General features: G+C 51.7%; 14 protein-coding genes, 2 long non-coding RNA genes, 1 other non-coding gene and 1 pseudogene across 53 annotated transcripts in view; 9 read left to right on the top strand and 9 right to left on the bottom strand.

Annotated features, from left to right (window-relative positions):
- Positions 1-21,272, top strand: part of MARK4 (microtubule affinity regulating kinase 4) — a 33,396-nt gene extending 12,124 nt beyond the window's left edge. The window contains exons 8-18 of one of the 2 annotated variants that reach the window (XM_072828706.1): positions 71-307; positions 2,940-3,059; positions 3,507-3,606; positions 4,795-4,904; positions 5,011-5,170; positions 8,854-9,071; positions 11,298-11,401; positions 13,688-13,966; positions 14,123-14,202; positions 15,085-15,129; positions 16,515-16,725. In XM_072828706.1, the coding sequence (XP_072684807.1) occupies positions 71-307; positions 2,940-3,059; positions 3,507-3,606; positions 4,795-4,904; positions 5,011-5,170; positions 8,854-9,071; positions 11,298-11,401; positions 13,688-13,966; positions 14,123-14,202; positions 15,085-15,129; positions 16,515-16,579 (1,518 nt within the window). In that variant the 3' untranslated portion in view covers positions 16,580-16,725. Of the gene's footprint in view, positions 1-70; positions 308-2,939; positions 3,060-3,506; positions 3,607-4,794; positions 4,905-5,010; positions 5,171-8,853; positions 9,072-11,297; positions 11,402-13,687; positions 13,967-14,122; positions 14,203-15,084; positions 15,130-16,514 lie in introns of both variants that reach the window. The other variant, XM_072828638.1, reaches the window with a different exon arrangement.
- Positions 20,748-29,780, bottom strand: CKM (creatine kinase, M-type). The gene is made up of 8 exons (XM_072829317.1): positions 29,486-29,780; positions 27,061-27,272; positions 26,441-26,595; positions 25,848-25,980; positions 23,271-23,442; positions 22,291-22,414; positions 21,799-21,988; positions 20,748-21,269 (listed from the first exon to the last, which is right to left on the bottom strand). The coding sequence occupies exons 2-8, from the start codon at positions 27,251-27,253 to the stop codon at positions 21,091-21,093; spliced, it is 1,146 nt and encodes a 381-aa protein (XP_072685418.1). The 5' UTR covers positions 27,254-27,272; positions 29,486-29,780; the 3' UTR covers positions 20,748-21,090.
- KLC3 (kinesin light chain 3) lies at positions 28,446-47,617 on the top strand. 6 transcript variants are annotated; one of them, XM_072828970.1, is made up of 13 exons: positions 40,311-40,416; positions 42,930-43,195; positions 43,683-43,913; positions 44,211-44,280; positions 44,649-44,868; positions 45,190-45,277; positions 45,351-45,452; positions 45,888-46,061; positions 46,525-46,615; positions 46,690-46,727; positions 46,819-46,925; positions 47,118-47,181; positions 47,402-47,617. In XM_072828970.1, the coding sequence occupies exons 1-13, from the start codon at positions 40,356-40,358 to the stop codon at positions 47,471-47,473; spliced, it is 1,584 nt and encodes a 527-aa protein (XP_072685071.1). In that variant the 5' UTR covers positions 40,311-40,355; the 3' UTR covers positions 47,474-47,617. The 6 variants fall into 6 exon arrangements, with proteins under 6 accessions (XP_072685294.1, XP_072685143.1, XP_072685214.1 ...); XM_072829193.1 differs by lacking the exon at positions 40,311-40,416 and adding an exon at positions 28,446-28,543 and having other exon boundaries at positions 47,118-47,617; XM_072829042.1 differs by lacking the exon at positions 40,311-40,416 and adding an exon at positions 39,865-39,982 and having other exon boundaries at positions 47,118-47,617.
- ERCC2 (ERCC excision repair 2, TFIIH core complex helicase subunit) lies at positions 46,253-64,061 on the bottom strand. 4 transcript variants are annotated; one of them, XM_072828479.1, is made up of 24 exons: positions 63,932-64,061; positions 63,483-63,582; positions 61,828-61,905; positions 61,688-61,750; positions 61,415-61,528; positions 58,156-58,272; positions 57,951-58,067; positions 57,594-57,717; positions 57,393-57,489; positions 57,081-57,214; positions 56,829-56,997; positions 55,024-55,142; positions 52,355-52,424; positions 52,201-52,270; positions 52,000-52,101; positions 50,814-50,877; positions 50,172-50,293; positions 49,217-49,309; positions 49,043-49,115; positions 48,704-48,774; positions 48,457-48,600; positions 48,208-48,351; positions 47,734-47,832; positions 46,253-46,860 (listed from the first exon to the last, which is right to left on the bottom strand). In XM_072828479.1, exons 1-23 carry the CDS (start codon positions 63,934-63,936, stop codon positions 47,740-47,742), a joined length of 2,283 nt encoding a protein of 760 aa, XP_072684580.1. In that variant the 5' UTR covers positions 63,937-64,061; the 3' UTR covers positions 46,253-46,860; positions 47,734-47,739. The 4 variants fall into 4 exon arrangements, with proteins under 4 accessions (XP_072684580.1, XP_072684566.1, XP_072684601.1 ...); XM_072828465.1 differs by having other exon boundaries at positions 46,253-47,832; XM_072828500.1 differs by lacking the exon at positions 63,932-64,061 and adding an exon at positions 63,893-63,911 and having other exon boundaries at positions 46,253-47,832.
- A 6,045-nt stretch (positions 64,062-70,106) lies between these two features.
- Positions 70,107-71,672, bottom strand: LOC140609041 (V-type proton ATPase subunit G 1 pseudogene; annotated as a pseudogene).
- Positions 71,673-72,080: 408 nt separating this feature from the next.
- PPP1R13L (protein phosphatase 1 regulatory subunit 13 like) lies at positions 72,081-88,772 on the bottom strand. Of its 6 annotated transcripts, XM_072774616.1 has the most exons (14): positions 88,631-88,772; positions 87,656-87,996; positions 82,654-82,730; positions 82,402-82,544; positions 81,501-82,011; positions 81,310-81,408; positions 81,143-81,234; positions 80,409-80,871; positions 79,437-79,891; positions 76,497-76,628; positions 76,263-76,396; positions 75,965-76,131; positions 73,931-74,130; positions 72,081-72,711 (listed from the first exon to the last, which is right to left on the bottom strand). In XM_072774616.1, coding segments are annotated over exons 2-14 (2,514 nt in total). In that variant the 5' UTR covers positions 87,658-87,996; positions 88,631-88,772; the 3' UTR covers positions 72,081-72,672. The 6 variants fall into 6 exon arrangements, with proteins under 6 accessions (XP_072630717.1, XP_072630723.1, XP_072630708.1 ...); XM_072774622.1 differs by lacking the exon at positions 87,656-87,996 and having other exon boundaries at positions 88,631-88,756; XM_072774607.1 differs by lacking the exon at positions 88,631-88,772 and having other exon boundaries at positions 87,656-88,118.
- Positions 88,773-88,906: 134 nt separating this feature from the next.
- POLR1G (RNA polymerase I subunit G) lies at positions 88,907-91,619 on the top strand. The gene is made up of 3 exons (XM_072774643.1): positions 88,907-89,053; positions 89,426-89,567; positions 89,902-91,619. Exons 1-3 carry the CDS (start codon positions 88,930-88,932, stop codon positions 91,328-91,330), a joined length of 1,695 nt encoding a protein of 564 aa, XP_072630744.1. The 5' UTR covers positions 88,907-88,929; the 3' UTR covers positions 91,331-91,619.
- On the bottom strand, positions 91,455-108,166 carry ERCC1 (ERCC excision repair 1, endonuclease non-catalytic subunit). Of its 5 annotated transcripts, none has more exons than XM_072774672.1 (10): positions 108,013-108,166; positions 107,417-107,528; positions 106,270-106,485; positions 100,538-100,641; positions 99,491-99,590; positions 99,264-99,340; positions 93,709-93,808; positions 92,145-92,216; positions 91,884-91,952; positions 91,455-91,562 (listed from the first exon to the last, which is right to left on the bottom strand). In XM_072774672.1, exons 2-10 carry the CDS (start codon positions 107,507-107,509, stop codon positions 91,509-91,511), a joined length of 885 nt encoding a protein of 294 aa, XP_072630773.1. In that variant the 5' UTR covers positions 107,510-107,528; positions 108,013-108,166; the 3' UTR covers positions 91,455-91,508. The 5 variants fall into 5 exon arrangements, with proteins under 5 accessions (XP_072630773.1, XP_072630767.1, XP_072630760.1 ...); XM_072774666.1 differs by lacking the exon at positions 108,013-108,166 and adding an exon at positions 107,863-108,010; XM_072774659.1 differs by lacking the exon at positions 108,013-108,166 and adding an exon at positions 107,863-107,984 and having other exon boundaries at positions 100,538-100,659.
- Positions 108,167-144,907: 36,741 nt separating this feature from the next.
- Positions 144,908-151,954, top strand: FOSB (FosB proto-oncogene, AP-1 transcription factor subunit). 3 transcript variants are annotated; one of them, XM_072774596.1, is made up of 5 exons: positions 144,950-145,660; positions 147,596-147,916; positions 148,158-148,265; positions 149,206-149,361; positions 149,502-151,954. In XM_072774596.1, the coding sequence occupies exons 1-5, from the start codon at positions 145,535-145,537 to the stop codon at positions 149,502-149,504; spliced, it is 714 nt and encodes a 237-aa protein (XP_072630697.1). In that variant the 5' UTR covers positions 144,950-145,534; the 3' UTR covers positions 149,505-151,954. The 3 variants fall into 3 exon arrangements, with proteins under 3 accessions (XP_072630680.1, XP_072630697.1, XP_072630691.1); XM_072774579.1 differs by having other exon boundaries at positions 144,908-145,660; positions 149,206-151,954; XM_072774590.1 differs by lacking the exon at positions 144,950-145,660 and adding an exon at positions 146,295-147,440 and having other exon boundaries at positions 149,206-151,954.
- A 2,269-nt stretch (positions 151,955-154,223) lies between these two features.
- TRNASTOP-UCA (transfer RNA opal suppressor (anticodon UCA)) lies at positions 154,224-154,310 on the bottom strand. The gene has a single exon. It is a non-coding gene; the product is annotated as a tRNA-Sec (tRNA).
- Positions 154,311-158,097: 3,787 nt separating this feature from the next.
- RTN2 (reticulon 2) lies at positions 158,098-166,689 on the bottom strand. 2 transcript variants are annotated; one of them, XM_072774556.1, is made up of 10 exons: positions 166,485-166,689; positions 164,389-164,433; positions 163,798-164,268; positions 163,431-163,694; positions 160,645-160,852; positions 160,161-160,299; positions 159,950-160,019; positions 159,785-159,831; positions 158,846-158,904; positions 158,098-158,550 (listed from the first exon to the last, which is right to left on the bottom strand). In XM_072774556.1, the coding sequence occupies exons 1-10, from the start codon at positions 166,516-166,518 to the stop codon at positions 158,469-158,471; spliced, it is 1,419 nt and encodes a 472-aa protein (XP_072630657.1). In that variant the 5' UTR covers positions 166,519-166,689; the 3' UTR covers positions 158,098-158,468. The 2 variants fall into 2 exon arrangements, with proteins under 2 accessions (XP_072630657.1, XP_072630666.1); XM_072774565.1 differs by lacking the exons at positions 163,798-164,268; positions 164,389-164,433; positions 166,485-166,689 and adding an exon at positions 162,749-162,881 and having other exon boundaries at positions 163,431-163,538.
- LOC140603877 (uncharacterized) lies at positions 158,442-159,982 on the top strand. The gene is made up of 2 exons (XR_012006861.1): positions 158,442-158,578; positions 159,936-159,982. It is a non-coding gene; the product is annotated as an uncharacterized lncRNA (long non-coding RNA).
- A 1,000-nt stretch (positions 166,690-167,689) lies between the features above and the next one.
- On the top strand, positions 167,690-171,149 carry PPM1N (protein phosphatase, Mg2+/Mn2+ dependent 1N (putative)). Of its 2 annotated transcripts, none has more exons than XM_072774541.1 (5): positions 167,690-168,811; positions 169,351-169,468; positions 169,547-169,652; positions 169,739-169,799; positions 170,864-171,149. In XM_072774541.1, the coding sequence occupies exons 1-5, from the start codon at positions 167,897-167,899 to the stop codon at positions 170,900-170,902; spliced, it is 1,239 nt and encodes a 412-aa protein (XP_072630642.1). In that variant the 5' UTR covers positions 167,690-167,896; the 3' UTR covers positions 170,903-171,149. The 2 variants fall into 2 exon arrangements, with proteins under 2 accessions (XP_072630642.1, XP_072630631.1); XM_072774530.1 differs by having other exon boundaries at positions 167,697-168,811; positions 170,483-171,149.
- A 4,032-nt stretch (positions 171,150-175,181) lies between these two features.
- On the top strand, positions 175,182-188,565 carry VASP (vasodilator stimulated phosphoprotein). Of its 4 annotated transcripts, none has more exons than XM_072774466.1 (13): positions 175,182-175,529; positions 182,406-182,577; positions 182,669-182,834; positions 183,895-183,988; positions 184,482-184,531; positions 184,664-184,905; positions 185,059-185,159; positions 185,764-185,815; positions 185,967-186,009; positions 186,210-186,255; positions 186,411-186,501; positions 187,155-187,212; positions 187,339-188,565. In XM_072774466.1, the coding sequence occupies exons 1-13, from the start codon at positions 175,525-175,527 to the stop codon at positions 187,374-187,376; spliced, it is 1,158 nt and encodes a 385-aa protein (XP_072630567.1). In that variant the 5' UTR covers positions 175,182-175,524; the 3' UTR covers positions 187,377-188,565. The 4 variants fall into 4 exon arrangements, with proteins under 4 accessions (XP_072630567.1, XP_072630570.1, XP_072630544.1 ...); XM_072774469.1 differs by having other exon boundaries at positions 175,183-175,529; positions 185,970-186,009; XM_072774443.1 differs by lacking the exon at positions 175,182-175,529 and adding an exon at positions 181,825-181,976.
- Positions 188,566-189,520: 955 nt separating this feature from the next.
- Positions 189,521-207,202, top strand: LOC140603832 (uncharacterized). Of its 11 annotated transcripts, XM_072774490.1 has the most exons (7): positions 189,521-190,165; positions 198,973-199,067; positions 202,454-202,507; positions 203,307-203,417; positions 204,505-204,601; positions 204,696-204,826; positions 206,200-207,202. In XM_072774490.1, exons 1-6 carry the CDS (start codon positions 189,730-189,732, stop codon positions 204,821-204,823), a joined length of 921 nt encoding a protein of 306 aa, XP_072630591.1. In that variant the 5' UTR covers positions 189,521-189,729; the 3' UTR covers positions 204,824-204,826; positions 206,200-207,202. The 11 variants fall into 11 exon arrangements, 5 of the variants coding, with proteins under 5 accessions (XP_072630591.1, XP_072630587.1, XP_072630597.1 ...); XR_012006821.1 differs by lacking the exon at positions 206,200-207,202 and having other exon boundaries at positions 204,386-204,601; positions 204,696-205,879; XM_072774486.1 differs by lacking the exon at positions 206,200-207,202 and having other exon boundaries at positions 204,696-205,879.
- A 6,417-nt stretch (positions 207,203-213,619) lies between these two features.
- On the bottom strand, positions 213,620-260,924 carry OPA3 (outer mitochondrial membrane lipid metabolism regulator OPA3). Its single transcript, XM_072774513.1, has 2 exons — positions 260,664-260,924; positions 213,620-217,064 (listed from the first exon to the last, which is right to left on the bottom strand). Exons 1-2 carry the CDS (start codon positions 260,803-260,805, stop codon positions 216,628-216,630), a joined length of 579 nt encoding a protein of 192 aa, XP_072630614.1. The 5' UTR covers positions 260,806-260,924; the 3' UTR covers positions 213,620-216,627.
- On the top strand, positions 260,466-261,545 carry LOC140603854 (uncharacterized). The gene is made up of 2 exons (XR_012006840.1): positions 260,466-260,766; positions 261,200-261,545. It is a non-coding gene; the product is annotated as an uncharacterized lncRNA (long non-coding RNA).
- A 1,389-nt stretch (positions 261,546-262,934) lies between these two features.
- Positions 262,935-274,756, bottom strand: GPR4 (G protein-coupled receptor 4). 2 transcript variants are annotated; one of them, XM_072774483.1, is made up of 2 exons: positions 274,645-274,756; positions 262,935-267,294 (listed from the first exon to the last, which is right to left on the bottom strand). In XM_072774483.1, exon 2 carries the CDS (start codon positions 266,467-266,469, stop codon positions 265,378-265,380), a length of 1,092 nt encoding a protein of 363 aa, XP_072630584.1. In that variant the 5' UTR covers positions 266,470-267,294; positions 274,645-274,756; the 3' UTR covers positions 262,935-265,377. The 2 variants fall into 2 exon arrangements, with proteins under 2 accessions (XP_072630584.1, XP_072630586.1); XM_072774485.1 differs by lacking the exon at positions 274,645-274,756 and adding an exon at positions 273,098-273,547.
- Positions 274,757-275,030: the final 274 nt, after the last annotated feature.

The following is a 275,030-nucleotide window of genomic DNA, read 5'->3' as shown; positions in this document are numbered from 1 at the left end:
TCCATGGGGGGGCAGCTCCAGAGCCTGTGTTCCTGTCCACCACACACACCCACCTCCTACCCTCTCCCAGGCCGAGAACCTGTTGCTGGATGCCGAGGCCAACATCAAGATCGCTGACTTTGGCTTCAGCAACGAGTTTACTCTGGGCTCGAAGTTGGACACGTTCTGTGGGAGCCCCCCGTATGCTGCGCCAGAGCTGTTCCAGGGCAAGAAGTATGATGGGCCAGAGGTGGACATCTGGAGCCTCGGCGTCATCCTGTACACCCTCGTCAGCGGCTCCCTGCCCTTCGATGGGCACAACCTCAAGGTGCTGGGTGGGGCTGGCATGGAGCTCTTCATCTCCCGGGGTGGGTCTCTCTGCACCCCCCTGCAAACGGGGCCCCCCAACCTCTCTCCCTACACCTGCTTTGTAGAGGGCCAGAGGGACAGGGCTGGCCTGAGGTCATATAGCAAGACAGGCGGCGGGGGTGGGGAGGCAGGACCCAGGTCCCCATGGTCAGTCGCATGGCCAGCCCAAGTGGATCGGGCTGTGTTGGGGTCCAGTACCCAGGCTTTGCAGCCCAGGCTTGGGTTCAAATCCCAGCTCATTCCCTCTTTCAATCAGTAAATATTTATTACCTGCCATCAGGCGCAGGGGGGTGTCAGGTTCTGTTCTAGGTTTTGCAGATACAGTATGAACAAAAGAGACAAAAATCTCTGCCTTCCAACATGCCAGCCCATGGGTTGAGTTGACCCCAGAGAACACGCTAAGTGGGAAAAGCCAATCACAAAAGGCCACCCATTGTGTGATTCCATTTCTATGAAATGTCCAGAACAAGCAAATCCAGAGAGATGGGAAGCAGATGAGTGGTTGCCACAGGCTGGGGGCAGTTGGAGAACAGGCTTTCTTCAGAGAGGGAGGGGGGCGAAAATGTTCTAGAACTGACCCATGAGGTCTACAAAACTCAGTGAACCTACTGAAAACCTTTTGCATGGGGCGGCACTTCAAACGGAAAAATCCCTGCCCTCCCGGGAAAGAGCAGAGCTGGGCCGAAAACAAAATAGATAAGCAAAATGTGTATCATGTCAGATACTGGCCAGTGCTGGGGGTGGGGGTGGGGTGGGGACACGGAACGGGTGGGAAGTGTGCACTGAGTGGCAGGGTCCCATGGGGTTCTCCTCTTTGACCTTTTTATCGGGAAACATCGCCTATAGTAGGGTCACAGGACGAGAACGAACGACCCGTGGTGGGGCCTTTTGGGAGATGCTCTGGTCACTAGTGTGGGGACACTCTGGCCCTATCAGTCTGTCCCAGCACATCGTTACTGTTCCTGTGGGGGTTAGTGGCAGCCACGATGTCCCTCTGTCCCTAGAGTCCAGAGTAAGTGCTACTTCAATATTAGGAGGGAGAACCCCTTCTATGCAGAGGCCTCAGCTGAGCGGCCTTGTAGCTGAGGTGGGGTGTGCTAAGTGCTCACTATCACTGAATAATCTCTCTGAGCCCCAAGCATGAAGCCAAGAGACCTTTTCAGAGGGCCACGCCGGCGTTCACTTGCCCCAGGCCCTTGTCACCTGCTCTCCTGGCTTCCCCACCAGGGCCCCCGAAACCTTTCTGGGCAAAGGAAGACAGGCAGCTGGGGGCAGGTTGCCTCTCTGTCATTTCCTTGTAAGTGCCTGGGCACATACCCTCTTTCTGAACCAGTTTCCCCACCTGTAAGATGGGGCCATTAAGAGCATCCACTTGGAGCCAAACTGGGTGTCTAAAGCCCACCTCTGGGACCTGGCATCTGGCCAGGCCGTTACACTTGGGATCCGCACCGGTGGAGGTGTCGATGGCCTAGTGGCTGCTTCTCACTACCTGGTAACAGAGGCAGGGTGGTGCGGTGGTTATACAGCACAGGCTCTGGAGCCGGACTGCCTGCGTTTCAGCCCCGGCCCTGCCATTTTTCTGGCTGCACGCCCCTAGCACAGGTGACTTACCCTCTCTGGGCCTCAGTTTCCTTGTTGAAAGATGGGCATCATAGCCTGCATCACAGCTCTGTTGTGAGCACAGATGTACCTTACATAAAGACTCAGAACACTGCCCGGGCCCTGGGTGAGTGCTCTGCTCCGAAAGTGATACTCATTATTATTAAATATTCACGACCCTTCGGGTTGGGCTGCTCTGTGGACCCAGGAGGCTCCCGGGCACATGCCTCTTCTAGCCCTTTTAGGAGAATGCTGGGAAGGGAACTCCCAGGCCAGTCCCCAGTCCCCACCCAGAGCAGAGCTTCACCCGGAGACTCCCCCGCACCCACATCACCTGTCCCCCTCCATTTCCTGAGGGTGGAGGGGCTCTCTCTGGTCCGCCATGCCATGGCGAGTGGAATTTATTTTCTCTGTCTTGGCAGGACACCTCATAAAAGGCCCTTTACAAAAAAAACAAAAAAAAGTCTGCATGTAAATCAGTTCTCATTCTTTGAGACTGCCAGGGTCTCGGGCATGCCTAGGGGATGGGGGATCCGAGGGTGGGAGCCGGGTGGGCAGGATCCCCCACACACCCCGCTCTTCCCCCTCCATAAACCTAATACTGAAGTAGCACTTACTCTGGGCCACACACGTGCTGGGCACTTGACTTAAACTTACTGACACCCCGGCCTGTGAAGTGGGTGCTGTGAGCGCTGGGTACAGAGGAGGAGACTAAGACCCCGGATGCTGACTTGCCTCTGACCGGGCCTTGTAGAAGTCACTTGCCCTGCGAGATTTCCTCTGAATGAAGGTTCATATAGGGCTCCCATTCTACAGATGGGGAATTGTGGTCAGGAGGGAGGGGTGGGGTTTTGCCACCTGTTTGCTTCTGTGAAGGGATTGGGAGAAAGATGAGCGTGTGTGCTGTGTGTGTGTGTGTGTGTGTGTGTGTGTATCTGTGATGGGTGGGGAAGTGGGGTGGACCCCGCCTCCAGTAACCCCATCCCCCCCAGGAGCTGCGGGAGCGAGTCCTCAGAGGGAAGTACCGGGTCCCTTTCTACATGTCAACAGACTGTGAGAGCATCCTGCGGAGATTTTTGGTGCTGAACCCAGCTAAACGCTGTACTCTCGAGGTAAGCCCCAGCCCCACACCCCTCACATTGCAGCCTTCTTGCCCTCATTTTTCCTCTCCTGTGTCCCATCTGCTTATGATCCCAGCTGGGAGGGGGAGGGAAGCCAGGCAGCCCCAGGGAAAAGGCTCCTAGGCCCGTCTCAACGCCACCCCCAAACAGCTTCGCCCACTCCCCGCCATGCCAGTAATTAGCTAATGAGCTCCTAGGCTGATTACAGGGTGCTGGGGACCCAGATGATGCGGAGGAGGGAGGTGACATCGGGAGGCTCCGGCAGGGGCACTAGGGGTATGGGTGAGGAGGCGCCAGCTCTCAGGAAGCCCTCGATTCTGGGGGGTTAGGTCTTGGAAGTGGGGGGCAGGGCGGGCGGCCCTACATGGGCCTTATTTTCCTCAATTGCTTCTGACACCTGTCTTCCCCCTTCCTGATCCTGCCCCCCAATCCCTGCAGCAAATCATGAAAGACAAATGGATCAACATTGGCTATGAGGGTGAGGAGCTGAAGCCATACACGGAGCCCGAAGAGGATTTCGGGGACACCAAGCGAATTGGTGAGGGTCAGGGAGAGCAGTGCCCTAGCTGCTCAGTGCCACGGAGCCAGGGGTTATAGGAGGTTCCCAGCACCTGCCCCTCCGGTTAGCGCATGAGAGAAATTTGCAAGGCAATTAGGGAGAGCGGAGAAGTCTAGGCTCTCACCCTTGTGCTGCCACTTTTCTAGCTGTGTGACCCTGGGCAAGTGGCTTCTCCTCTCAGTACTTCTATTTCCTCATCCGTAAAACGGGACAATCGTAGAACCTATCATAGGGTTGTGAATATATTAAATGAGTTAATCTATGTAAAATGTTTTGATAATTAAGACACAAAAGGAAATCATAGATCACGTCCAGAAGTGTTTGGGCCTAAGTCATTGGTAAAGCACACGTTTGGGGCAAATCCCCATGTGGACATGTGCCTCACCCACCAACCCTTTGGTCCCAGATCCTCCAGCCTGGAACCCTTGAACTCTTTGCTCCCCAAGGCATTAGCCCTGAAAGAGCCCCTTAGGAACTATCCAGTAACCCTCCAAGGCCACCATTAGAGCTGGCTGCATTGATCGGGACTGTCGTGGTTGTACATAAGAGAAAATCCAAGCTGTTCGGGCTTATGCCAATAATAATAATAGGCTGGACCATTTGAAACTAGGTGAAAACTTGTTAATGTCAGCAATTTTATATGGTTATAACCTCACAGTCATCACTGATTCATTCACAGAACTATAAAGGCCAGGGTATGTGGGCTTCAGGCACAGCTGGATTCAGGTGCTCAGAGACAGTCGTTGGGAATCTTAGTGGTGGCTTCTCTCCCAGGCAGCTCTGGCCACAGGAACACGCTGGCAACTACATATCCTAGTGGCCTGGACATCCCAACAAGAAGAGGAGCCACTTCCCTAAATGTTCCGATAGAAGCTCTAGGCTGGTGCCCATTGGCTACCCCTGAACCAATCAGTGTGGCCTTGGGGATGGAATACTCTATTTGATCAGACCTGGGTTATATACCTGCCCATGGGGCTCAGTGCGGGCAGGAGTCAGCCAGGTGATCTGAGCTGGAAAGAGATCTTGCAAGGAAATCAGGGTGCTGCTGGTAGAAAAGAGGAATGGATACTAAAGAGGCCAAAGAGCAGGCATTGCTATATGACACAGAAACGAGTGGAAGGGAAGGGTCTGGAGAGATTGAACCTCCTCTCCATCCCCCTCTCCCAGAGGTGATGGTGGGTATGGGCTACACGCGGGAAGAAATCAAAGAGGCCTTGACCAGCCAGAAGTACAACGAAGTGACCGCCACCTACCTCCTGCTGGGCAGGAAGACTGAGGTCAGAAGGCGCCAGGGGCATTTGGGATGCGCGATGCCTGGGGTGGAGGGACTTCTGGGGCAGAGGGGATGGAGGCTGAGCCTCCTCATCTGTCATCCTCCTGCAGGAGGGTGGGGACCGGGGCACCCCGGGGCTGGCCCTGGCACGGGTGCGGGCGCCCAGCGACACCACCAATGGAACAGGCTCCAGCAAAGGCACCAGCCACAGCAAAGGACAGCGGAGTTCCTCCTCCACCTACCACCGCCAGCGCAGGCATAGCGACTTCTGTGAGTATGGCCCCCACATGCCTTCACACGCCATCCTGGGCCCCGAGGCTTCAGACCTGCCTTACATTGGGGTTGTCTGGCTGACAGGCAATGGAAACCTCTGCTCGAGCCAGCTGCAGAGAAGGGAGGAATTTTGCATAAAGATGCAGAGACATTATAGGGGACCTGGAGGTGGGAACACACAGGATCAGGAAGGGATTAGAAACTGGAAGAGCAGCCAGAGCAGATGCTGTTTCTTGCTTCCTCTCTATTCCCCTGGTTTTCCCTTTCTCTTACTTATTTCATGTTATCTTTTTCCCAATCTCTCTGTGTTAGAGACCAGCCCAAATGATAGCTGGAATCCCTTTGGTCCACTTATCAGGGATAGAGCACTCACGTCAGGGTCCACTTGGGATTAAGCCACTGTGATCAGGACACGTTGCACAAAGTGGCTGCTGAGAGCCTGCCCTCTGGCTCTCCTCCACACTGAAATGTGGAGAGGCCCTTCCTAGTGGAAAGGGGCTGGGCAGACACCTAGTTGTACCCCACATTCTGTAACTGAAAGAGATCTCATCACCCACAGAAAACAGACCCCATCACCACCACCACAGATGAGGCATGGAAACGTCCAAGAGGTCTCTCACCCACACCCTCCTCAAAGGTGAACCCTCCCACCTATTCTTGCAATAGCTCTTTTGAGATATAACTCATATACCGTATAATTCACCCATGCAAAGTGGACGATTCAATGGTATTAGTATTTTCAGAGTTGTGCAGCCATTACCACAACTCAGTTTAGCACATTTTCATCACCCCAGGAAGAAACTCCACAAGCCCTAGATAGCCATCGACCTCCAAACCCCCATCTACCACCACCCCAGCCCCTGACAACCTCCAGTCTATTCCCTATCTCTACAGATTCCCCTATTCTGGACATTTCGTGTAAGAGCAATCATACAAGCTGTGGCCTTCTGCGTCTGGCTTCTTTCACTCAGGATAACACTTTCATCCACGTTTAAGCATGAACGAGCACTTCGTCCCTTTTAATGGCCCAGTAATATTCCATTCCGTGGGTCTATCACATGTGGTTTTTCCATTCATCAACTGATGGACATTGTGTTGATTTCACCTTTTGGCGATTGTGGATCATGCGCCATGAACGTTCGAGTACAACGTTCTGTATGGCCGCATGTGTTCGTTTCTCTTGGGCGGGTACCTAGGAATGGACCGGGTCACTTGGTAACGCTGTGTTTAGCAGTGGGAGGAACTGCCAGCGTGGTCTCCAACTCTCCCTGACTTTGCAGCCCTGCTTCACAATGCTTAACTCTGGGACAGGCACTAGCATGGGGAGGGGGGTGTTGGGGAAACTCAAGCCTCTGTCCTGAGCAGGAAGTGTGGGATCTGGATGATCAAGCCATTCCCCTTCCCTGGATTTCCTTTTTCCACCTATAAAATGGCCAGATTGGCACAGAAAGTCGCTAAGAAACTTATGACTCTAACATCCTCTGGTTCTAGCATGGTAATCTTAACACCCACGTGGAAACCTTCTGGGTTCCAAAGGTTCTCAGGGGATTGTCGATGGGTGCCCTGTGTCCGTCACTGCAGAACTTGTTGTGCTTCTGGGACCTTGGAGCATTGAGGTTCCTGGGGACTTAATATGTAGAAGTTTCGACAGTTCAAAGGGCAGTTCAGCCCCATGAATGCATTTAAACCCACTGGCTCTAGAACTACAATTTCCTAAGATGTTCCAAGGTACCAGATTTGGTTTTGTTTTTTGTTTTTTGTTTTTTGTTTTTTTAGATTTTATATATTTCTTCAGAGAGACACAGAGAGGCAGAGTCATTGGCAGAGGGAGAAGCAGGATCCATGCAGGGAGCCTGATGCGGAACTTGATCCCAGGACCCCGGGATCATGACCTGAGCTATAGGCAGACACTCAACCACTGAGCCACCCAGGCATCCCTTGAGCATCCGATTCTTTTTTTTTTTTAATATACTTTAATATAACGCCTGATTTTATTTTTTTAAAGATTTTATTTATTCATGAGAGACCAGAGAGAGAGAAAGAGATTGGCAGAGACACAGGCAGAGGGAGAAGCAGGCTCCCTGCAGGGAGCCTGACATGGGACTTGATCCCGGGTCTCAAGGATCAGGCCCTGGGCTGAAGGCGGCGCTAAATCACTGAGCCACCCCGGCTGCCCGAGCATCCGATTCTTTTTTTTTTTTTTTTTTTTTAAGATTTTATTTATGTATTCATGAGAGACACAGAGAGAGAGAGAGACAGAGACACAGGCAGAGGGAGAAGCAGGCTCCATGCAGGGAGCCCGATGTGGGACTCGATCCTCGGTCTCGAGGATCACGCCCTGGGCTGAAGGCGGTGCTAAACCCCTGGGCCACCCAGGCTGCCCCCAAGCATCCGATTCTTGATTGCAGCTCAGATCATGAGATTGAGCCCTGCCTTGGGCTCCATGCTCAGTGAGGAGTCTGCTTGAGATTCTCTTTTTCCCTCTACCCCTCCTCCCCCCGCAAAAATAAAGTTAAAAAAAAAAAAAGAGAGACATAAAGATACATGAATACAATACTAACATATTCACATACCATAAGGTAATATTCTCTTTTTTAGATCTTTAAATAAAAGATTTTATTTATTTATTCATGAGAGACACAGAGAGAAAGGCAGAGACATAGGCAGAGGGAGAAGCAGGCTCCATGCAGAGAGCCTGATGTGGGACTTGATCCCGGGACTCCAGGATCATACCATGAGCCAAAAGCAGATGCTCAACCGCTGAGCCACCCAGCCGTCCCAATATTCTCACCCTTTTTTTTTTTTTAAGATTTTGTTTATTTATTCATGAGAGACACAGAGAGAAAGAGAGGCAGAGACACAGGTAGAGGGAGAAGCAGGCTCCTCGCAGGGAGCCCGACGTGGGACTCGATCCCAGGTCTCCAGGATCAGGCCCTGGGCTGAAGGCGGCGCTAAACCGCTGAGCCACCTGGGCTGCCTATATTCTCACCTTTTAAGACAAATGAGAGCCTTTTAAGATGTTCACGCATAAGCAAGTAGATAAATAGAAATGTAGAGATCTACACATTTTCCTTTCTACAAATGACAGCACGCCTTGGACCACAGGCCCTGCCTTTTCTGCTCTGCAGTCTTAAAGATCATAAGATACATAAGCAGCTTCCTCCTCATAGCTGTAGAGTATTTCATCGTATAGAAATAGCTTAATTTCATTTAGCCATTCCTCTCCTAAAGGGGTACCTAGGCTGCTCTCAGTCTTTTGGCCTTAAAAACAAATCATGATGAGGAGTGCCTAGGTGGCTCAGTCAGTTAAGTGTCCGACTTTGGCTTAGGTCATGATCCTGGGGTCCTGGGATCGGGCCCCATGTTGAGCTACACACTCAGCGTGGAGTCTGGTTCTCCCTCTCCCTCTGCCCCTCCTGTTCATGCTCCCCTCCCACCCAATAAATAAAATCTTTAAAAAAAAAAAAAACCAATGCAGTGAATAACCTGCTCATGCATCATGTCATTTACATGGAGTTGGGGGTCAGGGTGCACATTTGTCATTTGGACAGATAGGGTCAGTATGGCTCACACTGGAGCTTGCAGCCTATGTGAGGAATTCTGAGGTTCTCAGGATCACTCAGAGTAGGCTCTGGCTCTTCCAGGTGACGCGAGCCCTAACTGTCCCCTCCCTCCACCAGGTGGCCCATCCCCCGCACCCCTACACCCCAAGCGCAGCCCAACCAGCACCGGGGACGCGGAGCTGAAGGAGGAGCGACTGCCAGGCCGGAAGGCGAGCTGCAGTGCTGCCGGAAGCGGGAGCCGGGGGCTGCCCCCCTCCAGCCCCATGGTCAGCAGCGCCCACAACCCCAACAAGGCAGAGATCCCAGAGCGGCGGAAGGACAGCACGAGCACCCCTGTGAGTGGCCAGGGCTGGGGGTCTGACCGCCTGGCTCACATTTTGCAGACCCTGCTGTTCCCCGTCCTGTTCCCCAGACTGCCACACAGCACTCCTTGTTCTCTTTGTTCATTCGTTCATCCCTTAGACATCTGAGTGCTCTCTCTGCCTGAGCCTGCGCTGGATGCTAGCGTATAAATTAGCATTCGGTGTCAGAAAGAAGCACTCCACTTGCTTTAGGCAGGAGGGGGATTTCAAACAGGGAAGGAAGTACTTACAAAGTTGAAGGAAGGGCTTAGTGCAGCAGGCAGTGGGTTCAACCCCACAGGAATGACACATCAGCACAGCAGAACTGACCCGCCAAGGGAACTGCCACCGCCGGGGCAGACCGTAGCATGGTTGAATTCCAGAACACGCGGTCATGACTGTAATTCAAGGCTCAGAAACATTTCTCTACCAGAAGGGCCCACGATGCCAGGAAGTCTAAAAAGAGGGACTGGGGCCTTTCTGAGCCAGAGCCTCACCTCATGACCTTGCCCATGTAAGCAGAAGGCAAAGGGGACAGGAAGGTGACTGCCACCCCATTGCCATCTTCCAGATCTTCCGGAATGCAAGGGTGGGCAGAACCTGTTCATACATGGATCCCAAGCTGCAGTGGAGTCTGGGGAATGTAGTACTTGACCCTCCTGTTCTGCAGCATCTCAGAACAGTAGGTTGAGGAAGGAAAGCAGCCTCCCCATCAGAGACAAGAGTGGAGGCAGGTCATAAGCAAGCGGTCAGTCCTCTGAGGCCACACAGGCCAGAGCTTGAGTTGCATTGGCAAGCTGTGTGACCCCCTTCCTGAGCCTGTCTTCCACCCTGTGAAATGGGTGCATTAGGGGACTTGGATTGTTGTCAGGCTCTCATAAGACATAAACTAACCTCCCACAGTGTCCAGCTCAGTAAGCCCTCAATATATGAAGGCTCTGGTTGTTGTTAAATTAAACCCATACCTAAAAAGATAGAAAAAAGGTGCACCTGTGTGGCTCAGTGGTTGATCGTCTGCCTTTGGCTCAGGTCGTGGTGCCAGAGCTCTGGTTTCAAGTCCCACATCAGACTTCCCTCAGGGAACCTGCTTCTCCCTCTGCCTATGTCTCTGCCTCTCTCTGTGTGTCTCTCATAAATAAATAAAATCGTAAAAAAAAAAAAAATAGAAAAAGAACAGCATATAAGCCCCCTCCAAAAAAAAAAAAAAGTAAAAGGAAGGAAATAACAGAAGTCAATAAGGGAACAAGCAGCTATATGCTAGAGAAACCCACCAAAGCTGCAATCCAGTTCTTAGGAAGAGTAAAAAAATCACTGGGCCCCACGAATTACTAATATTGGGGATGAAAAGGAAAACTCTGTCCCAATGCAAAAAGACAGAAGGTATCAGGAACCACCTTATGCCAATAAGTGTGACCTCTTAGATGAAATGGACAGATGTCTTTCAAATCACAAGTGGCTCAAGAAAAAACAAAATCCGAACAGTCTTATATTCTTGTTCAAGAACTGGAATCCATAGCTTAAAACTTTCCCAGAAAGAAAATTCCTGACTCTAAGTGGAATTGTGCCAAACACTGAAGGAAGGAATAACACCAACCTTAAAGAAACTCCCAGAGGATAGGAAATGAGGGATCACTTCCAGCACATTCGGGGAGGCAGCCTCCACCTGCGCTCCCTGACCTGAGAGAGTTCGCAGTCCAGAGCAGGGTAGGGACGGATAAAGGGGGACAGATATTGACAATACAGAGTGATCAAGGTGGCGGGTGGGGACCCCAAGAAGGCAGCTGACTCAGCCAGATATATTATGAAAGATACATAGGTGGGAGTCAAGGGGAAAGGTGGGAGGAATATCCAAGTAGGGGGGCCGGGCGTGCAAAGGCCAGGAGGAGACACCAAGTGTGCCATGAATAAGTATGCTGCGAAAAGCTTGACGTGGCTGAACTGTACCCAGGTGGGACAGAGCTGGGAGAAGAGTGGGTGAGGCTGCCCCCCCCAGGCACCGCCCCTGACCCGTTCTTCCTCAGCACCCCTGTCTCAGCCCCATGACTCTTAGCCTGTGCTGCCCGGATGCCTCGTTACCTTCCCTTTTCTCCTGGAGTAAACCATCATCTACTCAGCCTTGGCCCCTGCCTTGATTATAATGAGGGAGGCCCGGGAGGATAAGTGGGGAGTTAAGGGGTGTCCCTTCACCCCCTCACTTCCTCCTGGCCTTGTCTCCCACAGAACAACCTCCCTCCCAGTATGATGACCCGCAGAAACACCTACGTTTGCACAGAACGCCCTGGGGCTGAGCGCCCGTCCCTGTTGCCAAATGGCAAAGAGAATAGGTACGGAGAGGGGGCAGTAGTGGGGAGCGGGGTGTAGGGGAGCGGGGCCCTCCTTTATAGAAGATGATAACTGTTGTGGGGAGGGGGGCACCATGGGGAATGGGGAGTGTGTGTCTGCCCTTCCCTTGGCTGAATCTACCCATCTCCTACCCATCCCACCACTGCCGACCCCCGTGATAATCTTCCCCTCTTAATTAATTAGTCATCGGCCCCAAGAAAGCAGTCTGCCCTGTTCTCCGCCTACGAGCCTTGGGAAACTGAGTTGATTTTTTTTTTTTTTGAATGATCAATTTTTAGAACTTGAGAGAAGCCCCAGAATGTCACAGCTTCAACATCCTCTTGTTGGCTGGTTTTCAAACTAGCTTTCCTGAGTCTGTTCGGTCTCTCTCAGCTGGCAGGGGAGGGAAACCAGTGCAGACTGGCTGGAGCATAAAAGGGGGATGAATTAGGGGTGCCCGGCTGGCTCCAAAGGTAGAGCATGTGACTCTTGATCTCAGGGTCATGGGTTCAAGCACCACGTTGGGTCGTTGGGTGTGGCGCCTACTTAGAAAAAAGGCACAGGGGATGAATTAGTTCACATCATGATTCAAGTTCAGGAGTGGGGCAGGCTTCAAGATAATGACACTCGCACCCACTAGGAGTCCTGGTGGGGTCTAGGGAACACTTGATCAACACGGGTTACTGCTGGGTGGGGACAGGATATGGAGTGGTTGAGAGCAGTGCTTCTGTGGCTACTAAGTTCTGAGGTCAAATCTTGCCTCTGCACTCTGCTAGCAGGATGACCTTTGGCAAGTCTCTGAGCCTCTGTTTCCTCCTCTGTAAGATGGGGCTGATGTTCTCTGCCTCTAGGCCCTGTTAGAGGGATCCAGTGGAGATCAGGTGCGTCCTGTACCTGGCACGAGGTCCATGACGTAGAAGGCATTCATTGAGTGAGTGCTTATTTCACGGTCATTAAATAAAAACAGTAGTGAGTATTCATCAAGCAGGAACTGTATGCCAGGCCTTAGTTCACTGGCTGAATGCCCCTAACAACTCTGTGAGGTAGATCCTGGTACCTCCATTTTACAGCTAAGGAAATGAGGCACAGAGAGGTTAGGTAACTTGTGCAAGGCCACACAGCTGGCAAATCAAGGAGCAGAGATTCCAGACTGATTCCAGCGTATTTGTAAACACTATAATGCATAGCCTTCCAGCTCTGGTCAAGAGACGGTGTATTAGTTAGATTGTAGATCAAAAAGAAACCAAGGTACAGTGGCTTAAGTGAGAAGGAGGTGTAGTCCTCTCCAATAGAGCCTTCCAGAGGTAGGCAGGCAGGCAGGGTCCTCCAAGGACCCAGATTGAGTCTGCCAAACTCAACCTGAAGCTCCAGCTCTGGCACCGAGGCCACTGCACCAGCTGCCACCATTTCTCAACCAGCAAGAAGGATGGAAAGAATGGAGCGCAAGCTGCATTCTTTTTAGAGGCCTGACCCAGAAATGGGACAAAATACTTCTGTTTGTATCCCATTGGCCAGAGAATAGTCATGTGACCTGCCCTAACGGCAAGGGAGCTGGGAAATGTAGTCTCTGGCCAGGTGGCCGTGTGCACGGCTCATACGCTCAGAAGTTTGGTTACTAAAAGTAAAACGAGGAGGACAGATTCCGAAGGAGAGGTAGTGGCATCTGCCGCCGTCAGGGTTCCCTCTTTGAGATCCAGGCTGGTCCTGGAGTCCTCCGAAGGATAGGAATTGTAGATTTGGCCCCGCCTGTCAGGACTGGGAGGGTCTGGAGGAGGGTCCTGGGACGCAGGAGCCACCACTGCCCACACAACACCTTGAGACAATTAGGAAGAGTCTTTTCTTACCTGTCAAAAAATCATTGTAATGAGAAGTCCCTTTGATGTTCACATCTATTCCTGTCCCAAGTTTGAATAATGAAAGTTCAGATAGCAAAGTATTTGCAAAGTTGCTTTGGTTCCTGGGGTTTGGATGGCAAATGGCAAGAGATTCATCAAAAAATGTATTTGAACCGATTCAACTGCTGAGTTCAGAGAGAGAAGAATTAGGATACATTTGGGGTATGTAGGGTTTGAAGAAAGGACAGTTTAAAGGACAGCCGACTTAGGAAGAAAGAAGAGTCAGTAAAATAGCTAGGGTTGTATAGTACACAGCCTGCCCAGCTGTACGTGGCAGCCTTGTCTCTGAGAACTAGGTTTTTTACTGTGATCTCAAGACAGTAAAGAATCAGAGGACCTGGGGCCTTGGCCAGCCTCAAGGCCCCACTCTGACTTGTCCCTTTCTGCCCACAGCTCGGGTACCCCACGGGTGCCCCCCGCCTCTCCCTCTAGTCACAGCCTGGCTCCCCCATCGGGGGAGCGGAGCCGCCTGGCACGCGGTTCCACCATCCGCAGCACCTTCCACGGTGGCCAGGTCCGGGACCGGAGGGCAGGGGGCGGGGGAGGCGGGGGTGTGCAGAATGGGCCCCCCGCCTCTCCCACGCTGGCCCACGAGGCCACCCCCCTGCCCACTGGGCGGCCCCGCCCCACCACCAACCTCTTCACCAAGCTGACCTCCAAACTGACCAGAAGGTGAGTCCCATGGGATGTGGGGGGCAGGGGTGGGGTGGGGGGCAATGGGGCCTAACCTGTCTTCTGCTCTGCTCTGCCTCCTGTACCCCCACATCATTTCCTCCTCCTCTATCTCCTCCTCCTCCGTCACCCCTCACCTCCCCCCTCACACTACAGGGTTACCCTCGATCCCTCTAAACGGCAGAACTCTAACCGCTGCGTTTCGGGCGCCTCTCTGCCCCAGGGATCCAAGATCAGTAAGTCCCGTCCAGCCTCTGCTGTCCCTGGCTCTGCCTCCCTGTCTGCATGTCCGACCTGAGTGTAGGGGGCCGGGGGGGGGGGGGGGCGTGTGCACGCGGGAGGAGGACTGGTTGTGGGGTCTGGCTGTCCATGTGCTGTTAATAAGCAGTAGTCTGGCCTCGGGAGCCAGACCTTTGAGGTTCAGACCCCAGCTCTGCTGAGTGACCTTGGGCAAGTCATTCAACCTCTCTGGGCCTCGCCTTCCTCTTCTGTAAGATGGAGATAGCAATAACAGTGCCTTCCTCCTAGAGTTGTCATGTGGACTAAATGAGATGATATATGGACTGAGCTTAGAATATTGCCTTGGACAATGATTTATGTTTATTCACCAAGCGCCTATTGTGTGCCTGGCACTCTCTTAAACCCTGGAATAGAGTGAACAGAATGTGTAAAATCCCAGCCCAGGGAGAGCTGATATTCTCCTCGGAGATCCAGACAGCGTACAGAGAAGAAAAATAGAGCAGGGAAGGGAGGTACAGTTTTAAATGGAACAGGCCTCACTAAGGAGGTGCCATTTGAGCAAAGCCCGAAGGAGGGGTGCGTGTGTGTGTCCGTGTCCTTCTATATGTAGGTGCCTGTCTCTGCCCACCCCCTTTCTCTTTCGCCTTCCAAATTCTTCAGTATCTCTCCTCTGACCTCCACTAACCCTTTCAGAATGGGTTCCCGTGCTAGGCATGGAGAGGGAGTTCGAATCCTGACTCCCAGCCCAGCTCCAGCCAGCAGGGAGGGACTGGGACCAGGGCTGAGGCAGGGGCTGCCCAGAGTCCTGGAGGCAGTGGGTTGGGGGAGGGGACGCCAGAGGTGCAGATCAGACACCCTGCTCCCCTTCCCCCCTCTAGGGTCACAGACGAACCTGAGAGAATCGGGGGACCTGAGGTCACAAGGTGAGTGCATGTGCCTACCCCTCTGCCTGCCACACCAGCCCCTCCCCCTTTGTGTGCCTCAGATCCCACTTGTGTCCACACCACCCCATCCACCACCCCCATACCTTCAGATGGGACCTAAGCCTCATCCTCCAAGCCAGCTTTTTGAACTCACCCTCGGACCCTCCTTCTTCTGCCCGCTTATCTTTATTTATTTTTTAAGACTGTATTTTATTTATTCACGAGAGACACAAAGCAAGAGGCAGAGAGGGAGCCCAATGTGGGACTCGATCCCAGGACCCCGGGATCACGCCCTGAGCCAAAGTCAGATGTTCAACCACTGAGCCCCCCAGGCACCCCTCTGCGTGTTCCTCTCGTGCCTCACCCCCCCCATCCGTGAACACCATCCCTTGACCATCCTAACGTCCAGCCTCTTCCACGTATGACCACACACCTCCCCCCGTCATCCAACGAAGCACCACTGTTGCCAACAGCTCAGGCACAGGTTACCTGTACAGCCCCAGATGATAAATAGTTGAGGCTTCAAGGGCCAGGTAATCTCTGTCTTGCCGTTTTGGGTCCGCCATAGTCTGTCGTGCAGAAGCAGCCACAGTCAGTACAAAAACCAAGGGGCGCCGTGGGATTCCCTTAACACTGCTTTACAAAAGCAGGCGGCCCTGTCCCTCCACAACCTGCTTCAGTTCCACACGACCCCCTGTAAAGCTCCCTATGCAAATAAAGGACCTCCCCACCAGTTCCAAAGGTCCCAGGACTGACTCTCATTGGCTGGAACTGAGTCACATGTCCACCCCTCAACCAACGCCTGTGGCCAGAAGGGTGGCATACTCTGATTGGTAGGACCCGGTCAAGCACTCCTCTTTGAACCAATCACAGCAGGCAGGGGGGCGGAATGCTCTCACTGGCCAGAACTCAGTCTCGTGCTCAGCTTGGGGCTGAGGCTTAGTGCCCCCAGCCTCAGCCAGGAGCACGAGGTGTGCAATGCTTCCCAAGAGGAGCACCCTCGGCCCTTCAGGCCGGACATTCGTTTGTTGTCCGGGGCCCTCTCACACACCGCAGAACCTGTGTCCTCCCTGAGCGTGCCCAGCAGCACCCCCATCCCAAGATAGTGCAATAATCAAAAAGCCCCCAGAAATTTCCAGCTGCCCCGTGGGAGGAGGCGATGGGAGGAGGTTGCACGCGTCGCCTCCACTCCCTTCCAGGAATTTAGAGACCCGGGGGGGCACTGGGAGATGGAGGCTCCAGCTGGCGGTCGGTGTGTACAGCCGAGCCTGTCGCTGTCCCCGGGTGAGAGGGCGGCGCGGAGTCCGTCCGGGTGGGAGCCGCGGGGCACCGTTCTCTCCGCTCCCCCGCCCGCCGCCTTTGACCGCTGCGTGTTCTCGCCCCAGTTGCCATCTACCTTGGGATCAAACGGAAACCGCCCCCCGGCTACTCCGATTCCCCTGGAGTGTGAAGCTGACCAGCTCGCGCCCGCCCGAGGCCCTGATGGCGGCCCTGCGCCAGGCCACCGCGGCCGCCCGCTGCCGCTGCCGCCAGCCACAGCCGTTCCTGCTGGCCTGCCTGCACGGGGGTGCGGGCGGGCCCGAGCCCCTGTCCCACTTCGAAGTGGAGGTCTGCCAGCTGCCCCGGCCCGGCCTGCGGGGAGTGCTGTTCCGCCGCGTGGCCGGCACCGCCCTGGCCTTCCGCACCCTCGTCACCCGCATCTCCAACGACCTCGAGCTCTGAGCCACCACGGCCCGGGTCCCCTCCCCTTCCTCCCCCTCGTCCCCTTCACCTCTGCCACCCGGGGGAGAGGGGTCAGGGAGGGGAGTCTCCCCTCTGTCATCACCTCGGTTCCCGAGAATCCGATGTGGGGACAGAGATGGTCCGCCCTGTGGCCCAATCTCCATGGGCCCTGGGCATGGGAGAAGCGGGAGGGGGCTGAGCAGGGGGAGCTGGCACCTTCCTGGAGCCTCCAGCTGGTCCTGTCCCCCCTCCCCCTGTGGGGAGGGGCACCCGAAAAGACTTTGGGGGCCGGGCAGGGGCAGAAAGGGAAACTGAGGAACCTCTTCCATCCCGCCCCATCCCCCCACCCCCAGCAGCTCAAGAATTAGGCCTTGGGCAGGGGTAGGAAAGGTTGCTGAGCCTAAAGACTGGAGAATGGAGGGGGGGGCTGGAAGTGGGGGAGGGGTCAGAGAGGCAGATTCCTTCCCCTCCCCACCCCTCCCCTCACGCTGGAACCCCCCCTTCCTGCCCCAGGCTGGCGCGGGGCACTTTGTACAAACCTTGTAAATACCCCCACCCCCTCCCCTCTGCAGAGATCTCTCGAGGAGCTGCCGCCGTCACCTCCGGTTTTTAAGTTATTACACCCCCCCTCCTGTCAGCCCCCTCACCTGCAGCCTGTCGCCCAATAAACTTAGGAGAGTCCCCCTCCCCCACGCTGACCCCAGGCTGTTCCTTCCCTGCCCTCACCTACGAGTGAGACGAGGAGGAGGCAGTGTGTGACTTTGGGCCAATGGTTCCTCCTTTCTGAGCCTCAATTTTCTCAGCTGCAGAATGGGCCTAGTGGGGGTGTGAGGGTCAAGGATGATGATGGTGGAGGGCAGGACAGAACTCGGCCTCATCCACGAGGCCCCCAGTTCCTATATCGGTCCCCCATTCATTCACTCACGTGCCCACCCACATGTTATAGCGGACTCTAAGCCACTTCTTACACCAGTAGTACATTTATTCAATAAACAGTCATTGACCTGTGCCTACTCCATGCCAGGCCCGGTGCTGGACACGGAGACACAAGGAGCCCCTGTCTGTGGGGGATGTGGGTTCTGACACAAAACACTGGAGAAACTGTTGCACTGGGGAGTCCAGAAGAGAACGGGAGGGAAGTTGGGGAAATGATGCTGGAGTTGGGCTTTGAAGGATGAGTAGGAGTTGACCGGGTGTTGGGTATGCCCTGGGCAAAAGCCTGGGAGTCAGAGTGCATGACAGACCTTCAGAAAACTGTGGGTAATTTCGATGTGGGTGCTGTGTGGGGGCTGGTGGAGAATTAGCAAGAGAAATGCTGTATTAGGACTAATAATCCATCTACACTTAAGCAAAAAGGTTATTTGGCTTATGTTCCTTAATAGTGTGGGGGTGCCTGACTTCAGGTAAGGCTGAATCCAGGTAGCCGGCCATCTCCTCTTGGCTTTTTTTAGTGTGAATTTAGCAGTTTAATAGTTTCACCCCAGAGTTTCACCTGGCTCTCCCTGATGGCAGAAATGACCCCAGCAGTTCCAACATATCGTCCCTTTGCCTAATTCCCACCCCAGTAAGTTCCTCATTGCGAACTTTTGGCAGAAATCCCAAGATGGACTCTTATTGGCCCAGAGAACACATGACTGTCCCCGAACCAGTCAGTGTTGCTCTGGAGCCACGAGCTCCCTAAGCTGGACTTAGAGGGGAGAGGAAAGCCAAGGGTCCTTAGCCAGAGGAAGGGAATAGAAGCTCAATGAAGCTGAGCAGTAGAGGGTGGGGCTTGTACACACAGGGCCTCATAGGTCAAAGCAAGCTGGGCTTTCATCCAAGGGCACTTAAGAGCCATGGAGAGTTGTATGTGTGGAGGAGGCTTAGTCTGCTGTGCCTCAGTTGCCCACTTGGGGCATGGTAGGGTCAATCCTTGTCTTCTGTTCTTGGGACTTCATAGGAAAGTCGAGTGAGAAATGAAGGGTGATAGAGACTGAGTGGTCAGTGTTGAAAAATTCAGGGTCTGGGGCAGAACTACATTCCTGTCTTATGAGAGGCCAGAACAGGGATCTGCTGAAAAGTGTTTATTGATTCGGAGGTTGGGGAGTGGGAAACAACCAACTCCGTCTGGAAATTTCAATCCTTGCCGGGGGGGGGGGGGGGGGGGGGTTTCCTGTGTGCCCAGCCCTGTGCTGGGGATGTAGTGAGACCAAGGCAGCCCCAGCCCTGCCCTCGTGAGGCTCAGTCCAGTGGAGGAGGCAGCTGCATCAGTGATCAGGCAGGGCAGAGGCTGGGGATAGGCCAAGGGGGTGTCTGTCCCAGCCAGGGAGGGCTTCCTAGAAGAGGAACAGCCCAGCTGCACCTGGGAGAGCTAGACACGGCGGGGAGGGGGTTGGTGTTCTAGGCAGACGGAACAGCTTGTACAATGGCCGAGAGGCAGGGGAACGACAGTACAGCAAATGGCATATAATTTGCAGTGAGTAGAGTCACTGGGAGAGAAGAGGCTGGAGATGTTGGCAGGAGCCTGAAGGACATGGAGAGGGGCCCGGGCTTTCTTCCAAGGACACCGGGGAGTCCTGGCGAGGTTGTGAGCCAGGGAGAGGCAGGGACAGGTTTATGCTGCAAAGGGAGGGAAGGAGACTGGTCAGGAGAGTAGGGAGGAGGTTGAATGGATAGAAGGTGGGGAGAGAAGGGGTGCACTTACGCCTGATGAGTAAAGATAAGCAGGACAGGCACGGTCGCTGCAGGTGCCTGCACTGCAGGTTAGGCTCAGAGGTCCCACTGGCGTGCTTGCCGGTGTGGCCTCGGGTGGGGTAGGGGGTGGAGCTGGGGTTGGTGATGGGCTCTTCATTTGGGAACAGTATTGTAAAGGACACCATGACATCCGACAGGTTTTCTTTCTCTTGTAGCCTTCCTGTTCCATTAATCTCTAGGAACTCTCAGGGACATCCCCTGGCCTGTTTCCCCCTCTACAACAGAGTACATTTCTTGATCTCTAAGGGCCCTTTCGCGGTGTGACTTCAGGTTTGAAAAAGTCCCTCTTCCAGGTCCCTGGGGCTCTGTCTTCCACTTACTCTGCCTCACATTTCCTTCTGAAACTTTTGTCTGTTTTTGAGGCCACCACGCTGCTGTTGCTGATGGAGGCCTCAGCATATTGGGTCGAGTAGAGGTGATTGATGTGGCCAAAACCCGGAACGTGTTCAGATGTCTCCTGATTTCTATTACCTGCCCCTCCCACCGCCCCACCCCCCTTCCTGGGACTCCCCAAAACTAGATCCCTCAAGATGTCATGGGGATGCTGTGAGCCAAGCCCTAGTCCGAAGGAGGAAAGAGCATGGGCAAAGATGTTAAGGTGGGAATTGCAGGGTGTAAGGAGCAGGAGTGTATAGAAGAATAACGGGGAAAGAACTGGAAAGATGAGCCTTCAGTGAATGGTGCACATTTAAGTCTGATCTTGAAGAATCGCAAATAATAGGAGTGCCTTCTAGGAGGTGAGGGAAACTATGGGAGGTTCTTGAGCACAGAAGGGGAAATTCAGAGGCGTGGTAACAGCTATAGAGGGATGAAGTGAGATCACACAGGAGGCCAGTGAAAAATACAATGAAGTGTATGTGATGAGATGCACGGTAGGTCTCAAACTGGAGACCCGCGGGCCAAGTTCACGTCTCAGGCATTTTGTTTGGCTTACATTTCCCCATCATGCGGACCCTGTGCTTGAGATCTGAGCATGCGTGATTAGGAGCTGAGGTTGGAAGGGGCCACACGTCCCTGGGTCTCGGATTCCTCATAGAACCTTAGAAGTTTTGCATTAGACTGGACACTAAACTTTGCCAGGGAGGGCAAGCCACTTCGAGGTCACACAGCAGCCGAGGGCAAACGTCCCTCCTCCTCTTGCTCAGTAACTGTCGCACAAGAGCTAGGGCCACCATTGCTTTTATTTGTTGCTTTGGGTGTAGAAAAAGCATGAGCTCCAGATGTGTTGGAGAGCTCCCCGCGACCCCGAGCTCCTGGTGGTGGCCGGAGCTCCGGGGCAAGGAGAGGAAGGTGTGAGGGAGGTTTTACATTGGCCAAACAGAACTCAGAGGCCGAAGCCCATTGGTCGGAACTCTGGTTGGACCTGGAATTCCGAGATGGGTGAAAAGAGCCCCCAGGTGGCCCACCCCCCTGTGGGCGGAGCTGCGGGAAAGGGGCGGGCCTCTGAGGGGCCGAGTCCTCCCATTGGCTGGGGCTCCAGCAGGCGGCGGCGGGAGGGCTGGACGCCTATTTCTGGGCGGGGATCATGTCGTCGATGGACTGGCCTTTTTCCAGCTTCTTCTCCATCTCCACCATGAGCTTCACACCGTCCACCACCAGCTGCACCTGTTCTACTTCGGATGAGCCCAGTCGATCGGCGTTGGATATGTCGAACACTGAGCCCACAGCAGCTGTGTCCACACCACCTGCAGGAGCAGGGGGCAGGGGCATAAGGAGGGAGCAGAGATGCGGAAGCGGGGCCCAGGATGCTGCCCCCCGTGCCAGCTGAGACGGCCGCACGCACTGAGTGCCTACGGTGTGACAGGTTACGGCATTCAGAGTCTCCTAAATGGCTATTCATAGGTTCACATCTCAGGCTAATTTAGGTACCTCACACCTCAACCATTCAACATGAAAATACAGCGTGGTGGCTGTGTGAGCTCTGGGGCCAGGCTGCCTGGGGTTGAATCCTGACCATCCTCTCCTTTACAGATGGGAGACCGAGGTCCCTAGGGGCAGGGGACAGACACAATATATATCATATAGCCATGATATCCTATCGAGTCCCATGAGAGAAAGCGTGCTGACACCCATTTACAGAGGAAGAAACTGAGGCTCACAGAGGAGTAGCCCGCGTCCACCCCAGAACTCGCGTGGATGCTCCGCCTCCCCTCCCGCCGCCGCAAAGGGCCCGCCCCTCCCCCGACGCAGCGGGGCGCGGATGCAGAGCCGCACCTGTGCCCCGCTTCTGCAGGCGCAGACGGGTGAGGATCTCCTCGAACTTGGGGTGCTTGCTCAGGTGCGCCAGCTTGACGTGCACACCTCCACGCAGCCCGGTGCCCAGGTTGGATGGGCAGGTGAGCACGTAGCCCAGGTGCTCGTTCCACATGAAGGGGTGTCCGGCCTTCTTGAAGATCTCCTCAATCTGAGGTAAGGGGAGAGGACCTGGGGTCAGCGCCAGCGGGGGCCCCCAAATACTCCCGCAACCCGTCGGGATTGGGAGCGACACGACGTGAGGACGTGGGTAGTGGGGGGAATTCCGAGACCGCGGGGCTGCAAAACCGCCCGGGATGAGCCCGGACCACCCGGGCGCAGCGGGATGCTGGCGGGGCGGGGCTTTAGGTCATCTTGGGGGCGGGGCTTGGGTGGAGGGTGGAGCCGGGTTGCCCCGGGGGGCGGGGCGTTCAGGGGGAGTCAGGGGCCCGCCCCAAGGGGCCCGCTACCCACCTTCTGCAGCCCCACGCAGAAGCGGCGGAAGACCTCCTTCATGTTGCCCCCCTTCTGCATGGAGATGACTCGGAGGTGGTCCTCCTCGTTCACCCACACCAGGAAGGTCTTGTTGTCATTGTGCCTAGGGTGGGGCGCAGGAAGAGGCCACCCATCAGCTCCGCGTGGCAACCCCATTCCTGGCCTCTCGCAAACACACCCACCGCTAGGGGGCAGCGGGCCTGAGGAGTGCGAGGTGGTGGCATGGGCACCTCAAAATCTCAGAAGCTCTACCCCTGGAGACCCTAAGGGCACAGGATCTGAGAAATCGCCAATCTTAGGATCAAGGACTCTCAGGGTCCTAGATTTTTGGATAGCATTACATTACAGACTATTAGAATCTCAGTATCTTTGAAAAACAGAAACTGGGAATCAGAATTGATAAGTCTTGGAAACCCTACATCCAGTCTCAAGACCAATCTTCCCATCACCTTGCGACATCTCAGAAACAGAGTCCTAGAACCATAAACCATTAAGATGTGGAAAGGTCTGAAACCATGGAATCACAGAATCTGGAACTAGTGGAATCCGAGAACCTAAAAATACTCAAAATCTTGGAACCTTAGAATCATCCCATCTGTATATCTTAGAACTCACACTCTCCAAATCATCTGAAACCTAAGTTTTGAAAAACCGTTGAAAATCTTTGACTATTGGAATCAGAGATTCAAAGGTTCATAGAAACCTAACTAGCAACAATAAAAGATAAAACTAATAGCCAAGATGTTGGGCACTTACTATATACCAGACACTGTTTTCAATTACTGTGCTCTCCATTTTACAGATAAGGAAACCAGGACAGAGAAATGTTAAATATTGTGCCCGAGGTCACAAAGGGGTGGAAGGTGAGGTCATTTTTCTAGAGCATCTGGAAACATAATTGTTTTTATGGCGTTGGATTTGGTGGAGGAACAGGGAGGGTAGTGGGGTGGGGAACTCACCAGATGCCGCGGGCGTCGGGCCAGTCTCGGGCCATGCCTGAGGCCAGCAGCAGTGGGGACACGGGTTTGTCGAACAGGAAGTGATCGTCGATGAGCTGCTGCTGCTCCTGCTCGGTCATGCTCTTCAGAGGGTAGTATTTCCCCTTGAACTCGCCTGTCAGGCTGTTGAGGGCTGAGGGGCCATATAAGGCAGTGGTCAGCAACCTGCTCCACCACAACCTGGGCGTGGAGGCCTGGGGACCCCAACCTGCTGCCCACACAAGCCTGGGGCATGCTCCCGTGGATGTCCTAATGGCTCCTGAACACTAGGATGAAACCCAAATTTGCGACCTCTCCCAGGCTTTGGGAGCAGCCAAGACATGTGCTCAGCCAGGAAACATGGATTTGCCCTTTCCCTGACCTTCACATCCTATCCACCTATGACCAGCAGTGTGCTGGAGCCCCTCTGACTGGCTGGAAAACAGACAATCAAAATCTTAGGATTTGGGGGAGCCAACAGGAAAAACTATTATAAAATAGCATTTATAGTATTTGTATATATCCATATGTAGAATAAATGTTTACTATGTATATATGCACAATATATAATATGTATTTATATACATGTTATACATTTTAATATAGTGTAGTATATAATGTTATGTATCACATATTATATACTATATTTTTAAAGATAATTTATTGGGGCACCTAGGTAGCTCAGTGGTTGAGCATCTGCCTTTGGCTTAGGTCATGATCCCAGGGTCCTGGGATCGAGTCCTGCATCGGGCTCCCCGCAGGGAGCCTGCTTCTCCCTCTGCCTGTGTCTGCCTTTCTCTCTGTGTCTCTCATGAATAAATAAATAAAATCTTAAAGAATAAAGTACAATAAAAATAATTTATCTGGGGCCGCTTGGCTGGCTCAGTCAGTAGAGCATGTGACTCCCAATGTTGGGCACGAAGCCTACTTTAAAAAATTATATAAACTTACAATAAAATAAATTATTTTATAAACACAGGTAATAAGGGGTGCCTGGGTGACTCAGTTGGTTAAGCATCCAACTCTTGATTTCAGCTCAGGTTGATCTCAGAGTTGTGAGATCAAGCCCCCAAGTCAGGTTCTCTGCACTGGGAGTGAAGCCTGTTTAAGATTCTCTCTCTCAAAAAAAAAAAAAAAAAAAAAAAGGCAGCCCGGGTGGCTTAGCAGTTTGGTGCCGCCTTCAGCCCAGGGTGTGATCCTGTAGACCAGGGATCGAGTCCCACGTTGGGCTCCCTGCATGGAGCCTGCTTCTTCCTCTGCCTGTGTCTCTGCCTCTCTCTCTCTCTCTCTCTCTCTCTCTCTGTGTCTCATTAATAAATAAAGTCTTTAAAAAAAAAAAGATGCTCTCTCTCCCTCTGTCCGTTTTCTCTATCTCTCTTTCTCTTTCTCTCTCTCAAAAATAAATAAATAAAAATAAAACATAAATAAAGTCAAAACACTGCCACAGGTTATAAATATCCAAAATTATCACTTCCTAATTATTTTACTACATCTTTATTATCTATGTTCTTGAAGCTTTTTTCATCTCTATCCCTTTGGTGGGAATAGTATGTAATGATGTGTATCTTTTCCCATCTCTCTATGATATCATGTTCATAGTTTAAAGTTGGCTGTGGCAGGAGAATTTATACCATGGAAACTGGCAGTCGCTACAAATTGGGGCTTTTTTTTTCTTCTTAAGAGCTGGTTGTTAGATGTTTACTAGAACAAACATGCTTGCGAGTCCTGATGATCCTACCTCCCAAATATATCGCTCATTCTCTCCATCCCTTTGCCTATCCCTCACCCCACGCCTGCACCATTGTGGTTGCCCCTTACAGCCTCTCTGCTCCTACCTTTGCCCACAGTCTGTTCCCTATTCAACAGCCAGGAAACTGCCCATGTAAGTCTGAACTTACTCCAGTCACCATCCTCCCATGGCTTTCATCTGTTCAGAGTCAAAGCCAAAGCCCCCCTGATGGCCCACAAGGCTCTGCACAAGCAGGCCACCCATACTCCTCTGACTGCATCTCCTCCCCTGGTCTGCTCAGCTCTGGCCACACTGGTCTCCTTGCTCTTCCTCCAACACACTTCCCCACCTCAGGACCTTTGCTGAGGTCCTTGCTGCTCCACCTGCCTGGAAATCTTCAGGCTCCTTTTTGTCAATCAACTCCTCCTTTCTCAGGGAGCTCCCCCCAGCCATTCTATGATGCACCCTTGTTTCTCGGCTACACGGCATTTTGGAATTAATCATTCTTTTGCTGGTTTCTGTGTTTCTTCTTATCTCCCCACCAGGCTGACAGCTCTGTGAAAACAGTGACCTTGTCCATCTTATTCATCATGGGAGCCCCGGCCCCCTACTCAGGACCATGACAACCGTAAACGCTGGTTAGCTGGCTGGCTGGCTGGTTGGATGGATGGATGGATGGAGGTCAGGACCCTGGTGCAATTGAAAGTCTGCATGGATCTGCTCAGGGTTCCTTGACAGCGCCCCCAGACTTCCAGCAGGGGTAATGCTGCCAGCTGTCACTCATCAAGCACCCACGATTTACCCAGTGGTGGGCAGGGTGGGGTTCTCACCTTCTATGGAGAGTTTCTCCACTGCCCGGCGCTCGCCCCGGGAGCAGTGGGGGGGCAGTGTGTAGCCCTTGATGCTACGGCCCGTGCGGACGCGGCTGCTGAGCACATAGTTGGGGTCTAGGTCGTCTCCACCCTGGAGGGCAGGAGGGGGGTCAGGGCTGGGCACGGCCCCCACAAGCCGCCCCTCCACTGCAAGCCCATGTCCTCCCTGGCCCCCCCACCCAGGGCTCCCAGTTCTGACTCTGCTACTTCCTTCGGCTCCTCCTTGCCCACTGGCTTCTCCCACCACCACCCTGGCTCGGCCTCTCCCTTCTCGGCCTCTCCCTCCCTATTTCTCCCAGCCTCTCATCTGCCCCTTTCCTCCATACATCTCTTTTCCCCCGTCCCATTTTTGTCCCGCGTCCGGTTTCTCTTCATCTCTTCCCTGTCTCTCCTCCCATCTGAGTCTCCCCCGCTGTGTCCTGGTCTCCCTGTCTGTCCTGCATGCCTCTCTGTCCCTCCTGCCCTCCATCTCTGCCTCTTGGAGCATCCTTTCCCACCTCCGTCATCCTCCCTCTCTTCCCCATCCCTCCCCTCCCCTGTGGGCAGCTGACCTTGAGGTTCTCATGGTTGAGGTCAGTCTTGTGCTTGTCGGTGGGTTTGTAACCCCCATGCCGATCCTGGATGATGGGGTCGAAGAGATCCTTGAACACCTGGTAGGACTCCTCGTCACCGGCCACACAGCCCACGGTCATGATGAAAGGGTGACCTGGGGATTTGGGGTAAGGTCAGAGGCGCTTGTGCCCAGCAAGGAAGACCCAGGCTCCTTGGTCCTATAGAAACTGTATGTGCACATGCACACATGTGTGAGTGCGTGTGTGTGTGCGTGTGTGGTCAGCAGGGGTTTATTCGAGACCTGAGTCGGAGCTGCAGAGACTGAGGGTTGTGAGTATGGGGAGGGAAGGCTGGGAAAGGTCCAGGTGGCATCTGGGCAAAGGAGAAAGAGTCTCCGGGGGTCAGTTACAAGGTCCTAAAAATATTACTACTTGAGAGCCCCCAGATCACGGACTCTTTCTTCCCTGAAAAATTTTCGAAATATATTAGATTCTCAGCTCCCACAGATCCTAAGAGGCTTGAAAGATCCTCATCTTCCCAGATGGGGAAACAGAGTCCCCGGCAGGCAGCCCCGCCCGCCCATCCAAGCCCCTGTCCGTGCTCCACCAAGGAGGCTTACCTGGGTTGTCCACACCTGTCTGGATGACATCGTCCAGAGTAAAGCCGGATGGGGTCTCCTTGTCCCGCAGCTTCTTATAGATTTCAGGGGTCAGCGCTTTGGCCATATGGTTGTTGTGCTTGGTGAGGTCAGGGTACTCCTCCTCAGGCTTGTAGTTCAGCTTGAACTTGTTGTGGGTGTTACCGAACGGCATGGTGGTGGCGTGGGGGGGCCTGGGGGGTGGGGCGGGGGGCGAAGAAGGTTATCCCGCATCCAGCAGAGACCAGCAAGGGACCAGGACAAGGTGTTGGGGTCAGAAAGACCTGATGGCCAGTCCTTTTTTTTTTTAAAATATTTTTTAGAAGATTTTATTTATTTATTCATGAGAGACAGAGAGAGAGAGAGAGGCACAGGCACAGGCAGAGAGAGAAGCAGGCTCCATGCAGGGAACCGGACATGGGACTTCATCCCGGGACTCCAGGATCGGGCCCTGGGCCGAAGGCGGCACTAAACCGATGAGCCACCTGGGCTGCCCTGATGGCCAGTCCTGACTCATATGCTGTGTGACTTGGAACAAGAAGGGGCCCCTCTCTGAGCCCCTGTGTCTTGACAGGATGCATCAGGACTCTGTGGTTAAGATCCCAGCTCTGCTACACCCTGATGGGTGACCCCAGACGAGTCACCTTGCTAGGGACAGCTTCTCCAGCTGAATGATGAAGGGGGAAGCCTTTGGGATGGAGCAGTAATATTGGCATGGATAAGAGTGTAGATTCTGGAATCAGATAGCCTGGGTTTGAATTCCAGCTCTGTCACATACAGTAAGCTGTGTGACCTTGGGCACCTTGCTTAACCTCTCTGTGCCTCAGATTACTCGTATGTACAAAGGGGGGGTCATAGTAACCCTCATCTCCGGGGGCGCTTCAAGGAGTTCATGTATGTAAAGCGCTTGGCACACGATAAGCTGTATTTTGCTTAGCTATTATTATAATTTTCGTCGCTATTACTTTAAAAGTCTGGGTAAGGAGCCGGGGAGAAGGTGGAGGGCGTTGCTGGGAACATATGTGCAAGCAGGGAAGGGACACTCTCTCCACGAAGGGTCCCGGGTGCTCGGTCAAGGGATGAGGGGGAGGGTGGAAGGGAAGGCTGCGTGGCCGTCCCCACCTCTGTTTGCTGACCACTCTCCTGCAGGGCTCAGTTGAGAAGAAAAGCCCAGCAGCTGAAGTCAGCAGAGCTGGGTTCAAATCCTGCCTCTACCATTTCCCTTGCTGTGTGACCCCAAGCCAGGTGCTCAGCCTCTCTGAGCCTCTGTCGCCTGTGAACTGAGCCTGGCCTAAGGGATTGCCAAGAAGATTCTTCTGGCTCAGGCACGTGGCCGGCTGAGCACGTGCCCTCACATGGAGTTGGGGCCTGCTCCGTAGGGGGTGGCTGCCGTTACTGGACCCAGGAAGGAGGTGGTGGTGGTCGGCGTGGGAGCTCACTCCGCGGCCCCAGGGATGGGAAGCAGGTAGGACGGTGGGAAGGGAATCGGGACCAGGCGAGCTGAAGGCTGAGGCATCAGGCCAGGAGCGGATGGAATTCACGAAAGATCCTTGGAGCTACTATCCAGGGTTGGGGATTATTTATAGAATCTGGCAGACTGCTCCTCCCCCACCAACCCCCCACATTCCAGGGGCTCCACTTGCACCAAGTCAGCAGGCCGGAGACAGGTGGGCCAGGGTGGCTAGGAGGACACGCATCCAGGCCTCGGGGCTCCAGGGCTTCCAGCCCAGAACCGCCCCCCACTTCAGGGTGTCCCACCCCACCCTGCGAGGAACATGTTAGCAGAGGGCATTGAGGCAAGGTGGGGGGAGCCCCAGAGCCACACACAAGCACACACACACACCCACACACACATCCCCATAACCCCCAGATCACACAGTAAACAGAGTCACACACACATCCCTCCAAGCTCAGGGACACACCCAACATACAGGCACCCATGCAGGAGCTACAGAAAGTCAGACACAAGGTCACACCATTGTGGGATGCAACAGGGACCCACAGAATTGCAAGTGCAATGAACCCACAGTGCTTGCTCTTGCAAACCACGACAGTTGACATACAGACACCTCCCACGGCTTGTGGCGCCCAGTTCTGGTGACAAACCATCATGAACATGGGCCCAGCCTGTAGCCCCTTGCAGGGGGGACAGCTGGCAGCTGTCAGAACTCCTTTTGTCTCCAAGATCCCTTCCCGTGACCCTGTGCCACAGACCCTGTGGGAGGCAGGGGGGCTCACAGGTGGAGGGGACTCCCAGACACGGGGTCAACCTTCCCACACACTGACCCTCCTCTGTGTAGGAGGATATGGGGTAGGCTCCTGAGACCAGATCGGCTGCTGGTGCCATGCACCCCCCGACACTTTGGCCTGGTCTGGACCCCACCCTGATTCCCACCCCCATCAGTACCTGGCTGGGCTGTGCAGAAAGGGGCTGTCTGTATCCTGGAGGTGACACTGACCCAAAGGAAGGGCCCGCAGCCCAGGCCTTATATAGGGGGGCCGGGCTGTGCTATTGGCTGGGAGGGGCTGCCCCCAGGGAAGGGAGCTGGAGGGCAGGCAGCTGAGCCTTCCAGCTCACTGCCCGGGCACGGTGCCCACCCTGAGCCCAGGCACGCCTTGCGCCCAGCCCTATCGGGCCTTGTATGGGCCGCCCCAGGGACTGAGCCCAGATCCCCACCCGCCCCCCATCAAGCTGATTCCCCGACCAAGTGCTGAGTCGGGCTGGCAAGGACAGCTGGCCCCCTGCCCAGGACACGAGACCATGCCAGGGGACGTCCCAAGCACGTAGAAGCCACCCTCCCCTGGCCCTCCAGCCCCTCCTATGGCCCGGCCTCTCCTCAGCCCCCAGTGGCCTTGACCTGGGTAAAAGTTAGGTCTTGAGACGGGCCCCAGGGAAAACCTTGCAACAGTCCCACGAGAGCCAGGTATCTGGTATTCCAGACACTTGCCTGTTGTCACCCAACTATGGGGAACCCTTGTCCAAGGCCCAGGTCTGAAGGCAGAACTGCCTGACCCCAGAAATCCATGTTTGGACGCACTTTCCTCCTTGTGAGTGAGTGGGAGGGAAACTGAGTCTTGCCTGAGCTGAGAAGATTCAAACTCCAGTCCCTGCGGCTGACCCTGGGACGCTTCAGCGGCGGAGGGGACAGAGAGGGACTCACCCCGGAGAGGAGCTTATTTTTAGAGGGCGCTTCGATGTCGCCTTTGCAGAGACCTAGACCCGAGGCGCTGGGGCTGGGGGGAGGCAGGGACAGGTGTTGGGGGGGTGGGATCGCCACGTGTCTGGGTTAATTATAACCGCGTGTCGGGTGTCCCGGGCTCGCCTCCTTACAAGGGCAGCCGCCTGACCGCCCCGCAGGGGAAGGGGGCTGGGCACCCCGGACTCACAGGCCTGCAGATCCCCACGGAGCAGGAGCTCCCCGCCCACGGGGACCTCCAGGGTTGGGGAGCGCAGTCCTTCCCGATTGTAGCACAAGTCCAGGGAGCGCCCTGGATTACAACCAAGAAGACACCTTCGTTTGCCCTCCGGGGTTCCTCCCTCCTCCCGGGTCTCCCGGGTTTCTTCCCAGGCAGGAGGGGTCTGATCTAGGGAAAGGGGCCCCTCTTTGTCTTTTCCCCAGATTCCTGGTGGGGAGGGGGCGCTTAGAAAACTTTACCTTGGGGCTTAGCCCCTGATCTCTCCACCCACTGTCCCTTCCCACCAAGGTCAGAGTGACAAAGTTCTTGTTCCAGGCCCAGAGAACTAAAAGGAACCAGACTAGAATAGGAAGGCATGTATCATGTCAACAATTTTTTTTAAGATTTTATTTATTAGAGAGAGAGCATGATGTTCAGGAGGAGGGGTCGAGGGGAGGGAGAAGCAGACTTCCCAGTGGGCAGGGAGCCCTGGGCTCCATCCCAGGACCCTGGACTCACAACCTGAGCCAAAGGCAGAGGCTTAACTGACTGAGCCACGCAGGTGCCCCAACAATTCTTTATTAAGCACTTATGGGGGACACAGCAGAAAACAACAAAACCGTTGGTCTCATGGAGGTGACATTGTAGTGAGCATGAACAAGTAAGTATATGCTGTCATGGCAGGGACAACAGGGCTTTGACAGGAAATCAAAGAGAGTAAAGGGTCAGAGTGATGGCACAGCAGGGGAGGTCAGGTCAGGCCTCTAGGGGGAAGTGACATCTGAGCAGAGACCTGAGGGAGAGGTGAGAGCCAGCCATGTGAGGATCTGGAAGGGGAACAGCAGGTGCAAAGGGCCTGAGGTAGGAGTGGCTTGGCATATCTGAGAGACAGGAAGAGGCCAGAGGACTGGAGCAGATGGGCCAGAGGGGAGAGTGGAAAGAAGAAGATGAGAGATAGAAGCAGACCTGTAGGACCCTAGGGGCCATGGAGGAGTTTCCATCCCACCGTGGATGGATGGGAGCCACTGAGGGCTGTGAGCAGGGGAGAGACACGATCCAGCCACATCACATGCACACACAGGATCCAGCCCAGCCCCCACCCCCACCCTGGAGCCCTAGTAGCCACTTACTGGCACATTTGACATTCCATTTGGCCATACAGCCCTTTCTGTGTTTGGAGAGTTTCCCACCCTATAACAGCCTCCTTTAGAGAAGCCTAAAAGGTCAGAAACTCAGTTTCCCAGAATCCTTTGCAGCAACGTTCTAGTCATGTGACCCGGCTGAGGGACACACCCCCCCCAACACTTCAGTCATGAACTCTACTCCTTTTTTTTTTTTTTTTTAATTTTTTTTTTTATTTATTTATGATAGGCACACAGTGAGAGAGAGAGAGGCAGAGACACAGGCAGAGGGAGAAGCAGGCTCCATGCACCGGGAGCCCGATGTGGGATTCGATCCCGGGTCTCCAGGATCGCGCCCTGGGCCAAAGGCAGGCGCCAAACCGCTGCGCCACCCAGGGATCCCTCTACTCCTTTATCTTCTTTGAGTCTCATAGAAATAGTTGGCTTTGGGGAGCCAAGACCCCCATGGTGTACCTTTACCCCAACCCCCAACCCTCCAAAGCCTGTCAGTCTCCAAGGCCCGTCCATCCTTCCTCCTACCCTAGCTCCAGACCTCTCCACATTCCCTTCTACCCTAGCCTCCCCCCAGGTCAGCCCCAGTCTGTCCCCTCCCACCTCGTCCCTGCCTTCTGACTACCCCTGCTTAGAACCCACCGTGGCTTCCCAGCGCCCTCAGGATAAATGAGTATTTGTTGACTAAGGAAATAATAGTAGCCTTTTCAGTCGATTGGAAACTACTCTCCCCAGTTTATGCAGAAAGGGCCTCACCCCAGATATTAGGATCTTTCAAAATAATTGAAAGGATTGAAGGAGCACACTCTGGGCTGAGCCACTAGGAACATCTCTCACCCCCAGAACCATGCTCCATTTGGAAAGTTGAACATGCCAGAAAGAGGTTAGCATGGATGTTGAGTGGCCACTCCACAGTCCCCACCCTAACCGCTATTATGGAACAGTCCCAAATATCAAGTAGAATGCTAAGTGCTTTGCATATATCAACTCATTTAACACTCCCAACAATAAAGCTCAAAAAGGTTAAATGACTTACCCAAGGTCACACAGCCAGGAAAGGGGCAGAGCTGGGAATCAAATTGGCACAGGGCTGCCAAGAATGGGTTTTCTGGCTTCGGTGAAGATAATTTACAGGCCTCTCAACAAAGTCATATTGTCACCCAAGAGTCCCTTTGCAGGTGGGTCTTCAGGCCCTGGTAATTTGAACCTACTTCCCCATGCCCTCTTCATCACCTCGGCCATCTGGTTTCAGGGCCCAAGCACTTTATGTGTATTTAACGGTTTAATTCCCCAACAGTCCTATGAGGTGGGTACTGCAAATTTTACAAGTCAGAAAAGTGAAGCCCAGTGAGGTCAAGTCACTTGCCCAGAGTCACACAGCTGGGAGATTAAAGAACCAAACTGGACCACGTAGTTAATCCCTGAGCTTGTATTTCTCATCCCTCCTCAATCCCATCTCCCCGTGCTGAAGCCCCATTTTATAGAAGATGGAAGTTGAGGCTCAAAAAAGGAAGGAGTTGCCTAAGGTGACAGCCAGTATTCTAAAATTTCAGAGTCCGTGTTCTTTTCCTTTCACCCCCAAGCCCTGGTGTTACAGAGCAACGTTGCTCCCAAACCCTCCCTTTTATCCTCCATCTCTCCTGTCCCTGCTAGCCCACCCAGGGATGAGGCTGCCCTAGGGGCAGAAACTCTGGGAGGCACCCCTCCACCCCCATGGCCCATCACCCCAGAATGCTTTCCTCATTCAACTCCCAAATTCTTCTGCCAATCCTGGCAGTCCATGATGCCAACTGGTTCAGGGAAGACAAGTTATAAATCAAAGCCAGCCCCAGAACTGGAGACCCAGAGACCCAGAGAGTTAAAGACCCATCCCCTCCTTCTCTTTCCCCAAGGGCAAGCCCATTGCAGCCCTGTAATCAACTGGATCCCCAGTCCCCAACGGTGGTGATGCTGCTGGGAAGACAGGCAAATAAAATAGTCTTTCATGACTCCCCTCCCACCCCACTCCACTCCCTCCAAATCAATCTTTATCAACATTTTCCTCTAGGTGTTGCTTTAGCTACATCTTAATCTCTTAATATTGGGTTTTGCATTCTCTTACTTCAAATTTATCCTTTATTTTGAAAATATTATATTTGGAGTGTATGGATGGTCACATTTCTTAATATTTTAGTCCCTTGGGGCACCTGGGTGGCTCATCGGTTAAGCATTAGACTCTTGATTTCAGCCTGAGTCAGGATCTCAGGGTCGAGTGATGGAGCCCCATGTTGGGCTCTGCACTCAACACGAAGTCTGCGTGAGATTCTTTCTCTCTCTCTGTGCCCCTCCACCCACTCACGCTATAAATAAATAAATAAAATGTTTTCTAAAAAAAGAATAAAGCTAATCTATAGGTACTGCTTTGGAACAATTGCCAAGTGTCTTAGTCCATTCAGGCTGCTATAATACAGACTGGAGGGCTTATAAATAACAGAAATTTTTGCCATAGTTCTGGAGCCTGGAAGTCTGAGATCAGGGTGCCAGCCTGGTGGAGTGAAGGTCCTTCTTCTAGAACACAGACTTCTTGTATCCTCATGTGGAAGGAGGGATGAGGGAGCTCTGTAGAGCCCCCTCCCTTTTTTTAAAGATATTTTTAAAAGATTTATTTTTATTTGAAAGAGAGGGAAGGAAGAGGATCCCAAGTAGACCCCTCCACCTCCAATAAGTAGGGAGCCTGATGTGGGGCTCCCTCTCACAAGCCTGAGATCATGACCTGAGCCAAAACCAAGAGTCGGACGCTTGACTGACTGAGCCGCCCAGGTGCCTGGGGTCTCTAAGAGCACTAATCCTACTCATGAGGGTTCCACCCTCATGACCTAATCACACCTGAAGGACCCACAGACTAATACCAACAGTTTTAGAGGTTAGGATTTCAACATATGAATTTAGAGGGAACACATACATGCAGACCATAGTACCAAGATCTATGGGAAAAATATATACCTCTTGCTACAAAAATGCTGTGAAACACATCCACCCAAAAGGCAGTAGCTTTAAAACAGTTGTGGGGTTGGCTCAGAGTGGGCTGATCTGGGCCAGGCTCAGCTGGGAAGCTCTGCCCCATACTGTTAAAAACAAGATGACACTGCCCAAGACAGAGTTACTTATGCTAAGCCCCATGTCACCAAACTGGGACTTGTGACTGTTTCGGCTCTCCCAGAAGTGGAATCTTAAACCACTCAGTCAGGAATCACCTAATCAGCACAATTTAGGTCGTCTGCTTGATAGACCCCAGTAACCCCCTAAAGGAAAAAGAAACTTGCAATAATCAGCCCACTTTTTTGCATAGTTTAAATTCCTTGCTCCTGCTCCCTTCCACCTAAAAGGTCTTTTTTTTTTTTTTTTTTTTTAAGATTTGATTTATTTACTCACGAGAGACACAGAGAGAGAGGTAGAGACACATGCAGACGGAGAAGCCAGCTCCCTGCAGAAAGCCCAGTGCAGGACTCGATCCCAGGACCCCAGGATCATGACCTAAGTCAAAGGCAGACACTCAACTACTGAGCCACCCAGGTGCCCCTAAAAGGTCTTTTTCATTTTGAATGGCACCCCCCACACACAACCTCCTTTCTATCTGCTAGGTTGGATGCTGCCTGGTTCAAATTGATTTTTGCTCAAATAAATTCTTAAAATGTGTAATATGCCTCAGTGTATTTTTCAACATTGTGGGGTGTAGGCAGAAGAGGGGCAGCCCCACAAGGAAAACCTTTCTCCTGCCTATGTCAGTCACAAAAGGAAACACTCTGTCAGCCCCTGAAGGTCTAAGCTCAGGCCTGGCATAATAGTCACTCTGCCATTGGCCAAAGCAAGTCACATGACCACACCTAACATCAAGGCCATCATTCAGGCCTACCTCCACAGGTAAGGGTCTTTTTGTGCTTTTTTCTAAAATGGGCACTCACTCTCATACAGGCACATACACTTCATATCCATGATATTTCTGGAAGGATATTAGAAACTGGCAGTCATGTTTGCTTCTGGGAAAGGGGTTTGGGGATCAAGGAGAGACAAAGATCTACTTTTCAGTCTTTTACTCTCTGTAAAACTCTGACAGTGAACTTTTTAAATTAAAAAGAAAGTGGTGAGCTTTTTAAAAACTATCACCAAGACAGGCGCCTGGCTGGCTCCGTCGGTAGAGCATGCAACTCTTGATCTCAGGGTTGTAAGTTCAAGCCCCACACTGGCTATAGAGGTTATTTAAAAATAAAAATTTTTTAAAGATTTTTTTTATTCATGAGAGACACAGAGACAGAGAGAGAGAGAGAGGCAGAGACACAGGCAGAGGGAGAAGCAGGCTCCGTGCAGGGAGCCCAACATGGAACTCGATCCCAGGACTCCAGAATCACATCCCTGACCGAAGGCAGGCTCTAAACCGCTGAGCCACCCAGGCATCCCTAAAAATAAAATCTTAAAGAAATAATAAACACAAATAAAAACTGGCCAGGGGGTGAAAAGAGAAAAGCCCCTAACCCATCTATCCATTTTCCTGTCATAGCAAACTGTGGCCTTCAGTGATAGGACGGGGGTTCCATTAAGTGCCTTCTTGGCCATGATCTTGAGCAATGGATTTCCCCTCTCTGAGCTTCGACTTCCTCATCTCTAGATAGGGCTAGAGATGCCTACCTAAGGGGGTGGCTGTCTGGATTCAGGGGCTCTGCTAATCCTTGGCTGTGTGATCTTGGACAAGTCATTTGGCCTCTCTGTGCCTCATCTTCTTCACCTGTAGAATGGGGATAATCGCGGCACCTACCCTATCAGGTTGGTGTACATTCACAGAGCTAATTTACTTACAAGATTTGGCCTCGGGCCTACCCTGGGTAAGAACTCAGAAACCCCAGCCCTCGTTGGTGTTGTGCAAAAGTGCTTGGCACGGGGCCAGCTGAAAGAAACAGACAGTTACCTCAGTTGACACTTTCTCCTTTCAGCCTTGATCCTATTTAATCCTAACTGCTATGCTGTGTGGGGAGCATGATCATTCAGGGTTTATAGAGGAGGATATAGGTGCTCAGAAACATTGTTTGCCCCAGGTTACATGGAAAGGAAATGGCAAGATCAGAATTTGAACTCAGACCTGCCAGGCTCCAACTGCCTCCCCCACAGTGTTAACCACGTGCTACTCTGTTCTGAGCCTTTTACAGGGATTACTCACTAATCCCCACAACAGCCTCACAAAGTAGGTTACCTGTGAGTCCCATTCTACAGACCAGGAGCCTGAGGCCCAGAGAAGTTCATTCTTGGCTCGGGGTCACACAGCCAGCACACGGTGGAGCTGGGATGTGCCCCTGCCCTGCCTCTTCCTAAGCATGTGGCAGATCCAGAACTGGTGCCCAGCACCTTGAGGCCGGCCCAGTGTGGGGAGGAGGGTAGGGTTTGTCTGCCTCCTTCTACCCTGTTCCCTAGAAACCCCCCGGGGATGTTAGAGCAGGAGCTTGAGTTGTATTTGCTATTATTCAATCAACAGCTATTCGCCCAAGTGCCTTCTCTGTGTTCAGTCTGTGCTGGGGAGCACTGGGGACACAGTGGTGCCTGAGACCGTCCCCTCCTGGGACTTACATTCCAACGTGGGAGACAGACCTGTCCTCAAGACAGCGATGACCCAGAGTGGGCAGGGCTGAAACGTGGGGGAGCCCGGGCGGCTGCCAGGCCCCTGTGGGGGCGGAGAGGGCTTCCTGGAGGAGGGAACAGCTGCACTGGAGCTCAGAGAACAAGGGAGCAGAGGGCAGGTGGGCCTTGGCTCTGAGGGAAGAGGCGGGTCTGCGCGGCAGCCTGAGGCCGGGATCACGGACCAGCAGCGCCCTCTGCTGGAAGCATCCTGAAGGGAGCGGTCGAGGTACTGCAAGGGTTTGGAAAAGTTTGGCGTTGAACCAAATTCTATGATCTGAGATCTGAGATTCCTGTGCGCCCAGCTTTGGCCGATTTAAGTTTCTAAGACTTGATTCATTCAACTACTCAGTGAGCAAGCACTTTGCACCGGACTCTATTCTAGCGCTAGTGATGCAGTGCTGACCATACAGAGCCCTGTCCATACAGTACCTCATTCAGTCTTCGCAGCCTTTATCCCCATTTCACAGATTCAGAGAATTGACACACACAGAGGTTAAGTTACTTGCCCAAGGCCTTCACTACCAAATGCTGAAAATCAACTTCGAACCCAGAGCCCAATTTCTAGTCCTTGCAATTACCTCGCTAATATATTATGGAATGAAATATCGTATGACCAAGTTACATAAAATAATCTTAGGTCCTGAGAAGTTTTGTAAACAGCAGGCAGGGGAGGGACACCTGTGTGACTCAGCTGGTTAAGCATCTGCCTTTGGCTCAAATCGTGATCTCAGGGTCCTGGTATCGAGTCTGGCTCCCTGCTAAGTGGGGAGGGAGCCTGCTTCTCCCTCTCCCTCTGCCTGACGCTCCCCTGCTTGTGCTCTCTCTGTCTGTCAAATAACTAAATCCTTAAAAAAGAGATGAAGCAGGGAAATGGAGTAGTGTTTTGGTGAGACAGTGTCATTAGAAAGGGCAACTAATATTCAACAAAGGAGGAAAGACTATCCACTGGAACAGTCTCTTCAATAAATGGTGCTGGGAAAATTGGACATCCACATGCAGAAGAATGAAACTGGACGATTCTCTTACATCATACACAAAGATAAACTCAAAATGGATGAAAGATCTAAATGTGAGACAAGATTCCATCAAAATCCTAGAGGAGAACACAGGCAACACCTTTTTGAACTTGGCCACAGTAACTTCTTGCAAGATACATTCATGAAGGCAAGAGAAACAAAAGCAAAAATGAACTATTGGGACTTCATCAAGATAAGAAGCTTTTGCACAGCAAAGGATACAGTCAACAAAACTAAAAGACAACCTACAGAATGGGAGAAGATATTTGCAAATGACCTATCAGATAAAGGGCTAGTATCCAAGATCTATAAGAACTTATTAAACTCAACAGCAAAGAAACAAACAATCCAAAAATGAAATGGGCAAAAGACATGAAGAGAAATCTCACAGAGGAAGACATAGACATGGCCAACACGCACATGAGAAAATGTTCCGCATCACTGGCCATCGGGGAAATACAAATCAAAACCACAATGAGATACCACCTCACACCAGTGAGAATGGGGAAAATTAACAAGGCAGGAAACCACAAATGTTGGAGAGGATGCAGAGAAAAGGGAACCCTCTTGCACTGTTGGTGGGAATGTGAACTGGTGCAGCCACTCTGGAAAACTGTGTGGAGGTTCCTCAAAGAGTTAAAAATAGACCTGCCCTACGACCCAGCAATTGCACTGCTGGGGATTTACCCCAAAGATACAGATGCAATGAAACGCCGGGACACCTGCACCCCGATGTTTCTAGCAGCAATGTCCACAATAGCCACACTGTAGAAGGAGCCTCGGTGTCCATCGAAAGATGAATGGATAAAGAAGATGTGGTTTACTATACAATGGAATATTCCTCAGCCATTAGAAATGACAAATACCCACCATCTGCTTCGACGTGGATGGAACTGGAGGGTATTATGCTGAGTGAAATAAGTCAATCGGAGAAGGACAAACATTATATGGTCTCATTCATTTGGGGAATATAAAAAATAGTGAAAGGTAATAAAGGGGAAAGGAGAAAAAATGAGTGGGAAATATCAGAGAGGGAGACAGAACATGAGAGACTCCTAACTCTGGGAAACGAACAAGGGGTAGTGGAAGGGGAGGTGGGTGGGGGTGGGGGTGACTGGGTGACGGGCACTGAGGGGGGCACTTGATGGGATGAGCACTGGGTGTTATGCTATATGCTGGCAAATTGAACTCCAATAATTTTTTTTTTTAAAGAAAAAAGGGCCAGTAGGGAAGGCCTCTCGGAGGAAGCGGCCTTTGTGAAGCTACCAGACTAACGAATGGCGTCTGTGGGAATAGGGGGGGCCCAGGCAGCGGGCACAGCCGAAGGCAAGGCCGGGCGGCGGGCGCTGCTAGAAAGCCCTCGGCCTGGGATCCCTAGTTTCCAAGGGTCGAGCTGCGCTGCACCCCGGCTTGGCAGCCTCCAGCGCGCTGGGCTCGCGCTCAGATTCGACGGGCCCGACAGGCACGCGGAGGGCTTCGCGGGTCCGCTGCTGCGCTGGCGCTTCCCCCGCGGCGGGCGGGCTGGGCTCCGCGGGAGCGGCGGGGGGCGGGGCGGGCTCACCTGCGGGGGCGGGGCTTCCGCCCGCCCCGCCCCTCGGAGGAGCCGCCCGCGGCCCGAGACCCAGGGCGCAGCTGGGAGCCGCCGGGCGTGCGCGGTGTGCGGGACGCGGCCCGGCGCATCTCGGCGGAGCGGGTCCCGGAGCCGCCGGCGCTCAGGTGGGCCCCTCGAGTGCTGGGCGGGGGAGTCCCGGGGACCGCGAGGATGGGGGCGGAGGGTGAGGGCTGGGCCCCGCGCACCCTGGGGCCCGCTGGCCTGGCGACGGGGACGGGCCTTGGGGCTCCTGGGCCCCCTGGGCCCTCCTGCCCCGCCCTGGGGCCCCCCCTCCCGGGTCCCGAGGCCCAGCTGGGGCCGCGCCCCCTCCCCGGTGCGCAGGTAAACAGGAGCGAAGACGGGGCGGGGCCTGGGGGGAGGAGGGCGGGGGCCCTTGTGACGGCGGGGCCGGCGAAGCCGGGGTGCGCGGGGCTGGGCCAGGCCGGCCGCGGTAAGGTGTGCGGTTTAGGGGGCTGGCCTGCAGGTGCGGGCGTGGAGATGGGGCGTATGAGAGGCGGTGTGCGAGGCTCAGGTGTGTGTGATGGTGTACGAAGCTCAGGTGTGTGCGCGACGGGCTCCGGCGGTGGGTGCGGGCGAGGAAGGGACAGGGATGGTCCGTGTAACCGTGTGCGGGCGCCCAGGGACTGTGGGAACGACGTGGAGCTGTCTCAGATGCAACACGTGGGCGGACCTCTGTGCGTCTAATGATGGGGGTGGGGGCCGTGTGTATGGGAAGGAGTTGCTCTGTTTATAGGATTAGGTGCGTGACTCAGAGCTTGCGTGGCTGGGGCGGTCTTTCTGCCTGTTAAGGCGCGGGGAGCCGCAGGGAGGTGGGCGATGTGGGACCCGCATGGACGGGGAGGGTGTGCCTGGGATTAACACTGTCAGCTGTGCGGTTGTACGTGTGTGAAAGGGAGTTTGTTGTTCACGGGACTGAGTGTGGGCAAAAATCATGGGAATAATGGAGCTGTCTGAATGACTCCATGAACGTGTGATCGTAACTTTGTGGGGCTTGTGTGTGACACGGAGTATGGTGAGACATGTACACACATATATACGTATAGTGAGAGAGACTGGTGTCTGCACACACGTATATGTAGAGATTGATGGCAGGGGAGAGCCTGCAGTGTAGAAAATCCGTGGATTATGTGCCTGCCTTCCTGTGTGTCTTGGTGTATGATGTTCGTGAGCAGGTAAGTAGGTACCCAAACCACTAGGCTGCTTACGGCGCCCTGGTGGCTTGAGTGAGGCACATGCCCGAGAGGGTCTATGCAAACACCTCTCTGTGTCTCCACAACTGAATCTGAGTTCAGGAATTGTCTGTATGTCCGTGTTTGAAGCTCTGTGTATCTGTGTGTATGCTGCGTGCAGGTGCGTGAATCTCTGGCTGGCCGGGCAAGGTGTTGGGGGAAGTGGGGAAGGAGATGATAGGTCCACAGTGAATCCCAAGAGTGTGTGTGTGTGTGTGTGTGTGTGTGTGTGTGTGTGCGCGCGCGCGCGCATGCGTGCCTGGAGGAGGTGATGGGCATGTAATGGAGAGCTAGCTGCTTGCAGGACCTTATAAGTGCGGGAAAGGTGTGTCATGGGGGTAACTGCAAAGAGATAGCCTGAATGTGAGTGATTTGGGATTTGGTTATCTTTTCACTAGTGAGGGGGGACAGAGTTTCTGTGTGTGTTGGCTTTTTTTCCCAAGAGGAAAATACACCAGTGTGTGGGATTATATTTCCAAGAGGGGAGAGCATACATGTGTTGTTTCTGAAAGAGTATGTGGGTGTGCGTGCACGAGCCTGAGTAAGTGTGTTGCGTTTTTTTTTTTTTTTTTTTTTTTAAGATTTTATTTGAGAGAGAGAATGAGCCAGGGGAAGAGCAGAGGGAGAGGGAGAAGCCTATTGTGGGACCCAATTCTGGAACCCCTGGATCATACTTGAGCTGAAGGCAGGCGCTTAACTGAGCCACCCAGGCACCCTTGGATTAGGTTTTTTGAAAGGAAAATGTGGATGTGTAGGATTGTATTTTTATTTTTTAGAGGAGAAAGAGAGTGTCCTGTATGTCTTGCTTCAGAGAAAATGTATATTATGTTTTTAAGAAAGAAAGGAGTGTGCATGTTGAGCCGTCTTCTTGTAGAGGGGAGTGTGTGTGTGTACGAGCAGGTGTGTTTCTGAGAAAGTACGTATATATTGCACTGCATTTGAAAAAAGAAAGAGCAGGTATTCAGTTTCTGAGAGGAGGAGAACGTGTGTGTCGCATTGTGTATTTAAGAAGGGAGGGTGTGCGTGTGTTGGGGTCTGTTTCTGGGAGGGGAGTGAGTGTGCTTGTGTGTGAATACAGAGGCTACAGAGGCTCCAGCAGCTGTGTCATTGACTTTGTCACCTACATACAACCACATAAAGTGCCACACATGAGACCCCCACCCATTAGCATCTAGGCCTCAGACTCTGAGCTGTCACAGGGCTAGTGTGACATCCATGGGCCGTGCCTGTCACACGTGTGTCCCAACATGCCTTGGGCTGGCGGAGCCTGTCTGCAGTGGAGGGTGGAGTCCTTGTTCCCTTGGGATCCATCAGGCCCTGGGAGCTGACACACAGGCACCCCCCCATCCCCCTAAATCTAGAGGGCTCCTCTGCTTCCAGTGCCCCAGCCCCTTGGCCCTCTCCTCCGGCCCCACCCCTCCAGCCCCAGTGGTCCGACTGGTTCCCAACAAAAACACCCTAAGAATGAGCTCACGGAGAGGCCGCCTCCACATGCCCCGCCCCACACACCCAGCAGAGGCGGGTGCCTCCAGTCCAGGTCACACGGGGAGTCCTGGGGCCAGGTATCTGGGGCCCTTGGGATAGACAGGGCTGGCCAGGTGAGCTGAGGGCAGGTGAGAGGCCACGAGACCACTGGTTGCCCCAGATTTTGAGTGGCCCTCAGGGCAGGGCCCATGGCTGAGGACAGGCAAAGCTAGACTAGAATGTTTCCAGTTGCTAGCTGGCTGGGATGGGTGCGGGACAGGGAGCCGGCCAGGGTGAGGAGGGACTGATGGGCCTGCTTGCCTGGCCCTGACCCCCCAATCCCTGCTACCCACCCCAGGAACAGCAATGTCCGTGCAGGTGGCAGCCCCTGGAAGTGTGGGGCTGGGCCCGGAGCGCCTGAGCCCCGAGGAGCTGGTGCGGCAGACGCGACAAGTGGTGCAGGGGTTGGAGGCCCTGCGAGCAGAGCACCATGGCCTGGCCAGGCACCTGGCGGAGGCGCTGGCAGGACAGGGCCTGGTGGCTGGCTTGGAACTGCTGGAAGAAAAGCAGCAGGTGGTGAGCCACGCGCTGGAGGCCATCGAGCTGGGACTGGGCGAGGCCCAGGTATGGGGGGGGGAGCAGCTATCCAGCCATGGGGGGGGAGGCTCAGAGCTGGGAGGAGGCCCGGGATGAGGGAGGCAAGTATGTAGGGGGTGATGAGCCTGGAGCAGGGGAGGCCTAGGGGAGCCAGGCCTGGGGAGGAGGGGTTCTAGGCTGGAAATGGGATCCCTGGGTGGCATTAGGGGGTCCTTTTGTGTGACAGGAGCCCCTGAACCAATGGCATCCATCTATAGAACTGTAGATTCTAGGGAGATGTTGGGGTCACATGGGTAGGATATGAAGTGGCCCTACACGTGATTTGTGTGCCTGAATGAAATCAGAAGGGTCCCTGGGTGGGGTTTGGGTGTGCCCTTGGGAGTTTCTGCACATCCTCAGAGTCACTTGGAAGGGCCAAGAGTTGGGGTGCTCTGGCATGACATGAGGCCCTGGGTTGGGCCAGGGACTGCCTGGTAGGAGAGGGACTGGGCCCCTGATCCCCGGCCCCCTGCAGGTGCTGCTGGCCCTGTCCGCGCACGTGGGCTCCCTGGAGGCGGAGAAGCAGCGGCTGCGAGCGCAGGCCCGGCGGCTGGCCCAGGAGAACTCGTGGCTGCGGGAGGAGCTGGAGGAGACGCAGCGGCGCCTCCGGGCCAGCGAGGAGGCCGTGGCCCAACTGGAGGAGGAGAAGAGCCACCTGGAGTTCCTGGGGCAGCTGCGCCAGTATGACCCCCCTGCCGAGAGCCAGGTGCTGCAGGGCTGGGCAAGCCAGGGGGCCCCCATCCTCCTTAGATCCCCCACAGACCTGTACCACTCCATGGAGCCCCCAGTGCCCTAGACCCTCCAAAGAAGCCCTAGACCTTCGACAGGGTTCCACAACCCCCAGACTCAGTAAAATTTCCACAGAAGCCCTCCCAGCTTCCACAAAATCCCCAGATCTTCCCCAAGCCCTCAGAAACCCCCCTCAAACTCGGAGGTCCAGGACCCTGGTCTCTAAAGCAAACTCCCAGCCCTCTTTGACTCCTCACTTTCCTGCCCTCTGCAGCGGCCTGAATCCCCTCCTCGACGAGACAGCCTAACCCCCCTGTTCTCCAGCGAGGAGGAAGAGAGGAAAGGTGGGTGTGGGGGAACACGCAATTGTTGGGCCACTCGGCCACGGAGGATAAGAGGCTGAGGCCGGGGAGGGACGGAGACCCAAGGTGGATGTCAGGGCAGGGCGGCAGGAGCATGAGGCAAGGGGCCGGGCCAGGGCGCATGACAGCCGAGGCTGGAAGCTGTGAAACCAGGCGTGCCACAGCCGCACCCGCCAGGCGGACCCCGCGTTCACATCCCATGAACCAATCTCCAAGGTCAGTGCGGGGATCCGTCATCCCAGGGACCAATGGGCCAGTGAGGCAGCTATAGCCCTGGAGTATGTTCCTCTTTTTGGGGATGGGAAGGGTGGGAGGCTGGCAGTGACCTGATGTCCATCTGCCACTCGCAGGCCCTGAGGCAGCGGGGGCGGCAGCGGCTCAGCAGGGTGGCTACGAGATCCCAGCCCGCCTTCGGACCCTGCACAACCTTGTGATCCAGTATGCAGGGCAGGGCCGCTACGAGGTTGCTGTGCCACTGTGCCGCCAGGCCTTAGAGGACCTGGAACGGAGCTCGGGCCACTGCCACCCCGATGTGGCCACCATGCTCAACATCCTGGCGCTGGTGTACCGGTGAGGGCTGCGGCCGGCCACGGACCCATTGCTGGGGGCAGGGGAGCTGGCGTCCCACTCTGCCAGCATGGGGCACCTGGATTGGTGGTAGCAGGGGGTGTCGACAGGGATCTGGAGAAGCCAGTGATCCAAGCAAGGAGTCAGACAACCATAGGCAAGAGACCTGTGGGGGCTGGAGGCTTGACAGCAAAGGGACCCTGTGCCAGACTTGGAAAGTGTGGCTCACAAGCGACCATGGAAGGGCGCCTGCCACCCAGGCTTGGCCCGGCAGGTGCTGCCCCAGCATGTCTGACCCCCCTCCATCCCTGGGCCACATCACAGGGACCAGAACAAGTACAAAGAGGCCACAGACCTTCTCCATGATGCCCTGCAGATCCGGGAGCAGACACTGGGCCCTGAGCACCCTGCGGTGAGTGGGGGCCCAGGAGTGAGGGCCGTGGGGTGGAGCCTACCGCCCCTGACCTGCCTCCCCGACCCTGCAGGTGGCTGCCACCCTCAACAACCTGGCTGTGCTCTACGGGAAGCGCGGGCGGTACCGGGAGGCGGAGCCCCTCTGCCAGCGCGCCCTGGAGATCCGCGAGAAGGTCCTGCCTCCTGCCCAGCCCCCACGGAGTCCCTAGGCCACCGGCCCCTCCCATCTGATCCTGATGTGCTCAATTCACTGGCTCCGGGGTTGCAACCCTGATCCTATGATGTCCTTCCCATCTGATACCGTGAGGCCTCAGTTTGAGCCTCAATGATCCAATCTCGCAACCCACTACCCTTGACCTTCTGTGAACTTCCCCAATCTTGACTCTGATCCTTTGTAGAAATCACCTCATATGCCCCCCAACCCAGTCCTAACCTTCTAATCCCATGTGACCAGCCTGATCTTGACCCGATTAATCCCCAGTTTGTGTCACTTCCACCCTCTGGCTCACAACCTAATGTAACTCTCCCCACTGATCCTATGAACCTTAACTCATGACCCCTATTATGGCTACAGGCATCCTGTGGCTCACTGATGCCCCCACCCCTAGGTCCTGGGCACCGACCACCCAGACGTGGCCAAGCAGCTCAACAACCTGGCCTTGCTGTGCCAGAACCAGGGCAAGTTCGAGGAGGTGGAGCAGCACTATGCCCGAGCCCTGAGCATTTATGAGGCCCTGGGAGGGCCCCACGACCCAAATGTGGCCAAGACCAAGAACAACCTGGTGAGGGCCCTGGGGCTGACTGCCAGGGGCTCCCCTGGAGAGGCACCCACTGGCTCAAGGGTGGGATACCCTGGAGCCCTCTGCTGAGCTCCCAGTGCAAGAGTCCCCAAAGACCTGGCCTCTGAGCTGGGCCCCAACTGGTGAGCTTGCTCAGCACAGCTAGAACATAGAAAAATCAGGAAACACACAAGTTGGTGGGGCCAGATGACCGTCTCATATTTATTGAGCTCTGGACCCCCTTTCTTAATACTTTCCCTATACTGTCCATTTCTTAAAGGACACTAGGAGGTAGATGCTCCTGTCACCCCATTTTGCAAATGAGGAAACTGAGGCACAACGGTGGTATCACTAGCCCAAGGTGGAGCAGGAACCAATCACCTGCCCTAGGTCATGAGGGGGGAGAGGGAGAGGATATGCCTGGGGAGCTCCAGATCTGAGCCTCGATCACCCACCCTCCCCGCAGGCCTCGGCCTACCTAAAACAGAACAAGTACCAGCAAGCAGAAGAGCTGTACAAAGAGATCCTGAGCCGGGAGGACCTGCCTGCTCCCCTGGGTGAGCCCCCGGCCCCTCCCCCCTCAGGTGACATTCTCAGTGTCTCCATTGCACTGTCCCCTCTCTGTTCCTAGGAGCCCCCAACGTGGGCACAACTGGTGATGCAGAACAGGTGAGGATGGAGGAGGGGCTTCGCTTTGGCTCCTGGGGTGGGGAGCAGATGAGAAGGGGGGACTGACCGGTGTCCCTGGCGCCCTCCCCAGACCCTCCGTCGGAGCAGCTCCTTCTCCAAGATCCGTGAGTCCCTAAGGCGTGGAAGTGAGAAGCTGGTCTCCCGTCTCCGAGGCGAGGGGGTGGCAGGGGCAGCCGGGTGAGTGTTCAAGTGGGGCAGCAAAGAGCCCCGAGGGCTGCAGCCTCTGCAACCCACCCCGCTCCCTGTCCTATTCCAGAACCTTCCAGGGTTCCCATCTCCTCTGCCACACAGTCAAAGCCAGTGTCAGGGAAGTCCTCCCCAAAGTGTGAGGCAGACACTCAGACTCATCCTCCCACCCTCCCCTTACAGGATGAAGAGAGCCATGTCGCTCAACATGCTGAACACAGATGGTCCAAAGGCTGCTGGGACCCAGGTGAGAGGGGACAGGGGCACCTGGGGCAAGGATGGAGTAGGAGGCCATGCTGGCAGGCCCAGAGGCAAGGGAGAGGTGGGTAGGGTCAGAACGGACAGGTTCTAGCTGGGATAGAGACGGGAGGGACGAGCCAGCAGCGAGGATGCTAGGGGGTAGGCCCTTGTGGCGACCGAAGCACAGCTGTATCCTGCCCCTTGCCGATCCCCTGCCGTGTCCACAGTTCCCCCATCAGCACCTGAGCGAGGCCGCACGGACCCTCAGCGCCAGCACCCAGGACCTGGGCCCCCGCTGAAGCTGACAGGACAGTGTGGCTGCTGCTTCTCAGAAAGGGGAGGAGGGGACGGCCTTCTGTCTCTCCGAGTTGCCCCCACACCTCCTGGGGGGCACCCTCTGTACGGGGCTTCCCTGCGATTAAAGGCTGTAGACTTGGAAGCCAGGAATGTCTGCCTCAGCTTTCCTGTAAGGACCCGAGGCCACCTCCAAGCCGCTGGGACCCAGGGCCAGGTAAGACTCCGGAGTCACCACAAACACCTTTTATGGCCCTGTCCCCACCTGGAGCTACAGCTGCTGAGCAATCTGCTCTATCCTCCGCAGCGTCTCTTCTGATTCCAGCTGCTCCAGGCTAAGCAGGGACAGGCCCAGCTGGTCCTCCTGGAGGGGAGAGAGGGCCAGATGGCTGTAGCGATTCCCCGCAGGCCCCACTGGGACACAGGGGCACAAGACCTGAGAGCCTTGACAGGAGGCGGCCTGCACAGAGGCATGGGCAGGACGCTGGAATCTGGAAACGCCCATCTAAGGGGGAACAGCCTATCCCTGTAAGCAGCCAACCAGTTTCCAAGTCCGAGGAGGACTGGCTGTGCCCCAACCCCATGGCCCCAGACCTGGCGTGTGGGCACACATACACACACCCCTGTTGAGGGCAGGCTAGGGTTGGAGCCTGAGGAAAAAGAAAGTCAAGGGGCCTTCCTGAAGGAGGAGCTGAGCCTGGGAAGGTGAAGGAAGTGAGCACAGGCCACGTCAGCTCACCCGGTGGAATGGCTGAGCCATCTGCCTCAGGAAGTACTTGGCAACCTGGACTCCCTCGTCAACAGTCAGGTTGAGGTTGGCATCAGTGAGGTGCTCCTGGATCCAGCGAGGCAGTTTCCCACGCTTGTCTGCCCGGGCAAACCGCTTTCAGGAAGAGGGCAAGGAAGAGAGGGAAACATCAGGACCCTGGGGGTGGGGGTGGGCATGGCCCAGGAAGAGCCTGGCAGGCAGAGGCCCCTATGCACACACCTTATCAGCAAAGACCATGAGGCCATAGTCCGTCTTGCCCCGAATGGCACGACCCACACACTGGGCTGCGTGGCGCATGGCATCGAAGGTGAGGAAGTCATTTTCTCGGATCTGGAACTGGTCACGTAGGTACTCCAGCCGTGCCTGCCCGGAGAAGAAACCAGAGTGGTCCCCCTGCCTCCTCCACCCAAGTCCCAGGAGGGCCCAAGAGGCCCAAACATCCTTAGCAACTGCACGTGCTGCTCACCTTAAGAATACGGCTCTGGGTGTAGACGTAGGGGACACCGAACATGATGACAGCCCGCCCGTAGTGGTGCACTGGGGGAGCGAGCACAGGAAGGGGAGCAGGGTTACCAGTGTGGTGCACTGGAGGGGCCAACTTTGCAGGGCCCAGAAGGTTGTGCTGTTCGAGTGGGGAAAAGCATGGGCATGCTTCGAGGGCCCAGCTGGGTGCCCAGGGATAGAGAGGAGGGGAGGGGAGGTCCCTGTGTGCCCAGGCTGTGTCTGTGTGGAAGGGGGGGTCCCGTGTGAACAAACAGCTAGAGCTCCAGGCAGGCACCTGGAAGGGGAGAGCCTGTCCACTCACCAAAGTCAATTCCCTCGGACACTTTGCCTCGGGCCACTGACAGCAGGATGGCTCCACGGCCATTCTCACAGGCCTGGGGAGGGGAGGCCAAGACAGGAGACACATGCTCAGAACTGCCTCCTTCGGGCCCTCTGCACACAGTCTCCTAGGGCACCCTCCCACACCCCCACCCACCTCCTGGTACTTCTCCAGGGCAACGCTGGTCTCAGCCCCATCTTGGGTCTCAATGAAGAGCAGCTTATTCCTCTGGATGTTTTCAAGAATGCCCTAGGGAAGGACAGACAGCAGGCAGGTCAGGCTGGGGGTTGGTACAGGCATCCTGGCTAAAGTCAACTCTGCCCCGATTCCCATGCTATAGACCACTTGTCTTCCCAGGCCTTGGCAGGCCAGTAGAAACTCGGGGAGGGAGCGGGGAGGTGGTATAGGCTGAGGCTGGCCTCACTCCTTGCGGGAAGCTCTGCAATCCAGGCAAGAACCCACCCCTGCCCCCCATCTTTCAGATAAGTGGGGCAGGCAGAGCGCTCAAGATGGCCAACTGGGACACTCCGCCCCTCCAGCTGGTGGTTAGTGGAGGGGCTGATGGAGGCCAGGCCACGGCTGCCCAGAGATTTCAGTGACCCCACACTAGCCATGCGACATTGATCAAGGACAGACGCTGGGACAGAAGGTACAGAAACACACCCCCACAGCGATGGGTCACCTGTACCATTCAGGGGGGCGAGTGCTTTCTAGTGATTAGCCAAGTTCTCTCCTCTCACCCTTAACAAGCACCTGCTTTCACCCACCCAAGAGCTGGGCCGTGGTGCCCTAGAAGCAGACATGTCACGGCAGGCCCCTCCCACACTCCCATCCTTGCAGCCACCCAGGGCCTGGCTGTGGTGAGCCCCATTTCCAGAACGCTCTATGACCTCACCCCTGCACTGTCCCACAGGGGCTCTTAAGTTTTTAACCGGGATGTGGGAGGAAGGGGGGGACCAGGGTATGATGCTGTTTATTCTTTGAACTGTTCAGATGTTTTAGATCCATGTTACCACTTAAAACACAAGACAGACAAAGCCAACACACAGAGGAACAGAGCCAAGAACAGAGGAGAGTGGGGCCTTCCTGGAGAGCAGGTGGCTGGGCTTACCTGCTCATACCAGGAAGCCACGGTGCTCTCCATGTACTGGTAGCTGGTGAAGAAGGCCACGATGCCATCAGGGACAACAGCAGACATCTCCAGCAGGAGGTTCCCATAGTTCCGGATCACCGCTAGGGGTGGGGAGGTAGGGGTCAGAGTGTGCCTGGGTCCTGCTCCCTACTCCCTCGTCAGAGCTTTCCTAACTAATGCCCTGTCTTGAACTTGGAGTTCCTAGAAATCCCAGAGGCCACCAGTAGGGCTGTTCACATACTTTCCACTTCTCTTTCTGGCCTGAGAGAACTGCACCACCCCACCCCACCCCCCGCCCCTGAAGTTAGGCGTGGCCATGTGACTCGACCTAGCCAATGAAATGCATGAAGTGGCTATGTGTCACTTCCAGGTAAACCCTCGTGAGGCCCAGCACCATTACCAGGATCCTTGCCGTCACAATTTAGGGGACGTGGTAAGGGTTCCTGGAGTGAGAAACCACGGGGCAGGCCCCCACCAGTCCACAGTGTCACATACTGTGAGCAAAAAGTAACCTCTGTGTCAAGCCACTGTAATTTGGGGATGTTTGTTACTGCAGCATGACTTAGCCCACTGATACACCTCCCCTCTCAGGAGCCACACAAACCACCATGAGCAGCATACCAATATCTTCCCGGGTCTCAAATTTAGAGCTAATGGCCACCTGGTCATTGCCACGACCAATGATCTGCAGAGAGCAACAGACGTCACAATAAGCAAACGATAAGCAAACAGCACCATTCTGATGCGTTAGCTGCCTGCCGGTGCCAGGCTGAGCTTTTTATAGACACAATGTCATTGAGTGAACCCTCAGCTCCCCTGTTATCTGCACTGCACGGATGGATGACCTCAGGCCCAGATGTGAGCTGCCTGCCTGCCCAAGGTCACGTGGCAAATCAAGGGCAGAGCCGACACTGAACCCAAGTCTGTCTGTGTTGCTAACCAGCAAATATGTGTTACTGGCCTCAGCCTCCCAGCCACACAGTTCCAGAAGAAAGGGTTCCACCACAACCTCACCAACCGCCAGCCACAGGTGCACCTCCCCTTCCCCCCCTCCCCCCCCCAGCAACTCCACAAAACCATGATGCAGAATGTGGCCGTCACCAGTCCACAACCCCTGAAGGGCAATTCCAAGACCCAAGGAACTCCAGATATTTAAGTTTGGTGCAAACTCCTATAGTGGCAAAATCTGCCCTGACCTGAGTCTATTCAGAGTCCTGACTTACCTCCCTTAGTTTGACGTTTCAAAACATGTTCCTGCTGAAATAAAACTTTCACTGGAGGGAGCTGCCCAGACCCCACTGGGGATGTCACATACTGTACAGCATGTGGTTTGTCTTTAAAATCTGGAAAATTCTCAATTCTAAAATACATCTGGCCCAAGGGATTCAGATAAGGAATTAAGGGCTCATGTTACGATGCCTGTTTTACAAAGGAGGCTGAGGCAGAGAAGGGTCATCATCAAGGTCATGACCAGATGATGAACCAGGCAAAGCCCACATTAACCAAGATGCTGACTGAGGGCCGACTGGTGCCAGGCCCTGGGCCACATAAGCATCTTGTATCCACTATCTCACTATCACCTCAACCGCCCTGGGAGGTCAGGGAGGATGCATCCCCATGTTACAGGTTAGAAACTGAGGCTTGGGGAGTCAGACCCACAGGAAGCAGTAGCATCAAGCCCAGATCTATCTGAATCAAAGCCTATGCCCTCAGGCTAATACTCTCCTGCCTGAGCAGCCTGAGAGGGAACAGGAGGACGAGAGCTGACACATCTCCCCTGGCCCAGCATCCACCCTCTCCCACGCACCATAGGGCAGAGGCAGACCCGGGCCAGCGTCATGGTGAAGGTTGCCATGGTGACGGGGTGGAAGTCCAGAATCTTGGGGTAGATGTCCAGTGGGGACAGCGTCTATAGCAGGGACAGCAGGAGGGATCTTAGCAGGACCGGGCAGAAACCAGGATCCCCATAGTAGAGGACTGGGAGTTTAGGGCAGATAAGGGTCCTCACCCCAGATGTGATGATGACAGACTGGAAACGCTCAAACACGGGTTTGATGGCCAGTGAAGCATCCATGCAGCTATAGGAAGCAGAGGAGGGTGGTGAGGACCATGCTTGGGCCCCCGTGGTCTGTTGACAGCCTCACACTGCGGTTGGGTCTCACCTGAAGTGCAGGATGGGGTTGGCAATGGTGGGGGTCCTGTCATCAAAGGGCTCGATGATGATGGTGAAACCTACAACCGGGTGAGATTCCAGGTCACCGGTCATAGCCAAGCCCACTTGTCTATTACCTCCTCCCCCCATTAGTGATTGGGGCCAACCACCAGTTGCTCAAGCTTAAAACCCAGTCTTTGGGAGTCCAAAGTACACCCCAACCTGCCCGCTTCTCCCAGGGCTGACATCCACTCAGGGAGCATCATGAGCAGAGAGCACTAAAGGTTTACTCCTCAGACACTCTCAAGGCTCTAAGAACCCACACCACCACTCAAGCCAAAGCCTGGAGCCTTCCATGATCATGGTATCTAAGCCATGGGTCAAGCTCTGCCTCCAAAGCCTATCTGCAATCTGACCACTGCCCCCACTCCCTCCCCCACTATCACCTCTAGCCTGGACCATTGCAGTCACCTCACTGGGCATCCAGCTCTTGCCCCTGCTCCCCTCCCAGAAGCAGAGGGACCCTGTAAAATTCTGATTCAGGTCACATCCCTGCCCTGCTCAGAAGCCCTGCACAGCTCCCCATACTCCTTCCGGAGTCCAAAATTATCTGCGAGAACCCGCCACGCTGACCCATTTTCTCCTAGCTCACAGGCCTCCTAAGTTTCAAAAACCACCAGGCTCACTCCACCCCAGGGCCTTTGTACTTGCTGGCCTCACAGCCTGAAAAGCTTCCCAAGGCAGCTGGTTCCATTTGGTCATTTGGAACTCAGCTCAAATGTCAGCACCTCAGGGCTTCCCTGGCCATCCTGGCCACTGCAGGCATGCTCCAACATGGCAACATTTTTCTTGTGAAAAAGTATCCCTTTCTGGAATTATCTTTTTTATTTGAGTCTTTGTTACTTGTCTTCTCCTCTACAGTGTAACTGCCAGGAGATCAGGAATGGGGTCCCTCTTGGTTTCTGCCACTTCCTCAGTGCTGGGCAGGACCCATTTGTTGAAAAAAAAAAAAAACCAAAAACACAGGTGGGGATGCCTGGGTGGCTCAGCGGTTGAGCATCTGCCTTCGGCTCAGGTCTTGATCCTGGGGTCTCAGGATCCAGTCCCACACTGGGCTCCTTACAGGGAGCCTGCTTCTCTCCCTGCCGCTCTCTCTCATGAATAAATACAAATAAAATTTTTCTTAAAAATAGGCAAATGAGGGATCCCTGGGTGGCGCAGCGGTTTGGCGCCTGCCTTTGGCCCAGGGCGCGATCCTGGAGACCCGGGATCGAATCCCACGTCAGGCTCCCGGTGCATGGAGCCTGCTTCTCCCTCTGCCTGTGTCTCTGCCTCTCTCTCTCTCACTGTGTGCCTATCATGAATAAATAAAAATTAAAAAAAAAAATAGGCAAATGAATGAATTCACATATTCAATTTTACTTAATTAAAAAAAAAAAAAAAAGTTGGGATGCTTGAGTGGCTCAGTGACTGAGCGTCGGCCCTTGGCTCAGGGTGTGATCCTGGAGTTCCGGGATCGAGTCCCACATCGGGCTCCTCACAGGGAGCCTGCTTCTCCCTCTGCCTGTGTCTCTGCCTCTCTCTGTCTCTCATGAATAAATAAATAAAATCTTAAAAAAAAAAAATCCTCTGTGCCTGGCCCTGTACTGGGGACACAGTGGGAACCATGACATCTCTGGCCCTGCCCTCTCAGGGCTCATAGTCCTGTCCCCAGAGAGTGACCACTCAGAGTAGACAGAGCTGGAACAGGAGAGCCAAGAGGAAGAGACACACCCTGGGGGGTCAGGGAGGACCTCCTGGAGAAGGGAACATTTTTAACAAGCCAAGAACTGAAGGATGAGTAGGAGGTAGTTGGGGGCTAAGGAATATCGGGATAGACATTCCAGGCAGAAGAATGTGAGGTGTTGGTGGACAGGGAAGTGGGCAGAAGAGGAGAAAGCCAGCCCCAGAAGGAAGAAGGGGAAGGACAGGGGGATGGACACGGAAGGAAGCTTCTAGTGGGACTTGCTGCTGATGGATGCTGATTTGGGGGACAGCCTCTCTATCCTCTAGGCTGGGTACAGGGTATCAGGAAGCCTGACCTGGTTTCCAGGATAGAGTAGTAATCCCCAGGGATCAGACTGAGCCCTCAGCCAGTTTAATGCTAAGGAAGGGGAGGTAGTGCTGACCAGTAAAGTCTCTGGTCCCCTCTCCCTGGCACCTGAGTGCTATACTCAGCTCCTTGTCCCCTCCCTGCCATGCCTTCCTGCCCCCCCAATCCTAGGTACCAGGTCCCACATCTCTCTCCAGCCCCTCTCATCCTCCCATCCTGCCTCAGGTCCCTGCCTCTGCTCTTCCCTTGCTTGGAATCTTCCATGGCTTCCCACTTCCCAGAAGTAGAAGGGCCAACTCCTTACCACCATACCCTACAGTGTAAGTGACCCCACAGAGCTTCTCTGGCCTCGTCCCCCATCCTACTCCATTCTGCAGCCAGAGGGAGCCTCTGAAAATATACATCTGAGCACAAGGCTTCACTAGCTCAAGGACTATCTGTGGAACCTCACTGTACTCGAAACAAAACCCAAACTCCTGAGCCCAGCCCTACAAGGTCCTGAAGGTCCCAGTCCCAACCCCCTGGACTCTGCTGGGATCCTGATTCCAGCTGCCAGGGGGCCTGGCAGAGGCAGGAGATGAGCTTACCCTTGGCATAGGTGCTGACGAGGGTGGCGAAGTTAGCGAGGAGGGTGAGGGGAGAGAAGTCCGCAAGATCGGCAATCTCCAGGGTGTGCAAGAGGGAGCGGAGGCGTTCGGCACAGAATCTGGGGCGGAAGCCATGTGGGGTCAGGTCAGTCCCTCTCTACCCACTGTCAGCGCGCGGCCACACACGCCTCCCCAGGTGACTGGGTGCTCCATGAGGAGAGACTGGAGCCGTTTCAGTCACCAGTGTCTCCTCACCGTACAGCTGCATGTCCTACAGAGCCACGGCCAGATGATGGTGTATACAGAGCAGTGACCATACATCGAGTCACATGGAAACATGTCCCATGTGGTCACACAATCTCACGCAGGCTCTTGGTTCAAAGAGGAGACCCAGAGCTACACCCAGAATCCCAGTCACAACCCGAACCTGCATGGCCACACATACACTCACACCCAGGACCCCTCCCACTGCATCAGTCACACTCGGCCACCCTGGTGACACATACATTCAGAGAACCACACATTCACAGGGTACAATCCCACACACCCTTCATGGACACACACACACAAGGTCACCCAGTCACAAACACCGACAGTCAGGCTTGAGGCTGTCACCCTTCAAGGAGGGCAGGTCCTAGAACAGGAGCGCCTGGTTTCAGAGCCAGGCAGACGGTCAGAGTTTTAGAACCAGACTCCGGACATCACTGCTTCAAGTCCATCTTCTCTGTGCCCACATCCTGGCTGGATCAGGCACCTCCTGGGGGGTCCCCCATCCCCGCCGTACCACTCGAGGTCGTCCTAATCTGGGGACAGGTCTGTCTCCCCAGTGGGCTCTGAGCCCCAGGAGAGCAGAGTCCAACATGGTCTTGGTCACAGAGCAGAGGCCCCAGCACAGAGCAGGTGCTCAGAGAACATGACTAAGATCCCATCCTTGCCCTCGCAAGTCTCTCATGAAGAGGGACAGATGAAGCCACCCCAAGGGCCGTCCCACCCCAAGATGCAGGACAGCCAGGGGCTTCGGAGAGCCCTAGAGGCCTGGCTTCAGACAACTACCCCACGAGGTGCCATGTCACCCTGGGTGATGGCTTCCCGTCTCTGGGCCACACTGTCCTCATCCACAGCCAGGGACGCTGCACAGAGATTCCACAAGCTACGGAACGTCTAGCACTTGGCTCATCATCGGTGCCTAAGACGTAAGGGAGTTACTTCTATCACTGCTTTCTCATTTAACCACCACAGAAACCAGAGAGGAAAGGTGGTAACGCCCTATCCATTCAACAGAGGAGGAAGCTGAGGTTCAGAGGAGACCCAGGACTTCTCCCAAACAGCAGAGGAACAGGACAGAAGGCCCCACCCCACTGCCAGGTCCATGCTCTGCCTTTTCTGTGCTGGGGAGACCAACCCACCCCCCGCCTGCCTGCTGGGGTGTTCCTGCCTGCAGGCTTCTGGGGGACATGAGAAGCACTGGTAGGAGGAGACAGGGGTCCAGGGGATCCACAGCATTTCTCAGCCCTCAGCTCCCACCCTGCTGGGTCTTGTCAAGAGCCCCCCTCCGGGCTGCCCCCTCCCCTGCCATTGTAATACTTGAGCTCTTACAGGACCCCTGGGGGACCCTCTGTTAGTAGTCCGAGGGGCCCCCCGTTGGTCAGTAGTCCCTCCACCAAGTGCTCCTCAGGTAAGCTGAGGAAGCCACGGGATCCTTCCACATCCCACACTGGCAACATGGTGGCCCCGGGCACAGAGGGCCTGGGGTCTGCTCCACCCCCCACGGGGACCCAACACCCCTAGCTGCCATGGGGCCACACCTGAGGGGCTTGCGCTGGATGCACACACGCTGGGCCAGGCCGCTGAGGAAGGCAGGGGGGCTCTCCTGCACCACGTGCTGTACCCGCAGCCGCCACTTGACGTATTCCAGCAGCCGCCGTAGGAAGCCCAGGAAGTGTTCAGCCGTGCGGATGGAGCCGGGGACCGCCTCTGTGGGAAGAGGGGATCAGCCACCATGGGGTGGAGGGGGGGAGCGGGACAGGGAGCGGTGGCGGGAGGAAGCATCGGCTCACCCTGTAGCACCTCATCAGGAAGCACGGGGTTGGCCAGGTGGGCATCGGTCTCCCGGGCAGCACTGGCCTCCCGCAGCCCCTCTACCAGGCGTCGGTACTCCTCCCGCAGACGCTGCTCATCTGTCTCCTTGATCCTGTGGTGGGGGAGGGGGGAGTTGGGTGTGGGAAGAATGGGGGATATTTGGGGGCAGAGGTGGTCACTAGAACAGGGCTGGTCCCGGGGGTAAGTCAGGAAGAACACAGGGCCCCAGGAAAGGCGTGGGGCCAGGGGGCAGGGGAAGGCAACAGGTCATGCAGCCCCGCTGAGCCCACCTGAGCACCGTCTTCTGTAAGGTCTCCAGGTTGCCCTGGCAGCGGTCAAGGGTCCGGCGAGTGATGTTGACACTCATCGAGTCGATGCAGACATTGTCTGGAGCAGAGAGGGGAGAAGGCCGAGCTCAGTCAGGCAGCTGGAGCAGCGGAGCAGCAGCCAAAGGGGCCGGCGTCATCTTGAGGCCTGCCTTCCTGACTCACCAATGTTGTGGGCCTCATCAAAGACCACGACAGCCTTCCGGGCCAGCTCCTTAGACACCAGCTCTGCAATCTTGGGGTCCAAGAGGTAGTGGTAACTGTAAACCACCACATTGGCGTGCAGGATCTAGGGGGCCGAGGAGGGCAGGGTTAGCCCAGCCTACCTGACAGCACCCTGCCCTGCCGCCCGCTGCCTGCACCCCACCTCATCACCCCCTCGTGGGCCCAGAGAGGCAAGGCGAGACAGACACGGGCAAGGCAGAGATATAAGCTAATGGACAGAGACAGAGGGACACGCAGGCAGGCAGGCTGTTAACCCACACACCTGCCCCTCTGCCCGGCCCCCACCAGCCTCCTCACCGAGTAGCGGGCAAGGAAGTATGGGCACCAGCCCTGGCGCTGCCCCAGGGCCTTCAGGTCATCCAGGTTGTAGATCCCAGCAGGGAGGGGCACCTGGCGCCCATGGACATCAAATTCCTGGGGGGCAAGAGGGTACCTGGGGGTCAGGGAGGTATGCCGTTGCCACCGTCTTGCCCTTCCCTCCCTGAACACAGTCGGCAGGCACCTCGTAGAAGCGGCAGTGGGGCAAGCTGGAGTCCTGCTGGTACTGCGCCCGCACGTACGAGGCCGTGAGGCTGTGGCATTTCCCGTCGACATCTTTCCCAAAGCGCAAGGGCATCACCTGGGGGGACGAGGATTGGGGGGGTCATAAGAACCATTCCTTGAACCTGGGTTTCTATACCTGCCAGCTAGATGGAAGAGGGGGGCTGTCCTGTTCCGTCTGGGGTAAGAATGAGGAATTTTGGGGGAAACTGAAACCTCAACTTGTTACATTATTAAACAGTTAAGACATTTGGGAACTTAGACCCCGGGAGTGTAAGAGCAGTGTTGGACTCTTACACTGATCTTGGAGTTGTGAGTTCGAGCCCCATGTTGGGTGCAGAAATTACTAAAAAATGAAATCTTAAGGCGGCCTGGGTGGCTTAGCAGTTTAACGCCTTCAGCCCAGCGTAGGATCCTGGAGACCTGGGATCGAGTCTCACATCAGGCTCCCTGCATGGAGCCTGCTTCTTCCTGTGCCTGTGTCTCTGCCTCTCTCGCTCTCTCATGAATAAATAAAGAATAAAATATAAAAATTAAAAAATAAAATAAAATCTTGGGGGGGCTCCAGCTGCACAGGCGCACCTGGCCCTCCACAAAAAAAAAATAATAAAAAAAAAAAGAAAAAAATAAATAAAATCTTAAAAAAAATAATACAGAAAACAAATTGGTGGTTGTCAGAGGTCAGGGGGTAAGGGTGAAGGGGATCAAAAAGTACAAACTTCCAGTTATAAAATAATTAAGTCCTAGGGATGTAATGCAACAAACAGCATGGGAGCTATAGTTCATAATACCACAATGCACATTTGTAAGTTCCTAAGGGAGATCTTAAAAGTTCTCCTTATAGGGATCCCTGGGTGGTGCAGCGGTTTGGCGCCTGCCTTTGGCCCAGGGCGCGATCCTGGAGACCCGGGATCGAATCCCACATCGGGCTCCCGGTGCATGGAGCCTGCTTCTCCCTCTGCCTGTGTCTCTGCCTCTCTCTCTCTCACTGTGTGCCTATCATAAATAAATAAAAAAAAATTTAAAAAAAAAATTAAAAAAAAAAAAAAGTTCTCCTTATAAGAAAAACAATTTTTGTAACTATGTTAAGTGACAGATATTAACTAGACTTACCGTGATCGTTTTGCAATATATACAAATACCGAATCATTACACTATACACCTGAAACTAACATTATATGTCAATTTTACCGGATTAAAAAAAAAAAAATCAAGCCTTAAAGAATGTTTAGCATGTAGATTAAGGATAACTGCTTCATCCTTCTAAACGCCAAAACACCCAGAACCTTGGCAAATCTAAGAATCAGAGGAGGTTCTATGGAATGGTTTGAGAGCCCTTGCCCTGCCCTGCCCCCTCCGAGGTTCTATGGGTGACACTCTCACAGCCCAGGACTGTCCTTTCTCACAACAAAACCTTTGCCTTCACCAAGGGGCAGGCTCTGAGGCTGCTGACCCTCCCTCTCCCTTCTCTTTTCATCACCTGCCAAGGCCTGTGCTACTATAATTATCACCCATCACATCCACCGTTTCTCATATTCTTACAATTCATGTTATAGAATATATCTTCCGTGAGTTACCGTAGTTTTGTAACATAATTTAATACCAATATTCTATGTGTCATATGTTATTATATATATTAGTATCACGATAATTTCTAATGTTGTTTTACTATTTTGTACATGCTTAGGGCTATACATGCATTTTCTCACCCAATCTTTTTACTTATCAAGATATAAATGGATATGAAACACTGTATTGGGATCCCTGGGTGGCGCAGCGGTTTGGCGCCTGCCTTTGGCCCGGGGCGCGATCCTGGAGACCCAGGATCGAATCCCACGTCGGGCTCCCTGCATGGAGCCTGCTTCTCCCTCTGCCTGTGTCTTTGCCTCTCTGTCTCTCTGTGACTATCATGAATAAATAAATAAAATCTAAAAAAAAAAAAAAAAAAACACTGTATTACTTGCAGATGTACAACATAATGATTCAGTACTCACAAATATTGCAAAATGACCACCACAGTTAAGGCTAGTTAGTATCCATCACCACAGAGTTACAATTTTTTTCCTCTTTTTTTCTTTTTTGAAGTAAGCTCTACACCCAACACGGGGCTTAAACTCATGATCTGGAAATGAAGCATCGCATGCTCTACCAAATGAACCTGCCAGGCACCCCACAATTTCTTACGATGAGAACTCTTTTTACTTTTTAAATTATTTTTAGAGAGAGAGATGAAGACAGAGACAGAGAACACGAGTAGGAAAGAGGGCAGAGAAGAGAGGGAATCCTGAAGCAGACTCCCTACTGAGCATAGAGCCCAATGTGGGGCTCAATCCCAAGACCCCTGAGATCATGACCCGAGCTGAAATCAAGAGTGATCCCCGGGTCCTGGGATCAAGTCCTATATCGGGTTTCCTGCATGGAGCCTGCTTCTCCCTCTGCCTGTTTCTGCCTCTCTGTGTGTCTCTTATGAATAAATAAATAAAATCTTAAAAAAAAAAAAAAAGCCAGGGGATCCGTGGGTGGCTCAGTGGTTTAGCGCCTGCCTTCAGCCCAGGGCATGATCCTGGAGACCCGGGATCGAGTCCTGCATTGGGCTCCCTGCATGGAGCCTGCTTCTCCCTCTGTCTGTGTCTCTGCCTCTCTCTCTGTGTGTGTCTCTCATGAATAAATAAATAAAAATCTTTAAAAAAAAAAAAAAAAAAGCCAGATGATTAACTTACTGAGCCATACAGCCATCTGCGTATGATGAGAATTTTTAAGACCTACTTTTTTAGTGACTTTCAGATATACAATAGAGTATTAACTATAGTCACCATGCTGTACAATACATCCCATACCAATTTGTTTTATAACTGGAAGTTTGTACATTTTGACCCCCTTTGCCCATCTCACCCTCTCTCCTCTTGTCCAGTCTTATCAACTGTATAAAGCAGGTAATTATCCCCATATTACAGACAGGAAGACTGAAGCTCCACTATAAAAATCACCTAAGAATACACAACTATTAAGTTTCAAAGCCAAACAAGCTGGAGTGCAAGACTCCAGGAACTGCCTTTTTAACTTCTCTAAGGCTGGGGAAAAGGTGTGTTTGTTTGGGCCACCTCATCAGGAGTCAGAATTTGATGTGTGAGAAGTCTGTGACTGTCTGAGAGATCTGGTCTTGGGGATTTAGGACTCTGGTTGGATGGAGGCTTAGGGCAAGGGGAGAAATGGGCACGCACCTCAGGATGAATACACAGGTTCTTCCGGGAGCTCAGAGCAAGCCCCAAAAATGGCAGCTTCTCACCCTCCTGCTTCTCATAGAAGTTGAGCAACTTTCGCAGCTCTTCAATGACCTGTTCCAGTCAAGGATGGAGGGGGACTCCAGCATAAGACCCTGCCCAGCCTGGTCCTTCCCCAGCTTTCCCAACACCCCCTGAAAGCTATGAGGGCAACCACCCGGGGTCCAGCAAGTCCTGTGGGAGTGGCGGAGCCCCAGGATGGCCCTGGCTCACCTTCTCAATCTCAGGCACAGTTCTTGAGCAGTAGATGAGTTTAGTCACTTCCAGTGGATATGCCTGCCAGTGACAATGAGCTCAGCCCCTGTTGGGACCCCTTTACTCTGCTTCCCTCCCTGGGCCCAGGGGGCACTTACCCTCTGGTATGCCATGATCAGTGCCAACAGGGACACTGTCTTCCCAGTGCCTGAGGGCATCTCCAGGACTCCATGACCCTAAGTGTTGAGAGAGACAGATCTTCAGGGATACAAACTCTGGGGACCACTCCCAGAATGCCACCATCTTGAAATATAGAGACAACAGCAGGTAAAAAGCTAGGCCCCAGGGGCAATGGGTTTGAACCCCACTTTTGCCACCTCATTGTTGAGTGGTCTTAGGCAAGTACCTTCACCTATCTGGCCTCACCTCACCTCTAAAATGGGCCAAGGGATTCCTAGCTGGCTCAATCGGAAGAGCATGTGACTCTTGATCTCAGGTTTTCAAGTTCAAGCCCCATGTCAGGTGTAGAGATTACTTTAAAAACAAACTTTAGGGCAGCCCCGGTGGCGCAGCAGTTTGGCGCCGCCTGAAGCCCGGGGTGTGATCCTGGAGACCCGGGATCGAGTCCCGCGTCGGGCTCCCTGCATGAGGCCTGCTTCTCCCTCTGCCTTTCTCTCTCTTTCTCTCTAGGTCTCTATGAATAAATAAATAAAATCGTAAAAAAAATAATAATAATAATTGTCTTTAAAAATAAAAAAAAAATAAAAAAAAAAAACTTTAGGGGCACCTGGGTTGCTAAGTCAGTTAAGCATCTGACTTCAGCTCAGGTCAAGATCCCAGGGTCCTGGGATACAGCCCCTCATCCCTGCTCAGTGCGGAGCCTACTTCTCCCTCTCCCTCTGCCCTCCCCCGTGCTTGGGTGTGTGCTCTCTCCTCTCTCTCTCTAATTAAAATATTAAAAAAAAAAAAAAAAGAAAACATTTTAGGGCAGCCCTGGTGGCTCAGCGGTTTAGCGCCACCTTCAGCCCAGGGCATGACACTGGAGACCCAGGATCCAGTCCCACATCAGGTTCCCTGCATGGAGCCTGCTTCTCCCTCTGCCTGTGCCTCTCTCTGAGATCTCTGTCTCTCATGATTAAATAAAATCTTTTTTTTTTTAAAAAGTTAAAACTAAAAAAATAAATAAAACTGGGCTCATAAGTACTTCTTCAGATCATGACTAAGGACTAATGAGAAACTGAGGGTTGAATATTTGGCAAAATAACTGATTTGTAGCAATCCATTTTTTTTCTTTAACTTAGCAAATAAGTTACAGCACTTACTCTGTGCCTGGCACCACTTCTAAGATTCCATCCAGTTTTCTTAACCTAGGCTCTACCTTTGGGGGCCAGATAATACCCGGTTGTGGGGGGCTGAACTGCGCACTGCAGGATGTTTAGCAGTGTCCATGGTCTCTAACTACGGGATGCCACTAGCATTCCACTCCAATAATATGACAACCAAGGCACGGTCTCTGCGGCGGGGGGGGGGGGGGGGGTGTCAAAATCATCCCGGGTTAAGTTACTGAAATTAACCCACATAACCTTCCCCGTAACCTCCGAGAGTAGGCAATCATACTAAGCCCGTTTTACAGAGGTGAAAACTGTGAAACAGGGAGACGAAGGGCTTCACCCAAGGGCACACAGCTGTGGGTCGAGGATTCCAACCCAGACAGCCGGCTCCCAGGCGCGCAGCCTTTGATAAACGTCAGGTGCTGCTATCACGAACTATCCTTTTAGGTAACCGGAGGTCTGGGAGCGGGCCGGGCCCCCACCTTGGCGTCCAGCGTGCGCTTGAGCTCCAGCATGTAGGAGAACTGCTCCGGGTAGATGTAGTCGTAAGGGAAGTAGACCAGCAGCCCGTCCACGTTGAGCCTGGCGGCGGGGGCGGCCGGGTCAGTGCCCCGTCCCGCAGCCCCTCCCCAGCCGCCACGCTCCCCTGCCGTGGGGCCCGGAGGGGTCACCTGCGGGCGCCGGCCCCCCCACCACCACCCGGGCGCCCCCCAGTTTCCTAGGAGCCTCGGGTCCCTCCGGCATCACCTCGCTGACCGTCCCCGTTACCGCCCCGCGGGTCCCCGCGGCGATCCCCACCCCACTCCCCCAGCACCCCCTCGCCCCGCCGGGACCCCGGCAGCGCCGCCTGGGCCTCCCCAACTTCTTAGCCTGCCCCCCGCCCGACCCCCACCAGCCGGCTCGCGAGGGGCGAACCCCAGACCCCCCTCACTTCATGGCGCCGGGCGCTGCGAGAAGCGGCGTCGACCCGCCTCCCTCATAAATATTCAGAAAGCAGGACCCGTGGGGCGTCCTCGAGGTGCCGCTCCACCTTTCTCACGACTCCATTGGCTGATCCTGCCTGTCACTCTACTGGGGCCGGCTGATGCGCATGCGCACAGCAATGCGGGGGCGGGCTCCCGGGAGAAGAGGTGCGGAGGCGTCGCTGAGGATCGCAGAGTACCCAGAGCAACACTTGAAGGAAGAGAACCGAGATCATCGATCCCATTCATTAGGATTTGGTCTTCCGGCGTCTGCCCAGATCACCTGGCAGCGGATCCTCTAAAAGAACCGACAAGGAGGGCAGCCCCGGTGGCGCAGCGGTTTGGCGCCGCCTGCAGCCCGGGGTGTGATTCTGGGGACCCAGGATCAAGTCCCACGTCGGGCTCCCGGCATGGAGCCTGCTTCTCCCTCTGCCTGTGTCTCTGCCTCTCTCTTCGCTCTCTCTGAATGAATAAATAAATAAATCTTAAAAAAAAAAAAAAAAAGGCTGTTGCCCTGTTTAAAAAAAAAAAAAAAAAAAAAAAAAAAAAGAACCGACAAGGAAATTGAGGACATTTACGGAACCCACGAGTTAGGAATGGCTTCATCGCACCAGACTAACGTGCACCTGTAAAATGCCTGCTGTGTCCTAGACTTCTCTGGGATAAATAACTCCTCCTATTTGGTGAACGCCCATGGTTTGCCAGACAGACACTGTCCTTATCAGGCAGTCATGCAAAGGCACTGTCGCTTGGTGGCTAAGGTGTGGACTCTGGAACCAGGATGCCTGGGTCCAAATCCTGGCCCCAGTGTCTACCAGCTGTGTGACCTTGGTCAAATTAACTTGTCATCCACAAAGTAGGAACAATAGATTATCTATAACATGAGGGCACCTGGCTGCGTTAGTCGGTAAAGTAGGGGACTTTTGATCTCAGAGTCATGAGTTTAAGCCCCACATTGGGCACAGACCTTACGTTACAAAAAAAAAAGTAAAAAATATTTTTTTAAAAGATTACCTACAGGGGCAGCCCCGGTGGCGCAGCGGTTTAGCGCCGCCTGCAGCCCAGGGTGTGATCCTGGAGACCCAGGATGGAGTCCCACGTCAGGCTTCCTGCATGGTGCCTGCTTCTCCCTCTGCCTGTGTCTCTGCCTCTGTGTGTGTGTGTGTGTGTCTCTATAAATAAATAAATAAATAATCTTTAAAAAAAAGATTACCTACAATGTAGATGATGCTTACTTAAATTAACCCTCATAAAACAGTTAAAATTGGGTTTAGCGCATCCTCAGCATTCAGTAGCTAGTAGCTTTTATGTGATTGTTCATCAAATAGATATGGGATCTCTACTGTGCTAGGCAGTAGACAGCCCCTGCTCATGTCCTCAAAGAACGGACATTAAACATACAGGTAAATATATGGTTACAAGTATGACAAGTACTTTGATGGGAAAATTCTGAAAACCATAAGGGCTACGTATGGGAAACATGCTGTCAACCAAAGGAGGGTGGGTGGAGTGGTCAGAAAAGCCTTCCTTGAGGAAATGAGGCTTGAGTAGACATAGAAAGTATGAGAAGGAACCAACCAACCAAAGGAGATAGATGTGAGAAAGGGCAAGCCAGAGGGAACATTGTATACAAAAGCTCTGCCGCCAGAAGAAAGCTGATGTGTCCAAGCGCTGAAGGGAAGCCTGTATAGTTGAAGGATGAAGCTGGAGGGAGCGAGCGATAGGGCCAGGCCAAAGATCCAAAGATTCTTAGGATTCACCTTCAGAATCCTAACCAGCATACCCCCTCCTCACCCCACACCAGCCTACCTTACCTCTGTGATCCCCTCCTCTCTTGCTTAGCTCATTCTATTTCAGTCCCATCATCCTCTGTGCTGTTTCCAGAACACTCTAGGCACATCCTACTTTAGGCCTTTGCACCTGCTACATCATCTGCCTGGAATGCTCTTTCCCCTGACATCCACATGGGTGGACCTCCTCATATCCTTCAGGTTCTGCCTCCAATGTCACCTCCTTAGTGGCACCAAATTAAATTCAACCCCCTACACACACACACACACACACACACCGACTCATACACTACCCACTGCAGTTCCTTTGCCTGCTTTGTTTTTCTTCAGAGCCCATCTAACAATCTGACATACCAAATATTTGACTTTTTAAAAAGATTTTATTTATTCATTTGACAGAGAATACAAGTGGGAGAAGTGGGAGAAGGACCCTGGGATCATGACCTGAGCCAAAGGCAGATGCTTAACCAACTGAGCCACCCAGGTGCCCCTGACTTATTTATTTTGTTTAGAAGGTCAGCTCCATAAGGACAGGGGTTTTGTCCATTTTACTCACTCCTGCATCTGTGGTCCTTGCTGCTGTGCCTGTCACACAATGGAGCATCAACAAATATCTGTTGAAAGGGCAAAATAAGCGAGGGTGGAAGGTGGGGGTGGAAGGGGGAATGGTCAAATTTGCATTCTGAACCCATAAGTCACTGGGGGTGCCTTGTGTCACATGAACCAGAAGGAGTAAGACTGACAAACAGAACCAGTCAGTGGCTCAGGCTAGGGTAGTGGAGAGAATTATGTCATTGAATCCTCGTGGTGGTCCTATAAATCACGTGATTTTATTACCCCCATTTCACAGATGAAAAAGCGGTCTCAGGTGAGGTGAGTTGCTCCGAGCCCGTTTTATTCCGGTATCTGTGTGTCTATGTCTGTGCCGTGATAGTTTCTGCAGCTGGTCTGGGCAGAGAAGGAGAATGAGACTTGAATTTGAATTCTCCGATGAGCTGAGATTAGAGAAGGAGCTTCATTAACATGACTACAGGGTTCAGCAAGAGAGACACAAGGCAGGAGGGAGTGGGCCACCCAAGGTTGTGACTTCCTTCAAAATCTTCTCTTGGGACTCCTGGGTGCCTCAGTGGTTGAGCATCTGTCTTTGGCTCAGGTCATGAACCTGCGGTCCTGGGATGGAGTCCCACATCAGGCTCCCTGCATGGAGACTGCTTCTCCCTCTCCCTATGTCTCTGCCTCTCTCTCTCTCTGTGTGTGTCTCTCTCTCTCTTTCTCATGAATAAATAAATAAAATCTTTAAATAAAAAAAATCTGCTCTTTCATTTGTTAATTCATTCACCCATCCTATATTACCTGAGCCCCTACTTTGTGTACATTCTGAGCTGCGAAGGCAAAAGGCACCCAGCGGTGACCAAGACAGCCTCAGCCCTGTCCTCCTGGGGCACATAGCCCAGTGGAGGAGACAGAACCAACCCGATGGTGATGACCCACAGTGAGCAGAGCTGGGATAGGCGTGGGATGGGAATAACTGGTGCTTATATCAACAAATGACATTTGCTATACAGTCATACGAATGATAACATACTTCCAAAGTTAGACAAAGTCTCTAAAAATAGGTCTTAGGGAGCCAGTAGGATTCAGAGTGGTGCTGATGGTGGGGACAGGGGTCAAGCCAGTTCATGAGCTTGTTGACATGACCCTGAGCCTGAACCAAAGCTACACATACACTGATGCTCCTTGCAGTATCACGTCCAAGGAGAATAAAACAGAGAACCTGCACAGCATGACTTCAGATCATTGGGAGTAAACCATGGTAATGCTTTCCCACTGTTTGTGCCCCCCATGCAGTAACCAGCCCCATCCTGCTGCTCACTCTCGTGCTTTCTACTTGTCTCTGATGGTGTCCTGTGCCATCTCCCCCACCTTATCCTGCCCTCCCTCCTCCTCCAGGTCTCAGATATCCCTCCTCCAGGAAGCCCTCTCTGACCCCCCCCAGTCTGGGCCAGGCACTTTCTCTGGGCTCCCCCAGCCTATCCGTGATTACTTTGCTCAAGCGGGGAGACGGGGAAGAAAGATGTCTTTTTTATTATTATTATTATTCATAAGAGACACAAAGAGAGAGGCAGAGACATAGGCAGAGGGAGAAAGAAGCAGACTCCCTGTGGGGAGCCTGATGCAGGACTCGATCCCAGGACCCCAGGATCACGACTCGAGCCAAAGGCAGATGTCAACCACTGAGCCACCCAGGCGTCTCAAAAGGACGTCTTAAAATCAAGAATATAATAAAATGAAATTGAGTATTGGACTGACATGAGCCAGGCGTCATACTAAGCGTTCTGCTCCCTGCCTGACATCATTTCTTACTGTTCCCCCTGCCCCCAAGCTACTCCTCCCAGCCACACTTGGCTTCCTGACTCTTCCACGCAGGCACCAGACCTGCACAAGTTGGCTAATCTGTATAACAAATCACCCCGAAGTGTAATAGTCCAGAACAACACCATTTATTATCTCACGGTTTCTGTAGGTCAGGAATTGCACACAGCTGCAGACATCCCAGCTCATCTGGGAAACAATCCACTGCTAACCTCACCAGGTGGTTGCTGGCAAGATTCATTTCCTTGCTGGCTGTTGGCCAGGACCACCTTCAGGTCCCTGCCACATGGGCACCTCTGAAGGCTGCTGGCTTCATCAAATGGAGAAGCAAGAGAAACCCGAGAGAGATGCCAAGAGGGAAGTCACTGTTTTTTCTAATCTGATGTCAGAAATGACAGTCCATCCCTTCTGCTGTGTCCCATTTCTTAGAATATATCTCAGGAGGGCAGCCCAGGTGGCTCAGCGGTTTAGCACCGCCTTCGGCCCAGGGTCTGATCCTGGAGACCCGGGATCGAGTCCCATGTCGTGCTCCTTGCATGGAACCTGCTTCTCTCTCTCTGCCTCTCTCTCTCTCTCTCTCTCTCTCTCTCTCTCTCTCTGTGTCTCATGAATAAATAAATTAAAATCTTAAAAAAAAAAAAAAGAATACATCTCAGGGCACCTAGGTGGCTCAGTCTGTTGAGCACCTGACTTTGGTTTCAGCTTTGGTCTTAATCTCAGGACCGTAGATGGAGCCCTGAGATGGGATCCACGCTGGGTGTGGAGTCTGCTTGAGATTCTCTCTCCCTCTCCCTCTCTTTCCACTCGTGCTCCTGTCTCTTTCTCTCAAAATAAATTTAAAAAATCATAACAAAGCAAAAAAGAGGGGCACCTGGGTGGCTCAGTGGTAGAGCATCTGCCTTCAGCTCAGGTTATGATCCCAGGGTCCTGGGAGATGGAGTCCCATATCGGGCTCCCTGCATGGAGCCTGCTTCTCCCTCTGCCTGTGTCTCTGCCTCTCTCTGTGTGTCTCTCATGAATAAATAAAGACCTTTAAAAAAAAAGAAAGAATCCAAGGAACACGGATCTAGAAGCTGAAAAAGGCGAGGAAATGGGTTCTCCCACTGAGCCCCAGGGAGCCCGGCCCTGTCAACACCTGGATTTCAGCCAGAGAAACTGATCTTGAACTTCTGACCTTCAGAATGGTATGAAAATAATTGTTGTTTTAAGCCACTGAGCTTGGAGTCATTTGTTACACCAGCCATAGCAAATGAATATACCTCCTAATCAGGTGCAGAAATATATCCACCTCTCCTGATTCCATTTTTTTCCCTAATGGTGATCAGCATATGAGATTTGTGTGTGTGTATGTGCTAATTATTCTCTGTATTGTCTACCTCTTCCACTAGAATATCAGCTCTAATATCACAGTCATTTTATAACTGTTTACTAGGGACAATTTCAAATGGACACAGAGGTTGAGAGAATAGTATGAAGACCAACGTCCACTGAGCTTCATTAATTTTCAACTGAGGGGGGATCCCTGGGTGGTGCAGCGGTTTAGCACCTGCCTTTGGCCCAGGGCGCGATCCTGGAGACCCGGGATTGAGTCCCACGTTGGGCTCCCGGTGCATGGAGCCTGCTTCTCCCTCTGCCTGTGTCTCTGCCTCTCTCTCTCTCTCACTGTGTGCCTATCATATATAAATAAAAAATTAAAAAAATAATTTTCAACCGAGGACTGATCCTGCTTCATGTACACCCCAACCACTGCCACCAGTCAATTGTTTTGAAGCAAATCCCAGGGGACCTGGGTGGCTCAGTCAGTTGAGTGCCTTCAGCTCAGGTCATGATCCTGGAGTCCTGGGATTGATTGCTCCTTGCTCCGTAGGGAGTCTGCTTCTCCCTCTCCCCACCCCTGCTCCTGCTCTCTCTCTCTTAAATAAAAATCTTAAAAAGAAAAATTAAAAAAAAGAAAAATGATGCAAATCCCAGACACATATCATTTTATGACAGGTATTTCAGAATGTATTTCTATAAGCAAACACTCCTTAAAAACATAACCACTCTATCATGAGCACACCTCCAAAAAATGTAGTAATCATTGATTAATATCATCGAAGGTTCCAGACAGTATTTGAATTCGAGGGTGGGGACTCCTTTTTGTTTTACTTCTTTTTTTGCCTTGTGTGGCAAAATGGACTTTTCGAACATGATTAAGTTAAGGGTTCTGAGATGGGGAGATCATCCTGGATTATCTGGAGGGGACCCGTGTAATCACAAGACTCCTTATAAGTGAAAGAGGGAGGCAGGAGGGACAGAGAAGGAGATGTGACAGTAGGAACAAGAGACAGGAGTGAGGCAAGCATGGGCTTTGAAGATGGAGGGAGGAGTCTGAGCCAAGGAATGCAGGCAACTTCTAGTAGCTGGAGAAGGCAGAGAGAGCTTCTTCCTTAGTGTCTAGAAGGAAACTCTAGAAAGGAACTCAGCAGTCCTGACCCATTGATTTTAGCTCCATGAGACTCATTTCAGATGCCTGACCTCCAGACTGTAACATATTTCTATTGTTTAAGCCTCAAAGTTCGTGAGAATTGGTTACAGCAGGAATGGGAAACCAATACAAACTTTGCTCTTGGAAGTGGGGTGTCGCTGTAACCAATATCTAAACACACGGAAGTGGATTTGGAACTGGGCAATGGGCAGAGGCTGGAAGAATGTTGAGAAAATGATGGAAAAAAGCCTAGATTGCCTGGAACAGACTGTTAGTAGAGTATGTATATTAATTCTGCTGGTGGGGGCTCAGAAGGTAGTGAGGAGCAAGGTAGAGAAAATCTGTATCATTTCAGAGAATACCTAAATCATCATAAATAGACCTTTGGTAGAAATGCAGACAGCCTCTAGAAACTAGAAAAAGGGGCACCTGGGTGGTTCAGTGGGTTAAGCATCTGCCTTCGGCTCAGGTCACGATCTCAGGGTCCTGGGATCCAGCCCCACATGGGGCTCCCTGCTCAGTGCAGAGTCTGCTCTTCCCTCTCCCTCTGCTCCTCCCCCTGCTTGCACTCTCCCCACCCTCTTCTCTAAAATAAATAAATAAACCTTTAAAAATGAATAAAATGCCAATCCACATGCAGAGCTGCTCCTTCCTTCCCTATTTATGCAGTAGTTTTCATGGATTTCTGGCCGGATGTCACAGACAAAGGCCAAGAAGTTGTCCAGGATTTTGTCCCTGTTGGAAGGGATGGAAGTAGGTCTGGAGGATGGTCATCTTCTCCTGTGTCGCCTTCTCCAGTTCAAGGCTGCAGCTGCCAAAGGACTTCAGAGCTGCAGTTTCCTTGGCCTTGAAGTCCTTCCCTCTTTACAGGCAGTACTATTCAATTTTAGCCTCAGCTGCTCCTTCCACCTGCTTCAGCCTCAAGTTCTTTGGCTTGTAGGCCTCGGACACCTTCTCAGCAGCCCACCTGTAGGCCTGCAGCAGCTGTTAGATGCCCTGCCTCAGCTGGTCATGGCAGCGGCTGCTCTGAGGCCAAGGTGAGCAGCCTAAATTGGCTTGATCGCTTCCTGGGGTCCCCATTTCAGACTTCTGACCCCCCAAATTATAATAAGTCTGTGTCATTTAAGCTACTATATTCGTGGTAATTTGTTATGACAATAATAGAAAACCGACACACCTCTGTTGTGAGAGAGACTGGACTAAATAACGAAGCCCAGAAGGTGGGGGCATCTGGTGGTTCCAGGGGCTGAGCATCTCCCTTCAGCTCAGGTAGTGATCCAGGGGTCCTAGGATCGAGTCCCATATCAGGCTTCCCTCAGGGAGCCTGCTTCTCCCTCTGCCTGTGTCTCTGCCTCTCTCTGTGTCTTTCATGAATAAATAAATAAAATCTTTATATATGTATTAAAAAAAAAAGACTGGTTTGCCAAATGTAGTAATAATGATGAGCACTTATTAAGTCAGATGGGGATCCAAAGACAGGGAAGTCAATTTCTGTGCAAACTACCTTTATTTATAAGGGAAAATGTCCCCCATTTGGTTATAAAACCAGCACTGTGTGAAAGCCCTTGACTGGAGAGAGGTGGGACAGAGGTCCTGGTAGAGGCCAGTGTGTCTCACCCAGCCCTGGAGAGATGGGGGCAGAGGTGACTCCCAGGGAAATCCAGTGGAGGTGATTCATCCCAGGCTCCACTAGGATGGTGCATTGGCTTGTTTTGAGGGGGTGAGAGGGGTTGGCAGTAGGAGTGGGAGGCACTTTGGACGGGATCTGATCTGGCAAATAGAGGTGGTGGAGGTGGTGGTGCTGGTGGTGCTGGTGGTGCTGGTGGTGCTGGTGGTGGGGTCTCTTGCCTCCAATGATTCCCAACCCCAAGGCAATCTCCCATGGCTAAGGCAGTTTCTAAATTTAAGGCTGGGGTTCTCCTTTTCCCCTGGGCTTCCAGGGAAGCAGAGAGCTGGAGGTGAGGACCCCAGCCCTGTTGGGCTGGGAGCCCAAGGAGAGGCAGCAGTTACTGATGAAGAGGTCTGAAGCAAAGGCAGGATGGCTCTATCCTGCCTCCCTTGAAAATGTCCTTCTGTGCAGCTAGACCTTATTCCTCTGAGTCTTCACCCTGGGGAAGAGCTGAGGAAGACAGGATCTTTAGACATGAGGAATGCTCACTCCCTCATCCCACCCCCAAATTTAATGGAGTCACTTAATCCACCCCCAAACAGATGGGCTGTCTCCATCCTCTTCTCCCTTCCTAACAGACTTCTCCAGTAGAATCCCCGGGGGCCCTGTCACCACCAAGCACCAGATGGAGACAGAGTCAGCAGCCCAGTTGATGAGATGGAACTTCTCGGGTCTTCCATACTGCCATGAAAGCAACACCTGCTTCTCCCTACCATCACCATTGTGTTTGGGACCCACCTCCGCCAATCCCCAAATGAAAAGAATCTTCTCCCCTAGAAATATAATGGAATCTTCCTGGTCTCCTCCCTTAACCTAGTAGAACCTCCCTGGATTCTATCATCATTTTAAGAATGGATCCTTCCTCTCCCTGCCTCAGCCCTGTAACAAAAACTTCCTCAGGGCACTGGGGTGGCTCAGTGATTGAGCGTCTGCCATTGGCTCAAGTCATGATCACAGGGTCCTGGGATAGAGTCCCCCCCAGGGAGCCTGCTTCCTCCTCTGCCTGTGTCTCTGCCTGTCTCTCTGTGTGTGTGTCTCACAAATAAATAAATAAAATCTTAAAAAAAAAAAAAGCTCCTCACTACCACACCAGTACTCCACGATTCTTTAACATCCCCCATTACTAAAATGGGATTCTTCATCACTTCCAGTTACTAAAATACACTACATTTTTCCTTACCGCCCCAGTAATATAACTAGGGATGATAAAAATATTTGTTTTTTTTTTTTTTGATAAAAATATTTGATTGAGCATGAACCAATCAAGTAAATAGTAAGGCAGTGAGTTCACCAGGAAGGGGGTTCTCTCCCTAACTGTAAGGGGCTCTCCCCTACATCCCTCATTATTAGAATTAATTTTCCAACGAACAAGGGGTAGTGGAAAGGGAGGTAGGCAGGAGGTTGGGGTGACTGGGTGATGGGCACTGAGGGGGGCACTTGATGGGATGAGCACTGGGTGATATGCTATATGTTGGCAAATTGAACTCCAATAAAAAAATTTTTTTTAAATTAATTTTCCTCATCTCCCCACAAACTTGAATGGATTCTTCTGGCCTACCTTGTCCCCAATATAATGAAAGGGCTGTCCCTCTTGCCCCTCTTTTTCCCAGAATCACTCTTTCCCCCAAATAGCCACAGGAGGCCGGGACAGTATCTCTTCTGGGCTCACCCCGAAGTAGTTACGAGGTACGTAGCCCTCCTGGCCGTGCAGCCCAGCCCACCACCAGTCCGTCTCCTCTGGTCCATCCCTCCGCAGCACTGTGACCGACTCGCCCTCACGGAAGGACAGCTCGTCCCCGAACTCCGCGCTGTAGTCCCAAAGGGCGTACACCACCCCGTTGTGCATCAGCCCCATGCTCTGCTCCACATCTGAAACATAAAAGGGAAGGGATTATGAGCACCGGGTGGAAGGGTGGGGGTGGGGTTCAACACTCAGGTTCACAAGACACACTGAGGACAGGGACATGCCCTGGGATTTGGCAAACCACCCCCGCAGCTGAGGGATGAGCCACCTGCAAAGTTGTGCACCCCTGTCTGGAGAAGGCTGCCTAAGCTGGAGTCAGCTGCCAGGAATGGCAGTCTCGAAAATTTGAGAACGCTCAGGGTGCATCAGACTGGGCCTCCAACCCCCAGAGGCAGGGTCACTGGCCCCCATCCCCTCTTGGAACATCATCAAGTCCCTGTGTCACTCCCAGAGATGCAATCATCTGCGCACTGCACCCCTCACTCCCCAGCAAGCTATAGTTTCCATAGCCTCAACCCCTCTTTCCTTTTTTTTTTTTTTTAAGATTTTATTTATTTATTCATGACAGACAGAGACAGACAGACAGACAGGCAGAGGGAAAAGCAGGTTCCGTGCAGGGAGCCTGACGTGGGACTTGATCCCGAGTCTCCAGGATCACGCCCCCCGGCTGAAGGCTGGCTGAAGGCTGCGCTAAACCGCTGGGCCACCTGGGGCTGCCCTCAACCCCTCTTTCCAACAGTACAGCCCATCTCCCCCTTTCCCAGATGGTGAGTCCACATTGCTTCCCCCTCCCCAAGAGACAGAAATCTCCAAAGAGGATGTAATAACTTCTCTGGAGGGTACAGCCCAACTGCTCCAACACCCCCCTGGCCCCACCCCATAATGTACTGAATGGTACAGTCCACCATGCTTCCCTCTCTCTAGTGGGGCAGTCCACCAGGTTCCAGGGTCCCTGCCTGCCTTGCCAGGTGTGATATCCAACCTCTACTTCACCCTCACATAACTCTCCATGTCCCGGGCAAGCAGAACGGTGTGATCCCCATGTCTCATAGGCTCCACCTACCTGTACAAATGTGCACTGGCCCAACACTGCTCCCCAAAGCCTATAGCCTATTTGGCACCAGTGGTGCAGTCCCTGTCTACCCCTGTTCACCCACAAGCCCCAAGGCTCTCGGCCAGTGTGACTGTCCTGTGGCCATCCAGGCTCACCTCTCAGAAACATTATCCCACCCCCAGGTCCTGGAGCCTGACTTGCTCCAACTGTGTGATGTTCCTTTTTTGTTTTTTTTTTCTGTGGGATGTTCCTAACGTCACCCTATGATACAATCTGCCCACCCACTCCAGGTGTGCAATATAGACGCTCTGCACACTCTCATGGTCCAGGCTACCTACTTCCTCCAATCACCTGGTTAGGTGATATGGCCCCCCTCCTAAGGGAAGCCTCGTGTCTCCCTACAAGTGGAAGAGTCTCCAAGCCCCTCCCCAGAAGCGGTGGCCTGCTCACCCGCCAGCTGTGTGGCACTGTGTCTCCCACAGGTAGCACAGCCCACCTGCGCTGCCCAACTCCAGGTAAATGGTATAGTTGGAGCGTCCAACTCCCCATGCCCAAAGGTGAGAAAGCAGGTGAACAGTGCAATCTCCAAAACCACTCTTCTCCCCAGAGGTTTCCAGTCTGCATGGCACACTGCCCATGTCTCCCCACCACCCCTCAGGTTGGCAGTCTGCTCACCCCACACACCCCGCTTGCACCTGCCAGATGTGAGGCCCGGTCCCCCCCACACCCCGAGGTGGTTCATCCCTCCACCCTTCCTCTGTAATCCTGCCTCTTGATTGGGACAGCCCTCACATCTTCTCTCCTGCGACTGGCAGTCAGCCCCCCTCCCCCCCAGCTGCCAGCTGGGCGGCCCAGTCCCCAAGACCTCCTCCCTACCGCCGAGGCGCCCCTGCGCTGCCTCGCACCTGCCAGGTAAGTGGCGCAGTCAGCGTAACCCTCGCGGTAGGGGTCGCACTTCTCGATGGCGGTGGCTCCGTCACTGAGCGTGGTGGCGAAGATTGCCGCGCCGTGCTGCACCAGCGCCGTGCAGATGGCCGTGTCGTTGCACGATGCCGCGCAGTGCAACGGTGTCCTGGGCGTGGAGGCGTGCGTGAGTGGCCGCGCGGTCGCCAGCGGGTGCCCCCCCCCCCCCGCCCCGGCAGCGCTGTCCCGCCCGCACCCGCGCCCGCACTGCACCCCGCGCGGGTCAGGGTCAGGGCTCACCAGCCGTGGCTGTCGGGGGAGTTGACATTGGCGCCGGCGGCGATGAGGAAGTCCACGATGGGGTAGTTGGCGCCGCAGATGGCGTTGTGCAGGGCGGTGATGCCCTCCTCGTTGGGCTGGCTCGGGTCGTTCATCTGGGCGGGGCGGGGACGCCGAGGCTCAGTCCCCGCGGCAGGGGTCACCTCGCATCACCCCCCACCCCGCGCCGCCTGCCCTGCACTTTGCAGCACTCACCTCCTTCACCGCCTGCTGCACCACGTCCAGCTCCCCGGTCAGCGCCGCATCCAGCAGGAGCACAAGCGGGTTGAGGCGCGCGCGGCGGACCTTGCGGGGGGAGCCCGCCTTCCGCAGCACCGAGCGCATCTCCTGGGGGACAGGGCGGGGGGGGGGGAGGCTTCAGTGACTTAGGGAGACTGTTAATATACCCATTACTTGGAGAGGAAAACAGAGGTTCAGGGACCCCGCAATAGCCGCCCCAGGTCATCCAACTAGCCAGAGGTGGGGCTGGGGCTGCAACGCAAGGAGGTACAGAGCCTGAGTCCAGAGGGGCTTAGGGAAGGGGATGCCTCAGCTCCACAGCTATTGTTCCCTACAATAGTCAGAGAATGGGGTGATCATAGGATCTTGGGCCCTGAGACCTGAAAGGAAGCTGGCAGACCAATGAGTTTATGATGGTGGAAGCCAGATTTCTTTTATAAAACATAAATGCTGGGGCCCCTGGGTGGCTCAGTGATTGAGCATCTGCCTTTGGCTGGGGTCATGATCCAAGGGTCCTGGGACGGAGCCCCACATCAGGCTCCCCAAAGGGACCCTTCTGTGTGTGTGTCTCTCATGAATAAATAAAATCTTTGAAAGAAAAAATGCTATGAAGCACACCCAACAAAATGTTGCCCAGTGTTAATTCCAGATGTTTGGGATGAGAATATTTAGCCTATCATTTCCCGTGCTTTCGTATTTTTGATGTTCATGGGTCCTCCTACAAGATTCATTTCTTCTGAGCATGTCGGATTTGTGATTCTGGTCTTTGATGTCGATGACTTAAAGATCCTGGAATTTGGAGATCCCAAGAGCCACTGATTTCAAAATTCTCTGAGGTTCAGCTATTTCAAATCTCCAATATGTTGTGAGTCCAGAAATGCTAAGTTATGCCACGTCAAATTGCTGAAGACCCAAGACATTGCATTCCCAAGATTCTATGATTGGGAACCTTAACGTTTTATGGTTAGAATTTCATTCCAACAGATTGAAAGGAGATACTCAAAATGTTAATCATGGTTCTGAATGCTGTGATTTTGGCCTCTTCGTTTTTTCATCTATGTCTTCCTAGTTACTATGGTGTTTATGTATTTTCTAGTGAAAAATGTTCACTTACAATATAATTCTGGGGGTACCTAGCTGGCTCACTTGGCACAGCATGAGACTCTTGATCTTGGGGCTGTGAGTTTGAGCTCCATGATGGGTGTGGAGAGATTACTCAAAAGAATAAAATCAAAAAAAAAAAAAAAAGAATAAAATCATTTTTGGGCAGCCCTGGTGGCGTAGCGGTTTAGTGCTGCCTGCAGCCCAAGGTGTGATCCTGGAGACCCGGGATCGAGTTCCATGTCGGGCTCCCTGCATGGAGCCTGCTTCTCCCTCTGCCTGTGTTTCTGCCTCTCTCTCTGTGTCTCTCATGAATAAATAAGTAAAATATTTTTAAAAAATAAAATAAAATTCTATAACATATTAGTGCACTAATCTGTGATTTTTCTGACTCAAATGAGAAGAGTCTTTAATTTTCAGTTTTGGTGACTTCACAAATCAGTTAATAATCAGGGTCTGTGTTACTGACTTTTAAATTCTAAGATCCTGTTCTTTGAACCTTCTGCGCTCTAGGATTCTGAAGCTTCACTGTTCTGAGACTGATAACAGGATTTAATTCTTGAATTCTGTGAGTTTTCAAGTTTCTTTACGGCCAGGACTTTGTGATTTTATAAGGTGATTTTCATTCTTCTGTTCTTGATTTCAAGATCCTGAATCTCAACATCTCCTGGCTCCATTCTCCTATTAGGAAGGTTTGGAAATAGGTGTATTAGGGTGTCTACCCAGCCCCTGCTTCTTCTCTGGGCATCGTTCCCCTCTCTCTGTCCATCTACCTGGAGAGAACAGGACTGTTCCATGTGACACCACCCACCCTAAGCCAAGATGCAGGGACTGGAGCAAGTTTAGCAGAAGACCATCCCCAGGTCAAATGCTAACAATAATCACAGTGGTTAACAGGTGCCAGGCACTGTTCTAAGCACTATATTCATATACGTAATGCTCATAGCAACCCTATGGTTGTTCTCATCCCCATTTTACAGATGAAGAAACTGAGGCCCAGAGAGGCAAGATATCTTGGGCAAGGCTGCATAGCTGATAACTCCTATGGACCTGGGATTTGAACCAGGCAGCCTAGCTCTGCAGCTGGAACCCTTAAAAAAAAAAAAAAAAAAAAAAGATTATTTATTTATTCATGAGAGACACAGAGAGAGAAAGAGGCAGAGACACAGGCAGAGGGAGAAGTAGGCTCCACACAGGGAACTCAATGTGGGACTCGATCCCAGGTCTCCAGGATCACGCCCCAGACTGAAGGTAGCGCTAAACTGCTGGGCCACCAGGACTGTCCTGCAGCTGGTACCCTTAATCACAACACCCACAGCCTCAGAGACCAGAGACTTGCTCTCGCAAGTCTAGCAATGGCTAGATGGGCCATTTCTAGCCATAGCACCGGCTTGCTGGGGTCAGAGGAGAAAGCACAGATCCCCAGAGAAGGCAGACAAAAGAGACCATGCAGCAGCTGGGGAGATAAATGGTGACTGTCTTGATTCAGGCAGGTTTTTCGGGTCCTGGAATAAACCCACTGACACACTCATTTCCAGGTTGTAATACTCAAAGATTCCTGAAGATCGGATACCCTTGGGGGCAGCAGAGAAAGTCTCTGTGTTGCCAAGACTTCTGAATGCCTCTCCATAGACATTTCCCCTGTCTTTAGAACACAGGCAACCCCTTAAGACTACATTTTCCAGCCTCCCTTGCAGCTGGGTTCCTGACCAAATGGAAGATGTGATGTGTGCAATTTCCAGGTTTGGTCCTAAAAGGGAAGGGGCACTTCCATGCCCTAACTACTATACCCGGGTGTCCTTGTGTATTACTCACCATGCTCTGCAGCTGCTCTGGTGGGCTGATCTGGGGCAGGGCCGGGGGTGGTATGGGAGCTGGTGGGGCAGGAGCAGGGGGCCCTGCCCTAGCCTCAGATCCTTCACTGATGGAGGACAGTTCGGGCTCAGGCCCCCCAGGCCCACTGTGACGATGGAAGAGGCGGCTGATGATCTGCTGGTATTGCTTCTTGTGGGTGGGGGGCAGGGCTACGGCTGGGCTCTGCTCCATGGAGCCCCTGCGTTTGAGGGGCCGCGGTATCTCTGCCAGCACCCGTGCCACCTCCTCCAGCTCGGGCACCGACTGTGCCTCGGGTGGCAGTGCTGGCTGCAGCCTTGTGGGGCTGAGGGGTCGAGTCACAGCACCTTCATCTGCATCACCAGCCTCCAGCACCGGTGTCAGCAGCCCCTCCAGCTCCGGCTCCGGCTCCAGCTCAGGGGGAGGTTTGGGGGGACCTAGAAGGAACAAGAAGCTCACCAGAGAATGGGTCCCTGTGAGAACCCCAAGATTCCCTTCTCTAAGTCCACAACTTCCAAGACCTGGAGTCGGCATCTTATTTGCCTTGTGCTAGTTTTATGCACATAAACATATTAATAATTATTCTAATTCATATAAGAGCTACTGAGATCTTCCTATGCATCAGGCCCTATTTTAATGACTTTATATGGATTAAATAATCTAATACCATATTTCAATAAGGTGGTATTAGATTTTTTACACTCAAGGATATTGAGGTCCAGAGAGGTTAAGTGACTTGCCCAAGGTCACACAGCATGGAGCTAGGCAGTCTGTGCTTAACCACCATGCTATCCCTAGCTCCTAAGCAAATTCCCAAGCTCCTCTAGCTCAGCTCTCTGTAGGGACAGTGTCTGAAAACAGGTGTCTGGCTGTGCTGGCTCACCCAGCTGTTCTGGTCCCCAGCCATTTGTCCTCCCTCTAACCAGCCCTCAGGGCCCCCCACTGCTGACTCACCTTCGCTCACAGGGGGCCAAGTCTGTGGGGGAGACTGGGGGGCTGGGGCAGGCGGTTGAGTCTGGGGCTGTGGCTGGGGCTGGGGTGGAAGCTGGGGCTGGGGCTGGGGGGGTGCCTGGGGCTGGGGAGGTGCCTGGGGCTGGGGAGGCAGCTTAGGTGGGGGTGCTCGGGAGAAGATGGGGGAGCCAGGGAGCATGGCCCTGCTGGCCCCGTGCTCCCAGAAGGCATTCTGCAGCTTGAATATCATGCTGAGGGGAAGGGGGCGCTGGCGCGGGGCACCCCGGGGCTGGGGGCTGGAAGGGGGCATGGGGATGCGGCTAACGGGCTGCCAGCTGCGGGGCAAAGTGCCTGATGGCCCCGTGGAGCCCAGTGATCTGCGGTAGCTGCCCACATCAGAACGCCTGTCGTTGGCCAGAGGAGAGACCTTGTAGTTGCGGGGCAGAGTGGCGCTGGTGAGGTTGTCCTGGGGTTCAAAGAGAAAGAGAATAAAAAGGGTTCAGGTGGGAGGAAGTGAGGGGGAGGGCATGATAAAGGAGGAAGGAGGTAAGGACAGGGGTCAGAAGGGAGAGAAGGTGAAGGAAGCCAGAGGGAATGCGGGAAAGAGAGTCAGGGACACGGCGGCAATCCAGGATACAGAAAGAAGAGCTTGGGGTGGATGGAGACTGGGGGTGCAGCCGGGAGCAGGAGATGGTCCTGACGGCACTCCACTGGCCCCCTCCCCAGCCGCCCCTCACCTTGCTGGTGGCCCCCAGCCCATCCAGGCTGCTCTCTCTCCAGGGCAGCAGCTGCAGGCCTGGCGAAGCAGGCCGCGAGAAGACGTCCAGGCCTGCAAGGCGGGAATCATTAGGGTCTGGGGGCTGCCTCTCCGGCTCCCCCACTCCTCTGGCCTCCCAGCGCTCACGTTCGTAGCTCGCCGTGTGCGAAGGTTTCTTCTCGTACGCCACGTCCAGGTCAGACTCATTCCAGGCTTTGGGGGGCCGCCGGCGCAGCGTTAAGTCGTCTAGGGAGAGGTGGCAGATCGGGATATAGGGGGACGCTGGTCCCAGGCCGGCTCCCTCCCACGCCTCCCCAAAATTAGGCCCCCGCGTTCACCTTGAGCGCGCAGAGGCGGGGCGAAAGCGCTGCCGCCCGCGCCCAGTAGGGGGCCCCCGAAGGCCACGGGCGCGTCGTAGGCGGAGGTCTGGGGGCGTGGCGAGGGCCCGCGCTCGGGGAAGAAGGCCTGGGGCCCCTCGGCCAGGGGGCTGCCGCGCGGGGAAGCGGCGCGGCCCAGGAAGTCGAAGGGCGTGGGGGGGCCCTGCTGGCGGAGCGGGCCGGGCCCGGGCCGCGGGGAGGGCGCACGGCCGAGGGGGCTCCCTGCGCCATCGAAGGCGCGGGGCCGGGGCGAGGGCGCGCGCTCCAGGCTGCCGTAGGCATCCGGCTGCAGGTAGAGCGGGGTGCGCGGTGACGAGGGCCGGCCTTTCGGGGACAGCGGGCTGTAGGGGTGCAAAGCCGGCGCGCTCTCGGAGCGTCCGAACGAGGTGTCTGCACCGTCGGTGGCCGCCTTCCGGGGAGACCCGCGGCTGCTGAAGGGCTCGGGGACAGGGCTGGAGCTGTACCGGGACACCTGTGGGGAGGCCGGGACATTGAAGGGTCAAAGGAGACATTAGTAGAGGGGTGAGCAGATCAAAAGAGGTCTTTGAAAATTAACCTGGGGATTGGGACCGGGGCTGGAGATTCAGGCGGCACGGGGAGCCCTGGTGAGGGGTCCTGGTGAGAGAGCCCTGAAATCGGGGCTGAGGCTGGCCCATACAGCGCCTTCCTGCCTCTTAGAAAAAGTCTTTTCCTTCCAAGGGTCCTGTTAGATTTCCATGTAGACCACTGGCTGTGGTCACTGGCTCCCTCTTTCAAGCGCCCTTTAAATAGCTCACGGCCGTATAACCCTATGGGACAGAACGTCAGGCAGAAAGAAGCTGGCTCTGGGGGCCAAGGTGGGGCCCAAGGCGAGTGGGCTCACCCTCGTAGGGGCTCCAGCCTGCGAGCCCGGAGGCGTCGGCGAGTCTGACCACAGCGACTCCAACTGTTTGGTCAGTTCGTCCACCTTGGCCGCCGCCGTGTCCAGCTCCATCTGCTTCAGGTCCATGTGCTTCATGGCCAGAGCTGGGCAAGAGGGAGTAGCGGTGAGGACGGCGGGGGGCCTCCAGGCAGCGCCCCGCCTCTACCCTGGAGGGCCCCTCCGGGGCAAGCCCCGCCCCCTACCCCAGCTCACACTGGAAGTTCAGGTCCAGAAGGTCCCGGGTGCTCTGGAATGCCTCGCTGTCCATGGTGCCGGCCGAAGCGGGGCGCCTGCGGGGGCATGGGTGGGGGGACCTTCTCAGACCCCGCCCGCTGGGAACCAGAGACCGAGCCTTTACTTTCCTGGTTCCTTCCACTGGAAGCGCTATGCCCCTCCACTTCCCGGGCCGGAAAATGCCAACTCCTTCAAATCCTCCTGCATGGCCCTGGACAATTCCTTCTCTTTACGTGGCTCCTTGCTCATCTTTCTAGATCGGTCCTAATAAGACTTAAATCACTCTTTTGACAATTATCCACTGATTACCTACTGTGTGCCAGGTATTTTGGGGAACAAAGGATACAAAATAACTATCAATTACTGAGTGCCTACTACGGACCAGGAGACAGTGTGTTAGATCCTAGGGATATCATTTGTTTATTTATGCTAGGGATATTTTTAAAAATAATAATTGTGCTGCCTACCGTGTACCTGTGATAGTTGCTTGAGGCCATAAAGAAATCAAATAATGACTATTAACTGAGTGGCCACTGTCTCCTAGAGTTGTGCCGAGTGCTTGCACCCAACATTCCATTTGGTGGCCAAAATCACAGTGGCAGGCAAAAACGTGAGCCTCAGAACTGTTTGTTCAAGATCACCCTGTAAGGAGTCAGCAGTACTAGGTTTCACACCTGAATCTAACTTGTTAGTCTGGGTCGCCTCCACCAGATTGGAAGAGTCCCAGAAGGCAGGGACCACTCAGCTTCCTCTCCCCGGAGCCGACCTTATTCATGGGACCCAGTGTTAACAGAAAGAGGAGGGAAGTAGCTAGGGGCTGCTGGGCCACTGTGGTCACTGGCTAAGTGGGAAGGAGCCAGGCCACAAGGAACCAGTCAAGCCAGCACCATCCCCATCCCCATGGTAGCCACCACGCCCAGGTGGCTTTGCACCTCCCCAGGCTGCACCAACTGCTTAGCTTTGGAGGTGCAGGCGTGGGCAGCAGGGCGGGCTGGGGCATGCTGATTCTGGCCTCTGTCTGGGAAGCCTCAGAACAGAACCTGTTGGGGCTGGTTGGGAGCATGTGACCTTGGGCAACAAGTCCCATCCACTCCTAGGACCTCAGTTTCCCCAACAGTGAAAGGAGGAGGCAAATCAGCTATTCTAAGAGGCCTCTTCAATCTCTCAGAATCTAGAGGCCTAGATTCTGAAATTGTAAGGACCTTGAGGGTGTAATTAAAACTTTACAAAGCCTAAAACTCTCAGCTTGAGAGTCTCTTGTCCAAAAGTTCTAAGTCCTAGAGTCTATCTTTGGAACATTCTAGAATTCTCCAGTTTTGTTAGTTTAGATTTCTCCATCTTCTTGCACCATGTTTTTCTATCTATCCCAAGCTCCGTTGTCCTACAAGTCTAGTTGAATGCATGGGTAGTGGAGCGGGTAAGATCACAAGTAAGGAGATAGACTTCCAGGGTTCACATCTGGTGGCACCACTATGACCCAGACAAGAGTGCCTCTTGATCTGTAAAATGAAGATATATAGGAGTTCACTAGGAGGACTATAGTGAAGATCCAACTGGCTGGGCGATGCAAGAAGAATTAAGGTTCTGAGAATTCAGGCCTGAGAAAGTAGAGATTACAGGAATCAGAACTCGGGGCTCTTAGAACTTCAGATATAAGGACCAATAGAAAAAAAAAAAAAAGGACCAATAGAGGTACAGGGTGGCTCAGTTGGTTACGTGGCCACCTTTGGCTCAGGTCATGATCCTGGGGTCCTGATATTAAATCCTGGTTCTGACTCCCTGCTCAGCAGGAGAGTCTGCTTCTCCCTTTGCCCCTGCTCCTGTGCTCTCTCTCTCTCTTGCTCACTCGCTCTCTCTCTCTCTTAAATAAATAAAATCTTAAAAGAAAAGAACCTCAGATCCACAAGAAACTCTGTTAAAATATAATAACGAACAATTCTATGCAGCCTCCAGTGCCAGCATCCTGGCAACGAGATGTTCTTTGGGGGGATTTCAGGATTCCCAAATTTCTAAGCCTCTCCTATCCCATGCTGACATCCTCTGGCTCTAAGGAAATGCCAAGGCTGGGCGTGGGGCCCTCCCAGGGCCGGTGCGGGCAGAGGGGTTGTCGGGGCCACCAGGGGGCGCTCCGGGTCACGGCCCGACCCCAGTGGGGCGGGCGGACCGCGCCTGAGCTCAGACCCTGGGAATGCGCTGCGGGCCCGGGCAGGTGCCTCACCTCCCGCGGCAGGGGAGCGGGGAGCGGGGGCCGGGCGGGGCACCAGGGCGGCGCGGGCCGCGCCCTCTGTTCCCAGGCCCCTGCCGTCCACTTCCAGCTCCCCGCTCCCCCTCCGGAGGGCTCTAGTCCACCACTGGGTACCCTCTAACCCCAGCTCCCACTCCTCCCCTTTCTCTCCACCCCTAACGCTCGTTCCCGGGGACTCGTGCACGCGGCCAGGCCAAGCACGTTCTTGGGGGTTAAGGATCCCGGGGGGCTTCCTGGAGGAATCATCCTCAGTGGGAACTGGGACAGAGCGCCAGGCTAGGCTGGGAATACCCTGGTTAGAATCCTACATTTCTGTCCCGACACACTGACGCTGGAAGAGACCCCACCCTTTCTGGGACCTGGTTTTCCCCTCTGCCGACGACTGTGGAACAGGCTAGGGCCTTCCCCTAAGTCTCTACCCTGGGCTAGTTATATAGCTTCTCCATGCCTCAGTTTCCTCGTGTGTATAAAGGGGAAATTAATACCTTCACCTCCAAAGGGTGTGAGGTTTGAGTGACATAATTTCTGTACAGTGTTGGGAACGATGCGGGGCACCAAATAAAGTTCACACATACTGGATTCTTAATTCCGGACCTTCCCCGGCTGTTCATTAAGATAACAGGATCTGACACAGCGAGGGCTCAAGACCCGGAGTAATACCCCCACCCCCACCCCAAGAGCCCTTTCAGCTCTTTCTGAGAGTCTAAAAGCCATGGGTTTTGACCTCTGGAGTCTCAACTTCCTAAGCCCTAAGTTCTTCCTGTACATTAGTGAGCTCTGGCTAGTGGTCATCCCCAAAAATTCAGGCAGAGGGGCATGGGGTGCCTTGGAAGATTCCAGAGAGAAGGTGGCAAAAGCCCAGGGTGTAGGTGTAGGGTGTAGACCTCTGTAGACAGTGGGAACCACCCCATCTACCTACCAGTGCTGAGCCCGGCCCGCTGTGAGCTCTGTCTTGGCAGCCACGGCTGGTTATTATTTTTAATTTCATCTCAGGCTATCACCGAATGCCCTTCAAGCCCAGACACTAGGAAGTTCTTCCCTCTCTCATCAGAACCCTCTGCCTCCTCCACGGCCCTGTTCCATCCCCTCACATGACACAGGGGGGTGGAGAGAAGGGGAGACAGAGGGAGGTGCTGGTCCCTGCCCTCCCCCAGCTTCAAGGACGGACACACACCTCCAGAATTAGCCTCTATCCCTCGCTTATCTCCCACACTACCTCAGGTCAGACAGATGGGGGTGGAGGTGACATTTCTCACCTCAGGGTCAGGGCAAGGAGCCCTAGAAGGGAGAAGGTTAGTCAGAAAATCTGGTGGGAATGGATGGAATCCCGTCCCCCGACAGCTGCAGAAGGAAGAGGAAGCCAAACTCTTAACAACTCTGCTATCTGAGAGGGTCACAGAAGATAGGAGCCAAACTCTAATCAACTCTACCTGTGTGACCTCTTAGCCTCAGTTTACCCCCATGCCCCTCTCTGCGTGATGGCTGTGTAGCGCCCAGCCATGCAAGCCTCCCAGAATCCAATCCCACCTTCTGGAATTCTGCCCTGGGTTCTAGAACCCCCTGTGCAAACCCCAAATATTTCCCACCTCCACCGGGTAATGGGACAACCCCGCCCCCACCAGGGGGCGCCCTGGGGTGGCGGTCCCTCCTCTGGTTAGGCAGGTCTGACGCCCGGGTTAATGATATGTTGGGGATCTCGCAGGCGCACACAGGTTGGAGAGTTGCCCCGGTCCCCCCCCCCCACACCCCTACCGCCGGCCCTCACCCCAGGGCCGGAAAGTGTAGGGAGCGCCGGAACCCAGCCTCCAGAGGGACCCCGGGGCCTCGTCCTGCTGCATCTCAGGGACCCGAATTCCACTATCCCCATCCCACGCCTAATTCTGCCTCGAGATAGAGGCTCGGTGGAGAAGACAGCTGGAGGGCGGCACACCCTTTCCAGAGACCCACCAGCCCGAGTCTTGTCATTTCTGCCCGGGACTCAGGGATCCGATACCCCCATTCTACTCAAAGACTCGGGCTTCTGGGAGCGCCCAATTGGTGGGACCCAGGAGTCCCAGGTCCAGCGTGTCCCCGGGACCACGGGTCCGAGCCCTCCATCCCAAGAACGCTGGCATCGGAGTCCCCTTTCCTTTTGCCTAGTAAATCTGAGTTCTTTCCTCCGAAGGAAAGAACTCATCTGCGCACCCCCAATTCCGCCCTGGGACTGGGCGTCCCTGTCCCTTCCCAGTCCTCCCAGGGACGAGATGTCGGCCTCCTCCAGAGCCGCTGGACCCCAGGGGGGCGGGTGGAACTCACGGATCCGGGGCAGATCCTGGCACCGGGGGGACTTCCTCCGGCTCAGGCTCCGGCTGCGGGGAGCCGAGGACGGGGCGGGGCAGGCGCCGGGAACAGGTTAGACGACGTGACTCCGGCAGGAGGGAGGCGGGTCCCAGCGGGGAGGGGGAGTAGGGGTCGCCTCGAGCACCTTGGGACTTGTAGTCCTGGAGGGGCAGTACGCAGCCTGAGACGTTCCCACTGGGAATCACTCAGAGTCCATTTCACAGACAGAAAAGGCGAGGTCCGGAAGCCGAGGGCGACCTGACTCCGTGGATAGAATCCAGACTTTAATCTCGCCGTGACAGCGGGAGACAGACTCCCGAGTCCCTGCCCGACCCCTCCAGGCTTCGTTTCCCCCTTCTAGAAAGATTTGGACGCCACCAAAGGAGTAAAAAGGTTAGAGGTTGGGAAGGGACTCACATGCCTCGCCCGTAAGGCGAGAAGAGAGACTCGCTAAATCAGTATTTGCTCGAGTCTCCGAGCCTCGATCTCCCCGTCGGTGAAAAGGATGGTTGGATCTTTACAGATTTTCCCAGCTACCGAGTCCCGAGTTGTAGGCTGGGACTACAATCCCCAGCAGCTTCCGCGACGGACATCGGGCGTCTCCCTTCCTCCAGTCGCCTGGGAATTGTAGTTCCGTGCCCGCAGGGGCGGCGCCCTGGAGTCTCGCCCACGCTGGGGGGACTGCCCGGTGATCCCCGGCGGAGGGAACGCGTCCCCTTCCCCCGATCCTCCTTCCGCTCTGGGGAGCTGCTCACACCCTGGGAAAAGGGGACGCCCCGATTCTCGAACAGGATCCGAAATCACGGCAGAGGAGGCGGGCAGTGGCGCTGACACACGCGCCAGGAATGCAGTCGGGTCACCCTGTCTAGCCGCGGTCCCCCGGCTCCGCCCGCCGCCGCGAGCTGTGCGGTCTCCGTGGAAAGGGGCGTGGACGCGACCCCCAAGTCTGCATCCACGTGCCGCTGTTTACACGCGCCCCCCCTAGACCCCTCCCCCCGGGGAGAAAGGGCACTGATTGAACTTTCCACTCCCTCTCCCATCCTCAAAACCTTCGGAAAAGTCCCCCACGCACTAGACTAAGTCCTCGGGGGCGTCTATCGGTCTCACTCGGTCCACAAACCCCACCCCATAGCCCGCCCCGCCCCACGCGTGTTTAGCTCCGGAGCCTGGAGGCCCCGCCCCGTGGCCCACAGGCTCCTCCCTCTGCGTTTCCCGCTCCCAAGGAGTTCACAAGCCCCGCCCCTAGCTGGTATTTCACGCCCTCCGGAGGAACGACCCAGTTTCTCCGTTTTCCCACCTGTCCCACTCAAGTTCCGAATTTCCCAGGCATCCAGGCCGCCCAAGAAGGGATTGTAACACTGAAAGCACGGCCCTGCCTACCTCGACTCTTACCTGTCTCTTTAAGAATCTCAGACCAATCGAGCTTCCTGTCTCTTTAAGAGTTAGGAGCTACCAATGTGGCTGCCCCTTTAAGGCGACGGTGGAGCCAATGATGGCTGAGACGGGGGGGACGCCCGCCGGGACCCGGTGAGGCTCTGACTCCCGCCCAGCAGCCAGTCAGTTGCTCTGGGGAGCAGGTTTTCGGAGAAAGACTTCTTCCTCGGCTGTCTGCTCGGCACAAACGGAGATTCCCCCAGTTGTGCTCGCAGAGCGCGCGGGCTCCGAGGGACACCCCCGCGCTCCTACACCACATGGGCGCTCCCGGACGAGGCCCCGCCCCCTGGTTCCACGTGGTCTGCGGCGGGGCTCGAGTGGCTCTGGCTACTGGGGCTGAGGGAGGCACGCGTCCCGGGATGGCGGGGACCCCGGCCGGCGGTGAGTTGCATCGGGGCGGGCCGACGGGGTGCAGGAGTTGGCTCTGGGGAGGAGAAAGGGGCCCCCGGGTGGTGGGTTGGGACGGAAAAAGGGACATCCCGGAGACGGGACTCGCGGAGAGAGTATCTCACCCGAGGAAGGGACTTCGGACCGACGGCGGGTACAGGTTAGGGCGCCCTAACCTGAGTACGAAGGGCGCCCCCAGCAATTGGCTCGGTGGAGACTGGAGTGCCTCTGGGAGACAGGCAGGAGCTAACAGACCGGGTGAGGGGATCGAGGCGCTCAGGGGGCTGGGACCCAAGGGCCGATAGGCGCCCGGGAGGATTGGAGCCGCGGGGCAGTGTCAGCAGATCCCCGTTTCCTCTTCTGCAGGTGCTGCTCCCTTCTCCTGTCCCTCCAACTTTACCGCGACGTCCCCAGCATCAGAACCCACTCGTTTCTCTTTGGAGGCGTTAAAGGACCCAGATACGGAACTGTGGCTTATCCAGGCTCCTGTGGACTTTGTCCCAGACTGGTGAGTGGTCCCACGCCACCTCCTGGGAATACTACCCCTCACTCCGGTGGCTGAACTTGGGGGGGAAGTTTAGAAGGGCTTTTCTGGGATGCCTGCGTGGCTCAGTGGTTAAGCATCTGACTTTGGCCCAGGGCATGATCCTGGGATCCTGGGATGGAGCCCCAGTTCAGCAGGAGTCGGCTTCTCCCTCTCTCCCTCTGCCCCTCCTGTGCTAGTGCTCCCTCTCTCAAATGAATAAATAAAATCTTTTTTTTTAAATGCCGTTTCTCAGCTCCTTTCCTCCCTTTCACCACAAGAAACTGATGAAACTCTGCCTTCCCCTTTCTCCTTCCAGCCTCAATGGGCGGCTAGTGCCTCTTTCAGGCTCCCAGATTGTGAAGGGCAAGTTGGCAGGCAAGCGGCGCCGCTACCGGGTCCTCAGAAGCAGTGGCCCCCAGGCTGAAGAAGCAATCCTGCTGGCTCCCTCCGAGGAGGCAGCAGGGGGACTCACCTGTGCTCCAGCCCCCCAGGGCAGCCTAAGGATCTTTGATAGTCCCCCAGAACCCTCATCAGGGACCTTGCTGCAGCCCATTCCAGCAAGCCCCCCTCCACAAATCCCCCCTGGCCTGAGGCCTCGGTTCTGTGCCTTTGGAGGTAACCTACCAGTAACAGGGCCTGGATCAGTCTTGACACTGAATTCACCAGCCTCAAGGAAGAGGAAGAAGAAGATGCATATGTCAGAGGCCTCAGTTGCCCAGGAGGCAGTGAATGGGCTTGGGGCCCTGGAGGTGGACACAGTCTTGGGGTCCCCAGATACGGAGGTGAGGAAGAAGAAAAAAAAGCAGGAGCCAAAAGAACTAGAGGTTTTGAAGCCAGCAGCAGCAGAAGCCCCCCCTGAGATGTCGGAACCCCTGGTAGCACCATTCCCGTCTCCCGCCAAGAAGAGGAAAAAGAAGCCCAAAGAGGCAGAAATGGTCGAACCAGAAGAGCAGACACCAGAGCCCGAAGAAAAGACAGCGGAGCTGGAACTCATGGTTAAAACAGAGCCCCTGGAAGAGCCAATCCTGTCCCCTACCCGGAAGAGGAAGAGGCAGAAGGGGACAGAAGGGAGAGAGTCAGGGGAAGGGATACCAGGTGAGTCTCTGCTGCAGCTGAAGGTGGAGCCAGAGGAGGAAGCCATCCCACTGCCTTCTTCGAAGAAGAAAAAGAAGAAAGAAAAGGGATACAAAGTAATGATGGAGCCAGGGACTGAAGCTGCAGAGCCTGAGATGGGACTTCTGGAGCCCCTGGGCGAGATGACGGAGCCTGAGCCACTACAGGAAGCTGGGCTTCAGGCTGAGGCAGCTCTAGTGCCCACCAAAAAGAGGAAGAAGAAAGAAAAATGGCAAAACAAGACAGTGGAGATGTTGGAGCTGGGGGCAGAGGAGACGGAGCCTCCGATGGAGCCTAAGCCGCCAGGTGACCCTGAGCCTCACACAGCTCCAGCACCCACCAAAAAGAAGAGGAAAGAACGGGGGCAGAAAGCAATAGAGCCAAGGGCTGAGACGACTGGCCCACAGGAGGGCGGGGTGGTGGAGCTCGAGGTGCCAGCTGAGGGTGAGCCTGAGGCCAGGGCAGATCCTGCATCCACCAGGAAGAGGAAGAAGCAAGACCGGGGAAGTGGGGTCCCTGAGATCACAACCCAGGAGAAGACGCTGGAGCCATCGCTGGATCTGGGGTCTGCGGAGGTGGCTCCCACGGGACGGGAAAAAAAGCGGAAAAAGCTACAGCAGGATCCTGTGTAGACTCTTCCAGGGAAATGGCCGCAATTAAGGAAAGCTGGAGGTGACCGCCTGGGCCAGCAGAGTGCAAGAGCAGAGGACCAACCTCCCTCCCAGTGACTGCCCCAGCATGCCAGCAGCAGCCTGGGCCAGGAAAAATGCTTTATTGTTACACTGAGGGCCTCCTCCTTCACAGCTGGGGTCATCGGGGCACTTTCAAGAAGGGCTCGTGTAGGACATCAAACAGCCTCCGGGCCTGGGTGAGAGCAAGAGAGAAATGGAACCAGTCATTAAATGAGCCATTTGTTTTCTACATCCGGAGTGGACTTAAGTTCTTTCTCTCTCAGCTCAGAGGGGGCTCTGGGGGCTAGGAGAGAAAGAGCCAGATCTTGATTCCATCCCAGACTGGCTGTGTGAGTTTGGGCTGGTCCCCACCTTCTCTGGGCCTCAGTCTTCCCCATCTGTAGGAGAAGCACTGTGGGCCTTCCAAAACCTCAGAGTTTTGGGATCCGAGGTCCCATTTATTTGGAGCTCCCTCCTGTCCCCAACCCCGCAGGCCCATCCCCATAGCTCTTACCTTCTGGGGCCCCAGGCCTGGACACAAAGCCAGATCTTCCCTCGATGCAGCCATGAGCTGTTCCAGAGACTGAGGAAGATGGGAGTGAGGGGTCAGAGATGGGGAGCACAAAACTAGCGTGCCCAGCTGACCAGAGATCTAAGACATCCCTGAAAGGAAGTGAGGTCCTGTGGGAGTGCAGAGGAGCCAGGAAGGATGAGGGGAGGGGGAGTTCATTGAAAGGGCAAGGGGGTCAAAATGCCCATTGGGACGAGGGCTTACCCCAAAAGTTGTCAGGAGGGTCTGGCTGTCTGTTTTATTGACTGACTTCACGGTGGTCAGGCATTCAGTCACCTGGAAGGGGAGAAGGAAGCAGAGATGCATCACGAGAAGATATAACTGCAAGACAGACAGCCCCTATGGTAGCACAGGTCCCCAATGTGTCCCCAGACTGCCCAGAATGCAGGAGGCATTCAATAAATGCCTCTTTTTTTTTTTTTTTTTTTTTTTTAAACTTCATCCAGGTTGGGCACCTGGATGGCTCAGTCGGTTAAGCGTCTGCCTTTGGTTCAGGTCATGGGTGCAGGGTCCTAGGATTGAGCTTTACATGAGCTTCACGTAGGGCTCCCTGCTCAGCAAGGAGTCTGCTTCTCCCTCTTCCTCTGCCCCTCCCTCTTGCTCATGCTCATTCTCTTTTTCTCTCTCCTTCTGTCTCAGATAAGCATGCATGTGCTCAAATAAATCTTTAAAAAATAAAAGTTTGGGTCCCTGGGTAGCTCAGTGGTTTAGCGCCTGCCTTTGGCCCAAGGCATGATCCTGGAGACCCGGGATCAAGTTCCACGTTGGGTGCTCGCTTCGACAGCACATATACTAAAGTTCCACGTCAGGCTCCTTTCATGGAGCCTGCTTCTTCCTCTGCCTGTGTCTCTGCCTCTGTGTGTGTGTGTGTATGTCTCATGAATAAATAAATAAAATATCTTAAAAAATAAAAGTTCTCAGAGTGGTCCCCAACTAGGTGAGAGGGTGTCGATCACATAAGATAAATACCATTTATCTTGAGCTGGTGCTGCCCAGGGGAAGCCCATAGGCTCTGGAGGCAGATCTGAGTCTAAAACCAGGGCCCACTACTTACTCTCTATGAGACAATAGAATTGACCTCTCTGGGCCTCTTTTCAGGCTAATGGGGGCCCTAGGAGTACCCACCTCAGGGGTGGTGGTGGACGTCCACCGTTACTTAGTGGTTGGAGCCCAGGTTACACACTTCATTCAGCCAGTACTCCCTGAGTATCCCTGAGTGCTGCATAGTTCTGAGGATACAGCAGAAACGGAGCCAGCCCCAGCCCAGCCCTCCTGGGGCTCCCAGTCCAGTGTGGAGGACAGATCAGCTCCTGACAGTGGTGACCCACATGGGCAGGGCTGGGATGGGGGACCCCAGCAGGGGCACTTGTCAGGGAGGGCTTCCTGGACAAAGAGGTCTCAGAGCTGAGATGTGAAAGATGGAATTTGGCAGATAATCCGGCAGGGGGGGACAGAAGGGCACATACTTAGAGGAGTGGGCCAGGTCTGGGAGAAGTGACAGAGATTACAAAGCCAGGGGTGGACAGGGCTGCTGGGCGGAAGAGGCAGGGCCCTATAGAGTGGTGAGCAGCCCGGCTTTCCCTGAAGGCACTGGGGAGCCATGGGAGGGTTTTGAGAGAGGGAGGGCAGAACCAACTTTGTGCTTAGGAAGATCCCTCTAGCTGCCCTTTGGGTGAGAAAGGAGGGAGGGATTGGGGAGGAGAGAGGAGGATTCAGGCACCAGGAAGGAGCTGGGGGTGGCCAAGGCAGGGAGATGCGGGGGCCTCACCCGGGAGACGAAATCCTGCTCCAGCTTCTCCATCAGGAGGTCGGCCGGCTTCTGCTCATAGGCTTTGTAAGTCTCCAGGTACCGCCCGGCCTCCTCGGGGCTGGGGTGAGAACATTCGGGTCAGCCAGGGTGAGGCGGTTATGTTTTAGACTCAGATCATGACACTAACTCTAATGTGGAGAAAAATGATCTCTCCTCCCCTAAATGCTTCCCTGGCAATAACCCCAACCAGGCGCATCTTTGCTGGCTAAGGGGCAGAGCTTGGGAGCCTGAGCCATTGGGTTCAGGTTCCCCCTTCACACCTGAGTGACCCTGGGCCCATGATTTTCTCTCTCTCGGGACCTCAGCCTCCGCATCTGTAAAGTGGAGCGGATGGTAGGATTGTGACAATTACACCAGTGCCGGCTCCAAGCGCTCAGAGCCACACCTGACACTCAGAGACCTGTTTAAGAAACATGAGCTATTCTGGAAGGGAAGTGGGTATGGAGTTTGAAAGGGAGAAAAACCAAAAACAGTTATTCTCTTCCCAGCCACGGAAGACAAACTCAGGAGGCACTCAGTTCCCACTGAAGGTTTTTAATAGAGCACACCTTCAAGAGAAAGGCTGTGGGTGAGCTGACTGCTGAATCCTTTATAGCGGCAAACGGGATCTAATAATTGCCATTAATTTTCACGTCAGGCACTGGTTTTTCTGATATGTAATGAACTGCTTCAAAGGTAGGTGACACAGCCAAATCTTAAAAAGGGTCTGTGTGCAGAAGAAAGTAACTCAAGAGTTTCATTGGCACTGGGAAAAAGCTGGCCTTTTTTTGTGAGCTGTGAGCTGCTCTAGTAAACTAAACCCAAGGAGGGGGCCACTGGAAGTGGGCTGGTCAGAAGTACAAGCCTTTTTTTGTTTGGGGAACTTGTGAGGAGTGGAGTCCAAGTAAATAAAGGATTCAGGTTGAGTATCTTCTTGGCCTTCAGATCCTAGCTAATAAACAATTTTCTAAAGATTTTATTTATTTACTTGAGAGAGAGCAAGCATGAGTAGGGGCATGTTTTTTTTTTTAAAAAAAAAGAGAGGGAGAAGCAGGCTTCTAGCTGAGCAGGAAGCCAGATGTGGGGCTTGATCTCAGGGCCCCAGGATCATGACCTGAGCTGAAGGCAGATGCTTAACCAATGGAGCCACCCAGGCGCCCCATTAGCAATGTTTTTTGATTAAGCAATGGTTTATATTCTTGAAAGAAACATTCATTTTTCTAATTGTTTTTTTCCCCATTAAATGGGCTTTGTAGCTTTTTACTGCAGCAGGATTATTGTTATGGTTCTTAATAATTTGTTCAAGAGCCCCCCAAGTTAGCACGCTGTGTCCAGTTCTAGAATTTGCTTTCGTTTTTGCACTCTGAGATATAAGCAGATGGCTTTCCATGTCAGCAGAAGGAGCTTGACCTCTTTTAACGGTTGCAAAACATTCCATGATTTGGATGTTAAGCCACAGGAAACATTCCCCTTGTGGGGGCCTAGCTGCATGCCAGGCACTGCTCTAACTCATTAGGTTCAGAAGCTTCCAGAACCCCTCCTCCTCTGAGCAATCCTTTAAGGCACTTATTATTTTCAAACCATTATACAGAGGGGGAAGCAGAGACTAGTGGGGTGGACTCATTTGCCTAAAATCACACAGCTAGCCAGGAGAAGAAATAGCACAGTCACCAAGTTGGGCTCTTAACTTTACATGGCACGACTTCCCACAAAATAGCGTAATGCTTACGCTTGCTTTTGTTTATTTATTCATTTATTTATTTATGATTTTATTTATTTATTCACAAGAGACAGAGAGGCAGAGACACAGGCAGATGGAGAAGCAGGCTCCATGCAGGGAGCCTGATGTGGGACTCGATCCTGGGACTCCAGGATCATGCCCTGGGCCGAAGGCAGGTGCCAAACCGCTGAGCCACTCAGGCATCCTGACTTCTGTTTTAATATACAACTAACACTGGTGTGCCCATCTGGCTCAGTCAGTTGAGTATTCGACTCTTAATCTCTCGGGATCATGAGTTCAAGGTTGTGACCCGGCCTAGCTGCACAATGGAATGTTACACAGTTGGGAAAGAATGTGTATCCAGACAATGGGATATTATTCAGCAATAAAAAGTGAGCTACCAAAGCATTAGAAGGCACGGAGGAACCTTAAAAGCATATTGCCAAGTGAGAGAAACCAATCTGAAAAGGCTTCTGGGAGGTAAGAGGAAATTTCTATGGTCTCTGCCTCTGGTTCTCGGCACAGAGTTCCTGGAGACCCTTGTAAATTCCTCAGTGATAAGAGCACCAGGAATGTCTTTGTTCTTTTTTTTTTTTTTTTTTTTAAGATTTTATTTATTTGAGAGAGAGAGAGAAAGAATGAGGCAGGGGAGGGGAAGAGGGAGAAGCAGACTTTCTTTTTTTTTATTTTTTATTTTTATTTTTAAATTTTTATTTATTTATGATAGTCACACAGAGAGAGAGAGAGAGAGAGAGGCAGAGACACAGGCAGAGGGAGAAGCAGGCTCCATGCACCGGGAGCCCGACATGGGATTCGATCCCGGGTCTCCAGGATCGCGCCCTGGGCCAAAGGCAGGTGCTAAACCGCTGCGCCACCCAGGGATCCCAGAAGCAGACTTTCTGCTGAGCAAGGAGGCCAACATGGGACTCAATCCCAGGACCCCAGGATCACGACCTGAGCTGAAGGCAGATGCTTAACCAATGGAGCTACCCAGGTGCCCTGTGTCTTTGTTCTATTGTGAGGAGACTCTGGGTTGGCTCCGGGAGGGGGACTGGTCACCAGAAACTATTAGAAGCTGGGAGGTTCCAGCCCCACCCATTTAGGGACTGGAAATGGTGTTAAAAGTTGATCGTGCCATAAAATTCTGATATCAGGGTGTTCAGAGTTTCCAGATGGGCAAACACATGATCATGGGGGAAGGGCACATACCCCCATTCCACAAGAACAGGAGCTCCTGCACTCAGGACCCTCCTAGACCTCTCTTCCTATGTCTCTCACCATCTTGTTGTTGATTCTGACCTTTTATCATACCCCTTACTAAACCAATAAATGTTTTTCCCTGAGTTCTGTGAGCTGCTCTAGTAAACTAAACCCAAGGAGGGGGCCACTGGAAGTGGGCTGGTCAGAAGTACAAGCTGGGCTGGTGAAGTGGGGGGCAGTCTTGGGCTGAGCCCTTCACCGGAGTGACCTGACTCCATCTCTACGCAGACAGTGTCAGAACTGCATTAAATGCTAGGACACCGGGCTGGTGTTGCAGAGAACGGCTTGGTGTGGGAAAAAGCTCAACACATCTAGTGGTCAGAAGTATATTTTGTACCAGCAGTAAAAGCAACACAAGAGGGACGCCTGGGTGGCTCAGTGGCTAAGCATCTGCCTTTGGCTCAGGTTGTAATCCTGAGGTCCTGGGATCGAATCCAGCATTCGGCTCCCTGCAGGGAGCCTGCTTCTCCCTCCGCCTGTGTCTCTCCCTCTCTCTCTCTGTGTCTCTCATGAATAAATAAATAAAATCTTAAAAAAAAAAAGAGAGAGAGAGAGAAAGTCCCCTTCCTATCACTGCGGACTCCTCACACCCTCCCCAGAGGTCAACACTGTCCAGGGCCTGGTGACTCTCTAACCCTTTCTAGTGTATCCACATACGTGTCTGTTCATAAACACAGCTCCTTTTCCCTCCTTCTGTCTATATATAAAAATATGATGCTGTTTGGTTCTATCACTCTGGCTTCCACCTGCCAATGCTGCAGAGATGGCCCACGTCATCGTGGATGCACATCTGCACACAAGCAGAGCTAATCCTGGTGTAGCTAATCCTGGTCTGCGTTGAAGACGGATGTCTATTTTGTTTTAATAGCCAAGCAAGTCTCTCACCAACCAAACATGCAGGTGCCCATTTCACACTATCCATCTGAGAAGTTTTCACCAAATTTAAGGGCGAAAAATGGACACCTCATTTATTTTTAAGATTTTATTTTTTTATTCATGAGAGACACAGAGAGAGGCAGAGACACAGGCAGAGGGAGGAAAAGCAGGCTCCATGCAAGGAGCCCAATGTAGGACTCCATCCGGGAATCCAGGATCACTCCCTGAGCCAAAGGCAAACACTCAACTGCTGAGCCACCCAGGCATCCCTGGACACCTCATTTTTTAAAACATACTTTTTTTGGGGTGCCTTGGTGGCTCAGGTCATGATCCTGGGGTCCTGGGATTAAGCCCCATTTCAGGCTCCCCGCTAAGTGGAGAGTCTGCTCCTTCTTCCTTCTCCCTCTGCTCCACCCCACTCGTGCTCTTTCTCAAATAAATAAAATCCTTAAAAATTTTTTTTAAATAAATAATATTTACTTTTTCCTTGATAAACTATAAGGTTGATTTTTTTTTCATGTGTCTTGGCAACCTCTTATTTGGGCTCTTATTGACTTGCGGGAAGTTTTTTACATACATAAATATATAACTATAGGGATCCCTGGGTGGCGCAGCGGTTTGGCGCCTGCCTTTGGCCCAGGGCGCGATCCTGGAGACCCGGGATCGAATCCCACGTCAGGCTCCCGGTGCATGGAGCCTGCTTCTCCCTCTGCCTGTGTCTCTGCCTCTCTCTCTCTCTATGACTATCATAAATAAATAAAAATTAAAAAAAAATTCAAAAAAAAATATATATATAACTATATTTAAGTATATGCATATAAGTATTAATATTTAAATGTATTTGCACACTATAAATATAATTTATACATACACATATAAAATAGAAATGCTGTCTGTGTATATGTCTCTATATATAAATATATATTTAATATATAAATATATTTTTAAAGTACATAAATATATATTTATATATATATAGACAAATATACACACACACGTATATATATACACCGACACACAAGTAGTTTTTCATAATTGGTCACTTGTCTTTTAACTTTGTTTACAGTATCTCTAACCACCCAGAAGTTTAATATTAATATTAAATATTAAAATTTAATATTCTCAAATCAGCCAGTCTTTTCCTTTATGGCTCTGGGGTTTTGAGTATTGCTTTAGAAGTCTTTTCCTAGGGACGCCTGGGTGGCTCAGTGGTTAAGCATCTGCCTTGAGCTCAGGTCATGATCCCCGGGTCCTGGGATGGAGTCCCACTTCAGGCTCCCTGCTCAGTGGGGAACCTGCTTCACCCTCTGCCCTTCCCCCTACTCATGTTCTCTCTCTAATAAATAAATAAATTCTTAAAAAAAAAAGGAAATTAGCCAATCTAAATAGTCTTTAGAAACCTAGATGTGGAATTAATTATTCAGACAGACTTAATGTCTAACTCATAAGTGCCTAGTATGGTCCTGGCAATTTGATCTACATCACCTGCTTTTGTGACTACAGCACTCTAAGATATTAAGACCCTATTTTAAAGATGAAGAAATTGAGGCCCAGGGAGGGGCAGTGCCTAGACCAGGGTTGTACAGGAAATTCACGGCAGGAGAAGGTCTGGGGGTGGGCAAAGCATTGGAATGATGCTCAGATAGAGCCTGACCTGGGCAGGGAGCCTCGGTCTCACCTCCAGGCAAGGACCAGGGTGCAGTCGGCCAGGATGCACATCTTAGCCAGCTCCTTGAGGGCCTGCTGAGGATCTTTCTGGGTAGAACAGAAAAACAGAATGAGCAATCTGGTCGAAAGCAAGGAATTATAGTCTTGAAAACATAGCAGGTTAGGATGCCAAGAGCCAATGTGCCCCATTTCACAGACGGGGCCAATGAGGCTGGTGGGGAAACAACTGCTGCTTACCACGTCCACCTGGACCAGCAGGACCCGCAGCGCAAAACTCTTCCCCAGGCTCTGCAGCCGCTCGTGGATGTAGTCCGGGTGGAGATTGTGGTAGCGGAGGCTGGGGAATGGAAGACAGGGAGGAGTTGGGAGGTCTCGGTCTCCCCGAGACCCCGAGAACCCTTCTTCACTCTCACTGGATACAGAGGGCGCCGGCAGCATAGGGACCTGGGGCTCAGAGAAGTGACTTGCCCCGGTCACCCATCAAGGAAAGGGCACGGGGGATTGGCAGTCAGGGCTGCCTGGCTCTGGCTCTGGCTCCTTGGAGGGAGGGACCCTTCTTCACTGCAGAAGGGAAGAGACTTGGGCTTTGCATAGAGGACAGACTAGACCCTAGAGAGTATAGACGGGGGACACTGGGTCTTGGGAGGCAGGCCATCCCAGGGAATATCTGCTCTGACCTCAAAGGCCACTGGCAGGGAGGGGATGGGGTGGCTTCTCCACCCAGGGAACTCAGGGACATCTCTGCCCAGGAGCTGCCAGCTCTCATACCTTGCAGGGAAGATAGAAACTTAAAAGTTTCACTTCCAAAAAAAACAAACCAAAAAAAAGAAGTTTCACTTCCCCCCAGCTCTGTCTGGAGAGGAGCCCCAGGGAATGGAGGAGCATGCTTAACTGGGATAAAGGTTACAGGAATCTTGGCTCTCATCAACTTGTCCTGGATGCCTAGGACATGGGGGACCTGACCCTCTCCTCCCTTAGACTGAGTATCCCAGGTCCCCAACCTATCCTCCCCCAGATTGAGGAGCTCAGGTCCCCAGCCCCTCCTCCCTCAGGCCTGGGAGTCCAGGCCTCCAGCCCCCTCCTCCCTCAGACCCAGGAGTCCAGGCCCCCAGTCCCTCCTCCCTCAGACCTGGAGTCTGGGCCTGCACCTCTCATTGCTCTGGGCACCTCCAGACTAAGACCCCTTCCTCCTATACTAGGTCCCACCTAGGCCTAGAGCCGACAGGGCCACACCCAAAGGTCTCCCACTGAATAGTCCAAAATACAGAGCCCCTCAGAGCTCACCTGAGGAACAGGGCACAGGTGCTCTGGCCCAGCACATAGTCGGGAAGCACGTCACCAAATTCCCAGGGCACGTTCCGCACAAACTTCAGCACAGGGTTGCCCCTCTGGGGAGGGAGGAAGAGCTGAGGCGATTAACCACGATGGCCCTGGGATCACTGCCATCCCAGGGTGCCGCCCTGCAAAGCCCACCTCCTCAGCCTGAAATGTCCTTGGTGCTCTGGCTCTGATCTAGGCTCCTCCCCCTGGCCCTAGGCCTTAACTAAAGGGTCCCTGAGTCTCCCTCTCCAGCTCAGCCCTCTCCCCTCACCCCATGTGTATGTCCTGGGGTTACGGGAACTTCCTCCAGGATGCCTGCCTTGTTGCATCCCGAGTGCCTTCAGCATCAGCCATCACACTTGTCCTCCTCCTGGCCCCACTTCAGGGACAGCCCCACCATCCAGAGACCCCACACCCTGGCCATGGACATGTCCGTCTCCCCCTCCTTCTCCAGGAGGAACATCTAACTCCTAAGCATCCCCATCAATGCCTCCCCATCCACTGCCACAGCCCCTGCCCCTGGCCTCTGGACAGTAGCCATAGGGATCTTCCTAAAGCACAAAACTGCCCTTTGCCTGCTCTCAACCCTGCTGTGGTTTCCAGTGTCCCACGGAAGCCCCATGTGCCCTGCGACCCCTACACACAGGTCAGGTAGGCCCTGCAGCTGAGCAGTCTCCTGCCTCTCACTCCACTCTAAACATAGCTCAAGGGGATCCCTGGGTGGCCTAGTGGTGCCTTCGGCCCAGGGCGTGATCCTGGAGTTCCGGGATCAAGTCCGCATCAGGCTCCCTGCATTAAGCCTGCTTCTCCCTCTGCCTGTGTATCTGTCTCTCTCTCTCTCTCATAAATAAATAAAATCTTTAAAAAAATAAAATAAAAAATAAACATAGCCCAAGACCAAAATTCTCTGAGCAAGCCAGGCTCTAATCCATCCCATCAGTATTTATTGAGTGCCCACTGGGTGTCGTGGTGCTGTGGACATGGCAGGGACCAAGATACAAAGATCCCTGCCTTGCAGGGGACACGACAGTAAAGAAAATCACGTCACGGATGAGTAATTAATTATTACATGAGGTAGGGTGTGGGTGGGCAGAGCAGCTGGGATGAGCAGGGTCTGCAGAAGTCCCAAGTCCCACAGGCCATGAGGCCAGTCAGGTGCCTGAAGTGAGGCACCTGGGAGCCAGAAAAGGGCCTCGAAGAAAGGAGGAGCAGGATCCTGTTTTATTTCATTTTATTTTATTTTCTAAAATATTTTATTTAGGGCTCCTGGGTGGTTCAGTGGTTGAGTGGCGGCCTTTGGCTCAGGTTGTGATCCTAGGGTCCTAGGATCAAGTCCTGCATCAGGCTCCCTGTAAGAAGACCTCTGCCTAGGTCTCTGCCTCTCTCTGTGTCTCTCATGAATAAGTAAATAAAATTTTTTAAAATTTTTTATTTATTTGAGAGAGAAAAAGAGGGGGCATGAGTGGGGGGGCAGAGGGAGAAGTATGGGCAGCCTGGGTGGCTCAGCAGTTTAGCGCCGCCTTCAGCCTAGGATATGATCCTGGAGACCCAGGATCGAGTCCCACGTCAGGCTCCCTGTGTGGAGCCTGCTTCTCCCTCTGCCTGTGTTTCTGCCTCTCTCTCTCTCTCTCTCTCTCTCTGTCTCATTAATAAATAAATAAACTCTTAAAAAAAAGAAAAAAGAGAGAGAGAGGGAGAAGTAGACTCTCCACTGAGTGAGGGAGCCTGACCTGGGGCTCAATCCCAGGATCCTGAGACAGGATCCTATTTTCATTTTTAAAGGATTGCTTTGTCCACTTGACACCCACTAGAATGGCTGAAATTAAAAAGGCAGATAAGGACATCTGGTGGAAATGGAACCTCCGCAAGCTGCTGGTAGGAATGTAAAATGATGCTGCATCTAGAAAATGGTTTGGGAGGGGCACCTGGGTGGCTCAGTAAGTTAAGTGTGTGCCTTTGGCTCAGGTCATGATCCCAGGGTCCTGGGGTTGAGCTCCGCATCAGGCTCTCTACTTAGTGGGGAATCTGCTTCTCCCTCTCTCTGCCACTCCCCCCTTTGTGTTCTCTCTCTCTCAGACAAATACATAAAACCTAAAAAAATTTTAAAAAGATAATGGTTTGGGAGCTCCTGCAAAAACTCAATAGTCACCCCACAACCCATTAAGTCCACACCTGCATAAATACCCAGAACTCAAAACCCATGTCTACAAAAAGCCCAAACACAAATGTTCACGCCAGCATCTTTAGAATAACCAACAAGTACAAACAATCCAATGGCTAGCCCATCAGTGGTTGGATGGAGACCACAGCATGGCACCTGCATACAACAAATACTATTCGGCCAGCAATGGGAAGGAAAGAAGCATGGGCACACACTACCTCGTGCTGAGTGAAAGGCAATAGACATTTGAGTTGCTTGCACTTCTTAGCTAATGTGAACAAAGCTGCTGGGACAGTCCGTGCACAGGATTTTGTATGGATGTATGTTTTCATCTCTTCTGCACATATACCTAAACATAGACTTGCTGGGTCATATGGCAACGCTTATGTTTATTTATTTTTTAAAATTTTATCTTTGGGGGGCACCTGGGTGGCTCAGTGGGTTAAAGATCTGACTCTTGGGCAGCCCCGGTGGCGCAGCAGTTTAGCACTGCCTGCAGCCCGGGCTGTGATCCTGGACACCTGGGATCGAGTCCCATGTCGTGCTCCCTGCATAGAGCCTGCTTCTCCCTCTGTCTGTGTCTCTGCCTGTCTCTTTCTTTCTCTCTCTCTCTCTCTCTCTCTCAATGAATAAATAAATAAATCTTTAAAAAAAAAAAAAAAGATCTGACTCTTTGTTTTGGCTCAGGTCATGATCTCAGGGTCTTGGGATCAAGCCACAAGCTGGGCTCCATGCTCAGCGGGGAGCCTGCTTGAGGTGCTCCCTCTCCCTCTGCCCCTCTCCACGCTTGCTCTCTCTCTCTCTCAAATAAATAAATAAAATCTTTTTAAAGAATTGTATTTTTTGGGATCCCTGGGTGGCGCAGCGGTTTGGCGCCTGCCTTTGGCCCAGGGCGCAATCCTGGAGACCCGGGATCGAATCCCACGTTGGGCTCCCGGTGCATGGAGCCTGCTTCTCCCTCTGCCTATGTCTCTGCCTCTCTCTCTCTCTGTGACTATCATAAATAAATTAAAAAAATTAAAAAAAAAAAAAAAAAAGAATTGTATTTTTTTTAAAGATTTTATTTATTTATTCATGAGAGACACACACAGAAAGAGAGGCAGAGACACAGGCAGAGGGAGAAGCAGGCTCCATACAGGGAGCCTGATGTGGGACTCCATCCCGGGACTCCAGCCAGGATCACGCCCTGGGCTAAAGGCAGGCGCTAAACCGCTGAACCACCCAGTGATCCCCAAGAATTGTATTTTTTAAAGTAATTACATGGGATCCCTGGGTGGCGCAGCGGTTTGGCGCCTGCCTTTGGCCCAGGGCGTGATCCTGGAGACCCGGGATCGAATCCCACGTCGGGCTCCCGGTGCATGGAGCCTGTTTCTCCCTCTGCCTGTGTCTCTGCCCCTCTCTCTCTCTCTCTCTCTGTGTGTGACTATCATGAATAAATAAAAATTTATTAAAAAAATAAAATAAAATAAAATAAAATAAAATAAAATAAAATAAAATAAAATAAAATAAAATAAAGTAATTACATGGGATTCCTGGGTGGCGCAGCAGTTTGGCGCCTGCCTTTGGCCCAGGGCACGATCCTGGAGACCCGGGATCGAGTCCCACGTCGGGCTCCCGGTGCATGGAGCCTGCTTCTCCCTCTGCCTGTGTCTCTGCCTCTCTCTCTCTCTCTGTGTGACTATCATAAATAAATAAAGAAAAAAAATATTTAAAATAATTACAACTAACATGGGGCTCGAACCTACAGCCCTAAGATCAAGAGTTGCATGGTCCCTCGACTGAGCCAGCCAGGCATCCAGGTAACTCTATATTAAAAGTTTGAGGAACTGCCAGACTGTTTTCCAAAGTGTCTCACCACTGTACATTCCCACCAGCAGCCTATGAGGGTTCCAATTCCTCCATAGCCTTGAGATCATCCTTTGGCCTTTTGATTACAGCCAACCTAGAGGGTGTAAACTGGCATCTCATTGTGATCTTGATTTGCATTTCCCTGGTAGCTGATAATATTGAGCTTCTTTTCACATTCTTGAGTCCTACTATTATCTCTGTGAGTAGTTGCTTTCCTCTGGAATGGCAGCTCCACCAATGGCAGAGACCTCACCTGCTGCCTTTCCAATTGCTCTATCCCCAGAGCCTAGAACAGCACCGGACAACTTTTGAACATATTTGTGGACTACAAGTGAACAAAACCTTGTTTTAAAGGCACAGATGAGGGACCCCTGGGTGGCTCAGTGGTTGGGCATCTGCCTTCAGCTCAGGGCGTGATCCTGGGGTCGAATCCCACATCGGGCTCCCCATGGGGAGCCTGCTTCTCCCTGTGCCTATTCTCTGCATCTCTATGTGTCTCTCATGAATAAATAAATGAAATCTTTAAAAATAGTAATAATAAAGGCACAGATAGGGCAGCCCCAGTGGCTTAGCGGTTTAGCACCGCCTTCAGCCCAGGGCATGATCCTGGAGACCCGGGATCAAGCCCCACATCAGGCTCCCTGCAAAGAGCCTACTTCTCCCTCTGCCTGTGTCTCTGCCTCTCTCTCTCTCTCTGTGTGTGTCTCTCATGAATAAATAAATAAAATCTTTAAAATAAATAAAGAAAGGCACAGATAAGTTAAGTCACTTGCTCAAGATCACACAGCTACTGCATGCCAGAGCAGGATTTGAATTCAAACCTGTGTTCAAGAAACAGTTTTTGAATGAATGAACAAACCCAGGGACAGGAATTTTAGCTGCACTAACATGGTCATATCCCCCAAAAAGACAAGACAGGATGTTACAGGCTAAACATTCGTGTGCCCCCAAAATTCACATGTTGAAATCCTAATCCCCAGTGTAATGGTATTAGGTAGTGAAAGAGAGGCAATTAGGTCATGAGGGTGGAGCCCCCATTAATGGGATTAGTGCCCTCATAAAAGCGACCCCAGAGAGCTCCTTCACTCCTTCTGCCGCGTGAGGACACAGTGAGAACTACGAATAGTTCTTCTATGAAGGTTCTGCAGTCTATGAACCAGGAGGTGGGTCCTTTCTGGACACTGAATCTGCCAGTGCCTTGATCCTGGACTTCCTAGGCTCCAGAACCATGAGGAATAAATATATGCTGTTTAAACTATCCAATCTATGTGGGCGCCTGGGTGGCTCAGAGGTTGAACATCTGCCTTCAGCTCAGGTCATGATCCTGGGGTCCAGGCATCGAGTCCCACATGAGGCCCCCCGCAGGGAGCCTGCTTCTTCTTCTGCCTGTGTCCCTGCCCCTCTCTCTCTGTGCCTCTCATGAATAAATAAATAAAATATTTTTTAAAAATAAATAAATAATAAAATAAACTACCAGTCTATGGTATTTTTGTTATAACAAAATAATAGGATATGGGGCAATCTCAAGGCACACAGGATACTTGAATGGATGAATGCAAGAGGGGCACAGCTCAGAGCACAACAGCCATAGTTCAGACTCCCTTCCACGGTCCTCTAGAATGCCCCCCCCAGAACCCCTATTCCCAACCAGAAAGCTCAAAGCCCCACTTCTCCATCCCCTCCTCACCTGGCGGGGGCTCACAATGATGCTGTTGGATTTCGCCCCTGGTTTGGAGGCCTGATTGGGGGTCTCTCCTGTCAGGGGTTCTGGCCCGGTGGGGTGTGGAGCTCCAGCCAGTCCTGGAGGTCCCGAGATGGCATACTCTGCATAGGTCTGAGGGGCTGCCTGAACCGAGGTCTCCACAGTGGGCAGGCTCCGGGTGGATTTGAATAAGGGCTTGACCTGTGCAGGGGAGGGGAGTGTCAAAATCTAAGTCTGAGCCGCTTCTCCCCACTCCCCAGCCTCTGCACTGGTCCTGGCCACCATCTTCTCTCCCTTGGACCACCACAGTCACCTCCTCACCATCTCCCTGCCTACACCCTTACTGCCCACAGTCTGTTCACTGTCATTTCACATCCCTCTGTTCAGAACCTTGGCGGCTCCCATCTCAGAGCAAAAGCCAAAGCTGTCACTGTAGCCCACAAAACTCTAAAAGAGTCCCTGCCCCCTTGCCTCAGGGGTCTCACCTCCTACCTCTTTCCTTTTGCTTTCTCTCTTCCAGGCCCGTTGCCCTTCTTGCTTGCCCTCAACATTGTCAGGCTCTCTCTGACCCTGGGCCTTTGCACTGGCTGCCCCCTCTGCCTCTAGATGTCCTCACATAGCTCGCTCTTTCACCTCACTGCCAAGATGTCACCTCCTCAGAGAAGCAGTCCCTCTCTTCCATCATCCCCTATATCTTTAGCCCACTCTGTTGTCCTTCCTAGCCCATAGGGAGCAGCCAGTACTCAACACCAGCCGATTGTTTTCCTGTGGGAATGCGATCACAGTGTGGTCAGATCCTTCAATTTACCAAAAGATGTCAAAAGGCAGACTTTTTTTTTTTTTTTTAATTGCAAAGCCTTCCAATTCTCCAATGTCAGCAATAAATTCATGCTTTGCAAGGCAGGGTGCTGGCCACAGAAAACACATGCCAAGGCCATAGGCTGCTTGCCGGAGCCCCCTCTTGGAATCACCATGACATGTGACAGACAGGGAAACAGACTTGCGGAGAGCAAAGGTGTTTTCCCAAGGTGACCCAGGCCACATTTCCTAACCCGCACGGCGGCCACCGGACCGGACCCTTCCTCTCAATCACCCCCTACCTCCCAGCGTTCTCCCCATCTCCTCGTCCTACCCCTACAGGAGGGGCCTCATCCTCGCCCAGTGGTATGAAGAATTTCTTCCTCGTGGGTGGCTCGGCGGGGGGCCGCACTGCGTCTCCGTCCATCCCAGGGTTCTTCTGGGGCCTGAAGATGAAGACATGGCGGCGGGAGCGAGGGAGACACCAGCGTCTGCCTTCCCATCCTCCCCGCAGGAACCCCCACTCACTGCCATCCCGCCCTCAAAACCCCAGGGCTCCACAGAGCATCAAGTTGCAAAGAGCCGGTGCCCCCAGATTTTTTAGGGCCCCGCCCACAAGGAGCCGGCACCTCCAGCTCGCCCCGCCCCTTACCGTCCAGACTTTTCATTAGCGCCGCCCCTCAAGCACCCCACGTCCTATCCACCCCGCCCTCACTGTTCCCCGCCTTGGGTTTGCCCAGTCCAGCCTCCGTCCCCTCCGCCCCGCCTCCAGGCTCGCACCTGATACCCTCCCCTCGCCCCATCCCGTCCATCTCTCAGACACTGCGACGACTGATTGGCTTCTGCGGGTGCCAGTCGCCTCCCCTCCCGCCCCCCGCCCGTCCGCCCCTCACGACCCAGCCCCGCCGTCGGAGCGCCGGGAGGACTCACCTCCTCGACCCCGAGCCGGGAGCGGAAGACCGGAGAGACAGCGAGGCGACCCACCGCCGACGCGGCCAGCGCGTCCCCGGGCTCGCCGCACTTCCGGCCTCTCTAGCCCTCGATCCCGCCCTCCGCGTTCCCCAGACGGGTAGAGCTTCGAGAGGGGCGGTCCCCGCGCCGCTCTCTATGGTCCTGGAGGACTGCGGCGGTTTGGGTGGGAGAGAGCCGCGGACCTACCCCCTTGGTCGTCTCTGGTTGTCAAGTTCCATTTGGATGCTCTTTTTTTTTTTTTTTTTTTTAAGATTTTTCTTTAATTTACTCATGAGAGCCAGAGAGAGGCAAAGACATGGGCAGAGAGAAGCAGGCTCCCTGCGGGGAGTTTGAAGCGGGACTCGAACCCAGGACCCTGGGATCAAGACCTGAGCCCAAGGCGGACGTTCAACCACTGAATCACCCAGGCGTCCCTGGATGTCCTTATTAAGCACCTCCTTGTGCTCGACCTCTGGACAGGACTCAGTGTGGGGGTGGGGAGTGTGGGAGGGGTGGAAGGAGATCAAATTGGGTTCCTCCTCTAAGCCCAGGCTTGGGTTGGCATCCCAGCCCTGCCATTGGCTTGGCCTCGGCGTCCGCATTCATTCATTCTTGCATTCCACACGCATTCCCCCTGCGCCGCCTCTGTTCCCCGCCCTGCCCTGTGCGGGGCAGTGCTGGCGACTCAGCGGTGACCGTTGATTGACAACCATAGCGCCCTCCTGTCCTCCTGGAGCGGTCCCCGTCCAGTGGTCCAGTGGGAGAGACAGACTGGTTCCCCAACAGTGACCACCCGGAGAGGGCAAGGCTGGAATGGGAGACCCCACGATGGCCGGGGAGAGGGGAGAGGCCGCCCAGCCCAGCCCCAGGGTAGGGAAGGGCTTCCTGGAGGAAGGGACATCTGAGCAGAGACCTGGTCGATGAGTTAGTATTAGTCATTTCCTGAAAGAACAGTATCACACTGTTCTAACTTGCGGCTCTCTGGTTACTAAGGAGAGAGAACATCTTTTTTTTAGTTTATTGGTCTTAGGTAGTTTGTCTTCTGTGGATGGCTTGCTCATATCCTTTGCACAGTTTTTTAAATGGGGTTGTATGCCTTTTTTTTTTCTTTTTTCTTTTTTTTTTTTTTTTTGTTAGTATTTATTTGTAAGGATACTTTACGGATTCCGATTCAAATTCTTAGTTGTGTGTATTTCCAGTGTTCCCTCCTAGTTTGTACTTTGTACTTTAACTATTTATGTCACAGAGAAATTCTTAGTGTTTATTCACACCATTTATCAGTCTGTTCATCCTGACTTTGGCTTTTGGTGTATTGTTTGAGACCTGCAGTACCCCCAAGGTCATAAATATATCCTGTAATTACTTTTAGTACTTTCCGACTCTGGATTTTGTTTGTCTTTATACAAGACTTATTTTTGAAACTGCACTATGGCAGGAATTTATGATGAATGTAGCCAATTGTACTCAAACCATTTATTTTAAAAATCCATCTTTTCACTAGTTTTGATGAACCAAATTCTCATATACAGGCATCTATTTCTGACATTTCTATTAAAGTGGGGGTTTTGGTTTTGGTTTTTTAGATTTTACTTATTTATTCATGAGAGACCCAGAGAAAGAAGTAGGGACATGGGCACAGGGAGAAGCAGGCTCCCTGTCTGACTCGATCCCAGGAACTCAGGACCATGAGCTGAGCCAAAGGCAGACGCTCAACCACTGAGCCACCCAGGGGCCCCTCTATTAAGTTTTATTAATCTTTATATCTGTTCCTTGCCTCCATGCTACACTGTTTTTTTTTTTTTTTCATGTTGCCCTGTTCAAATATTTTATTTGGATATGTTTTGTGATCACACCAGGCAAGTCTCCTCTCTGTTCAGTTTCAAATCTGCCTTTACCATTCTTCCAACCTTTTCTCTTCTAGATGGATTTTAGCAGCTGTTTTTCCACTTCCATGAAGAATCCTATTGAGATTGATATTGGAGTTTCAATGAATTGATGGGTTAATTCAAAGAAGTTTGATATCTTTTTAAAAAGATTTTATTTATTTATTTGACATACAGGGAGAGAGAGAGCACAAGCAGGGGGAACAGCAGAGGGAGAGGGAGAAGCAGGCTCTCCACCTAGCAGGGAGCCATGCAGGACTCGATCCCAGGACCCTGGTCATGAGCTGAGCTGAAAGCAGACACTTAACCGATTGAGCCACCCAGGCACCCTAACATCTTTTTCATATACATGAATATATGGATTGCCTTTATCTCTCCAATGATTCCAGCTTTTGTTAGGAACCTACTATTAAAAGTTTTTTGTAAATAATTTTTATTTGCACAACTGATTCATAAATACATTTTTGTACTAGTCTTCTAGGAGAGCTATAACAAAGTACCCAAAACTGGGTGACTTAGTTCCCAGAAATGAATTGTCTCATGGTTCTGGAGGCTAGAGGTCCAAAGCCAAGGTGTTGAAAGGGCTGTGTTCCCTCCGAATGCACAAGGGAAGGATCTGTTGCGGGCCCCTCTCTTAGCTGCTGGTAGTGTCAGGAGTTTCTTGGCTTGTAGATGACCACCTTCTCCCTGTGTGGTGGTCTTTTCTCTGTGTGTGTCTATCTCTGTGTCTAAACTCCCCTGTTTCATAAAGACACCAGTCATATTGGATTGGGGCCCATGCTAATGACCTCATTTTAATTTGATTATCTCTGTAAAGACCTTATTTCCAAATAAGGTCACAATTTGAAGTACCATGGTTAGGACTCCAACGTATCTTTTTTGGAGGACAGGAGTTAACCCACAATTCTGTTACTTTTTATAAACTTCTTCCTTCTAGATTCATTTGACTACTTGCTACAGAGTCTATTCACTTCTAATTCTTTCAGAGAGCATCCTGGCTAATCATGTTCTGAGTCTTGCTCATCTCAAAATGCCTTCATTTCATCCTCACAATTGGAATCTCCTTGGGGCACCTGGGAGGGTCAATTGGTAGAGTGTGTAACTCTTGATCTTGGGGTGGTGAGTTTGAACCCCGTGTTGGGTGCAGAAATTACTTAAAAATAAATAAAATAAACTTTAAAAATAAATAAGATGGGCAGGGCACTTGGGTGGCTCAGTGGTTGAGCTTCTGCCCTTGGCTCAGGTCGTGATCCCGGAGTCCTGGGATCGAGTCCCACATGGGGCTCCCCGCGGGGAGCCTGCTTCTCCCTCTGCCTATGTCTCTGCCTCTGTGTGTGTGTGTGTCTCTCTCTTATGAATAAATTAATAAAATATTAAATGAATAAATAAATAAATAACCATAACCAAGTCCAGCAGGGGCTGGAGCTATTTGGGCCACTGTTGTATCACAGTGGGCCTTGTTACGCTGTCCCCCTTTCCCCCCCACCTCCCACTCCCCACCCTCCACCCCTAAGCACTTGGCAACCAGAATAGGCTACCAAACTATGTATTGTGTGAATGAACAGAGAACAGAGGCCGAGTGCTACAGCAAGCAACTGCACTGCTGGGAGCCTCAGTTTCCCCATCTGTAACAGCTGAGGACTCAGTAAGACCACAGAGAACTGTATTGAGATGGATGGTTCACTCATTCCTTAAATAACTATATATGGAGCACCTACAATGTGCCAGGCACGGAGGACATAGCTGTGACTAAATCAGCCCAAGTCCCTGCCCTGTGGAGCTGGTGGTCTCATGGAGGAGACACACCATGAGAAAGAAGCACACAAGGGCACCTGGGTGGCTCAGTTCATTAAGTGTCTGCCTTCAGCTCAGGTCATGAGCTCAGAGTCCTGAGATCAGGTTCTGCATCTGGTTCCCTGCTCAGTGAGGAGTCAGCTTCTCCCTCTCCCTCTGCCTGCCGCTTCCCCTGCTTGTGAGCTCTCTCTCTCTCTCTCTCAAATAAATAATTTTTTAAAAGATTTTATTTATTTATTCATGAGAGACAGGGAGAGAGCGAGAGAGGCAGAGACAAAGGTAGAGGGAGAAGCAGGCTCCATGCAGGGAACCCGATACAGGACTCGATCCCAGGACCCCGGGACCACGACCTGAGCCAAAGGCAGATGCTCCACCGCTGAGCCACCCAGGCGTCCCAATAAATTATTTTTTTTAAGATTTTATTTATTTATTTATTTATTTATTTATTTATTTATTTATTTATTTATGAGAGACAGGGAGAGATGCAGAAACATAGACAGAGGAGAGGCAGGCTCCCCTGTGGGGAGCCCAATGCAGAACTCCATCTCAGGACCCCGGGATTAGGACCTGAGCCTAAAGCAGATGCTCAACCACTGAGCCACCCAGGTGCCCCTCAAATAACATCTTTTAGAAAAAAGAAAAAGCAGCATACAAATAAGAGAGTTTCAGCGGGCCACATGTGCTATGAAGAAGATAAAGCACGGTGCCCTGAAGCAGGTGATGCAGGAGGGAAGGTCACACTGTCACGGATGAGGAGCTCTATAAATAATAAAAATATTACCGCCACGTAGAGTACCATCAAAATAGATAGAGCACTTACTCTGAGCTAAGTTAGCCTCACAATAATCTTCCCCTTAGGCATTCATAGGTCACTTGACATGCGAGGGAACTGAGGCCCCAGTGACACAGAGAAGGACCATGCCAATGTGTTCCTGAATCCAAGGGCAAGAGAGTTTATTCTAGAAGGAGGCCAACCTGGGTGGGCTTAGTTTCTCCCTTTGGAGAATGGAATTGCCAAACAAACCTGCAACTCGAGCCTTTTCCGCCAGGGGGCGATGGCGCCCCACAAGAGGATTTGGGGTGCCGGGGCGCGGGGAGCTGCTCGGCTAGGATTCCCCCAAAGCAGCCCCCAACACACACACAGAGGACCCTGCGCAGGGAGCCCCTTCACTACCTCCCTCTCGTTTCTTCGTGGCAGGAAGTGCAGCGAAGACCCTGCCACCTGCGGTTAACGTAGTGGGGAGCCTGTCAGCGGTAGTTGCCGCCGGGACACGTTGCCCTCGGTTCTACATCATTTCCAAGTTTTGATTTTCCTTTTTTAATTTAACTTAATTTAATTTAATTTAATTTAATTTAGTTTTATTTCATTTCATTTCATTTATTTTATTATTTTATTATTTATTCATGAGACACATTGAGAGAGAGGTAGAGACAGAGGCAGAGGGAGAAGCACGCTCTGTGGGGGGCCTCATGTGGGACTCGATGCCAGGACCCCGGGATCATGCCCTGAGCCACCCAGGTGCGCCCCCCCCCCCCATTTTGATTTCTCCTCGATTCCCCAATAGAACTTTCAGATCCTGGATTGGAAGCTTCCCGGCTCCCAGAGTTGCGAGTTGGAACGTTCCACCTGTCCTCACTCCGACTCCGCGTCGTCCTCCTTCCAAACGCTCCAAGTTCAAATTCCAACTGCAATTCGAGTTCCCCGGGGGGGACTCCCCGAGAATCCGGCCCCAGCTCCACTCCCACAGCGTCCCCTAACCCTAACGTCGAGGTTCCTGGGCGCCTCCGAGGCATTGGAGTGGGGATGGAGACTACGGGGACCCCCGCCCCCGATTCCGCCGGAGGAACCCTGGGCGGGGGGCACGGAGGCGCCATCCGAAGGCCCTGGAAGCGGGGTGCGGCCGAGGGGCGCAGTGACCAGGCCGGCGTTCCCACCCGCCTCTAAACTTAGCCGCAGTGACGCGCGGCCCGGCGATCGCGGCGGGGCTGGGGACGCAGGGGGGCCGGAGCGGAGGGGGGCGGCTCGGCTCCGAGAGCCTCTATTTATAGCGCCCGGAGCCCGAAATAGCGCGGAGCCGAGCGGCCTGCATGACGCGGGAGCCGCCGGGGACTGACTCACCCGGCCCCGAGCGGCGGCCCCCGGATGGGGGGACAGTGGAGGCGCCCGGCCCCGACCCCGCGCCATCCCGGGCACCTCTTCTGTCCGGCCGTCCCAAGTCTCCACCCGTCGCTGGGGAGGGATATGCAGCAGAAGCGAGGATCTGCAGCGCGAGAGCCTGAGGTTAGATCAGAGGTGGGACTTCCGCCGAAGGGCCCAGAACCGAGGAACGAACTTTTTTTCTTTCTTTCTTTCTTTCTTTCTTTCTTTCTTTCTTTCTTTCTTTCTTTCTTTCTTTCTTTCTTTCTTTCTTTCTTTCTTTCTTTCTTTCTTTCTTTCTTTCTTTTCTTTTTCTTTCTTTCTTTCTTTCCTTTTCTTTCTCTTTCCTTTCTTCCTTTCTTTCCTTCCTTCCTCTTTCCTTTCTTTTCTTTTCTCTTTCTTTTCCTTCCTTCCTTTCCTTCTTTCCTTCCTTTCTTTTTCTTTTTTCTCTTTTCTCTCTTTTGTTTCTTTCTTTCTTTCTTTTTCTTTCTTTCTCTCTTTCTTTTCTTTCTTTCTTCTTTCTTTCTTTCTTTTCTTTTCTTTCTTTCTTTCCTTCTTTCACATAAGTGCTACACCTGACTCGGGGCTTGAGCCCATAACCCTGCGATCCAGAGTCGCCTGCTCTACCAGTCACTGAGCCAGCCAGGTGCCCTTCCAGGAACTAACTTTATATAAAAAGAGATTGGGAAGGAAGGAAGATTTAAGAACTAGAATATGCACACACACACACACACACACACACCTATTTCCCACCAGCGACAGGACCAAATCATCTTGTGGACAGAGAAACAATAACCTGGCCAGTCACCAGACCAGAGCTGTCCATCTCTCCAGGGCTCCTGGCATGCTCTTCCCACTGCCTAGCATGCCCTTCCCTATTTCCCCATTTATAAGAACTGGTGTCCCTCAGAGACCCAGTGCTAAAGGCAGTCCCTCCCAAATGACAACTCTGTGACCCACAGGACTTGGAGCACCACAAAGGAGGGCCAGGCCCGTCTCAGTCATCACTACGTCCCTAGCACTGCCCAGCACAAGACAGGCCTCTGGAGAAATTAACTACATGAATAAAAAATGTTGGCAATAAAATAAAATGACGTTGCCCAAATTATAATAGCAAGTGTTTATTATATGCTACAAGCCAGGCGTGAGTCGGAGAGTCATCTCCCCCGGGTCTCACTATAACCTTAGCAGGAAGAGGTGCTTTTACTATTTTAATGATTACTATCCCCACGTTAGAGATGAAGAAACCACAGCTCAGAGAATATCTGAGCTCAGACAGTATCTCAGCTCAAAGAATATAAGCTCATCTTGCTTGTAGTCAAAGCTGTCTCTTGAACCAGGCCCCTGGTCCCCAAAGATGTTCAGTTTCCCAGGATACTGTCTCTGGGCTCTGTCAAACCCGAAGCTAACGAATGATGCTCAAAGTGCAGTCCATGGAACCCTGGCCCATTCCCCAGTACTCTTTCAAAGAGTTCAAGAGGTTAAAATGTTTATAATGATATAAAGACACTTACTTGCCTTTTTCACATTCACTGTCTCATGTGTGCAAGGTGCAGCCTGTATAATATCACAATACACTAGACACAGAAGCAGGTGTGAGGACAACACATAACTATCTTCCGGCGAGCCAGACATTAAAGTGATCTGCAAAAATTATAAAATGATGCCCCTCTTCTCATTAAATTTTTCTGGTTTGGGGATATATGGTTATTTTTAATCAAAAAATATATGATTTTGGGGATCCCTGGGTGGCTCAGTGGTTTGGAGCCTGCCTTTGGCCCAGGGCACGATCCTGGAGTCCGGGGATCGAATCCCACGTCGGGCTCCTGGCATGGAGCCTGCTTCTCCCTCCTCCTGTGTCTCTGCCTCTCTCTCTGTCTATGCCTATCATAAATAATAAATAAATAAATATTTAAAATATATATATATGATTTTATGTTAACATGAAATTTTTTTAAAGATTTTATTTATTTATTCATGAAAGACACACACAGAGAGAGAGAGGCAAAGACACAGGCAGAGGGAGAAGTAGGCTCCATGCGGGGAGCCTGACGTGGGACTCGATCCAGGGTCTCCAGGATCAGGCCCTGGGCTGAAGGTGGTACTAAACCGCTAAGCCACCTGGGCTGCCTGAAATTGTTTATTTTTAATGAATCAAATGTTTTTTAAATTTCTCAGTTTTGGGGGATCCCTGGGTGTCGCGGCGGTTTGGCGCCTGCCCTTGGCCCAGGGCGTGATCCTTGAGACCCGGGATCGAATCCCACGTCGGGCTCCCGGTGTATGGAGCCTGCTTCTCCCTCTGCCTGTGTCTCTGCCTCTCTCTCTCTCTCTCTCTCTCTCTGTGACTATCATAAATAAATTTTAAAAAATTTTTTTAAATAAAAAAAATAGGGATCCCTGGGTGGCGCAGTGGTTTAGCGCCTGCCTTTGGCCCAGGGCGCGATCCTGGAGACCCGGGATCGAATCCCATGTCAGGCTCCCGGTGCATGGAGCCTGCTTCTCCCTCTGCCTGTGTCTCTGCCTCTCTCTCTCTCTCTCTCTCTGTGACTATCATAAATAAATAAAAATTAAAAAAATAAAAAAATAAAAAAAAATAAATTTCTCAGTTTTGGGTGCCTGGGTGGCTCAGTGGTTGAGCGTCTGCCTTCAGCTCAGGTTGTGATCCTGGGATCCTGGGATTGGGTCCCACATCAGGCTCCCCACAGGGGGCCTGCCTCTCCCTCTGCCTGTCTCTGCCTCTCTCATGAATAAATAAATTAATTTTTAAAAATTAGTTTTAATTTATAATGCAGTAAATTTTTTTTTAAGATTTTATTTATTTATGATAGTCACAGAGAGAGAGAAAGAGAGGGAGGCAGACACAGGCTCCATGCACCGGGAGCCCGATGCGGGATTCGATCCTGGGTCTCCAGGATCGCGCCCTGGGCCAAAGGCAGGCACCAAACCGCTGTGCCACCCAGGGATCCCTAATGCAGTAAATATTGATAGATATAATCCACATTAAAAAAAAACCTCTTTGCAAGAAAAAAAAGCCCAACTCTTTGGAGTCCTCAATAATTTTTAAGAGCATAAGGGGGCCTGAGACCAAAAGTTTACAAATCACTGAACTAATAATCATGTATACTTGGTAAGTATTATATAAAGGACATTCTTGTCCTTTATACATCATTTCCACTGAGGACAGGAGAGGTTTCTCTGTCAAAGTAGCATTTAAGAAGAGACCTAAAGGGACACCTGGCTGACTCACTCAGTAGAGCATGTAACTCTTGATCTTGGGGTTGTGAGTTCAAGCCTACTTAAATACATACATATATGCATAAAAGAAGAGAATGGAACGATGATTGGGAATTGGCTAGGTGAAGGGAGGGAGAGCTTTCTTTTCTTCTTTAATTTATTTATTCATGATAGTCACAGAGAGAGAGAGAGGCAGAGACACAGGCAGAGGGAGAAGCAGGCTCCATACACCGGGAGCCCGATGTGGGACTCAATCCCGGGTCTCCAGGATCGCGCCCTGGGCCAAAGGTAGGCGCCAAACCGCTGCGCCACCCAAGGATCCCAAGGGAGAGCTTTCAAGGTGGCGAAGCAGCTTATGCAAAGGCTGATAGGTAATTGCTAGGTGAGTTTATTTTTTATTTTTTTTAAGATTTTATTTATTTATTCATGAGAGACACAGAGAGAGAGGGGCAGAGACACATGCAGACAGAGAAGCAAGTTCCCCACAGGGGGATGTGGGACTCGTGCCGGGGACCCTGGAATCAGGCCCTGGGTCAAAGGCAGGTGCTCAACTGCTGAGCCACCCAGGTGTCCCAGTAGGTGGGTTTTAAGAAGGCCCATGTATCTGGAGCACAGGGAGCAAAGCGGAGAGTGGCAAGAAATAAGGCAGAGCAATTAAGGGACCAGATTCCTTGAAGGCTATATAGTAAGTATTTTAGATGTTATTTTGAGTGGAGAATGAACTATAGGGGAGCAAAGATGGAAGCAGGAAGGCCCGTGAAAAAGGGACTGCCATTGTCAGATGGTAACCTAGACTAGGGTGATGGAAAGTCAAGGACAAAGCTTAGGTTTGAGGGCAGTAACACGAACCACAATTGCAGACTGGGGAAGAAAGTTGAGAATTCCGGCTGAGCCTCCTCAGGTTGTTGAAACCTCTAAGACATCCTGGGGGGAAAGGTCAAATAAATAGAAGGGAGTTCCAGGCTCAAGATTAAAATATGGGGTGCTTCCGTGGCCCAGTCATTTAAGTGTCTGCCTTCGGCTGAGATCAGGATCCCGGGGTCCTGGGATCCAGCCCCTCATCAGGCTTCCTGCTCAGTGGGGAATCTGCTTCTCCCCCTTCCTCTGCCTGCTGCTCCTCCTGCTTCTTCTCTCTCTTTGCCAAATGAATAAATAAAATCTAAAAAAAAAACAAAAAAAGATTAAAAGCTAAAACTATTTTAGTATGAGAATTTGGCCAGTTTGCCTGTTAGAAGGCCAACCACCAAATATTTGTGTGAACGGAATTTTATCTATTATTAAAAATACAAAGATAGTTGGAGATCTTTTTTTAAAAAAAATATTTTTAAGTAAGCTCTCCCAGGGTGGGGCTCAGACCCAAGATCAAGAGTTACATATTCTTCTGTCTGAGCCAGCCAGGTGCCCCAATAGTTGCAGGTCTTTAACCAACAATGTCTAGTAGCAGTAATCAGCTAGAAATTATAATAAAAATAAGGAGTTAGCAAACTAGAAAAATACCAACTGCATGTACACTGGTGACTCTCAGATTTTTTATTATTATTATTTATTTGAGAGACAGAGAGTGTGGGTGGGGGTAAGAGCAGAGGGAGAGGGACGAGCAGACATGGGGCTCGATCCCAGCACCCTGAGACCATGACCTAAGTCAAAACCAAGAGTTGGATGCTCACACAAATATTTGGTGGTTGGCCTTCTAACAGGCAAACTGGCCAAAATCTCATAGTAAAATAGTTTGTTGATTTTTTAAGTTTTTCCTTGAAAATGATCCACATGGGGCAGCTCGGGTGGCACAGCAGTTTAGCACCGCCTTCAACCTGGGGCGAGATCCTGGAGGCCCTGGGATCGAGTCCCACGTCGGGCTTCCTGCGTGGAGCCTGCTTCTCTCTCTGCCTGTGTCTCTGCCTCTCTCTCTCTCTCTCTGTGTCTCTCATGAATAAATGAATAAAGAATCTTTAAAAAAGAAAAGAAAATTATCCAAATGGCAGTTTTCTCTTTTGCCTTCTGATCTTTACACCTCGTTTATTTTTCTTGTCTTATACGGCATTTGCAAAGACTTCCAGGACTGTGACAAATGGCAAAGTTGATCGATTCTCATGCACTGCACATTACAACCCTCGAATATGACTCATCTCATTATCTCCATTCTACAGAGGGAGAAAGTGAGGCACAGAGAAGGTAGTCTCTTGCCCAAGGCCACACAGCAAGGAATCAGTCAAACTTGGGTTACAACCAAAGCTTGTGTTCTCAACCACTGCCTTAAAAGAAAACTCAATAAGCATATTTTTTTCAACAGGCAAAATACTCTGCAAATTTCCACAGGGATCTCTGAATTTTGGATGAGGAGCCGGGGACTTGCGGTCTGGTTCTGGCTCCGCCCCCTTGCCTAGACTCAGTTTCCTCTGGTGATGGAGGGTTGGAAAAGATGGTATCTGAAAGCCACAGAAACTCTGCCTTCGGAGTGGAGGAGACAGGCCCCCAAATAGATCATGTTCATTTCCTGTGGCTGCCTAACAAAGTACCACAAACTTGGAGGCTTAAAGCAACAGTTTACTCTCTCACTGTTCTGGAGGCCGGAAATCCTAAATCCAGGTGTCTGGCAGCAGGGCCACAGTCCCCACCCCCCATGCCCCTGAAGGTTCTGGGGAGATCCTTCCTTGACCCTTGCAGCTTCTGGTGGCTCCAGGCACTCTTGGGCTTGTGGCCGGATCACTCCAGTCTCTGTGTTCCTCTTCACAAAGATTCTCCTCTACCGTGCGAGTCCCATCGCCCTCTGCCTTTCTCTTCTAAGGACACTTTGCCGCTGGGTTTAGGGGCTGCTTGGATAATCCAAAATGATCTCACCTCGAGATCCTCCCCTTAATTACATCGCAAAGACCATTTGTCCAAATCAGCTCACCTCCACAGGGCTCAGGTGGACATATCTTGGGTGGGGAGGGGTACATCATTCAACCCATGACACAGATCAAACGGGAAAACCCATAACAGGGAAATGAATATGTGGCAGTTAGACTGGGAGATGTCCAAAACTTCGTGATTGCACATGCCTATTCCAGCGTGGAATGGTGGAGACCCTCCCTTGAGAACCCAAGTGACCTGAACGTCACTGTTAGAGGCTGCGTGTGTGCTGCCTACTTACTCCTGGACATCCTCAACTCTGAGGATGGGAAGTCTTTTCATGTTTTAAATTAATTTATTTATTCATGAGAGACAGAGAGAGAGAGAGAGAGAGAGAGGCAGAGGGAGAAGCAGGCTCCATGCAGGGAGCCCGATGTGGGACTTGATCCCATAACCCCAGGATCACACCCTGAGCAGAAAGCAGACAGACGTTCAACCACTGAGCCACTCAGGTGTCACCAGAGGATGGGAAGTTTTGAAGGGAGCTTTTCTTCAACTGTTTTAAAGATTTTATTTATTTGAATGAGAGAGAGAGAGAGAGAGAGAGAAAGGAAGGGGAGGGGAGGGGAAGGGAGAAACAGAGGAAGGACAAGCAGACTCTGTGCTAAGAGCGGGCTAGATGTCAGGACCCTGAGATCATGACCTGAGCCGAAACCAAGAGTTGAACGCTTAACCGCTTAACCGACTAAGCCACCCAGGCCCCCCCCTTCTTCAACTGTTAATGTGGGGTCAAGGGACCTTCTCTTACACAAAAGCAGCAAACAATAGTAAAAAGCAACACTCACACAGCACTTAATTATGCCAGGCCCTGGTCTAAACGTTTAAGATCTATTAACTCACTTAATCCACACAAAATCCCAAAATCCCTTTGAGGTCCTTTTATAGAAGAATAAACTGAGGTGCCAGGAGGTTGCAATTACAGGTTGCAAGTTACAGAGCTAATACTGGAACCCTGCAGTCTGGGTGCAGAGTCTGGGGGCTTGACTGTAACCTAAGATAAACCGTCACATGCTAAATCTGGACTTTGAGGGGACTCCTGGTGAGCTCAGCTGGTTAAGTGGCTGGCTCTTGATTTCAGCTCAGGTCATGATCTCAGGGTCCTGGGATCGAGCCCCACATGGGGCTCCCTTTCTCTCTGTCCCTCCCCCTGATGCGCTCTCTCTCTCTCCCTCAGATAAATAAATAAATCTTAAAAAAAAAAAAATCTGGACTTTGAGGAAACCACACTCCTAGATCTGTGCTCAGAAAATTGTCCAGCTATGCTGTCAGATAGGGCAGCCACTGGCTGCATGGCGTTCTTGAGTGCTTGAAACATGGTTGGTCCAAAAGACAGGGCAGCCAGAAAAAGAAATGTAAAATATTTCATTAAAAATTGCTGATTTGGGACGCCTGGATGGCTCAGCGGTTGAGCCTCTGGCTCAGGGTGTGATCCCGAAGTCCAGGGATCAAGTTCCACATAGGACTCCTCACGGGGATCCTACTTCTCCCTTTGCCTGTGTCTCTGCCTCTCTCTCTGTGTCTCTCATGAATTAAATAAATAAATAAAATCTTTTTTTTTTTTTTTTAATTCATGAGAGACACACAGAGAGGCAGAGACACAGGCAAAGGGAGAAGCAGGCTCCCTGCAGGAAGCCTGATGCAGGACTCCATCCCCGGACTCAGGAATCACACCCTGAGCCAGAGGCAGACGCTCAACCACTGAGCCATCCAGGTGTCCCAAAAGTTCCTGGTTTTGAAGGATGCCTGGGTAGCTCATTCAGAAGAACATGTGATTCTTGATCTCAGGGTTAAGAGTTCAGGCCCCGTGCTGGATGTAGGGACTACTAAAAAAGATAGACTTAAAAATATGCTGATGATATTGAGCACATGATGATATATTTTGCAGCTCTCTGCTTAAATAATATACATGAACAAAATTATTTTCACCTGTTTCTTTTTACTTTTTCTAGGGTGGCTACTAGAACATTTAAACTTACACAGGTGGCTTGCATCGTATTTTTCACGGGCAGCTGTGGTCCACGAATTTGCCATTAGCATGTTCTCCATCTGGGAGGACATTGGGTGCTGAGGTACCATTTGTTCTGGGGCCACTGAACCTTGAGATTTCTTCCCATGTGCTACAACAATCCGTCCCAGAAGCACAGTCAAGTAGAGTGACTGATAGGTCAAAATGTGGCCCCTAAAGGAATTTCTAAAATCCTTTCCACCACCATGCCCAGATTGAGAGGCCATAGTACCACATATAGGATTTTGTGGTCACTCTATATATAGAGTTTATTTTTTTTAAAGACTTATTTATTTATTTATTTACTTACTTACTTATTATTTTAGAGAGAGGGAGGGGGAGGGAGAAGCAGGCTCCTAGCTGAGCAGAGAGCCTGATGCGGGGCTGGATTCCAGGACCCTGGGATCATGACCAGCTGAAGGCAGATGCTTAACCCACTGAGCCACCCAAGCATCCCTAGAGTTTATTTTTCATTCATATAAGTGTGTGCCTCTACGGAGAATGCTATAAAACAAAAACTTAAAAAACTGAGATACATGATCGACAACTGGACAAGCCAGGCTGCCTCAAGTTCCAGAGGTCAACTACAGACTCTGTCCCTTTCCTGGCTGTGATTCTTTCGGTAAGTCACTTGTTCTCACTGGGGCTCAGTGCCTTCATCCAGAAACTGGGAATGTTGGTTCCTGGCCCCAAGGGTTATTGGGGGGAACTCTATGAGGTAGAATGTGCAAAGTGCCCAGCACACTGCCTAGCAGAAAATAATCTACACTGACCAGGTTTCTTAGGCAGGGAGCGGGGGAAGTGGGGGTTTAAGTAGAGGGATTCCATGCTAGGTTCTGAGCAGAGGGGATGGCTGAAATGGACCTTGAAGGATGGAGAAAAATTCACTAGGTGGAGAAGCATGGGGAAGGTATCCTGGCAGAAGGAACCAAAGTTCAAGTTCAGGTAGCATGCCAAAGCACAATATGATCAGGAAAAGGCAAGGGGGCTCAGGTATGATTTGAGGGCAAAATGAAAGTGTGCTGGGGCAAAGGGGGGGGCAAGAGATGAGGTTGAAGAAGCAGCATCATTCAGGCCACAGAGGGCCTCGTAGGTGATAGGACTGGAGCACTGGGGAACCATAGTAGGCTCTGAGCAGGAGAAAGACCCGACAGGAGCAAGTCTGTGTTTTTGCCAGATCCTTCTGGATGGGAGGTAGGTAGTACTGGGGCAGGAAAACAGAGGAGTGGAGGGCAGGATGAAGTGGGGATAGGGGATCAAGTTGGAAGGGGGAAGAGCCAGAACATATGAAATCTTGGGGCGCCTGGGTGGCTCAGTTGGTTAAGCATCCGATTCTTGATTGGCTCAGGTCATGATCTCAGAGTCCTGGGATCGAGCCTCACATCAGGCTCCCTGCTCAGCAAGGAGTCTGCTTCTGCCTCTGGCTCTGCCTCTCACCCCTTCTCATGCTCGCTCTGTTTTCTCTCTCAATAATTATAATAAATAAATAAATATGTAATATATATATATAATAATAAATAAAATATTTTTTTTAAAAAAAGAACATATGAAATCTTTAAAAGATAGAATGAAGAGGAGGGACAAGCTATGGGGGAAAAGAGAAAGAAGGCATCCAGGATGAGGCCAGGCCTCTGGTCCAGGAGACAGGGTCAGTGATGGGCCTATGCCTGAGCTGGGGACCCTGGAGGAGGAGGCACAGGAAGGAAGCTATTGAGGTCAGGGTGAAATCCTGTGGGACATCCAGGAGGCAACATCCAAGAGCTGCCCAGACAGTTGAGTCTAAAGGGCAGAAGAGTTGGCCAGGCTGAGACCAGGAGGCTGTCAGAGTTCAGACAGGGCTGAAATCCTGACAGTGGGAGGTGGAGGGTGCAGCAGGGTAATCTCACATCGGGCAACCATGACTGTGGGAAGTGGCCCTGCCCAGCACAGCAGCCTTGGCCCCCAGGTTCTCATGTCTGTCTACACCTGGGGACATGGAGATGGGTAAGCCCAGAGCCCCACAGGAGAGCCTGATCAGTGGAAGAGCCCAGATGCACACAAGCAGTCCATGCCTCCACAGGGGGAAGTGTATGATGAACATGGGCTCCAGGAAGTACAGAGATCCATTCCTAAGGACTAGGGACAGGGCAAGTGTCAGGACCAGTTCCTAGAAGGGGCTTGGAAACGGAAAGGGAATTAATTAGAAGTCTCTCAGCTTCAAGTGCAAACACATTTAAGGGAATGTATTGTCTCACATTAAAAAAATTATAATAATGGGATACCTGGGTGACTCAGTGGATAAGCGTCTACCTTGGGCTCAGGTCCTGGGATCAAGTCCTGCATCAGGCTCCCTATAGGGAGCCTGCTTTTGTCTCTGCCTGTGTCTCAGCCTCTCTCTGTGTGTCCCTCATGGATAAATAAATAAAATCTTTATAATAATAATAATAATAATAATAATAATAAGTAAAGGTCAAGGGTAATACCACCTTCAGTCACCGCTTGATCCAGGAGCTCAAATATGACATGAAATCACTATCCAATCTCTAGGTTCCATTTTTCTCTGATTTTTTTTCTCCTCCAGAGGACTTTCTTTGAGGTAGTGAAGATGGCCCCAGCAGCTTAGAGCTTACATCCCACCCTCTTAGTGACCCCAAAGGGAAGAAAGGTCTCCTGCCCTGTGGTGACCCCAAAGGGAAGAAAGGTCTCCTGCCCTGTGGTTCCATCACTCACAAACTGGATTGGGCCACATGTCCACCCTTGAAACAAGCACTTTCATCAGAAGGCAGAACTGGAATGCTCTGACTGGCTGATCCTGGATCATGTTCCCTTCCCGGGAAAGGAAGAGTGGGGTGAGATATACAGGTGAACTGAAATTTAGGCAGGGGTGGTTTCCCAAAGGACAAGGAGAATGCAGAAGGCTGGCAAAGCTACAGATGTCCATGAGGCTCAGAGAAATGGGAGGCGGGGAAACAGCTTCCTCATTTGTTAACGAGGCATGGGAATAGTACCTTATCTCCTAGGTCTAGAGAGAGGATTCAGAGAAATAATGCAGGTGAGGCATTTAGCAGACTTCTGCGAAAAAGAGCTAAGTGGCGAATAAATGGCACCTTTTTTTTTTTTTTTTTAAGATTTTAAGTAATCTCTACTCCCAATATGGGGCTCGAACTTATATCCTGAGATCAAGAGTCACACACTTCCATGCAGGGAGCCAACCAGGTGCCTCTGCAGCTATTATTTTTAAAATACTTCTTTCTGCCTCTCTCTCTGTGTCTCTCATGAATAAATAAATAAAAATTTAAATTTAAAAATTAAATTAATTAATTAAATTTAATTTTAATTTTTATTTTATTTTATTTATGACAGTCACACAGAGAGAGAGAGAGGCAGAGACACAGGCAGAGGGAGAAGCAGGCTCCATGCACCGGGAGCCCAGGGTCTCCAGGATCACGCCCTGGGCCAAAGGCAGGCACCAAACTGCTGCGCCACCCAGGGATCCCTAATTTTAATTTTAATTTAAAAATTATAATAATGGGATCCCTGGGTGGCTCAGTGGTTGAGAGCATCTACCTTCATTTCAGGTCATGATCCCTGGGTCATGGGATCAAGTCCCGCATCGGGCTCCTGCATGGAGCCTGCTTCTCCCTCTGCCTGTGTCTCTGCCTCTCTCTCTCTGTCTCTCATGAATAAACAAATAAAATATTTTTAAAAATAAATAAAATAGTAATCAATACTGCCACTGCTGAGGATGAACAGAATCTGTATGCTGGGAGGTCATGAGTTCCCAGGCACAGGATGTGACCTAAAATTGAACAAGCACACACTGGAAGCTCATACAGTCTACCTCCTGCAAGCTCAGTGCCCAACTGGTTTCTTTCCAGGCTTCTGTCACCAGATCTGTGAAATGGGAAGAGAGTTTGAATTAAAACACAAGGCTGTTTTAGATGCCTCTTCTCATCAGATTGCAGCCAGCTCACCTTCTCAGAGAAAAGCCTTTCCTGACTCCTCTTGCCAAAATATCCTCGTTCATTCATTCATTTATTCATTCATTCATTCATTCAAGTGATCTCTACACCCAGCATGGGCCTCAAACTCACTACTCCCAGGTCAAGCCAGCCAGGTGCCCCGTCCCCTTTATTTTAACAAATCATTGCATTTTACTTTTCTTATAGCACTTAATCACAATCTGAAAGCATCTTATTTACTTTCTGCCTCCCCATTAGAACGTCAGTCCCATGGGAGGCCTGCTCAGGGCGTGATCCCACCCCGGGGGTAGAGTCCCGCATCGGGCTCCCTGCATGGAGCCTGCTTCTCCTCCTGCCTGTGTCTCTGCTCTTCTCTCTCTCTGTGTGTGTCTCTCGTGAATAAATAAATAAAATATTTTTAATAACATATTTTTTTAAAAAAAGAACGTAGCTCAAGAGGGCAGGAATCGGGAATCCCTATCTTGTTCACCGCTCTGCCCCGGTCACCTGCCCCCAGTGCCTGGCACACAGGCGGCCGTTGATAAATATTCCTTGAACACGAGATAAACATCACTTCTGCGAGGCAGTAAGCTCCCCCGTCGGCAGAGGCATCCAGGCTGAAGCAGAGGGATCGCACCTCGCAATTCACGCTGCAAGGCCCCTCTCCGGCCTCAGTGTCCTCCTTAGTGAAGCGGTCCGCGGGCAGGTGGCCCCAGGCCCCCTTCCTGCCTGCGATCCCCGCGGCGGCCACCAGGGGGCGCGGCGCCCCTGCCCACAGCCCGCCCGCGGCCGCCGAGCCCCGGTGGACGCGTCCCGACGTCCCTGGAATGTTCTGCGCCCCGGGCGAGCGGAACCCGGGAGGCTGGAGCGGATGCGAGGCGTCCGAGGCCGGCGGGCCGCGCTCCTCGCCGCGCAGGGGGGCGGACGGGCGGGAGGTGACTCAGGCGCGCGCCCCCGGCCCCCGGTTCTGGCGCGGGGGCGCGCACGGCCTCGGGAACCCGCGCGGCGCCGCGTCCATTTTTACCCGAGCGCCGCTAAAAATAGTCGCCGCGCTCGGAGCCGAGCCCGAAATAGCGGCCCCCAGATAAGGCAGGACGACTCAGCGCTTCCGGGGAGCGGAAGGGGAGGCAGCGGGGGGCGGAGGATGGAGCCGGCTCCGCGGGGCCCCCCTGCCCGGGCCACCGCGCTGCCCCCGACGGCCCCGCGCCCGTCACCAGCCTGGCTTCACCCTGCCCGCGGCCCCCCGCCATCCAGCGGCCCTTCCAGCCCTCGTCCCCGAGCGCCGGGCTCCGCTCCCCCGCCCCGCCCCGCCCCCGCGTCCCCAGCGGGCACTCGGCCCTCCACCTACCGGTCCCTGAGCCCTGGCCCCGCTCCCCCCCCCACCGCCCCGACCTCAGGCCTTCCTGACTCTGCCTCTGCGCCCCCCGTCCCAGTTCTCCGCCCAACTTCTAATGGGCAGGGGTGGGTTGTGGGGAGAGGGGACGGGGTGGGGAGACCACAGGAAGTCGACCAGCTGAGGGCTGGGGTGCGGCACCTTGACTTCTTGGTTTGCTTCTACAGTGGACCCGGTAGGTTTATGTCTGGGTCGGTGCCAGTTTCCTCCCCTATGTCCAGCCTTAGGATTCAGGCTGGGGCCAGACAGGAGGTCTTCCGGTCACCAATGTTGGGGGTCTCCGAGCCGGCAGCCCAGCCCTCTGTGCACAGCCCTGCGCTCAGTGTTGTTCCCAGCAATCCTAAGCCCAACACAGTTCTTTGCTCCCTTGCAAGTCTGTGATTGGACACAACAGCTCCAGGCCTGGGAATGGGCATTGATTGAAACAGCCAGAACCCTGCCTTTTCTGGGCCCAAGTGACCCCTTTGCACTTGGATCCTCTAAGGCACCTTCCCATTCTGATATCCTGTGGCTTTCAGTGCTTAGTCCAAGAATCAGCTTCAAGGAATCTTACATTGCATTTTCTAAAGGTCCAAAGGCAACACCTACATCTTCTAGTGTCTGAAACATCACAGGACAGACAGACTGCCCTGTTCTTTTGTGGCCCCAGAAAGCAGGATGTAGTAGACAGATGTTGATTCAGGTAGAACTGCCTGGCTATGGATGGAAGGCCTCAGGTGGTGGTAAGGTCCCTGTCCCTAGAGGACACCAAACTTCAGCCAGATGCCCACTTGTTTTGTTGTCTGGATGGCTGGGGAACCTCACTACCAGGCAAATGGACTGAACTGGAAGGTCTAAGGCATGAAGAATCATGTATTTGGGATCAAGGAATGAAGAAGCTGGAAAGGTCTGCCAGGACCAGATCAGACTGGGTCTTGTGGGCCATGCTGAGGAGCTCAGACTACTCCCCCAGGGGCACTGGGGAGTCACAGCAGGTTCTGAGCAGGGGAGAGACAAGGACAGATTTATGCTTTAGATCTTTCCAGCCTTATGGAGGTAGACTGAGGAGGGGCAGAGGAGGACAGGGCAGATAGGAGAGACGGGAGGCAGGGAGGACCAGACTTGGTGGCCAAGAGGCTGTGGACGGAGGGGAGCCACTGGGATGAGGCCCAGGTTCCTGCCAAGGTATCAGGGTGGGTGGTGGGATCCCCCTGAGATGAGGCCTAGGAGGAGGAAGGAGCAGATGTGGCTGGAGGATACCCAGATAAATTCCAAAACCAGTCCAAAGATGGTAAATTTTAAATAATATGGTATTTTTTAATTTTTGGAAAATATATTGGTTATACCTTGAAAAAGTTTATGTCGTTCCTCCCTCTGATCCCTACTTCTCACTGTTAACTATTTCTTGTGTATGTTGGCCAATAGGATTCAAAGAGCTTTCACCATGTTCTTCCTGGCCGGTGCTAAACCCCTGCCCAGGAGTGGTGACCTCGCTCAAATCACCACTCAGTGTGTGGGCTAGGCACCAGTGCTGTGCCCATCTTAGAGAAGTGAAAACTAAGGCCTGGAGAGGTGCATGGAAGTCCTTTCACCTGCCTGGCTCTGACGGCTTTTCAAAATTGAAGGCTTGGGAGCTGATGAAATCAGAGAGGGAAGGTCCATAAGGCTAGAGTCTAGACCCATGGGGAACAGCACCAAGGAGGGGGAGCAGGAGGGGGAGGGGAGAGAGCACAGTGGTGGGGTCAAGGAAGGCTGCCTGGAGGAGAAGTGAGAGTAGTCAGAAAGGTGGCTTCCAGAGCCTTCTGATGAAGAGTTTGAATGGAATGAAATCACTTCCTTGGGGGGAGGCGGCTGAGTTATCACTGGCAGCAGGGCAGCACCCCTCCTCAGGCCCGCAGGACCCCAGAGGTGTTTATAGGAGATTGGGGCTGCTTGATGACATTTCAGGGACACAGTGATAGCACAGCGGGCTGTTATGACGTCTGAGTGATTCGCCAACTGCCTATTACAACCAGCATCTCTAGTCATGCCCTGTGGGGGGGGGGGGGAGGATGAGGATAGGAGGAAGTGACAGGCCATGGGTGGGAGTGGGGGCGACAGGGAGGCAGTCGTGCAAAGACCAGGGACTCAGGATGTATTCTGTCCTTTGCCCTGGGGAAGGGTGGCCCAGAGGTGGGATGTGAGGACCCATCTTTTGGGGGCTGTTTCTAGTGAAGGACGTCTGGCTTCAAGGAGCTGGGGCTGGGGTGGAATTGGTCTGGGCTCAGAATCAGGGGTCAGCCCGAGGCTGCTGGGATCAGGGACTAATGCTTTGTTCACTGCTGTGTCCCCATCACCTAGGACATTGCCCCCTCAATACATCTTTGTTGAATGACAGCATCAAACGAAAGGGGTCAGCGTTCTCCGGGACTCAGTTTACCCTCTTGCCTAAAAGCTGTGGCCAGCAGACCCCCTCAGCCAAAGGCGCCCGTAGCAATACCCCTCCCCACTGAAGGTCTCGGACCCCAGCCGTTGCTTCTCCAGTGGGGCCGAGGGGTGACCAGGAAAACAAGTCCGCGCCTCCGGTGGCCTCCGCCCACATATGATGTAACAAGCGGCTAGGGGATCCCGACCCTTTTCCCTCCCTTGGGATGGGGCGTGGAGAGGAACCGGGAGTCCCGACTCTGGCCCCTCCTCCAGGCCTGGCGGTGTTACACAACCCGACGTCGCGTCCCCAAGGATGTCGCCGGACGTCCTGACCGGTCCGGGGACAATGGGCGGAGAGTGCCCCTCCTGCCAGGAGCCCAAGTGGCAGGGGTGCCCCCTCCTCTATTCACCCTTGTTTCCGGCCCCTTTCATCCTCCTCCTTCTCCCCGGGGATCCTTAACTCCCCCAAACTCTCTACCCTCGATTCTCGCACCCCCTATAACTCGGCTTTTTTGCACGACCTACCACATATTTACACTCCGCCTCCTCCCAGCTCCCAGCCCTCACTCCGGCCACTGTGCTTCTCGAAACTTCCATTCTCCCGTGGCTGCCCTCATTCACCCATCCCAGGGCCCCTCTTCCGGCTCCCTCAAACCCCTCCACCCTCCTACCCCGGCCGCCCAATCTTCTCCCTTGGCCCATCCCCCACCGTGATCTCAGTCTTCCCCAAACCCCCCTCCACGTCCCTAAACCGACCCCCTACTCCTCTCTCTTGTCCCTGATCTCGGTCCCAAGTCTCCTCTGGTCTTCTCAAAACTACCAGGATATCCCAAGCTCCTGTCCCCCCTCCCCCATCGCGTCCTCCCCCCCAGCCGCCCCTCCCTCCCGCCCGCCGCTCCCCGCCCCCAGGCCCCGCCGGCCCGCGCCCCTCCCCGGCCGCTCCCACGCCCGGCGCGGGTTCCCAGGCCGCCCCCCCGCAGTGGCCCAGAGACCCAGTTTGCGGCCGCAAAACATTGGTCTCCGGGCAACAGGCCCCGCCCTCCCGGGGCGGCCCGAGCGAGCGAGCCGGGCCGGGCCGGGGCCGGGGGGCGGCGAGGCTGCGGGGCCGGGACTGGAGTCCGGATCCCTCGCCCCTGGACGCCTGCGGGGCGCAGAGACCCGGAGCCGGGAGCCAGCAACGCGGAACTTGTAGATTCGGGGCCCCGGGGCAAGAAGCTTACGGGGAAATTCCTGGAGGCCGAAGCCACAGGGAGCTGTCTGGGACGCTGGGCCACGCGAGTCAAAGCGAGCAAGGACGGGGGGGGGGGGGGGGGCCAAATAAAAACCGAGATAGCGAGGTGAACACGGACAACACAACCCCAGGCCCGCAGGGACGTCTCCGAAGGCTGGATAATCTACCTCTGATCTCAGGGCCTTTGCACTTTGTCACAGGGACTTCCCCTCTCTGAGTCTCAGTTTCCTCGTCGGTAAAATGGGTAGCGCGCTTAGCATGTGGGGCTGTTGTGATGATTCAGTTAATTCGCCGACTTAGAGCTCGGAGCACAGTTCTGGCACATACCGTACATTCATTCGTGCAACAGATATGCATCGAGCACCTATGATTTGCTAGGTCTACGACCTGACTAGGACAAAGGTCTCTGCTCTCCTGGGAGCTCTAGCTTTGGGAGTGGGGAGGGAGGTGGTGAACGATGCATAAACATAAATAAACAAGGTATGCAGCCACTGGAAAGTACTGAGCGCTGGGGAAGTGCGGAGAAAGGGAGGGTTGGACGTGTCATCTTAAATAGAGTATCAGGGAAGGCTTATAGGAGGAGGTGGTGTCTGAGCAAAGACCAGAGGTGAGTGATGGGGATGCCGTGCAGGAATCCCACCTAAGAGTATCTCATCTTGCCAGCAACAAGTGCAAAGGCCTTTAGGTGGGAACATGTCTTGGAGGAACAGGGAGTCCGGTGTGAGTGCCTGGAACACAGAGAACAAGGGGAGGGGAGTGGCAGAGACAAGGGAGAGGGAGTAAGGTCAGATTGTGCAGGACTTTATGGGCCATGGGGAGGCCTTTGACTTTTACTCTGAGTGAGTCAGGAGTCACGGGAGGGTTTTGAGCAAAAGAGGGGCACGAACTGATGTTGATTTGAGCAGCATCTCTGGGTCTGTATGTAGGGAATGGATTTTGAGAGGCAAAGGTGGAGGTAGGGAGACCAGGGAAGAGCCCCAGGCCAGGTGTTTTGCATAACAGGTGATGGTGACTCGGACTAGGGGCAGCAGGGGTCCCATTCTGGAAGTGTTTGAACTGAGAGCTACAAAACTTGCTGACAAGCACATTCATGGCAAGCCCTCAATAGATGGCAGTAGTTACCATTATGTTAGGTGGTGCTCACAGCATCTCCATAGAAGTCATATCATACACACACATACACACACACCGTTTCACAGATGCAGGAACTGAGCCCCAAAGAGGTCACTCAACTTGCCTAAGGACTCACAGCTCGGTCAGGCTCCAAAGATGCTATGGTTCTACTTCTCTGTCAAGGTGGCTGTTGTCAAATTCACAACACCCTCAGTGCCCGGAGCTACACTCAAACTCCTCTCTGTGAGCCCCAGGGCTCCTGGAGCAAGATCCTCCTTGGCCATACCCAGTAGGCAAAGCGGTGGCCCAACAGGAGAATGCCAACTGACTGGTGTTCAGGTTGTTAGCCAGTCACCCATGCTGGCCGGGGACACTTGCTCAGAGGCAGGCAGGTACACGCAGAGAGGGTCCGCCCAGAACCTCCCAGCCCAGCATCTGCCTCCCACGCTTAATCCCAGCGCTGGTCCTGGCACACCCCAGCGCTGCCTGCAGCGACCTGCTAAACTGTCACCAGCTCGCACGCAGACAGGGACGTGGCCCTCCACCGGGGAGGTGCATTTGTAGGCATTGTGCAGAAAACATTGAATTTCTGTGTCTCTCTATCCCTCAATGTTCCTCTATTTTTTTCTTCCTCTCTTTTTGACTCCAAGTCTCTATCTTGCTGTCTGCTCGGACCCCCACTGCCACTCCCACTCCCTTCTCTTATTTGAATCTCCACACTCTGATCTTCTACCTACAGTGAAAAATCACTCTTGTCCCTGGCCATCAGTCTCCATAGAACCTCACCCATTATGTGGCATCAGAACCTGGCGCTGGAACAAGTATGTGGAGGCCCTAGGTCAGCGGTTCTGGCTAGCTGATCCGAAGCACCCCAGGTGGTGGTGGGGAGGGTCTCACATGTTCTAATCCCTGCCACCTCTTTCTCTGAGATTCTGACCCACAGCTTCTGGGTAGGGGACTGGAGAAATCCACCTTTAAAAAGCTCCCTAGGTGACTGGGACCCCTGTTGGCCTGCATTAGTTACTCCTTCTAGTTTTGCACGTGGGGAAGAACAGAAGTTCAGAGAGCAGAGGCCCCATCCCAACATCATACAGTAGTCACTGTGAGGGACTCCGAGCTTTCCAGAATCAGTGGAATCCCCTTGGTAGTTAAATAATAAAATCAAAAAAGACTCAGACAAAAAAAAAAAAAAGACTCAGACAGAAAGAGAGACCCAGAAATGAATGGAGACTCAGGATATAGAGACTTAGGAAAAGAGGGAGTACCAGGGGTAGGCAGAGCCTCAGAAAGGAACTTAGGGGAACAGAGACAGGGACAGAGATGCACAGAGATATTGAGACAGAGACAGAGAAGTAGGGGTCAGAAAGACACAGAGAGAGATACACACATTAAGAGGCAGGACCAAGCCATTTAGGGGGATAGAGATACCCCAAGAGGGAACATTTTCTTTTCAATGAGACAGTATACACATGGCCCATGTTTTACAGGCCTTCCTTCCTAGAAGCAGCCTGTGCCATAGTTTGGCAATTGCAAGCTTACCAAGCCAGGTCTCCTCCCCAGGCCCGGTATGTAGGATGCACATTAAATGCATTTATATAACCTGCCCTCTGTGCAGAATCTAGGAGCTTTACATAACATAGCCCTGTGAGTCATGCTGCAGACATGGGGCACTGACCCGACACACCCAACAAGAGGGGACCCCCTCACCCAGGACCATTATCTGTAAGTGACTCTGCGAGATGTGAGGGATCACACGTTTCACTGAAGAGGAAGCAGAGGGCCAGGGGAGGGCAAGGCACTTGCTCTGGGTCACACAGCCAGGATCCAGCAGGACGGGAATTCCAGCCATATCTGCCTGATTCCATAGCCTTTGCATCACAAGGCACCGAGAAAGACAATGACTGTCAATACCCTCTGATGTGCTTTCCAGAGGATAAGAAATACAGACACTAATAATAATAATACACACACACACACACACACGCCATGTATTGAGTGCACTGTGCTGTAGTGAGTACTTTACAAACACCATCTCATTTATTCCAAAACCCAGTGAGGTAAGGACAGAACCCAGTTATTAAATAACATAATTATACCCGTTATGTACAGAGCACTTACTATGTGCTAGGTGCTTAACAGGACTTCATAGAGTCACAGTTCTGGAGGTGAGTGATGTTATCACCCCCATTTCAGGAAGGAAAGAGGGTCGGAGAAAGGAAGTTACAGGCCAAGGTCATAGAAGGGATATTTGAACCCAGGTCGGTCTGGCTGGTTATCGCTGCCACCCATTCCCCGAGACGTGCCCGCAGTACACCGGTGCACACATGCAATCAGTCTAACATCTAGCACCAACATCTTAAATACTTTAGTTCAGATCTCCCGCCTCATATTCTTTCTCTGCTCAGGAGGACCTAACCCGGCCTGCAATCCACTTCACCTCCCCTACCCCTGGGGAGGGACCCTCTCCTCTCCTTGCAGCCTCCGTCTCACCGCTCGGCCGGCGCCTGTAAAAGGTTCCTGCCCCTTTAAGAGAGCGAACAGTCGGCCGGCGTTGCCCAGCAGCACCAACGTGGTTGCCAGGCAACGTCAACAAACGACGCGGCCGCCGTCTCCGCGCACCCCCCCTCCCGCCCGCGCAGACGTGGTGACGCGACGGGCTGTGGAACGCTGTCGCCTAGCAACGGGAAGGCTGTTTGTCCCGGCTCGGCTGCGCGGCCGCACAGGGCGCAACCAGGACCGGCCCGGGCGGACAGACAGGCCGACCGGGAGCCCGGGGTGGGGGGGTGGGCTGCGGTGATGGGAGCGGGGGAGAACCGGGTCCCCAAATTGCCGGTTTCCCTTTAGACAACCGCCGTCTGCTTGTCGCCCGCTCCTCCTGTCTGACCCCGGACCGCCTCCGCTCGGGTATCTGTTCGTCTGGGCCCCCTCCTCCCCGGCATGTCTGTTTGTCCAGCGTCTCCCGAGCCGTGGCTGTCTCATATTCCCCCCAAAAACAATAACAACCAAAATAGACACAAGCTTTTGCCTCAGCCTCCCGGGTTTCTGGGTGCACTGTTGTTATGGAGGTCAACCAGTGGAGACAAAACTGTACTCGCACGCACGGTTGGAGCCACAGCCCGAGAGAGCACCCTCCTGTGCCTTTCCCCCGCTCCCCCTTGGGTTCTGATTTCTTGCCTGTCCTTGAGCCTCTTTCATCAGACAGGCAGCCCCGTGGTCCTTCCATCCTGTGTCCGCGATGCTATCCACAGCTGGGAGGGTCTAATAACTCATTCCCAACTTCTCCCCCCCACCAACACCCCCATGCAGTAGCTTCATGTGACCAGGGCTGAGGCGGATCTCCAAGCAGAGAGAAAAAATTGGGTGTGTGACAGTGTGAATGGATGTGACTTGGAGGTGCATGACTCTGCCAGGGACAATGTGTACATCTGGTATTTCCTGTGTGAAAGCATGATCATGAGGGCTTCCTTTGTGTGTGAAAGAGCAACTAATTACCAGACTCAGAGTTTCCCCAGCTTGCATTTGTGTATCTGGATATATGGGTATTTGGAGCCCTGCTAACTCTGTGTGTGTTTGGTGTGTGTGTGTGTGTTCGTGCATGCCAGTGTGTAGTTGTGTCTCTGCATGTGGTCATATGTGGAAACTGTGTAAGCACAGTGCTTGTGTACGGTTTTGCCTCTGGTTTGCATTTCTAGTCCTTAGTGTGTGTGGTTCTGAATCTCATATAGGTCACGTGTGTGTAACTATATGCAGGTACCTGTTGTAGTGAGCAGATTATCTCTAGAGTTCTCTCTCCAGCATTTTCACAATTTCTACTAGCTATACATTTGTTTATCTACAGTCTGTTTCCTCAACTGAACTGTGTGCCCCATGAAGGCAGGGCCCAGAGCTGTTGTCACCGCTGGGTCCCCAGCACTGCCCTGCACACAGTAGGTACTCAGTAATTATTTGTTGAGTGAATAAATCAATGATTCATGTGTGTCCATGTCAAGTGCACGCATTGGTGTAACTGTGAGGGTGGTTCTGTGCTTCTGGGTGGTGGTCTCCTCTGTGCGGTTCGGATCACAGGAGGAGGCATTGTGTCTGGCTGCGCAGCTCTAATTTTCAGTACTCGCCACCCTATGTGACTCATAGGAGGGCCTCAGTCAATATTTGTGGACTTGAAACTGTGTGCTTCTCTCTTTTAGCATTAGGACCTCTACATACCTCAGTTTTCTCATCTGTCAAATGGAGATAGTAATTGGCCCACTCATGGGACTGTTGTGGGAAGTAAATGAGTCTGTACAGAGAGCATTTAGAAAGTGCCTGGCACACAATAAATATTTACAAAAATAGCACTTTTGATCGTCAGCAGTATTATTACTTCCTGTTTATTCGGCCCTGGATGCGTATGTCCTGAATTCAAGTTACAGACTCAGGTGTTAGCTGTGTGGTCGAGACCTACTTCTGAGTCTCAGTTTCCTTCCTATAAAATGGGCACTTCTCCTCCAGAAGTGACTGTAGCCAAATGAAGCCATGTCTGTTAAGTCTTGGTCCTGGTGTAAGAATGCAACGAGCACTCAGAGTCTACAAGGCCCAATGACGATCATCACTGTGAAGCTCAGGTTCTTGGGAAGGCCAAGGAGGGGTGGAGTTTGGGGGTGGGGGGGAAGGAGTAGAGGTTCAGATCCTTCAAGGGGACCAGGAATGCAGAGTTGAAAAAAAGAAAAAGTATCCACTGAGGCAGGCTGACGGAAGGTCAGATTCCAGAAAGGACTTCTTCCAAGGACCATGAAGGGCTAAGGATTAAAAGAAGCTGGAGCTGTCAGGAGAGCTGCCTGGAGGAAGAGAGACCAGCCTGAGTATTGCAGGCTGGTTGGTGGGATTTGGGGAGGGTGTAACAGTAGCAATGATCCTAAGGTACAGTGTGTAGATGCCATTAGGGGCTTTGGGGGGGGGGGCCTTCTGTCTTGTTCTCGGCTCTGACACCAGTGGCTTGACTGCCTGACACAGGGGCCCCGCTGAGGAGTGTGTTTGGTGGATTGGATGAATACGATGAATTTCATCCCACAACAACCCGTGAGTCTGGGTCTTGGGGGGGAGTGGGGAAGGCCCGAGGGCATGCAGGGCTGGCTCTGGGCCCTCGGCCTGTGGGTACCCCCTCCCCCGGGCCTGCCCCCACCCCCACCCTGCCGTTCCCACAGCTCAGCGCCGCGGAGGGCGTGGAAGGGGCCGGGAAGGGAGTGGCAAGCGGCCGGCCGCTGCCCGCCCTGGACGGGTGCCCGGAGTGTCTGCTGCAGGAGGGAAAGGGTAGCTCAGGCGCCTGAGTCACCTCAGAGAAACCCCGGGGCCGCATACCTGGCCGCTGACATCACCCAGCCAGGGCACCCCCGGCAGCCCAGACAAGCGGACTGAATCACAGGCGGAATTCAGCCACCGCGGGCGCGGGCACGTGGCCCGCTGTGACCCCCCCAGGAGACACCTCCGCGCGGCCAGTCTGGGTGCGGGGGCCGCCGGCAGGCCGCACGGGGGTCAGGGAGGGGGCACCGGGGCCTGAGTCAGGGACGGGGCGGCTACCGGCGGGGACCACCGGCCGCAGGCATCCCCGACGTGCAGGAGGGACAGCGTGGGGGGGGGGGGGGCAGGGGGCGGAGAGCGGCGGGGAGGCCCCAGCGCTGGAGGAGGAAGCCCGCGTGGGTGTGACCGGGAGGCTGTGGCTTGCGGGCCGCGGCTGGATGACCTGCCGGGGTGGGGTGGGCCCCCGCTGCTTGCGCAGGGAGCCACCGGGTCAGGGAACAGGGCCATCGCCATACAATGCGCTCACGCACGCACGCACACGCACACCCACACCTGCAGGCACGCGCGATCTCGCACACTCCTATCCCCAGGTGGTGAGGCCCTGTAGCCATCCAGCGCATCCAGCCCGGGGCTGCGGGGCCTCCCTGCCTGGGTTGGCACCTGGGCCTCACACCACACGCAAGCCTGCAAGTTGGGCAAGTTTAGCAAGGGCTCCCGGCCTTAGTTTCCTTATCTGGGGAATGGGGATGATACTACTTTTTGCCCTGAGCGCTTAAGCTCAGGGGGAACATACTTTCTGCCAGACACTGTTCTAAGCACTTTGCATATGAACTCAGGTACTCCTAAAAACCAGGCTTGGGGGGAGGTGTCCTGGTTCTCCCCACTTCACAGATGAGGACATTGAGGCTCAGAGAAGTTAAGTTACTTGTGCAGGGTCACACAGCTAGTGCCCACCCTATAGTGTTACTGGAAGGGTTAAACAAGAAAATACGGTGGTGGGATGCCTGGGTGGGACGCCTCAGTGGCTAAGCCTTTGGCTCAATCCCGAGGTCCCAGGATGGAGTCCCCCATTAGGCTCCCCATGGAGAGCCTGCTTCTCCTTCTGCCTGTGTCTCTGCCTCTGTCTCTCTCATCAATAAATCAATAAAATCTTAAAAAATAAAAATACAGTGGTTCTAGGGGGGGCTTGCTGGCTCATTCAGTGGACCATGTGACTCTTGATCTTGGGGTCATGAGTTGGAGCCCCACACTGAGTTGTCTAGCTTAAAGAAGAGAATAGAGTGGTTCTGTATAACATAGCACCTGGCACATGGTCATTTTCTTAAATGACTGTTACCATATTATTACTGCTATTCTGATTATTTTCATCTTAAATCCAGCCAGAAAGGTCTTCAAAACAGTCATCTTCAACACCTCGGGCTGGTCCTTCCTCTCAGCTTTCCACAGTCTCTGCTGCTTCCCCTTCTTTGGTCTTACATGTCTACAGTAGGGAGAGAGTGCTCCTTATCTAAATCTTTTCAGGACTTGGTGGTGGTTGTCCAGACTCACCTCTACCAGGAAGTTCTCCTGGCTTGCTCCAACATCGCAGACCACTTTTGCCACCCAATGCCTGGAGTGATGATAGCCAGTGACACACCATTGCACTGTGCGGGTCTAGGTTGGGGGTGAATGAGAAGCTAGCCTGCACAGTGAAGGGGTTCACAGCACCCCTGGCCCATGGCCTGAGACAGGCCAGCAGCTGAGAGTGGCGTCTGCTTAGCTAGGTCTGCAGCCCCACAGATGTAGAACTGTGTGTGTGAGTGCATGTTGGAGCAGGGTGTGTGATCTGTGTGCCTTGTTCTATAGGTTTTCATGCAACTCTGAGCAAGTCCATGGAGGCTCTTTGGGCCTATGCATCTGTGGGTGCATCTCAGCACAAAGAAATTCCGTGAGTCCACAGCTCTGGGGGGATCTTACCTGGCAGTGGGGTAAACTCAGCCAGTTTGTGCATGTGGAGTTGTGTGTCTGTGCAGACAGACAAAGGAGCATGTCAGTACCTATGTGGTTTGGTGTATGCACACCTCTGTGCTGTGGATGCACAACGGTGTGTGTTTGGCTGTGTGTGTGTGTGTGTGTGATTGTGCACTGACTTCGTTATCTGTGTATCTATGCAGACAAAAGTGAAAGGCATGTGCCTGTGTATCTGCTGCGTGTACGTGTCTTTCTGCCTCCACGGTTTGGATTCTGTAAACCAAACCTGCTTCTTTGCTGTACCCCTGAAAAATGTGTCCACACCAACCCAACCCAACTCACCAAGGATCGGAAAGACCCAAGGTCACCAGCTCGGCTCAGTTCCCCCCTTAGATCCAGGCAGGAAGTATGAGCAGGCCGACTGTTTATCAACACCTGGAGCCAGGCCCCAACACCCACGTACAGCCTCCCCGCCTGTCAACTGGTCTATAACATCTTTACCCCTCAAAGAGCATGATGGCAAAGGAACAGAGAGGCCTCGATATGCTTCTGCCTGAGACAATCTGTCAGGGTTTGAATGCATAAATGAGTGAATGGTGAAGATTCATTTAGTCAACAAATGTTTATTGAGTGCCTACTGAATGCCCGGCACTGTGCTGGACCTGGCTGTGACCCGGACAGCCTCAGCCCAGGCCTCAATTACAATGCAGCCTGGTGGGAGAGAAAGATCCAGTTCCCAGAGGGTGATGAATACAGAGCGACAGAGCTGGGAGGGGGGCTGCCTCGGAGGGCTACCTGGAGGAAGAGGCTAAGCAAGGGACAGGGAGAGTGCTCCAGGCAGAGGACAGAGCACATTCAAATACCTGAAGACAAGGAGGGAGACCATGACGTCTAGAACATGGAGTTAGCACAGGCCAGGTTATGGTGGACCTTGTGGGCCACGGTGAATGAGGAGTTTGAATTCCAAATGCAAATGTGCTGGGAAAGTCAAGCTAGGAGTCCCTCATCTGGACTACTTGGCTTCCCTTGCAGGCTACAGACACCCCCTCCAGGAGGCCTCCAGGACTGCTGAGTGGGGAGCTGGCCTAGCTAGCCAGTAAAACTATTCAATGCTGGGTACCAAGGGGCCAGCAGTAACTAACCCGCCTGGCCCTACAGTCATGGAGGTCACAGTCACAACAGCAAGACACACACTTGCAGGTGCATCCCACCCCCACCCAACTCCATGACGCAGAAACCCCCACAGACATTTCTCTTGGGGGCTGAAGCCCCAGCATCACCCAGGGGCTTGCTGGAAATGCAAAAGGCTCCATCAGATCAGCCCTGTAACCAGATTCCCCAACTGATTCGCCATCACACCAACAGCTGAGACGCCCTGCTCTCAGGCTTCACATCCTAGTTTCTTTTCTGTACAATGTGGATAATAACACAACCTCCTCCTGGGGCTGGCCCGCTGTGAAGATTAACTGAGGTAACGTGCATAAAAGCACCCAGCACAGCCTACTAAGCATTTGCTTTCCTCCTCCTCCTCTTCCTCCTCCTCCTTCTTCTCAGTATTAAATTACAGAGCCAGAAAGGGCTTTCAGAGCCCACTGTCATCCAGCTGTCTTGCTCTGTGGATGGGGAAACTGAGGAACAGGGTTGCAAGAGTTTTGTTCAGGGAAAGATAGAAGGATGTGCTGAGGTCCACCTTTGGCAGAGTTGCCTCCAGGGCTGCTTACAGGATCCTCTGAGCAAGGGGGGAGTTGGCACTGCCACCCCAGCCCCCACCCATGGGGGCAGAAGGCTGAGGGTTCCCTCTTCCCCCTCCCCATGCAGAGCCAAGCCCTCCAGAGCCAGAGCAGGTATGTACGTGTGTGAGTGAGTGTGTGTGTCTTGCCCTCTCCCCTATATTCCAGTCCTCCTCCTCCTGGAAGCTCCCTGGGATTGAGCCCTATGAAGAAAGATTTGCCTTGCCCACCCCATACTCTGTGAACAAGGTGTGCATACCTGTGTGTGTGTTTGTGTGTGTGTGCATGTGTGGTCACCAGGGCTAACGTTTCCCTAAGGCACAGAGGGCACGACACTAGGGCCTATGATAGTTTTAGGGCCTCACCCCCAAAATGCAATTTCTTTTAACATCAGAAGAAAAAAAAACAAACCCTGAACTTCTAAGTAAAAGAAAATGTTCTAATATATAGTATTCTCTGTCTTTATACCAATGCAGTCATAATAATCCCATTTTATTATTTTTCTAAAAGATTATTTATTTGAGAGGGAGAGAGAGATTGAGAGGGGCAGATGGAGTCAGGGAGAGAGAATCTCAACCAGATTCCCTACTGAGTGCACAGCCCGATGCAGGATTCGATCTCATGACCCTGAGATCATGAACTGAGCCGAAATCAAAAGTGTCAGACCCCCAAATGACTGAACCACCCAAGTGCTGCATAAAATATAATTTTAGATGTCTTTAAGGAGGAAGAAGGCAATGAAAACAAAAGTATCCATGGCTCAAGAGACTTATAATGTGACCTTGTGCATCTCTGCTTCAGGGTGACATCTTTAGGAGGGTGCACATCTGCAAAGGTCAGGATGGCTCTGTTTCTTTTTTTTTTTTTTTTTTTTTTAGTAGCATCATGCCCAGTGTGGAGCCCAACACAGGGCTTGAATTCACAACCCAGAGATCAAGACCTGAGCTAAAATCAAGAGTCAGATGCTTAACCAAATGAGCCACACAGGTCCCCCAGGGTGGCTCTGTTTTCATAACAAAACAACTCCCTACAATGTGCCAGGTGTGATCCAGAAGCTTTCCTGATACTCATCTTATGTTGTCCCCCACCAGCTCCATGAGCTGGGCACTATTCCTGTCCTCCTTTCCCAGATGAGGAAATGGAAGCTCCAAACATCACTAAATCAAGGTCATCCAACTACTAAGTGGTAGGACAAGAATGTAAGCCCAGGGTGTCTAGATTCTGGGTCTGCCTGTCAAGAGCATAAATGCAAAGTGTCTACATGAGCATAATCATATGCATGTGAATATATTGACATACATAACTCATTAAAAGCACAGGCTTGGCACCTGACTGGCTCAGCAGGTGGAGCATGCGACTCTTGATTTCGGGGTTGTAAGTTCAAGCCTCATGATGGGTGTAGAGATTATTTAACAATAAAATCTGAAAAAAATAAATAAACAAAATAAAAGCATGGGCTCTGACATGCTGTCTTGGCATCCCAGCTTTGCCGCTAATTTGCTGTGTGACTCTAAGAAAGTGACTCTACCTCTCTGGGCCTCTATTTCCTTGCAGGTTAAATGAAAGTTCCTACCTTACAGGAGTGTGGTGAGAAGAAAATAAATTAGTAGGAGGGCTGGGGAAGAGTTAGCCCTCATTATGATCATGTGCAGAGCGTCCATGTGCATCCACAGTGAAGGTGTGTGGGTCATGTGTGTCAGTGACCACATGACAGTTGTGTATTTCAATACGTGGGTGTGGGTGAAGCTGTTTTTCTGTGTGGCCATATATGTTGCTGGTCGTGGGTGAATGTCTGAATGCCCGCATGACCCTGTGAGTATGTGCCGGTGACTGTGTGGACGTGTGGGCCACCTGTGTCGGGGTGTAAGGGTGTGAAGATCTTTGGGCAGCCAGGGTATTTGTGTGTCTCCTTAATTCTGTGGGAGAGATGAGGGGCTTAGACAGGACAGGGAACGAGGGGTCACTCCCTGTCTGCTGCTGGAGCCGAGTCACTGCCTGCTGGTGGTTGCTGTGTCATCTCCTAGTCCTTGTCCCTACTTCCAGACTGATGGCAGACAGAGGGGGCGTAGGGGAATGGGGTGGAGGGCAAGCTTGAGGCTGGACTTTTGTCTGGAAACCTTGACCTGCCCAGATTGCCCCCTGTGTTCCTCCAGCCTTCCACGTCTCCCCATCCCCTCCCCACTATCAAAGCAGGGTACGAAGATTCTGCTGAGAATCAGGGTCCACCCACCCCCTCCTGCTCTGCCTCAGACCTGCTGTGTGACCCTGAGCCAGAGCCTCCCCCTCTCTGGGCTTCAGCAATCTCAAAGCGCTTCTCCCTCCAGGGCCGGGTTTGGCTCCACACTGGAGGGGAAGTACCGAACCCAGGATCTCTGAGATTTGTGAAGCAGCAGGTGGGACTCTTTCCAGTGGGCACTTAAGAGCCAGGGACTGTGGCATCCCAAATACCCAGATTAAACTCCTGAACTCTATTTCCTAACTGGGAGGGGCCGCAGGTAAGCAACTCTACCCCTCTGTGCCTGGGTCACAACAGTACACTGGGAGCAGACAGGCAGGTTCTCAAGGCTTAGAGCTTCTGCTCAGTATCACCGTTATCATTTCAACAATCCCAAGACCCAGTTTCTTCAGGGAGTTTCGCTGAACCAGGCAGTTCTCAGAAATCAGGAAGAAAGTAGGAGCTCTGGAGTTAAACATTCTGGGTTTGAATCTCTTGCCATCGGATCCCAGGCAAGTCCCTTAACCTCTTTGAGTATTATTTTCCTCTTTTATAAAGTGAAGATTTTCCTCCCTTAACCTTCAAACACCGTTTCGAGGATTACAAATCTCATATTCAAAGGCTTAGTACAGGAGCTGGTATTTGGTCATTGTTAAATACAGGGCATCTATTATTATTTTTATTTTATTCCTGAGAGACACATAGGCAGAGAGAGAAGCAGGCTCCCTGCGGGGACCCCGATGCGGGACTCGATCCCACCCGGGATCAGGACCCGAACCAAAGGCGGACGCTCAACCACTGAGCCACCCAGGCGCCCAGCATCTATTATTACTATTAATGATTCTTCACGCACACATTCGTTCTGTCTACAGGTAGGATTATAACGCGGGAAGGAGAGGTTACCAACCCCGTCAGCAGGGACGCTTCATCCTGAATTTCGCTCTCTACCCGCTCCGAACCTGCATACCTCCCCCGAACGCCGGGCTGCGGGGCCAGCGGGTTCCAAGACACACATCCTTTGTCCAGCCGGGAAAACTGAAGCTGAAACTCAGAGCGGGAAAACACTTCCCGAGTCAGGGCCGAAAGCCTCCAAGAGCCTCGGGGCTCCACCCCCACCTCCACTTTCACCTGGAGCAGCAAAACCCCTCCCACTCCGCTCGAGACTCAGTTTCCCCACCTACGTGACTCACGCCACGCTAGCCAGGGTCTCTTCCTGGGGATCTGACCTTCCTCTTGAGCGGGGGCGCTGCACCCCCGGGAGAACTGAGGGGGCCTGCCAGAGGTGAGGGGTACCCGCTTCTCGGGGTCTTCCCCAGGCTAGTTTCAGAGCCTAATAATACTCAGCCCCCGGGGCGGCGCGGTACTGCGCAGGCGCGGGCGGGTTCCGCAGGCGCGCGGGGTGAGCGCGCGAGCGAGCGAGGGATTCCCTCTGACGTAATTGCTAGGATACCAAACAAACACTCAGCCGCGCCGGCCGAGCTCCTTATATGGCTAATTGCGTCACAGGAACTTCTGGGAGGCGGGGCCGGGATCCCCTCCCGCCGAGGGCTCTGGAACGTAGCCCCCGCGACCCCCAGGGTCGCGAAGGTGATGCAGGTGGACAGACCGAGGCCAGGGCAGACCTCTTGCCGGACGGCGCGGGGCTGCGTTCGGCGGGGCCAGAGATTTTAGGAAGTTTGTGGAGCTTGGGTAGGGTGACGTAAGCAGAGAGGCGGGCCCCGGGCATATAAATACAGGCTGGCGGCTTTGGGCTTCATTCATAAAACTGAGAGCTACGGCCTCGGCGGGGACAGGCGGAGCTGGGACTTGGGGACTTGATTGTTGTGGTTCTTCTTGGGGGCTGTGAAGTTCAGCTTTTTTTTTTTTTCCGGCGAGAAAGTTTTGGGGGCTGGATTCTTCTAGATAATTCTACATTTTATTTTGGAGGAGCGACTTACTCTTTTTGTCTTCTTTATTACTCCCCTCCCCCCGTGGGACCCGCTGGACGCGTGGAGGAGACCGCACCCGAAGCAGATTCTGTACGGCAAGACAGCGCTTTCAGCCTCTGGGGGAGCGATCCCCCCCCACGCCCCTGGGTCCTACGGAGCCTGGACTTTCGAGGCACAGCGGCATCTTGTGGGGGCCTGGGCACCGCAGAGGAATTGCACAGAAACTTTGCCATTGTTGGAGCGGGACGCTGCCCTCATCCCGAGTTTTCTCGGACAGCGCGCTTTGGGGACGCGCTCGGCTCACCCCGGACTCGCACCTTTCTTTTCCACCCGGCCATAGCCTTGGCTTCCCGGCGACCTCAGCGTGGTCACAGGGCCCCCCCTGTGCCCAGGGAAATGTTTCAAGCTTTCCCCGGAGACTACGACTCCGGCTCCCGGTGCAGCTCCTCACCCTCCGCCGAGTCTCAGTATCTGTCTTCGGTGGACTCCTTCGGCAGTCCACCCACCGCCGCCGCCTCCCAGGTAAGTTCTGGAGGGTTGGGCTGCTGCTTTACGGGTTTTATTTCATTTATTTTTAAATCGGGGTGGAGCGAGCAATCCCCCCTCCCCAAATAAAGACGCACCGAAACTCAGGATCTGAGAAGAGACAGGCTCACCGCACACTTTGCAAACTGCAGAGTCGGGACGCGTTTGCAATTGGTGGTGTGCGCGGCTCGCAGGGAGGGAACGCGGAGGGGTAAGCTTGGGGGTGGGGAGAATGCTCCGTTCAGTGCAACGTGTATGCGGTGGCAGGGCTGAGAACTTTTAGCTCGCTCCGGGACTGCTCCCGACTCAGTCCCCAACCTGAAGCTAGAGCAGTTAGGCAGGTGGGCGAAACCCCAGGGAAGCTGCCAGTGACCTCCTCCCCCTTCCTTCTCCATCGGAGCGCCTACTCCGGCATCGGGCTGCCCTCGATCCCGCCGGCAAGCTGGCCTCGAACCCTCGCTTGGAAGCGCAGCCTCCGCCTCCTGCGCGGAGACGTAACGGGGGACCCGTGCGTAACGGCTGACGCGCTGGAATCCTCCGTCTGACGCGGGGCACGCACGGCGCGCGGCGCCCCCTTCGTCCGCCCCGCCCCTGACGTCCCGGAGCGTTCTATTTTGGAACGCCGGGGCCACGTTGCTAAGGGAGGGGGCAGCCCGGCGCTCCGATTGGCCGCCGCGGCGCGGGGTTTGGCCAATCAACTTTCCCTTCCTATTTGTAGGGTGCAGTTCCCTTCCCCCTCCCCTCCGTCCCCGGAACTCGTGGTTCCTCGGCACTGGGGTCTCTGTTACGGGCCTCTAGAGACCGAGTGATGGGATTCCTGTCGCGACAGGAGCGACCCTCTGCGATCCAATGGATCCACGAGGACCTTGCGGGGATCAGGACTCTCCGATCTCAGGGGCGGCGGGCGTCCGTGCGCCGGGGTCTCTTTGGGAAACATGGGTGCCCGTCACCCTCCTCCCAGGGCACACACAGACACAGCCCCAATCCCCCTGCTCCGGACGCCCGATCCCTCCGCTGTGTCCGAAGAGGGGACTAGAAACGCTAACCCTGGGGGAACCAGCCAGGTGGTCTCCAGGAGCCCCGCCCCCTCTGGGTTTCCAGGGCTCTGATTGGCCAGTGAGCCAGCCCATCCCTCACCACGCCCCCGGGAGAGTAGTTAAGCCTGCCGAGCAGTTCTAGGATTCCATTTGGGGGTGGGGGTAGTTGAGCGCCGCTGGGGCTGGGGGGGCTCGGGACCTGCTCCATTCGTTCCCCGTGGCAGGCTGAGGGAACCCGGGTCGTCACTTTTCTCTACCTGTCCGTCCACCGTAACCTGTCACTTGTCGGCCTCACTCCGTGGAGAGACAATTACTTGAAACGTTGTTCTAAACTCCTAGGCCAGTCCCCCAACACCCCTTTAACTAAGAACCACCCCCCTCCCCTGCACGGAGGTCTCATGGACCTTCCAGTCTCTCGTCCCCCCGGCTCAGAGGAGTGTGTGTATGTGTGTGAGTGTGGAGGAAGGCTTGGCCTAAGGCCTCTCCCTCTCCCTCCCCTTGCCTCTGGGGTGGGGGTGGGGTGTTGTGGCTGTGTGTGTGGCTGTGACTCCTTCCCGGGGGTTCTGTCACCCGGCTGTGTCCAGCCTCCTCCCCACCCCCCCACCTAAGAGTCACCAACCCGGGGTGTGATTCACCACCCGCTGGAACCGTGCAACCTTTCCCCGAAGAAGAAGGAGGAGGTAGAAGCCAGTTGAGCAGAAATCCTCTCATTAACCACTGCGTCACGGTGTAGTGGAAGGGTGGGTGTTGTGGCTTTTTGCCTGTGACACACACATCCACACCCGCTCGCCCTGTGCTCACTCACGGGGTCGGTGTGTGTATGTGTGTTGGGTGTGTGTGTGTCGGTGTCTCTGTTTGTGTGTCTACGCCTGTGTGTGTATGTGTCACCCCGTAGGAGTGCGCCGGTCTCGGGGAAATGCCCGGTTCCTTCGTGCCCACGGTCACCGCGATCACAACCAGCCAGGACCTCCAGTGGCTCGTGCAACCCACCCTCATCTCTTCCATGGCCCAGTCCCAGGGGCAACCACTGGCCTCCCAGCCCCCGGCTGTCGACCCCTACGACATGCCAGGAACCAGTTACTCCACGCCGGGCATGAGTGGCTACAGCAGTGGCGGAGCTAGTGGCAGCGGTGGGCCTTCCACCAGCGGAACCACCAGTGGACCTGGGCCTGCCCGCCCCGCCCGAGCCCGGCCTAGGAGACCCCGAGAGGAGACGGTGAGTAAGGCGCACCCGAACTTGGGGCTGGGAGTGGGAAGCAAGAGAGGTGGGAACTTTCTCACTCATGGGGTGAGGGGCCAGCAAGGCTTTAGTGCCACAGAAACCTTGCCCACAGTCAGTGAGGACCAGAGGGGTCCTCTTCTGGCCCTTGGGCCTTCTGGAAGAAGAGGAGGTTTGGAATGGATGGAGGCAGTGCATCATGTCCCCAAACCTCATGGCCTCTGTCTCCCCTATTCAGCTGACTCCGGAGGAGGAGGAGAAGAGAAGGGTTCGCCGGGAACGAAACAAACTGGCAGCAGCTAAGTGTAGGAATCGTCGGAGGGAGCTGACTGACCGGCTCCAGGCGGTGAGCATGGTCCCTGGGGCAGGGTGAGGGTACACTGACCCAAGGTGGGGGGCTCCCCATCCACTACCCCTTGCCACCTGCGCCTTTGGCCTGGCTCACTGCCACAGGTTCCTCTCAAGGAACTAGGTACGGGTGTGGCCAGACAGGGTAAAACACCCCCCCCTCGCCCCGCACACACAGCCCCTCATGTACTCCCTGCCCTGCCTGCCCTGGCTTATGACCTTTAAGAGAGGTCCTGTCCTCTCTCCTCCCTTTCGGGCTTGGGCAAGCCATAACCCATTTTGGACTCAGTTTCTCCATCTCTTCAATCCCTCGTGGAACCTTCCTGGTTCCTCCTAGTTTTGGCATTCCGGAAAGTCTGGGAAACAAAATGCTTTTCTCCTAGGTCAGTTTCTTGTCACATGCACCCATGCTTCTCAGACCATGGGCAGGTGGCATCTGCCACCGCTCCCTTCCCTTTTTTACAATTCACCTCGGTCTGGGAGCTGTGCCTGCAGGGTGACCCGCTGCCCTTTGAGGAAATCAGGGCAGAGGGGGTGGGATCCTCTCCTTCCCTGTGCCACCTGGCCTCTTCCCTGGGAGACGGGGAGGGAAGGATAACGGAGAAGAGGAGGTGGCATTAAAATCATGTAACGATTGCTCATTCGTTCAACAAACCTCCGAGTGCCTCTTGCAACCAGAGCCCCCCATGTCTACCGTTCTCAGTTCCCACTGAACATATGGGGAAAATGGGCTCCTCGGAGGCAAGACCCTTGTCCCAAGTCCCATCCATAGCACACCGGGACCCCCATATCAGGAGGTCTCTCCTCTCCATGTGGAGCTGCCTTCCAGCCCCCGGGGCCTCCGCAGCACGTCTAAGGGAGCTGCTTTCCGCCGACCCACCTTCTCTGGTCACTCACCGCCTTTTTCTCCTTCCCTCCTCTCCACGACTGCGCCTCAGGAGACAGATCAGTTGGAGGAAGAAAAGGCAGAGCTGGAGTCGGAGATCGCTGAGCTCCAAAAGGAGAAGGAGCGTCTGGAGTTTGTGCTGGTGGCCCACAAACCGGGCTGCAAGATTCCCTACGAAGAGGGGCCGGGTCCTGGCCCGCTGGCGGAGGTGAGAGATTTGCCGGGGTCAGCATCCACTAAGGAAGATGGTTTCAGCTGGCTGCTGCCGCCCCCGCCAGCACCGCCCCTGCCCTTCCAGACCAGCCAAGACGCAGCCCCCAACCTGACAGCTTCTCTCTTTACACACAGTGAAGTTCAAGTCCTCGGCGACCCCTTCCCTGTTGTTAACCCTTCGTACACTTCCTCGTTTGTCCTCACCTGCCCGGAGGTCTCCGCGTTCGCCGGCACCCAACGCCCCAGCGGCAGTGACCAGCCCACCGACCCCCTGAACTCGCCCTCCCTTCTTGCTCTGTGAACTCTTTAGACACAAAACAAACAAACACACAAGGGAGAGAGATTTGGAAGAGGAGGAGGATGAGAGAGAGGGGAAGAGACAAAGCGGGTGTGTGGCCTTCCTGCCTCTCCTGTCTGACTCTCTGCGACCACTGTCATCGGACAGGAGGACCTCCTTGTGTTTTGTGCCGCCTCTTGTTTCTGTGGCCCGGTGAGGCCAGAACGCTGGTGACTTTGGGGGCAGGGGTTGGGGAGGGAATGGACCCCCTCCCCCCAGCTGCCTGTTGGCCCTTTCACCTCAACCCAACCTCTGGGGATGGGAGGGGAGAGGGTGGGGGGAGGGTGTCTCGCTTTGGGCGGAGGGAAAGGGGTACTGGTGGTGAGCTGCGGGGTGGACTGGAGTCTTCCCAGAGAGGCCCGACAAGGAAACGCCACAGACCACTGCCCCACGATGTTGCCCACGCCCACCCTTCAGGGGGTAACCAGGCCGGTTCTCCCTGCTTTCCGGACCTTAGCTTATTTATCTGACATTTCCACGTGGTTAGATCCTCCTCTGAATTGAGCCTCCCTTTAAGGGAAGTTGATGCACCCTATGATAATCTCCTTCCCTGCCACCCAGACTTAGTCTGAAATGTGAACCTCCCTCCCTGGCTGTCCAGCCTCTCCCTCCCAGCAAAAGTGGCTCTGAATTTCTGGTCTCCTAAGGATCCCCCATCACAACCACCGTCCAATTCAGCCCCCAGTCCTCCTTTCTGATTACAGTGTTACCCCAAGCCTCCCAGCCTGGCTCAGCCTTCCCTCCTGGCCTTCCTTGCTGGGCCTCTCTGATTCAGGCAGCAGGGGGGCGCTGTGATGCCCGTCCTGCTGGAGTGCTTTATACTGTGAACCGGGTTGGCCGGATTGTGGGGTGGGGAGTGGGGGGCGGGGGAGGGAAGCCCAGTGGGACAGAACCCTTGCTGGGGGCGGGGAGAGAATTGTGTTCCCCACGCCTCAAAGCCTTTCCTTGGTCTCCCCTCCTCCCAGCCGCCTCCTTCCTCCCCTCAACAGTGAGTTAGTTAGACTCCAGGGGTGACAGTATCAAGAGTGGGGGTGACAGTTATCCACCCGCGTGGCCTCTGTCCTCAGGACCCCGCAGCCCCCAGCCCTGGCCTTCTTCTCTAAGGCCTGTCCCCCTACCCCGGCCTAGGACGCCCACTTCTCCCTCCTCGTGGCACCCCTACATCCTTTCTAGAAAGAGACTAATGGGAGGTTGCCAGGGGGCCCAGTATTTTTTTCCGGAGAAGATTTAAAGGCTGAGGCCTTGTCCCCACCCCCAACCCCCCAACCCCAATATTTTCGGACTGGCAAACTCAAAGGGGCTGGACTTCCACAGTCCCAGCTTCCTAGCCCCCCAGGCCCCCAGCCCCAGATTCTTGGTTTGGGCTCCCCATCCCTACTCTCCCCGTGCTTCACCTCATGGGAATTCTACCGTGAGGCTGATTGGTATTTTTTTTTTTTTTTTAATTTTAACTTCGGGTGGGCCACGCCGCCTTCTGTGCTGCATGGGAAACATTCCACGTGCCCCGTCCCCGCGCCCCCCGTCCCCGTGGCTATTTATCCCTTTCCTGGTTTCCGAAAGGCACTTATATCTATTATGTATAAATAAATATATTATATATGGGTGTGCGTGTGCGCGTGCGCGTGAGTGTGTGTGAGCGCTTCTGCAGCGTCGGCCTAGGTCACGTCCGGCCCCCCAAAGCAGTGCCGTTGAATTGGAAGCACTGCTTCTGGAACCTTCGAGGCAGCCTGTGTCAGGCTCCCGTTTTCCTCTGGCTGTCTCTAGCTGTCTCTTCTGATTGTCCCGGGCCCCTCTGGTCGTTTGGGGGCAGTGTCTCTGGCTGTCTCTTTCTCGAGTCCCTCCCACGCTGGTCTCTTCTCTGCCTGTTCTCACCTGGTCTTGTGCCCGCTCCCCCCCACCCCCCAGTGTGTCTCTTTTCTGATGGCCCCCCATCCTCCCCAGCTGTCTCCTGACTCTGGGTGTGTTGGGGACATGAGATTTTACTCTTGTGAACGAGCCTGAGGGATCGTAGATTTTTACAACCTGTATCTTTTAAGGATTCTGGGTGTGAGTGTGAGACTGTGAGCAGGGCCTGCCCCTGCCGGACCACAACTTATTGACTCCGCGACTGCCCCCACCCCATGCTGTATTTGTGATTCTCTTTTTTTGTATTTTGCACCTGACCGTGGGGGGGCTGGGGCTGGCTGGCACTGGGCCACGACCCTCCCGCCATGGTTCTGCACTGTCGCCAATAAAAAGCTCTTAAATATGAGTCTGCCAAGCTGTAGGGTCTGTTTGTCCCTGATACCCGTCCCCCTCCTTTGGCAGGAGGGTGCCAGGTTAGATCTGCTGAGGGGGCTGGACACACACATCACACATTCTGGGACTCCCACTTGTGAATCAGTCTGTAGCAGGACCACAGGACAGAGGAGGCTAAGCAGTCAGAGGACTTCCCACAGAGTTTGCCTCCTCTTAGAGGGACTGAGGCAGAACAGTGGGCGTGAGGAACTGAAATGCCAAAGGGTGTTTTAGGGGTTTCTTGACAATAGAGGAACTTAACCAGCCCCTGTATGCTCAGGATGAGCTGAGTGAAGCTTGAACAGGTAGAGAAATTCGAACCACGCATCCCACAGTACTAGAGATAAAAAAAATACTTAGCAATCCTCAGGGTTATATGAACCACAAAAACATGGATCACTTTACACTGAAGATGAGTTTCCTTTTACTTTTCCCATGACCATATTTTCTGGATTATGAACATATAGAGGCCAACCTAAAATGGAATGAACCAAAAATATTGCCACTTCATCTTTTCAAAGATACAGATGAACCATCCCCACTGCAAAATTCAAGCCCTGTCTTATTTGCACGGCAGCAAGTACTCTGGGAATGAAGTGATGGTCTGGAAGCCTTTGTAAAAGAATAAGCAGGGGCAGTTGTCATGATGGAATCACTTAATTTATTAATCAGTATGAAACATTTGCTAAGTACCTACTCTGTGCCCAGCCCACTGCTGGGCAGTGTGGGGGACACAGCAGGGACTGAGACAGCTCCAGACTCTGCCCTCCTAGGGTTCACAGTCCAGTGAAGGACATAGATCTGTCGGGAATGATCCAAAGTGCCCAGGGTTGGGGGAATCCATGGGGCTGGGGGAGCCCAGTGGGGCACATAACCTGGTCTGGGAGTCATCCTTCTTTGAGGAGGGATGGATGAGTTGAGTTCTGGAGGCTAAACAGAAAGTACAGAAGGGGATAGAAAAAGATGCAGTGAGTACAAAGAGCTGTTGGTGGGGAAATGGCTTGATACATTGAAGGAGCTAGAGGTTCATGGAGCAAAGTGTGTAGAGAAATTGTTTAGCAAGGACAGGATTCTGCAGGCTTAAGTTCCAGACTAAGAATTTAAATCTTTTCTTGTGGGCACTGGGGAGCCATGGCAGGTTTTGAGTGCACGAAAGGTAGGGGCAGGTTTTTGCTTCAAGAAGACAGCTTTAGCCACCAAGTGGAGGGTAGTTGGCCGAGAAAGGGGCAAGACTGGGGCAGGAGACCAGGGAGGGGCCTCAGGTGGGCATGCTGGTGTGTGTCGGGGAAGCCTGGAATAGGGGCAAGGCTATGAGATAGAGAGGAGGACCGGAATTGAAAAGACAGTAGGAGGCAGAACAGACAGGACTCAGTGAAAAGCTAGCTTGTGAAAGTCAGCACAGGGCAGTAGTAAATAGTATGGGCCAGGGGTCTGAGAGTCCTGGAGCCCTGGGACCAAGGCTGGATGACCTCGGACAAGAGGCTTCATCTCTCTGAACCTCAGTTTTCTCATCTGCAGAATGGGGCTATGAGGTGTTGGGAAGCTTATGCCTGCCGATGCTGAGTGCAGAACGAAGGTACAGTTATCACCCTCTTCACTGCTGTTATTGGGGCCACCTTGATCCCTGGCCTGGAATATTCTCCCCTTCTGTTGGCTCATCCCCTCTCATCCTTCAGGTGTCTGCCCACATGCAACTCTGACACCTCACCTGAACTCAGGTCTCCCTATTACATGGCCTCTAAGTTTGGCACTTGCTTTCCCAGTAGTTATCACCTTTGTGATTGTTCATTAAATGTGTAATTAATGATTGATTAATATTGGTCTCCTTCACTGGACTGGGAACATCATGAGGCTGGAGCCAGGGCTGTGATCAACACTGTGTGCCAGCACCTGGCACCAAGTAAATACATGTTGAATGAATGAATGAATGAATGAATGAATGAATGAATATCTGACCTATGAAGAAGTGCATGTGTGATTAAATATACGAATGAGCAAATACACTGAATAGGAGAATAAGCAAGTGAAGGGGAGAGATCAAGGACGATTTTCATCATCTTTTGGAATCTTCTTTGATATTCCCAGGAAAAGTGTCACCGTGGGAAGAGACCCGACTGGCGGAGATTAAAATGTGAAGCCGAGGATTGCAGTGACGTGACTAGGCGTAGAGCAGAGGGATGTTCTTTCTCACGACAATCCGCTCTAATGTGCAGTTTGAAAGGAATAAAAAAAGTTTGTTGTGTCGCCCGAAAGGTGGAATTGAACCACTCTGTCGCTAGACAGCTACAGGTTTGAAGCCTGCACCCCAGACCACTGAGGATCATCCGGGCAAGGCTTGCCTGTCTCCACACAGCTATATAAAACTCAGAAATCGCTATCTTTTTACAATTATGGTCGTACAGTTTGGGAGGGTGTGAGATTGTCGGCTCTGATATCTATAAATTCTCCCCAACTACGACATATATCCTTCCAAAATGTTACCTTTTTTCTAGCATGGTATGAATCATCCTCGCTTTGGAAACCATCTTCATTTGCATAGCGCCGCGCATTCTGGGACAGGGACAGGACCCAGTCGCCTCTAGCTGTTAAAGGGCCCGAAGTCCCCTTATCCAAGTGAGAAGTTTGGTTTTTTTTTTTTAGGAGGAGAAACTCATAAGTCGGCTTTCAGAAGGCCGTTCCCTGAAAAAAAAAAAAAAACCCGAATTCGAGTGAGCGAGTTCCTGCTAGAGTTTGATGAAACCCAGCCCCGCGGACTCCGGGTAGGCGGTTATGGGGCTGGTGCGACACCTGCTGTTCATTTGTGGAACTTCACCGGCCTACAGAGTCCAGGGTTCTTTCAAATATTTATTGAGCGCCTACTGAGTCCCAGGCACTGTCCTAGGCCACGGGATGACAGAAATTCTGTACCCGTTGAGCTTAAGACACTAGAGGTCATCAATTTAGGCACCTATATCTTATGGCCAAGGAAATCTAGGCTTAGAAGCAGATTAGTACCGTACCCTGGTCTACACGACCCATTCACCTGGGGGAATCAAACCTGTGCCATCGTAATTGTTAATACAAAAAAGTGACCCTTTTATAATTTAAGTCACTCGTTCTGGACCACATGAAACCTACCGAGGGCTCCCATCTCAGAATAAAAGTCAAAGTTCTCACCACAGCCTTTAAAAATCTCTATATTGTAGTTCCTTCATTCCTCTGACCCCATCTCCTAATCTGCTGTCCTCATTTTTTTGGCATCTGGAATACAGATCTCCTGCTGCACACACCAGGCATGGTTCTTTCCCAGGGCCTTTGTGTTTGCTGATCCTCCTGCCTGAATCTCCTTTCCTCCACATGTCCACTGACTCACTGCCCCCCATCGCTCTGGCCTCTGCTCAAATACCACCACCTGGTGAGGTCTTCTTTGACCACTCAGTTTAAAATAGCAAGTCCTGGGGACGCCTGAGTGACTTAGTGCTCGAGCATCTGCCTTCCGCTCAGGGCTTGATCTTGAGTCCTGGGATCAAGTCCCACATCAGGCTCCTCATGGGGAACCTGCTTCTTCCTATGTCTCTGCCTCTCTCTGTGTGTGTCTCTCATGAATAAATAAATAAAACCTTAAAAAATTAAAATAGCAAGTCCTGGCACTCTATCCCCTTACCCTGATGGGCTTTTCTCCACTTCTGATCACCAGTTACCATATTCTATGCCTGTTGGCTTATGGTCTGTCTGTTCCCACTAGAATATCAGTTCCATTACACTATGGACTTTGTTTTGGTTTATTTCTGAGTCCCCACTGCCTAAAGAGAGCTTGAGAACTTAGCATATGCTTGGTAAATGTTTGTAGGATGGATATAAGACCATGCTTCTCTGAGCCTCGATTTCCTCATCTGGAAAACAAGATTAGTACAACTGATTCCAGTTGTGGAGGAATCAAAATGAGCAGATGGATATAAAACTCTGGGGTGCACTCCCTAAAGGTTGTTTCAAACTCCAACCTGTTTCTAGATTCTTGTAAGGGTGCTAAGGATGGGCTTGGGGGCTTTAACCATTCTTGGACCCATAATTATTTTTTAAAGATTTTTATTTATTTATTCACGAGAGACACACAGAGAGAGGCAGAGACATAGGCAGATGGAGAAGCAGGCTCCCTGCAGGGAGCCGGATGTGGGGCTCGATCCCAGGACCCTGGGATCATGACTTGAGCCAAAGGCAGACATTCAACTGAGCCACCCAAGTGCCCCAACCCATAATTTCAACCAGTCCCTCTTTCTCCATTCATTTTTTATAGGTTTTTTTTGTTGTTGTAGTTAATTTTACTTTGAAGTAATCTCTACACCCAATGCGGGGCTCCAACTCACAACCCTGAGATCAAGAATAGAAGCTCCACTAAGCAAGCCAGACACCGTCTTCCATTCTTCATTACGAAGCGACACTATCTTATGGAAAGTGTGAATAAAAACATATTTAGGAAATCTCATTATTTTTAAATTTGGAAATGGAGAACATGGTCCCTGCTTAGCAGGTCTAGATTCAAGCGAAGCCCCCTTAAGCTCTCTCTTTCTTTTTCTTTTCTTCTTTTTTGTTACATAGCTGCTGCTAGGCAACCCCTACACACAAAGACCGGGGCTGTAACTACTAGTCCTGCAACATCATTATCTATCTCCTAAAATGTGACATACGTCTCTAGCGGCAAGTGAGATGATTTTAGGTGATGCACGAACAAACCGTTTAAATGTTAATACTTTTGTGTTTATTTTTACTGTTACCTTCTATTTCTAGCAAGTGATACTTCCATAGACGTGAAATATTTTTTTTTTTTTAAAGACATTTGTTTTCAGGGCACCTGGGTGCCTCAATCGGTTAAGTGTCTGCCTTCAGCTCAGGTCATGATCTCAGGATCTTAGGATCGAGTCCTGCATCAGGCTCTCTGCTCAATGAGGAGCCTGCTTCTCCCTTCCCTCCGCTCGCTTATGCTCTCCCTCAAAAAATTAAATAAAAAAAATATTTTTAAAAGACATTTGTTTTCTTTTTAATTAACCGATTTAAAGAAAAATATTAGATGAAAAGCAGAATGGGTGATAGAAAGATCATGAAGGTTAATGAGGGAATGACTGAGATTCGGGGAAACAATGTCATAGCTCACAAGCAGCTTCTGTTTACTGGGCATTTAGTGTGTGCTAGGCCCTGCACCAAGGGTTTTACAAGTCCACACAGTTATGATGACAGTTTTCCATTTGAGGAAACTGAGGCTTCAAGAGGTGAAATTACCGGATACCTGGGTGGCTCAATGGTCCAGTATCTGCCTTTGGCTTAGGTCATGATCCCAGGGTCCTGGGATGAAGTCCCACATCAGGCTCCCTGCAGGGAGCCTGCTTCTCCCTCTGCCTATATCTCTGCCTCTCCCTGTGTGTGTCTATCATGAATAAATAAATAAAATCCTTTAAAAAAAAAAAAAAAAAAGGAAGTGAAGTCACTTGCTCAAGGTCACATGGCCAAGAGGTAGTGAAGCCAGGATTCAAATCCAGGTCTCTGGGTCATTAGCACCCAGTTTCCTGCCTCCTTGTCCCTTGGTTTTGGAATCTGAGGCCCAGAAAAGCCATGAGGCCCTTTACTTGGTCCCAAGGCAAGTAGATAGAAAGAGGTGGTTGGATGAGGACATTTGAGAAAGAGAATAGCCGTGGCTTCCTGACTTATTAGGTGTTGGGGCTGAGGAAGTAGGAATCTAGGGCTGTAAAGAGGTCTCTTGCCTGGTGACAAAGTGGCATAGGGGATATCCCTGAGCTGGAAATCAGGTAGGGCAATAAAAGGTGTGGACATGTTTGTGGGGGGAGTTGTCCAGAAGGCAGGTGGGCATGGGTCTGGGGCTCAGGTGAGAGGGCTGCCTGGCAGGTAGGGTGCGGGGATCGACTAGTGATGTCTGCCTTGGGCAGAGGCATGGAAAGCTGCCGTCACACTAGCCCTGGGACAGAGGGTCTCTCAGCATCTTCCCCTCGATCATTTCATAATATAAACAGATTACGAGGGAGCTTCTTCTGGAAGGCTGGGGAAGGTTCCTCCGTGAATACCACTTAGGTGCTTTTCGGTGCAGGAAGGTGAAAGCTGGAGGAGGCTGGAAGCACAGGAGGCCTTGGGTTTTCCACAGGAGTCTTTATTACAGTGTAAATCCAAGCTCAGGCCTCCCCTGGGCCCCATGCAAAGCCCTGGCTTTGGGGCTAGTGGCGTCCAGGAGACACCAATCTCTCACGGCGCCTCCAGCGGCGGGGTCACGGAAGTGCAGGGCGGGTGGCCTATCTAGGCGACTACAAGTCCCAGCAGGCGCCACGGCCAAAGGTGCCTCGCCTTTCCGGGACTCCTAGAGCAGAGCCTCTTGGGAGATGTAGTCCTGGCCGCTCAGGAAATGGCTCGGGCGGAGGCGGAGGGCGGGCGGGGACGGAAGGGAGATGGAGTTGGGCAGAGGGCTGCAGGGGATGGGGGCAGGCGTCCCGAGGGCAGAGACACCCCTTTCATTCGGCTTTGGCTTTGGATCCAGAGACTGCAGCTGCTGCCGAGGCGAGGGCTCCGGACCCTGGGATCTTAGCTCGGATCCTGAGGGAGAAACAAGTGGAGTCATGAGGTGGGGCAAGAGACATAGGAATCTAAGAACTATGGGGAAATCTGGATGGGGGGCGGGGTGTGTGTGTGTGTGTGTGTGTGTGTGCGCGCGGGCAAGCTGAGTGCCCCGAGCCAGTCCTTGCCCTCCACCTAATGGCCTGCGTTGAAATTTTTTTGAGGAGGGGACATTAACCCCAAGAAATTTAGGGATAGATAATATCCGGGAAAAAGTTCCTAAGCTTCTCCCCCCCCCCCCCCCATCCCATCCATCTCCATCCCATGCCCTTACTTAGCTTTGATGTGGCTCAACTGATTGGTCACCAATCCCACATACTGGTCCATCTGGGCCTGGAAAAGACCAAAAAGGAGAGATTTGAGAGCTTCTTCCGGATTCATTCAGGAGGTTGCTTCCTCTCCCACCTCCAAATGAGCAATTGGGGAGAGTGGCCCACCACTGGACCTTCGACTCCAAGCCTAATAAAATACCCTTGAAAGTCAGAAGTTCAAGCTGAGGTGTCAGTCGGTCGGGCCGAGCTCTGCGTGGGGAATGATGTCGGGTAGACACGCAGGAAATTGCCAGTAAGTCTGTTTCCCGGGAATGACTATTAATCTTCGAGTGAGTTGTACGTGCGTGTGTCTGTGTGTGAGTCGGGTGAGAGTATGGGGCATCGGGGTTGGTTGTCAAGTCGCTGCGTGGATTGACTTAAATACTAGTTTAAATCACAGTGTGACCGCCTTTGAGAGTCTTGATGATTCCAGCATGTGAGGGAGTTAGTACTATCTCTGGCAGACATGTGTATCATTTGGCTCTCAGCTGTGCCGGGAAAGGGAATGTCAGTCCATCTGCCTGTCTCCGGATAGGATATATGGCAGTTGGCCTCGGTTCTCTCAGTGTTCTGGGCCACAGCCATCCCACCCAAGGTTGACCGAGATGTCAGTCCCTGGCAGTTTGGGGGTGAAAGCATCGGTTAGTCCTCCTGCCTTGGGTTGGGGCGTGTCAATAGGATCCTGGCTCTGCTAAGGGGACCCCAATCAAAATGCTTATTATCTCTGGCTGTTGAAACATATCCGTTCTACTCTAGCTGTGTTGAGGAGGGGCCGTAGGCAGACCACCTGTGCCTGGCTGGGACATCTGTCAGTAGGACACTGGCTGTGGTGGGGGGCGAGGGAGGAGTCAGACCACCTGTGTTTGCTGGGACACTGCCAATGGAGGGCCTGTCACACCCACCTGGTGTTGCCGGTACAGCAAGGGGACAGTGAATAAACCGATCACTCCTGTAAGTACAGAAATGGGGATCAGGGTTCTCCCAAGAGATTAACAGTTCCATCTAGAACCTTGTCCCCCACCAAACCCCAGTGACCCACCTCCCCACCCACAGGTTTCCCAGCTCACCCAGAATGAGAAGCGTCAAACCGTTGAAGACGGCACCCACGAAGGTCAAGATGTAGAAGAGAAGGGCCAGCTGGAGGTGAGGGTCAGTGTCAGCAGAGCCCGCAGGGCAGTCCCCAGGCTGTGACCTTACCCAGCAATGGCCCTCCTACCCCCCAGGGGCAGCAAGGTGAAAGCTGGGAACCCAGGAGGGCAGTGGGGGTTTCGGGGGCACCTTGAGGGAGTCCACGAGGTCTTCTACCAGGAAGAAATGCCGCAGCTGGATGGCCATAGAGACCACTCGGGACGCGATCTGCTGGGACAAACGTTCCATCTGCTCCCGAGTCAGGGTCAGGTCCACATCCAGATAGGCCCTGGGACGACAAAGAGGTGTCAGGCACCTCACTGTGTGGACCAGCCCAGTCTGAGGGGTGTGTCTGGGACATGAGCAATAACTAGGGGTGTGAGGAGGCCAGGTGTAGTGGCCTAGGGTCAAGGTCAGGGGCAAGAGATGAGGTCAAGGATTAAGGGTAAGAGGTTAGAATCAGAGAGGTTAGGGCTGGAAATCGGGGTCAGAGTCAGGTTGGAGTCAGAAACAAGAACAGGGTGGGTCATGGTCAATGTGAGTTGTGCCTGGTTGGAGTTCAAGGGCCACACCACCCATTTGGTCAACACTGAGGTCTAGACAGAGGTCAAGGTTAGGGGCCAGGGGTTCTCACTGGAAGGGGTTGGCACCATCCCCCCGGTGCACGGCCTGCAGCACTTTTCGGTAAACCCTGAGAGAGATGGTGCCACAGAGCAGCAACAGGGCCACATGGGCGGTCACGGACACGATGCTAAAGTGCAGGAGGCAGAGCAGGGAGACCATGAGGCCTGTGAAGACCACTCCTGACGTCCTTGTGTCCTTCCAGTACAGCAGGTCCGCCACTGTGGAGGGAGAGGGGACCATCAGTCTGGGCTTTGGACCTGGCCTGACTGATCTCTTGACCTTCTGCTTCCTGTCTCAGGACTGAACCTTGACTTCTTGAACACACCTGGCCTGCACCTGAACTCAATTTCCCAATTTCTAGTTATCTTCTTTTATTCCGAGCTGCTTCCCCTCTTCTCCTGGAAAGCCCAAGTTAACCATCTAGCAAATTCCCTTAATCTCAGTCCTGCCCATAGAGTATGTGTGGATGCAATTTTTGGTCATTGCTTATGAAAAATAGAATCATATATACACTTTTCTGCATCATGCACGTCCTACTCTTTTCCCTCCTAGAATTCCTTCCTCGTCAGTTGGAATAGCTCTTAATTCATTCTTTTTTTTTTTAAGATTTTATTTATTCATTTGTCAGAGAAAGAGAGAGAGCACAAACAGAGGGAGTGACAGGCAGAGGGAGAAGCAATCTCCCTGCTGAGCAAGGAGCCTGATGCAAGATTGATCCTAGGACCCTGGGATCATGACCCGAGCCGAAGGCAGAGACACCCAACCCACTGAGCCACCCAGGCATCCCTCTTAATTCATTCTTTATAAGGGTTCCACAGTATTCTGTAGTGTGGCTGTACCATCGTTCGTTTCATTCAACATTTATCTATTGCTGGGTCATTCATTTGGTTTCTTAACCCCCATTCCTCAACAGTGCTGTAAGCACCAGCCTTCTACAGATATTCTTACCTCCCTGCAGGGAGGTTCTATTTCTGAGATAGAATCCCAGACGTGAAATGGCCAGGTGGACTAGTCCTGTGTTTCTGAATGTCCTTAGTATTATCAGATTGCTTACTAGCAGAACTATTAACAATTTTCATTTCCATGAGCAACTTGAGAGTGATCTTTTCTCACATCCTGCCCGATAATGGGTGTTATTGTTCTTTTCATTTTTTGCCAACCTGACAAGTGTAAAGTGGTATCTTCTTGATACTCCCACCAGCACACTCTTCTAAGTCCTAAATGTATTAAAAATACCATCCTCAAAAAAAAAAAAAATCCTCCTTTCTAAGCCTTGATTCAAATTTCTGACTCCTTTCTGAGATGCTAAATTTGCCTCACAAGCCCACCCTGAGCCCTGACCTCCAGACTCTAATGCTTCATTTTTTGGGGGGTGGAGGGGGGCTCTATGTGCAACCTGGGGCTTGAACTCACCACTGGAGATCAAGAGTCGTATGCTCTACCCACTGAGTCAGCCAGGTGCCCCTCCAACGTTTCATTTTGCCCATCTAAATGTTAACGGCCTTCCCAATAATGTGATCCCATCTGAGACCTGAACCAGGAGCCCAATACCCTTCCAGATGCTCCACCCTCTGACCCTCACTTGGATCAAATTCTGACCCTTCCAAACTGATCCCCCTCAGAGTCTGACTCTCCTCACTTCTGTATCCTGATAACACGTCCTCCCATCTATCTCTAACTAGGGCAGGCCTCCCCCTACCCGCAATGCAGGGCCCTCCCTTGCAGGCTCCCCAGGGCCTGTGCCAACTGGTGGGGGAGGGGCCGGGTCGTCTTAGGCGGGGGCTAAGTTTAGGCACGCTGGGGGGAGGGGGCCTGGCCCACAGCTGTGCTGGCCTGTCCAGGTCCTGAGTGACAGCGCCGCCTGGGCCTGAGGCTGGGGGAAGGGGGCCTCCCTGCTCTCAGGCCCCAAAACCTCCGCTCGGGGGAGAGGGGACCCCGTGCTCCCTCCACTCCCTCTCTAGACACCCCCACACACCCCCAGCCTCCGCCGGCAGCTCCAGGGAATCTGGGACCAGTAGGAAACATACCCGCAGATTTGAGGGGCATAAGAGAGAATCTGGACCCATTGACGCCGTTCCCCAACCCCGTCCCACCAGCCCGCTCCGCAAGCCCACCTTTACTCCCCATCTCGGCTCCAAGTGAGAGGCTGCGGACACCGCTACTTCTCAGGGATTTTGCCCGCTTCGGTGGAACTCGCAGGGAGGGAGTAGGGGGCGGGGCCCCTGTGTACCCAGCCAATGGCTCTCCCTAGAGGTGGGGACAGTTCCAGAAAGGGGTGGCTTTCTTTGTAAACACCCAAAGGCAGTGCTGTCTGTAATCAACCCACGGCCATTCGTGGAGGCTAAGCGTATTTTAGAGGAAGGTGGGGTCTGTTTGCAACGGGCCAACGGATGCGGTCAGGGCAGAGGAGCGTTTCAAAAAGGCGCAGAGTTAACTTATTAATGTCCCATGGCCACAACCAGAAGACAGCAGTTATTTTTTCGGGGATCTGTCCTGTCCAAAAGCAGCCTCTAGGAGGAGCACCCCAAAAGGGGAATTTTTTTTTTAGCCACCAGCCAATCGTAATGCTCAAAGGAGGGCTCAAGTCTCAACGTGGGAGGGACAACTATATAAAAAGCCAATGGCAATCTTAGATAACGGGAAAATTTGCCTAAAAGGGCGGAGTTTATATCTAGCCAACGGCAATACCTTCTCTTCTCCAGGATCCTCACTTCCTTCGCGAGGTGGGTCCCTTTAAATGCCGACCCTCCCACTTTCGCTGTGGTCCAAAGGAGCACCTTCACTCACGCACATTACCTAGAAGGAGTGGTTCCAGTGTGAATTCTGATTGGTCCGTGCTATCGAGGCACTGCCCCGTGATTGGCTCCTGCTCCAGATGCCCCCGCGGCTCTTCCTCCTTCTGGTCCGGGGAGGGCTCATCAGGCCAAGAGTTCGAATCCCGGGATCGGGGTGGGGACGGGGTACCCGCCTGAGGGGTTCCAGAGCCCGGGCTGGGCTGCGGAGTCAAGACTTCCGACGGCGGCGGTAAGGACTGAGGGAGTCCGAGTTGTAGGTCCAGTTCTGGCGCGTTAGAAAGAGAAGGCCGTGAGTTTTCACCTTGCAGCTGCCCTGAGGAAAGACCACCCACCCTGTGGCTTCGGTCCCAGCGCCTCTGACATCTCACCTTTCCCAGCCTCTCCAGCCTCCGAGCCGTCTGGCTCCTCGTCCTCCAGTGGGGTGGAGCTACTTGTGGCAGAGTCTTCTCCGGACCCCGCTCCCCGGGCCGCCCAGCCCAGCTGGTCCAGCTGGAGCCCTAGGTCCTCCAGGGGGCGTCCGGCCGGAGGGGCAGTTTCAGGGCCACTGCGGCGCCCAGGTTCCGGGGATTGGCTCAGGCTGGGGATGCTCTCCAAACTGTCGCCCAGGCCAGGCTGAGGGGGCGGGTCTCGCGGTTCAGAGACTGAGCGGCCCTGGGGTCGGGGGCGGCGGGCAGCTGAATCCCGGCGGGCCCCAGAGCCCACCACACCATCGAAGGCGATGTAGGAGAAGGTCAGCTCCCGAGGGGTACCCCAGTCCTGCGACGTGGTCTCTTCCTCCTCGTCCTCTGAGAATTCTCGGGCTGTGTGAAGCTCCCGAAAATCTGAGTCGTCATTCCCTCCTGCAGTGAGCAAAGGAGGGTATGAGCTACTCTAAGTGGGACCCTGACCCTCTCTTCAACCCCCCGGCCCAGCTGTGAGCCCCTTCAAGGCTCACTCTCACATCCTCCCCCTCCACTTACCTTCTGTGGAGTCAGGGGTAGAGGAGGCTGTAGACGGAGCTTCTTCTGCGAGAAGGAAAGAATCGAAGATTCTTAGAAGCTTAGACTGTCGGAATCACAGAAGTGTGCCAGTCCTGGAAACTTGGACGGTCCGAATTAAGGAATCTTAGAATAGTTGAATCACAGGACCTTTAGAACATTCTACAGACTGTAAAACCTTACTATAGTGCTATCAGAAGTTCACCCTTATAAGCTCAAATCCAGGGATTTTGTTTTTAAAGATTTTATTGGGATCCCTGGGTGGCGAAGCGGTTTGGCGCCTGCCTTTGGCCCAGGGCGCGATCCTGGAGACCAGGGATCGAATCCCACGTCGGGCTCCTGGTGCATGGAGCCTGCTTCTCCCTCTGCCTGTGTCTCTGCCTCTCTCTCTCTGTGACTATCATAAATAAATAAAAATTAAAGATAAATAAAGATTTTATTTATTCATGAGAGACACAGAGAGAGAGGCAGAAACATTGGCAGAGGGAGAAGCAGGCTCCCTGAAGGGAGCCCAATGCTGGAATCAATCCCAGGACCCCGGAATCATGACTGAGCCAAAGGCAGAAGCTCAACCACTGAGCCATCCGGGTGCCCCTCAAATCCAGGAATCTTAATCTTAGAGTCTTCAAATTAGGAATTTTAGGAGGCTTCAATCAGTTATTCTTTCAAAAACCTTTTATTGAACACCTACTATGTACCAGGCACTGTTTTAGACTGAGAATACAAATATGAACAAAACAGACAAAATCCCTGCCTTGTAGGGCTTATACTACGTGGTTGAGATAGACAGTACACAAATATATGATGCTGGGTGCTAAGTGTGCAGAAAACAATAAAGCAGGGTAAGGGAAGTGAAAGTGAGAGGATGCTATTTCAGACAGGTGGATCAGGAAGACTTCTATGATAAGATTATATTTAAGCAGAGACTTGAATGAAGTGAGGAATCCTACAGGTGTCTAGGGAAGAGTCTTGCAGGCAGAGAAAAAAGTCCAGTGCAAAGGCCCTGAGACAGGCACTATGCTTGGCAAATCTGAGGAACAGAGAGGTGGAATAGAGTGACTGGGAGGAAGAAGGGTGGGAGATGAGGGCAGAGAGAGGTAAGTAGGGATTATGTAGGGCCTTCCTTTGTAAGCCAAAGTAAGGGCAAGATCTTAGGATGCTGGGATGATGTCCTTTAATGTTGAAATAACAAATGCTCAGAATTTTGGCATCTGGACTCCTAGGACATGCAAGTGGCCAGATCTGAGAGTGTTGAAATTCTCAGCTGCGGGAACCACGGGGGTGTGAGACAGAAGATGTTAGCCCAGGACTGTTAGAGCCCTGATCTCAGAGATCGTGAGGATCAGATAAGGCATTTTTCAATTGTGGAACCTAGCCCCTCAAAGCTAGCTTGGGGTTTTGCCTACAGGAGATGCTCAATGCTGCTTGGAAACTGAAATCAGATGCACACCCCCCACCCCCGTCCCCACCTCGTTTTGGCAGCTGGGGAATCGGAGGCCCGGAGTATAATGGGTGTCTTCCAGGGTTACTACTAATCAGTGGTAAAGCTCAAGTAAGGACCCAGGAGTCCTGGCCCCAACCCAGGGATAGCTGTTTCCAAGGGACAGGATGTTGGACAATTTGGGCGAGGTCGGGGAAGCCTCTGGGTCTGGGCAGAAGACGGAGGTGGGATGCGAAGATGGATGAGGGGGGGTGGAGTGTGGATCCCTCTTCTTTATCCTGGCTCTACCCCTCCGTTCAACTCCCCTCCCCGCAGGCTGCGGCCAGCACCAGGGCGAGGGGACAGCTCCCGGAGAGCGTCCTCATCCCTGGGTGGGGTCCGGCGCCATATCCTAGAGCCCGGCGCGACCCTCGCCAGTTACCTCGGTGCCCCCCACCTCCGCCTGGACTCACTTAGGTCCTCCGGGTCAGGCTGCCCCCGTCGCCACTGGAATGCGGGGGGAGGGGAGAGCTTCCTTTGTCTCCTTCATCTCCTCCCCCATCCCAATTCTCCCGCGACCCGGCACGGAGGGGTTACTGGGGAGGAGCCCACCCGAGCCTCTGGGCCCCACACCAGGCCTGAGCTTCCCCCTACTCACTGCAGTGGGCGAAGACCGGCAGGACCTGCCCCATGGCCCTCCTCGGGCCTGCATCGGGACCCCCGCCCACTCCGGCCACGCCGCCCTGGGCCTGGGGCCGCGGGCGCTCATCTCCGCCGCGCCCACGACGCCGCCGCCATCCTCGCCGCCTCCTCCTCCGGGGCCGCTCCAGCAGCAGCAGCAGCACCCGCCGCCGCCGCCCTCTGCTCCGCTCGGCGGGGGCGGGCGGGGCCGCGGTGGGGAAGGCACTGCAGCGCGGGGCCGGGGGCGGGGCCAGAGGACCAGCGGGCGGAGCTCAGAAGCGGGCGGGGGGCGGGTAAACACCAAGGGGCAAGGAGGGGCGTGGCCTTTCTACGAAGGGGGCGGGGCTAATAGGTTATGCTACTAGGCGGAAAAGGCGCGGAAGGCGGTCTGAAGGGCGGGGCCTGATGGACGGGGCGCGGCCTCTAGCGGAAGAGAGGAGGAGCCTAGGGTAGGACCCGGGGAGGGGCTCGGGGGGAGAAGGATGGACGCGCCTAGAATGAGGGCGTGGATCTCAGTATGGGTTGGGGCGGAGCCAGGGGAGGCATTCAGCAGAGGATGTAAAGACCACCGCTCTGAGGAGGGGTCGGAGCTGAGAACCCCAGAGGGAGTGGGATAGGCGGCGGGAGAAACTACACGGAAAGTTTGAGGCAAGGGGAGGAGCTCAGATGCGGGCGGGGCTTAAGTTAAGTTAGAATTAAGCAGGTAGTTGGGCGGGGTCAAAGACGGAGAAGGTAGAGGCGTGGCCTAGAAAAAGTAGGAAAGAGCAGGCAGGGAAGGGGCGCAGCCCAGAGGGTAGGAGAAACCTACAGAGCAGGGGGCCAGGCTCCCCAGAATGTGGGGACTGGGTCTGTAGTTAAGGGGCGGAGCTAAGACTGAAAATTAGGAGTGTCTGAGGCTGTGTGGTTGAATGCACGGGTGGGACCTGGAAACGGAGAAAACGAAGACCCAGGGCAAGACCCAGAAGTGGAGCGGTCGAACTGAAAAAAATAAAGGATTTAAAGATTTTGAAACTGGGGAGGTTGGGGGGCAGGACACTAAACTAACAGTGTATAGAACACGGATTCTAAAGCTCTTTCCGAAACACTCTTTACTTCTTTTATGACTGTTTCCTCTTCGGTACATCGGAGATGATGTAAAATAGTGGTAGCGCATGGTAAGTGCTGTTTACTACTATTTTTTCGTGACCCAGATCCCCAAACGTCATTTTGAAGGTACAGGAGAGAAGACCCCCAAGAGTCCAATCTCTTCTAGTAACTCGACTTGAGTGCAGGTCAAGGGTACAGGAAGGAGATTTAGGTGGTTTAAAATCTCACAGTGGAGGGGATTAATGGAGTTGGGGGGAGGGGTAGGTGCAGAGGGTGGAGGCGTCCTGATCCCAGGGCTGAAGAATGGCTGCCTTTGCCCGCCTGCTGGAGCATCTCCTCTGGCCAGCTTGCAAAAAACAGGAGGCAGAGGAGGAGGAGGAGGGGCGCAGGTCTCACCACGGGCCTCGGTCGCTCCTGGACGCGCCGCGATGCGTCCAGCGGCCGCACGGGGGTGCGGCGGCGTCTTGCGGCTTGCGCTTCGGGGCCAGCGCTGTGCAGGGCTGGCGCGCGCACATGGAGGACGCGCACTGCGCTTGGCTCGAGCTGCCCGGGCTACCCCCAGGCTGGGCATTCTTCGCGGTCCTCGACGGCCACGGCGGGGCGCGAGCTGCCCTATTCGGTGCGCGCCACCTGCCGGGCCACGTGCTAGAGGCTCTGGGCCCCGCGCCGGGCGAGCCGGAGGGAGTGCGCGGGGCGCTACGCCGAGCCTTCCTGAGCGCGGACGCACGCCTGCGTGCGCTCTGGCCTCGTGGCGAGCCCGGGGGCACCACGGCCGTGGCTTTGCTAGTCTCCCCGCGTTTTCTATACTTGGCGCATTGCGGTGACTCCCGAGCGATGCTGAGTCGCGCCGGCGCCGTGGCCTTCAGCACCGAGGACCATCGGCCCCTCCGGCCCCGGGAACGGGAGCGCATCCACAACGCGGGGGGCACCATCCGCCGCCGGCGCCTCGAAGGCTCACTGGCAGTATCCCGAGCGCTGGGCGACTTTGCTTACAAAGAGGCTCCGGGAAGGCCCCCTGAGCTGCAGCTCGTTTCTGCGGAGCCTGAGGTCACCGCCCTGGCTCGCCAGGCTGAGGACGAATTCCTGCTATTGGCCTCTGACGGTGTGTGGGACGCGATGTCTGGCGCTGCCCTGGCGGGACTGGTGGCGTCGCGCCTCCGCTTGGGCCTGGCCCCGGAGCTTCTCTGCGCGCAGCTATTGGACACGTGTCTGTGCAAGGTCCTAGGGGCGGGGCTTGGAGTCACTGAGGGGAAGAATTTAAAGGATCTAGGGAGCAAGGGATTTTGAGGGAAGGGCTCCCTCGAACTACAGGAGGGTGTTAGGCTTCAGTAAAGGGCGTGGCCTGCCGAGTGGGCAGGGCCAAAACATGGAGGGGCCGAGACAGAGGGCTGTCTGTGCAAGATCCGAAAGCCATAGTGATGGATAGGTAAGTGGGAGGGACCTGAGAGAAAGGCGTGGTCTTTCTTGGGATTTAGTAGTGGATCCTGAGGTCTGATTCACGCCTTTATGAAGAGCAGCAGGACGGCGGAGTGGGAGGAGCCTCGGCGAAGGGGCAGGCAGGGTTCTCTGATAGAGTGCGGCTAGGACAGTGAGAGGTCTAGGTGACCCGTCCTGGTGAGAGGACTTGGTTTACACTGGCAGATGGGCAAGACATCAGAGAAACGGCCCTAACCAGACTGGGGAGGAGGACACTAGAAGGCTGAGATTGTTGGGAAGCTCTGCATCCCATCAGGCTCCTTTTTCTCCACTTTCTCCAGGGCAGCCTGGACAACATGACCTGCATCCTGGTCTGCTTCCCCGGGGCCCCCAGGCCTTGTGAGGAGGCGATCAAGAAGGAGTTAGCGCTGGACACAGCCCTGGGCCACAGGGTCGCCGGTGAGGAGGCTCCAAGAGCATAGCGGGAGGGGTGGTCAGTGGGCAAGGACACCCCCATAATCCTTCCCTCCTTCTCAGCGCTGTGTTCCTCTGCTCAGGAGCCCCCCAGCCTGAACACGGTTTTCTGGACTCTGGCCTCAGAGGACATCCCAGATTTACCTCCTGGGGGAGGGCTGCACTGCAAGTGAGTGGGGGGGGGCGTGGTGAGGTGTAATGGGGGGAGGGGTAGTAGAAGGAGGGTCCCCTGCTGGGCCTCTCTCTGCTCTCCAGGGCGGCTGTCATTGCTGAAGTTTATTCTCAGCTCTACCAAGCCTCAGGACACGAAAGGCAGGTAAGGACTTCATGTTCTTGAATGTTTCTCTTGGAAGCATGTAACCCAGCCCTCCTACCTCCTTTAGTGTTGGAGAAGTTGAGGAGACAAGCGGCTTTCCTGACATATTAATAAATTCTCACTCCTGGCCCTGAATCATTGTGCTAGACATGATAGGGGTAGGGGAGGGGGGAAGCAGAAGCAGAGAAGAGACTGCCTCTCTTCCCAAGAAAGGTGTCCCCTGCATTAGCCCGTACAACCCATTATCCCAAGCACCACCCCTTTCATCCATAAATAAGGCAGAAAAATTCAAGGAATGTTTATGACCAATCCCAAGACCTGGATGTGAGGATGGTCAGGGTCTTGGATGAGTGAGTAGGGCCCAGATAGCTTACAAGAATTTGGAGCTATCCAAAGAGGTGGTGGGTGGAGCCAAATAAAGTCAGGCAAGGGGTGGGAGTCCGGGAGGAAATGGAGGGAGGGGAGATTGTTGATAGTTCCCCAGCAGCAGAAGGAGGTATTTGTCAAGATTGTTTGATTTGTAATCGACAGAAACCCAATTCCACCTGGGACAGAAAAACAAGGAACTTACTGGGTCACTTAATTGAAGAGTTCAGGCATAAGGCATTGACTACATCCAGTTCTCAGATGATATCAGGAACCATCTCTTGGTTTTATTTTCTCTGCATTGACTTCATTTCCAGGCAGGATCTCCGCATGAGGTAGCAGACAGTTGCAGCTCTAGCAGCCTCATGTCCCAGGAGCCCAACATCCCCAGTGGAGAGAATTCACCAGGTTCCCAGTAGCGGAAGCTCTGGTTCCATGGCTGGTTCTCACTGGTCACACTGGCCCACATGTCTGATCAGTCACTGTGTCTCTGACTGGCCAGGCTGGGGTCATATGCCCACCCCTAGGACTTGGGGCTGAGGTCCACTCCACCCAACCCAGAAGGATTGATGGACAGATGGGGAATGGCGGCCCCTCAAAGAAAAATAAAAGTGGTGCTTCCAGAATATAGGGAAGCAGATACTGAGAACCAAGGGGAGGTTCTTATCAGCCGTTTCCCACCTTCTTTGTTACAAAAGGGCCCAACTGGGGCCAGAAAGCCCACTGGCACCCACTGAAACTCTTCCTTGGACTTGGAGGCCTGACAGCTGTTGCCCTTTGAGGACCCTGTGCCTAGCCAGGGCCTCAAAGGAACTGAGGAAGAAGACTCCCCTTCCCCAGCTACACAGGCCAGAGGAAGGAAGACAACCCGAGGGAGGAACCCCAGAATGCTTATTTCCCCTTCTCCTACTTCCCTCTCACACAAAGTCTTATGGGGAAATTCCACCCATCTGAACTTAAAAGGAAAAAAAAACCCACCCCAAACCAAATCAAATGCTTCTGAAATATTTTAAGCTGAATGGATCCTTGAGTGATAACCCAGTTCAATAACCTTCTCTTCCCTTCCCATTTTTTCATCTGTTTGGAGGGAGTTAGGAGAGAAGACTTACTGTTAAATTTTAATGATATAACTCAAAATAAATTTCATATATGTATGTATGTATGTATAAAAAACCCTAGACCTTATTTCTCTTGTCATGGGGCAGATATGTATTGGGCATCTGCTGTGTGCTAGACCCTGCTCACAGCCATCAACCAGGCGGGACCACTGAAATCCCTGTCACCCCGAGGGACACACCTCCTAGTGTGTGGGGAGACAGCAAACAAGGAAACAGATATTACCATCTCAGATACTGATAAGTGTCTTAAGGCAAATAAAACAGGGTAGGGTGGTAAGATGTCTGGGGGGGGCTACTTTGTTTTTTAAATTGTATTCTTTTAAAAAAAAAAAAGACTTTATTTATTTATTTGACAGAGCACACACAAGTAGGAGGAGTGGTAGAGTGTGAAGCAGACACCCTGCTGAGCAGGGCGCTGGATGTGGGGCTTGATCCCAGGACCCCGGGATCACAACCTGAGCCAAAGGCAGATGCCCAACTGACTGAGCCACCCAGGCACCCCCCCTGTTTTTGAATGGGTAATAAGTTCCCTGGATTCAAAATTCAAAGGGTACAAAATGGTATACAAAAATGAAAAGTCTTTCTCCTCCCTACCCCTTAGCCACTCAATTTCCCACCTGGGGTTTTATTTTTATTTTTTTAAAGATTTATTTATTTATTTATTTATTTATTTATTTATTTATTTATTTATGATAGAGAGAGAGAGGCAGAGGCAGAGACACAGACAGAGGGAGAAGCAGGCTCCATGCTGGGAGCCAGATGCAGGACTCGATCCCGGGACTCCAGGATCGGGCCCTGGGCCAAAGGCAGGTGCTAAACTGCTGAGCCACCCAGGGATCCCCCCCACCTGGGGTTTTAAACAGGGGATCCGGGGAGATCTCTGAGAAGAGTGCAAAGATCACAGAGAAGAGTGTCCCAAGGCACAAGGAATAGTCAGTGCAAAAGCCTAGAGGCTGGACGGAACCTGGTATTTTCAAGATGAAGTTTGATATGTCTCGAGATGTCTATGACCATCAAATACCCATTCTCTATCCTATTAGTAACCACTGTAATGAGTTTGGAGTGGATCTTTCCAGACCTTTTACTCGGCAGTGTGTGGTAGCTTTGGTGTTTCCTTGATTTTTTTTTCTTTTCTTTATTTATTTATTTATTTATTTATTTATTTATTTATTTATTTATTTTTCATACCGTGTATCATTTGGCAGTTACTTTTTTCCCCTCGGTGATACCTTGGAGACTACTTTCATGCCGTTTACACACCTCTTTTTTTTTTTTTTTTTCTGCTGCCCAGCACTGCAGACAAGGTACAATGTACAATGGTTTTGCTATCCATTCTCCTCTTGATGGATGTTTATTTTTTTTTAAAAGCTAGTATTTACTTATTTGAGAGAGACAGAGAGCATGAGCAGGAAGGCGGGGCAGAGGGAGAGGGAGAAGCAGACTCCCTGCTGAGCAGACAGTCCCATGTGGGGCTCCAACCCCAGGACCCTGAGATCATGACCTAAACCAAAGGCAGATGCTCAACTAACTGAGACACCCAGGTGCCCCTTGACGGACATTCAAACTATTTCCAATTTTTTGCTTTCACATCACTGCTGCCACAAAGATCCTTGATCAGGCTTCTTGTGTACACATGCCACTTTCTCTAGCACAAGGGTCCTGTTACCTGTGTTGTACAGCACCTGAGCTCAGAATGGTTTGTACAGGGCTGCCTGGGTGGCTCAGTGGTTGAGCGTCTGCCTTCCACTCAGGGCGTGATCCCGGATCTGGGGATCCAGTCCTGCATCAGGCTCCCTGTGAGGAGACTGCCTCTCCTTCTGTCTCTGTCTTTGTCTCTGTCTCTCTGTGTCTCTCATGAATAAATAAATAAAATCTTTTAAAAAATGGTTTTACACTTTTAAAAGGATCAGAGGAAAAAGGGAATATGTGAAAGAGCCCCTACGTCTGATATGCCCGAAATATTTACTATTTGGACCTTTATAGGAAAATTTGCTGACTAAAGTGCTAGCCCTCTACAGAAGGACTAGCCCTCACCCTCCTATTTCACAGATGTGAAAGCTGAGCAACAGGGATGAGAAAAAAGTTGCCCAAAATCTTCCGGAACTGGGGTTCTCATTCTGTTGGATAAATGTCTATTGAACTGCTGTTGTGGGCCCAGCTGGATTGAAGGAGGCACACAAACTGATCAAATTGGGGAACTGGGGTGGCTCGGGGGTTGAGTGTCTGCCTTTGGCTCCGGTCGAGATCTTGGGTCCTGGAATGGAGTCCCACATCAGGCTCCCTTCAGAGAGTCTGCTTCTTTCTCCCTCTATGTCTCTGCCTCTCTATGTCTCTAGTGAATAAATAAATAAAATCTTTTAAAAAAAGATACTGATCAAGGCTACCCCTGAACCCAAAGAACTCACAGCTTAGGAGAGACAGTGGGAAATAATTATAACCTAGATGGAGGAGAGTTCAAGCTCTCCCAGAGTAGGGCAGAAAAGGGGAGAAGAGGGGAGCCTGGGTGGCTCAGCGGTTTGGTGCCTGCCTTTGGCCCAGAACATTGATCCAGGATCGAGTCCCACATCAAGCTCCCTGCATGGAGCCTGCTTCTCCCTCTGCCTGTCTCTGCCTCTCTCTGAGTCTCTCATGAATAAATAAATAAAATCTTTAAAAAAAGAAAAGGGGAGAAAATTACTCAGTTATTTAGAGAAGAATTAATGTCAGAGCATGGCCTGGAAGGATGAGGTGAAGGAGGTCTGAATCCAGGTAGAGGACCTGGCTTGAACAAAGGCTGGGAATGGTGGTTCTCTCCCCTAGTCAGCTGGGTCCTGTGAATTGTTGGTTTCACACCCCTACCTTGCACCTAGGCACCCCTGTGATTCAGGAGCTCAGGCAAGAGGGCTATGGCCCAGATTTCTTCCTTTACCTTCAGGCCTCAGTTTACCCACTTGTGAACGTTGAACCTATGATTTCCCAGGCATCCAGCCCCAGGGTACCAGACCCGGGCCAGGTGGCGCTCTGCGGGAGGGGAGTGGCCACCAGTGGAGTCACATGGGGCGGGGCCTGCGGGACCCGCTGCGGAAGCTTGGGAGGGTGTTTGGGCCTCAGACCCAAGCTACTGCGTGGGGGAGGGGGTTCCTAGGAGCCAGCACCAGGTGGGTGGGTGCCCCTGCCTCCGCGCCCTCCTATTGCTGGATGATCCCGCCATCCTCTGCGGGCGAAACTGAGTCACGGCGGGGGTGCGTGGGGAGAGGTTCCAGGGGTTTTAACCACACAGGAACCTGGAGTCCCATCCGCACCCAGGGGCAGCGCCGCACCCTCACCCCTGCCCCCGCCCCCACCCCCACCCCCACCCCCAGGCAGTGAGTCAGCGGCCGGCCGCGCCCCCTCGGCCCACTTCCTCCTCACCTTCCTGGGGCGGGCGGGGGGCGGCGAGAGGGATGGGGCCCTCCCCGCCCACCCCCCCCTGTGCTGGGGAAAGGGGTTCATCCCTTAGTCACCTTTCATATATTAGCAGAGAAGAGAGACGCTGGGGGTAGCATTTAAGGTATCATTTAAGGGGGAATATTTGAGAGAATCTATGCTTAACCAGAGGATCGTCTTCGCGCCCACCCCCCAAATTGAGCAGAACGTGAAGAAATGGAGAAGTCGTTGGGGAGGGTGAGCAGGAATTGTCCCCATTAAGATCCTCCTAAGAATTTCCATCGTAGGAGCGAGTGAGCGATCAGGAAGGATCCCTTGCCCTCCACCAGACCTACCCCCTAATTTGGGGGTGACCCTCAGCGTGCATCCCCATTTCTCTAACGTTGGGGAAGAGGTAAATAGCGGAAGTGTAGGGTTCCGCGTTGCCCTTTTAAGCGCCCTTCACCCCCCCCACCGCCTAGAGGTGTCCGCGGCCCCTTTAAGGCGCAGGGCATTGTGGGTGCGGGGAGTGGAATTTTGGAACGAAATGTAGCGAAGAGAAGTACAGTAGTAAGAGTAACATTGTACCCGCCGCCGGCCGAGGGGGCGCGCCGGGGACGGGACGCCGCACCCCCTTTCTGCCGCAGGGACCCCCGATCAAACCTCCAGAGGGAGGAGGCGCCTGAGGACCCGCCCCGGCCCCGTCCACGTTCCCCCCCAGGAAGCCGGACTCTATGGGGCGGGACCCTGGGGGAGACTGAGCAGAACCTGGAGCCAGCCCCGAACCCCTGAACCTTGAGCCAGGGGCGCCCCGGGAGCACCCACCCGTGGGTGCGCCGCCCTCCCGCTGAGCAGCCATGAGGTGAGCCTCGAACTGCCTCCAAACCCTTCCGCGCTCCGCGCGGGCTCCCCGCCCCGCCTTTGTCCCCCTCCCCCAGCTGGAATTTGGGGACAGGGCACTGGGGGCCTCGGATTTGAGGCCGAGCCCCCTTGGACGAGTTCCAAATACTGACCGCTTCGCCATGACTCCTAAGGCTCGGGTGGTGCCTCAAAGGTTCTCTCGGAAGCCCTCAGATTTGGGGGCGCCCCGAGGACTCCCGAATTTCTTAAAGACTTTTTCAGAGAACCTCCAAGTTGCCAGATCCTGCCAGCATGGAGGCCAGAATTAAGGCAGGGCTCAGACTACCCCCCAAAAATCTCAACTCGGGCTCCGGGAGGGATTGAGGGGACCGGGTTGGGGGTTCCTGGGACCTGGAAGAGAGATTCGGGACGTAGACCTTGGTTTGCCGGGTCTGCTTTTACGTGGCGCTGGAAAAAGCCTTCCCAAGTGGGACCTCGCTTCTTAACTTCGGGGGCACTTAACCCCTTAAATTTCGGGGGGCTCTCGTCCTCCGGTGGAGGTGAGTGCAGACGAACCCACGGACCCGGACAGCCTCGAGGGTCTGGTTGGGACTCCCCTCCCCCGCCGCTCCCCACCCACCTTCTGTTTAAAACAAGCGGTGCCTAGGACGGAGCTCCAGGGCTCGGCGCGGAGGGCGGCTCCCCGGCCCGGGGCCAGGAGGGCGGCCCCGCGCCCCCACCTGTGCGTCCTGGGGAGGGAGGGGGCGCGGCAGCTGCGGGAAGAGGGGCCTTTGTCTTCCTGACTCACCTGTCGAGACAGCTGGTGTTGGGGGGGCGGGCAAGGAGTGCAGTGGGCCGGCTGCTTTCCCCACCACGCGCCGCCCCTTGCTCTCACCACCGCCCCCCTACCCGGCCCTCCAGAGCCGTGGGGTTGGGGGGGGGGCGCTGTAAAAAGCTTCAAGGTCATAGCCCTCTCCCCCTGGGACCCAGGCTCCCAAGACAGTCCCAGACACCTTCCCAGGAATTTAATCCTGGGGGTGGGGGGCCCAGAGGACCCAGGGATTTTTGTCTTACCGGGTCGGACCTCAGAACTCCTGGGCTCACCTGAGGGCGGGGCCGGGGCGGGCTGGGAGACCGGAGTAGACCCTCCCCCACTCTCCCCTCCCCCTGGCCCCCCATAATCTCTCCCTTGGGGCCCGAGCCTGACAATACTATCTCCCTTCCTCCACTCTCTCAGGGACTTCCTGCCCCCAAAGCCCCCAGCTTGAGGGGGAGGCCCCCCGAGGAGGACTGGGGATTAACCCCCTGGTGCCCACATCCTCCCACTACCCCCACACGCCCCTGCCCTCTGACATCAAGAGTCGCATTGCCCTTTAGGACCATTAGAGACCCCCTCCGCCTGTGTTCCTTCTGATGTGAAAGTGTTGGAGCATTTTGGGGTGAGGGGGCACCCACGGACACCCACCCTCGAGGTCTCCCGCCTACCTACCCCCCATTATAGCCACATCCCTCCGAGGCCTGCCCCGGAGAGGGGGCATTTTGGGGGGAGCCAGGCTCTCTTCCCTCACCCTCTTCCCAGGGGACCCTCCTCTCCCACGGCTGCCCCCCCGCCCCGCCCCCCGCCCCCCCTCGCGTTTCCGGTCCCAGGCACCGTGGAAGGCGGATGGCGGATGTCCGAGTTAGTGCTGCCTCACTCACTGTGAGACCGTAAAAGGGCAGGAGCAGTGTCTGGGCCGGCCTCCCGCCCCCCCTCCCCCAGGCCCGGAGGCCTTCGCCCTCCCACAGGGTCCCCCTACTGTTGGCCGCGGCCAAAGCTCCCACCTCCTGGGGGGTGGGGGGCGGTGGGCAGGAGTTGAACTGCTGGGCCTCCCACCCGAGGGTCACTCGCACCTCCCCAGGGGGTCTTCCCTGCTGATGGCCACGCCCAACTCGCTGCGCTGCGCCCCCTCTTCCAGGACCTCTAGGATTCCAAAAGACCCCTGCCCCTGCATGAGGGCAGCCAGGGAAACTGAGGCTCGCCCTAGATCCCTCAGGCAGTGTTGAGGGAGGGGAGGGGACTGGGATCCTGCGACTTGACTTCTGTCTGCTTTGGCTGGGCTAAGAGAGGATGTTAAAATGGAAAGTTACAAGATATAGTTCTTTTTCTCCCAGTTTGACAAATATTTGTTAAGTGTCTGCTGTGTGCGAGACTCAGCTGGGATTCTGGGAAGGCTCAGAGAGGGGGCAGAGGTCTGAGAATCTCAGGGCAGAGGTCTGCAAGCGGTATTTAGGTCCATTTCTTTCCTCTTCCAGGAATGGTAATTATTATTACCTTACAAAGTTGTTGTTTTTTAAATAATAATAAGAGACCATCTGATCAAACATGTGCTCTGTGCCAGGCACTGTATTATTCTGACTGCCCCACCTCCATGGGTCAACTGAGACACAGAAAAATTAAGCAAATAACCTATTCAAGTCAGTTTGGAAGTAGGCAGCTCTAGATTTGAATTTAGGGCAGTCTCCAGACTACGATGCTATTACAGAAAAAGGAAAATAAAACGTTTTAATGGTATTAAAAAAAAAAAAAACAAGTAACATGTTTGCACTATGTGAACACTTAAGATAATGCAGATAAGCAAGAAGAATCTTTTACCTTTCTGTTCATTTATGGGAAACTGAGGCTTATAGGGAAGGAGCAGCTAGAGTGAACCCACACAAACCCAAAGCCCATAGATCTGGTTCTTTGTACAAGGTTGCTTCAAAGACTTGCAGTTTTGGAAGGGTTATAGTTGGTGTGTGCATGGGGGTTTGCAGGGAGTGGATTACAAGTTTTATGGTTTATTTATTTATTTTTATTTTTAAATTTATTTATTTATTTATTTATTTATTTATTTATTTATTTATTTATTTATGATAGTCACAGAGAGAGAGAGAGAGGGGCAGAGACACAGGCAGAGGGAGAAGCAGGCTCCATGCACCGGGAGCCTGACATGGGATTCGATCCAGGGTCTCCAGGATCGCACCCTGGGCCAAAGGCAGGCGCCAAACCGCTGCGCCACCCAGGGATCCCAGTTTTATGGTTTAGAGAGACTGTGGGGTAAATCCTGAGGGGGGATTGAAGGGGTGAAGGGAAGGGCAAGCCTCTAATCTGGAAGGCTTGAGTAAACCAGAGTGACTATGCTTGATTGCCTCCAGTGATGAGAAACTCTCTTTCTCAGTTAGGACGTTCAGCTCCCTCATGCAGAGTGTGTGCCAAGTCCCAGGTCCTGAACTTAGGGCTTTTCTTATCTCTTTCAATCCTTACAGCAAACCCAGTGAATTCTGGTTTCCAGGCCTGGAAACTGCAGCTCAGAGAGGTGAAGCCACATAGCAAGGGAGTGACTTGAACCCTTTGTCATCCACCACATGTTTTCCAGAATGCAGGGACTTCCTGGGGGAGGTGCAGGGTGGGGGTGGGGGAGGGTCCTGAGCTGGCTGAGAATAAGACTCTCTCCTGGGAAATTGAGGGAGCAAGACCCCAGGAGCCCCATGGGAATCAGGCACACCCCTGTTTCAGACCCACTCCCCGCTTCCTGGGCTGTGGGATTTTCCATCAAGCTTTTACCTGGTTTAGAGTTTTGGTTGTTTTGAACTTAAGTAATGAATTGGTGTTTTCTAGGTAATACCGCCCAGAGGTTGAAAAAGAAAAAAGAAATGAGCAATTCAAAAGCGTAAACAGCACTAAACATCCATTTCCTCCCTCCTTCCTCCGGCCCCAGCTGCCCTCTTCCTAGGAGACAGCCTCTGTTAGTCTCCTGAGAAGCTTGAGAAGCGGCCTCTGCTTCTATCACCTCGTTGCCTTGTGTGCGGATATATTTATATCCTTTCACCTTTTTTTTTAAACCCCTGATATGCACCACTTTATACCTCGCCTCTTAAAAGATTCAGCCTAGCTGTTTCCTCATCTTTAAATGAAGTTGAGAACTTGGGTAGACCAGGGTTCAAATATGAGCCCCTCCGTGTACTTGCTGAATGACCCGGGACAAGCGTCTTGACCTCTCTGTGCCCATGGTCATTCATCCCTTAAAAAAGGGTAAGTGCCAGAGCCCGTGCCATGAGGTCAGGTGTAAATTGGGGCCCAGGACCCCAAACAGTGTCCGGGACTCAGGCCAACCCATAAACATCAGCGCCTTTGTTAAGAGTTTTTCCTTTTAACGATTAATGACTCATTAGCTAATTTGGCAACTAGCGAGTACCTACAATGTGCCAGGCACGGTGCTAGGTTGTGGGGACATAGCAGGCGGACGGAAAGAAAAAGAATCTCTGCCCTGACTATTTGGTAGGGCAGACAGGGGTCTCTCTCAGGTAGGATCCCTGCTGTGAAATACGGAACTTGGGACCAGAAGGAGGAATTTTTCCAGACAGGGTAGTCAGGGAGGGCTTCTCAGAGGAGGTGACGTGGAAGTGGAGACCCCAAGGAGACAAGACTAGGTTGAGGAGGAACAAGTGCACAGGCCCGAGAGGGTGATCTGTCTGGCATGCTGAAAGAGCGGCACGGAGCCCAGTGGGGCTGGAACAGAGCAGTGGGGCTGGAACAGCAAGCTTGAGGGAGGGAAGAGATGAGGTCAGAGATCCCACAGCTCACACAAACCACAGAGAGAACTCGGCTTTTAGTCTGTGGGGAGCCACGGGAGCTTTCCGAGAAGAGGAGGGACCTGATCTGACTGGTGTTTTAATAGGATCTTTCTTTTTTTTTTTTTTTTTAAAGATTTTTTTTTTTTTTACTTCTTTTTTTATTTATTTATGATAGTCACAGAGAGAGAGAGAGAGAGAGAGAGAGGCAGGCAGAGACATGGGCAGAGGGAGGAGCAGGCTCCATGCACCGGGAGCCCAATGTGGGATTCGATCCTGGGTCTCCAGGATCGCGCCCTGGGCCAAAGGCAGGCGCTAAACCGCTGGGCCACCCAGGGATCCCTTAATAGGATCCTTCTGCCATAATGGGGACACTGTGGCCTGGAGAGGGGCAGGACCAGCCTGGGGTCACTCAGCAGACGCCCAGTTCTCCAGCCAGGCCAGAGACTCAGCAGGGCAAGACTGCTTGGGAGAGCAAAGTGCAGCCAGGGTGGGGAAGCAGCTATAGCCTCGGGCGCCTGGCCAGAGTCTGCCCTGGGTGTGGGTAGCAGGTGTGGGCGAGGCCTTAACCCTGCCCTGCCAAGGGCAGTGGGAACCAGAAACAATCCCCGAGGCTGCACTTGTCTGGAAACAGCACCTGATATTTGGGTAGGGCCCACGCAGTCTTGGGGGGTTAAGACTGTGGACTTGGGTGCCAGGTGGCCGGGCTTCAAATCCTCGCTCTGCTGCTTCCCAGCTGTGTGATCAGGGGCAAGTCGCTCAACCTCTCTGGGCCTCCATTTATAGTCCTCACTTGCAAAACAAAGATGAACTAGTGTCCATCTTGAAGGGCTGTGGTGAGAATAAAATGAGCATCTCTTTGGAAAGGGCCTTGAGTGCCTGACTCGCTGAAGTACACCCTAAGAAGGAGGTGCTGCGGTTGTATAAACTTATGGGGGGGAATGGGGCTCAGCTTCCTGGCCTAGGAACCAGGAGCTGGGTCAGCTGAAGGGGCTTTCCCTGCCCTGCCTTTTACCACATCAGCGTCACGCCCCAGCCTCGGCCTCGTGGAGACAGCCCATTGCCCGGTATAATTTATCTCCCCGGAAACCTCTCACCACCTACTTCCTCTTTTAAGGAAAAAGTCTGCTGGGGGTGGGGGTGGGGACTAGTGGTTCCCCCTGGTCTGTGTGTGACCTTGGGCAAGTCACTTCCCGTCTGGGAGCCTGAGTTTCCTCACTGGGGGGAGGGGACTTGGAACCTCCCCAGAAGGGACTGGTGGGGGCTCCGGAGGGATGTGGCTGTCTGGCTCCCCAGTGGTGTCTGTTCAGGGGACCGTGAAAGGGATGCTGACAGTTACTAAGCACTCAGTATGTGCCAGGCATTGTGCCAAGTGTTCTGTGCCTGGACTCCATTTACTCCTCCCACTGCCCCAGGAGGGGGGGGGACTGTCATTTTCCCACTTTGCAGGCAAGGAAGATGAGTACAGGGTGGGGAGGTCACTTCCCTGAGTCATGGAGTCAGTGTCTCAGTGAGGATTCGAACCCAGTTCTGTGGATGTCAGATCCTGAACTCTGAACCAGTTTCCTGACCCCTCCCTGCCAAAGCTGAGTCAGATGTCACTTTATCCAGGAAGACCTCCCTGACCCTCGGGCCGGGGCTGGCACTGTCTGGGGACAGGACTGGCTCCTACCCCAGAGGGTGGGGCCAGGACTGTCTGGATCATTGCCCAAAACCCAGGCTTGACAGAGCAGGGAGCGTCTGCTGGTGGCCGCCGGGGCCCGGGGAGCCGGATGGATGGGGCGGAAGAGTCTAGGCTCCTGCATCCATGCCCAGCACCCTGCGGACCTCACCCTTCCCCTCCCCGCGTCTCAGCTTCCGCTGGGGACCGGAGCAGGCAGTGAGGGCCGGGGGGCTGGTCAAGCAGGGAAACCGAGGCTGAGATCAGCAGGGGGGAGCTAGTCCCGGAACTCCTGCTCGGTCCCCACCGGCCCTTCTCCCAAGTCCACCCTGCCGGCTCTCTCACCTGTGCACCCCCGCATCTGCCTGCCTGTCTCACTCCCTTCTGTGCTGTCTCTGTTTCTCCAGCCCCTGCCTTTCTGTTTGTTCTCTCCCCTATTCCAGATCTGTCTCTGTCCACCTGTCTGCTTCTCTCTCCCCATCTCTGCCTCCGTCTCCCCGTCTGCCTCTCTCCTTCCCCCCACTCCCCCCCACATCACATGCCGGGAATCTCTGAATGTCCCCAGGTGACCGAGATGGAGGTGACTGGCCTCTGGAGGGTGCAGGCCGTGCCCCCTCCACTAACCCGCCCTTCCCCCCCTCCCCGCAGTGAGACGGTTATCTGCTCCAGCTGGGCCACTGTGATGCTTTATGATGACAGCAATAAGCGATGGCTGCCGGCAGGCACGGGCCCCCAGAGTTTCAGCCGCGTCCAGATCTACCACAACCCCACGGCCAATTCTTTCCGGGTTGTGGGCTGGAAGATGCAGCCAGACCAGCAGGTGAACCTCCGCCTCCCTCTCCCTCCCCCTCTCCCTCCGCAGGCTGCGCCCTGCACCCACCATCCTCACCCATCTTTCCCCTCCTGCCAAGGTGGTCATCAACTGTGCCATCGTCCGGGGTATCAAGTATAACCAGGCCACCCCCACCTTCCACCAGTGGCGCGATGCCCGCCAGGTCTGGGGCCTCAACTTTGGGAGCAAGGAGGATGCCACCCAGTTCGCGGCGGCCATGGCCAGCGCCCTTGAGGCTCTGGAAGGTGAGAGTGGGCAGCGGGGAAGCACGGAGCCCTGCCCGGGGCCGCCGCTTCCCCACTCGCAAATTAGCCCCCTTCTCACGAACTGCTGTTGCACCGCTACCGTGGGAGGATTATGGTGCGGACTCTGTAGAGGCGCCTGTGTGCCCCATGCGCACCCCTGTCTAAAACACACAATTCCTAAGGGTGCGGCCTGCTCCGTGAGTTTTTCCCCCGGTGACCGGTGACCGCCTCTCCGATCCAGATCCTTCCAGCCCCTAGAAGGCTCCCTGTGCCCTTTACTAGATCCCCGTTGTAGTGGTGGGTCATCAGTTAGTTTTCTGGCATCACTATTAAGAGAAAGCTCTCCAGCTGGTATTTCATAGACGTGAGCATGCACACGCATCCCCTGAGCATGGGGGTGAATGCAGATCCTGGTTCATCCCCTGAGCTGGGGCGTGGCCTGAGCCTCTGCATTTGTAACCAGTGCCCTGGTGATGACAAGGCTGCCACTCCATGGGCACAGCAGAGCGAGGCTTTAGGAAACCGCTGTGCATCCAGGGTCTGGGGGCAGAGGTATTTGCTTCCTGGAGAAGCCTCAGTGCCAGTGGGGAAGGGCTTGCTTGGCTGGGGGCACAGAAGAGTATGGTGGGTGGTTCAGGTTGCAGGAGCCAGAGGCCTGGAGGTGGGTGAGGAAGAGGCTCCCAACCTTCCAGTGTTCTTGGGCTGGGGTCTGAGTGGCGGTGACAGTGGTTAAGAGCCTGGATGTTAGAAATCAGTCTGAATTGGTCTTGTTCATGCAAATTCTGGTCTGTAAGACATGGGCAAGTGACTCAGGAAAGTTCTGGGCTTTTGCTCGGCATCATCACAGCACCTGCCTCTTATCGGCTCAGTCACGGGAGGCCAGTCAGGGGAGGCCAGTGCTGCCCCTCATCCCACGCCCCAGCCTGAGGGTCAGACTCTTGGAGAAAGAACGAAGCCAGTGCCTCTGGCACAGATTCCTGGGAGAGCTGAGTGAGAGTATCATGGGGTGGGGCCAAGTTCCGGGGTTGACTCACCACACTTTCCAACTCTTACCTTCCAGGAGGGGGGCCTCCGCCACCCCCGCCACCTGCAGCACCTCCCACCTGGTCTGTCCAGAATGGTCCCGCCTCAGAGGAGGTGGAGCAGCAGAAAAGGTGGGGCCAGCCCCTGGGTGGAGAACCCTACCAGCACCAGAGCTCTAGGATGTTCCAGAACCCCAGACTCCCAGAGTCCAGAACTGTCCAACTTTCAGTTTCCAGAATGTCCCTACTCCCAGGAGGCTAGACATGAAGGGCTTTCAGGAAACCCCACCTCCTGGAGTTCAAGAAACTCCCATACCCAGAGTTGCAGAACCTTCTGACCCCTCAAATCCCAGCCCCCCACATTCCCAGAATCCAGAAGTTGGCTGTTTAAAAGATCTTGGGCATTTTGTAATTCAGATGTTCTTGACAGTCTGATGACAAGAATGCTAACATCTTGGTCTCACTCTGTCCCTGCCCTTCCCCCCAACTCCTTCCCCGGGTCCCTGGGGGAGGAAGGCGAGGGTGGGGATTGGCAGTCAGCCTCCCTGGAGATCTGGGAGAGAAGGGGGGGTTGCTGGCCATCCTTGGGGCCCTCAGTGATGGCAGCTCCATCACCCCTTCACAGGCAGCAGCCGGGCCCACCAGAGCACCTGGAGCGCCGAGTCTCCAATGCAGGTGATTGCTCAGTGGCCTTGGGGGGATGGGGACAGGGGTAGGGGGATGACCTCCCAAGGAGGGGGTGGGCCAGCTGGATAGGAAGGAGTAAGGCTCCTCTCTTAGCATCCTCCTTTTCTGTGTTTCTTCCAGGAGGGCCTCCTGCTCCCCCAGCTGGGGGACCGCCTCCCCCTCCAGGACCTCCTCCTCCTCCGGGTCCCCCCCCACCCCCTGGTGTGTCCCTCTCAGGGGGCTCTGCGGCAGGGCACGGAGCAGGGGGAGGCCCACCCCCTGCGCCCCCTCTCCCCACAGCACAAGGCACCAGTGGTGGGGGAACAGGGGCCCCCGGTCTTGCAGCAGCCATTGCCGGAGCCAAACTCAGGAAAGTCAGCAAGGTGAGGGGGCCACGTATGGCTGGATGTGGGGGGATGGCCCTGATGGGATGAGACCAGAGTTGCAGGGGTCGGAGGGGGGAGTGGGGCCACAGGAGGGCCAGGGGGGCTAGGAGGCCCACCCATAAAGCCCCTTCTTCTTTGTCGTTTCTCCAGCAAGAGGAGGCCTCAGGGGGGCCCCCAGTCCCTAAAGCAGAGAGCACTCGAAGCACGGGCGGGGGGCTGATGGAAGAGATGAATGCCATGCTGGCCCGGAGGTGAGCCTGAGCCTGGAGCCTGGAGCCGCCAATGCCTTGGAAAGCTCTGGGAAGAAACCTCTCAGACCTGCAGTTAGCACCTGGAGATTCCAGTTCTGTAGGGCCAGGTTGGGGGAGGGCTCAGATTCCCATCTGGTTTGTTTCTTTGGGTGAAAGTTCCTTCTGTGATAGGCAGGTTTGGGATCGACAGTGCTGGAGATTACATTCTCCTGAGATGGCTGAGGTTTGGAATCACCTGGGGGTAGCCTCCAGAATGTTCTGAAACCCTGAATTCTAGAACCTGAGGAGGTCTCCCCTTAGAGGAGATCCTGCCTCGAAATCTTGGAAACTCAGATTCCTAGAATCCCAGCCATGTAAGATCGAGAATCCTCCACCCTTAGACTTTTGTGATTCCCAAATGTGAGAATCCTAACCCCCCCTCCCCCACACACACACCCCAGTTGGAGAACAGCACTCTCTTTAACTTCTAAAACTCCAGTTTCCTTACCCTTTGAGGATTCCAGAACTCTACACCTTAGCATCCACCTTTCTAGAACTCTGGTAAGAATTACTGAGTGGCTGAGGGAGGGCTGAAGTCATCTGTTTTTGCCTGTCCCTCCTGCAGAAGGAAAGCCACACAAGTTGGGGAGAAACCCCCCAAGGATGAATCTGCCAATGTGAGTTAGGGGCTCTTCCTGCCAGGTGCACCTTAGGCTGTACCATTCGGGTAGGGATACTGGGGAGGGCCGGGGTGTGACAGGAACGGGGCGGGGTGACGCCAAGGCGAGGATCAGCCGGCGGTCTCATGGCAGTTTTATTTCCCACCAGCAGGAGGAGCCAGAGGCCAGAGTCCCAGTCCCAGCCCAGAGTGGTGAGTGGAGCCTGTCTAGCCTGTAGGGCCTCCGGATGCCCTGTTCTCAGGTGGAATGCCCCCTCCTGGGGGAGTCTGCAAGCCATGCTGCGGACTGTAGTCCCTTGAGACCCTTTGAACAGGAGCTGATGAGGCTGTGGGGAGACTGAGGCGGGGCATTCCTTGTCCCTGATCTTCCTGATTTGTTGCCTGTCCTCCAGAAACTGTGCGGAGACCCTGGGAGAAGAACAGCACAACCTTGCCAAGGTGCGCCATCAGTGCTGGGTCCCTCCCCTCCCATAAATAGATGGATCTGTCACCTTTGTAGGAAGGGACACCAGGCGACCCTTGGAACGGGAAGCAGGGGAGGCCGACCCTTTCTCTAACCTCATTTCTGTCCCAAACCACACTGACTCTCCTAGGATGAAGTCCTCTTCATCCGTGACCACTTCCGAGGCCCACCCCTCCACGCCCAGCTCCAGTGACGAGTCAGACCTGGAGAGAGTGAAACAGGTAGCTTGGCGGGGGGTGGAGGGTGCGGGGTCGGGTGTTGGGAGGCCCCGGCTAGAAAGGGGCCACAGGTGGAAAGGAGATCTGGGGCCAAACTCCGCCATCCATCTGCCCTGTGATTCTGTGAAAAGGCCTCAGAAACCTCAGTTATTCAGCCTGAGAAATGGAGAGATTGAATCAGGTCAGGGATGACACACATACCACAGCCTCCTCTTCCAGCGCCAGTCACAGACCTTACTAATCTATCACTGCACTCATTCCTGATGAGCACCCAGAGTCCTTTCCAGCACACTAGCCCCAGACAGCACCAATCGGAATTGGCAGGAGACAGAAATATATTTGCCAGCCCTAATACTGGATGCTCTCCAGTCCTTTTCATCTGGCTCCAACGATCCAGAATTTTCCCTGAGAATTCTCCAGTCACTCTCTGGCCTTATCAATGATGTCACTGTGTGTGTGTGTCCCCGCGTGTGTGTTGGGGTGGGTAAGGGTCTTGAACCTTCTTCCTCTGGCCATTAAGAAAGGGGGGGGGGGGGCTTTCTCTTTAGAAAGGGGGGGAGTTATTTTAAAAGGGGACTTTCTCTTTAAAAAAGGGGAGCTTCATTTCTGCAAGTCCAGGGTGCCCTTCCTGATTGGTTGCACCCCATTATTTCCAGGAGCTTCTGGAAGAGGTGAGGAAGGAACTGCAGAAAGTAAAAGAAGAGATCATTGAAGGTGAGGTGGTTTTTGAATTTTAAACATTTGTTTTGGAGGCATCCCGTCTCCTGGAAAGGGCCCTGTTGTTGGAAGGGAAGGCGGAAGAGGCTCTGCCCATGACCCCTGCTCCTTGTTTCCTTCCAGCGTTTGTCCAGGAGCTGAGGAAGCGGGGTTCCCCCTGACCACAGGGCTCCAGAAGATCCTGTATCTCCTTTCTGCACACCCCGCCTGTCACCCTGCTTTCCCTGCCTCAACTCGACTTGGAATTGGCTAAAGACCACACAGGAATGCATCTCCCCCACTCCCTGTCCTACTTGGAAAATACCAAGGGGGTGTGGCTCCGTGGCCCCAGGGCCACACCCATACTGGCTGCTGATTGGCTGGGGAGGCCCCCACCCTTTGCTCCCTTTGGTCCTTCCCCTTCGCCATCCCCTTGGGGCTGGTTCCTCTGTTGGGGATTGGGGACCAAGTGACCCCACAGTAAGGGGGAAGGAAGGAGGGAATCTCACATTCCCTTGTTCTAGATTCACTTTAACGCTTAATGCCTTCGAATTTTTGTTTTTTTAAGGAAAAAAAAAATATATATATATATTTAGGTTTTGGGGGGAAGGGAAATTTTGTTTCTCTTTCGTTTTGATAAAACTGGGGTGTGGGGAGTTTTTAAATGCTATGCCCAGGGCTTGTCCCCTTTGGAGCAGCTATTTAAGGGGGAGGATGTCCCACCAGGCTGGGGGCACCTCCCCCACCCCCACCCCCACCCCAGGGAGCTCCCTTCCCTTTGGCTCCTTCCCCTTTTCTATGAGGAATTAAGATGCTATAACTTTTTGGAACCTCAGTTTTTTGGTTTTTTATTTGGGTAGGTTTTGGGGTCCCCCTGGGGAAATAAGATGAGGGAGAAAGGAAAGGGGGAGGAAACCTCCCCTCTCCCACCTTCACCTTTAGCTTCTTGAAAATGGGCCCCTACCGAATAAATCTGCCAGTTTTTTATAAATATGAAGATTTCTGGACTGATTCGGAGGGCTGCTCTGGTGAGGGTGGAGGTGTGTGTGTGCCCCTCCCGGCAGTGATCTGCCTTCCCCTCCTCTTTCTTCTTCCATCCTGTATCTGCTCCAGTTCCCACAGGCTCCGACAACCAATCTGCCACCCTGGAGAAAGCTAAGGACAGTCCCTCACAGTGTGGCATCAGGCAAGTCCTGTTGCTACTCCTGGGCCTCAGTTTCCCCATCTGGGAAATGGCTTGTGGGATGACTCTGACCCTTCCAGTGGGAATCCTCCCAGCTTCTCTGCTAATTCCAATGATCCTGTACCCATTTTGCAGATGTACGCCATGGTGCTCAGACACATTCTTAAAGATGACTTATTTACCCCAGAGCTCCTTTAATTATAAAATATTTACAGTCTTAAAAAAAATAGAATTCAGAAATCACAGAGCTCATATACACCCCCTTCAGGGGTTCATTGGTTGGGTAGGGGGTTGGGGGGTAGATAACCCTGCCTGGTTGGAATATTCCATTTGGATGTGGGGCGACTTCAGGGCTGAGGGCCAGATGGTCCCACTTGAGGAAGCCTTTGTATGAAGGAGGGTGAGGGTGGACTGGGTGACCAGTCGAAGGATAAGCAGGAAGAAGGAATCCCAGAGTACTCAAGAGCAGGTTCGGGTGGGAGATGGCAGATGTGACAAGTGACCCAGGTGGTAGGGGAACAGGTGGGGGTCTCTATGAGGGACCAGCTGAGGAGGACAGTAGGCAGGGACAACAGTAGGTCAGACAGGTAAACAGCTGAGACCAAAACACAGAATGGTTCATCCCTGGACAGAACTGATTTTTCTATCCCAAAGGACCAAGTCCTGCTGGAACAGACAACAGAAGGTGGGGGGATCCTGCACAGCCTTTCCATAGGTTATGGCACCCACTAAAGTGAGGGTATCTGTTGGAATGGTCTGCTTGAGGGGGGCTGGTGGGCCAAAGGCAGGAGCCACAGGGTGACTCAGTGGAGCTAAGGCACTCCAAGATCATCCTTCTCTGCCCCCTCCAAAGCGAGGTAGATGGAAAGTATGGGGTCCAAAGTCACTGGGAGTTTGCATTTTCATTACAATGGTTTGTACCAATGAAGAATGTGGAAAGGGTGCTCTGGTATACTGGAGGAGTGTCCCGGCCGGGAAAGCCACTCAGGTAAGTGGAGGTGTGAGTGACAGAATGAGTTAGCTGGGTCCACGTGTCCTGCTGGCCCACCTAGTTGTGGGTGGGTGGGATCCAGGGGGAAGACTGCTAAATCAGTGGGCTGGGGTTGGGGGTGGAGGTGAGGGTAGGGCAAGGGGTGGGAAACTCCTGTTGGAATGTTCCACCAGTGGGTGGGGAGTCCCCGTGGATGGTACCACTGGGGTAGGGAGGTGTCCCAGAGCCTGGTTGCCTCAGCCCCGGTCCAGCCTCCCTCCTGCCCCTGAGAGGACCGGGTGGTATTAGCTGGGCCGGTTCAGGAAGGGGCAGTGTGGACAGAAGGTCGTGTCGGAGACGTCACAGCCCAGGCCACGGCCACATGGAGGCCCAAGGTCCGGCAGCCCCCTATTCCTTGGGCTTCGCTTGGGGCGCGGACGGCGGGTCGCGGGCGCAGAGCTGGGCGCGCACCTCCCGCATCTGCACCTGCAGCTCCTCCAGCGCCCTCTGCTGCGGCGCCGCCCGCACCTGGTCGTGCAGGGCGGCCAGCGCCAGCGCCAGGTGGTCCACCTCGTCCCGCATCGCGCTCCAGGCGGCGCGCCGCGCTGTCTCCTTGCGACGGTGGTGCGCCTGGTGGCGCCAGAACTCCAGCACCAGGCAGCCGCCGGCCACCGCGAAGACCGTGGCCTCGCCCAGCAGCTCGGCGCCCAGCTCGGCGGCCGCGTCCTCGTTCAGCGGCTTCACGGCGGCCGCGTTGAAGCCCATGAGGCGCATCTTGGCGCGCATCTCCACCCAGTGGTACACTGCGGGGAAGAGGGGTAAGGGATCTTGGCCGGGGGCCGCCGCAGTCCCCGCCGCTCGACGCCCGGGCGTCCCCGGAGCCACCGCGACGCGGCAGCGGCATCGCCCGCGTTAGGGAGCGGGCGCCTGACCGAGGGGCCGGCGCGGGGCCGGGTTGGCCATCTGGCCTGGGGTGGCCCCTTTGAAAGCGTCCAGAAGATTCTGGCGAGCAGCCAGGGATGAGAAATGCTGCTCGGGGGCGGGGGGGGGGTCCTGCGTGGGGGCCGCACCTCTGGGACGGGGCGGTGGTGGGTGCTACGAAGCCAGGGCAGGTGTAAAGCTTTTGCTCCTTCAGCGCCTTCCCCAGTGCGCCCAGCGCCAGCCAGGCTCTTCCCTCCTCCCCTGAACTTGGCCCCGACGCTTCGCTGCCCTGAGATGTGTTCACTGTGGGGCCTGGGGCTTTGGGAGGAGCTCAGGGCTTGAGCCAGGCTGTGCTAACTGCTTCTTTACCTAATCAATTATTCAGGTGAATAAGGGTTATGAGCATTGTCATCGTTCGTAAACACAACACAAGCATAGAGCACGGTGCTGAAACCCCAAGTCACTCCACGAATAATTAATATCCATCCACAGATACAGGAATTGATGGGGAAAATCCCGGGCCTCTGGCTCATTAGGAAACGAATTTCTGAAAACATCTTATACTTCGCCCCTGCCACAGCAGCCACAGCTGATCTCATCCCATTTCCTTCCTTTTAGGTAGAAGAATAACATATGCACGTGTGTGAGGGGGTGGGGGTGGGGGTATGGTTTAAGACCACATAAAAGGGGTTAGACTGAAAAACAGAAGTCCACCCTCCCAGTTCCAGCTTCAGTCCTGCTCCTACTACAACCACTTTTGGTCTGTTCTGCATTTATTTATTCCAGTTTAACCCTGTGATGCCAAATAACAAGCTTACGCCTCCATTTCTTGATTTTCTAAGTTGAATTTTCAAAAATATTATGTTTTGATTGTTCTACTGCCACCCGCCCATATTATGGGACTTTATCACATATTCTATATCCTGTCCTCCCCCCCTCGATTTTTATAAGTGATTTTAACTTTTTTTTTTAAGATTTTATTTGTTTATTCATGAGAGAGAGAGAGAGGTAGAGACACAGGCAAAGGGAGAAGCAGGCTCAATGCAGGGAGCCTGACACGGGACTCAATCCCAGGACCCCAGGATCACACCCCCGGCCAAAGGCAGGTGCTGAACCACTGAGCCACTCGGGGATCCCCTTAGTTTAACTTTTTGTTGTGTATTGGTAATCGTTGTAATCGTGAATAATATGCCTATTACCTGAACTTCCTGACAGTGTACCCATAAGTACCTACCCTCCACTCCCCTACCTCCTATGGTCAGTAGCTCATACTATTACTTTTATATTGCCATACTCTCTTTCTCTTTTTCTTTAAGATTTTACTTTTTATATGACAGAGAGAGAGAGAGAGAGCACAGAGGGAGAAGGAGAAGCAAGGCTCTCCTCTGAGTAGGGAGACCAATGTGGCTCCATCCCAGGACCTGAGACCATGACCTATGACAAAGGCAAACACCTAACCGACCAAGCCACCAAGGTGCCCTGCCATGGTGTCTTTCTAAGGTTAAAATAAGTCTTCAGTGCTCTGTCCATAGACTGAGTCTGAAAGTGAAAATATAGATCCTGTATATAATTAAGGTTATGTAGATACTAATCACTGTAAATCCATAACGAAGATGTAATTTTGTGTTTGCCATCTGAAGCAGTAACATTAATTGGCAGCTCTAAACAGTGCTACATATCATGCCAGAAATAGTCTTTTCATACTTTATTTATTTATTTATTTATTTAAGCTGATTCCATGCCCGATATGGGACTTGAACTCACAACCCTGAGATTAAGAGTTGCATGCTCTTACAACTGAACCAGCCAGGTGCCCAGTTTTCTCATCTTTAGAGTTTTATTTTACTGTATGAAATTTTTAGTTTTCCCTAGAGTGGGGTTTCTCACCACAAATGCCAGATGTGTATGGGATCCCTGGGTGGCTCAGCGGTTTAGCGCCACCTTCGGCCCAGGATGTGATCCTGGAGTCCCGGGATCGAGTCCCGCATCAGGCTCCTGGCATGGAGCCTGCTTCTCCCTCTGCCTACCCCTTTCTCTCTCTCTCTCTCTCTCTCTCTATCATGAGTATATTAAAAAAATATGATGGAAAAAATACACAAATTTGATGAATGGTTAGGAAGGTGTTCCATGGTTTCTTTATATAATTTTAGCATGTGATTTTTACCACAGTTCTTTGTCAAAGCTCAAATTTCTTATGTCCATGTCCTCCTTAAATCTAAACACAGTTCCTTAAGGTAAAGGCTTGAAATGGAAACAGCCTAAAACGGAGGGGGATTTTATGTCACAATCTGTAAATTACGCTGTGGTTGTGAAGCCCAGTAGTTAAAAGCAAACGAAGCAGAAATGGTGAAATCACTCATGTTTGCTTCCCTAGCAGTGACTTACAACCACAGCCATGCTTTTGCCTACGGACCAACAATGCTGAAATGTTTCACTATTAAATGTCGTAATTTCAAAAGGGAAAAAAACGGAAATTTCAAAAGGAAAAAAATGAGCTTTATATATTCAACACAGAAAAATTCCCCAAACATAATGTCAAGTGGAGAAACACATACAAGTTCTGAAAGGTGGGGATCCCTGGGTGGCGCAGCGGTTTAGTGCCTGCCTTTGGCCCAGGGCGCGATCCTGGAGACCTGGGATCGAATCCCACGTCGGGCTCCCGGTGCATGGAGCCTGCTTCTCCCTCTGCCTGTGTCTCTGCCTCTCTCTCTCTCTCTGTGTGACTATCATAAATAAAAATAAACATTAAAATTTTAAAAAAAGTTCTGAAAGGTACCTACAGTGGGATAAAAACAAGAATAAGCATTGATGGTAGACACGTATCTAGGAAAAGTATAAAGTCTCAATGGAATAATACTCAGCATCCTCAGGACAGGTGCGGGGAGAGGGAAGAGAACCAATGAGGCTTAAGTTTTGTCTTCTAGGAACCCCTGGGTGGCTCAACAGTTGAATGTTTGCCTTTGGCTCAGGTTGTGATCCTGGAGTCTCGGGATTGAGTCCCGCATTGGGCTCTTGTGGGGCTTGCTTCTCCGCCCTCTTCCTATGTCTCTTCCTCTCTCTGTGTCTCTCTCATGAATAAATAAATCTTAAAAAAAAAAAAGAAGTTGTCTTCTAAAAAACAGGAGGAGCATCTGGCTGGCTCAGTCAGTAGGATATATGACCCTTGATCTCAGTTCAAGCCCCACAGTGGGTAAAGAGACTACTTTAAAAAAAACTTCAAGATCTCCTGGGTGGCTCAGTCAGTTAAGTGTCCAACTCTTGGTTTCGGCTTGAGTCATGATCTCAGGGTCATGAGATTGAGCCCCACGTCTGGCTCAGTGCTCAGTGCAGAGTCTACTTGAGATTCTCTCTCTCCCTCTGCCTCTCCTCAATTCATGTTCTCTCTAAATAAATAAATTAATGAATAAATGAAATCTTTTTTAAAAAAGAATATTCGGGGCACCTGGCTGGCTCAGTGGGTAGAATGCACAACTCTCGATTTTGGGGTTGGGAGTTCAAGCCCCAAGTTGGGCATAGAGCTTACTTTTTAAAAAACAGAAATGGGGGACGCCTGGGTGGCTCAGTGGTTGAGCGTCTGCCTTTGGCTCAGGGCGTGATCCTGGGGTCCTGGGATTGAGTCCCGCATTGGGCCCCATGCAGGGAGCCTGCTTCTCCCTCTGCCTGTGTCTCTGTCTCTCTCTGTGTCCCTCATGAATAAATAAATAAAATCTTAAAAAGGGCAGCCCCGGTGGCCTACTGGTTTAGCACCGCTTTCAGCCCGGGGTGTGCTCCTGGAGTCCCAGGATCGAGTCCCACGTCGGGACTCCCTCTGCCTGTGTCTCTGCCTCCCTCTCTCTGTGTGTGTGTGTGTGTGTATGTGTCTGTCATGAATAAATAAATAAAATCTTTAAAAAAAATCTTCAAAAAAAACAAAAGAAATTTTATACCATTAAGAAAGTGAGAAGGCAAGCCACAGACTGGGAGAAAATATTTGCAGATAATATATAATAATGTTATTATATATTTATATATAATAATGTATTTATTTTAAAATAATATAACCTAATAATAATAATATAATTATTATCTAACAAAGGACTTGTATCTAGAACATATGAAGAGCTTTTAAAACACAACATTAGGAAGGTAAATAATCCAATTAAAATGGGCAAGAGGTTTGAACAGACATCTCACCAAAGAAGACATACAAATGGCCAATAAGCACATGAAAAGGTGCTCCACGTGTTAATAATTAGAGGAACACCAATCAAAACCACAATGAGGTACCACTTCACACCTACTAGAATAACTATAATCAGTACAACAAAAAAACCCAAGTGCTTTCAAGGTTTCAGAGCAAAAGCAAATCTCATGTACCTCTAGTGGGAAAGTCAAATGGTGCAGCCACTCTGAAAAACAGTTTGGCACTTTCCTAAAAAGATAAACAACAAACCCACTCCTAGGTATCTATGCAAGATAAATTACATACAATCACATGCTTGTGCACTAAATGTTCACAGTGGCATTTATTCACAAGAGCCAGAAAGTGGAAATAATGCAGTGCCCATCGATTGGTCAATGGATAAATAAAATCTGGTGTATTTATACAGTGAAGTATTATTAATACATAAAAGGGAGTGAAGCAGTGATCCATGCTACAACACAGATGAATTCTTGAAAACATCACACTGAGTCAAAGAAGCCAGATACAAAAGACCGCATAGTGTACGGTTCCTTTTATATGAAATATCCAGCACAGGGAAATCTCTGGAGACAGGAAGTAGATTAGGGGTGGCTGGGCGGGGGTGGGGGGGGTGGGGGGTGGGGTGGGAGTAGGGGTGAGGTGTGGGAGTGTGGAGGTAGGGGTGAGAGGTGGGCGGGGGTGGGGGTGGGGAGTGACTGCTAATGGACACATGGGATCTCTTTAGAGTGATGAAATATTCTAAAATTGAATTTTGGTAACGGATGCATAGCTATGTAAATTTACCCAAAATAATTAAAGTATCCACTTGAAACAGGAATGTTGGGGCAGCCCCGGTGGCGAAGAGGTTTAGCGCCGCCTGCAGCCCAGAGTGTGATCCTGGGGACCCGGGATCAAGTCCCACATCAGGCTCCTTGCATGGAGCCTGCTTCTCCCTCTGCCTGTGTCTCAGCCTCTCTCTCTCTCTCTCTCTCTCTCTCTCTCTCTCTCTCTCTCTCTCTGTGTCTCTCATGAATAAATAAATAAAATCTTAAAAAAAAAACAAATGTTTAAAAAAAAAAAGAAACAGGAATGTTATGGCATGTAGATAATACCTCAATAAAACTGTTCCGACAAACAAAGCAAAATGTCAGGGTCTCAGAGTGGCTGCCCCTGAAACTGATGGATGCTGTCATGAGCAGGTGTGCGGACTGACGACAAAGGCTCCCTGCTGAACCCAAGTGGGATCTCGCCAAAGGGCAGTGGCCTCAAGAATGAGTAGTTGGATTTGTGGGGTGTTCAGTTTTCCAAAATCTAAACCCCTCTCCTGGTCTGGGGATGCACCATTGCTGTCAGCCAGGACCAGCAGGTAATAGAAATTGGAAAATCCCATGGCTTCCCCAGATGGGGATTCCTCTTCTCCCACAACCACAGGGCCCGAGGCCAGCAGCCAGGGCTGACATGGTGGCCACGGGATGTCACCAGGGACCCAGACTCTCTCTCTTTCAGCTTCTTCTCCCTCATTATGATTATGGGGATTTTAGCCACAGGTCCAAAACATGCCTGCTGCCCCTCTGGGTGCCATATCCTCCTTCCGGGCAGTGGGCAGGGCAGGGGTGGTCAGAAAGCACATGCATCTGATCTGTCCCTTTTTATGAGGAAACTACTGGATTTCATGAAAACCCCATGGAGTAGATTGGCCTCCATACCCTGGGGCCACCCTTCACTGCAGGCGAGTCCAACATTCTTGGCTGGCTACATGTTTCTACCTAATCAAACTGGGGTTCTCGTGATGGAGAGAGAGGTGGGGGAGATTGGTGACTTGGGAAGAAGCAGAGTGTCTGCCAAGGTGAGTGCCGCTGGTGGGACCTCACCTCTCTACAGCCACCCGAAGACCCTTTGCTGTTCTCCTGCCCTGGCAAACAGCTCTCAGACTGGTGGGCCAGGCTCAGTCGTTTTGCTCCCTCTCTGGACCTGAAATCTTGAGCAAGGCTTCAAGGATGTCCCTCCCCCTCGAGCTACACTCACTGCAAGAAGCCACAGAGATAACAAACTGTGCTGTCCACAGGCTCTGCGGCCTGGCATTTGTATTGGGTCGTGACAGGAAGCCGAGTGGTGGTTGCCTGGGCGAGGGGAGAGGAGAGAGGCTTGAGCAAACCTGGGGAGTGATGACATGCGGTCACTCTCTCCAGTGTGGAGGTGGCTTCACAGATACACACATTTGTCAAAAGTCAAGTTACACACTTTATATATGTGCGTTATATTGTGTGTCACTTACATCTCACTAAAGCTTCTTTCAGGAAAAAAAAAAAAAGGTAAAGCAGGATAAGCAGCTTAGAAACAGACAGAAGAACTGAGAGTCCTGACTCTAAAATGCTCACAAGGCCGTATGTGATCTTTCCCCTTGCTGATTTTCCGGCCATTTCCAACGGAACCTCATTCAGTACTCAGCCCCCTTTGTGCTCTCTCTCATCTCTGGGCCTTTGCATATGCCATTCCCTCTGCCTGCAACACTCACTCCTTTCCCACCAGAGTCACCCTGAATTTTCGGGTCCTGGCTCACATGCTTCCTCCTGTGGGAGGCCCTTGCTGACCACCCAGGCTGGGTCTGTCACCCTCTGTACCGGCTCTGCCATCCAACCTCCAACCACTCTGGGTCATCACCATCTGGGGAGCAGTCTGTCTCCCCCATGGACTGGGAGTCCCAAGAATGGAGGACCAAGAATGTCTTGGTCACTCCTGTGATCACCCCCAGCACTGCCTAGTAAGGGGCCAGGCTCAGAGCAGGTACTCAGGGAATATTTATTAAAAACATCAATCAATCAATCAATCAATCAGTCAACCAATGAATAAATAACCTCCTGATTAATTACAAAAGGGCAAAAGGCACTTTACTTTCACAGTGGATAGACCCAGTGGTTACCACTTAAGCCAAGTGATCAAACTCAGCATCATCTATAATGGGACCAACTGATATTGTGACCCAATGGAGTCCTCAGGGGACAGTCACAGCATCACCCACAGGGTTTTCCTGCTGAAAATGTTCACTTTGAATCTTTTTTTTAGGATTTTATTTATTTATTTTTTTATGAGACACACAGAGAGAGAGAGAGAGAGAGAGAGGCAGAGAACAGGTAGAGGGAGAAGCAGGCTCCATGCAGGAAGCCCGATGAGGGACTCGATCCTGGGACTCCAGGATCAGGCCCTGAGCTGAAGACGGAGCTCAACTGCTGAGCCACCCAGGCATCCCCAAATTTTTTTTAAGATTTTATTTATTTATTTATTTATGAGAGACACACACAGAGAGGCAGAGGGAGTAGCAGACTCCCTGTGGGAGGCCCGGTACAGGACTCAATCCCAAGACCCCGGGATCACAACCTGAGCTAAAGGCAGACACTCAACCACTGAGCCAACCAGGTGCCCATGCTCACTTTGAATCTATTCATGAGTCCAGAGTGTGGGGCATCTTCTGCAGCACAACTGAGCTAGAAGTTTCCAAAACTCCAAAGTTATACAAATCCAAAAAAAGGCAAAGCTGCCCTAGATTTCAAAAGATTAAAGAGATGACTATAAAATGTAATGTGTGGGCCATGACTAAATCCTGGGTTGGATGGGAAAAAAATCTATAAAGACATTTTGACATTGTTGGAGAGATCTGAAAAAAAAAGTTTCTTAGATGACATTCTGAAATTATTAAGAATTTTCTTATGATGTGTATAGTGTATGATGGCCTTTTTGGACTGTGTGGGAGAAGGTCCTTATTCTTAGAAGACATACACTTAAGTTTTTAAGGTAAAGTGTCATGACATCTGCAGATTACTTTCAAATGATTCAGTGGAAAAAAAAAATCTGTGTATGTATGGAGACAGAGACAGATAGAGGTGTGAAGTGTTTTGGACTACATGTAGTTTGTGCACACCCCCAGGACTAGAAATACCATGAAGATGGTATTTGGAGGTGGGGCCTTTGGGAGTTAATTTGGTTTGTATAAGTTCATGGGGCAAGAACCCCCCCAGGATGGGATTAGTGTCCTTTACAAAAATTTTTTTATTTATTTGAGAGGGAGAGAGAGAGAGAGAGAGAGAGAGAGAGAGAGAGAGAGAGAGAGAAAACACAGGAGGGAGGGGCAGAGGGAGAAAGAGAGACAGATGCAGACACCCCTGAGCAGGCAGCCAGATGAACACAGGGCTTGATCCCAGGACCCTGAGATCATGTCCTGAGCAGAAATCAAGAGTCAGATGCTCAACTGACTGAGCCACCCAGGCGCCCCCTAGGGATTGGTGTCCTTATAAGGAGAGAAAGAGGGCAGCCCCGAGCCCCGGTGGCGCAGCGGTTTAGCGCCACCTTCAGCCTGGGGTGGGGTCCTGGAGGCCCTGGATCAAGGCCCACATCGGGCTCCCTGCGTGGAGCCTGCATCTCTCTCTGTCTCTCTCTCTCTGTGTCTCATGCATAAATAAATAAAATCCTTAAAAAAAAAAAAAAAAAGAAGGGAGAGAAAGAGACACCAGGGCTTTCTCTCTCTCTCTCTCTGCCATATGAGTACAGGGCATGAAGGCAGCATCTGCAAGCCAGGAAACAGGACCTCACTGGGAAGCGAATCTTCCAACACCTTGATTTTGGACTTCCCAGCCTCCAGAACGGTGAGAAAATAAATGTCTGTTGTCTAAGCCCCTCATCCGGTGGCATTTTGCTAGAGCAGCAGACATAATCATAGACATAAACATGCAGATCCAAGATCTCTGAAGGGCACAGACAGGGCACAATTTGAACAAGTGGCGAATCTAGTAAGGGCACCTGGGTGTTCATTGTACAGTTTTTTCTATTTTTCTGTAAGTTTGACAGTTTTCCAGATTAAGATGTTGGGGAGAACTAAAAAAAAAAAAAAAAAAAAAAAAAATTTAGTTTGTAAAGAAAATGTACCAAAATTTAAGTAAGTGCTGATGATTTCTAGCAGGTAGGTTTTATGGTGCTCTTGGTTTTTAAATTTTCTCCTATGAATACTGAGGACTTGCTTAGTTAAATGAAAGAGGAAAATTCAAAATGTACATGTGATCAGATCCAGCCATTGTCATTTCCAGGAATTATTCTTAAGAAAGTAACAATGGGACACACAAAAATTAGCCCAGGGTCCCTGAGGCCTAGCATGGCTCTCTGAGGGGGTCCTTCCCTGCTAATTGCTGGGGTAGTGCCCTCCAGGGCAAGGAGAGGCTGTGCCACTGTATGGTGTGTGACATGTCCCTCTTCTAAGTTTAAAGCTCAAGACCCAGGGCAGCCTGGCTGGCTCAGTCGGTGGAGCATGTAACTCTTGATCTTGGGGTTCTGAGTTCAAGCCCCACATTGGGTATGGGAGATTACTTAAAACATTAAAAACATTTTTTTTAAGATTTTAGTTATTTATTCATGAGAGACACACACAGAGAGGCAGAGACATAGGAAGAGGGAGGAGAAGCTGGCTCCATGCAGAGAGCCTGACACAGGACTCCAGGATCATACCCTGAGCCAAAAGCAGACGCTCAACTGCTAAACAACCCAGGCGTCCCAAAACTTTTTTTTTAATTAAAAAAATCAAAATAAAGCTCAAGACTCATGGGAAAGTCAGAGAGGCAGGGGGCTCTCAGGTGCCTTACACACACACTGTATCTTGCAAGATTAAGCAGCAGATGCCCACAGAAGTAACCTGTTCTCTAAATACCTTGTAAAGACTTCCTTCCTCTCTCCTCTCACTTTCGTCCAAAAGAACATCTTGTGCCTCCCCCTCAAACAGTCTAGGGCTAGCAGCAATTCATTCTCCCAATATTCCTGTAATTACTTTCTGAAGAGAGGAATGAGGGGCCCTATTTGTAGCAAAAAAAAGGGGGGAAAAACTAACTTGGTTGTTTAAGAGGTACTGGGTTTCTGTTTGGCATGATGAAAAAATTCTAGACAAAGAGGGTGGTGATGGTTACACAACTCTGTAGGTGTACTTAATGCCACTGAATTAAATACTTAAAATGGCTAAAATGATTGCGTGTATGTTATGTACATTTTGTCCACTTAAAAAGAAAAGATAATTTGGTCGTGAGAAACGAGTCCAGGTACTGCTTTGGTTCACCCCCAGCTGGCCAACAGGTATGGTGTACTGCCATGCAATTCTGGCAATAATCCCCCAGCATCAGTGCAGACTCCACAGGGTGAAGGCTCCGTCCCAAAGACTTTTCCCACCCCAGGCAGCAACCATGAGCAGGGGTTCCCAAGCCACCTGCACTTCTGACCAACCAGCTACAAATTCGAGGGCTCCTGCCAACTCCCTCAGGTCCAAAAGTTTGCTATAACAACTCACAGAATGCCCTGAAAACATTATGCCTACAGTTGTGGTTTTATAATAAAAGATACACAGGAGGTAAGGCGTAGGAGGGATCCTGGAGCTTCCACGGGAGAACGCTTTCCACCCGCCCTTCAAATAGGGCTGCCAACCAGGAATTGGCTCAGGCCCACCAGGTGGGCAAGAGGGATGGAATTCCTGGCTCTGTGATTGAGCCAGAAAGTCAGGCAGGTTTAGTCATAATCTTTTTTTTTTTTAATTTTTATTTATTTATGATAGTCCCACATAGAGAGAGAGAGAGAGAGGCAGAGACACAGGCAGAAGGAGAAGCAGGCTCCATGCACCGGGAGCCTGACGTGGGACTTGATCCCGGGTCTCCAGGATCGCCTCCAAAGGCAGGCGCTAAACTGTTGCGTCACCCAGGGATCCCTCTTTTTTTTTTTTTTTTTTTTAAGATTTTATTTATTTATTCACGAGAGACACCGAGAAAGAGGCAGAGACACAGGCAGAGGGAGAAGCAGACTCCCTGTGGGGAGCCTGATGCGGGACACAATCCCAGGACCGTGGAATTATGACCTGAGCTGAAGGCAGGTGCTCAACCACTGAGGTGTCCCAATTTTTGCTCTTAATAAAATAAAAAGTTCCTTTTCTCTAATGGCTAGTACTAGGTTTCCCTTTCTGTTAGAAGGTTCCAGAGCTAAGCAACACTCTCCTAGCCACTGGTCACAGGTGTCTATTGAGCACTTGAAATGTCACTAGCCAAAAAGTGGCTTCTTTGTAGGTGAAAACACAGAAATAGATCTGAAGACTTGGTATGAAAAAAAAAAAAGGTAGGGTTTCTCAGTACTAATGTTTATACTGGTTACATGTTGAAATGATAATATTTTGGACATATCAGGCAAAGCAAAATATATCCTTAAAATTGATTTTACTGGGGCAGCCCAGGTGGTTCAGCAGTTTAGCGCCGCCTTCAGCCCAGGGCCTTACCCTGGAGACCCGGGATCAAGTCCCACGTGGGGCTCCCTGCATGGAGCCTGCTTCTCCCTCTGCCTGTGTCTCTGCCTCTCTCTGTCTCTCTCTCTGTCTCTTGTGAATAAATAAAATCTTTAAAAAAATTAATTAATTAAATTAAATTAATTTTACTGGTTTCTTTTTGTGTTTTGAATGTGGCTGCTAAAATATTTTATGTTTTTATTTATTTATTCATGAGAGTCACAGAGAGAGAGGCAGAGACACAGGTAGAAGGAGAAGCAGGCTCCCTGCGGGGAGCCTGATGCAGGACTCCATCCCAGGACCCCAGGATCATGACCTGAGCCAAAGGCAGACCCTCAACCACTGAGCCACCCCCCAGGTTTAGTCATAATCTTATGTGAGGTCTTCCCAATCAGCCCCACTCAAAGTCACTTTAGGAGCATAACAAAAATACAGTTATCACTTAGGAATTTAACAAAGGCTTCCAAAGCTATATGGAACTGGTAAAACCAGTCAACAGATATGTTCTTCATTACCCTCCAATTACAAAGGGAGGTGATTAGTAACCTTCTCCCCACACACAAGCTGTGGCTGCCATGATAGGCACCAACAAGGGACAGCCAGGTGCAGGCCAGTGCCCAGGAGCAGCACTGGCTGGGAGTCCAGACTCCTCATCTTCTTAGGTAAGGGCCTCCCACCACCTATTCCCTCTCTCCAGAGGCTCCTCCACCTTCATATCTCTCTCCCTTGCAGTTCTCTTCCACCTGCTGCTTCCATTTCTGCACGGAAGCCTCCATCCCTCCAAAGGCGAGTATGCATGGTGTGGGGGGCCGGGAGGTCTGACCCCCCTGAGGTGGCCGAGCAGCAGTGAGAGGCAGAGGACAGAAGGGCTTTCTGGGGATGTCTGAGAGGCAAATATGAAATAGCAGCCAGTTCAATTGAGACACCGAGTGATAAACTGAACCTCAATCTCTGGAGGAGCTGGGATCCCTGGCCAGGGGTTCAAGGGCTCCAGCCCCTTAAGAATCACAGGCTGTGATTCCTCTGAAGGGGAGACTGCAGAGCTGGCTTTGCGGGGTGGGGGTGGGGGTGGGACCCTTCCCCCCATGACCTGAGGTAAGTCAGGGAAACAGCAGGAGACAGGGTCAGATCTTTAGGGCTCTCACAAACTGGGATTATGCAAACCTCAAACCCAAACCATAAAAGCAGAGGGGCCGGTACTAGGACAGAGCTGCCATTGGGGACCCCATCCTCGGCCCACAGGGGCCTGGACAGGGAAGGCAGGTGGTGCTGGGTGGGGCCCAGAAGGGAAGGGCTAGAGGGTTGCCTGCAGTCAGGGAGCATCTCTGCTCTGCTCAAGTGCCAGCCTCAGGGTTGCAGTTCTGACCTACCTCCTGCCACTCCCCGCTTCGGGTTCTTGGGGAGCCCCTATGAGGACACCCCTCAAGCTGAGTGTGGGTGCTGGAGCTAGGGAGTACTTCTTGGGTGGGAGCAGAAATGGGACATCTGGGTCGCCTGGGTGGCTCAGCGGTTAAGTGTCTGACATAAGTGCCTATGTCTCTGCCTCTCTGTGTGTCTCTGATGAATAAAAAAAAAAAAAAAAAAGAAATGGGACATCTGCTGGGCTCAGAGGGAGAAAGGGTGTGATCGGCCATGTCAAGAGCCAAAGTCGGGACATCTGGGTGGCTCAGTGGTTGAGCATCTGCCCTTGGCTTGGGTAAGTGGATAAAATCTTAAAAAAAAAAAAGAAAAAAAAGTGCTAAAGTCAAGAAGCCCGTCTCATTATGGGCCCAGCTGGTGAAGCTTTTCTTTTCTTTTCTTTCTTTCTTTCTTTCTTTCTTTCTTTCTTTCTTTCTTTCTTTCTTTCTTTCTTTCTTTCTTTTCTTTCTTTCTTTCTTCTTTCTTCTTTCTTTCTTTTTTTAAAGATTTTATTTATTCATAGAGACAGAGAGGCAGAGACACAGGCAGAGGGAGAAGCAGGCTCCATGCAGGGAGCCCCACGTGGGACTCGATCCCCAGGTCTCCAGGGTCACACCCTAGGCTGCAGGTGGCGCTAAACCGCTGCGCCACAGGGACTGTCCTGGTGAACCTTTCTTTCTTTCTTTCTTTCTTTCTTTCTTTCTTTCTTTCTTTCTTTCTTTCTTTCTTTCTTCCTTTCTTTTTTTGTGAACCTTTTCTATGAGCATTTCTGTATTGCAACCCCACTTGGTGCCTTAAAAAAAAAAAAAAAAAAGGCGAGGCACCTGGGTGGTTCAGTGGGTTAAGCATCTGCCTTTGGCTCAGGTCATGATCTCAGGGTCCTGGGATCCAGCCCCCCCAGTGGGCTCCCTGCTCAGTGGGGAGCCTGCTTCTCCCTCTCCTCCCTGCTGTGCTCTCTCTGGCTGGCTGGCTGACTCTCAAATAAATAAATAAGGGGCAGTCCAGGTGGCTCAGCGGTTTAGTGCCTCCTTCAGCCCAGGTTGTGTGATCCTGGGGTCCTGGGGATCGAGTCCCACATCCGGCTCCCGGCATGGAGCCTGATCCTCCCTCTGCCCGTGTCTCTGCCTCTCGCTCTGTCTCTCATGCATAAATAAATAAATAAATAAATAAATAAATAAATAAATAAATAAAATCTTAAAGAAATAAAAGGGCGAGGGAAATAAGGAGTGGAAGAAGGGTGGAGGCTGAGCCGTGTCTGATCCCCAGGAGAGGTGCTAATGGTAAGAAAGGAAAGAAGGCTGCTCTGTGGCAATGTGGCCCTGGGCCCCAGAGACTCCAAGTGGAGTTGCTGTAGAGACTTCTATCCCTTCCAACGCCCCACCCAGAGATGCTGCTACACCTGGGACAAGTTCATCGTCATCCCCATGGATCCCCAGAAGTCTGAGGCTGAAGACTGCAGGACCTACATCCAGAAAATCCTAGGTAGGTCCTGGCCCTTTTGGTGGCTTCCTTCCCCTTCTGATCCTTCGGCTCTCCTGGGGACACAGAGACCCATTCCTCTTTCCTTTCCTTCCAGGAGCTCTGCACTCCACGGAGAGACATATGCTACCAGTGTCAACACTTAGCTGTGACCCAGCTTCCCGCTGGGTGACCCTGGACAAGTGTCCCGCCCTCTCTGGGCCCAGTTTACCTGTCACCAGGTGAAGGGTACGCAGAAGAACTTCTTATCCAGCCAGAGGTGGGCTGGGGTGTTCGTGGTCTCTCCCCACAGCCCCCAAAGTGACATGTCTGGAGAGGAGTGTCCTTTCTGTCTGCAAGTCAGTGGGGCACCTCCTCTGGTTCTCTGAGTCCATCCTCACTGCCCCCCAGGTCCCAGATCCCCATGTCTGTGATAGGAAGTCCCCTGGGTGTCCCACAAGAATGTCTGACTCCACATGTGTGCAGGAATGGGTGTGTGGGCCAAGAAAAGAGGCTCATCTGGTTGTTGGAAGTCAAGGCCACGTGGAAACCACCCAATGGCCACCAGCCACCAGCAGTGCCACCTGCTGCCCCCTTCAAGGGTTCTCTCATGGGGGTATTTCAAGGCCAAGAGAAACTCTGTCTCTAAACCTGGACACCAGGGTGTCTGGGTTTCTCTTCCTACGTGTTACAGAATAGAATGAAAATCCGCGTAAAGGGACACCTGTGGCTCAGTGGTTGAACATCTACCTTTGGCTCAGGTTCTGATCCCAGGATCCAGGACTGAGTCCTGCATCGCGCTGCCTGCATGGAGCCTGCTTCTCCCTCTGCCTATGTCTCTGCCACTCTGTGTGTGTGTGTGTGTCTCTCATGAATAAATAAATAAATCTTAAAAAAAAAAAAAAGAGGGGCTCGCTGGGTGGCTCAGTGGTTTAGTGCCTGCCTTTGGCCCAGAGCGTGATCCTGGAGTCCCGGGATCGAGTCCTGCGTCAGGTTCCCGGGATCGAGCTTGCTTCTCCCTCCTCCTGTGTCTCTGCCTCTCTCTCTATGTCTATCATGAATAAATACATAAAATCTTAAAAAAAAAGAAAAAGAAAATAAAATCCATACGAAGATTTGTGCACAGTCTTGTGTGAAGATATCCCAGTGGAGGGGCATCTGGGTGGCTCAGTTGGTTAATCATATGCCTTTGGCTTGGGTCATGACCCCAGGTCCTGGGATGGAGCCCTGCACCCTTGCTCCACGGGGAGCCTGCTTCTCCCTCTCCCTCTGCCTGCTGCTCCTGCTTATGCTCTCTCTCTCTCCCTCTCTTTCTATGTGAAATAAATAAATAAAATCTTTTAAACAAACAAACAAACATCCCATGAAAATATCTATATCCATAGTCAAGAAATGATTTTTTTGGTCCCAGACAACACAGCAGAAAGTCACAAGAAGTCTCTGGAAGATCCGGGCCCCCTCAGACCACCAGCAAAGTGGAGTAGGCTTGTTCTTTCTTTGAGAGGTCAGAGCTATTCAGGGGGAGTCATCAGAGACTGTGGGAATGTATTAGTCTCCTCTGGCTGCTGTAACATATTACCATGAACTTGAGGACTTAATCCAGATTTTTTTTCCTCTCACAGTTGTGGAGGACAGTCCAAAATCAGCATCACTGGGCCAAGATCAAGGTGTCAGGTGGGCTGCAGTCCCTCCAAAAGCTCAAGAGAAGAGTCGATTCTCTGTGGCTTCCAACTTCTGGTGGCTGCTGGCATTCCTGGGCTTCTGGCTGCCCCACCCCATCTCCAACTCCACCTTCACATGGCCTCTCCTCTGTGTGTGATCTCCCTCTGACCATCTCTTGTGAGCACACTGTGATGGCAGTTAGGACTCGGTTGGACAATCCAGAAAAATCTCTGCATCTCAAGATCTTTAACTTCCTCACATCTGTAAAACTTTTATCACATGAGGTCACATTTACAGGTCCCACGGATTAGGACCTGTGCTCTTTGGAGGGAGGGGAGCGCACCATTCAGCCCACTCCAATTTTACTATATGTGCTGCCGAAGCGAGCACCAGCCCACTCCAGATTCAGGGTAGAAGGGCCTGGAGGCTACAGGCTGGCTGCGATTTGGCCAGGTATCCTGTGATTCTCAAGGATTCACTGACTCAGCAAATGCAGGAGTATTAGAGAGAGACAGAGGGAGGCGTAAAGGGTCCACACTAGAGAGGTCCTGGTGGGGAGAAACTGAGGCACCTGCCAACAGCCAACACCAATTTGCTGGCCTCGTGTGTAAGCCTCCTTGCAACTGGACTGTGCACCTGTCAAGTCTTTGGATGACTGCAGCCCCAGTCTGAACCTCACGAGAGATCCAGGGCCAGAACCACCCAGAAGTGCCCAGCTAAGCCTAACTTTCTGAGCCTCAGCAATATTGGTTTTTGCTTTAAACTGTTAATGTTTGGGGCACCTGGGTGGCTCAGTTGGTTAAGCATCTGCCTTTGACTCATGTCATGATGCTGGGGTCCTAGGATTGAGCCCCACATCAGGTTCCTTGCTCCTTGGGGAGTCTGCTTCTCCCTCTCCCTCTGCTCTCCTCCCTGCTTGTGTGCTTACGCTCTTTCTCTCTGTGTCAAATAAATCAATCAAATCTTAAAAAAAAAAAAACTGTTAAAGTTTGAGTCATCTGGGCAGTAACTAAGACATGGGGTGAGAGGAGAGGGCACAGGGCTGCAACAGGGCCCTCTGAGGGACTTTCTCTTTACCCCACACCTTTTGTTTCTCAGTGATGCTGCATTTCTCTGTTTTTACATAACTGGAACTTGGTTTAGGAGAGCTGCGGAGAGCAGAGTGAGTGTTCATCTTCTACCACTTTCCCTGCTCGGTCGTGACTAGCCAGGCACTATGTTTCCATGTGACCATAGTGTGTCCCAAGTGAGATGCAGACACACGGTTGGCACAACATCTGGTGGCATGGCCCTAGGAGATGCTCACGCTCGTGCAGGACGTGGCAACTCTGGGCATGCTAAGGCCTGGAAGACAAACTCTAACCTGTGCTTAGATGTTCCCGTCCCCCCAACTCCAAACTGGCAGATCCGCCACATGCGGCACCTCCCTTAGAACACCGTTTAAGATAATACATGACATTCACTGCAGATGGAAAGACTGATGTTGGCTCTCAGTCCCACCAACAATATTCCTGGCACCTTAGGATGCTAAGTGAAGCTCTGCGGTAGAGGTAATGGAGGGATTAAATGGGTCTGTGATAAAGAGCACTGACCACCCAGCTTGATACTAAACACTCAATAGATTGACATCATTATTATTAATTTATTCCACAGAACCTAGATGTTCTACAGGAAACACGACACCTAAAACAAAAAACAAAAACTCTCCCCCAAATCAATCTTGCAACATAAAGAGCAAAATATTTTTCCTATTTATTTGAGAGAGAGAAAGAGAGAGAGAGCAAGCATGAGAAGGGGCAGAAGCAGAGGGTGAAGCAGGACTCCCTGCTGAGCGGGAGCCCAATGTGGGGCTCGATCCCAGGACTCTGAGATGACGACCTGAAGCCGAAGGCAGACGTTTTTTTTTCAAGGAAGTCGAGCTGTTTCAGAAATGCATTTCAACAATTGGTGAGTAGATATACAAATTGTGGTATGCCCATTCAGTGGGACATTACTCAAGGATAAAAATAAATGAGCTACCAAGCACAAAAAGACATCTAATAACCTTGAATGCATATTGCTAAGTGAAAGAAGGCAGTCTGAAAAGGCTGCGTGTCATAGGATTCCAAGTATTTAGCGTTGCCAGAGGCTCAGGGAGTGGGGAGGGAGGGAGGAACAGGTGTAGCCCAGGGGTTTTTTAGGGCAGTGAAACCATTTTTTTTTTAGATTTTATTTATTTATTCATGACAGACACACAGAGAGAGGCAGAGGGAGAAGCAGGCTCCCTCCGGGGAGCCTGATGTGGGACTTGATCCCAGGACCCCAAGGATCACACCCTGAGCCAAAGGCAGATGCTCAACCACTGAGCCACCCAGATGCCCCCAGGGAAACTGTTCTATGTGATACTGTACTGGTGGATATATGGCATTATACATTTGTCCAACCCCATAGAATGTATAACACCGAGTTGAAAACCCAGTGAAAACTAAGGACTTTGGGGCACCTGGGTGGCTCAGTGGTTGAACAACTGTCTTTGGCTCAGGACATGATCCTGGGGTCCTAAGATCAAGTCCCGCATCAGGCTCCCTGCAAGGAGCCTGCTTCTCCCTCTGCCTCTGTCTCTGCCTCTCTCTGTGTCTCTCATGAATAAATAAATAAAATCTTTAAAAAAAAAAAAAGAAAAAGAAAACTATGGACTTTAGTAATGTTAATATCGACTCATCAATTGTAACAAATACAGCTCATGAACACCAGATGTTAATCGCAGGGGCAGCTTTGTGTGTATAGGAGGTTGGGGAGAGATATATGGGAATTCTCTGTACTTTCTGCTCAGTTTTTCTGCAAACTTAACACTACTCAAAAAATATAAAATCTATTAACTTTTTAAGAATGTATATCAAATAGAAGCAAAGGCACAAAAAAATAACTCAGGTAAATCTGAAAATAAGAACGAGACTGCCGGGTAGCTCAGAAGAGATCAAAATATATTTTCAAACTCGTCATTCAAAACAAGATGGTGTTGGGACATGACACATAAATGGACGGTGGGACAGGAATGAGAAAGAGGCACCAGTGTCAAGGGGACATAGCAGGTACTGCTGTCCAGTCTCAGGGGAGGTGGGAAAGGATGGGGCATCCCTCACACTTCAAGATGTGGGCCAACCATTCATTTGGAAACTGAGGAATGTAGATCCCAACCTTACATGCCTCAAAAATTAAAACATAACAAAAAGCTACTTAAAAAAAAAAAGATTTTATTTATGAGGGAGAGAGAGCGAGAGAACAAGCAGGGGGAGGAGCAGAGGGAGAGGGAGAAGCAGACTCCTCACTGAGCAGGGAGCCGGACTCAGGGCTTGATTCCAGGACCCTGGGATCATGACCTGAGCTGAAGGCAGGTGCTTAACTGGCTGAGCCCCCCAGGGCACCCCAAAAACCTATTCTTGACAAATGACTCAAAAGAAAACTTGAATGAAAGTATGAGAAAATAGAGCTGTAGATAGATATCCTTGAAGTAAAAGAGTCCTTCTCAAATAAGGCCAGAAAGAAATGCAAATGCTTGAAAGGAAAAAGACTAACAGGTTTGGTTATTTTATTACTTTTTTTTAGTTTATTTAAGTCAAGCCTACACCCAACACGAGGCTCAAACAACCCCATGATTGAGAATTACAAGATTGAGAATTACACGCTCTTTCCGACTCAGCCATACGAGCACCCCAGATTTGGTTATTTTATTTTATTTTTATTTTTTTTAATTTTTATTTATTTATGATAGTCACACAGAGAGAGAGAGAGAGAGAGAGGCAGAGACACTGGCAGAGGGAGAAGCAGGCTCCATGCACCAGGAGCCCGATTTGGGATTCGATCCCGGGTCTCCAGGATCGCGCCCTGGGCCAAAGGCAGGCGCCAAACCGCTGCGCCACCCAGGGATCCCTGATTTGGTTATTTTAAAACGAAAAACTTCAGTTGAACAACACATACCAGAAACAGATATTATAGGCACAATGAAAACAGACATTTCCCAAAAGCAGCACAAATGTCCGATAAACGCCTACCAAGACACTCAACCTACAGGTAAGCAGGAAAATGTAAGTTAAAAGAATAATTACATTTCATGTGCATTTCTATGGTTTGAAAAATTTTCAAGCTGGAACATTCCAAGTGTTGACAGTTCCTCTGCTACTACTCCACAGAATTTTTAAGAGTGTTTTAGTATTAACTATAAATATTTTTTAATGCATTCGGTTCCTTCAGCTCTTGGTATCTCCCTAAGGAAAGACACTGGCCAGAGAAGCACATGCAGACCTCAGTGTCCCAAAAGGAGAGCAGTGGACAGCTCCTAAGGGATCTCAAGTATGGCCAGACCATTCCTAAAAGGGCTGCCAGAGTTTCCCCAAACTGGAGACAGGATTCCTTTTGAGGAGGGGACTTTGGTTTCTCTGAAATGGCTGAACTTTTTGAAGAGAGTGTGCAATTTAGAACAAAATTCAGATCAAGGCACGGGGATGGGCCCTTTGAGCAAGGTGGGCACACTGGACGTGGCGGAGTCATCGGTGACACCCCCCCCCCGCCCCCGCCAGGTGCACAACCACCCTTACCTGGCGGGAGCACTTCCGGGGAGCCTGGCCTGGGCACTGCCATTCCAGGGCCAAGAGACACTCTAAGACCAAGGATTCCAGGTCCCAGGCCACCCTTCCCTTTCCTCCTTCCTCTAGGAGGTCCCAAATGGACATCAAGAGCGTTCCCTGATGGAGGAGTCGAGAGAAAGAATGTTAGAGACGCAGCCTGAGCGTGAGCTCAGTGATGTCAGAGGTTTGTTAAAGACGAGCACCGTGTTTCCAGCCCTTGCCAATACACTTCAGGACAAATAACAAAAACCTGTCAGAGGGCGCCCAAATCTGAGGCGATCTGGGGACAGGGAAGGGCAGGGGGTCTCAGTATCTCCTCGTGCCTGGTCTGCGGCAGCCTCACCATCTCAGAACCTGCCAGGGTTTCCCTTCTAGACGCACACAGCCAAGACTCCCAAGACTTGGAAGCTGTCAGCGACTCCCCAACATCCCCTCGCTTAGCAAATCCTCTCTGCTCCATGTCTGAAATATTAGCATGCCCAGAATCCCGCTTCTCCCTACCTCTGCTGTCTCCCCCCGGTCCAGCCACCGTGACCCCCACACATAGACAATCACAGTCATCTCTTCCCTGGGCTGGCAGCTTCCATCATTGCCCCCCACAGCCGGTCAGGGGGGATCCTAAGTCAACTCACGTCCCTCCTCTGCTCAGAGCCTCCCGTGGCTCATGCCTCACCTAGAACACAAGCCAAGGGCCCAAGGCAGCCCCCTTTATGTAGATCCGCATAATTCATCCATATATACGGGCCTTTCTTTATGAGATAGAATAAAAAAGAAAGGAACAGAGTGCATGGCACGTGGTAAGGGCAATTAGCAGGTAGCAAAACTTCTGTTCTGACCACATATGTAATATATGATGTATGACGTCAGCATATGTGTTAGAGAATACATAGAACGAGTTGTGTATGTTTATCACACATATTAGGCACATAGGACACATCTGTATCTGTAGCTTTTCTTCATGAAAAGGAACACAGTAAGAAGTATCAGATTGCACTGTACATACTAACGGTATTTAGTGAAATTTTCATTCCAATGACAAGCACACACAGCATATGCTATACAATGTTGTTACATATTACATAAAAATATTTTCATATTCTGTTATATACTGTCCCCTAATGCATGGATTATGCCATATTTATAATACATTCATAAGTGTGAACAGTGAATTATATAAATAGGTATATGGCATAAACTCTGCTTCTCACTATGGCTTGCCACCATGGGCTGAGATGGAGACTTTTTTTAAAAGACTTTATTTATTTGAGAGAGAGAGAGAGAGGAGGAGCAGAGGGAGAGGGACAAGCAGTCTCCACGCTGAACGAGGAGGCCAACGCGGGGCTCAGATCTCATGACCCTGAGATCATGACCTGAGCCAAAATCAAGAGTTAGACGTTCAACCAACTGAGCCACCCAGGCGCCCCATAGACACTTGTGATGTGTGTGTGATAGGGTTATGGCAGAGTCTTTGGTGGAATGATGCCTACAGGTGGGGAGGGAAAGAAGCAGAGCTGGGTCTGGAGTCATTGAAGCGAGATGTTGTCACCGGTCTCATTCTCGGTCCTACACGGTGCCCAGAGCTGGCAGGAGCCTCCAGAACTAGGACAACTGAGACAAGGGTGCCAGTCTTCATTCTGCTGACTCCCCTTCCTTAGTCTATTTTATGGATCAGTAAACTTTTTTTCTTTTTATAAGGTTTGTTTATTTAAGTACTCTCTACATCTAACATGGGGCTCGAACTCATGACCCCTAGGTCAAGGGCCCCAAGGTCAAGAGTCGAATGCTCTTCTGACTGAGCCAGCCAGGGGCTCCGGGTCAGTAACCTCTTGATGTAAAGGGCCAGATAGTAAATGGTTTCATTTCTGAAGGCCATATGATATCTATTGCAAAAACTCAACTCTGACATTGGGGTTCATCTCAAAAGAGCCATCCTGATCTAAATGAGCCATTAATCCTGAACACTGCCACAGGACCAGCCCTTCACCTCTTTACTGCCCATCTCCCGCGCTACATGTCAGCTCCATGATGGTGAGAGCCCTCGTCTTGTTCCTGGCTCATTCCCAGCTACTACAATGGGGCCTGGCATGCAGCATGTGCTCAGTAAACATTTGTCTAACGAGTGGGTGGAAAGATGCCTACTGGATTCTCCTTTGGGCACGCTTCCCTCCCTCAGTCCATTGGGGTGGGGAGCCCAGGCCTGGCCCTTCAAGAGTTAACAGTGGCTAGCACAGGGACGGCCATAGGGCCCCATGAATCAGGCAGGGGCTTACTGAAATCCACTTTCTCTAGGGGTGGCTTTCTCCAGGCAAGGCCTGCCTGAATGGGAAACCAACAGAGTGGACAACAGGGCCTAGCCAGGGATGGGGACAGTATGAGGCTTCTAGGAGCCAGTGTTCATGGGTTTTGTGTTTTACCCCTGTGCTTGTGCTGAGTGCTCAGGAAGGGGAGGGTCTGGATTCAGCCGGGCTCCTTCTTCCCCAGTCATGGAGGGGCAGGCAGGTAATGCTGGAAAAGCAAATGTCTGTATGTGCTCTTCCCCTCTCTGACTGGGAGAGCAGTGAAGGCAGGGTTGCAGCTGTCCCGCTCACTGCTGGGACCCCAGCGCGACACAAAACAGATTGGGGCACACAGTGGACAACTGAAAGTTTCTCGAATGAAAGAATAATCAAAGACATTTTTTCTAAGGTTGTAATGGGGTTTCTAAAATGTGTGTGTGTATACACACACACACACACACACACATATGAAAAAATACACGAACTTGAAGACAACCAACCTCATTTATAAATTTATTCTACCCCCTTCCCCAAGTCGAGAATGTATACAAAACTTTAGCAGGAAACCAGAGTGATGAACCATCCTTTGGTCTCAGCCTTGTGCATTTTGAGAGGGGATTCTTTGCATTTCCACACACCCTGATCCCACCCAGTGGGTGAAGCCCATGCATCCCACAAGATCTTGCCTCATGGAAGGCCACGCAGGGCTGAGTTCTGAGTCTCAGGGATGTGAGAATGATGCCACATCAGGGTCAAGATGGTGCAAGGGTTAGGACCTCGGGCTCTGGTGCACTGTCCATCTTCTGGTCCAACTCCTGCTTCTTTCCTGCCTGTGTGTCCTTGGGTGGGTGACTCTCCCCTTTCTGTGCCTTGATTTTCTCATGAATGAAATGGAGAAAATACTGTTAATGGCCACTATGTATTGACATGATGGGTGGAGGGGAGGATACATCAGTCGCTGACGTCCAGCAACCTGTGCTCCAGAGACGGATCAGTGCCACAGGGGGCCTCCAGGAGTAGCCATGGAAACTGGGTACTAAGCCTGCTCAGCTGGCTCTATCCACACTGATATCTCTGGCCATCTTCTCATTTATCCAGTAAGGTCACTTCTGACTTTAAAGACACCTCCACCCAGGACCCACCTCCTCAGCTCCCTCTACGGTCAGCTTCTCCTCCCCTTCTAGAAGGAATTACAATGATCTTTCAGGACCCCAGTGTCTTGGTTTTCTGTCTAGGGAGGTGTGGTGTCCAGATCACCCCGCCAACCCCCACCCCAACCCCTGGAGGTGAGGTGAAGAAGGAAAGAGTGGTGAGCAAGCCTGTTTCTCCCACTTCACCTACAGTTTTTTGGAACCTGGCCAGGTACGGTGGATCTTGGATCTAACTCTGCTCATTAAATGCTAAGATTTCGGGTGTGGTCTGGGACTGCTTGGACTGGAAATTGAAGGTGCCCCACTCTCAACACTGTCTCTGGGAAATGCCTTGGGCTTCTGTGTAGGTCCCTAACCACTCTTCCTCCCCAGTAACTGCCTCCCTGCTCCCCTTCCTCGGCTAGCACTGGCGCTTTCCAGCACCCTGCACCCCTTCCCCATCTCCTTCCTTGAGCCCTCGCCCCCATTCTTCTTATGTACTTATTACTTCTCTTATTACCATGGACAGCCAGTCCCTCATTGGCTTCGTGGCCTTGGGCATGTCCCTTTGCTTCCCCTCGGCTTATTTCCCAATCTGGGAAAGAGTTCATAAGATGACTGCCCTAATTTAGTGCACATCAGCTTCTCTAATTTTAACGAGGCTTGTACCAATTTTGAGGATCCTTATGTCCTCAGACATCCTTAAGATGACTTCCTCACTCTCGGGCTTTTACTCAGGCAATAGAGCATTGACAGTTTGCAGAACAGAATGCAGACTGCTGGGAGCCACAGCCCTCCTGCATCAGTGAGATTCCTGGAAGAGACCCAGCAGCAAAGGCTGGTTCCTGGTTCCTATCACCCCTGAGGGAAAGGCCACACATCCCGTGGGATGGGCAAGAGTCCCAGCATACTCTTGGGGTGCAGAGGTATAGTGGGTTGAACAGTGGCTCCCACACGATAACTCATGGAACCTGTGACTGTAAGCATAGCTGGGAAAACAAAACAACAAAACCCCAACTCTGTAAATAAGGATCCCGAAGTGACATCATCCTAGATTTAGGGTGGGCCCTAAATCCAATGACAGGTGCCTTTCCAGGAGACACAAGAGGCCACATGGAGACAGAGGCAGAGACTGGAGATGTGCAGTCACTGAAGTTAAAAGAGGCAAGGAAGGATCTTCCCACCAATGCCCCTCAGATGGAGGGCTGCCCTGCTGACACTCTGATTCCAGATCTCCAGCCTCCGGAACTGTGAGAGAACACATTTCTGTGGCTGTAAGCCATCACATTTGTGGTCATGTTATGGTCACCCTGGGAATCTAATAAAGGTTAGGACCAACTGGTGGCCTGGCCCAGTGGGAGGGAGATGGGGCTGAGGGCTCTGGAGGCAGGGGGGCACCGCTGGACGAAGGCGGCTGTGGGACCAGTCCAGAGCTTCAGTGGGGGAGGGCGAGGGCACACAGGTCAAGAGATTTGGATGGAACATGAGGAATGTGATCATCTAATCCGTGGCTGGCAGTGCGCTGAGAGAGGCCACTGAAGGAGACAGTGAGGAAGGTAGGAAACAACATGTCAGGAAAGGTTCAGGGACTTGGAGGAGGGAGGACAGGGGGCCAGGCGGAAAGGCAGGTTGGATCAGCCTGAGCAGGTTCAATTTTTCCACCCATGGAAGTGGTGTTGGGAGGGCAGTGCCGGAGAGGCGCTGCACAGACATTCCAGTGGGTTGTGCCAGACTGCAGGACTGGGGGGTGGGGAATCTGCTGGAATAGTCATCTGGGGGTCTCGGTAGGGTGCCACAGATCAGGTTAAGGGGGAAGATATAACATTCAGTGGATCCACTGCAAGGCAGGATCCCTTCTTTATTCCCCTCAAAGAGTGGGGAAACCAGCTAGAGCCAATCTTAGATGAGGGGGACAGAAGTTCACTGAATGACACCGCATTTCTTTACAATGGTCTGTGCCTATTGACAAAGGGAAGGGGGTGCTCCAGTGAACACGATGAGCGCCCAGGGAAGGGTAACATTTATCACAGAAATGGGGGTGAGGGTGGGGTAACAGCTTGGTTCAGCTCAAGTCTGGGTCCCTTTTCTCTTCTGCCAGAAGAGTGAGCCTGTTGTCCTTCTGGCTAGGACCTCACAGGTCAGTGTGGTTGAGGGGGCAGCGATGGGCACGTGGTCTGTACCTATGAGTTAGAGCTGGAGGGTGCTACGCTGGCACCTTCACTGGCTGGGGGCTGGCCCCAGTGGAAGGTACCACTGGTCGGTAGGGGCCGACTGAATCCAAGTTCCATCAAGATCCGGGTGATTTCCGCTGGGCCAGCACAGGCAGCGGGGAGTATGGGGAGAAGGCCACATCAGAGCACACACAACCACGGCCAAGTTCAGACTTCTGCAGGCTCCTGTGCCTGGGACGCGGACACCGCCTTGGACGTGGATGTGGCCTGGGACACCGACGATGGCTCCGGGATGCAGAGCTGGGCGCGCACCTCTCGCATCTGCGCCTGCAGCTCCTCCAGGGCGCTCTGCTGCGACGTCGCCTGCACCTGCGCCTGCAGGGTCTCCAGCGCCAGCGCCAGGCGGCCCACCTCGTCCTGCATGGAGTCCCAGGCGGCGCGCTGCTCCTCCTCCTTGTGACGCTGGTGCGCCTGGTGGCGCGAGTACTCCAGAACCAAGCAGCCACCGCCCACGATGAAGATGGTGGCCTCGCCCAGCAGCTCAGCACCCAGCTCGGCGGCAGCCTCCTCGTTCAGGGGCTTGATGACTGTGCCCCGGAAGCCCATGATGCGCATCTTGGTCCGCATCTCCACCCAGTGGTACACTGTGGGGGAAGAGAGGGGTCAGGTCGTGCGCCAGGAGACCCCTACAAACCCCACCCCTCCGCATTTCGGTGTCCAGGCTGGAGCACCTGGGACACCACAGCCAGAATCACCAGGGGCATTGCCTTAAACAAGATCTGCACTGGCCTAGCCCAGGGATCTTGTGTCACTGGCCTGGGGTGATCCCAAGGTATCTTTTAAAAATTCCCAGAGGATTTTGCCAAGCATCCAGGAATAAGAAACCCTGCCCAGGAGGGGAAATCCTTAGACTTGGGGGTGGGATGGAGACACACGCCCCTGTAGGGTTACAAGGAGCTCCCAGGACACAAAGTCCCTGGAAGGTGTGAAGGCTTAATTGCCAGAGTCTTAGCTCCCTCTGCTCCTCCCATCAAGCCACCAGCAGGACAGCCAAGCATCCTCCTCCCCTGACACAGTCTCCAACCCACTTCTCAGAAGAAAGGCAGACCTTCAATACCCCCTACCCCTGCCCTGTCTTTCTTTTTGAATCTTCCCCTAATTCCGAGTTAGTGCTGCAGGGTAGTGGGACCTCCTAGCTCCAAAGAAAGGGGAGCCGGAATGTGGGAATGCACGCAAAGCAACTGTGAACAGGGGTTCACAGACCTGTCCACAGACCATCCTCTCGGCAGGTCTGGTGGCTCCCATCCTTAATTTTCACCAACCCTGAGGATGTAGCTAACGGCCTTGTGAGCTCTTCGTGGTGAGGTGTAGGGCACGTACCTTGAAAGAAGCTCATGAGCTGACTGGTACTGCTGGAACGAGAGCTTTCTTGCCTAGCTGTTTCTTTGTGCAGGAGATTCTCAGCATGTGAGTCTTAAAAAACCAAGGCAGAACTGATGCCGGACCCTGACTCCCTCTGCAGTAATTCATATTCATCCAGGATACATGACATCGCTGTCTAGTTCATTTGGAGGTTCGTGTCCAACAGCGCTTTGCTTTCAATGTTTCATAATTATCCACACAAACGCATAATGTATGAAATGTTTTTTTTTTTTTTTTTTTTAATTTATGATAGTCACACAGAGAGAGAGAGAGAGAGAGATGCAGAGACATAGGCAGAGGGAGAAGCAGGCTCCATGCACCGGGAGTCCGATGTGGGATTGGATCCCGGGTCTCGAGGATCGCGCCCTGGGCCAAAGGCAGGCGCTAAACCACTGTGCCACCCAGGGATCCCCTGTATGAAATGTTTTAAGTGAAGTGTGCACTAATAATTTTTAAAATCCAGAGGAAGATATTTTTATTTATTTATTTATTTATTTATTTAAAGATTTATTTATTCATTCAGAGAGAGCGAGAGAGAGGCAGAGACACAGGCAGAGGGAGAAGCAGGCCCCATGCAGGAAGCCCGATGTGGGACTCGATCCCGGGTCTCCAGGATCACACCCTGGGCTGCAGGCGGCACTAAACCTCTGCGCCACCAGGGCTGCCCTTTTTTTTTTTAAAGATTTATTTATTTCAGAGGAAGATATTTTTAAACATTTATAACCTTAAGGTCACCAGAAATGAAACAAAAATTGAAATTTGGATTTCTGTACATGTTTTGGTTGCTGACACAGACTTTATTAGAAAGAATGCTGCAAGGGAAATGTAAGTAGAAGTTCAAGGACAAAGGTCAAGGAACAATGTGAAATTTCTGAGTGTAAAAAAAGGTTCGTTTTTTTCTCCCCTTCAAACCAAGAGTAGCAGGCGCCAAATCACAAGAGTTATGGGGACTGCATTAGATACCTCCAAGGAAGGATGGCGCCAACTCTGCTTGGAAATGTCAATATTCATGACACACCAGAAATTATATCCTCTGCATCTACTTGATTTCATGCAGAAGTTTTAGCTGTCACCTTGAAAATGCACCAGAGGGTATATAACTTTTCAATGTTTTAAAGGGGTGAGGCAGCAAAAATGTTTAGAGGAGCTCTGCTTGCCTTCAGCAGTTAAGATCTAAAGGAGCATACCCAGGGCCCCCCGAGAACTGCCCCTGCGGCACGCACTGTTACCACGAACTGTTATGGAGGCCCTGGTGTTGTGGGGTTCCTGGAGTCCTGGCTGTCCAGACCCCTCCCACACTGAGGTCAAGCCGGGGTCAGCCTGAAGCTCTGCCGCCTATTGCAATGACAGCCCACTTTGAGCCCCCTCTGTAAAATGGGGAGGTGATGACCAAACCCCAGCCGCAAGGGTGCCAGGCCTGTAACTGTCACCTGATCCTTCACGCCGGGACCACAGGGCATTGTGGCCGGAAAGTGGTAACGAAGTAAAGCACCACTTCTACTGGCATTGCTGGGGGAATGTCCCCACATGGCACTGTGGACAGAGCACGAAGACCTGGGTCAGCAGTCGGGCCTGAGTGTAGGCACGAGGGGTGGGGGCACATACGCAGGCATAGGAAATGAAGTAGGGGGTGTGTGTGTGAGAGAGAGAAGGCTTTCAGAGCAGGGGCTGATGGCAGTCTCTTAGGTCAGCAGCCAGATTTGGGGTTCAGGAAACAAGGTCCATGAGGGAATGGGGGGATGGAAAGGGGGCAGCCATGAGGAGCCAGGACAGGCCAAAATTGAGATCCAGCAGGTCCCCAGATGCCTTCCAGACGCCTCACATTCACTGTGTCCAGACATGACCCCGGTTCCCTGGCCCACTGGACAGTTCCTCCTCCTCTTCGTCCATCCTGTCACCAGGCCAGAGACTTGGGACTCAGGTGTTCTCCTGCCCCACGGCCTCTCAGCATACATCTCCCATACCCGCATCCACTCCATCTTGGCTGTGACCAATGTCCCCTCCCTGACCTCCTGATTCAGAGACCTCTGTCCCTCCTGCCATTGTTTCCTTCAGAGCACCTATCACAACTGGGAATAGTCTTGTCATCCAGTCACTTGTCTGCAGTCTGTCTCCCATGCTGCCCCGTGAGCCCCATGGTCACAGTCACTGGGTATCCCTGGCACCTGCTAGCAGCAGGCCAGGCACACAGGTGATGCTTAGAGTATCCCCATTGAATGCGTCAGCGGGTCACCACCCCAGCCTCATGCCCCTGTGGCTGTCCTATGGCAGCAGTCAGGAGCTGGTTAAAATATGACAAAAACACACACCAAAAAAATGCCATTCTTTTCATTAATAAAAGTAACACACTGAATGAAAATAAAGTAATCAAACTATAAAGCTGAAAGTCAGAGGGTCCCATGCACCTGGCCCTGATCCTTAGGTCCACCCCAAATGGCCCCCCAAATCTCACCCTCACCAGCCTGCCTTCTGCTAGCATCATTGCCCTGACATCTGAAAATAAGTGTACCTTGCTCACCTCTCTTCTGAACTTTGCACTTGGAAATTTGCTGCCTTCTACACATTTTCTATTGGGCCCTCAGTCCCAGTAGAAAAGATTATCACTTTATCCCCATGCAGCCTGTCCTTCCTCCACTCCCTATTTTTATAAGTGATGTGTATAGCTAAGAGAAATAAGTCAGAAAAAAAAAAAAAAGAAAAGAAAAAAGAAATAAGTCAGAGAAAGGCCAATACCATATAATCTCACTTGTATGTGGAATTAAACAACGAACCCAAGCTCATGGATATTAAAACAAACAAACACCCTAGAATATAACAGAAAACATCAAAGGCAATCTTAAGTAGTCAGGACAAATATGGTTTCACAAAACTTTTGTCCTTGTTTTGTGTGTGACTGTGTGTGTAAACTGGAATACAGTCAAAAGGCTAAAAGCCATTGTCCCAGATTTTGGTTGGAATTCCAGTGAATTTACAGATCATTTCCAGGACAGCGGCATCTTCCCGATGTTGTCTCTCAATCCACAATCCATAAATGTACTCTTGGTCTCCACTTAGTCTCTAATTTTCTTTGCAATCTGAATGGCTGGGTCAGAAGAGCACGTGACTCTTGATCTCAGGGTTGTGAGTTTGAGCCCCATGTTGGGTGTAGCTTAAATTTTTTTTCTCTCCGTTTCTTTGATTGTATTTATTGTTATGTATTGATTATTTTTTAAAGATTTTATTTATTTATTCATGAGAGACAGAGAGAAAGAGAGAGGCAGAGACACAGGCAGAGGGAGAAGCAGGCTCCATGCAGGGAGCCCGATGTGGTACCTGATCTTGGCATTCTGGGATCACGCCCAGAGCCAAAGGCAGACACTCGACCACTGAGCCACCCAGGCATCCTTGTATTGATTTATTTGATGGTATTATTCATAGCATTTTAAACTCCACTTTCAGGGCACCCGGGTGGCTCACTGGTTAAGTGTCTGCCTTTGGCTCACGTCATGATCCCAGGTTCCTGGGATTGAGCCCCATGTTGGTCTTTTTTTTTTTTTCAGTGGGGAGGGTGCTTCTTCCTCTCCCTTTGCCCCGGCTCATGTTCTCTCTCTCTCTCTCAAATAAAAAAAAATCTTAAAAAAAAAAATCCACTTTCATTTTGGTGGCAGCTGGTATATAGAAATAAAACTGAGTTATGTAATATAAATGCAGTTTTTTTTAACCAGTGACCTCACTAAATTCATTCTTTTTTTTTTTAAGATTTTATTTATTTATTTATTTATTTATTTATTTATTTATTTATTTATTTGAGACACACAGAGAGAGAGAGAGGCAGAGACACATGCAGAGGGAGAAGTAGGCTCCATGCAGGGAGCCTGACGTGGGACCTGATCCTGGGTCTCCATGATCAGGCCCTGGGCTGAAGGTGGCGCTAAACCACTGAGCCACCTGGGCTGCCCTTTTTTTTTTTTTTTTTTTAACTTTTTAATGAAATAGAACTTCTATAAAATACACAGTAAGTGTAGAGCAGGATAATTTAAAAAAAATTTTTTTACGATTTTATTTATTTATTCATGAGACACACAGGGAGAGAGAGGCAAAGCCATAGGCAGAGGGAGAAGCAGGCTCCCTGTAGGGAACCTGATTCAGGACTCGATCCCAGAACCCCAGGACCATGACCTGAGCCAAAGGCAGATGCTCAACCACTGAGCCATGCAGGTGTCTTAAAAAATGTTTTTTTTGGGGGGCAGCCCTAGTGGTGCAGAGGTTTGGCGCCGCCTGCAGCCTGGGGTGTGATCCTGGAGACCCGGGATCGAGTCCCACATTGGGTTCCCTCCATGGAGCCTGCTTCTCCTTCTGCCTGTGTCTCTGCGCCCCCCCCCCCCCGTGTCTATGAATAAATAAATTAAAAAAAAATCTTTAATAAAAAAATGTTTTTTTTTAATTTGATATTTAAATAATCTCTATACTCAGTGTGGGGCTTAAACTCAGAACTCTGTGATCACGAGTCCTATGCTCCAACTCAGCAGCTAGGTACCAGCAGAAAATTTAATATGTAAGCATCACCCTGATTAAGATCTAGAATATTTCTGCACTCTGAAAGGCTCCCACTTTCAAGCCCTCTTCCAATTACCCCCAGAAACCACTATTCTGACCTCCCATGATAGATGATTATAAGTATACTCTAAGTCCTATTCTGATTTCTTTGTAGTTAATCATTTGTATTCCCTGCTCTGTCCTCTTTTGCTCTGCATTATGCCTATGAGATCTCTTGTGTTGCCACAGACTTCTTTGGCTTCTTTTTATCAAGGAGTTGTCTTCTGTCATGTGGATGGACCAATTGGGCCTTCCATGCCCTGCCCATGGGCATTTAGGGCACCTACAATAGCAGCTTTTCCAGCAGTAAAACAGCTGAGTCACAGAACTCTGCCTCACCCAGAAGACGGAAAATGGGGAGACGGTACTCCTCATCCATCAGCGGATTTAACTCACACAGCCTGGGAGAGCAGCCAGGGTTGAGGATCTTTCTATTAGGGTGGTCCTTGGATGGGAAAAATGCCAGAGCTCACTGTTTGTCCTCGGTGGGTTCCTTTGCTGCTGCCTCCTGGGTAAGTTCTAGATGGTCCAAGGGGTTGGGATTTTTGTTTTGTTTTGTTTTTTTGGACTCATATGGTATGTTCTATTAGCTCTCAGTTTTCTCTTATCATTCCTGGAATCACAAGTGATACTCTTGAAGTCATCAGTAAATAAAAGCAGAGAAGAGGTTTATCACAAAATGAAGTAAAATGTTGGTAATCAATAAATACATTTTAATAATGTAGAGACAAACCAGCTCATTCAATACCATACAAATTAAAGTGCATAGCTCTCTTTTCATTTTTTAAAGATTTATTCATTCACTTTAGAGACAGAGAGCATGAGCAGGAGAGGCAGAGGGAGAAAAAGAATCTCAAGCAGACTCCATGCTAAGTGTGGAGCCTGACTTGAGGTTCAATCTCACGACCCTGAGATCATGACCTGAGCCAAAACCAACAGTCAGACCCTCAACCAATTGTGCTACCCAGGCGCCCAGAATCCAACTAATCCATCCTAAACAAAAATATTAGCAAACAGAATCCAGCAATATATAAGAAGGATAATAAATCATGATCTAGTGGGATTTATTCTAAGACCGCAAGGTCCTTTTGCATTTATTTGAAAAGCACTTGGGATGCCTAGGTGGCTCAGTCACTTAAGTGACTCCCCAGGGAGCCCGATGAGGGACTCCATCCTGGGTCGCTAGGATTACAACCCGAGCCAAAGGCAGACACTCAACCGCTGAGCCACCCAGGGGTCCCTAGACAATGGATTTTAAAATACCATTCACAATAGCACCAAAACTCTTTAAACATATAGAAATATATGGACAAAAGATGTGCAAGAACTCTACCCTGAAGACTTAAAATATTGCTGAGAGGAATTAAAGAATACTTATAAAAAATAGAGAGATAAAGAGGCAACTGGCTGGCTCAGTTGGTAGTATGCGACTCAATCTCGGGGTTGTGAGTTCACATTGGGTGTAGAGATTACTTACAAATAAAATCTTAAAAACAAACAAAACAGATTATTACCCTATTCATGGATTGGAAGACTCACTCATGTTATTAAGGCTCTCCAAATTGAACTATAGATTCAAAAAGCCCAGTAAACCTCCTAACATGCTTTTTATAATTAGGAACAAGTTGATTCTAAAACTTGTAAGAGGGACGACTGGGTGGCACAGTGGTTGAGTGCCTGCCTGTCTCAGGTCGTGATCCCAGGGATCCTGGGATGAGTCCCCACATGGGGCTCCCCGCAGGGTGCGTGCTTCTCCCTCTGCCTGTGTCTCTGCCTCTCTGTGTCTCTCATGAATAAATAAATAAAACCTTAAAAAAATAAAAAAAAGGATATGAGAATCCATGTTCACAAGAGACCTTGGCCATCCTTTCTTGTAATGACTTTGTTAGGTTTTTGCTATTAGCATCCTATTGAATTAAGTAAGGACTTATTAAATAAGGACGTGTCCCCACTTTCCCTATTATTTAGAAGAGTTTAGAAAATGGTATTGTTTCTTTCTTTTTTTTTTTTTTAAGATTTTATTCATTTATTCATGAGAGACACAGAGGCATACAGGCAGAGGGAGAAGCAGGCTCCATGCAGGGAGCCCGATGTGGGACTCGATCCCGGGACCCCAGGATCACACCCTGGGCGGAAGGCAGGGGCCAAACCATTGAGCCACCCAGGGATCCCTGTATTGTTTCTTTCTTAAATGTTTAGAAGAATTTACCAGCAAAGCCATCTGGGCCTGTAGTTTTTTTTTGTTTTTTTTTTTTAGTTTTTATTTATTTATGACAGAGAGAGAGAGAGAAGCAGAGACACAGGCAGAGGGAGAAGCAGGCTCCATGCACCGGGAGCCTGACGTGGGATTCGATCCCAGGTCTCCAGGATCGCGCCCTGGGCCAAAGGCAGGCGCCAAACCGCTGCGCCACCCAGGGATCCCTATTCATTTATTTTTGAGAGAGAATATGCACGCACACACGCATAAGGCAGGGGAAGGGGGGCAAAGGGAAAGAGAGAATCCACTGAGCCAGGAGCCCAACACAGGGCTCAATCTTATAATCCAAAGATCATGACTTGAGCCAAAATCGAGAATCAAAAGCTTAACTGAGGGGATCCCTGAGTGGCTCAGTGGTTTAGCATCCGCCTTCGGCCCAGGGAGTGATCCTGGAGTCCCGGGATCGAGTCCCGCATCAGGCTTCCTACATGGAGCCTGCTTCTTCCTCTGCCTGTGTCTCTGCTTCTCTCCCTCTCTCTCTCTGTGTCTCTCATGAATAAATAAAATCTTTAAAACAACAATAACAACAACAAAAACCCCCACAAAAGCTTAACTGACTGAGCAACCCAGGTGCCCAGGGTCCATAGTTTTCTTTATGGGAAAGTCTTTAATTATGGATTCAATCTCTAACAGATACAAGATTATTCAGATTTTCTTTCTTTCTTTCTTTTAAAGATTTTAAGTAATCCCTATCTATACTCAACATGTGGCTTGAACTTAACAGCTCTAAGATCAAGAGTTGCACACTCTACTGACTGAACCAGTCAGGCACCCAGACTATTCAGATTTTCTATTTCTTCTGCGTCAATACTGTTAAACTCTGTTTCCCCAAGAAAACTGCCCATTTCCTTTGCATTGTCAAATTTACTGGCTAAAGTTGATGAGTAACCTTTTGTCATCCTATAGTTAGGATCTGTACAGATGCCTCATTCTTTTCATTCCTTTTAATGGAAATTTGTTTTTCTTTTTAACCTTTGAGTAGTATTAATCTCTTTAGAGAACTATCTATTGGTTATGCTGCATTTCTCTACTACTTGTCTGCAAACTCTTAGTCATCCTGCATGGATGCAGCTCAGGTGTTTCCTTCTTCAGGACTGAGTTACATGTCCCCTGGGTTCCTACATCCTAGTCCTGATCAATCTTGAGTGTCACTTGTTGACTCTATTTCCCCCACTGGATCATGAGCTCTTCAAGGGCTGGACTCATGGCTATTTTGCTCACCTTTCTATCTCACACCTAAATTCACCTCTGCCAAGGATACCACCCGCCCACTCCTCTTTTCTTACCTCACCCCAATTCATCTTTTATGCCTCAGTTGGAGTGTTCCTTCCTCCTGGAAGTCTTCCCTGATCCCCAGGCTGGATTAGACACAAGCCCTATGTTCCCAAAGCTCCCTAGGCTTCCCTCATCACAACACTTTTTATTCTGGGTAAAATTATTTTAAAATACCATGCAGATTCTCTTTCTTAAAATAGGAGGCACTAGGGAGTATTTAATGAATGGATGAACAGCTCATCTTTCCTTGAAGTTTCCTCATATTTACGGTATATAATGCCATTATAAACATCCAAATTATGTCAAAGCATTCTTTTCTGTTACTGATTTTATACTTTTACTAAAGTTTGATGTTCAGGCCTGCCTCCAAAAAATCAAAAGAATGCTGCTTTTCCAGAGAGGGAGAGAAAGCAACAGGTTGCTTTAGCCATGGAAAAGGCAATACTCGGCCTAACAGGTTAGGCCTTAGCCCTCAGCCACCCTGCTGGGACTTCACCACTGCACCCTCTTGGGTACTGCTTTCACCTCTTGCCTGTGCATCTGATAAAGAGGCACACCAGCCACATTCTGCCATTTGGCTGTGGGTAAAGGAGTGCTCTTCTCTCTACTCCAAATCTTATTAGTTCATCTTTAAAATGAGGACACTTCCACCTGTGGGACAGTACTGCTGAAATAACTAAATGAGATCACGCAAAAACCTCTCAGCTCAGGACCAGGGTTAATAGAAGTCAGCAGGGCTTCTGGAGTCAGACAGACCTGGACTCAAATCTCGGCTCTCTCACTCTCTAGATGTGCCAGCTGAGCCTGAGTTCCCTGTCAGTAAATTATTATAAAATATCCAACCGTCAGGATTGGGAGAATGGCAATGAGAGGCTAAGTGAGAAATCGCTAAATTTAGCAAATGTTAATTAATTAGCATCCTCTTCCTGACTCCCGTTTGGAATTTTATTCCTGGAAATAGGTCCTACCCACTGGTCCGAGCTCTGCCCTTGGGCTACATAAAATTGTTGTTGGTCTCCCCACTGGTCTTTGTGTCCTAGTCTTGCTCCCTTCGATCTGTCCTCTGTATCACAGAGTATCCCAGCTCAGATATCCCTTCCTCCACGAAGTCTGCCCTGACTCCCGGACCCCTGCCAAAGCTCTAACCAAGCTGGGTAATCGTTGTATGGTGACAAACCTATCTCCCCAACTGGACTGTGAACCCCACGAGGGCAGGGCTTGGGGCTGACTCTGTCACTGCAGTGTCTCCAGCCCTGGGTGGGGCATAGGGCAGGTACTCAATGGAAGGGCTGATCCGTAGAAGTCCACAGGAGGTAGCCAAGGATCCTAGACATGCCTTCCTCTCACCTGACTCTACCCACGCCCTTCATGCTATCTCATCTGTCCCCTCAACACAATGGCTCTGGGAGGTGTTTGCTTCTCTTGGCTCCAGTTCCTCACTCCTCAGGCTGCCCCTATGTGTCTCAAGTATCCTTTCCTTGGCTTTAGGGACTGGTATTTCTCAAGGTACTGCTGCCCAGGGCCCTCTTCTCACGCAACCATCACGTTCATTTGCAGGGACAACTCAGATCCTCAAGACCCCAAGTCCAGGGCTTGAAGCTCCAGACCCTGGGCACCTCAGAGGCTTCAGGTCACAGCAATGGCTGACCAGTCCCCAGGAGTCTTCCAGGGGGAAAGGAAGGCTATCTTAACCCACTGAGCCCATTAAAATGAAGTACTTGGCCATAGCTAACTATTGTGAAAGTGTTTTCCTGAGCGTGGAACTGCAGGTGGCTGGAATGTAACCTTTTCCTCAGGAAACTGTACTGCTAAGACAAGGACTCCTCTTCCTCCACAGTGGGGGCCAGGCGCCTCGGGAGCTCACTGACACGAGACAGGGCTGAGTGCCTCTTCCCTGCTATTGGAAACATGTCTGCATGCACACAGTGGCTGCTTCCTTGTAAAATAAAGGGAAAGTGCTCCTAATATGGGCCTTCACTCCATTGTGAGCAATGAAAGAGTCATCGTAACCACACTACCTACTAACTGTACCTGCTACTCATGTAGCCTGGGGTGATGGAAGGGTCAGGACAGTGACACTAAATACTGAACTGCTAAATATAATGTAATGGGATAGTTAACTGTTTGAGAAAGAAGCACTTTTTTAAATATGGGGGAGAATAAAAGCACTTAATCTTTATCTTCCATATTAGGGGGTCAGCAGGTAGTAAAAAATGGAAAAAATGTAAAACTAGAAGTGTTAGCACCTTTTTAAGGAATATGGTAGTAAATACGAGAAACAGTTCAAAGAGTTAAAGTGGGTACCTGTGGAGAGCAGGAATTGAGGTGGGAAAGGAAATAGCTGTGTTTTCTTCTTCTTTTTTTAAAGTTTATTTATATAAGTAATCTCTATGCCCCACGTGGGGCTCAAATTCACGACCCTGAGATCAAGAGTTGCACGCACACTCTTCTGACTGAGCCAGCCAGGCGCCCTTGCATTTTCTTCTTTTTATCATAAATCACAGACGTATCTGACTCTTAAAACTAAGCACTTGTACTCCTTTGACAACATTAGTAATTAATGTAATGTTTAAAACAGAAACATTTTTAAAACCTGCCCAAGCCAAGCATCCCATCCAAAAGCAACAGAATACACATTCTTCTTGGGGCGCCTGGCTGGCTCAGTTGGTAGAGCACGTGACTCTTGATCTCAGGGTTGTGAGTTTGAGCCACACACTGGGTGTAGAGATTACTTTAGAAACAAAATCTTAAAAAAAAAAACAAAACCCACATTCTTCAAGTGCACATGGAACATTCTCCACCATCTCCGCTTCCAGGTGCAACTCAGACCCTTCTATGACCCTAAGGATCATATGTTAGGCCACAAAAAAGTTTAAACAAATTTAAGAAGACTGCAATTACATCAGCCATCTTTTCTGACCACAGTGGTATAAAACTAGAAATCAGTTACAAGAAGAAAACTGAGAAATTCATAAATAAATATGTCAACATGAAACATGCTACTACAACCAATGAGCCAATGAAGCAATCAAAAAAGAAATGAAAAATACCTTGAGACAAATGAAAATGGAAATACAATGTACCAAAACTTATGGGATGCAGCAAAAGCAGTTCAAAGAGGGAAGTTCACAGCAATAAACAAGAAATTTTCCTTTTTTTTTTAAGATTTTATTTTTAAGTAATCTCTACACTCAAAATGGGGCTCGCACTCACAACCCCAAGATCAAGAGTTGCATGCTCCTCTGAGCCAGCCACGTGCCCTGAAACAATAAAAATTTCAAATCAACAACCTAACTTTATACATCAAGGAACCAGAAAAAGTAGAAAGCCCAATGTTAGCAGGAGGAAGGAAACGATAACGATCAGAGCAAAAATAAATTAAATACAGACTAAAAATGCAATATAAAAGACAAGTAAGACCAAAAGCCAATTCTTTGAGAAGATAAAGAAATTGAAAAACTTTTAGTAGAGTCACCACGAAAAAAAGAGCAAACAGGGGATCCCTGGGTGGCTCAGCGGTTTAGAGCTTGCCTTTGGCCCAGGGCACGATCCTGGAGTCCCGGGATCGAGTCCCACATCGGGCTCCCGGCATGGAGCCTGCTTCTCCCTCCTCCTGTGTCTCTGCCTCTCTCTCTCTCTCTCTCTCTCTCTCTCTCTGTCTATCATAAATAAATAAATAAATCTTAAAAAAAAAAAAGAGCAAACACAAAATCAGACCTGAAAGATGGGATGTTACAACAGATACCACAGAAATAGAAAGACTAAAAGACTACTCCAAACAATTAATGTGTCAACAAACTAAACAATCTGAAATGGATAAATTCCTAGAAACATACAACCTTCCAATACAGAATCATGAAGAAACAGAAAATCTGAATAGAACAATTATCAGTAAGGAGACTGAGTCAGTAATCAAAAACCTCTCAACAAATAAAGGACAAGAAATAACAAGTGTTGGCGAGGATGTGGAGAAAAGGGGATCCTTGTGCACTGTTGATGGAAATGTGAATTGGTGCAGTCACTATGAAAAACAGTATGGAGATTCTTAAACAAACTGAAAACAGGGCAGCCCGGGTGGCTCAGCGGTTTAGTGCCGCCTTCAGCCCAGGGTGTGATCCTGGAGACCCAGGATCGAGTCCCATGTTGGGCTCCCTGCATGGAGCCTGCTTCTGCCTGTGTCTCTGCCTCGCTCTCTTTTTCTGTGTGTCTCTCATGAATAAATAAATGAAATCTTTAAAAAAAAAAATTGAAAACAGAACTACCATATGATCCAATGTTTCCACCCCTGGGTATTTATCCAAAGAAATAAAAAATACTAATTCACTGCAGGCTCATCTATAAGAGCCAAGGTATAGGGACGCCTGGGTGATTCAGTTGGTTAAGCATCCGCCTTTGGCTTAGGTCATGATCTCAGGGTCCTGGGATGGAGCCCTGGGTCAGGCTCCCGACTCAGCAGGGAGTCTGCTTCTCCTTCTGCCCCTTGCCCCACTCATGCTCTCTCTCAAACAAATAAAATCTCTACCAAAAAAGAAAAAACAAAAAGCTAAGGAATAGGTATAGAGACAACATAAGTGTCCATCGACAGATGAATGGATAAAGAAAATGTGCGGGATCCCTGGGTGGCGCAGCGGTTTGGTGCCTGCCTTTGGCCCAGGGCGCGATCCTGGAGACCTGGGATCGAATCCCACGTTGGGCTCCCGGTGCATGGAGCCTACTTCTCCCTCTGCCTATGTCTCTGCCTCTCTCTCTCTCTCTGTGTGACTATCATAAATAAATAAAAATTTTAAAAAAATTAAAAAAAAAAAGAAAATGTGCTAAGTGTGTCATATATGTACAATGGAATGTGATTCAGCCATGAAAGAAGAATAAAATCTTGCCATTTGCAACAACACGGATGGACTCTGAGGACATTATGCTAAGTGAAACACATCTGAAAAAGACAAGTACTGTATGATATGTGGAATCTAAAACAAAAGCCAAAAAAAAAAAAAAAAAAAGTTCATAGCTACAGAGAACAGATGGGTGGTTGCCAGAAGCGGAAGGCAGAGGGGAGGCCCATGGGTGAAAAGAGTTCAGAGGAACAAACTTTTAGTTATAAAAAAACAAGTCATGGGGATGTCATGTACAGCATGGTGACTACGGTTAATAATACTATCCTGCAAATTTGCAAGTTGCTAAGAGAGTAAATCTTAAAAGTTCTCATCATGAGGAAAAAAATTGTATAACTACACATGGTGACAGGTATTAACTAGATTTACTGTGGAGACACAAATATCAAATCATTATGTTTCATACTTGAAATATCAAAAACATTGTTTTATACTTAAAACTAATATAGGGCGGCCCTGGTGGCTCAGCGGTTTAGCGCCACCTTCTACCTTCGGCCCAGGGTGTGATCCTGGGGACCCGGGATCAAGTCCCACGTCGGGCTCCCTGCATGGAGCCTGCTTCTCCCTCTGCCTGGTCTCTGCCTCTCTCTCTCTCTCTCTCTCTCTCTCTCTCTCTGTGTCTCTCATGGATAAATAAATAAAATCTTTAAAAAAAAAACAAACTAATATAATGGTGCATGCCAATTACACCTCCACGTAAAGCAAAACAAAACAATACAACTTCTCTAAGCTAAAAGGGTAAGCACTGCCTTTGGCTCTCCAGTCCTCTGCCCTGGCCTAGCTACCTCCCTGATCTCTGGTCCCATCCTCATGCACATTCCATACTCAAAGTCATCATATTAAAATGAACATCAGATCAAGGTACTCTCCTGTTTAAAATCCATCAATGGCTTCTACTGACTAAGATAAAGTCCAGATTTCTTAAAATGACCTAAGGTCCCATATGATCAGCATATCTTCTCCTACCAGTCCTCCATATGTGCTGAACTACTTGCAGTGCTCAAAACATTGTTGTTGTTTTAAGATTTTATTTATTTATTTATGAGAGACACAGAGAGAGAGGCAGAGACACAGGCAGGGAGAGAAGCAGGCTCCATGCAGGGAGCCTGATGTGGGACTCGATCCTGGGATTCCAAGATCATGCCCTGGACCAAAGGCAGGAGCTTAACCGCTGAACTACCCAGGTGTCCCTCAAAACACTGTTATACATGTGCTCCCTCATCACAGGGCTCAGCTCAGGGGCCTCTCCTCCAGGAAGCCCTCCCTGACCCCTAGGCTAGGTCAGGTGTCCCTCTGGTCTCTCCTAGACTCCTAAGGTCCCCTGCCTGGCGATGCCCACTTGGAGCCACCACCATCTAGGGATGAGTATGTCTCTTCCAATAGACTCAGAGTCCTAGGACAGCGGGACGGGGCCCCAGTACTGTCCAGCACAAAACTGGACTCAGAGTGAATACTCACAGGGCTTAGGGAATGAAAAAAAAGAAACGAAGGGAACACACCAAAAGTTAACGTCTAGTTATTAGTGAGAACCAGTACATAGAATGTGCTCTTTTATCTATATTGAAATATTTTTTTACAATAAACATGGATTGTTCCTCTATTTCTACAACAAACATGGAAAAATGCTAATTGTATATCCTTGGAACCACGGTTCTGACTCTAGGAGTTTGTTACTTCCTTTGCTAAGAAAGGAATTATGGATTTACAGAAAGTATAGAAAGATACCACGAAACATACTCCTGCCCCCCAACATGCCTGGCCCATTTAGCAAGGAGCTTCCTTCAGCTTCCAGGCCAGGGACCTGCTCTGCTCTCAGCCACTAACAGCGGAGGATGCAATCTGAGCACCAGCCACCCCTGAGGTGCTGATCTACAGGCTGCTGGGACTCTGAGAAGGGGAGTGTAGGGGTGACCTGTAGGGCAAGAGGCACGTGAGTGGTACCTGGCACCATCTGGTGACCCAAAGGTTTTATGGCCACATGACAAGTCACTTTTAATAATCCTCATCAGGATGATGGGTCCTTGGGATGTTAATCTCAGTTGGGATCTGAGGAGTCTCTGGATCTCTTTCGGGAATCTTTGCTGCTGCTGAGTGTGCATCCGCATGACGGTGGGCTCTGCCAGCAGCCAGTGTAATGGGGCCAAGGGCCTTGCTCCAGCTAGATGGAGAAACGTTTTTCAGCTCAGGTGCTGGGACCCCACACTCATCTGTGGAACCCTAAACCCAGCCCTCACTCTCCTCTCCCTTGAAATCCTTTGTCTCCTGCTCTGGCAATTCTCTGATGGATTACCCTGGCCATTCCCTGCTCTCTCTGAGTCTAGAACCCAAGGCTGAGCACAGGGGTGAGGAGGTGTGAAGGCTAGGATCTTCTGAGGAGAGGTGAACACACAACGTGGGGTGGGGTGAGACACTGAGCAGGAGTTTTTAAATTGCATATCTACAATCATAAGCTGCAAAACTGATCTTGTGTATAATGACCAGCATCTCTTTATAGAAAAAAAAATTAAGTACATACTGTATAATTTCAATTATATTAAATTCTGGAAAATGCAGGGATGCCTGGGTGGCTCAGTGGTTGAGTGCCTTTGGCTCAGGTCATGATCCCGGGGTCCTGGGATGGAGTTCCACATCAGGATCTCCATACAGGAGCCTGCTTCTCCCTCCGCCTATGTCTTTGCTTCTCTCTGTGTGTCTCTTATGAGTAAATAAATAAAATCTTAAAAAAAAAATCGGGATCCCTGGGTGGCTCAGCGGTTTAGAGCCTGCCTTCGGCCCAGGGCATGATCCTGGAGTCCGGGGATCGAGTCCCACATTGGGCTCCTTGCATGGAACCTGCTTCTCCTGTGTCTCTCTTTCTCTGTGTGTCTCTTGTGAATAAATAAATAAAAGCCTTAAAAAAAAATCCTGGAAAATGCAAACTAATCTCCAGCAGATCATTGGTTGCCAGGGGACTGGGGAGTGGGGGGGGAGGGGCTGATTACAAAAGGGCACAAGGATACTTTGGGGGTGGCAGATATGTTCACTCTCCAGATTGTGGTGACAGTTTCATGAATATACATGCTGATCAAAACTTTTCTAATTGTGGGGTGCTTGAGTAGCTCAGTCAGTTAAGTGTCCAGTTCCTGATTTCAGCTCAGGTCATGGGCTCAGGGTCCTGAGATTGAGCCCGGTGTCAGGCTCTGTGCTCAGCACAGAGTCTGCTTGAGATTCTCTCCCTCTACCCCTCCCACTATGCCCCCCTCCCCTGGCTCAAGAGGACTCTCTTTCTCACAAATAAATAACTAAAATCTTAAAAAAAAAAAAAAAAAACTTATCAAACTGAATACTTTAAATATATGCAGTTAATTGTATGTCAGTTACACTTCAATAAAGCCACAAAATATAAAAGAAACGGGTGAGAATAAAACGGAACCAGATAGACCAAGCCGGCCAGGAAGGAAGAGGAGTCGGTACTGGCAGGGGCACGAGGAGCAGCTCCCGGGAGGGAGGTAAGAGCTGCACTTGACCCTATTTGAGGGAAGCCTCCCAGAGCTTGGAAAGCACGGGCTTTTGAGGATCGCACTAACCACTCTGCCTCTATCCTGTCCAGCCGGTGCTGGTGCCCTATGACCCCTGAGCTGAGCCGCAGCTCTGGCCGGCTCTCCACCCTCCGGCCTAGCCAGCCTGGCCCTCTGCAGACTGGCTGCCCCAAGGCCCCAGTGGGCGGGAGCCAGTCCCTCCGTCTGCCCCGTTGCTGCTGCTTCTCCTGCCTGATGGGGACTGTGTGCGATTCCATGGCCTTCGTCAACTGATAGACACTACTGTCAGTTTGTCTGCAGTCTGAAGTTGAGGGGCGGTTCTTGTCAGCAGCCAAGGCCCTCACCCTCCAGATCTGAGTGGGTTTTCTCTCCAATTCCAATGCATGGTTTTACATATATCTTCCTCTCCCTAGAGCTCACCTGTGCCGCTTACTGTAGGATGCAATCTCCCACCCCATAGATTCTCTGGTTTTCAATCTGTTCCACATCCTTAAAGTTATCCCATTTTATTTTTTTTTTAAGATTTATTTATTTATTCATGAGAAACACAGAGAAAGAGGCAGGGAGACAGGCGAAGGGAGAAGCAGGCTCCCTGCAGGGAGCCTGATGCAGGACTAGATCCCCAGACTCCAGGATCACGCCCTGAGCCAAAGACAGACACTCAATCGCTGAGCAACCCAGGCATCTCAAAGTCATCCCGTTTTAGCTTCCCATTTCAGAAATCCTGACTCAGATTTACTAAGTATATCCTAAGGCTAGGATATACTTAGGCTCAGTATTTAATGGCAAAACATGGATCTGTTCAATAAAACAGGAAAGCTATTAAACAAATGGACAAAAGAGCTGAACTTGAGTGAGGAGGCAAGCGGGGACCCAGGGCAACCCAGGCTGAGCTGTTTCTGGCACACAGGTGAGGTGCTGGTGATGCACACGGAGGCCTGGACCTCCAGGATGGCATGTGGGGTTTCCAGCGGTGCTGCTGCGCAGCTGAGATGAAGGAGTTCCCAGTCATCTTCAAGAAGAGTACCAAGTCAGAATATGATGATGGCAGGAAATATAACAGGAACAGCCAGACCCCGTGAAGCATCCTCCCCTCCCCTCAACATCTCCTTTTTCCTCCTATGCCTTTCACTGTTTTTGTTTTTGCTTTTTTTGGTAATTTTAAAAATATATATTTATTTGATAATATAAATATAATATATTATATAATATAATATATATTATATTTTGCTAATATAATATAATTATAATTATATAATTATATAATAATTAATATAATAATTTATAAATAATAATAATTTTGCTAATATAATATAATTATAATTATATAATATAATTATAATTTTGATAATATAATATATTTTGCTTTTTTTGGTAATTTTAAAAATATATATTTATTTGAGAGAGAGAGAGAGAATCTCAGACTCCACACTGAGCGCAGAGCCCAACTTGAGACTCGATCCCATGACCCTGAGATCATGACCTGAGCTGAAACCAAGAGTCGCTCAACTGACTATGTCACTCAGATGTCCCCTAAACCTTCCGTTTTTAAGGGTTTGGGACATACCCAGTGGTTCCTCCTTTCCAAGAATCTAGGTTAGAGGCCATGGGTTCCTATGGCATGATCTTGGGTAAGTCACCTTATATTTCTGGGCCTCTGGCTCCTTGTCTGCAAAACAGACCTAATCAGAGAAGCTTCCAGCTCTGACTGTGGAGTAAGGATGAAGGCCCAACGGCCAGGGAAGATGAAGCATGAAGTTCTGGAAACCCTTACCCAGAGTTCTTTGTGGAGGAGGAGATTTCTTTCTGTTAGCAAGTTCCTGGACTGAGTGAAGGCCCCAGGTTGCTGAGTCCACCCCAGTCTGGTGTAGGAACTTCTCTCTGTACCTCCTCCTTCCTGGCAATTCTCCTGAGCTGAGGCCTCTCCTCGGTCATCCTCATTGTACCTGAGAGGCAACAGGTCCAAGAAGATAAAGCTGGGCATTCAAGGATGTTTGCCAGAGTGAGGCTGAGAGCAGTCATGAAATGTGGAAACCACCCAACTGCTAGAAGATGATTCCCTGTTCCTGCACGCAACAGTCCCTTGGGACTGGACCTTCTTGTCCCATGACACTGCAATGCTCTAAAGGAAACTTCCCCAAGTGCCCTGGCACACAGGCCCAGGATGTGAGAGAGGGGACCAATGAGATGCATCATCCAGGATTTGCAAGATGGAAGGAGCTAGACAAGGCCTCCCAACTGCAGCTTCGGCTGGGTTCTGCTGGCAAGGCTGGACCACCAACTCTGCGGACACCATGGCTTTTTGGCCCCTGGATGGCATTTGGTTTATGGGTTCTTCAACACAATGTTTAAGTGGGCAGCCTCAAAGGCAGAAGCTCCCCTGTGGTGGGTCAGTCCTGCAGGGTCATCTAGAGGCCCAGCCAAGAGTTGATTCACACAGCCCTTCCAATGACTTGCAAGCCTCACTCTCTGTATTAAATTGCATTCTGCCTAATTTAGTTTGAAATGCATCAAAAATAAGATGGATCGATGGATGGACAGAGGGATGGACCAATGCATCAAAGTGTGATAAAGCAAGTATGGTAAAATGTTAGTGGGAGAATCTCCATGGTGGGTATGAGGGTGTTCAATTTAAAAATCTTTCAAAAAATAAAATAAAATAAAAATCTTTCAGTGCTACTATATGTTTGAAATGTTCATAATAAAATGTTGAGGAGGAAAACCCTTTTTTCTTGGAAAAACCAGAATGTTTTCTTTCCAAGGTGACCCCTGACGATGCAGTGGACCTCAAAAATGATGAGAGCTTTCTGTGGCAGATATAGAAATGTAATAGGTGAACTGAGCAGCTGTCTTGGCCTCAGCTAGGTGCCCAACAGAGGGAGAAATCTCCTAGTCAAGAATGGAGGCAGAATTGGGTACAATCCCAAGGTTCCAAGAATAGGGACCTCAAGAGTCACTGGATTTCTGACTCCCCTCCCTGGGTGGCCTGGGAAGGAAGGTGAGAAGGTGGGAAGGACTCCCTTGGGCTCCCTCATCCAGAAGAACATGCTGGTTAAGAGTTAGTAGGATTCAGAGGTTCCCAGGATGAAGCTACAGCAACACCCTCTCTCCAAGATTCAGTTTCCTTATTCATAAAATGGGTTTAATAATATTGTAGTTTTGTTTTTGTTTTTAAGATTTTATTTTATTTACTCATGAGAGATACAGAGTGAGAGAGAGAGAGGCAGAGACACAGGCAGAGGAAGAAGCAGGCTCTAAGCAGGGAGCCCAACATGGGACTTGATCCGGGGTCTCCAGGATCACGCCATGTGCTGCAGGTGGCGCTAAACCGCTGCGCCACCGGGGCTGCCCTGTTTTTGTTGTTTGTTTGTTTGTTTGTTTGTTTATTTATTTATTTATTTATTTATTTATTTATTTATTTATGATAGAGAAAGAGAGAGAGAGAGAGAAAGGCAGAGACACACAGGCAGAGGGAGAAGCAGGCTCCATGCCAGAAGCCCAATGCGGGACTCGATCCCGGGACTCCAGGATCGCGCCCTGGGCCAAAGGCAGGCGCCAAACCGCTGCGCCACCTAGGGATCCCCCCCATTGTTTTTTTTGTTTTGTTTTGTTTTGTTTTGTTTTGTTTTTTTAGAAAGAGAAAGAGAAGACATGGGGAGAGAGGGAGAGATAATTTTTAAAAAGATTTTATTTATTTATTCATGAAAGACACAGAGAGAGAGGTAGAGACATAGGCAGAGCCTGATGCGGGACTCGATCCCAGGACCCCAGGATCACAACCTGAGCTGAAGGCAGACACTCAACTGAGCCACCCAGGCATCCTGAGGGAGAGAGAATCTTAAACAGGCTGCACACCCTCACAGAGCCAGATGTAGGGCTTGATCCCATGACCCTGAGATCACGACCTGAGCCAAAATCAAGAGTTGGACATTTAACTGACTGAGCCACCTGTACAGCACCCTAGGTTTAATAAAATGGGTTTAATAATAATCCTCACCTGCAGGGTTAGGTGAGATCCACCAAGACTGTTGCCAGGCTCCATCAGAAGGTTTTAATAAAGAGTAGCCACTGTTGTTATAATTAGGCCCAACGCAGGGATGCTGAATCTCAAAACTGAAAGCTTTCATCTGGTGTAGAAGAAGATGACAGAAAACACACTGGGATGTGCTCCTGGACGCTTGGGGGACAAGCAATACCCAGAGAGGGGCCAAGCCGGAACTCATACCCAGTCTCCACTTCCTCCAAGAGCCTCGTTTTCCATGTCAGTAGGATGACTGATAAAACAGCCTCCAAGAAGAAAGGACAGCTCTTCTCACATCAGGCTTGAAGTTAATAAATGGAGAAGGAAGGAGATAAACAGAAATCAACCAGGCAAATACTATAATAAAAATTCTGCAGAAAGATCCACTGATGGATGCTAAAATTAGTGGGCAAAACTTGGAGGAGAAACAGGATATCTGCATAGTCTCAAAGTATCTTCCCCAAGATATTTAACTCATAAAGGGAAAAAAATAATACAGTGGACAAACCCAGCAGACACCACTTTAATCACGTGACAAAGGGTAATATGACTACAAATAAGACAATCTGACATCATGATGCTCTGATGTGGTACACTGAGGAGAACACAGCATCGGTCCTGTGGCACTCTTGACAAAAAAGCAGAACCATCTTCCTGACTACGAGAAGGCATCAAACTAAAGGACAGTCTACAGAATAACTAATCAGTACACTTCCAAAGGGCCAAGGTCTCAGAGGGACATTTTTCTAGATATGTCTCCTGAAGCAAGGAGGAAAAAAGCAAAAATAAACTATCGGGACTACATCAAAACAAAAAGCTACTGTACAGCAAAGGAAACAATCAACAAAACTAAAGGGCAACCTACAGGATGGGAGACGATATTTGCAAATCACTTATCTGATAAGGGGTTAGTATCCAAAATACGTTAAGAACTCATATAACTCAACAGCCCAAAGACAAATAATTCAATTAAAAATGGGCAGAAGACATGAACAGACATTTCTCCAAAGAAGACACAACAGATGGCCAACAGACACATGAAAAGATGTTCAATATCACTCACCCTCAGAGAAATGCAAATAGAAACCGCAATGAGATATTACCTTACACCTGTGAGAGTGGCTAAAATCAAAAACACAAACAACAGCAAGTGTTGGCGAGGACATGGAGAAAGGGGAATATTCTTGCACTGTTGGTAGGACTGCAAACTGGTGCAGCCACTCTGGAAAACAGTACAGAGGTTCCCCAAAAGTTGAAAATAGAACTACCCTACATCCCAGTCATTGCACTGCTAGGTATTTACCAAAATAATAAAAAACACTAATTCAAAGAGATACGTGCACCCTGATATCTACAGCAGCAGTATTTACAACAGCTAAATTATTGAAGCAGCCCAAGTGTCCATCGATAGATGAATGGATAAAGAAGATGTGCTGTATATATATATATATATATACAGAGGAGTATTATGCAGCCATAAAAAAGAACGAAATCTTGCCATTTGCAACAACATAGACGGATCTAGAGGATATAATGCTAATAAGCAAAATAAGTAAGTCAGAGAAAGACAGATACCATAGGATGTCACTCATGTGGAACTTAAGAAACAAAACAAACGGGCAAAGAAAAAAAAAAAAGAGAGAGGGAAAGAGAGAGACAAACCAAGAAACAGACTCTGAGAAACTCTCTCTATAGAGAGCACACTGCTGGTGACCAGAGGGGAGGTGGGCAGCAGGATGGGGGAAATAGGTGATGACGATTAAGAGCGCACTTGTCATGATGAGCACCGGGCGATATATGGAAGTGCTGAATCACCATATTGTACACTTGAAATTATTTTTTTTTTTAATTTTTTTTTAATTTTTATTTATTTATGATAGTCACAGAGAGAGAGAGAGAGAGGCAGAGACAGACACAGGCAGAGGGAGAAGCAGGCTCCATGCACCGGGAGCCCGATGTGGGATTCGATCCCAGGTCTACCAGGATCGCCCCTGGGCCAAAGGCAGGCGCCAAACCGCTGCGCCACCCAGGGATCCCTGTACACTTGAAATTAATACAACACTGTATGTTAATCTACTGGAATTAAAATGAAGTTAATTTAGAAAAAAAGAATCAAGGTCGTGGAAGACAAAGACTGAGACACCATCACAGGTTAAAGGGGACCAAAGAGACACACCAACTAAATATAACATGGGATACTGGATAAAATCCTGGGGCAGAAAAAGGACACTGGTGGAAAAACTGGTAAAATGTGGATGAGGCCCGTTGCTGCGGGAACAGTACTGAGCCACATTTGCTTCCTGGGTTTGCTTGGTGTTCTGTGTTTATACAGGGATGGATCATCGGGGGAAGCAGACCGAGAGGGATGCAGGAACTCTTTGCACTGGTTTTACAACTTTTCTGTAAATCTCAACATCAACTGAAGGCAAGAGATGAAAAAAGAAACAGCCTCTGGCTGGTGAGTCAGTGAGGACAGAGACCCTTTCCAACTGCAGGGGTGCTGCACACCCTTGAGTTGGTAATTCTGCTTCTGGGAATGGATGCCACATTTACCCGAGCAAGTGGGAAAGGCTTGCCTGGAACGTTAGTCTGGCAGCACTGTTTATAATAACAATAAACAAAAAGCTAGCAAAGACCCTACCAGACTACCTATGGCCTCATAAATTACAGTAATTCTGTGAGCAGCTGAACAAAAGAATAAGGAAGTTGTTTTATGTGCTGATAGATGTTCTCCCCAGGATAATGAGGGTAGTAAAAAGCAGTGAGGTCTAGCATGGGGTACACTGTTTGCTATGCTCGTGGCAAAAAGTTGTGTGTGTGTATGGGGGGGTATGCATTAGCATTTGCTTGGAAATGCATTTTTTGTTTTTGTTTTTTTCCAGAAAATACACAAGATAAGAGTGGTTTGTCTCCACGGAGGGGAACAAGGTACCCCAGGGAACAGAAGTAAAGGGAGACTTTACGTCCTCTTTTGAGCCATGAGAACTTACTATCTTTTTACTATCTTTTAATAGGCTGTCATAAAATAACAACAGTAACAAAACCAACCAACAACAAGCCACCCCAGGACCCAGGATTCCTGGTCAAGCCTGTTAGATTGGACACTTTACTTTCTCCTCAAGCCCACAGAAATGCCAGTCAAGTGGAAAGAAGCTAGAAGGCACAAGTACACAGGGAAAAGGAGGGAAGTGAAAGAGAGGCATCCAGACAGGCCTCAGGGATGCAGATGGCAGTGAGGTGACTGAGCCAGTATGGAGGCCGACCTGGGTACCCATGGAGAGAGTGAGGATAAGCTGAGGACCCCCAGGACCCTTCTGGCCTGAGAGGGGACTTCAAAGGGTAAAACAGGGGGACTCCTGGAACAGCTGATGGCAAGGTACTATGTTGAACACAGGCCTGCCCCCTAGCATGGGGCTGGTGGCCAATGCACAGAGGTCAAGAGTCTGCTAGGGTTTGGATTTGAAGGAGGCGAAACCACAGCTTCCCATGAGGTACCAAAAGGGGCTCTCCTCAACTGTGAGCCTCGATCATCCCAGGAGTTGGAAAAGACTGGGCCAAGGACATCTCAGTGGCTTCCAGGCTCCTGCTCCCCTCTTCAGGAACACAGCAACCCCTCCCCTCTCTCCCTCCAAAGCCACAGTGAAGTGAGTATTTGCTGGGTTTGTTGGCCCAGCATCCACGCCCCTTTTTCTGGAAATTGCCCGACTCTCTTTTGGGGAAACTCATCCCTTACTCTTCCTCCACATGGTTCAGGGAAGGCCAACCCCACCCTCAGCTTTAGGTGCTAGCATTCAGCCCTGGGATTTTTCCAGGAATGTCAGAAAAGAAGTTGTCCTCTCCCTCCTTTGGGGTTATTTAGTGAACAGGATGTGAACCTGGAGCTACCGAGGCCATCTTGTCCCCCAAAGAGAGAGCTTGCCTAAGAAAGAAAACAGCACAGAGAAATACAGGGCCCAGGGATGAGACAATGACTTCCTGGCATTGTCCGGGTTCCTGAACCTAGTTGAGCTTGAAGCCAGATACTTCCAGAGTGTTTAGGCATCTGTCCAGTACAGCAGGATTCTGTTGCTTGCAAATAAGGGCTGGGGGAGGAGCCAAGGTGAGGTCATCACCCCTTCTTGACAAACAGGACTGCAGGTAGCCATGCAGGGGAAACACCTAGAAGTAGACACCTATGAATGTGGGTGTGTAGAACAGGACACCAAATCACAGCAAAAAGGCTAGAAGGACAAACACGGATAGATTTTCTACACAGAGCAAGTAATACTTTTATAAACAGAATCAAACTTTCTTTGAAAAATGGGAAAGCAAATTCCTTTCAATTCCTTTTTATCCTCAGTTTCTTTTGTGACCACAACACAAGAGTCCTCGCTGCTCTCTGGATCAAGTCTAAATGTGTTAACATGGCCCAGTGTGATCTGTCCCTGAACAGCCATCTGGGTTCTTCTCTTGCCACTTCTGATCCCATCATCTACTTTCAGCCATGCCAGCCTCCCATAAGTTGTCCTTGTTACACCTTGACCCTTATACATGCTGTTACCTATGCTTCCATGTTCCCACTTTGTCTGGCTCACTTCTCCTTGAGCTCTGAGCCATCTGCTTCTCCTGGAAGCCCCTCCTCAAGCCCCTCCCCGAGCCCCAGACTGGCTAAGGACCCTCCCCTCAAGACTCCCCCAGCCTAGCACAGACCACTTGTCTGGGGACCGCTACCTAGCACAGGACCCATCACGGAGGAGATTCCAGGAAGTCCTGGATGGATGAATGAGAACAGATGAATAAACAAAGCTGGGACAGGGTGTCTTTCACTCCTGTGTCCCTAGCACCTAGCACAAAGCATGGAATAAAAAAAAAATGTTCATGAGATGTATGTTGAAAGAATGAGACCAAAAGTGAAAAGTCTGAGTTATAAAACCATATCATCTTCATGAGAAAAAGATGCATTATTCAATCAATGCTGTTGGGACAAGTGGACAGCCAACTGCAAGAAAAGATAAGAAGGATCCCTACTTCGCACCTAATACCCCAAATAAATTGCAGATGCATCAAAGACTTAAACATGTACACAAACAGGACTATAAAATTACTAGAAGAGGGGTGCTTGGGTGGCAAGCATCCAACTCTTGATTTTGGCTCAGGTCATGATCTCAGGGTCCTGGGATTGAGCCTGCATCAGGCTCCAAACTCAGTCAATAGAGTATGTAACAATATCAGGGTCATGAGTTCAAGCCACATCTTGGACACAGAGACTACTTAAAAAAAATAGTAATAATAATAAATAAAGTAGTGCTTAGAGGGAAACATATTTGAATATACAAAAAAAGAAGAAAGTTTAAAAAGCAATAATCTAAAGTTCTATCTTATTAAAAACGAACAAATTACACCCAACAAATAGATGAAACTAAGGATAAGAGCAGAAATCAATGAAAGAGCAGAAATCAATGAAATAGGAAACAGTTAAGAAAACTCAAATGGCTCACTCAGAGTATCTGACTCTTGATTTTGGCTCAGGTCATGCTCTCGGGGTCATGAGATCAAGCCCTACTTCGGAGCCAGCTTAAGATTCTCTCTCTCCCTCTGCCCTTCCTCACACTTGCACACACACCCCACGTTCTCTCTCTCAAAAAAACAAAGAAATCAATGAAATTGAAAACAGACAAATGAGAGGAAAATAACAAGGTCAAAGGTGATTCTTTGAAACATATTGATAAACCACTAGCAGGACTAGTAATCAAGAATAAACACACACACACACACACTCACACACACATAAATTACCACTATCTGGAATGGAAGAGGAGACATTACTACAGATTCTACAATTATTAAAATAATACAACAGGAGGGGCAGTCTGGCTCAGTTAGCAGAACATGCGACTCTTGATCTTGGGGTTCCAAGTTTGATCCTCATGTTGGATACAGAGAACACTTTAAAAAATAAAATCTTTTAAAGGACTACCAAAGGAATATTATTAAATACTTTATGCCAACAAATTCAACAACTTACATGAATGCTATATACTTTGAAAAACATAACTTATGAGAACTGATACAGAGAAGTAGAAAATCTGAATAGTCCTATAAGAACTAAAGAAACTTGAAAAAGGGATCCCTGGGTGGCGCAGCGGTTTAGTGCCTGCCTTTGGCCCAGGGCGCGATCCTGGAGACCCGGGATCGAATCCCACGTTGGGCTTCCGGTGCATGGAGCCTGCTTCTCCCTCTGCCTATGTCTCTGCCTCTCTCTCTCTCTCTCTGTGTGACTATCATAAATAAATAAAAATTAAAAAAAAAAAAGAAACTTGAATGTTATTAAAAACCTTCCCTTAAAGAAAACTGAAAGCCTAGATGGACATTTATATCAAATATTTAAGGAGAAAACCATACCGGTTTTATACAAAATCTCACAGAAAATAGAGAATGAGGGAATATTTTCCCATTTGTTTAATGGGATCAGCAAAACCATGATATTAAAACCTGTCAAAGACATTACAAGAAAATAAAATTACATAATATATCACTCATAGCCACAGGTATAAAAAAAATCTTTAGGAATATATTGGCATATCAAAGCCATCAAAATGTAAGGATAACACACCATGACCAAGTGGCATTTATCCAGGAATACAAGATTGATTTACTATTCTTTAAAAAAATAATTTGGGGTGCCTGGGTGGCTCAGTAGTTGAGTATCTGCCTTTGGCTCAGGTTGCAATCCTGGGGTCCTAGGATCAAGTCCTGCATCCTGCTCCCCACAGGAAGCCTGCTTCTCCTTCTGCCTAGGTCTCTGTCTATCTTTCATGAATCAATAAATAAAATCTTTCAAAAAATAAAATAATTAATATTTTAATTCATGGTAACAATAGAATTGTGGCTGTCAGCCTCCAAGATAGCCCCCGATAATTCCTGTCTCTTGGCATTATATAGTTCTTTCCCACATAATACTAGAGTTGGTCTGTATGACCAATAGAATATGGCACAAGTGGTAGCATGTCATTTCCACAATTACGTTATAAAGACAATGACTCTTCAGTCTTAGTCATCTTCACTCTTGGATCACTCTCTTTGGGGGAAGCCAGCTGCCAGATCATGAGTAGCCCTAAGGAGAGGTCCATGTGCAGGGCAACTGAGCTCTTGGCCAACAGCTAGGAAGCAGACCTTTCAGCGCCTGGTGAGTTTTCCGTTTCAGACACTCCACCAGAACCACTCAACAAAGCCATTCCTAAATTCCTGATTCTCAGGAACTGTGTGAGATGATAAATGTTTATTATCACATGAAACAGTACTCAACATCACAATTCATCAGAGAAAAGCAAGTGAGTTGCCATTTTACACCAAATGGAATGGATAAAATTAAACTGTGAAAACAATGATTACTGGCAAGGATGTTGAGCAACTAGACCCACACTGGAAAACTCTTTGGCAGTTTCTTCTAAAATTAAGCATACCTTTATCTTTGGAGTGCCTGGGTGGCATGGTCAGTTGAGCATCTGACTTGGTTTCAGCTAAGGTCTCAGTTGAGGGATCAAGCCTCCTGTCTAGCTTAGCACTTGCCACAGAGTCAGCTTGTCCCTCTCCCTCTGCCCCTCCCCCTGCCCTTGCTCTCTCTCAAATAAATATTTAAAAATCCCTAAATTAAAAAAAAAAAAAAGAATACCTTTATCTTAATCATATAACTCAGACATATCACTCCTAGGTATTTACCCAAAATAAATGAAAACATGCTCCTATATAGACCCATACAAGAATGTTCACAGTAGCCTTACTGGTATAAAATTAAATTAAATTAAACTTGAATAAAGGACACCCAAATGTCCAAATGTCCATCATTAAGAGAGGTGATAAACCAAATATAGCATGGTCATATATTGGAATAAAAGAATACATACTAAGAGCACTAAAAGAAATGAACTATTGATACATAAAGCAGAAATATCTCTAAAGAATATGAACAAAAGCTAGACATTGAGTTCATATGCATGATTCCATTTACATGAAGCTTAACAACTGGTATAACTGGGCAGCCCCGGTGGCTCAGCAGTTTAGCGCCACCTTCAGCCCGGAGTGGGATCCTGGAGACCCAAGATCGAGTCCCATGTCGGGCACCCTACATGGAGCCTGCTTCTCCCTCTGCCTGTGTCTCTGCCTCTCTCTCTCTCTCTCTCTCTCTCTCTCTCTCATGCATAAATAAGATATTTTTAAAAAATAAAAAACAACAGGTAAAACTAATCTATAGTGAAAGAAGTCACACAGGTGACAGACCAGGAAAGGAAGGAACTCCTAGGGGTGATGGAAATGTTTAGGATCTTGGAAATTGGTTACATGGGTATATGCCTTTATCAGTACTCATCAAGCTACACATTTTATCTTACTGTATTTTTCTCAGAGAGAGAGAAAGAGAGCACTTGCACAAGTGGGGTGTGGGGAGCGGCAGCAGAAGCGGAGGGAGAGAACCCTAAGGAGACTCCATGCTGAGCACGGAGCCCAACGCAGGGCTCAATCCCATGACCCCAAGATCATGACCTGAGCCCAAATCAAGAGCCAGACACTCAACCACCTGAGCCACTTTAAACTAACACTTTATATCTGCACATTGCATTGTATAAATATATTATACAATAAGGAATATGCAAAAAAATAAAATAATAATTAAACATAAGAGGAGTCTGGAAGCCAATGGGCTGATTTCCTATTCTGTGTTGCCCCAGGGAACTTGCTTCTCTCTCTCTGAGATTCTTTCCCATTCATAAAACCAGGACAATCATATAAACTCCCTAATAAAGTGGTTAATATCATTTGTTGAGATCATAGAAAGCATAAGTGAAAACTGTTATTATCAGTTGAGAATTATTACAAACAGTAAATAGCTTCGAGCTGGTCCCTGCCCGGGATGCCCTTTCCTGGATGTGTTCCAGTCAGTTGAAAGCCAATCCCAACACTGCTCTAGGTGTTAGAAGATTTGTGGTGCCTCAAGCCAGGCAGGAGCTTCCTCCCACGGACTGGGCCCCATCGTCTATCACTGCCTCTGTGAGACAGCAGTGATGCACGCTGCCACCAGTCACCACAGGGGACATAGTTGGTTCTGTCTACCACGCATCTGGGGAATCCCATCTCCCCCATGCTGGCTCTAAAGGATTCAGCAGTGGGGAACCCTACCCTTCAGACTGGCCAATCAGACTGCAATCCTCAGGCTACAATGACTAGCTCAAGGATGGGGATATGGCCTAGACTGGACTACTGAGATTCAGCTTGGGAATCTGGGTGGGACTGCTGGGAAGAAGGACCTCTCTGGGCTCTGGAGGCACCAGGCAGGTAATTTTTTTTTAAGGTTTTATTTATTCATGAGAGATACACAGAAAGAGGCAGAGACACAGGGAGAAGGAGAAGCAGGCTCTCTATGGGGAGCCTGATGCAGGACTTGATCACAGGATCCCAGGATCACACCCTGAGCCAAAGGCAGACCTGAGCGAAAAGCAGACGCCCAACCACTGAGCCACTCAGGCGCCCCACCAGGCAGGTGATTAATATCCTCACATGTGAGCTCCTTGGGAGCAGGGGATTTTTGTCTGTTTTGTTGACTACTAAGTCAAACCTCCTAGAATAGTTTCTGGCATACATCAAGAACTAAGCAAAGATCTGTTGAGTGAGTGGATTATCCAAATATGTCCTTGTTCCAGACAATAATCCCACCTTTAGTCCCCATCGACAACTGGAGAGACCACTTCGACTTAGTACAGGCGGCATCTGGGAATTTTGGAGGCACAGGAGAAGCAGCTAATAAAGGAGGCTAAGAGTGCTCTGGAGTGTGCTCTGGGGCCAGGTGGTCCTGGATTCAAGTCCTGGCTCTGCTAATTACTTGCTCTGACCTTGGGCAAATTTCTCAACCTCTTGGCGTCTCTAGTTCCTCTTTCTCAAAATGGAGATCATTGTTCTTGGCTTGTAGGGAAGTTGGCACATTCAGGGCTTGTGCATGAACGGTATCAGGTCAGTGAACAGCTCTGTTCAGTTTCTTCATCTATTAAGGCAGTGTTAATGCTTAAGCCTTAGTGTTCATGATGATTTTTTTAATGTATTTATTCATGAGAGACAGAGAGAGAGAGAGAGAGAGAGAGAGAGGCAGACACACAGGCAGAGGGAGAAGCAGGCTCCATGCAGGGAGCCCGATGTGGGAACTGATCCTAGAACTCCAAGATCACGCCCTGGGCCAAAGGCAGGCACTAAACCACTGAGCCACCCAGGGATCCCCTGTATTCATGATTATTAATGCTACTTTATACTTCTTTTTTAAAGATTTCTTTTTTATTTTTAAGTAATCTCTACACCCAGTGTGGGGCTTGAACTCACAACCCTGAGATCAAGAGTTGCAACCTCTACCAAAAGAGCTGGTCAGGCACCCTCACTTTATTACACTATTTTTACTGCCTTCTTATTTTCTTTAAAGATTTCATTTGTTTATTCACGATAGACAGAAAGAGAGAGAGAGGCAGAGACACAGGCAGAGGGAGAGGCAGGCTCCATGCTGGAAGCCTGACACAGAACTCGATCCCGGGACTCCAGGATCACACCCTGGGCCAAAGGCAGGTACTGAACCACTGAGCCACCCAGGGATCCCCATCTTTACTGCCTTCTTAACAATATCCTTCTCTGCCATTAATGTCTAGAAGCATATTCATCCTCCTGACCTCCCACAGAGCAAGCGGTGGCATGCGACTCAATTCTGGCCAATAAGCAGTGAGGGAAGTCTCCTGTGGGCTTTTGGGAAAAGACTTTTCTACTTGAAAAGCATGCTGTTCCCAGCCCCCCACCCCAATTCCTCATACACACACAGACACACACACAAACTCCCTCCTTTGGACAGTGCTGTATAAAGGCTCGATGTCTGGTGCTCCAGCAGCCCTTTGAAGCCTCGAGGAGAGTTATTGACTGAACACAAAGATGGTAGAGACAGAAAGAGTCCTCAGGCCCCTAATGACACCACTAACTCCAAACCAACCACAGAGCCACCTTCCTCCCCCAACAAAAAACATTCTTTTGATTTAGGTTTAATTAAGATTTACTGGCTGGATTTTCAATTAATCACGGATAAGCACAAAGTGGTTCGTATCTTGTTCTTTCTTTCACAGTAAGCAATATATGATTTTTGTAAATTTAGTTGATTCAGAAAACCTTGAAGGAAAAGAAAACAACCACCTAAAACCCAAAAGTAACATAAAATGTGTTCCCGTTTCAAAAGAGATAAAAACAGCTGCCCGGCACACTAGGCCCTCAGGGGAGGGTAGCTGCTGTGGCCCTTTGCTCATCAGAGGTAGGACCTGGGGGGTTTGATAGCAGAGGGATAGCTGAGTAGAGAGGGGGACCAAGGGAGCTCCTGCCGAAATCACCAGCTATGTGGGGGCTTAGGAGTCTTAGGTGGGGCCAACTAGAGCAGGAAAACAGGAAAAGAGGAGGAGTCAAGAGTCAAGTCAAGAAGCCGGATGGCGGGTAAGACTCCAGTGAGGGGCAGAGGCACATCCTGGGGGGCTGAGCCAGGAAATGACTACAGAGTCTCAAGGAGGGGTGAGCACAGAGGAGCAGACAAGGTGTTTGGAAGAAAATGTCAGAACTGGTTATGCTACAAAAAAAAAAAAAAAAAGAACTGGTTATGCTTATGTTTTGAAGAAGGAGGAGGGAAGGGTGAAGAAAGAAGAGTAACAAGATGAAGGAAGGGGAGGAGGAGGAGAAAAAGAAATCAGGCTTTTTTAGTGCCTCCCAGCAGGCAAGTGCCATCAGCAACCTCAGATGCTGAAAGGGCGACACAGGCGCCCTCTCCTGGCCACTCCGCATAGTGCAGCCTAGACAAATGGACTCCTGGGGACAGGGACAGTCTCAGGCTGCGAATCAACCAGCCCGCACAAAAGGGCTTCTTAAGGGGCCCCTGGGTGGCTCCGTCGGTTAAGGGGTTAAGCGTATGCCTTCGGCTCAGGTCATGATCCCTGGGTTCTAGAATCCAGCCCCACATCGGGCTTCCTGCTCAGCAGTATCCCTGCACTCTCTTCCCCTCCCCATCACTTTCTCTCAAATAAATAAACAAACAAACAAACAAATAAATAAGTAAGTAAATAAGTGAATGAATGAATGAATGAATGAATGAATGAATGAATGAATGAATAAATAAAAATATTTTTTAAGGCTTCTTAAAGAAGCCTCCTGCTCAAAAAACATGGACTAAAGATTTAACAATGTGAGCTCAGGCAAATTCCAACAAACTCCTCTGCATGTGAAGGGTGGGCCAGAAAAAACGAGCAGCGGGATTAAATGGATTAAAAACAGCTGACAGCACAGGTCTCTCATTTGGCTCTCTCTGCCAGCTCTGACGGCTGGCCGAACACAAAGAATGTCAAAACTAGACTCTCACAGAGGGCTGCAGCAAGAGTCTCCAAATGTATTTAACAATGTCTGCATAAGAAAATATTTTTAGCAAGAGCAAAAGCATTTGGGTGGCCACGAACACATAAAATAAAACTTTTATTTTTTTTAAGGTTTTATTTATTCATTTGAGAGACAGTGAGAGCCAGAGATCACAGAGAGGGAGAGGGCGAAGCAGACTCCTTGCTGAGCAGAGACCACGATGCGGGGCTCAATCCCAAGGCTCTGAGATCATAAACTGAGCTGAAGGCAGCCGCTTAACTGACTGAGCCACCCAGGCATCACTAAATATTTTAAAGTATTGATTCCACACCTTCCAATTTTTTAATATTTTTAAATGCACACCATATATTCACGGTATTTTATGTCAGCACTATATATGACTGCTAACTACACACACACACACACACACACACACAGGATGTGCAACATGTTTCCTTAACAGGAGAGCCTAATAAAAGTAGCCTTTGCAACATGTTTCCTTAACAGGAGAGCATAATAAAAGCAGCCTTTGGAGGTCACCAGCAGCAGCCTAGCTGTCATGCAACATAACTCATGTGGTGCTCTGGGGATTATAAATAGACTCCAGGGAAGTGATTTTCAAATGTTCAGGCACAGGAGGATCCTCTCTGGACAATGTTAAAAATAAAAATGCCCAGCCCTTCCTTCCCCAGATGGACCCATTCAGGGCCTACAGGTGGTATTCCTCAGTAGCTCAGGGAAGCATCCCACAAAACTTGTTTTTTTTTTTTTTTTTCCTTCAGATATCTTTCAGTGCACCCAGCCTCTCCACAGCTACATCTCATCTGGTATTTGCTTAGTCCTTATACTGAGCTCTGAACATCAGCTGTGTTCTGTTTGGTTCTTGTTCCAACTTCCTGGTCATTTCTGATTGGACTCATGCTTTCATATCCCTCCTATTTTATCCTTTTCCCATACAAATATAGGCAACACATCTGATCATTCTGATATCCAGTGTTTGCAGGACTTGTGTTTGGTGTCTGCTGCCTCTCGCTCATGGTGCCTATTTCTCCGCCCAGTATGTAATTTATCATGAGATGTGCCGGAACTCCATCTGGAGGAATTCTCCAAGGCTCAGGCAGCAGAGGCACTCCTCCAGAGAGGCTTTGTCCTTATCAAGGGCACACAGACTTCATTTCACACAGGTTCATTTTCAGTTTGCTATTTCTAGTTCATTTCACTTCATGAACACACAGGTTCATTTTCAGTTTGCTATTTCTAGGGCCTTTCAGAAAGTATAATTTAGGTTCCAGAACCCCAAGAAGGACAGTCAGTGGCTGTAAGTTGTCAAAGGAGGCTTTTTTTTTTTAAGATTTTATTTATTTATTCATGAGAGATACAGGCAGAGGGATAAGCAGGCTCCCTGCAGGGAGCCCAATGTGGACTCGATCCCAGGACTCCGGGATCACGTCCTAAGCCAAAGGCAGGCAGTCAGCTGCTGAGCCACCCAGGTGTCCCTAAGGAGACTTTTTCAATTTCCATTCAGCCCTAAGGCTGTGCCTTTGCATGGTGGGGTTTTTTTCTAGGTCACCCCTTACCTAAGCAGTGCCTTTCCTGGGATTTGGTTTTGCACAAGATGGTCCCCTGCCCAGTGTTCCCACAGGTCAGCCCCGGTTCCCAAGGGCATGTGAATCTGTCCACACCCCTGTAGTATATAAGGCAGCTTCAATACTTACACTCCCCTCCTTGGCTCCTTGCTCCTGCTTTCTCCTTGCTGGGGGCGGCGGTGGGGGTTGGGGTGGGGGGGTGTCGATTTCCTTCCTTGCAAGTACACCATTCATTTCAAAGGATGCTTTAAATATTCTGTGAAACCTCAGGTAGTGAGAGGCCTTCTACTCCCCCACACTGCCCTCTTTGTTTGACTTAGAGCTATAACTCCAACCCTGGCTCCTAATCAAACACAGTAATTGCCCCATGCTGGTGAGAAAGGTTCATGGGAAAGCCCAGCCCCTTCTGCCTGTGATAAGCCCGTGAGTGCTGACTGAGGAAGAGGGACCAATACCATAGCCAGGTGGGAAGTACTGACTGCTGGGCTACAGACAGCAAGCCAGGAGTGTGCAATGAGGAGGATCACACTGGAACGTTTAGCATTAAGGAGATGGTGATGGGGTGCCTGGGTGGCTCAGTCAGTTAAACGTCTGCCTTTGGCTCAGGTCATGATCCCGGGGTCCTAAGATGGAGTCTCACATTGGGCTCCCTGCTCAGTGCAGAGCCTGCTTCTCCCTCTCCCTCTGCCCCTCCTCCTGCTTTATGCTCTCTCTCAAATAAAAGCTGGGACGCCTGGGTGGCTCAGTGGTTGAGCGCCTGCCTTCAGCCCAGGGCGTGATCCTGTGGTACCAGGATCGAGTCCCACATCGGGCTCCCTACAGGAAGCCTGCTTCTCCCTCTGCCTGTGTGTTTGCCTCTCTCTCTGTTTCTCATGAATAAATAAATAAAATCTTTTAAAAAAATCAAATACATAAAAATTTTTAAAAAAAGATGATGATGATGACAACAGTAACAACGATAATGATGCCTGGCATTTCTATACATTCAACAAACATTTATGCAGCACTTCAGGGCCGCGACACTGTTTAATGCTCTATGGATATTAGCTCACGGAATTGTCATAACAATATAATTTACAGACAACGAAAATGAGGCCCAAAGAAGCTAAATCACCTGGCCAGGGTCACACAGAAAGTGACAGGACCCAGATTCGCACACAGGCAGTGCAGCTCCAGAGGAGGGGTACCTGGATCGCTCAGCCACACTGCTGTTTACTGAACGTGCCAGGCCTATGCTAAGCATATTCGTGCATGCAACAGATCCTCCCTTCAGAACCTGGAGGCAAGGAATCTGAAACAGAGCTCAGGAGGCTGAACTCAAGGTGTCGGCAGGGGAGTATATGTTTCCTTGCCTTTTTCAGCTTCTAGAGGCTGCCTGCATTTCTCGGCTCGTGGCCCTTCCTCCACCTTTTTTTTTTTTTTTTAAGATTTTATTTATTTACGCATGAGACACAGAGAGAGAGAGGCAGACACATAGGCAGAGGGAGAAGCAGGCTCCCTGTAGGGAGCCCAATGTGGAACTGGATCCCAGGACCCCAGGATCACGCCCTGAGCCAAAGGTAGATGATCAACCGCTGAGCCACCCAGGCGTCCCCCTCCTCCAGCTTCAAGACTAGCAGGGCAGGATGTTCAAATCATTCTCTTTCCTATCTCTCTCTTTCAATTACAATGACCCTTACACTGGCCCACCTGGATGATGCAGGAACCTCTCCCTAGGCCCAAATCCTTGATTTAATCACATCTTTGTCGTGGAAGTTAACACATTCAACAGGTTCCTGGGATTAGGATCTGGACATCTTTGAGGCACACTTATCTTGCCTACTATGAGCAGCAAACTGGAAAAATGACCAGTATACTCTAAAGGAATAAGCAGAAACAAACTGGGATTTTCCTTGCAGGAAAGGTCCCAACCTGCCTGGCATCACCAAACTTTTATTTTCTTTTTTCCCCCAGAAACCCTGGTTTAAAAAGATCCTTGCTGGCAGATAGTCTCTCCTCCGCTGTCCTGCCTGCTGCTCCCCTGCAGTATATTCCAGAAACTTCTGTTCTTTTGTTTGACCCTGGGTGAATTCCTTCACCGCCTGTGGTGCTGGCACCCTCCCCCCATCTGGTTGCCCCACATTTGGTAGCCCTCATGGAGATCCTCTGCAGCTAAGGACTCTCCCCATGCTCTGGGAATTTCTTGGGACTTCTCCTCGAGCCCGAAAGGGTGAGGGAATCGCCCTCTTAAAGGGATCCTTTCCTTCTTCTCTTTTCTCCTTCTGGCCCTCTGGCAGCCTAACCCTAGTACTCCTCAGACAACCCAAGGCCAGGGTGGCTCCCAGGTATGTCTGCAGGTCTAAGGCCAAACAGGTCAGACTGTGTCGGAGCCTGTGGGGGTGAAGGACCTCTTTCCTCTCCTCTCCCACTCTGGCCCCCGTGCGGCCTCCAATCCCAATGTGTGGCGCAGCTGGCAGTGGCAGCTCATCTGGGGCGAACCTGCACATGTCATGGGCTCGGATGGGTCCCTGCCCTGCTGCCAGCTGACTTTCAGCCACCTTGCTTTTCCCCCAACATCCCCTTTTCCTTTTGTTCTCATAGGTCCAGGCACCATCTCGATCTACGGACAAAACGCATTCCTAGGCATCTGAGTGAATCCAACAATTCCACATACGAGACATAGTTCAACAAGAATTCCAGTCCAGGGGATCCCTGGGTGGGGCAGCGGTTTAGCGCCTGCCTTTGGCCCAGAGTGCGATCCTGAAGACCCGGGATCGAATCCCACGTTGGGCTCCCGGTGCATGGAGCCTACTTCTCCCTCTGCCTGTGTCTCTGCCTCTCTCTCTCTCTGTGTGACAAGAAAGAAAGGAAGGAAGGAAGGAAGGAAGGAAGGAAGGAAGGAAGGAAGGAAGGAAGGAAGGAAGGAAGGAAAAGAATTCCAGTCCATCCCCTGGGAGGGTCCCCTCCCCCTAAATGCCATGGCCCTGGCCACCAAGGAATTCCACTCAAATTGCCTAGTAGCACATTAATCTTTTTTTTTTTTTTAAGATTTTATTTATTCATTTGACACAGAGAGAAAGACAGAGTGTACAAGCAGGGAAGCAGCAGAGGGAGAGGGAGAAGCAGGCTCCCTGCTAAGCAGGGAGCCTGACTCAGCTCCATCCAGGACCCCAGGACCTGAGCTAAAGGCAGACGTTTAACTGACTGAGCCACCCAGGCGTCCCAGCACATTAATCTAATACCATCCTCTGGTCTGTCATTGCACAGACCCCCCGCCCCACGCTGGACCAACAAGTCTAGGGAGGGACAGCACCCCCCACCCCCAACTCCAGCATGAAGCAGCTACTGAAGATGAGACCTCTGCCCTAATGCCAAAGACTTGTCATTGTCCATCTGTCAGCAGGGAATGTGGAAGCTGCTTTTAGGCAACAGGCTTGAGCACTGGAAACCAGAGGAAAGGTGAAAGGGCCCAAGGTGGGATCCCTGGGTGGCGCAGCGGTTTGGCGCCTGCCTTTGGCCCAGGGCGCGATCCTGGAGACCCAGGATCGAATCCCATGTCGGGTTCCCTGCATGGAGCCTGCTTCTCCCTCTGCCTGTGTCTCTGCCCGTCTCTCTCTGTGACTATCATAAATAAATAAAAAAAAAAAAAAAAAAAAGAAAGGGCCCAAGGTGACCCCTGGCTAAATGCAAACAGGCCCACTGGGTGGCCCACCTTGAAATATCCATAAGCTCCGGCTGACCAGTGGGCTACTTACAACCAGGCACAGGTACCAAAAAAATCCCAATAGTTCCCCTTCCTCTTCACTGCCCCCTGAACTACAGCCCCCCACCACTGCCTCCCAGCAGACAGTCCCTCCTTTGCCATCCTGCTGGCTTCTCCCATGCAGTGTATCCAATAAACTTCTACCTCCATAAAGAGAGAAAGAAATAATGAAATAAAATTAAATAACACAGATCCTTGCCTCCCCAACACAACGCAATACTGATGATTTATGCTTCTTACACTTACTGTTCTTTCCTCAGGCGTCCACCCTTCCCACCCCAGCCTACACTGAGAGAAGACAGCCAGCCCTACCCTGCTGAGTCAAAAGAACCTCAGCCAGAGACACAGATGCTAGATGCGCTGGTCAGCACCAGAGGCCTAACCCAGGAGAACACACAGCTGCTATAGGTGCTGGAAAATTCCAATCACACGGGCCTGGCCGGGGATGTGGGGGGAGAGGGGGGAGGAGGGGCGCACAGCAAAGGGCAAACAGCTGTGTGAGGATGGTAACAGCATAAGTTTTTTTTTCTTTTTCTTTTTCTTTTTCTTTTTCTTTTTTTAATTAATAGCATAATTTTTAAAGTATAAATATAATCAGTCAGTGCAGCCCAATGTGTAATAGCATTGTCAACTAAACCCTGGTCATCAAATTGAGCCTCTGGTCCTTTCTGTCCAACGCGCTCCTCCTTCACTTGGCCCTGTCACACCCACTCCAGGGGAAATCCTGCCAGTGCTGCCTTCCAAACAAATCTACTGGGTATTTATTCCTAAGGGGAAAAGGAAAGGTGGTCTTTCAGCGGTCACCACCTTAGCTAAGGGATCCAAGTCACCATCACAAATGACGGAACAAACAGCCATCAGGAGCCCCCTGAGGTGATGTCCTTAGACACACCATCGTGTGTGTGGTGTTTGTGCCAAAGATGCTCAGTGTGAATCAAATCAGAGGAAGCAATCAGAAAACTCCAGATTGTGCGACACTATGGGACAACCCGGCTTGGATTCTTCCAAATGGCAATGCCATTAAAAAAAAAAAGAAGAAGAAGAAGAGAAAAAACAAGAATACCAGTATAGAGCAGGATCAGCAAACTTTTCCCATAAAAGGCCACAGAGTCAATATTTTAGATTTGTGGGCCATAAAACCCAATACCACAGCCACAGACAAGATGCAAACCAATGAGTGTGGCTGTGTGCCAATAAAACTTTATTTACAAAGACAGGCAGTGGGTAGGATGGCTGAGCCATGCTATAGATTGAAGGATATTAAAGAGGCATGACAGGGACACCTGGGTGGCTCAGTGGTTGAGTGTCTGCCTTTAGCTCAGGTTGCAATCCCAGAGTCCTGGGAGCAAGTCCCGTATCAGGCTCCCCACAGGGAGCCTGCTTCTCCCTCTGCCTGTGTCTCTGCCTCTCTGTCTTTTCATGAATAAATACGAAAGAAAAAAGAAAAAAGAAAGAAAAGAAAAGAAAAGAAAAGAAAAGAAAAGAAAAGAAAAGAAAAGAAAAGAAGACAATCAAATACGGTGCATGATCCTTGAGCAGACTTTAGATTAAAAATAATGATAAAGAGCCAAAAAAAGGACATTTTGCAGATAACTGGAGAAATCAGAATATGAGCTATATATATTAAATATTAGTTATATATTAAATAATATTGTTATCAATATCATTGGTATCAATGTTAAATTTTTCACATGTGATACTGGTGCTGTGTTATATACAAAAATGTTTTTGTTCTTTGGAAACACTGGCTAAAATATTTAGGAGTAAAGTGTTACGTCCACAATTTATTTTCAAACTGTTCAGAAAAAAAGTGTGTGTATACATATATACATACATACATATACAAGAGTGATGACAAGGCAAATCTGTTGGCAGCTAACAACTGATGAACTAGGTGGTGAAGGGTATATAATTTTATTTTTAATAACTTAAGCTTTTTTTAAAGTTTATTTTTAGTAATCTGTACTATCAACATGGGGTTTGAACACCTGATCCCGATATCCAGCGTCACATGCCCTTCCCACTGAGCCAGCCAGGTGCCCTTTTACCACCATTCTTTCTTACAACTGTTCTGAGGGTCTGAAATTTTAAAAAGAAGGGGGGGATGGGGCCCGCCCGGGTTTGCCCAGGGGCTTCAGGGGTGGAATCGGACAGCAGGGATGCATGTGGAAGGTTCTGGAAAGTTCTACTGCCACTGGGACCTGTTTGGATGCCCAGTGGACCTGTACACTTAGTAAAACACAGTGATTCAACCTGCAAAAAATAAAAAAAAAATAAATAAAAAGAAGGGGAGAAAATGTCTTCAGAAACTGACCTCTCCTTCCCACTCACTTCCCACCTGGAGTACCATGCTGACCTCCTCCCTGCATCTAACCTCACCCTATGGGGCAGCCTGGGTGGCTCTGCGGTTTAGCGCCACCCTCAGCCCAGGGTGTGACCCTGGAGTCCCGGGATCAAGTCCCACATCGGGCTCCCTGCATGGAGCCTGCTTCTCCCTCTGCCTGTGTCTCTGCCTCTCTCTCTCTCTCTCATAAATAAAATCTTTAAGAAAAAAAAAACAACAACACCACCTAACCCTATGATTGCCAAAGGGATCCTATCAACCTGTGCCTCAGACCGTGTCCTTCCTCTGCTAATAGCCTTCAGTGAGTCTCATCCGCTTGGGAGTAAAGCCAAAGCACTGAAGTGGTCCACAATCCCTGCACAATCTGCCCCTCTTTCCACTACTTCCTTCTCTCTTCAGTCCCCGTCCCTTTGCTCAGGCCTCCTGGCTGTTCATCACACATACCAGGCAAACTCTCACCTCAGGGCCTTTGCATGTGCAAGAATGCTCTTTCTCAGATACCTGCACAGCTTGCTCCTTCCTCTCCCCCTTATTCCCAATGAGGTCTCCCTGACCCCCCATCTAAACTTTCAGCCTTCCCCCCAGACAGTCCTCTTTTTGCATCCCTGATGTTTTCTCCAGAGCAAGTACTGCTATCTAATATAATTCATATTTTCACAATTTATTTTTTTGGTCGGTTCCCCCCATCCCTGCCCCAAGAATGTAAAATCCCCAAGGACAAGATTTTTCGCTTTTTTTTCTTTTCTAACATCTATACAACAGCCATATCTTTGTGCCACCCACTGACTTAACATTTTATATCCATTTACTCCTCACAACATCGTAAGTATTATTTACAGCATAAATGCACATACAGCCTATACACAAAATGGGAATAATAACAGGGTCTACCTCATAATTTGAGGATTTAGTGCTGAAAGACTATGCAATGCTTAGCATAGGGCCTGGCACAAAGCAAGTGCCCATTAAATGTTGCTATCATATATAACCCATCGTACAGAAGAGAAAGCGAAGCTCTGAGGGGTAAGTGACTCAGGAGTCGTCGGGACCAGATTAGAATCCATGTCAGTCCCACCCAAGAAGTCACTTTCTACCCCACGGCGCTAAGACACATCACAGTGTTTAGGAGAAAAGCAGTGGCAGGAAACAGAAACCAGCCCTGGGAACCCGCAGTGCAGGGTTTCAGTCCTGACTCTGCACAAACTCCCATGTGTGACCCACGCAATTCACTTCTGGTGTCAAGGCACATTTTCTCTTCTGCAACCTGGGGGGAGTCGTTTCCCCTCCCTGATATGGGGACAAAAACAGTGTGAGGGTCCGGGCAAGGAGGTGGCAAAGTGGTTGAGTGACTGCCTTCGGCTCAGGTCATGATCCCGGGGTCTTGGGATCAAGTTCCTCATCAGGCTCCCCGCAGGGAACCTGCTTGTCCCTCTGCCTCTGTGTATCTCTCATGAACAAATAAATAAAATCTTAAAAAAAAAAAAAAAAAAAAGTGAGGGTCAAATGAGAGCCCACAGGAGAGCACTCTGGTAACTTCTCCCTTCCGAAGATCTGCACTTCTGGAGGAGGCCCCACTAAACACCAAAGGACCGCCAATTCTGCAAACTTTAAGCACCCAGACTTAGAAGGAAAACAGGTACGTTCCCCTCAACCATCTGGCCTTGGAGCAAGCTCCCCGCTCTCCCTCGACATCATCCCCAGCCTGTTGTCTGATGAGATTCTCCTCACCCTTCAGGTCCCAGCACAGAGGTCTCCTCTGCCATGAAACCCTCCCTGAACGCCATGCCAGGCATCTCACCTCCCAGGACGGGAGAGAAACTGAGGCAGGGAGTGGGGTTTAGGAAACCAAACTATCTAGGGATGGCCTGACAAACGACCAGGTCCAGTCCGTCCTCGGTCCCGCCCCTACCTCCTCTCCGTCCAGGGATGTCCCACCCACGTTACTCCTGTCCCCCGTACTATTGGTTCGTCCACACGTCAGTCTCCACGCGCTCTCTTCTTCTATTGGCTGGTATTCCCAACTAGGGCACCAGCACCCTGCCCCGCCCCCTGCCCCACGGCCGTTCTTACTATTGGGCTACCTGCCTGCCCTTCTTCCAAGGAACCTCCCTATTGGCTACAGGACTTTGCCGGTTGAGGCTGTGATTGGTTGTAAACAGAAGCCATCCCCTGAACAACCACCAGAAAGGGGTTGGAGAATGGAAAGGGTAGAGGGACGTGGGGTCAAACTCACGCTGAGCCGGCGGGAGGCAGATATAGGTCTTGAAGAACTCGCTTCGGCGGGCGGCCTCCTTAATGCGGTTGGCAAGCGGCTTGCTGACCTGCCGGATGCCCAGGTATAGCAGCTTCGCTATAGGGAACGCGCCCACCACCATCTTGGCGGTCGCACGGGGCACGCGCAAGCTTGCTCACTGGGCGGGGCGCCTCCGATCTCTCCCTCCTCCCCCGCCCGCTCGTCTCCGTGCGTGCGTACGTGCGTACGCTCAGGGGTGGAGCACTGCAGGGGCGCTCTCTGATGTCACCGCGTCGACGCTGACGCCTGTCGTCCGATCGCTGAATATGCAAATAAAAGGCGGAAGTGAGGCGGGTCAGGGGGCGGTGCCGTTAAACGGCCGTTCGCGGGAGCGTGGTTGGATTCCCACGCCCGTCTTGGCTGCTGTCACCGTGTTCCTTCGTGACGTCTTGTACCTAGGTGGCTTCCCCGCTTGGAGGAGGCTCTTCATTAGTCCTAATTAGGGCTAATGAGTCCCAAATACGCTTTCCCCGCAGATGAGAGCTCTCACTGGGAGTAAGAAGAAACCGACCGTGTAGTGAAGGACCTGGGCTGGGAATTCCCAGCTCCGCCATTTACATGCTGGTGTGAGGCCAGTGACGTCACCTTTCTGGGCATCAGTATTCCCGTCTGCAAAGTGGGAATTTTAATAACACCTAACCGGTGCACCTGGATGGCTCGGGTTGAGCGTCCGCCTTTGGCACAGGTCGTGATCCCAGGGTCCTGGGGTTGAGACCCGTATCAGGCTCCTTGCAGGGAGCCTGCTTCTCCCTCTGCCAACATTCTCTGTCTCTCTCTGTGTGTCTCAGGAATAAATAAAAATAAAATCTTGAAAAATAATAACAGCCGTGTTGGGGAGTAGTAAGGCTTGCGTGCGAATCTTGCCTGTGAAAACAGGGAGTGAACCGTGCTAAGTGCTTAGAATGGTGCCAGTGACAGTAAGCCCTCGAGGAACATTCCGTATTGCTCTACGGGTCTGAACACTGACATCGCTCACTCCAGCCTGACGGTGCATTTCATCCCCAGAAATAGCTAATCCAGCCCTTTCCTGAATAACTGACCAGTTGAGGCCCAGACAGGGGCCCCGGGGTGGGGGGTGGGGGGGACTGCTGGTAGAAGGTCTCTCAGCCCACAGAAGGTGATAGCCGGAGTCTTGGCTAATGAAACCTCACCCGTTCTCAGGCAGCCCCACTTCCTCTACTGGTGGGTGAGGGTCCCCAGGGAACTGGCTCAAGAAGGAGTTTAAGGACATGTCCCAGACTGTCCTCCCTTAGCCAGCAGGGAGCAAAATCATATAAACAAGGTCAGGAAGGGGTTGAGAGAAACTTCTGGATGGTGGAGTCTTGATGGGTAATTGAGAGGGCCTAGGAGAGGGAGAGGAGAGGGCAGAGGAGCAGTGTGTAGGAGGAAACAACCCAACAGAAGGCAGAGTCAGGGACCCCTGGGGTTTTCCAGGGGACCCAGGGCTTTCCTCTGCGTCCACTCTGACTCCTTTAATGTCCTTTGTCAAATGCCTGACACGATGGACCTCCGTTCCTCCATCAGTAATGATGATACTGACATGCATGAACCCAAATATTCTAAATTCCTGCCAAGACCCCATAAAAACAACCCTTCCGGGGCGCCTGGACGGCTCTGTCAGTTCAGAGTCTGGCTCTTGATTTTAGCTGGGGTCATGATCTCAGGGTCGTGAGATCGAGCCCCACGGGTCAGGTTCTGGGCTCAGCCAGGAGTCTTTGAGATTCGCTCTCTCTTCTGTCCCTCCCTCTGCCCCCACTCTTTCTCTCAAATAAATAAAATCTTTAAAAAACCAAACAAACAAAAAACGAAAACAGACCCCAAAAAAAAAAAAACAAACAAATAAAAAACCCACAACCCTTCCCCAAGATCCCTTCTGGACTGAAGGTGTGACAGCTTGGGGCCTATTCAAGGTCCATTATCTATGTGGGACTGAGCCCCTCCCCATTTTACAGACTAGCCAACCGAGGCCAGAGGAAGAAAAGGATTTACCTAAAGCTCCAGGGGTAATCAGAATGGAGCCAAGGCCAGGATTTCTTGAGTCCCAGCCAAGTCTTCTCCTGATTCCTGGGGGTGTTAGGGGCCCAGAGACCTACTCGGGGGCTGAGGTCCCCCATGATGGGTTCAGGAAGCTTCCAAACTGTACGTGACTTTTTTTTTTCTGTTTATTTCACTACTGTTTGCTCAACTCCTAGAACAGTGCCTGGCACACAGTAGATGCTCAATAAATATTTATTGAATGAATAGGAATGAGCATTTGGTTGGAAAGGTAGAGGGCAAGCTTTCATCTGACTCCGAGGGGATGGTGTTCCAAAAGGTTCTGGCCCCTTACATCTCCATCCCAGTAGCTTTATGGCTTTGGGGTAGGAAAATTACTAGGCCCCATAGATCCCAGGCTTCCCTCTTTTCTCTCCACACCCAATACCAAAGCCCCAACTTCCTGCATCTCAGTAACCCCCCTCCTGCAAAACCATTTTCCTCATTAAATACATTTATTTTTCTCATTCCCGTCCTCCCTCCTCTTTCTTCTCTGAGAAGGGTTTCCAGGAACCTTTTCTGGGAACTTCTGGGACAAGAGGCTGCATGTGCGTAGGAGGAGGACCTTCATGTCTCATCAGGAGCTTGGAGCCTGTTACATATCCATTGGGAGGAAGGGCGGGAGGTGACCTGTCAGAAAGGGCAAGGCCTGTCCAGGGCTGGGTGCTTCCTCCTGCTCTCCAGCCGGGTTAATGGAAGGATGGCCGTTCCTGGTGATCCCTGAGGGCCAGCAAAAGGAGGGTGACACCGTCAGCCAAGGCAGGCAGCCTCAGCCACCCTGGGGCATGGGAACAGAGGCAGAGATGATGGAGAGGGGGAAAGGAGCCCAGGATAATCCCAGTGCTGACTCACCCGCTGTGTGACCCTGGCCTAGTCATTTGGCCTCTCTGGTGACCGCCTGGAATAGGGCCTGGGATCATTCCCACAGGTCCCAGCAGTTCAGGCTCCCTGGTCACCCTTTTCTCAGGATGGGCAAGGGGCTCATGTTACATAATCCCGAAAGTATCAAAATGATGGATGCTTCTTCCATCATTTTGAAGTATCCCTTCAAAATAAATCCCAAAGTTAACCACTGTTCCTTGCTCACTCCCCCCACCTCCACCCCCTTTCAGCTGCCAGCATCTCCGGCCCCGGCCCGGCCCAGACAACTGCAACCTCTCACCTCCCAGCTTCTGCCCCTCACATATTCTGTTGCCCACTCAGCAGCCAGCCAGCCAGCAGGATCCTGTTAATATTTAAGTCAAATCCCATCCCTCCTCTGCTAAGAGCCATCTTGTGGCTCCCCTTTACTTCTGAGTAAAAGGCAAAATTCTCACCAGGACCTACAAGCCCCGAAAGATGGAAAGATTGGCCCCATCCCTTGCCAGTACCATTAATCACCATCCATTCCTCTCACCCACCTGGCCTCCCCCTGGTTCAGCTGCACCCCTCCCGACCTCCCCCTGCTCCAGCAGCGCCTGCTCCATTAGCCCCACTCAAAACTCAGGCACTCTCTAGCTCCAGGGGCTTTGCACTCATTTCTCTGCCTGAAGTCCTCTTCCACTCCCCCACAGCCACAGGGCTGACCCCCTCCCCTGTTCTTTGTCCCAATGTTGCCTTCCAGTGAGCAGTCTCTTCACCTCTTTCTCTAGATCAGAGTCCATGTCATTCCCTCTCCCCTCACTTGGCTTTATTTTTCCCCAGTACACTTATCGATTCCAAACATTATATTTATTTTTATTACTTGTTTCCTGTGAACCCCATAAGGGTGGGGCCCAGGCTGTCCTGGTCACCTTTGTGTCCCCAGCCCCAGCCAGCACAGGACTGGGCCAAGAGTGGATATAAATAAATTTCTGTTGAATGAATGAATAAATATCCTTTTTTTGTCCTGAGCCTCTTCAAAAGCCTGTCCTGCTCACTGCTCTTCCAGCCAGTCTGCCCTGATTGGACTTTACTTGGGTTCTGACAGCCTCCCTCCTCCTTCCAGCCCTGACTTGGAGAATGTTATTTATCTAGAAACTCACACTTGTTCTTCATACCCCTACTCCCTTAGACGACCAGGGACTTCCCAGGGGTGAAAATGACCCACTCTATACCCTCAGTGAATTTTTTCTTCCACATTCCCCTTCAGCCACTCAGTTTTACCTCCTTGTTGAAAATCATCCTTTTATCCCCCTCTTTGTTGTTATCCTCTGGATAACAAACCAAATGTTTGACTTAATTTACTTGTTCCCTCCTCCAGGAAGCCTTCTGTGACCCTCAGACTGGGTCAGATGCCCTCTGGGCTCACCTGTCTGAGTCCTACCCACTCTGGATCATCATCTGGGGACAGGTCTGTCTCCCTGATTAAAGTGGGAGCATATGAAGGAAGGCCAGCCAGCATTGTCATTTGTCACCCCTGTAGTCACTTAGCACCACCCAGGACAGCGCTAGGCACAGTTCGACTGAATCCCTAGGGGATCTCAGTGGAGGATGATGATTGACCAGTGACCCACCAACCTCACCGACCTCACTAGTTACCCTGGTGCTTCTGCTCATGAATATTAACACTGCCTTATTTACATAAATTTGCGTACACCCGACCAGCAGGGAAGGGACTGTGGGATAACATGGGGGGGGGGGGTGCTGTCCCAGTGGAGATTCACTGTGCCGCCGGCGGCAGCATCTTCAGCTGAACCTGGTCCGCTTGGGAGGGCGGCACGGCCGCCCAGCCAGCTGCCATGGCCTTGGCCATGCTGTTCCTCTTGGAAGTGAGCGGGGTCTCCAGGGTCAGCGAGGCGTTGGCCATCTCCTGTGGCTTGTCACTGGCCAGGAAACGGAGCAGATTGTGCAGGGCCTTGGCCACGTCGCTGCGGGCACCCTCGTTGACGAGGCAGTAGAGGATGGGGTCGGCCACGCAGTTGAGGCTGGTGAAGGCCAGCGAGCTGTGGTAGGCTGAGAAGACACGCTCCTCGAAGCCACAGTCCCAGGGGCGGCCCAGGTAGACGGCGCTGCGCGAGAGCAGGAGCACGTGGTAGGGCGCGAAGCACACCAGCACGATGGCGATGAGGCTGAGCGCCAGCCGCTTGATCTTGGCCTTCTCCTGGCGCTCGGTGGACACGCTGCCCCGCACGGCCCGCAGGATGCCCCGGTACGACAGCAGCATGAGGGCCCACGGGAAGAGGAACCCTACGAAGACCCGGTAGAGGTTCATCCAGGCCACCCAGCCCTCCATGGGGAACTTCTCGAAGCAGAAGGTGTGGTTGTAGCGGTCACGGAAGAGCTCGTCGTGGAACAGGGGTGCGGAGTTGGCCCCCAGCTCCGTGGCCCAGACCACGGAGCTCACGGCCACCGCAGTCTTGACGCGGCGCAGGCGGGCGAACCGCAGTGGGTGGGCCACCGCGAGGTAGCGGTCCACGGAAATGCAACACAGGAAGGCGATGCTGATGTAGATGTTGGTGTAGAAGATGAACCCGAAGAGCTTGCAGGAGCCGGGGCCGTGGATCCAGTTGTCGTGGTGCAGGAAGTAGTCGACCCACAGGGGCAGCGTGCAGATGTACAGCAGGTCAGCGATGCTGAGGTTCATCAGGTACACACCCAGCTCGTTGCGTTGCCGCACCTGGCGGTAGGCTGCCCACAGGGCCAGGCAGTTGGTGGGCAGCCCCACCCCGATGACGAAGATGTAGAGGGACGGCGGGAACAGGTGGTCCACGCGCGAGTCCACGTGGCAGCCCTCCCACGTGCGGTTGCCCATCCTCGGCACTGGGGCTTTCCAGGCACTTCCCCTGGCCCACGGGGGCTGTGGGGCCACAGGGGGCGGGAGGCCATTGGGCCCCCTGAGCCCCCTCCTTGGAGGCTCAGGGGGACATGATGGGGGGCAGTCCACAGAGAAGAGGTGAGGGTGACGGTGAATTGTGGGCCAGCCTGGGCAGGGAAGGGTAGAGCTTGAGAGGTGAAAAATTGGAGGAAGGATAGAATTAAGATAGGAGGGAGGCTCGGGGGGTGGGGGGAATGTCAGGATTTTTAAAAAAAGAGCTTTGTCAAGGGGGCGTTTATAGACCCAAACAGAGCGTCAATGAGGGCATTATTAGGGTAGCACAAAAATTGGCTGAGGGGGGTGTTTATGGAGGAGATGAAGGCATCATTGGGCAGTGGGAAGAGACCTATTTGTACAGGATGTAGAAAGCACGTGTGGCCATGTTACAGTGGCAGGGGTGGAATGTACTAGAAGATGCGTAAAATCTATGAGGTAGTTTTGAGACAGGACAGACTACAGTTAGGGAGGGTTGAGAATACCAGGCAAGGTCAGTCAGGGTGCTGGCGCTTCCCAGGACCCCAGTAAGAAATAAGGAAACAAACAAGGTAACCAGTGAAGAGAAGACTATGGAGGGGTGTCCTTGGTCTGGGAAATGTGATCAGGGTGTTTAGGAAGAAGGTGAGCAAGGGCTATTATGGAGGACTACGGATGGAGTGAGGAATTTGAAGGGGGCAGGGGAGGGGCTCCAGCTTGGTCTTGGTGGGAGCTGAGCAGATGGGATGAGGTGGCCCGTCTCACCGTTCAAAGCTGACTTGACAGTGCCTGTGGAGAGAGAGTTCTGCGGTGAGGGGAGTCAGGGGCACCCCATTCTCCCTACAACCCTCACCATAAGCTGTGGGCTGCAGAGCCCAGACAATACTTAATTGGGCCTCATTCTAAGAAACACATCTCTATAACTGCAGATTCGGGGGCTCAGGTCTATGTTCCCTGATATATGTTTTTTTTAAGATTTTATTTATTTATTCATGAGAGACAGAGAGAGAGAGAAAGAAAGAGAGAGAGAGAGAGAGGCGCAAAGACACAGGCAGAGGGAGAAGCAGGCTCCATGAAGGGAGCCCGACATTGGACTCGATCCCGGGTCTCCACGATCACGCCCTGGGTTGAAGGCGGGTGCTAAACCACTGAGCCACCCAGGCTGCCCCCTGATAGATGTTAAACACTTAACTCAGATTTTAGAACTTGCTTCCAGAAACCATGTAAAATGCACCGTGTAAAATGCAATCCTATCATTTCCCAGACATGGAGATGAAACCCAGAAAGGCTGCTCACTCCCACCAAGGATGCAGAGCAAGGCCATGATGGAAGGAGGGCTGGGACCAGTCTTCCACTGCTAACTCAAGACATCCCATTCTTGATGATGGTGACGATGGATATTAACAGATAAAGTCGAATGAAGTCCTACTACATCGCAGACCCTGTCCTAAGCACTTTTATGGGTAATCACTCATTACACGTTCAGAAACTCTGCGAGGAAAGCACTGTTATCCTTCCTATTTGACAAACTGAGGCACAGAGCAGTTCGGAGACCTGTCCAAGGTCCTGATGATGACAGAGGGACCATCTCAGCTCTCACTCTTTCTCCAGCCAGTGCATGTTTCCACCCAAGAATAACTGGACAGAGAGGGGCCCTGGGGTAGGGGGTAGGGGCTGCTGGATGTGATCACATTTGGGCAGCAAGGGGAAGGCCTGGCAGCAGGGCCCATGGTCCTCCCTCGGGACCACTTCCCACATGGCCTCTGCTCCACCTGAGTGACAACCTTGGGCCTGTTCCCCCCTTGGGAAGACCCACAAACACAGGGAAAAGGACAGTCATGGGCCAGCCCCTGATCACTGTCAGCCCCAAAGGGTGGGGGAATGAAGTCCCGAATCAGAGGCTACTTTGGAAGCTACTCTATCCAGGGCTTTGCACGGGGTTAGTTTTTTAACCTGTGAAAGCTTTTATTATTCTTATTACTATCATTTTAAACAAGATCGTAAACTGGAAACCTTTCTAAGACAGTGGGAAAAAGCAGCTGCTCTGTGTTTTCAATGAAATGAGGTCGGGGGAGAGGGGCCACCTCTGCAGAATCCCCAGGACACACTTAGAAAGCCACTGGTTGAGGGGCACCAGGGTGGCTCAGTGGTTGAGCGTCTGCCTTTGGCTCAGGGCGTGATCCTGGGGTCCTGGGATTGAGTCCCACAGCAAGCCTGCTTCTCCCTCTGCCTGTGTCTCTGCCTCTCTCTCTGTGTCTCTCATGAATAAGTAAATAAAATCTTTAAAAACAAAACCAAAAACCACTGGTTGAGTCAATTGGACTTATCAGGAAACCAAGGCACATAGAGGGGAAAGGATAAGCCCAATATCACACATCGGGTTCTCAGGAACCACTCAGATGCCAAAGCATCTTTCCACGGAGAGTTCTCTTGGCCCTACCTCCACAATAAGCCCTCAATCCATGCATGTCTCTGGGAATCCCCCCACCACTCCCTGCTCTGCACCACCATCACGGCGGCTTGGCTTGCTCGGACTGTTGCAGTAGCTCCTCTGCTTTCCTGGCTGCCATTCTGGCTTCCTTCAACTCACTTCCCACAGGGCAACCACAGAGGTCTTTTTAACATGAAAATCAGCTCTCCTTACTTCCCTGCTTGATATCTCCCAGTGCCTTCCCAGTAGACTGAACTTTGGGTAAAATGCAAACTCCTTGCCCCAGGTGACAAGGCACTGCCTGACCTTCTGCCCCCCCCCTTCCATCCCCCACTTCAGCAGGCTCAAGGCCTGTGACCTTTTCAGCCTCAAAACCTCTGTTCTTTCTCCTATCTTCCCAGGACTGAGCCACCTCACTTCCTGCACTTCCTCAGAGAGATGCTACCCACCCCCAGGGCTCTCTCTTCACATCACCTTGTATCTTGTTCCCATCTGTCTGTCTATCTGAAACGGACATTCCAGGAGGGCAGTAACCTTGTGTTGACTGCTCCAACTGGAGCAGCACCAACTGGAGAGGCCCAGCATATAGTAGACACTCCATAAATGACTGTGGGTTGAAGGAACAGGCATGGGTCAGCCCATCCCACAATGCAGGCTCCCTCTTCCCTTGAGGCAGCTACAAGTTCAAAGAAGTCCCCTGCAGGGTCCCCAGGAAAAGAGCTTGGGAGGGAAAAAGTGAAAAGGGCAGGATCTATCCGCTGCATAATTGACTTTAAAAGGTCAGGGCTGGGACACTTGGGTAGCTCAGTGGTTGAGCTTCTGCCTTCAGCTGAGGGCATGATCCCAGAGGGGTCCTGGGATGGAGTCCTGAGTCTGGTTCCCAGCAGGGAGCCTGCTTCTCCCTCTGCCTATGTCTCTGCCTCTCTCTGTGTGTCTTTCATAAATAAATAAATAAATAAATAAATAAATAAATAAATAAATAAAATCAATCTTTGGGGATCCCTGGGTGGCTCAGCGGTTTGGCACCTGCCTTTGGTCCAAACATGATCCTGGAGTCCTGGGATCGAGTCCCGCGTCAGGCTCCCTGCATGGAGCCTGCTTCTCCCTCTGCCTCTGTGTGTGTGTGTCTGTCATGAATAAATAAGTAAAATCTTTAAAAATATATAAAATAAAAAAATGAAAGGTCAGAGCTGAGTCCTCCTAAGTAAGCCCTCCCTACCTCCTGTGGGGTCCTTAGCAGCCCAGCATCTCCCCCACCCCAGATTCACGGACAAAGGTTCCTGGATCCTGTGGACAAAGGGTGGAGACAGGGCTTGCTCGAGGCTGGAACAGTGCAGTCTGGCCCCTCCCTTTGAATCTTCTCCACCCAGACCAAGTCACTCAAAAAAAAAAAAAAAAAAAAAAAACCCTTGCTCAGTCTCCCCTTCTTCCTGACCCCTGATATCCGCCTCTCTCACCTGTCTCTCCCTCTTCTTGTAACATGGAGAAAATTCATTCTTTTTTGAGAGTCTCAGTTTCTCCTCCTTTTTAAAGATATTTATTTATTTATTTATTTGTTTATTCATGAGAGACACAGAGACATAGGCAGGGGTAGAAGCAGGCTCCCCACGGGGAGCCCAATAGGGGACTCGATGCCAGGACCCCAGGATCACGCCCTGAACTGAAGGCACGTGCTCAACCACTGAGCCACCCAGGCGTCCCTCAGTTTCTCCTTCTGCATAAAGGAGGTGTGGGGGGGCAAACTTTTATACTAGTCCCATCACAGACAAAATCTTTGGTAGGACATAGTATCATTTATAACATACGCAGCATTTGAACAATTGTTATTCCATGGGCACAGGAGAGCTGAGACAAGAAAGGAACCAAGGCTAGGAGTCCCCTTTACCCAACACTGTCCAGACCCTCTGGGCTCAGCTGAAGCTGGAAGCGGGTAAGACAGGCATGAGACTTATTTCCAGAAGCCAGAGGAAATACACTTCTCATTGCTAATTTCCTCCAGGAGGAATGGGTTGGGTGCTCATCTCACCCTCCTCCCATCCCTCCTCAACCCACCTGCTTCCTGGGGATTCTGGGCATGGGGGAGGGGCAGCCAGCTCTCTCTTCCCCACCCCTACCCCCCTGTGATCTGCCCACCATGAAACCCTCAAAAGCACAGAGCCTGAGACTCTTAAGAATTCCACAGTGCCACAGGTCCATATGCTCCAACTGGGAGTGCAAGGCTATTTCTGATCTCTTCCTGGTACACATGGGGAAACCGAGGCCCAGAGTGGCCAGACAGTTGTCTGAGTCACACGATGTGTCAGGACTGGGCAGATCTCCCATCGTCCTTAACCTTAACCTAACCTTAACCGTCCTTAACCTTAACCGGAGAGCTTCCCCTTCCCCGAATGTTTTGTCTTCTCACTCCCAGTGCTCCTTGCAATGGTTCTCAAGTCTTTCCGGGGCTGTCAACCCCCTTTGAGGATCTGCTAAAAGAGACAAGGACTTTCTCACCGCCAAAAAGCAGGTGGCCGTCTTTTGTGCCCCTCCATCACCTGACTCCCTTCTGATTCCCTTGCCCCAGGCTCCTGGCGGGGAGGGGGGGATGGGGGGAGGACGGGAGGCGGGGAGGTCCGGCTCCTCTTCAGCTGGGATCTGGGTTTTCTCCCCTACTTGAGCTTTATTGCCGATTCAACCCCCAAATCTTTAACAAAAAGCTCCCCTTACCCCACAGTCCCCCCTCTCTGGTCCCTACTAGCCCCTCCCAGAAGGGCAGGGAAGGGAGATAAGACCGAGTGTGGAGCGATAGTGCAGGGACAGGAAAGACTGGTCAGACCCCCCGCCCCCACTTCATGCCTTGGCTGTTCAAGCCAGATAAGTCCCTGCGCCCCAGCGGCCACCCCGAAATCAAGCAAGGTTAAAGGACTCCGGAGAGTCGAGAGGACCAGAGGAAGAGGTGATGTGGCTTCCCACATCCCTGGTCACCCTCAGGGTTCACTCACCAGCCTTGTCCTGGAAGCAACCAGACTGCCGCCTCTCTGCACCCCCTTCCCTCCTCTGCAAGCTCCCGCTTACCTCCACCCCCTGGGAAGCCCCGGGGGACCGGCAGGCTCCGGTCTGCTCATTAGGGGACGAAATGTGATCACCGCGCCTCGCTCCCCACCTGGTGCCCTGGCGGGCCGGCGGAAACCGGGGGACAGTCAGGCCACCATGACCACCTCACTGGGGCTCAGTTTCCCCATTTCTATCAAAGGAGTCCCCCCCAACCCCCTCATTCCCACACCCCCCAGAAGGGACACCGGGGTCCTCCCCTCCTCCTCCTCTATCCCTCCAACGCTGTCCATTCCAGCTCTCTCAAATCCTCAGGATCTATAGTTAGTCCAGTTCATGGTTTACCGTTCTATTATTAAAACATTCTAGCGCTTTACCTTTCTTCATTCTATTATTATTATTTTAGCGGCTTTCCACGTCCTCAGTTTCTAATATTCCAGGAGTCTCACATTCCAAGATTCTAAAGTTCTATTGTTAGAACGCTCTATGATTTTTTTAAAACATTCTACGACTTTCATAATCTATTATTAAACTCTCAGCGATTATTATCTTGGCCCAGCAAACACGAATACGTATTTCCCTTTTCATTTTTACAGAAATGGGAACATACTCAGATATATGGTGAACCCCACTTCCTATTCCCCCCTTGTCTCTTTTGCTTTCTCACAGCCCAGCACCCCAAAGGTCTAAGGTCGCACGGAATTCCAAGACTCTGGGGATTCGCGGGAGGTTGGGGGGAGTGAGTTGTCACCTCCACCGAGCTCCTAAAGTCTCACTGCCTGGGGACCCTGCTAGGAGCTCAGGCTGCCTCCGTACCCCTTGTCCTGCCGGCCTTCCCTCATCCCTCCCAGCTCGCTCACACCAGCTGAGTTATTATTTGTCTAGACACAAACCAAATTATAGGGCCTGTCCCGAGGGAGCAGTGGGCTTCATGGGGAGGGTCAGGAGACAGAAGCAGGCGGGAGTTAATCCCTGCACCCCCCTCACTTCCCTCCCCCTTCAGAAACTCCACCCTTCCACCCAAACCAACTCTGGTCCCCTCTCCCCTCCCTACCACCATGGTTTTGGAAATATTTTCTCTTCTCTGCTTCTCAAAATGCTTCCCTCAGGATTCCAGCTGTTCATACTCACCCTGGCATTCTTCCCTCCTCACTGTGAAGACCTCTTTTCCCAAATTAATCCGACTTAGTGGCAGCAAAAGAAGCCAGGTCTCTGGATTGGGGCTTCGGTGGAACCGGAGTCCCAGCCCCCAGCCTGGCATGGATTCATTGTGGGGACTCCTGCTCTTGGGCCTCAGTTTTCCCATCTGTAAAATGGGTGCTTGACCTAGATGGCTCCATAAGCCCTTTGAGCTCCTCCGCTTTGAACACTGAAAGCTTCCAAGATTCCAACACTAATCTTTTTGGATTGAAGTGTTCATGTATCCCGAGGATCTTTGATTTGGAGCTTGTGCGGCCCCAGTCCTCCCTCTGATCATTCTCACGTCCTGAATCCTTCCATTCAAAGACTTTACGTTCATGGGTTCTTGATTATGATTTCCAGAATTCAGGAGCAGCCCATCATCTCTTATTTCCTCCTAGTAGGAACCCCCCCAAGGAAAACCTCCCCATCCTCCCCCCAAACCCGAAGTTGAGTTCATTCACAGAGACAGAGCTTGGAAGGTGCCCTCTTGGTGGGTTCAGGGGGGGTGGGTAGCAGGGCCCTGGGGTGGGGGGTACTAGTGGGGCGGGCCCCTATCATCTCCATCTGTGCCAGCAAGTCAATCCCCCAGCACACATCCTGTCTGAGTGCACAATACACATCCCACTACCAACAATGGCTCACAGAAATTCCAGAACTGTCTCTCAGCCTTGTCGGGGGTGGTGGGCTGTCCAGTTCAAGCGGGGTGGGAGGGGGGGGAGTGAGGTGGAGGCAGGAAGGAGTTAATGGTGACCTAGCCAAATCCTGGAAGGGAGGAAGTGGGGGAGGAAGTCCACCCCCCAGCCAGGAATTCCTGAAATTGGAGGGTGGGGTGGGTGGGACCTCAGGAGCAGTGGGGTGACTCTCTAAAGGGGGCACTGGGGTCACAGCGTCACTCAGAGTGCACCTGGCCCAAGTGGCAACCCTACTCCTCCACACACACACACACACACACACACACTCCCAAGCAGCTCCTCAGCCCAGGGGAAAGCTCTGGGATGCGCGAGAATTTGGAATGAGACGACGGTGGGCTGAAGGTGCCAGACCAGGGTCTCCAGACAGAGCGAAAGAGACAGAAACGCAAGAGAGAGGCAGCCAGACAGGAAGGGAAAGGGCACAGAGGTGCACAGAGACGGGGAGAACCGTGGAGTTGGAGACAGAGAGACCCACAGGGGTTGAGAGTTCGAGAGACTGAGGCACAGAGGCCAGGGGAGGCGGGGAGAAGGAAGGGATACGGAGACGCGGGGAGAGCGGGGAGAGAAAGGGGCGCCGAGACCTCCAGAGATGCAGAAGGGCGGGCGCACCCGGAGGGAGAGGGGGCGGCGGCCAGAGACCCAGCGGAGACGCGCGGGGACAGCGAGACGGACCCCGAGCCGCGGTCGGCGCGGAGACGGCGGGAGCGCGGGCAGCCGAGAGGGGCGGGGACGGGCGGGCGCGGAGCCTGAGGCAGCGGGGCGCGGGGGCGCGGGGGCGCGGGGCAGCCGAGGTGCGGCGCCTACCTGCGCGCGGCGGCTGGACGGGGCGGGCGGCGCCTCTCGGGGCTGCGGCGGCGTCTGGGCTCGACCGCGGCGCAGGGACCCGGCGGCGACTCGTGCCCGCCCCGGGCCGCGCCGCCGGCCGAAGCCCCGCCCCCGCCGCCCCGCCCCCGTTAGCCCCGCCCTTGTCGCCGCCCCTTAACCCCTTGGGGCTTTGCCCCCACTGCAGGCTTCCAGGCCCGGGGAAACCTCGCCTGCGCCTCGAGTCCCCAGCCTGGAGGCCCCCGTCTCATTAACCCGTTTGCTTCCCTCCCTCCACCCGCACACCTCGTGCTGGACCCAGCCCTCAGCCTTTGACCTTCCTTGAGCTGAGCCATTTCCTCCCTTCTGAGGCCCCGAGTCCTTAACTT

Source organism: Canis lupus, chromosome 1 (genome assembly GCF_048164855.1).
Source record: "Canis lupus baileyi chromosome 1, mCanLup2.hap1, whole genome shotgun sequence".
Taxonomy (NCBI): domain Eukaryota; kingdom Metazoa; phylum Chordata; class Mammalia; order Carnivora; family Canidae; genus Canis; species Canis lupus.
This window is presented reverse-complemented; position numbering and strand designations above follow the sequence as displayed.

What these genes read in the sequence shown, in the direction of transcription:
- CKM (XM_072829317.1), bottom strand. Translation starts at nt 27,253, where the DNA reads ATGCCGTTCGGTAACACCCACAACAAGTTCAAGCTGAACTACAAGCCT. An exon ending in TCAACCATGAGAACCTCAAG is followed by an intron (nt 25,981 to 26,440) that starts GTCAGCTGCCCA and finishes CCTGCCCTCCAG; the next exon opens with GGTGGAGACGACCTAGACCC. An exon ending in CCCGACGCCCGCGGCATCTG is followed by an intron (nt 22,415 to 23,270) that starts GTGAGTTCCCCA and finishes GCCCCACCCTAG; the next exon opens with GCACAATGACAACAAGACCT.
- KLC3 (XM_072828815.1), top strand. Translation starts at nt 40,356, where the DNA reads ATGGGGCGTATGAGAGGCGGTGTGCGAGGCTCAGGTGTGTGTGATGGT. An exon ending in CGAGGAGGAAGAGAGGAAAG is followed by an intron (nt 44,281 to 44,648) that starts GTGGGTGTGGGG and finishes TGCCACTCGCAG; the next exon opens with GCCCTGAGGCAGCGGGGGCG. An exon ending in GGACCTGCCTGCTCCCCTGG is followed by an intron (nt 46,616 to 46,689) that starts GTGAGCCCCCGG and finishes CTCTGTTCCTAG; the next exon opens with GAGCCCCCAACGTGGGCACA.
- ERCC2 (XM_072828465.1), bottom strand. An exon ending in CTGTGCCTGAGATTGAGAAG is followed by an intron (nt 61,529 to 61,687) that starts GTGAGCCAGGGC and finishes TGACTGGAACAG; the next exon opens with GTCATTGAAGAGCTGCGAAA. An exon ending in CCCTGGAGAAGTACCAGGAG is followed by an intron (nt 49,116 to 49,216) that starts GTGGGTGGGGGT and finishes TCCCCTCCCCAG; the next exon opens with GCCTGTGAGAATGGCCGTGG.
- PPP1R13L (XM_072774616.1), bottom strand. An exon ending in AGGCTGGAGCCCCTACGAGG is followed by an intron (nt 82,012 to 82,401) that starts GTGAGCCCACTC and finishes GCCTCCCCACAG; the next exon opens with GTGTCCCGGTACAGCTCCAG. An exon ending in CTGCGCCACTTACCTGGCAG is followed by an intron (nt 74,131 to 75,964) that starts GTGCGAGGCAGC and finishes TTTATGTTTCAG; the next exon opens with ATGTGGAGCAGAGCATGGGG.
- POLR1G (XM_072774643.1), top strand. Translation starts at nt 88,930, where the DNA reads ATGGGCGCTCCCGGACGAGGCCCCGCCCCCTGGTTCCACGTGGTCTGC. An exon ending in GGCGGGGACCCCGGCCGGCG is followed by an intron (nt 89,054 to 89,425) that starts GTGAGTTGCATC and finishes CCTCTTCTGCAG; the next exon opens with GTGCTGCTCCCTTCTCCTGT. An exon ending in GTGGACTTTGTCCCAGACTG is followed by an intron (nt 89,568 to 89,901) that starts GTGAGTGGTCCC and finishes TTCTCCTTCCAG; the next exon opens with CCTCAATGGGCGGCTAGTGC.
- ERCC1 (XM_072774659.1), bottom strand. Translation starts at nt 107,894, where the DNA reads ATGGACGGGATGGGGCGAGGGGAGGGTATCAG. An exon ending in TCATTGTGAGCCCCCGCCAG is followed by an intron (nt 100,660 to 106,269) that starts GTGAGGAGGGGA and finishes TAATCGCCTCAG; the next exon opens with CTCTTCCTCCCTCCCCAGAG. An exon ending in TGCTGGTCCAGGTGGACGTG is followed by an intron (nt 99,341 to 99,490) that starts GTAAGCAGCAGT and finishes TGTTCTACCCAG; the next exon opens with AAAGATCCTCAGCAGGCCCT.
- FOSB (XM_072774579.1), top strand. Translation starts at nt 145,535, where the DNA reads ATGTTTCAAGCTTTCCCCGGAGACTACGACTCCGGCTCCCGGTGCAGC. An exon ending in CCACCGCCGCCGCCTCCCAG is followed by an intron (nt 145,661 to 147,595) that starts GTAAGTTCTGGA and finishes GTCACCCCGTAG; the next exon opens with GAGTGCGCCGGTCTCGGGGA. An exon ending in TGACTGACCGGCTCCAGGCG is followed by an intron (nt 148,266 to 149,205) that starts GTGAGCATGGTC and finishes ACTGCGCCTCAG; the next exon opens with GAGACAGATCAGTTGGAGGA.
- RTN2 (XM_072774556.1), bottom strand. Translation starts at nt 166,518, where the DNA reads ATGGGGCAGGTCCTGCCGGTCTTCGCCCACTGCA. An exon ending in GCCGGTCTTCGCCCACTGCA is followed by an intron (nt 164,434 to 166,484) that starts GTGAGTAGGGGG and finishes TCCTTCTCGCAG; the next exon opens with AAGAAGCTCCGTCTACAGCC. An exon ending in TTTGACGCTTCTCATTCTGG is followed by an intron (nt 159,832 to 159,949) that starts GTGAGCTGGGAA and finishes CTGTACTTACAG; the next exon opens with GAGTGATCGGTTTATTCACT.
- PPM1N (XM_072774530.1), top strand. Translation starts at nt 167,897, where the DNA reads ATGGCTGCCTTTGCCCGCCTGCTGGAGCATCTCCTCTGGCCAGCTTGC. An exon ending in GGGGGAGGGCTGCACTGCAA is followed by an intron (nt 169,653 to 169,738) that starts GTGAGTGGGGGG and finishes TCTGCTCTCCAG; the next exon opens with GGCGGCTGTCATTGCTGAAG. An exon ending in CCTCAGGACACGAAAGGCAG is followed by an intron (nt 169,800 to 170,482) that starts GTAAGGACTTCA and finishes CTTCATTTCCAG; the next exon opens with GCAGGATCTCCGCATGAGGT.
- VASP (XM_072774443.1), top strand. Translation starts at nt 181,870, where the DNA reads ATGGATGGGGCGGAAGAGTCTAGGCTCCTGCATCCATGCCCAGCACCC. An exon ending in GCTGGGGACCGGAGCAGGCA is followed by an intron (nt 181,977 to 182,405) that starts GTGAGGGCCGGG and finishes CCCTCCCCGCAG; the next exon opens with TGAGACGGTTATCTGCTCCA. An exon ending in AGATGCAGCCAGACCAGCAG is followed by an intron (nt 182,578 to 182,668) that starts GTGAACCTCCGC and finishes CCTCCTGCCAAG; the next exon opens with GTGGTCATCAACTGTGCCAT.
- LOC140603832 (XM_072774490.1), top strand. Translation starts at nt 189,730, where the DNA reads ATGGAGGCCCAAGGTCCGGCAGCCCCCTATTCCTTGGGCTTCGCTTGG. An exon ending in GTACACTGCGGGGAAGAGGG is followed by an intron (nt 190,166 to 198,972) that starts GTAAGGGATCTT and finishes ATATGAGTACAG; the next exon opens with GGCATGAAGGCAGCATCTGC. An exon ending in CTACATCCAGAAAATCCTAG is followed by an intron (nt 204,602 to 204,695) that starts GTAGGTCCTGGC and finishes CTTTCCTTCCAG; the next exon opens with GAGCTCTGCACTCCACGGAG.
- OPA3 (XM_072774513.1), bottom strand. Translation starts at nt 260,805, where the DNA reads ATGGTGGTGGGCGCGTTCCCTATAGCGAAGCTGCTATACCTGGGCATC. An exon ending in CTGCCTCCCGCCGGCTCAGC is followed by an intron (nt 217,065 to 260,663) that starts GTGAGTTTGACC and finishes CTTCCCCCACAG; the next exon opens with TGTACCACTGGGTGGAGATG.
- GPR4 (XM_072774483.1), bottom strand. Translation starts at nt 266,469, where the DNA reads ATGGGCAACCGCACGTGGGAGGGCTGCCACGTGGACTCGCGCGTGGAC.